Raw genomic sequence first — 228,804 nt, forward strand, 5'->3', positions numbered from 1 at the left:
GACCAGAACTCTGGTCCCACCTTCCAGGTATCTAAAACAGCTGGAGGCACTGGATAATGCCATGATGGAACAAAGGGATCTCTAAATTTCCTCTCTATTACTGTATGTTTTGGAACAGACAAAAAGGCAGAAAAAAACTTGTTTAAATTCAATTCTCATTTTCTAAGGAAACTGTTAATTGTTCACCCCTCCTTCCATCTCCGGCCTAACTCTCAATTTCATTTGACAGTGTGCAGGCAGTGTCTGCTGTGATGACAGAGCCCAATATCCAGTACCAGCAGATGAGTTCCAGGTAAGACACACGTAGTGTCTCTTTCAAGAGAGGTTCTTAAATTCACAACCCTTTGTGCTGCTCAGTACCTTGAGCTGCTGTGTCTGACAAATGCCTGAATTTAGCTTCATGGTATTTCATACCCTACAGTCTTCTTTGTGTCTGTATTTCTGTAAAAATGGGTGTGCAAATGTTGTATTTACCATTCATTCCTAGGAATAGAATATTTGTATCAAGAGAATAAAACACACATCATTTTTGGAAGGCTACAATACTTGTGTTGTCATGTCTTGAATCACCAATGATTCTAGATAAAAATAATTCATATTTCATTGTGCTCAGTGGTAAGACAACTAGCGTGGTCTAATAATGTAAAGTGCTCGCAACTAGAAGTTCTCTACACATCTTTAAAAATCCACCCCCAAAAGAACAAAACAAACCCCAAGAAACTCTAACCCCTGAAGCCATAAGGGGCCTAATTTTGGTTTATTTCTGAGTGCACCCTAAGGACACTCCCCACTGCAAGCTGCTGAACACGGAGTTCTTTTGCAAGCCAGAGCACTTATACCCATGCTTAGATGTTCCAAAGTTTATATGTGTGGGAGCTGTGCCCTTGGGTCAGATGCCAACAAACTGCACAGTACCTGAAAACCTAATTCAAGTGTCTGCAACCTTCTCCCTGCTGGAATCTCCCCAGGAAGGCATCTTTAATTTTTGCCACTCCTGATGCAGTACCTGTTCTACAGTAATTTTGACAAATATGTTCACTTCTACCTGACATCCAGGCTGCAAGATCCTATTTTAGTTCCTCTGTGTCTAATAGAGACTGTTCGCTTGGGTTTGCATGTGGCACTTTAAGTAATGGCAGAGAAAACATCACAGCTTTTTAAATTCCTTCTCTTAGTTTGGCTCTCATCCGTGCTGTTAATGCAGGTAAATGAAGTGCAGTCACGGTGGGGGGAAAGGGCATAGGAAGCAGGGAAGCCATTGATTTCAACATCTTCTTCACAAGCTTCTCACATGAAGTTGTTTCCTCTAGGAAATTCTAGTCAAAGATGTACATGTGCAGTCTCATGTTTTTCCTAGAAAAAGCTTCAATTGGAAGGAAAAAAACCCCAACATCTACAGCCTTTCCAAGAGAGATGATCTAAGCGAAAACAAAGCTGAATTTGACGTGCTGTAGTTTCTCAGAGGCAGCTGTAAGGTTTGATTTTTTTTTTTTTTACTTAAAAGCATGTTTTCTGCCTTAGAGCCACATAGATTTTTATTTTATCTCCTTCTGCTTACACTCCTCTTATCATCCATGTGATTTGCAATACTTACTTTGCATAGGCAGAGTGACTGATAAATGATGATCCATTTATGTCTCAGTGGAGGTTATTGTGGATGCTTGGATGCTGCCATGTTCTTTGATTTAACTGGGAACATACCAGGTTCTGAGTATGCATGGTATGTGTTTTGTACTAAAAAGAAGATGAGGGAGATAAAAGCATAAAAACAAGTGGTGCGGTCACTGTTTTAAATTCTAAAAGAATAATAAGTCTTGGGGTTAACTTGGCAGTTAACTTTTTTTTTCCTGATTTCAGGCTACAGCTGTTGGAGTTAGTGGGGGGAAATGTGTTGTCATATGGAATAGCTTGACAAAAACCAGTCTTCCAGTCTTCATGGTGTGAAAGTAATGGTGGGTAGTGAAAAGAACTGCCTGTTGGATTACTCAATCTGTTGGCACCTACCAAAGGTGTCAGCATTTTACACAAAGAAAAAAGATAGACAATAACTGAAACAAAAGGCTTCTAGGATTCTCTATAGTAACAAGTGCATGTCTGTTTATAAAACCTTATTTGAGTTCTGGGGGATAAAGTACTTTTTACAGAACATTTCTTTTATATCGCAGTAGTGCTTTAAACTTAATTTTAAAAACAATGCTTTTATATAATAAAGGAGATGCTTTACTGCATGTATTGAAGCAATATCTAAAGCTCCTAAATTTGTTAGAAATGTAATTTAACAATAAATTTCCTACCTCCCAGTCTGGAAAAGACAAACTGTATGACCACAGAGAGTGGAAAGAGCAGCTCCCCTTCCTGACAAATTCAGGGTGGGATTGCCCCTTCTGTATTTGCACTCGCAGGCTCCCTTCAAGGGTGGGATCTGCTTAAGTCCAGTCCCATAGAGTAGAGAAAATGATTCATTCTTGAAAACTCCACTATTGCTTTGATAGTCTGTTTTAAAGGTCTGTTTTACTTTTTTCCTTCTGGTAGATAATGAATTTAAACTGTAGCAGAGAGCTCTGAAGGAATTGTTTCCTGTATCTGATTTCTGAAACTGTACAAGTCTCTGTATTTGCTCGGGTCCTGCTGATCTTCTCCACTGTGATGAATCTACACAGGACTCTTTCAAGCTTGCCATGCTGGTGTGGCAGCCTTTGCACCTTGGCAGAACCTGCCAACTGATGCTGGCAGGTAGCACTTGATCTACCTTGCACTTGAATTGACAAATACTTCAGTTTTCTTTGGTTTGGTGTTTGGTTTTGGTTGTTTATTTTTTTAATTTTAGATTTTGCAGCTTTATCATTTTACAGAACAATGACATTTAATTTTCTAGATACAAAACCAATTGTGATAAAGTCACACTGCAAAATCTTTTGTCTTGGGAGAGCAGCAAAGATAAAGTGGCAAAGTATACTGAGTATACTGGCTTTAAAAAGCTTTTCTTCCTATTCTAGAAAAGCAATTGGACTTCTTTCCATCTCTCCTGAACTTCCTGTTCTTCATCAGTAACCTCCCAACAGATAATGGTTGTCCTTATATCCTTTCAAAATCTCCCCATCTCTATCATGGGCAGGAGGCTGGAATTCTTTTGTTCTGACCTCAGATAAAAAGTCTTGGGACATGACAGTGAGAAATACATAAGGCAATTTTTAGAGGGCTGTTTTGGGGTCTAATAACTACACTGGGCACTGTTATTTTAAGCTTCTGAGTTGTAATAAACCAAACAACATTCAAAGGAAGAACTGTCAAATGCGGAGACAAAACTGTCCTGAGGATGAGTGTGAGGGTGGTTAATGTCTGTCTCCTCCGGGCACTTCAGCTGACCATTGAAATGTGCTTTGTGTTTATACAGCGGTGTCACCATTGCTAATTTTCTTCCTTCACTGAGGATTCGGGCATGGCAATGCCCCTGTAACAAAGCAGTGCCTTCACTTTCATCCTGGTTTTCTCCAGAGAGGTCTTGAGGAAAATGTCAGTTCACCTGAAGCAGGTTTTGAATTTCTCCAGTGCAAGAGAATCCATGTGGATGCGACACTTTAGTCAGAGAAAGAGAAGCCAGATAAACTTTCCCAGGTGTTGTTGTGGGGAGTTTTGAGATGCCTGAGAGAAAGACTAAAAACAACCTTCCAGCTGGTGTTTTGAACGGCTGTTTTCTCATCAGATGTTTAGCAAAGGGTGTCTTGTGAATTAGCCAATGGTGCGAAGGGTTGCTGTGTGGTTGTGTGACAGTTTTACAAGGATTTATAAGGTTTTGGTAATTAAGTTAGAAATTAGTTGTTAGACAGGTCTTGTTGGTATGTTCCAAGTGTCCCCTATTCCTCCCTAGGAAGGTTTTTCCCCACCTCCTTGCCACAAAGTTTTCCCGCCACAGGGTTGTCAATCTCCCTCTGTACCTAAAAATACCCCTGTCAGTCCAAGTTGTACACCCCCTCTCCCTGTCAATCCCTGAAACCGTCCCCATTTTCTTCTAGAATGTTCGATGTCAGTCATCCCTGTTCTTGTTAGTATTGGTCCCTGGAAACCTTTCCCCTCCCTAGGTTCTCCTCATTGGCCCCTGCACTGATGTAATCCCTTCCTATTGGTTGCACTGTGTTCACCCCCCTCACGCCCACACCCTTTATAATCCCCTGTCAGACCCAAGGTAGAGAGGCATCTGTCACTGTCCCGGTTTGGGAGAATAAAAGCTCTGCAGACCTCATACAGGTGTCCGCTCCCTATTCCTTTGCTTTGGATCTTCGTAGCTTTGCTGTGCCTTCGTCACCCACGCTGAGGCAATCACTGCCACCCGGTGCTCTAAGTGACGAGCTGGGGGCAGCCACACTTGTAGTTCCCTCCAGTCACTTGAAGGGGACAAGCTAGCCGCCACAAAAGATCCCCGTGACTGGGCAAGCGAAGTACTACAGTTTTGAGATGGCTGAGAGAAAGACTAAAAACAACCTTGCAGCTGGTGTTTTGAACGGCTGTTTTCTCATCAGATGTTTAGCAAAGGGTGTCTTGTGAATTAGCCAATGGTGCGAAGGGTTGCTGATTAAATGACTAATCAGGTCCACCTGTAATAGAACAGTGTATAAAATAATGGGTTTCTAATAAACTCCGATTAACCTTGTGAAGAGACCTAGAGTCCATGTGTGGCCTCAGTTCCACTCCTGACTCAATGCACAATCTCTGTGTGACTGACCCCTGCCAGGGGCAGGAGCAGAGATTTCCCTTGGCCGGGGCTGGAGCCCTGGAGTGGCAGTGCCTGAACAGCACCTTACTGCCAACAGTACCAGCCTCGATGGCTGCCCCAGGGCGTGGCATTCGGCCCTGCACTTGCTGCAGGAGTCCCTGCCTGGGTTCCCTCCTGGCCAAACCTTCGCACCCATCTCAGAACCTGGGCAGTTACCAAGGGGGCCGCCTCAAGTGGTTGCCAGGGACCTGAGGCCATGGCTGCCCCAATTTTGGCTGCACGATGCTGATGTCAGAGTGGCCATTGTGACCCGTGCAAGCAAGGTCACAAAAGGGAAGGCTGGGCTCAGGCCGCGTGTCAGTGCGACCTGACAACGGGAGGAGAAGGCAGGGCAGGGACGCTGCTGCTCAGGGACCAGCGGAGCCCCACAGCTCGGGGCTCTGGGCCTGTGCTGCAGGCTCCCCTGCCTCTCCCTGCCCAGAATCAGCGGAGGAACAGCCAGAGTGGACTGCGGTGTTCCTCGAGGCGACGACGGGAGGAGAAGGCGGACAGGAGCAGGGCTCACGCAGGGCTCAGCAGGGAGTAGTGCCCTCGTGGCTCTGGGCCTGTTCTGCAAACTCCCCACACTCTTCTGTCTCCCAGACAGGGAGAGGACCATCACCTGGAGGAGACTGTGACCTTTCTGGACAGGGACTCACCGCTGACGGCTGCCATGTGCGACAGCAAGCAGGAGGGCCCTGGTGCCAGGGAGCCAGGTGAGGGCAAAGCCGCCCTCCCAGAGCCGGGGCCAGGGGCTCCTGTGGCAGGCGTTGTGTGGGGCCCAGAGCAGAGGCAGGGGGAGGCAGGAGCTGCTCAGCCATGCCGCGGCTGGGAGCCTCCTTCCTCCCCAAGTGGGGCCCAGCTGGGCCAGGGGGCAGCTCTTGGGACACCCGTGCCCACAATGGCCCCTGCTCTCCAAGGCCTCCAGCCCTGCCCATCAGCCAGGCAGGCAGGCAGGGACAGAGCAGCCCTTGGGGCCGATGCTGCTGCAGCCAAAGAGCCCCGCAGAGGTGCTCATGCCCGCTGCCATTGGCTCTGTGCCCTGCAGTGTGCATGCTGTGTCGCCGTGCAGAGGCTGATCCGGACATCTGCGGTGACAAACTGGAGAAGGGCGGACTCTGTGCCCACGTGTTCTGCCTGGTGAGTGGCTCTGGAAGCTCCCTCCACCATTGCAATGGGCAGTTCCTGCCCCTCTCTCCTCATCTGCTCCTCCTCTCTGCTGCAGTTCTTTGCCACTCTACTTTTTCCTCAAGAAAACGACCATGTTGGACTCATGGGATTTCTTCCTAGAGATATCCAAATTGCAGTGCGGCGGGCAGCACAAAAGGTGAGTGTCCCATGCAAGCAGGGAGATTTATGCCAAGTGAGGTTTGCCAGAGCTTAGCCCAGACACTTGGAAGGAAAGGCCTGCCCTTCTGGCCGGCTGCGGGGCAAAGTCTGGCTCCCAGCAGCTGCACAGAGGCTCTGGCACAGGAGCCCCCCTCCTCCACCAGACGGCTCTGTGGGCTGAGACCCAGCAGCGGCCACATCCTGCGCCCTGCCCGGAGCGCTGGGGCTGCCTGGGGAGGCCCCGAAGCTGCTGCTGATGGGGCTGCTTGGCTCTTTCCAGCGCTGCTGCGTCTGTGGCCACAGCGGGGCAACCATCATGTGCTGCATGGAGGACTGTGACAGATGGTTCCATCTGCCTTGTGCCAAGGAGGGCGGCTGCGTCACACAGTACATTCCACAGTTCAGGTACCTCCTCCCCACTCCTGGTCACCCCTGGCAGAAGATCCAACATTTCTCACTTTGCCCATCCATTTTCCTCCAGCTCCTTCTGCCCTGAGCACTGTCCCAAGCAGAACGTGGAGGCAACTCCAGAGCCAGGCACCGATTGTCTCATCTGCATGGAGCCAGTGGAGGATAGAAAGACTTTCAGAACCCTGGTGTGCCCAGCGTGCAAAAGGGCCTGGTTCCACAGGGACTGCATCCAGGTAGGAGCCCTCCCCTCAGCCCCAGGGCACAGCAGGTGCTCAGCAGCACCAGGGCCTTGCTCACCCTGCTTCTGTTTGCCATGCAGGGACAGGCCATGCGTGCTTGTCTTTTATATTTCCGGTGCCCCCTGTGCAGAAACCGGATAGTGTTTGCTCTTGAAATGTTCACCCTGGGGATCCGAATCCCCTTCAGGTTGGTGTCCTTCTGCCTGCCTCACAGGACAGGAGCTGCAAGGTCTGTGCTCTGCCAGGCCCTGCCCCACCAGTCCTGTCCCTGCCCTGTCCCGTCAGTCTGGGCTTCAGGTTCACGCACACCTTGGAAAAGTACGGGACGAAGAGCAGGGACAACCTGTACCTCTGTGAGGGGAGGGCAGCAGAAACTCATCAGCTTTTCCTTTCTCCATCAGACAGCCAACATGGGAGGACAACGATGCCTATGCGGATCTAACAGAGAGGCACAGCAGGTGCAATGCCAGGGATTGCCTTTACCCGGGAGGCAGGGAGGAGGCAGAGGAAGAGGGGTAAGTTGGGGAGCGGCACCTGAGGCTCTGCAGGGTAGCCGTGTCACTTCAAGGGCTCAAAGAGAAAAGAAGTAGAAGAGCTTGGCCGGACAATCAATTTGTCCTCAGTGCCATAAACCCATTTGCTTCCCCAGGCCCTGGGAACTGCTCCTGTGCTCCTCCTGCGCTGCTGAGGGCACCCACAGGCGCTGCTCTGGCCTGAGAAACAGCGTACAGAGCTGGGAGTGTGACAGCTGTGCTGGTCTTGAAACGGGTATGAGGCAAAGCACCCGGTGTCCCTGGGCTGGGCGCAGTGCCCAGGCTGGGCTTGGCAGAGCCCGTCTGCTCCTGAAGGGCTGGGGTTCTGCTCTGGCCAGGCTTGCCGTGGGCCTGGGTGGTCTTTGTCTTTCCTGTTTGTCCTTACAGCCTCCAGGGATGAGCCAGAGCTCAGTGGCCCCAGCCCAACCAATCAGTCAGGACTGGAGCCTGCTCACGGCTCCACAGAATCTGAGGCCATCAGCCCCAGCTCCCATGGCCCGGTGCCATCGGGGCTGGATCCCCAGGCTTCATCCGCAGAGACCAGCAGCCGCAGCAGCCAGCAACGCACAGCACGGCAGCAGTCTCTGCCATCTCCCTCGCTGGACACCAGCAGCCCCAGCAGAACAAGGTCAATGTACAGCAGCACCCCTGAGCTTGAGGACAGGGGCCACTCCAGACATGCTGGGCCCGGCCGCAGGCGCACCCGCTCCCGCCAGCAAGGTCGGGCCCCAGATGGACCTGTCCGATCAAGGAGTCGCTGTCACAGGTGCAGCAGGACAAGACCAAGGACTGAGAGGCCCAGGCGTAGGGAGACACCTTCACAGGCTTCCCACAGACGCAACCGCTCCCGCCAGCAACGTCGGGCCCTAAGTCCACCTGTCCGGTCCAGGAGTCGCCGTGACAGCAGCCACAGGACAAGACCAAGAACTGAGAGGCCCAGGCAAAGGGATACTCCGTCAGGGACATCCCGCAGACGCAGCCGCTCCCGCCTGCAGCACCAGGCCTCGAATCAACCTCTCCGGTCCAGGAGTTTCCAGGACAGAAGCAGCAGGGCAAGACCAAGGACTGAGAGGCCCAGGCAAAGGGATACTCCGTCAGGGACGTCCCCCAGACGCAGCCGCTCCCACCTGCAGCGCCGGGCCTCAAATCAACCTCTCCGGTCCAGGAGTCGCCAGGACAGGAGCAGGAGGAGAGCAGCAAGTGCTGAGAGGCCCAGGCGCATGAGGACATCGTTAGGGAGTTCCCGCAGGAGCAACCGCTCCCAGCAGAGGCGTCGGGCCTCAACTGGGACCTCCAACAGCAGCACGTAGCCTCATCTTTTCTTTCTAGTGTACCTGTTTGCTGCTGGAAGTAAAGGTGAGAACATTCAGTACAGGGACCTTACGATTTGCAGGTCTGTGAGAAAAATGTATTAGCTCTTGACATTTCTACTGGCAGGAAAGTAGTCTTGTGCTAAATCCCTTGATTTCTGTCTTACCGTGTATTAAGTGAAAAGTCACTTAAATGATGCGGCTAAAGAAAAAGGACTTTTGTTCCGGCCTTTTGACTCCAAGCTGAGATGTTTCCCCACTGCTCACTCTTGAAAGCGAACTTCTCCTTAATGGGCTTGCATACGGTTAGGGACACATTCAGAGCAAGGTGGCTCCTAGGGAAGCTGTCTTTGGAAAGGACGTGCGCTGTTTTGCTATCCTTGAACAATCTCATTTCAGTAAAGCCAAAAGAAAGAAGAAAGAAGAGAGTGAGACACTGCCTCAAGTGTCTGAAGAAATCCATTACTATATTGCTGCTGATTTAAAAGACTTGTTTGGAGCTTCAAAGAACAAAACAGAAAAGATTGTGGAAATACCCCGGGACAAAGAGGATGCGCAGGACCCTGCCCCCAGATGACCATTTGGGACCTTTGCCCGAGAACAACGCATCTCAGGAGTCGAGCGCGTTCAAGTTTTCCTTCTTTGGAGACACAGAGGAGCTGGGCATCAAAGTAGGTAACAGCAGGACCCTTCTCACAGTGCCATTTCTAAGGAAGAGCTTCTGGCAGGCACTGTAGAGCATTGTGGTGTAAAGAGGTCAGGACGCGGGAGATTTTCCACAGCAGAAGCCAGTAAGTAGGCAGAAGCATTTTGATCTTCATTTCTGCTTGCCAAGGCTGTGGTACATGAATGAGAGGTAACTCATGCTTGCATCTCAGGAATTCTGAAAGGCATGCTTTGAGAAGGCATTGGGGTTTTTGGTGAGTGGTGAAAAACCTTGTTGTCATGCCCTGAATCTCTCAAACAGGGAGAAAGATGGCACACCAGTCATATCAAGTTTCAGAGAACCCAACAAGATTTTAAAGTAAATGTGTGTTAATGGAGAGGGAGGAGCAAAATCCTGGAGCTGACTGCAAGATCCACAAACATTCTCTTTGCTACTGAATTCTCTTCTTGGACCTATAGAAGAAGGAAACTGATCGACACATGATGGTTGGGATGTTCCAACCGTAGATAAAATGAGGCCTTATGAAAGAGGATGAAACAACATTAAATCAAGTCACAGTCCTGTAGGAGAGAAAAGAAACCATGTGAAGTTATCCAAAATATTTAAAAAAAACAACGCAACAACACAAAGCAACAAGCCCCCCACACTTGTGCTGAATTTGGAAGGTATTTGGTGTCTTCTGAATGCAATGATAAATTCATAAGAATACAGCAGAGATCCCGAGAACAGAGTGGAAAATCTTGGAGCAGAGATGTTGCTCAGAAAATCTGGCAGAAGCAGATTCTGTCCTTCCTACATCTGTCTTCTCCACTGTAAGTATTTGTCTTGAAAGGAGGAATTCTTCCTGACAAGTGGAGGAATAATCTGGATGTGGCTTTGTTTCTTTTTCGGTGCTGTTATTGCAGAGTCTTGCAGACTCGGAACAATAAAGCCGGTAAAAGTCGCATGGCAAGAGGATTCACGTTTCCAAGACGGCAGCTCTGAGGGTGATGATGAGCCTGAGACGTGAGACACTGAAACGGACCAAAAAATGCAAGTTCCGTTTCTATTTGCTGTCTACTTGGCTGTAGTAGTTAGATGCTGTGGGAATATTAATAGCAGCACTCAGGGAATGGGAAACTGAGATTGCACACCTCTGAGCAATGAAAGTCATCTTGGAAAACCATTTGTGCTGCCCAGAGTCAAAACTCCCAGCAGCCCATGTGATGTGAAGCTGAATATGAAAAGAGAGACGTTGAGCGCAAGAAATTAACGGGCTCATTTTGGTTTGACCAACTCCAACCTGAGTTTGGCCAGAAGCCAAAGACACAGTCAGTTTTATTTTAAGAAGAGTTTTATTTTTTTTTCTAGAAGGCTCTATTTGGTTACTAGGGAATAAAGCTTTTCAATGTATACCATTTCTCTGAAGCACTACAGTTTTTACCTGCGTTCATGGAATTTGATAGTAGAATTTAGAATGCTAAAATCCCTTTGTACTTGTCTAGGTTCGTTTCTTTACCACGCACAGAAAGTGCTAGAGTTGTCTTCTTCTCCAAAGATGATGAACACCTAAGAGGTATGACAGCATTTCTTCACCACCTCTTGTATATTTTAAATTCGTCCTGGAATTCCATGAGGAGGATAAAAATGCTGCCTGGTTATGAATGTTTTCTAGTCAAATTTTGGCATCCTTACTTGTGCTCAAAATTGTTGTAGAATCCCATGAGAGAATCTTGGTAAAATAAAGACCAAGCAGATTTCTGTCTTTCTTCTCTTTCAGGTAATTGCCTAATAGGAATCCAGACTTGCAGAGCTTACCAAAACATTAGCCTCTTGACAGTTTACCTAGACATTTTGGATCCTTTCAGGTATTTTTATCACCTTTAACTTTTTCCTGTCTTTCTGGAGTTACCATTAAGAATTCTGTGTTCTTGTCACCCACATAGGTCCCTGTGGTGATTTGTCCTAATGAATCTGGGGGTTTCTCTTCTGAATCCAGGGGATTTTGTATTTAGAAACAAAGAAAACAACAACCAAAGGAAACATATGGTGTCCTGTCCCCAAAAATTGCAGAGGCCAGCAAAACAATTGCTTGTTATATGTTTTGTAGAATAGTCTTAAGACACGCTTAAATGGTGTGCATTTCTCGAGACTGATTCGATAACGCTGCAGAAATGTATTGCTGTGTTCATACAGTTCGTGCCCAGCACTCTTCCAGCCTGTCTGATTTGCAGGGGGTGTTAAAGTGGAGAGCTCAGTCCTCAGCAGGCCCCAGTTCTGGGGGAAGATGTGTGATCCTGGTGCTGAGCTTCTAATGAAACAGCAGCTATTTCACTGCAATTTAGACTGCAGCATGCTGAGGAAAACTGCTGCTGCCTTTCATTGTCCCGCAGACACCAGGCTGCAGGAGGGAACATTTCTGTTGGGAGACAACATCTGGTGGGGGGCAAGAGAACAGGAAGGATGTGAAGAATTGACTCCTGACTTTATTGCTGAGTTGCCCATGATTGTTAGAAGCAGCAGCACAATCGAAAATGTTTAAGCCTATTAATTGGTTCTTCTTTTTGCACAGAGGGCCCAAAGTTATTTTGTAGATCAGTAGAGTTCAGTGAAGAAAAAGGGTTGGGAAGACCAATGTAGATTATTGCTTGAGGTGAGTATATAACATGTGTTCCCTGGGAACTTTAGGTGAAAGCTGAGCAAGGGGAGGGAATGCGGGTATGAATGGGCGTGCAGAATTAATTCAGGACCTCAAGAAGAGCCTGCAACTTTGCAACTCCCCAGGAACAAAAGTGATTTACTGTACCAGTGTGTATAACATCATGTTGTGTTGTCCAGTCAGGTAAACCACTACATCTTTGTATGTTACAGGAGCAGCTACTTAACTGTATGTAAAGGATGTATTTAAGAGAAGGAGTGAATTTAGAGACTTCGCCTAATAGTGGATTCAGAAAATTCTCTGAAGAATTCAGTAGATTTTCATTATTTCCCGGAATGCTGAAGGAAGCATAGGGTTACCAAATAGAAATGCAAGGAAGCCAATAAACTCTTTACTGAATAGAAATGTGCCACGTTTGTTCCTTGAAGAAGTGGTCAAACAATGTTACTACCAAAATCCTTTCAAAGATCTAAGAGGAAAAAAAATAGGCAAATCCTGTTTGGCAGTGTTTCCAAGCTGGAGCTGATGGTCTTGGGTGCTGGGGAGCCACGGGAAGGCTCCAGTCCTGACTGTCCAGCCAGGCCGGGGCCATTGAGCTCCGGCTCATCCCCGGCGGCTCTAAGGGCAAGCAGGAATGTCAAAGGCGCCCCAGAGCCGGGCCAGGGTACACCTGGGCACTGGCCCCGGCTCTCCAGGAGCAGACGGGCTCTGCCAAGCTCGACCTCGGCACTGCTCCCGGCCCAGGGACACGCGGGTGCTTTGCCCACAGCCGTGCCCATAGCAGCAGAGCTGTCACACCCCAGCTGGCTGTGGTGGGTGTGGGGCTCCAGCAGTGCCCGTGGGTGGGCTGGGCAGAGAATCAGCAGCAGCACAGGAGCTGGTGGCAGCGCTTGGGGAAGCACAGGGGTCAGCCTCTGCACGGCGACACAGCATGCACACTGCAGGGCACAGAGTCAATGGCAGCGGGCATGAGCACCTCTGCGGGGCTCTTTGGCTGCAGCAGCATCGGCCCCAAGGGCTGCTCTGTCCCTGCCTGCCTGCCTGGCTGATGGGCAGGGCTGGAGGCCTTGGAGAGCAGGGGCCATTGCGGGCACGGGTGTCCCAAGAGCTGCCCCCTGGCCCAGCTGGGCCCCACTTGGGGAGGAAGGAGGCTCCCAGCCGCGGCATGGCTGAGCAGCTCCTGCCTCCCCCTGCCTCTGCTCTGGGCCCCACACAACGCCTGCCACAGGAGCCCCAGGGCCCGGCTCTGGGAGGCCGGCTTTGCCCTCACCTGCCTCCCTGGCACCAGGGCCCTCCTGCTTGCTGTCGCACATGGCAGCCGTCAGCGGTGAGTCCCTGTCCAGAAAGGTCACAGTCTCCTCCAGGTGCTGGTTCTCTCTCTGTCTGGGAGACAGAAGAGTGTGGGGAGTTTGCAGAACAGGCCCAGAGCCACAAGGGCACTAGTCCCTGCTGAGCCCTGCGTGAGCCCTGCTCCTGTCCGCCTTCTCCTCCGGTCAGTAGCAGAGGTCTTCATCATACATTCATTGGATGTGATCCGAACCAAAGAGTAAGTTCAATTTCCTGAAGAGTAATATCAGGTACTTCACTTCTCTAAGTTTAATTTATAGCAGAAATTAAATATATATTGGTATTTCATGGTTACTTTTACACTATACATAGAGCTTCCACTTTAATATTTGTGGAAAGCCAAGAAGCCAATATTATAGTATGTTTCTCTAACAGATGGCTAAAGGATCAGCATCAATTTGCAAAATTACTTCTTTTATTAAGTGCTTACTACAGAACAATGATAGAATGGAAGATTTCTTTTACTGACTCATGGCTAAGTACTCAGCTTCCTTTATGTGGAGAATTTGAGGGATAGCTGTACCAAATCCAATCCCATTATTAAATTCATGGCACTAGACAAAGGAATACCTGACTGCTTTTTAAGAGTTGAACATACTTGCAAAATAATGATGGCAAACCCTTCTAATGTCAAAACACTGAGTAGGTTTTTTCACTGTCATGTTTCCTCTGATATAGTTGAGATTAATGTGAAGATTAAGATTCAGTATGTTTTCTTTAGTCTTCCCTTTCGTGCTCCTTATCTTTTGGCACACCATTTTCCTTTCAACTCTATGGCTTCCCTCTGGTGTTTTAAATCAGGTGCAATATTTTGCTATTTCGTGGTGCCACTCCTTCGATCTACTGAAGCGGGCCAAGCAAGGCCGGTCTGTCGGCAGGTCCCAGGCGTCGCTCCTGCCGGCGGCCCCGGGGCAGGAGCGGCCCCGGCAGTGCCATGGCAGGGCTTCCCTCAGGTGTCGGCACTGCCAGCCCGGCTCTGCCGGGGCGCTCCGGCAGTGCCATGGCAGGGCTTCCCTCAGGTGTCGGCACTGCCAGCCCGGCTCTGCCGGGGCGCTCCGGCAGTGCCATGGCAGGGCTTCCCTCAGGTGTCGGCACTGCCAGCCCGGCTCTGCCGGGGCGCTCCGGCAGTGCCACGGCGCACGGCAGCTCTGGCACTGCAGCCTCGGCCAGCAGCAAGATCTGCGGGCCGGGACCCCGCAGGTCCCATTCCTGATGAAGAAAGGATGTCCTGTAACGCTTGAGCTTTGCACACTTTCAAACCTGATCAAAAAGAAGAGACATTTAACGTGTGCCGCACATGGCAGCCTGCAAGCTCGGAGTGACGGTCAGGTGTTAGAAAAGCAAAGTACTTGTTGCTAGAATGGTCTTTGAAGACTCAGGCCTGGGCACGTTTCACTGATCTCAGACCCAGAGGGAAGCTGACAAAGCTTGGGAAGAAGGACGCCCACTGATTGAGGACGCAAAGGATGCACAATTTAGGGGCCATAAGGACATCTGTTAGAACTGCCAAGATAAGGAAAACACTCCTAAAGTCAACTCAGCAAACATGCTGAAATCAGCTCCAGCTGGATAAAAAAGTGTGCTGTTTGCAGGCAACAGGACTTTGGCACCCAAATTACCCTGGGCCTGGCCGTGGGATGGTTCCGGTCGCCAGAACACACAAAAAGATGGCTCAGCGCAAGTGCTGGGCATTGTGCTTCAAGAACCCAGATGAAAAATCTGGCGAGGCTGTGCTGGATTCTCGTGTGCTATCTACCCCTTCTCTCTTCTTCTCAACATATATTGTAATCCTGACTAAAAAACCCTAGTTCGAGCCATGCTCACTGCCTTATTCTCAAAACTTGCAGCTGACTTAGAGGTTTAGTACCTTACAGAGCGGGTTTGAGGCCCTGGAGCTGGAGGGACAGACAAGTGATGAAGTGGGCAAGAGTCCTTCTGGAGCAGAGGGGGCACCTAGGGTAAGACAGCCAACACCATGTGTCGTGGCCACCTCTGTTCCGAAGGAAGGCAGGGTCCTTGCAGGCCCTCCCAAAAGCATCTCAAGGGAAGCTTTCCGTCTCGCCTGCCCTGTTTCCTTGACTTTATCTGAATCTTTCTCTCAAAGAAAGACGATGTGAAATGCAAAGTTGTGTTTTGTGTCAGGTAAATAAATGTAACCTGTGTAATTGTAATTGTGAAATATGTGGAACACAGCCATGGGACAGTTATAAAGATGAGTTCTAATAAACAACTGAGAAAAGCATGGAAAAAGACTTGTGAACCAATCTTTTGCTTGCAAATAACAATGATAAGTCTGTGGGATTCCTTAAAATCAGAAAGTTTTGGGCACATTGCAAAAGGCAGGCCTCAGAGACACCAGGATGGTGATTAGAGCTACGCAGTAGCTATAAGATTTGTCAGCAGAAAAATTATACAAGAAGTAGAAAGAAAGAACAAATAGAACAATAGTCTGTGTATTAACGCTTGGGTAGAATAACTTCCTAAGTTGCAGAAAAGTATATCTGGTGAGATATTAGGAAGGTCTAGGCTTGATAATGGAGCTCTGTGCATTGTATCTTGAGGCTTACAAGCAAGTATTGTATTCAAAATAAGCAAGCATTGTTTTAACTAAAGGTACGTGTGCTTGTAGTGATTGGATAGAACTATTGTCAATATGCTTTTGCTTTGTGTGACTAGTCAAAATGTTTATAAAGTAAATTGTAACATTAAGTTCTTGGTCTGTTGCCTGGATGTGAGCTGCTGGCATCTTCCCATTGTCATAACCCTGTAATGAGACTGATGCTAAAAAATAAACATATACCACAGCAGCCCAGTCCCATTCATGATTTGGATGTATCCCCCAGCCGGCGATAAAGAACCTTTTGAAAACTGGCTAGGGCATCACAGCATTTTAGGAACATCCTTGGGAGCCATCATGAGCCATCTCCTTGCTGAAGATAGGTGCTGTTTTTAACCAGCATTTGATTACAGCAGGTCTGTTGACATCCATTTTGTGTAATCTAAAAATAGCTTGTTCAGCTAGGGAGTGAGGACATGCTCCCTACAGGTCCAGGGAGCCACAGGCTATGGCTTTGCTATGTTCAGAAAGCATCTCTCTGCTTAGTTTTAATCCAGCTGGACTGAGTTCAACAATACCCCAGTAGAAACAGAGTTTAGATTGGGTTCACAAACTGAGCAAGTGTCCCAGCTTCCCAAGAGGTTTCTAAATCATGAAGCAGTCAAATCTGGCCCTAGCCTGGATGCTATATTCAGTTCACTTTGCCTTTGCCTTTGTGATGTGACTGAGGAGTGAGAATACTCTTCAAACCAGAGCTAAAGAATTCCGTTTTATTTCTAACTTGTTTTTACATGCTCTTATTTATTATATACTTCGCAAGTATTGTTGCAATTCCCCAAAAAAGCACATCCTGTAATTTCCATGTGTAAGTGACTCCTGTGATGAAGGACTTGTGACTTCTTGGACAGTTACTTTTTTAATTGCAGAAGAAATCTCCTATTCACCCCAAATAAATAGAGTTTTACTGCTATTTAAGCCCGACTTTCTGCTGAACACTTCCATATTAATGCTGGTTTTGAAGATGATACCTAAAGCTGTTAGGGTTGTTTTATTTATGGACCTGAATTAACGCAACATCCTTATTAACTCAGTCTTTTTAATTATACGTTGGGAATTTTCTCCGTAGCTTGGCCTGCTATTTGGGATCATTCACTTTACTTCCCCTTTTTATGACCAAAGTGTATTACTGAATCCCATGGGTCCTTCAGGATTTGCTCCAGCATATCAGTTGTCAGGATATTAAAGTTGATAATTTTATTAAGTGTCTGGGGTTTTTTCCAAATTCATCATTGCTTTGCATTAGAGTAGGAGCTGAAGAGGTAGGATGTTAGCTTTTCCATTTCATAACTTAAAGCAGCAGGTATTTTTGCAGCACTTTTCCCCTAGGCTAGGGCACACCTTTCCATACAAAGAGTTACCCCTGGGACAGGTGAGACTTTTAGACACTCAGGTACACATTTGTCTGTGTTGATTTTAATACATGGTTGCCACACAAAGGGAAAATTTTCCTTATTTAAAAAGCAAAAATAATTCCTTGTAGTGGTATTTTAGTTGTAAACCCAAGTCTTGTTTTTTTGAGAAGAGAGTTTAATTTCCTTTCTGCCTTCAGTTTAGTACCTTTTGAAATTGCCTCACCTCCGTCTTACAGTGATGACGCACCTGAAAGGGATTTTTACTGGACAATACCCCAGCAGGGTTTGAACCATGATCTGTTGCTTTGGAAGTCAGAAGTTATAGAGGCCAAGTTTGCTAGGCTTAGCATGAAACATTTGTGGACTACAATTTTCCTCCCGCACACAGCTCAATTTGAGAGATTTTTAGGATCTCCGGCAAACTTGTTACTGTTGTGAGCTTGAGGGGGGATGGCCATCAGGGATAGTAACTGGGGACAGCTTGCCATGCTGTGCTTCAGCCTGTTGTAAGAGGGAGCAGGGCTTACTCCGTGGGGCGGGAGCAGGCAGAGTTTGTGCAGCAACAGCTCTCCCAGCCAATTGCAGAGATGCTCGGTGCAGTGGAAGCATTTGTGGCGCTTCCCCTGCTTTTATTTTTAATATGCTCTTCCCTCCGTCCCGCATCAGGTGATGTCCTGAAGCTTTCGCTCTGGTTTGTGCAGTAGAACTTGGTTAAACCAAACATGTGCTGTTCAGTCATTTAGTTGTGACCTGTATGTGCCAGGAGAAGGTTCTGTATTTTGTTTCCTTTGCCTTTCTGAAATACCGTGCCGCAGTGTCAGCTCTGCAGTGCAGCTGAGCGAAACGTCTGAATTTCCATGCACACTATTTTCAAGAGGACTTAGGAGACACTGAAGAAATCTCATTGGCATTTACTGCAGTTTGCCAACATCCATTTTGATTAATGAGGCTGGAGTAGAGGGGGAGCGGAGAGCTGGAGAGCTGCATCAAATGGTACTGAGCTGCGGCTGCACAATCAGAAGCGGCTAATGCTGGTGTCAGTGAGGATGCTGGGCTTGGAGTGAGGATCCTGCAAGGCAGCCTGGCACCCTAAAGAATTGGGAAGAGGTTGAGGAGTGAATGCAAATCACAAAAACTGAGGACCAGAACTCTGGTCCTACCTTCCGGGTATCTAAAACAGCTGGAGGCACTGGATAATGCCATGATGGAACAAAGGGATCTCTGAATCTCCATTACTGTGTGTTTTGGAACAGACGAAAAGGGAAAAAAAAAAAATTGTTTAAATTCAATTCTCATTTTCTAAGGAAACTGTTAATTGTTCACCCCTCCTTCCATCTCCGGCCTAACTCTCAAGTTCATTTGACAGGGTGCAGGCAGTGTCTGCTGTGATGACAGAGCCCAATATCCAGTACCAGCAGCTGAGTTCCAGGTAAGACACACGTAGTGTCTCTTTCAAGAGAGGTTCTTAAACTCAGAACCCTTTGTGCTGCTCAGTACCTTGAGCTGCTGTGTCTGACAAATGCCTGAATTTAGCTTTATGGTATTTCATACCCTACAGTCTTCTTTGCGTCTGTATTTCAAACACTGCCTTACCCAAAGCTGGAAGCAGAAGCAAGGGACTTCTTATACAATAGGGAATGCTGGACAGGACAAACGCAGATCAAGCCAATATAGCTAATGCTACATTCTCCGTTTATTCTTTATAAGATGGCAGTTTATATACACTTCAATATCGTTTACAAATTGTGAGCACACTATCATTGGTCAGCAAACATTGTTTGTCTTTGTCTTAAGGTGGCTAGAGTTCCACACTGCAGCCCTTCACCAATTCACACCCAGAAAACTCGTTGATACTGTGGTTACCTTAACATAATTTCGAACTGCGCAGTGACTAATTTCTTACTGTGTCAAAGGCTTCAAAGGCCTTACCAAGGCCCATTATCTGAGGCCTAGACTGGGGGTAGCTCAACCTTCACTCAAAATATAAATCGTGTCCTCTCTCTCAGAAATCCTGCAACAGGACGCCCTGTTGCTCAGCCGCCAGGCTAGGAGGCAGGTGAGGACATTGACCTGTGGGCACACCACAGACCATGGCCCCCTAGGGGAATGAGGAGTCTCCTTTCCAAAGAATAAGCTCACTGAGAGATTGATTAGTTGTGGCGTTTCCAATGTGTAACTGAAGAAAGGTAGAACCATCACTTTGTTTAGTGGTCAGCATTCCATTTGTCCTTTGGTAACCTTTTTCTCTTTAAGAATGGGGAGTATCAGTTGAAAGTCAGTCCTTTGCTCCTTTGATTTTGTAAAAATGGGTTGTGCAAATGTTGTATTTACCATTCATTCCTAGGAATAGAATATTTGTATCAAGAGAATAAAACACACATCATTTTTGGAAGGCTACAATACTTGTGTTGTCATGTCTCGAATCACCAATAATTCTGGATAAAAATAATTAATATTTCATTGTGCTCAGTGGTAAGACAGCTAGCGTGGTCTAATAATGTAAAGTGCTCGCAACTAGAAGTTCTCTACACATCTTTAAAAATCCACCCCCAAAAGAACAAAACAAACCCCAAGAAACTCTAACCCCTGAAGCCATAAGGGGCCTAATTTTGGTTTATTTCTGAGTGCACCCTAAGGACACTCCCCACTGCAAGCTGCTGAACACGGAGTTCTTTTGCAAGCCAGAGCACTTATACCCATGCTTAGATGTTCCAAAGTTTATGTGTGTGGGAGCTGTGCCCTTGGGTCAGATGCCAACAAACTGCACAGTACCTGAAAACCTAATTCAAGTGTCTGCAACCTTCTCCCTGCTGGAATCTCCCCAGGAAGGCATCTTTAATTTTTGCCACTCCTGATGCAGTACCTGTTCTACAGTAATTTTGACAAATATGTTCACTTCTACCTGACATCCAGGCTGCAAGATCCTCTTTTAGTTCCTCTGTGTCTAGTAGAGACTGTTCGCTTGGGTTTGCATGTGGCACTTTAAGTAATGGCAGAGAAAACATCACAGCTTTTTAAATTCCTTCTCTTAGCTTGGCTCTCATCCGTGCTGTTAATGCAGGTAAATGAAGTGCAGTCACGGTGGGGGGAAAGGGCATAGGAAGCAGGGAAGCCATTGATTTCAACATCTTCTTCACAAGCTTCTCACATGAAGTTGTTTCCTCTAGGAAATTCTAGTCAAAGATGTACATGTGCAGTCTCATGTTTTTCCTAGAAAAAGCTTCAATTGGAAGGAAAAAACCCCCAACATCTACAGCCTTTCCAAGAGAGATGATCTAAGCGAAAGCAAAGCTGAATTTGACATGCTGTAGTTTCTTGAAGGCAGCTGTGAGGTTTGTTTGGTTTTTTTTTAGGTTAAAAGCATATTTTCTGCCTTAGAGCCACATAGATTTTTATTTTATCTCCTTCTGCTTACACTCCTCTTATCATCCATGTGATTTGCAATACTTACTTTGCATAGGCAGAGTGAGTGATAAATGATGATCCATTTATGTATCAGTGGAGGTTATTGTGGATGCTTGGATACTGCCATGTTCTTTGATTTAACTGGGAACATAGCCAGGTTCTGAGCATGCATGGTATGTGTTTTGTACTGACAAGAACACGAGGGAGATAAAAGCATAAAAACAAGTGGTGCGGTCACTGTTTTAAATTCGAAAAGAATAGTAAGTCTTGGGGTTAACTTGGCAGTTAACTTTTTTTTTCCTGATTTCAGGCTACAGCTGTTGGAGTTAGCGGGGGGAAATGTGTTGTCATATGGAATAGCTTGACAAAAACCAGTCTTCCAGTCTTCATGGTGTGAAAGTAATGGTGGGTAGTGAAAAGAACTGCCTGTTGGATTACTCAATCTGTTGGCACCTACCAAAGGTGTCAGCATTTTACACAAAGAAAAAAGATAGACAATAACTGAAACAAAAGGCTTCTAGGATTCTCTATAGTAACAAGTGCATGTCTGTTTATAAAACCTTATTTGAGTTCTGGGGGATAAAGTACTTTTTACAAAACATTTCTTTTATATCGCAGTAGTGCTTTAAACTTAATTTTAAAAACAATGCTTTTATATAGTAAAGGAGATGCTTTACTGCATGTATTGAAGCAATATCTAAAGCTCCTAAATTTGTTAGAAATGTAATTTAACAATAAATTTCCTACCTCCCAGTCTGGAAAAGACAAACTGTATGACCACAGAGAGTGGAAAGAGCAGCTCCCCTTCCTGACAAATTCAGGGTGGGATTGCCCCTTCTGTATTTGCACTCCCAGGCTCCCTTCAAGGGTGGGATCTGCTTAAGTCCAGTCCCATAGAGTAGAGAAAATGATTCATTCTTGAAAACTCCACTATTGCTTTGATAGTCTGTTTTAAAGGTCTGTTTTACTTTTTTCCTTCTGGTAGATAATGAATTTAAACTGTAGCAGAGAGCTCTGAAGGAATTGTTTCCTGTATCTGATTTCTGAAACTGTACAAGTCTCTGTATTTGCTCGGGTCCTGCTGATCTTCTCCACTGTGATGAATCTACACAGGACTCTTTCAAGCTTGCCATGCTGGTGTGGCAGCCTTTGAACCTTGGCAGAACCTGCCAACTGATGCTGGCAGGTAGCACTTGATCTACCTTGCACTTGAATTGACAAATACTTCAGTTTTCTTTGGTTTGGTGTTTGGTTTTGGTTGTTTATTTTTTTAATTTTAGATTTTGCAGCTTTATCATTTTACAGAACAATGACATTTAATTTTCTAGATACAAAACCAATTGTGATAAAGTCACACTGCAAAATCTTTTGTCTTGGGAGAGCAGCAAAGATAAAGTGGCAAAGTATACTGAGTATACTGGCTTTAAAAAGCTTTTCTTCCTATTCTAGAAAAGCAATTGGACTTCTTTCCATCTCTCCTGAACTTCCTGTTCTTCATCAGTAACCTCCCAACAGATAATGGTTGTCCTTATCCTTTCAAAATCTCCCCATCTCTATCATGGGCAGGAGGCTGGAATTCTTTTGTTCTGACCTCAGATAAAAAGTCTTGGGACATGACAGTGAGAAATACATAAGGCAATTGTTAGAGGGCTGTTTTGGGGTCTAATAACTACACTGGGCACTGTTATTTTAAGCTTCTGAGTTGTAATAAACCAAACAACATTCAAAGGAAGAACTGTCAAATGTGGAGACAAAACTGTCCTGAGGATGAGTGTGAGGGTGGTTAATGTCTGTCTCCTCCGGGCACTTCAGCTGACCATTGAAATGTGCTTTGTGTTTATACAGCGGTGTCACCATTGCTAATTTTCTTCCTTCACTGAGGATTCGGGCATGGCAATGCCCCTGTAACAAAGCAGTGCCTTCACTTTCATCCTGGTTTTCCCCAGAGAGGTCTTGAGGAAAATGTCAGTTCACCTGAAGCAGGTTTTGAATTTCTCCAGTGCAAGAGAATCCATGTGGATGCAACACTTTAGTCAGAGAAAGAGAAGCCAGATAAACTTTCCCAGGTGTTGTTCTGGGGAGTTTTGAGATGCCTGAGAGAAAGACTAAAAACAACCTTCCAGCTGGTGTTTTGAACGGCTGTTTTCTCATCAGATGTTTAGCAAAGGGTGTCTTGTGAATTAGCCAATGGTGCGAAGGGTTGCTGTGTGGTTGTGTGACAGTTTTACAAGGATTTATAAGGTTTTGGTAATTAAGTTAGAAATTAGTTGTTAGACAGGTCTTGTTGGTATGTTCCAAGTGTCCCCTATTCCTCCCTAGGAAGGTTTTTCCCCACCTCCTTGCCACAAAGTTTTCCCGCCACAGGGTTGTCAATCTCCCTCTGTACCTAAAAATACCCCTGTCAGTCCAAGTTGTACACCCCCTCTCCCTGTCAATCCCTGAAACCGTCCCCATTTTCTTCTAGAATGTTTGATGTCAGTCATCCCTGTTCTTGTTAGTATTGGTCCCTGGAAACCTTTCCCCTCCCTAGGTTCTCCTCATTGGCCCCTGCACTGATGTAATCCCTTCCTATTGGTTGCACTGTGTTCACTCCCCTCACGCCCACACCCTTTATAATCCCGTGTCAGACCCAAGGTAGAGAGGCATCTGTCACTGTCCCGGTTTGGGAGAATAAAAGCTCTGCAGACCTCATACAGGTGTCCGCTCCCTATTCCTTTGCTTTGGATCTTCGTAGTTTTGCTGTGCCTTCGTCACCCACGCTGAGGCAATCACTGCCACCCGGTGCTCTAAGTGACGAGCTGGGGGCAGCCACACTTGTAGTTCCCTCCAGTCACTTGAAGGGGACAAGCTAGCCGCCACAAAAGATCCCCGTGACTGGGCAAGCGAAGTACTACAGTTTTGAGATGCCTGAGAGAAAGACTAAAAACAACCTTGCAGCTGGTGTTTTGAACGGCTGTTTTCTCATCAGATGTTTAGCAAAGGGTGTCTTGTGAATTAGCCAATGGTGCGAAGGGTTGCTGATTAAATGACTAATCAGGTCCACCTGTAATAGAACGGTGTATAAAATAATGGGTTTCTAATAAACTCCGATTAACCTTGTGAAGAGACCTAGAGTCCATGTGTGGCCTCAGTTCCACTCCTGACTCAATGCACAATCTCTGTGTGACTGACCCCTGCCAGGGGCAGGAGCAGAGATTTCCCTTGGCCGGGGCTGGAGCCCTGGAGTGGCAGTGCCTGAACAGCACCTTACTGCCAACAGTACCAGCCTCGATGGCTGCCCCAGGGCGTGGCATTCGGCCCTGCACTTGCTGCAGGAGTCCCTGCCTGGGTTCCCTCCTGGCCAAACCTTCGCACCCATCTCAGAACCTGGGCAGTTACCAAGGGGGCCGCCTCAAGTGGTTGCCAGGGACCTGAGGCCATGGCTGCCCCAATTGTGGATGCACGATGCTGATGTCAGAGTGGCCATTGTGACCCGTGCAAGCAAGGTCACAAAAGGGAAGGCTGGGCTCAGGCCGCGTGTCAGTGCGACCTGACAACGGGAGGAGAAGGCAGGGCAGGGACGCTGCTGCTCAGGGACCAGCGGAGCCCCACAGCTCGGGGCTCTGGGCCTGTGCTGCAGGCTCCCCTGCCTCTCCCTGCCCAGAATCAGCGGAGGAACAGCCAGAGCGGACTGCGGTGTTCCTCGAGGCGACGACGGGAGGAGAAGGCGGACAGGAGCAGGGCTCACGCAGGGCTCAGCAGGGACTAGTGCCCTCGTGGCTCTGGGCCTGTTCTGCAAACTCCCCACACTCTTCTGTCTCCCAGACAGAGAGAGAACCAGCACCTGGAGGAGACTGTGACCTTTCTGGACAGGGACTCACCGCTGACGGCTGCCATGAGTGACAGCAAGCAGGAGGGCCCTGGTGCCAGGGAGCCAGGTGAGGGCAAAGCCGCCCTCCCAGAGCCGGGGCCAGGGGCTCCTGTGGCAGGCGTTGTGTGGGGCCCAGAGCAGAGGCAGGGGGAGGCAGGAGCTGCTCAGCCATGCCGCGGCTGGGAGCCTCCTTCCTCTCCAAGTGGGGCCCAGCTGGGCCAGGGGGCAGCTCTTGGGACACCCGTGCCCACAATGGCCCCTGCTCTCCAAGGCCTCCAGCCCTGCCCATCAGCCAGGCAGGCAGGCAGGGACAGAGCAGCCCTTGGGGCCGATGCTGCTGCAGCCAAAGAGCCCCGCAGAGGTGCTCATGCCCGCTGCCATTGGCTCTGTACCCGGCAGTGTGCATGCTGTGTCGCCGAGCAGAGGCTGATCCGGACATCTGCGGTGACAAAGTGGAGAAGGGCGGACTCTGTGCCCACGTGTTCTGCCTGGTGAGTGGCTCTGGAAGCTCCATCCACCATTGCAATGGGCAGTTCCTGCCCCTCTCTCCTCATCTGCTCCTCCTCTCTGCTGCAGTTCTTTGCCACTCTACTTTTTCCTCAAGAGAAGGACCATGTTGGGCTCATGAGAATTCTTCCTAGAGATATCCAAATTGCAGTGCGGCGGGCAGCACAAAAGGTGAGAGTCCGATGCAGGCAGGGAGATTTGTGCCAAGTGAGGTTTGCCAGAGCTTAGCCCAGACACTTGGAAGGAAAGGCCTGCCCTTCTGGCCAGTTGTGGGACAAAGTCTGGCTCCCAGCAGCTGCACAGAGGCTCTCACACAGGAGCCCCCCTCCTCCACCAGACGGCTCTGTGGGCTGAGACCCAGCAGTGGCCACATCCTGCACCCTGCCCGGAGCGCTGGGGCTGCCTGGGGAGGCCCCGAGGCTGCTGCTGATGGGGCTGCTTGGCTCTTTCCAGCGCTGCTGCGTCTGTGGCCACAGCGGGGCAACCATCATGTGCTGCATGGAGGACTGTGACAGATGGTTCCACCTGCCCTGTGCCAAGGAGGGCGGCTGCGTCACACAGTACATTCCACAGTTCAGGTACCTCCTCCCCACTCCTGGTCACCCCTGGCAGAAGATCCAACATTTCTCACTTTGCCCATCCATTTTCCTCCAGCTCCTTCTGCCCTGTGCACCGTCCCAAGCAGAACGTGGAGGCAACTCCAGAGCCAGGCACCGATTGTCTCATCTGCATGGAGCCAGTGGAGGATAGAAAGACTTTCAGAACCCTGGTGTGCTCAGCGTGCAAAAGGGCCTGGTTCCACAGGGACTGCATCCAGGTAGGAGCCCTCCCCTCAGCCCCAGGGCACAGCAGGTGCTCAGCAGCACCAGGGCCTTGCTCACCCTGCTTCTGTTTGCCCTGCAGGGACAGGCCATGTGTGCTGGTGCTTTATATTTTCGGTGCCCCCTGTGCAGAGACCGGATGGTATTCACTGTCGAAATGTTCATCCTGGGGATCCGAATCCCCTTCAGGTTGGTGTCCTTCTGCCTGCCGCACAGGACAGGAGCTGCAAGGTCTGTGCTCTGCCAGGCCCCGCCATACCAGTCCTGTCCCTGCCCTGTCCCGTGAGTCTGGGCTTTAGCTTCACGCACGCCTTGGAAAAGTACGGGATGAACAGCAGGGACAACCTATACCTCTGTGAGGGGAGGGCAGCAGAAACTCATCAGCTTTTCCTTTCTCCATCAGACAGCCAACCTGGGAGGACAACGATGCCTATGCGGATCTAGGAGAGAGGCACAGGAGGTGCAATGCCAGGGATTGCCTTTACCTGGGAGGCAGGGAGGAGGCAGAGGAAGAGGGGTAAGTTGGGGAGCGGCACCTGAGGCTCTGCAGGGTAGCCGTGTCATTTCAAGGGCTCAAAGAGAAAAGAACTAGAAGAGCTTGGCCGGACAATCAATTTGTCCTCAGTGTCATAAACCCATTTGCATCCCCAGGCCCTGGGAACTGCTCCTGTGCTCCTCCTGCGCTGCGGAGGGCACCCACAGGTGCTGCTCTGGCCTGAAAAACAGCGTACAGAGCTGGGAGTGTGACAGCTGTGCTGGTCTTGAAACGAGTATGAGGCAAAGCACCCGGTGTCCCTGGGCTGGGGGCAGTGCCCAGGCTGGGCCTGGCAGAGCCCGTCTGCTCCTGAAGGGCTGGGGTTCTGCTCTGGCCAGGCTTGCCTTGGGCCTGGGTGGTCTTTGACATTCCTGCTTGTCCTTACAGCCTCCAGGGATGAGCCAGAGCTCAGTGGCCCCAGCCCGACCAGTCAGTCAGGACTGGAGCCTGCTCACGGCTCCACAGAATCTGAGGCCATCAGCCCCAGCTCCCATGGCCCGGTGCCATCGGGGCAGGATCCCCAGGCTTCATCCGCAGAGACCAGCAGCCGCAGCAGCCAGCAACGCACAGCACGGCAGCAGTCTCTGCCATCTCCCTCGCTGGACACCAGCAGCCCCAGCAGAACAAGGTCAATGTACAGCAGCACCCCTGAGCTTGAGGACAGGGGCCATTCCAGACATACTGGGCCCGGCCGCAGGCGCACCCGCTCCCACCAGCAAGGTCGGGCCCCAGATGGACCAGTCCGATCGAGGAGTAGCTGTGATGGCAGCAGAAGGACAACACCAAGGACTGAGATGCCCAGGCAAAGAGAGACACCTTCACAGGCATCCCCCAGATGCACCCGCTCCCACCAGCAAGATTGGACCCTAAGTCCACCTGTCCGGTCCAGGAGTCGCCGTGACAGCAGCCACAGGACAGCACCAAGGACTGAGATGCCCAGGCAAAGGGAGACATCGCCAGGGACGTCCCGCAGACACAGCCGCTCCCACCAGCAAGGTCAGGCCCTAAGTCCACCTGTCCGGTCCAGGAGTCGCCGTGACAGCAGCCACAGCACAGCACCAAGGACTGAGAGGCCCAGGCAAAGGGAGACATCGCCAGGGACATCCCGCAGACACAGCCGCTCCCACCAGCAAGGTCAGGCCCTAAGTCCATCTGTCCGGTCCAGGAGTCGCCGTGACAGCAGCCACAGGACAGCACCAAGGACTGAGATGCCCAGGCAAAGGGAGACATCGCCAGGGACGTCCCGCAGACACAGCCGCTCCCACCAGCAAGGTCAGGCCCTAAGTCCATCTGTCCGGTCCAGGAGTCGCCGTGACAGCAGCCACAGGACAGCACCAAGGACTGAGTGGCCAAGGCAAAGGGATACTCCATCAGGGACATCCCCCAGACGCAGCCGCTCCCGCCTGCAGCGCCGGGCCTCGGATCAACCTCTCCGGTCCAGGAGTCGCCAGGACAGGAGCAGGAGGAGAGCAGCAAGCGCTGAGAGGCCCAGGCGCACGGGAACACCATCAGAGAGTTCCTGCAGGAGCAACCGCTCCCACCAGAGGCGTCGGGCCTCAACTGGGACCTCCAACAGCAGCACGTAGCTTCATCTTTTCTTTCTAGTCCATCTGTTTACTGCCAAAAGTGAAGGTGAGAACAGTCAATACAGAGACCTTGAGATTTGCAGGTCTGTGAGAAAACCGTATTAGCTCTTGACATTTCTACTGGCAGGAAAGTAGTCTTGTGCTAAATCCCTTGATTTCTGTCTTACCATGTATTAAGTGAAAAGTCACTTAAATGATGTGGCTAATGAAAAAGGACTTTTGTTCCGGCCTTTTGACTCCAAGCTGAGATGTTTCCCCACTGCTCACTCTTGTAAAGTGAACCTCTCCTTTATGGGCCTTTCATACAGTTAGGGAGGTGTTCAGAGCAAGGTGGCTCCTTGGGAAGCTGTCTTTGGAAAGGATGTGCATTGTTTTGCTATCCTTGAACAATCTCATTTCAGTTTAAAGGACTTGTTTGGTGCTTCAAAGAACAAAACAGAAAAGATTGTGGAAATACCCTGGGACAAAGAGGATGTACAGGACCCTGTCCCCAGATGACCATTTGGTACCTTTGCCCGAGAACAACGCATCTCAGGAGTCGAGCGCGTTCAAGTTTTCCTTCTTTGGAGACACAGAAGAGTTGGGCATCAAAGAAGGTAACAGCAGGACCCTTCTCACAGTGCCATTTCTAAGGAAGAGCTTCTGGCAGGCACTGTAGAGCATTGTGGTGTAAAGAGGTCAGGACGCAGGAGATTTTTTACAGCAGAAGCCAGTAAGTAGGCAGAAGCATTTTGATCTTCATTTCTGCTTGCCAAGGCTGTGGTACATGAATGAGAGGTAACTCATGCTTGCATCTCAGGAATTCTGAAAGGCATGCTTTGAGAAGGCATTGGGAATTTTGCTGAGTGGTGAAAAACTTTGTTGTCAAGCCCTGAATCTCGCAAACAGGGAGAAAGATGGCACACCAATCATATCAAGTTTCAGAGAACCCAACAAGATTTTAAAGTAAATGTGTGTTAATGGAGAGGGAGGAGCAAAAGCCTGGAGATGACCGCAAGATCCACGAACATTCTCTTTGCTACTGAATTCTCTTCTTGGACCTATAGAAGAAGGAAACTGATCGACACATGATGGTTGGGATGTTCCAACCGTAGATAAAATGAGGCCTTATGAAAGAGGATGAAACAACATTAAATCAAGTCACAGTCCTGTAGGAGAGAAAAGAAACCATGTGAAGTTATCCAAAATATTTAAAAAAAACAACGCAACAACACAAAGCAACAAGCCCCCCACACTTGTGCTGAATTCGGAAGGTATCCGGTGTCTTCTCAATGCAATGATAAATTCATAAGAATACAGCAGAGATCCCGAGAACAGAGTGGAAAATCTTGGAGCAGATATGTAGCTCAGAAAATCTGGCAGAAGCAGATTCTGTCCTTCCTACATCTGTCTTCTCCACTGTAAGTATTTGTCTTGAAAGGAGGAATTCTTCCTGACAAGTGGAGGAATAATCTGGATGTGGCTTTGTTTCTTTTTCGGTGCTGTTATTGCAGAGTCTTGCAGAAACAATAAACAATAAAGCCGGTAAAAGTTGCATGGCAAGAGGATTCACGTTTCCAAGACGGCAGCTCTGAGGGTGATGATGAGCCTGAGACGTGAGACACTGAAACGGACCAAGAAATGCAAGTTCCGTTTCTATTTGCTGTCTACTTGGCTGTAGTAGTTAGATGCTGTGGGAATATTAATAGCAGCACTCAGGGAATGGGAAACTGAGATTGCACACCTCTGAGCAATGAAAGTTATCTTGGAAAACCATTTGTGCTGCCCAGAGTCAAAACTCCCAGCAGCCCATGTGATGTGAAGCTGAATATGAAAAGAGAGACGTTGAGCACAAGAAATTAACGGGCTCATTTTGGTTTGACCAACTCCAACCTGAGTTTGGCCAGAAGCCAAAGACACAGTCAGTTTTATTTTAAGAAGAGTTTTATTTTTTTTTCTAGAAGGCTCTATTTGGTTACTAGGGAATAAAGCTTTTCACTGTATACCAATTCTCTGAAGCACTGCAGTTTTAACTTGTGTTCATGGAATTTGATAGTACAATTTAGAATGCTAAAATCCCTTTGTACTTGTCTAGGTTTGTTTCTTTACCATGCACAGAAAGTGCTAGAGTTGTCTTCTTCTTTGAAGATGATGAATGCCTAAGAGGTACGACAGAATTTCTTCACCCCCTTTTGTGTTTTTTTAAACTTTTCCTGGAATTCTGTGAGGAGGAAAAAATGCTGCCTGCCTAGGAATGTTTCCTAGTCAAATTTTGGCATCCTTACTTGTGCTCAAAATTATGGCAGAATCCCGTGAAAAAGTCCTGGTAAAATAAAGGCCAAGCAGATTTCTGGCTTTCTTCTCTTTCAGGTAATTGCCTAATAGGAATCCGGACTTGCAGAGCTTACCAAAACATTAGCCCATTGATAGTTTACCTAGACATTTTGGATCCTTTCAGGTATTTTTATCACCTTTAACTTTTTCCTGTCTTTCTGGAGTTACCATTAAGAATTCTGTGTTCTTGTCACCTACATAGGTCCCTGTGGTGATTTGTCCTAATGAATCTGGGGGTTTCTCTTCTGAATCCAGGGGATTTTGTATTTAGAAACAAAGAAAACAACAACCAAAGGAAACATATGGAGTCCCATCCCCAAAAATTGCAGAGGCCAGCAAAACAATTGCTTGTTATATGTTTTGTAGAATAGTCTTAAGACAGGCTTAAATGGTGTGCATTTCTCAAGACTGATTCGATAACGCTGCAGAAATGTATTGCTGTGTTCATACAGTTCGTGCCCAGCACTCTTCCAGCCTGTCTGATTTGCAGGGGGTGTTAAAGTGGAGAGCTCAGTCCTAAGCAGGCCCCAGTTCTGGGGGAAGATGTGTGATCCTGGTGCTGAGCTTCTAATGAAACAGGGGCTATTTCACTGCAATTTAGACTGCAGCATGCTGAGGAAAATTCTGCTGCCTTTCATTGTCCCGCAGACACCAGGCTGCAGGAGGGAACATTTCTGTTGGGAGACAACATCTGGTGGGGGGCAAGAGAACAGGAAGGATGTGAAGAATTGACTCCTGACTTTTTTGCTGAGTTGCCCATGATTGTTAGAAGCAGCAGCACAATTGAAAATGTTTAAGCCTATTAATTGGTTCTTCTTTTTGCACAGAGGGCCCAAAGTTATTTTGTAGATCAGTAGAGTTCAGTGAAGAAAAAGGGTTGGGAAGACCAATGTAGATTATTGCTTGTGGTGAGTATGTAACATGTGTTCCCTGGGAACTGTAGGTGAAAGCTGAGCAAGGGGAGGAAATGCAGGTATGAATGGGCGTGCAGAATTAATTCAGGACCTCAAGAAGAGCCTGCAACTTTGCAACTCCCCAGGAACAAAAGTGATTTACTATACCGGTGTGTATAACATCATGTTGTGTTGTCCAGGCAGGTAAACCACTACATCTTTGTATGTTACAGGAGCAGCTAATTAACTGTACGTAAAGGATGTATTTAAGAGAAGGAGTGAATTTAGAGACTTCGCCTAATAGTGGATTCAGAAAATTCTCTGAAGAATTCGGTAGATTTTCCTTATTTCCCAGAATGCTGAAGGAAGCATAGGGATACCAAATAGAAATGCAAGGAAGCCAATAAACTCTTTACTGAATAGAAACGTGCCACGTTTGTTCCTTGAAGAAGTGGTCAAACAATGTTACTACCAAAATCCTTTCAAAGATCTAAGAGGAAAAAAAATTGGCAAATCCTGTTCGGCAGTGTTTCCAAGCTGGGGCTGATGGTCTTGGGTGCTGGGGAGCCACGGGAAGGCTCCAGTCCTGACTGTCCAGCCAGGCCGGGGCCATTGAGCTCCGGCTCATCCCTGGCGGCTCTAAAGGCAAGCAGGAATGTCAAAGGTGCCCCAGAGCCGGGCCAGGGTACACCTGGGCACTGGCCCCGGCTCTCCAGGAGCAGACGGGCTCTGCCAAGCCCGACCTGGGCAATGGCCCCAGCCCAGGGACATGCGGGTGCTTTGCCCAGAGCCGTGCCCATAGCAGCAGAGCTGTCACACCCCAGCTGGCTGTGGTGGGTGTGGGGCTCCAGCAGTGTCCGTGGGTGGGCTGGGCAGAGCATCAGCAGCAGCACAGGAGCTGGTGGCAGCGCTTGGGGAAGCATAGGGGACATCCTCTGCACGGTGACACAGCATGCACACTGCAGGGCACAGAGCCAATGGCAGCGGGCATGAGCACCTCTGCGGGGCTCTTTGGCTGCAGCAGCATCGGCCCCAAGGGCTGCTCTGTCCCTGCCTGCCTGCCTGGCTGATGGGCAGGGCTGGAGGCCTTGGAGAGCAGGGGCCATTGTGGGCACGGGTGTCCCAAGAGCTGCCCCCTGGCCCAGCTGGGCCCCACTTGGGCAGGAAGGAGGCTCCCAGCCGCGGCATGGCTGAGCAGCTCCTGCCTCCCCCTGCCTCTGCTCTGGGCCCCACACAACGCCTGCCACAGGAGCCCCTGGGCCCGGCTCTGGGAGGGCGGCTTTGCCCTCACCTGGCTCCCTGGCACCAGGGCCCTCCTGCTTGCTGTCGCACATGGCAGCCGTCAGCAGTGAGTCCCTGTCCAGAAAGGTCACAGTCTCCTCCAGGTGCTGGTTCTCTCTCTGTCTGGGAGACAGAAGAGTGTGGGGAGTTTGCAGAACAGGCCCAGAGCCACAAGGGCACTACTCCCTGCTGAGCCCTGCGTGAGCCCTGCTCCTGTCCGCCTTCTCCTCCGGTCAGTAGCAGAGGTCTTCATCATACATTCATTGGATGTGATCCGAACCAAAGAGTAAGTTCAATTTCCTGAAGAGTAATATCAGGTACTTCACTTCTCTAAGTTTAATTTATAGCAGAAATTAAATATATATCGTTATTTCATGGTTACTTTTACACTATACATAGAGCTTCCACTTTAATATTTGTGGAAAGCCAATAAGCCAATATTATAATATGTTTGTCTAACAGATGGCTAAAGGATCAGCATGAATTTGCAGAATTACTTCTTTTATTAAGTGCTTACTACAGAACAGTGATAGAATGGAAGATTTCTTTTACTGACTCATGGCTAAGTACTCAGCTTCCTTTATGTGGAGAATTTGAGGGATAGCTGTACCAAATCCAATCCCATTATTAAATTCATGGCACTAGACAAAGGAATACCTGACTGCTTTTTAAGAGTTGAACATACTTGCAAAATAATGATGGCCAACCCTTTCTAATGTCAAAACACTGAGTAGGTTTTTTCACTGTCATGTTTCCTCTGATATAGTTGAGATTAATGTGAAGATTAAGATTCAGTATGTTTTCTTTAGTCTTCCCTTTCGTGCTCTTTATCTTTTGGCACACCATTTTCCTTTCAACTCTATGGCTTCCCTCTGGTGTTTTAAATCAGGTGTAATATTTTGCTATTTCGTGGTGCCACTCCCTCGATCTACTGAAGAGGGCCAAGCAATGCCGGTCTGTCGGCAGGTCCCAGGCGTCGCTCCTGCCGGCGGCCCCGGGGCAGGAGCGGCCCCGGCAGTGCCATGGCAGGGCTTCCCTCAGGTGTCGGCACTGCCAGCCCGGCTCTGCCGGGGCGCTCCGGCAGTGCCACGGCAGGGCTTCCCTCAGGTGTCGGCACTGCCAGCCCGGCTCTGCCGGGGCGCTCCGGCAGTGCCACGGCAGGGCTTCCCTCAGGTGTCGGCACTGCCAGCCCGGCTCTGCCGGGGCGCTCCGGCAGTGCCACGGCGCACGGCAGCTCTGGCCCTGCAGCCTCGGCCAGCAGCAAGATCTGCGGGCCAGGACCCCGCAGGTCCCATTCCTGACGAAGAAAGGATGTCCTGTAACGCTTGAGCTTTGCACACTTTCAAACCTGATCAAAAAGAAGAGACATTTAACGTGTGCCGCACATGGCAGCCTGCAAGCTCGGAGTGACGGTCAGGTGTTAGAAAAGCAAAGTACTTGTTGCTAGAATGGTCTTTGAAGACTCAGGCCTGGGCACGTTTCACTGATCTCAGACCCAGAGGGAAGCTGACAAAGCTTGGGAAGAAGGACGCCCACTGATTGAGGACGCAAAGGATGCACAATTTAGGGGCCATAAGGACATCTGTTAGAACTGCCAAGATAAGGAAAACACTCCTAAAGTCAACTCAGCAAACATGCTGAAATCAGCTCCAGCTGGGTAAAAAAGTGTGCTGTTTGCAGGCGACAGGACTTTGGCACCCAAATTACCCTGGGCCTGGCCGTGGGATGGTTCTGGTCACCAGAACACACAAAAAGATGGCTCAGCGCAAGTGCTGGGCATTGTGCTTCAAGAACCCAGATGAAAAATCTGGCGAGGCTGTGCTGGATTCTCGTGTGCTATCTACCCCTTCTCTCTTCTTCTTCTCAACATATATTGTAAGCCTGACTAAAACACCCTAGTTCGAGCCATGCTCACTGCCTTATTCTCAAAACTTGCAGCTGACTTAGAGGTTTAGTACCTTACAGAGCAGGTTTGAGGCCCTGCAGCTGGAGGGACAGACAAGTGATGAAGTGGGCAAAAGTCCTTATGGAACAGAGGGAGCACCTAGGGTAAGACAGCCAACAACATGTGTCGTGGCCACCTCTGTTCCGAAGGAAGGCAGGGTCCTTGCAGGCCCTTCCAAAAGCATCTCAAGGGAAGCTTGCCGTCTCGCCTGCCCTGTTTCCTTGACTTTATCTGAATCTTTCTCTCAAAGAAAGACAGTGTGAAATGCAAAGTTGTGTTTTGTGTCAGGTAAATAAATGTAACCTGTGTAATTGTAGTTGAGAAATGTGTGGAACACAGCCATGGGACAGTTATAAAGATGAGTTCTAATAAACAACTGAGAAAAGCATGGAAAAAGACTTGTGAACCAAATATCAATGATAAGTCTGTGGAATTCCTTAAAATCAGAGCGTTTTGGGCACATTGCAAAAGGCAGGCCTCAGAGACACCAGGATGGTGATTAGAGTTACGCAGTAGCTATAATATTTGTCAGCAGAAAAATTATACAAGAAGTAGAAAGAAAGAACAAATAGAACAATAGTCTGTGTATTAACGCTTGGACAGAATAACTTCCTAAGTTGCAGGAAAGTATATCTGTTGAGATGTTAGGAAGGTCTAAGCTTAATAACGGAGCTCTGTGCATTGTATCTTGAGGCTTACAAGCAAGTATTGTATTCAAAATAAGCAAGCATTGTTTTAACTAAAGGTACGTGTGCTTGTAGTGATTGGATAGAACTACTGTCAATATGCTTTTGCTTTGTGTGACTGGTCAAAATGTTTATAAAGTAAGTTTTAACATTAAGTTCTTGGTCTGTTGCCTGGATTTGAGCTGCTGGCATCTTCCCATTGTCAAAACCATGTAATGAGCCTGATGCTAAAAAATAAACAGCTCGAGACACATACCACAGCAGTCCCATCCTATTTCTGACTCGTATATAGCCCCCGGCCGGCGATAAATGCTGCTCCTCTCTGAGGACGGTGGTTAGACTAGTGGAATAAAAAAGAAGAAGATTGTGGACGACTCCGTCGCCAGAGGCCGAGGTTGTTAATAGGAAGAATGGTTCATCCCCTTCGTTGTCTGTAGCTGATATCCTTGTAAGTACTAAGCAGCAAGTTTAGGGGCTCCTGGGCAATTTATCTAAAACAGAATGGAACATCTTTTACCGGCTTGAGACAATTTTACAGAATAAAGGATGTTCAGATATCTCAAAACATGAACTAAAAGACTTATTAATCTGGGTAAAGGTGAATACTCAAAATATAGACTTGAATTCTGCTTTTACCTGTGCTTTTTGGGACCAGATAAACTTGAAAATTTACCATCTGGTCTCTCTTAAAAAAGAAGAAACTTTGGTCAAACTAATGACTGTCTCCAGAGCTTTAATGGAAAGTTTCAAACCGAATGATCGTGGCAAAGACTTTCTTGAGCACTAAAACAGGACACCTCGTTCTGAAACTTTAATTCTGAGTGGTGCTGGGTCTTTGTCCTCCTCTGGGGGGGTGTTGGGTTTTGTTTGGGGTTCCTTCCCTTCTCCTGGCCTGTCCAGGCAGTGTGAAAAACACCCCGAACCCCGGGAAGGCGGAATCCAATCAGCTTCCAGCTTCAGTCGTGTCCTCTGTTTCTTACGGAATTCCCTGCGTCACTGATGCTGTCACCGGGCGTCCTCCCATCCCTCCATGAAATCATCCACCCCTGGGACTCCCAGGAGAGCATTCGGGATTTTTGTTGTGCTCTGAGAATCTGGAGGGTCTGCGATCATGTTCTGGGGAGGCTGGGAGTCTAATGGGTCCGGGAGATGAGAGTTTGGGGAAGCTTTGCAAAAGAGTGGCTGCTGTTTCTGTGCCTCGCTTCTCTTCCAAGCAGGCTGCGGCCGTGCCTCATTTGGAAGTGTTGCAGGCAGGGCTTGCCTAGGGGGGCTCTGGATCCGCTCTGCCTGGCCAGGGGGCTGTGGGAGTCACCTCTGCCACAGTTTCCCCTTCCCAAGAGGTTACTCCCTCAGATCGGGCTCAGGCAGACAGATTGCTTTACAGTTTGGAGAACTCTTTTCATGTTAATTCTTCCCCCATGCCCCTTCCAGGGTTTTTGCCACTTGTAACCCCTCAGCCTCCGGTTGTAGCTGGAGGGGGGCTTTGGATATGGCTCTGCCTGCGGGGGAGCGGGCAGGAGGGCGGACGGAGGTGACAGGCGGCAGCCAGGGGCTGGGCAGGGCAGGGATGGCTCTGTCCAGAGAGATGGATGGGGTGGAGGCGGGAGAGCTTAGGGAAGTTTCTGTGGAGATACAGACAGATCGTTTGGAAGCCTTGAAGGCTGTCTCATTTGCTGTTGGGGGGAAAAAAGCATGTCAAATTTGCAGTTCGGAACTGAGAGTTCTCCAGCTGCAGGCGGGGATATGGAGTGGAACTTGTAACAGTTCATTGCAAAGTGTCACAAATACAAATTAGAGATTTGCAGCTCGAGAGCAGCCCAATTTGTATGAATCTAAAAGGATCCAATTTAGTGAATTGAGACATGATGTAGCAGGCTCTGGCTTTTTTCTGGGAATGATACAACACATTCTGTGGCCGCTACCTCCAGCGGAGGGAGGGACGTTGGGAATGTGGAGCTCTCCTCCTCCACCCTTCCTGGCAGGGCTCCTGGGGGGGCTTGATGCTACCACGACACTACTGCCAAGAACTTGGAGCTTCTTGGCAGGGTTCCTGGGACAGCTGATTGTTGTAACAACACTACCTGTTCTTCTGGGTCAGACACAGGAGTGATGAGAGGGAAAAACAAAACAGGGTCTAAATCAGAGGTAAACCTTCCACTGCAACTATCTAATTGGTCTAATATTAGTCAAAATTTAGAAAAAAAATTGGACTCAAATAAACAACTCCTTGCCTTACCAGTAAGGTATGGTCGTAATGATGTAAACCCAGGATATGAAACTTTCTCACCATGATATAAAAGAACTCTGTCAGGCTTTGAAAGACAGTGGGTTCTCTTCTCCTTATTTTAACAATGTGTTGAAAAGTATATTTAATTTTTATGATTTAGGCCCTGCTGATTATTGAAACGTGGCTTCCTCGATCTTAACCAATTCACAATATCTCTTATGGGAATTACAATGAAAAAAACTTCTTAATAAGTTGGTTAAAAATATGAAAACTCTCCTTATTTGTCCTAGTTTAGGACAAATTTAAGGAAAACCCTCTGGGAGGAGCCCCCAGAAAACAAACCCACACGGCCCCTCCCCACCCACCTGGTTCAGGAAAAAATTTTCTCTGAGAGAAGGGGAAAAGAACCTGTTTATTCAATGAACAAAGCACTCCCCAGCACCAAAAAAATTAACGAAACCAGAAGAAAACAAAACTCTTTCATGACTCTGAAGAGATGAATAAATCCAGAAAGTCTTTCCTGGGAGTGGTCGCCCGAGTCTGGACGCTGAGGATTGCTGTCCAGCACTGGGTATGGCTGCTGCAGATCACAAAATGCAGGCTTCCGGTGTTTCTTGGTGTTTCCCAGATCCCAGTCTGGAGCAGGTTGGATGGTATTCAGGAAGAGGAAAGGAAAAGAAACAGTCTAGGGAAAGAATTGGACTGCTTAGCTAAACTGATTAGGTAGCAAAGGCGAAAGCAGAAGCAAGCTGTTATGTTTTGACATTGGCACAATGCTAGTGCCCCCATGAAAATGTAATTTCTTAATTGAATGCTATGAAATAGAATTGAAAATACAGCAAAGCAGGCTTAAGGTTAATAACAGAAAAAAAACTTTATTAAGCTACTACTATAAAAGAAAGAAAGGAAAGAAAAAAAATATAAACACAGATCAAAATGAAAACTTTGCAAAGCATTCTTTTTCTTACTATTTAACTCTAACATATTACAGTGAGACACAATCTGGACTTTAATTTGGTTTCTACTTTCTAGACAATTGATATTTAGTTTATTGAGGGAGACAGGAGTCTCTCTTGTGCTACAGATTTCTAAAGAAACACAGCTGCCACATCCTGTGCTTTTATGTTACCCATGGCACTGCCTGGAGAAAAAAAGTTTGCCATGGTGACCCTTCTCTTTTTTATGTACAGTGCTTTCACCACCAATGCATGGATGGACAGACTGCTTTTAGGATTTTTTCTTTTAAGGATGTCTTGTTAAGAGGGGAGAAAACAACAGTTTAGTTTTTTATTTTTTGGGACTACAGTCGCTCCCCCCCTTCCCATTTTCTCCGGGGGCTGAGGGTCTAAGAACAGAGATTTTTTTTTTTTTTTTTTTTTCTTTGAGGACAGGGGGCACTACTACAAACTCCTTAATTTTTATTTTGTTCACTCCACTTTTGGTTTTTTTAGCTGAAGTAGGTTTCTTGACTTTGCTCTGGCATCTTTTTAAAATATAGTTTTTCTTGAAGGAGAAGATTGGTTTAGTTTGTGGTCAATATGGAAAAGACTAGCTAAAAGCTACTCTTTGTCCTTCTCTTATTTAGAATTTCTTTTTTCAACATCTCAGGGTCTAAGGTGCCTTTATTTTTCTTTTTTAAACTGAGGAGGGGGGGAAAAAAATTATAAAGCTTTCATTTTTTAAGGAAGGGTTAAAAGTCTGGACTCCCAGGATGGCTTGACGCCCAGACTCTGGCGGCTGCCACGCGACTGGGCACTTTGTGGCCCCCCCACGCTTCCTTTCCCGCGGTGAACTGCTGATAAAACTGCTGTTGTCTCTTTCTTTCTCCCTTTTGGGAGAGAAACTCTGGGGAGGGGAACGGAGACATCTTAGATTTTTTTCACTTTTCTCTCTGCAGGAGGTCAGCCCGGTTCCAGTCCTTCCACCCTTAGGCCTACCTCAGTCAGGCCATGGGCCTTCCCCTTCCCCGCCCAGCCACGGGCTAGGCAGGGGAGAGGCTGCACTGCACGCTGACTGGAACTAAAGAGAGCCAGTTCTCCTGGGAATTTTGCTTTTAACCCCTCTGTGTTCTCAGAGGCGTGTCTACCTTCAATTGGTCAACATCTAAATTGACTTCTTTCTTCTGGAAATTTTTTTTTTTCCATGTCAAACCACGACACAAGCAAGCAAGCAAGCAAGCAAAAGCAAGCCAGTCAGCACTAGCCTTTTCTAGACAGAAGACCATGAGGGGAGGTGAACCCACGGCTGATAACAAGGCAAAACAAACCTTCAGTTTCAGAGTCAGTTCTGAAAGCACAGAACATAATATCAAACATAAACAGAACACACAATTGGAGATACAAACACTGTAACGTCACCCTAGGACATTCCACCCCTTATCTCCATATCTTCAACATCACCTAAAAACTCCATCAAGTTAAAACTTGTATCTTTCACTTACTCATACCTTTAACACTTACACATTTCCTTCTATTTCACTTGCTCAAACCTTTGCCACTTACACATTTCCTTCTTTCTCATGTCTGTGTGTTTTCATGTAAGACATTGGCAGTAACATCCAGCAGTGATATTTGCGCAATAGTTTCACCCCACAATCAGATCTCTCTGAGGTACACATCGTGTTGTTCCATCTCTTTGCATTATCCACCATGTACAACCTGGTCCCTGAGCAAAGACAATCCCACAAATGGGTTTGTCTGTATTGGAGGCAGAATTGATCCACACTGATTTCCCTAACAAACCTCTGACATGTGCCACTGGGACTTTATCTCCATCTACTATATTCAAGGGCTCAGACTGGGCAGGACCTGCTCGATTGGTGGAACCTCGGCTGTTAACTAACCAGGTGGCCTTTGCTAAATGTTGCTCCCAATTTTTGAAAGATCCCCCACCCAATGCTTTTAAGGTGGTTTTTAACAGTCCATTGTACCTCTCCACTTTGCCTGCAGCTGGTGCATGGTAGGGGATGTGGCACACCCGCTCAATGCCATGTTCCCTAGCCCAGCTGTTGATAATGCTATTCTTGAAATGAGTCCCATTATCTGACTCAATCCTCTCAGGGGTGCTATGCCTCCAAAGGACCTGCTTTTCAAGGCCCAGGATGGTGTTACGGGCTGTAGCATGAGACACAGGGTAGGTTTCCAACCATCCAGTGGTGGCTTCTACCACAGTGAGCACGTAGCGCTTGCCTTGGTGTGTCTGAGGCAGTGTGATTTAGTCAATCTGCCAGGCCTCCCCATACTGGTACTTGGACCACCGCCCACCATACCACAGGGGCTTCACCCGCTTGGCCTATTTGATGGTAGCACACGTCTCACAGTCATGGATCACCTGAGAAATACTGTCCATGGTGAGATCCACCTCTCGGTCTCGTGCCCACTTAGAGGTGGCACCTCTATCCTGATGGCCTGAGGCATCATGGGCCCATCGTGCTAGGAACAACTCTCCCCTGTGTTCCCAATCGAGGTCTATCTTTGACATCCCTGTCTTTTCAGCCTGATCTACCTGCTGCTCTTCATTAGCTCTACTTCTGGGGACATGGGCATCTACATGGCGAACCTTCACAGGTAGCTTCTCTACCCGGGTAGTGGTATCTTTCCACTCTTCAGCAGCCCAAATTGGTTTTCCTCTATGCTGCAAGTTAACCTCTTTCCACCTCTCTAGCCACCCCCATAGAGCATTGGCTACCATCCATGAATCAGTGTAGAGGTAGAGCTTTGGCCACTTCTCCCTTTCTGCAATGTCTAGGGCCAGTTGAACGGCTTTGAGTTCAGCAAACTGGCTTGATCCACCTTCTCCTTCAGTGGCCTCTGCAACCCATCGTGTCGGACTCCATACAGTTGCTTTCCACTTCTGATTCATCCCTACAATGCAACAGGAACCGTCGGTGAAGAGAGCGTAGCGTGTTTCCTCTGCTGGCAGTTGGTTGTATGGTGGAGCTTCTTCAGCCCATGTCACTGGTTCTTCTTCTTCATCTGTGACACCAAAACTTTCACCTTCGGGCCAATTTGTAATTACTTCCAAAATCCCAGGGCGATTCAGTTTACCAATATGGGCGCGCTGCGTGATGAGAGCAATCCACTTGCTCCATGTAGCACTGGTGGCATGGTGGGTGGAGGGAACCTTTCCTCTGAACATCCACCCCAGCACCAGTAGTCGGGGTGCCAGGAGGATTTGTGCTTCTGTGCCAATCACCTCTGAGGCGGCCTGGACTCCCTTGGCCACTCAGGATTTCTCACACCTGCGTCTACTCCTGGGTCAGAGGTCTCATCGGCCCCTCTAGAAACCTCAGCCCTCATTCTAGAGAGACTGCAGACTGTATAGAGAAAGCTTACCAGATTAAACACCAGGAAGATGGTCTCTTTAACAGTCAGGGGAAACGGAGCATTCTCTAATAGGAAGGTAACAAATTCAGAGTAGAAGAAGGAAAGCAAAGGCTGAAAAGCCTCATCCCCTACTTCCCCTCTAACAAACTGGCTGCACAACCATAACCATGAACCATACATTCCAGAAACAGACTTCAGCACCTTTATAAACCCCCTGGAAGCCATTACACCCAAGCCCAGCCCGATGGATATTCTGATCAGTGCCCTGCTACTGCAAAACCTACGTATTACGGACAATATAAGAGCTATTCCTGGATAAAAAAAATAAACCTAGGGACCATAGAGGGATTAAGATCTCAAAAAACCCTAGGGTCCAGAGACACATGCAGGCCTTCACCCCAAGAGACACTATGAATTCAAACAACATAACCAGTAACTGCTCCATACCAACACAAAGTAATTGGAACAAAAATATGATTAATACAGGGTTTTTCCCACTCTCTCGAGCCACAATTTGGGCGCCAAAATATTTGTCCTAGTTTAGGCAAATTTGGGGAAAACCCTCTGGGAGGAGCCCCCAGAAAACAAACCCACACGGCCCCTCCCCACCCACTTGGTTTGGGGAAAAAATTTTCTCTGAGAGAAGTGGAAAAGAAGCTGTTTATTCAACAAACAAAGTACTCCCCAGCACCAAAAAAAAATAACAACTCCAGATGACAACAAAACTCTTTCACCACTCTGAAGAGATGAACAAATCCAGAAAGTCTTTCCTGACAGTGGTTGCCCAGGTCTGGACGCTGGGGATTGCCCTCCAGCACTGGGGATGGCTGCTGCAGATCACAAAATGCAGGCTTCCGGTGTTTCTTGGTGTTTCCCAGATCCCAGTCTGGAGCAGGCTAGATGGTATTCAGGAAGAGGAAAGGAAAAGAAACAGTCCAGGGAAAGAATTGGACTGCTTTGCTAAACTGACTAGGAAGCAAAGGCAAAAGCAGAAGCAAGCAAAGCAAGCAAAAGCAAGCCAGCCAGCACTAGCCTTTTCTAGACAGCAGACCATGGGGGGAGGTGAACCCACGGCTGATAACAAGGCAAAACAAACCTTCACTTTCAGAGTCAGTTCTGAAAGCACAGAACATAATATCAAATCATAAACAGAACACACGATTGGAGATACAAACACCATAACGTCACCCCAAGACATTATGGGAACATAGATATTGCCCAACTAGCAGGTGATCCACCTTTCCATAGACCAGAAAATCAGGCAGCGGAATTGCCTCAGCCTGTGCTCACCGATATTAAAGATGCTGCTAGAAAAGCTTTGTTTTCAGTTGAGCCAGCTGGTACCCATGTAAATGCTTATACTACTATCAGACAAGGTCAATTGGAACCTTTTGGCTCTTCCTTAGATAGATTAACCCAAGCTGTTGAAGAACAATGTCCAGATGAACAAGCTCATTCCTGTTTTATCCAAAACCTTGCTTTTGTCTCATTCTAAGAAGAATGTAGAAAAATTATTTTAACTTTACCTGATCAGCCTCCAACTGTAACACAGATGCTAACAGCTTGCAGTAAACTCACTTCTCCACAACATCTTGCTAATGTGCAAGTTAATGCTCTTGGAAAGCAAATTACAGAATCTCAAGAAAAGTTAGGAAAAACATTGGGAGATAATTTGGCTAGAGCTTTTGGAGAAAATTTGCGACAACAAATGGAAAAGCTCGAAAAGGTCCTGGAAAAGCAAACAAAAAAATTTTTGAAAAATCTGTTGGTACTGTACAGTTGGACTCTGATAAAAAGACTTGTTGTTTTGCTTGTGGGACTTGCTAGTGTTGTTACTGAAATCCAAAATGCTGGACTTGAAATTTCTATAACCAAAATTCAAGAAATTTCACCCTGGAAGTATCTGGGATGGAAGATGACTGAAAAAACAATTACACCTCAAAGGATACCGCTCCAGATCAGTGTCAACAATCTACAAGATTTACAACAACTTCGAGGAGAAATCAATTGGGTTAAACCTGTTTTGGGAATTACCAATGATGAACTGGGTCTGCTTTCTGATTTGCTGAGAGGAAGTTGTGACATCAACTCTCCTTGAACTCTTAACTCGTGCAGAAGCTCGTGCAGCTCTTGACAAGGTCATGGAAGCTCTCCAAAGATGACAAGCTCATCGCTGTGTTCCAGAAAAGCCTTTCCTTTTTGCCATTTTGGGAGAAAAAATGCAACTTTGTCGTCTCATTTTCCAATGGGATCCTTCTTAGAGAGATCCTTTGTTGATAATAGAATGGATTTTTTTCTGCCCTACAGGTGTCCTAAGACTATTTTTACAGTTTTAGAGATGATAGCACAAATTGTAATTAAGGCCAGAACAAGATTGTTAACTTTAGCAGGTCAAGAATTTGCAGTTATCTATTTACTACTGAAAAGAGATTATCTTGATTGGGCAATGCAAAATTCTGATGATTTACAATATGCATTATTACATTTCCCAGGTATATGTTCTGTTCATTACCCAGCTCACAAATTATTACAACCAAAATTGAGTTTTAGAGAAAAACCTATATTAAGTGAAGAACCATTAGATGCAATAACTCTCTTCACTGATGGATCAGGCAAAAGTCACAAATCGGTAATAACTTGGTTGAACCAAACAACTAAAGCTTGGGAATCAGATGTCCAAATAGAATTATCTCCTCAGGTTGTTGATCTTGCTGCTGTGGTTTGGGCTTTTCAGCTCTTTCCACAACCTTTTAATTTAATTACAGATTCTGCTTATGCTGCTAATGTGGTTAAAAGAATAGAAGGATCAGTTTTAAAGGATGTTTGTAATGATATATCATTGGCTTTCATGTCTTTACACAACTTTGCAATATAGAACTAATCGATATTTTGTTTCTCATATTAGGGCTCATTCTTCACTTCCTGGATTTCTAGTGGCAGGAGATGCGAGAGCTGACAAATTGACAATGGTTATTTCAAACTCTCTACCAAACATTTTTCAGCAAGCGAAATTGAGTCATGCCTTTTATCACCAAAACGCTCAAGCACTTGTGCCGATGTTTCAAATTTCCAAGAGTCAGGCTAAGGCTATCATTAGTGCTTGTCCTGACTGTCAGCTTGTGCAGCCTCCTGTTTCAACAGGAGCGGTCAGCCCGCGAGGCTTGCAAAGCCTGCAGTTATGGCAAACAGATATCACTAAATGTCCTTCTTTTGCTAAATTTAAAAATATTTGTGTTTCAATGGACACTTTCTCTGGTGCAGTTTTTGCTTCTCTTCACACAGGTGAAACAGGTAATCATGCCTGTCACCATTTTTTGCAAGCTTTTGCTTTGTTGGGTGTGCCCCAAGAAGTAAAAACCGACAATGGTCCCTCATATATATCTCAAAAACTTGCCACGTTTTTAAAAGATTGGGGTGTTGCTACATCTTTGCTATTCCTCATTCTCCCACAGGTCAAGCGATTGTTGAGAGAGCACATCAGACATTAAAATGCATACTTGATCAACAGAGGGGGGAAATGGAGGCTACACCACAGATGAGGTTGAACAAAGCTTTATATGTTTTTAATTTCTTAAACATCTCTGTAGCAGAACCCGATCCACCAATTTTTAGGCATTTTTCAAATAACACACATGCAAAATTGAAAGAAAATCCCCTTGTTTTGATTAGAAACCCTGAAACAGGACAAATTGAAGGTCCTTTCTGATTAATCACTTGGGGCAAAGGGTATGCTTCTGTCTCTACAGGTGCAGGAATTAAGTGGGTCCCTGTGAAAAACGTCAAACCATATCACTCCCAAGAACGTGTTGACGAGTCCAAGACCGTAGAAGCAAGTACGCAGACGTGAGCCAAACAGAGAGATCGCGGGTCATGTCTGGCATTCCTTGTTCATCGGTGGAACCTACAATCTTCTGATTTTTATGCTCTTTATAGATGTGTTAATTGTTGGTTTCGTAGAGTTCTTTTTGGCAAAAACAGGGATTTTTGTTTCTTATGTTATAGATCCTCTCTATGGGATTTTCAAAGGTGAAATTTTATTTTAAGGTCAAAAGCAACATTTCTGAATTGGTATATATGGGTGGAATTTTTGCCAATAATTAGCTCATGAAAAAGGATGGAGCAAAATCGAATGATATGCTGGTATTGGTTGGGTTTAATTGCTTTTTGCTGTGCAGATTTGCCTGTGCAACAACCAAAACCTAATGTTGGGTGACCTTAGCCAAGGCAGCAGGCTCAGATACCATATGCTTGTCTAATTCAGAACCAGAAAAGCCTTTCTCAACCTGCCTAGTCGGTGTGCCAGTAAACAATTTGCCCTTGGTCAAAAAACAATTCAATAGAGGTGAAATTGACAGTGCGGGCGATCCTGTATTAAATTTGAGTATTTGGGCCAAAGAACTTCCCAAGGCAGTATCTGTACCCCAAGAATTAGTAATCCTTGGTTCTTTAACAATGGATTTTTGCATTATGTTTACAGCTAATGATTGGCGAGAAGGTGATCCTCCAAAGTACAATGTTACTCCCCATTATTCTGCATACGGGAATTCGAGTTTTTGGTGCAATTATTCAGACAACTGGGATGTGTTTTCCAAGGAGGACCAATATCCACGACAATTGCCAAAAGGATATTGGTTCATTTGTGGAGATAGGGCTTGGCAGGGCATTCCATCACGCCTTGAAAGTGGCCCTTGTAGCATTGGAATGCTCACTGTCATAGCACCTACAGCTAAAGCAGTCATTAAGAAGAAGAACAGGGGGACAAGATCTGCTAGTTACTATGATGAGGAGTGTAAGAGTGATTTCACGCCTTGAAATGCTGGGAAAAGGGTTTCAGCAGGCTTGTTTTTACCCCAACTGGCTTCAGCAGTGGCATTGAAACAACTAGGTCAGGTTGGATGTTGGCTGAGTAAACAAACTAATGCCACATCCACTGCCATCAGTGATATGCTGACGGATGTTAACAGCGTTAGACATGCCACTCTTCAAAATAGAGCAGCAATTGATTTTCTTTTACTGGCACATGGACATGGTTGTGAGGAATTTGAAGGATTGTGTTGTATGAATCTGTCAGATTATTCTCAATCCATACACAAAAGCATACAAAAGCTGAAGGATATGACAGCTCAAATTAAAGAAGATGGTGGATCATGGTTAGATAACTTGTTCCAAGAATGGAGTTTTGCACCTTGGCTAAAGAATCTTTGTAAAATACGTTTATGTGTGTTAGGCATTTTAGTTACGATACTAGTAGTAATACCTTGCATACTTCGGTGTGTACAACACATGATGGGCAAAGCTATCAAACAAGTTTTTATCATTCAGGAAAGAGAGGTAGGAAATGCATTCACAGAGAGTTCTCAAACTCTTACAGAGTTAGTGGATGAAGGTATAGAGATGGACAAAGATTTAGAACTAAGACCTTGGAATCGGCAAGACAATTTTGAACAATGACTTGTAATTGCTATCAAATATGACTTATGTGCTTTGAACTGATTGGACCTTCACAGCAATAAATTTGTTGTGTTGTAATATAGCTATGCTTAATGCAAACAAAACTGGTGCTTTAAGCAAGTAATAAGCAGAGATATTAGAGGAAAGCTATGAATGCAAGGTAGTTAATAAACGACAAGATTATGACAGTTTCTTTCAGTTGAAAGAAGAGGGGGAATTGTGGGATTCCTTAAAATCAGAGCGTTTTGGGCACATTGCAAAAGGCAGGCCTCAGAGACACCAGGATGGTGATTAGAGCTACACAGTAGCTATAAGATTTGTCAGCAGAAAAATTATACAAGAAGTAGAAAGAAAGGACAAAGAGAATAATAGTCTGTGTATTAACGCTTGGGTAGAATAACTTCCTAAGTTGCAGAAAAGTATATCTGATGAGATATTAGGAAGGTCTAAGCTTAATAATGGAGCTCTGTGCATTGTGTCTTGAGGCTTACAAGCAAGTATTGTATTCAATATAAGCAAGCATTATTTTAACTAAAGGTACGTGTGCTTGTAGTGATTGGATAGAACTACTGTCAATATGCTTTTGCTTTGTGTGACTGGTCAAAGTGTTTATAAAGTAAGTTGTAACATTAAGTTCTTGGTCTGTTGCCTGGATGTGAGCTGCTGGCATCTTCCCATTGTCATAACCCTGTAATGAGACTGATGCTAAAAAATAAACAGCTCGAGACGCATACCACAGCAGTCCAATCCAGTTAGTGACTTGGATGTAGCCCCCCACCGGCAATAAAGAACCTTTGAAAAACTGGCTAGGACAGCACAGCATTTTAGGAACATTCTCGGGAGCCATCATGAGCCATCTCCTTGCTGAAGATAGGTGCTGTTTTTAACCAGCATTTGATTACAGCAGGTCTGTTGACATCCATTTTGTGTAATCTAAAAATAGCTTGTTCAGCTAGGGAGTGAGGACATGCTCCCTACAGGTCCAGGGAGCCTGAGGTTATGGCTTTGCTATGTTCAGAAAGCATCTCTCTGCTTAGTTTTAATCCAGCTGGACTGAGTACAACTATACCCCAGTAGAAACAGAGTTTAGAGTGGGTTCACAAACTGAGCAAGTGTCCCAGCTTCCCAAGAGGTTTCTAAATCATGAAGCAGTCAAATCTGGCCCTAGCCTGGATGCTATATTCAGTTCACTTTGCCTTTGCCTTTGTGATGTGACTGAGGAGTGAGAATACTCTTCAAACCAGAGTTACAGAATTCCGTTCTATTGGTAACCTGTTTGTACATGCTCTTATTTATTATATACTTCGCAAGTATTGTTGCAATTCCCCAAAAAAGCACATCCTGTAATTTCCATGTGTAAGTGACTCCTGTGATGAAGGACTTGTGACTTCTTGGACAATTACTGTTTGTAATTGCAGAAGAAATCTCCTATTCACCCCAAATAAATAGAGTTTTACTGCTATTTAAGCCCAACTTTCTGCTGAACATTCCACATTAATGCTGGTTTTGAAGATAATACCTAAAGCTGTTAGGGTTGTTTTATTGATGGACCTGAATTAATGCAACATCCTTATTAACTCAGTCTTTTTAATTATACATTTGGGAATTTTCTCCGTAGCTTGGCCTGCTATTTGGGATCATTCACTTTACTTCCCCTTTTTATGATGCAAGTGTATTAATGAATCCCATGGGTCTTTCAGGATTTGCTCCAGCATATCAGTTGTCAGGACATTAAAGTTGATAATTTTATTAAGTGTCTGGGGTTTGTTCCAAATTCATCACTGCTTTGCATTAGAGTAGGAGCTGAAGAGGTAGGATGTTAGCTTTTCCATTTCATAACTTAAAGCAGCAGGTATTTTTGCAGCACATTTCCCCTAGGCTAGGGCGCACCTTTCCAATACAAAGAGTTACCCCTGGGACAGGTGAGACTTTTAGACACTCAGGTACACTTTTGTCTGTGTTGATTTTAATACATGGTTGCCACACAAAGGGAAAATTTTCCTTTTTCTTATTTAAAAATCAAGACTAATCCCCTGTAAAGATATTTTAGTCGTAAACCCAAGGCTTGTTTTTTTGAGGAGGAACGTTAATTTCCTTTCTGCCTTCAGTTTAGTACCTTTTGAAATTGCCTCACCTTTGTTTCCCTGCTTTCCTTCTTACAGTGATGACACACCTGAAAGGGATTTTTATTGGACAATACCCCAGCAGGGTTTGAACCATGATCTGTTGCTTTGGAAGCCAGAAGTTATAGAGGACAAGTTTGCTAGGCTTAGCATGAAACATTTGTGGACTACAATTTTCCTCCCGCACACAGCTCAATTTGAGAGATTTTTAGGATCTCGGGCAAACTTGTTACTGTTGTGAGCTTGAGGGGGGATGGCCATCAGGGATAGTAATTGGGGACAGCTTGCCATGCTGTGCTTCAGCCTGTTGTAAGAGGGAGCAGGGCTTACTCCGTGGGGCGGGAGCAGGCAGAGTTTGTGCAGCAACAGCTCTCCCAGCCAATTGCAGAGATGCTCGGTGCAGTGGAAGCATTTGTGGCGCTTCCCCTGCTTTTATTTTTAATATGCTCTTCCCTCCGTCCCGCATCAGGTGATGTCCTGAAGCTTTCACTCTGGTTTGTGCAGTAGAACTTGGTTAAACCAAACTCGTTCTGTTCAGTCATTTAGTTGTGACCTGTATGTGCCAGGAGAAGGTTCTGTATTTTGTTTCCTTTGCCTTTCTGAAATACCGTGCCGCAGTGTCAGCTCTGCAGTGCAGCTGAGCGAAACGTCTGAATTTCCATGCACACTATTTTCAAGAGGACTTAGGAGACACTGAAGAAATCTCATTGGCATTTACTGCAGTTTGCCAACATCCATTTTGATTAATGAGGCTGGAGTAGAGGGGGAGCGGAGAGCTGGAGAGCTGCATCAAATGGTACTGAGCTGCGGCTGCACAATCAGAAGCGGCTAATGCTGGTGTCAGTGAGGATGCTGGGCTTGGAGTGAGGATCCTGCAAGGCAGCCTGGCACCCTAAAGAATTGAGAAGAGGTTGAGGAGTGAATGCAAATCACAAAAACTGAGGACCAGAACTCTGGTCCCACCTTCCAGGTATCTAAAACAGCTGGAGGCACTGGATAATGCCATGATGGAACAAAGGGATCTCTAAATTTCCTCTCTATTACTGTATGTTTTGGAACAGACAAAAAGGCAGAAAAAAAATTGTTTAAATTCAATTCTCATTTTCTAAGGAAACTGTTAATTGTTCACCCCTCCTTCCATCTCCGGCCTAACTCTCAAGTTCATTTGACAGTGTGCAGGCAGTGTCTGCTGTGATGACAGAACCCAATAACCAGTACCAGCAGCTGAGTTCCAGGTAAGACACACGTAGTGTCTCTTTCAAGAGAGGTTCTTAAACTCAGAACCCTTTGTGCTGCTCAGTACCTTGAGCTGCTGTGTCTGACAAATGCCTGAATTTAGCTTTATGGTATTTCATACCCTACAGTCTTCTTTGTGTCTGTATTTCTGTAAAAATGGGTGTGCAAATGTTGTATTTACCATTCATTCCTAGGAATAGAATATTTGTATCAAGAGAATAAAACACACATCATTTTTGGAAGGCTACAATACTTGTGTTGTCATGTCTTGAATCACCAATGATTCTAGATAAAAATAATTAATATTTCATTGTGCTCAGTGGTAAGACAATTAGCGTGGTCTAATAATGTAAAGTGCTCACAACTAGAAGTTCTCTACACATCTTTAAAACTCCAGCCCCAAAGAACAAAACAAACCCCAAGAAACTCTAACCCCTGAAGCCATAAGGGGCCTAATTTTGGTTTATTTCTGAGTGCACCCTAAGGACACTCCCCACTGCAAGCTGCTGAACACGGAGTTCTTTAGCAAGCCAGAGCACTTATACCCATGCTTAGATGTTCCAAAGTTTATGTGTGTGGGAGCTGTGCCCTTGGGTCAGATGCCAACAAACTGCACAGTACCTGAAAACCTAATTCAAGTGTCTGCAACCTTCTCCCTGCTGGAATCTCCCCAGGAAGGCATTTTTAATTTTTGCCACTCCTGATGCAGTACCTGTTCTACAGTAATTTTGACAAATATGTTCACTTCTACCTGACATCCAGGCTGCAAGATCCTCTTTTAGTTCCTCTGTGTCTAGTAGAGACTGTTCGCTTGGGTTTGCATGTGGCACTTTAAGTAATGGCAGAGAAAACATCACAGCTTTTTAAATTCCTTCTCTTAGCTTGGCTCTCATCCGTGCTGTTAATGCAGGTAAATGAAGTGCAGTCACGGTGGGGGGAAAGGGCATAGGAAGCAGGGAAGCCATTGATTTCAACATCTTCTTCACAAGCTTCTCACATGAAGTTGTTTCCTCTAGGAAATTCTAGTCAAAGATGTACATGTGCAGTCTCATGTTTTTCCTAGAAAAAGCTTCAATTGGAAGGAAAAAAACCCCAACATCTACAGCCTTTCCAAGAGAGATGATCTAAGTGAAAACAAAGCTGAATTTGACGTGCTGTAGTTTCTCAGAGGCAGCTGTAAGGTTTGATTTTTTTTTTTTTCACTTAAAAGCATGTTTTCTGCCTTAGAGCCACATAGATTTTTATTTTATCTCCTTCTGCTTACACTCCTCTTATCATCCATGTGATTTGCAATACTTACTTTGCATAGGCAGAGTGACTGATAAATGATGATCCATTTATGTCTCAGTGGAGGTTATTGTGGATGCTTGGATGCTGCCATGTTCTTTGATTTAACTGGGAACATAGCCAGGTTCTGAGTATGCATGGTATGTGTTTTGTACTAAAAAGAAGATGAGGGAGAGAAAAGCATAAAAACAAGTGGTGCAGTCACTGTTTTAAATTCTAAAAGAATAATAAGTCTTGGGGTTAACTTGGCAGTTAACTTTTTTTTTCCTGATTTCAGGCTACAGCTGTTGGAGTTAGTGGGGGGAAATGTGTTGTCATATGGAATAGCTTCATTTATTTTGACAAAAACCAGCCTTTCAGTCTTCATGGTGTGAAAGTAATGGTGGGTAGTGAAAAGAACTGCCTGTTGGATTACTCAATCTGTTGGCACCTACCAAAGGTGTCAGCATTTTACACAAAGAAAAAAGATAGACAATAACTGAAACAAAAGGCTTCTAGGATTCTCTATGGTAACAAGTGCATGTCTGTTTATAAAACCTTATTTGAGTTCTGGGGGATAAAGTACTTTTTACAAAACATTTCTTTTATATCGCAGTAGTGCTTTAAACTTAATTTTAAAAACAATGCTTTTATATAGTAAAGGAGATGCTTTACTGCATGTATTGAAGCAATATCTAAAGCTCCTAAATTTGTTAGAAATGTAATTTAACAATAAATTTCCTACCTCCCAGTCTGGAAAAGACAAACTGTATGACCACAGAGAGTGGAAAGAGCAGCTCCCCTTCCTGACAAATTCAGGGTGGGATTGCCCCTTCTGTATTTGCACTCCCAGGCTCCCTTCAAGGGTGGGATCTGCTTAAGTCCAGTCCCATAGAGTAGAGAAAATGATTCATTCTTGAAAACTCCACTATTGCTTTGATAGTCTGTTTTAAAGGTCTGTTTTACTTTTTTCCTTCTGGTAGATAATGAATTTAAACTGTAGCAGAGAGCTCTGAAGGAATTGTTTCCTGTATCTGATTTCTGAAACTGTACAAGTCTCTGTATTTGCTCGGGTCCTGCTGATCTTCTCCACTGTGATGAATCTACACAGGACTCTTTCAAGCTTGCCATGCTGGTGTGGCAGCCTTTGCACCTTGGCAGAACCTGCCAACTGATGCTGGCAGGTAGCACTTGATCTACCTTGCACTTGAATTGACAAATACTTAAGTTTTCTTTGGTTTGGTGTTTGGTTTTGGTTGTTTGTTTTTTTAATTTTAGATTTTGCAGCTTTATCATTTTACAGAACAATGAGATTTAATTTTCTAGATACAAAACCAATTGTGATAAAGTCACACTGTAAAATCTTTTGTCTTGGGAGAGAAGCAAATATAAAGTGGCAAAGTATACTGGCTTTAAAAAGCTTTTCTTCCTATTCTTGGAAAGCAATTGGACTTCTTTCCATCTCCCCTGAACTTCCTGTTCTTCATCAGTGTCCTGGTTTGTAAGATAAGCTTGTATTCTATTTGCCATCTGTTGGAGGTTGGGCAGGTTTGTTATCTCTTCCAAGAACAATGGTTGGTTCCGAAGAGGTAATCGTTTGTTAACGGGCCATTGACTGGCTCACTGCAGGCCTGGTAACGTAACACCATCCCATTGTGAGATGCTCCACCCAGAGGGGGAAGCCAAGCACTCTTTTATTGTATAAAGGGGTACCTTTTGGGAGACAGAGCAGCTCTCTCTCTCTTTGCAGGATTCCCAGAGAAGCAGCTCCTTTGGCGGGATTCCCAGAGAAACGGCCGGAGCGCGGTGAGGCGGCGGCGGTGGAGCTCGGAGGCAGCCCCGGCGCTGAGGAAGACCAGCCCAACTGCCACCAGATCTTCACAGAAAACTATACCTTTCTTAAGATCACCGCTTCAGCTGCAATTCATCAGCCACTGCAAGGGGAGCAGCTGTCATTTCAACCGGACTACTACTAACAACCCGACTCCTCAGGGTGTCAGATTGTGGACTTTATCACTAGTTTTATTTGTACCAATTGCATTTGCCTTTTTAAATTGTTATTTAGTTTCTCCTAGTAAAGAATTGTTACTCCCATTCCCATATCTTTGCCTGAGAGCTTTTTAATTTAAAAATCCTGGTAACTCAGAGGGAGGGGGTTTACCTTCTCCATTCCACAGGAGGCTTTTGCCCTCCTTCACAGACTCCTGTCTTGTCAAACCAAGACACAGTAACCTCCCAACAGATAATGGTTGTCCTTATAGCCTTTCAAAATCTCCCCATCTCTATCATGGGCAGGAGGCTGGAATTCTTTTGTTCTGACCTCAGATAAAAAGTCTTGGGACATGACAGTGAGAAATACATAAGGCAATTGTTAAAGGAATGTTTTGGGGTCTAATAACTACACTGGGCACTGTTATTTTAAGCTTCTGAGTTGTAATAAAACAAACAACATTCAAAGGAAGAGCTGTCAAATGTGGAGACAAAACTGTCCTGAGGATGAGTGTGAGGGTGGTTAATGTCTGTCTCCTCCGGGCACTTCAGCTGACCATTGAAATGTGCTTTGTGTTTATACAGCGGTGTCACCATTGCTAATTTTCTTCCTTCACTGAGGATTCGGGCATGGCAATGCCCCTGTAACAAGGCAGTGCCTTCACTTTCATTCTGTTTTTCTCCAGAGAGGTCTTGAGGAAACTGTCAGTTCACCTGAAGCAGGTTTTGAATTTCTCCAGTGCAAGAGAATCCATGTGGATGCAACACTTTAGTCAGAGAAAGAGAAGCCAGATAAACTTTCCCAGGTGTTGTTGTGGGGAGTTTTGAGATGCCTGAGAGAAAGACTAAAAACAACCTTGCAGCTGGTGTTTTGAACGGCTGTTTTCTCATCAGATGTTTAGCAAAGAGTGTCTTGTGAATTAGCCAATGGTGCGAAGAGCTGCTGATTAAATGACTAATCAGGTCCACCTGTAATAGAACGGTGTATAAAATAATGGGTTTCTAATAAACTCGGAGTAACCTTCTGAAGAGACCTAGAGTCCATGTGTGGCCTCAGTTCCACTCCTGACTCAACATGCAAAGCTCTCTGGAACACTGACCCCTGCCAGGGGCAGGAGCAGAGATTTCCCTTGGCCGGGGCTGGAGCCCTGGAGTGGCAGTGCCTGAACAGCACCTTACTGCCAAAAGTACCAGCCTCGATGGCTGCCCCAGGGCGTGGCATTCGGCCCTGCACTTGCTGCAGGAGTCCCTGCCTGGGTTCCCTCCTGGCCAAACCTTCGCACCCATCTCAGAACCTGGGCAGTTACCAAGGGGGCCGCCTCAAGTGGTTGCCAGGGACCTGAGGCCATGGCTGCCCCAATTTTGGCTGCACGATGCTGATGTCAGAGTGGCCATTGTGACCCGTGCAAGCAAGGTCACAAAAGGGAAGGCTGGGCTCAGGCCGTGTGTCAGTGCGACCTGACAACGGGAGGAGAAGGCAGGGCAGGGACGCTGCTGCTCAGGGACCAGCGGAGCCCCACAGCTCGGGGCTCTGGGCCTGTGCTGCAGGCTCCCCTGCCTCTCCCTGCCCAGAATCAGCGGAGGAACAGCCAGAGCGGACTGCGGTGTTCCTCGAGGCGACGACGGGAGGAGAAGGCGGACAGGAGCAGGGCTCACGCAGGGCTCAGCAGGGACTAGTGCCCTCGTGGCTCTGGGCCTGTTCTGCAAACTCCCCACACTCTTCTGTCTCCCAGACAGAGAGAGAACCAGCACCTGGAGGAGACTGTGACCTTTCTGGACAGGGACTCACTGCTGACGGCTGCCATGTGCGACAGCAAGCAGGAGGGCCCTGGTGCCAGGGAGCCAGGTGAGGGCAAAGCCGCCCTCCCAGAGCCGGGCCCTGGGGCTCCTGTGGCAGGCGTTGTGTGGGGCCCAGAGCAGAGGCAGGGGGAGGCAGGAGCTGCTCAGCCATGCCGCGGCTGGGAGCCTCCTTCCTCCCCAAGTGGGGCCCAGCTGGGCCAGGGGGCAGCTCTTGGGACACCCGTGCCCGCAATGGCCCCTGCTCTCCAAGGCCTCCAGCCCTGCCCATCAGCCAGGCAGGCAGGCAGGGACAGAGCAGCCCTTGGGGCCGATGCTGCTGCAGCCAAAGAGCCCCGCAGAGGTGCTCATGCCCGCTGCCATTGGCTCTGTGCCCTGCAGTGTGCATGCTGTGTCGCCGTGCAGAGGCTGATCCGGACATCTGCGGTGACAAACTGGAGAAGGGCGGACTCTGTGCCCACGTGTTCTGCCTGGTGAGTGGCTCTGGAAGCTCCCTCCACCATTGCAATGGGCAGTTCCTGCCCCTCTCTCCTCATCTGCTCCTCCTCTCTGCTGCAGTTCTTTGCCACTCTACTTTTCCCTCAAGAGAACAAACATGTTGGACTCATGGGATTTCTTCCTAGAGATATCCAAATTGCAGTGTGGAGGGCGGCACAAAAGGTGAGGGCCTGACTCAAGCAGGGAGATTTGTGCCAGGTGAGGTTTGCCAGAGCTTAGCCCAGACACTTGGAAGGAAAGGCCTGCCCTTCTGGCCGGATGTGGGACAAAGTCTGGCTGCCAGCAGCTGCACAGAGGCTCTGGCACAGGAGCCCCCCTCCTCCACCAGACGGCTCTGTGGGCTGAGACCCAGCAGCGGCCACATCCTGCGCCCTGCCCGGAGCGCTGGGGCTGCCTGGGGAGGCCCCGAGGCTGCTGCTGATGGGGCTGCTTGGCTCTTCCCAGCGCTGCTGCGTCTGTGGCCAGAGCGGGGCAACCATCATGTGCTGCAAGGAGGGCTGTGACAGATGGTTCCACCTGCCTTGTGCCAAGGAGGGTGGCTGCGTCAATGTATACATTACCCCATATAGGTAACTCCTCTCCCATTCTGGCCACCAATGAGAAATGGTCAAGCATTTCTCACTTTGCCCATCCATTTTCCTCCAGCTCCTTCTGCCCTGTGCACCGTGCAAAGCAGAACGTTGAGGCAACTCCAGAGCCAGGCACCGATTGTCTCATCTGCGTGGAGCCAGTGGAGGATAGAAAGACTTTCAGAACCCTGGTGTGCCCAGCGTGCAAAAGGGCCTGGTTCCACAGGGACTGCATCCAGGTAGGAGCCCTCCCCTCAGCCCCAGGGCAAAGCAGGTGTTCAGCAGCACCAGGGCCTTGCTCACCCTGCTTCTGCTTGCCCTGCAGGGACACGCCATGTGCGCTGGTGCTTTATTCTTCCAATGCCCCCTGTGCAGAAACAAGAAGGAATTCACTGTGGAAATGTTCATCCTGGGGATCCGAATCCCCTTCAGGTTGGTGTCCTTCTGCCTGCCGCACAGGACAGGAGGTGCAAGGTCTGTGCTCTGCCAGGCCCTGCCCCACCAGTCCTGTCCCTGCCCTGTCCCGTGAGTCTGGGCTTCAGATTCACGCATGCCTTGGAAAAGTACGGGACGAAGAGCAGGGACAACCTGTACCTCTGTGAGGGGAGGGCAGCAGAAACTCATCAGCTTTTCCTTTCTCCATCAGACTGCCAACATGGGAGGACAACCATGCCTACGCGGATCTAGGAGAGAGGCACAGCAGGTGCAATGCCAGGGATTGCCTTTACCCGGGAGGCAGGGAGGAGGCAGAGGAAGAGGGGTAAGTTGGGGAGCTGCACCTGAGGCTCTGCTGGGTACCCGTGTCACTTCAAGGGCTCAAAGAGAAAAGAACTAGAAGAGCTTGGCTGGACAATCACTTTGTCCTCAGTGCCATAAACCCATTTGCTTCCCCAGGCCCTGGAAACTGCTCCTGTGCTCCTCCTGCGCTGCTGAGGGCACCCACAGGCGCTGCTCCGGCCTGAGAAACAGCGTACAGAGCTGGGAGTGTGACAGCTGTGCTGGTCTTGAAACGGGTATGAGGCAAAGCACCCGGTGTCCCTGGGCTGGGGGCAGTGCCCAGGCTGGGCCTGGCAGAGCCCGTCTGCTCCTGAAGGGCTGGGGTTCTGCTCTGGCCAGGCTTGCCTTGGGCCTGGGTGGTCTTTGACATTCCTGCTTGTCCTTACAGCCTCCAGGAATGAGCCAGAGCTCAGTGGCCCCAGCCCGACCAGTCAGTCAGGAGTGGAGCCTGCTCACGACTCCACAGAATCTGAGGCCATCAGCCCCAGCTCCCATGGCCCGGTGCCATCGGGGCTGGATCCCCAGGCTTCATCCGCAGAGACCAGCAGCCGCAGCAGCCAGCAATGCACAGCACGGCAGCAGTCTCTGCCATCTCCCTCGCTGGACACCAGCAGCCCCAGCAGACCAATGTCAATGTACAGCAGCACCCCTGAGCTTGAAGACAGGGGCCATTCCAGACATGCTGGGCCTGGCCGCAGGCGCACCCGCTCCCGCCAGCAAGGTCGGGCCTCAGATGGACCAGTCCGATCGAGGAGTCGCTGTGACATGTGCAGCATGACAAGACCAAGGACTGAGAGTCCCAGGCAAAGAGAGACACCTTCACAGGCATCCCCCAGATGCACCTGCTCCCACCAGCAAGATTGGGCCCTAAGTCCACCTGTCCGGTCCAGGAGTCGCCGTGACAGCAGCCAGAGGACAAGACCAAGGACTGAGATGCCCAGGCAAAGAGAGACATCGCCAGGGACGTCCCGCAGACACAGCCGCTCCCGCCAGCAAGGTCAGGCCCTAAGTCCACCTGTCCGGTCCAGGAGTCGCCGTGACAGCAGCCACAGGACAGCACCAAGGACTGAGACGCCCAGGCAAAGGGAGACATCGCCAGGGACGTCCCGCAGACACAGCCGCTCCCGCCAGCAAGGTCAGGCCCTAAGTCCACCTGTCCGGTCCAGGAGTCGCCGTGACAGCAGCCACAGGACAGCACCAAGGACTGAGAGGCCCAGGCAAAGGGATACTCCGTCAGGAACGTCCCCCAGACGCAGCCGCTCCCGCCTGCAGCGCCGGGCCTCAGATCAACCTCTCCAGTCCAGGAGTCGCCAGGACAGGAGCAGGAGGAGAGCAGCAAGCGCTGAGAGGCCCAGGCGCACGGGAACACTGTCAGAGAGTTCCCATAGGAGCAACCGCTCCCACCAGCAGCATCAGGCCTCAACTGGGACCTCCAACAGCAGCACGTAGCTTCATGTTTTCTTTCTAGTCCATCTGTTTGCTGCCAAAAGTGAAGGTGAGAACAGTCAATACAGAGACCTTGAGATTTGAAGGTCAGTGAGAAAACTGTATTAGCTCTTGACATTTCTACTGGCAGGAAAGTAGTCTTGTGCTAAAGCCCTTGATTTCTGTCTTACCATGTATTAAGTGAAAAGTCACTTAAATGATGTGGCTAATGAAAAAGGACTTTTGTTCCGGCCTTTTGACTCCAAGCTGAGATGTTTCCCCACTGCTCACTCTTGAAAGTTAAACTCTCCTTTATGGGCTTGGATACGGTTAGGGAGACGTTCAGAGCAAGGTGGTTCCTTGGGAATCTGTATTTGGAAAGGATGTGCGTTGTTTTGCTATCCTTGAACAATCTAATTTCAGTAAAGCCAAAAGGAAGAAGAAAGAAGAGAGTGAGACACTGCCTCAAGTGTCTGAAGAAATCCATTACTGTATTGCTGCTGATTTAAAAGACTTGTTTGGAGCTCCAAATAATAAACCAGAAAAGACTGTGGAAATACCCCAGGACAAAGAGGATGCGCAGGACCCTGCCCCCAGATGACCATTTGGGACCTTTGCCCGAGAACAACGCATCTCAGGAGTCGAGCGCGTTCAAGTTTTCCTTCTTTGGAGACACAGAAGAGTTGGGCATCAAAGAAGGTAACAGCAGGACCCTTCTCACAGTGCCATTTCTAAGGAAGAGCTTCTGGCAGGCACTGTAGAGCACTGTGGTGTAAAGAAGGTCAGGACACAGGGGATTTTCCACAGCAGAAGACAGTAAGTAGGCAGAAGCATTTTGATCTTCATTTCTGCTTGCCAAGGCTGTGGTACATGAATGAGAGGTAACTCATGCTTGCATCTCAGGAATTCTGAAAGGCATGCTTTGAGAAGGCATTGGGGTTTTTGGTGAGTGGTGAAAAACCTTGTTGTCAAGCCCTGAATCTCTCAAACAGGGAGAAAGGTGACACACCTGTCATATCAAGTTTCAGAGAACCCAACAAGATTTTAAAGTAAATGTGTCTTAATGGAGAGGGAGGAGCAAAAGCCTGGAGGTGACCGCAAGATCCACAAACATTCTCTTTGCTACTGAATTCTCTTCTTGGACCTATAGAAGAAGGAAACTGCATGAAACATGATGCTTTGGAAGTTCTAACCATAGATAATATGAGACCTTATGAAAAGAGGATGAAACAACATTAAATCAAGTCACAGTCCTGTAGGAGAGAAAAGAAACCGTGTGAAGTTATCCAAAATATTTAAAAAAAACCACAACAACACAAAGCAACAAGCCCCCGACACTTGTGCTGAATTCAGAAGGTATTCGGTGTCTTCTGAATGCAACGATAAAATTTTTAAGAATACAGCAGAGATCCTGAGAACAGAGTGGAAAATCCTGGAGCAGAGATGTAGCTCAGAAAATCTGGCAGAAGCAGATTCTGTCCTTCCTACATCTGTCTTCTCCACTGTAAGTATTTGTCTTGAAAGGAGGAATTCTTCCTGACAAGTGGAGGAATAATCTGGATGTGGCTTTGTTTCTTTTTCGCTGCTGTTATTGCAGAGTCTTGCAGACTCGGAACAATAAAGCCGGTAAAAGTCGCATGGCAAGAGGATTCACGTTTCCAAGACGGCAGCTCTGAGGGTGATGATGAGCCTGAGACGTGAGACACTGAAACGGACCAAGAAATGCAAGTTCCGTTTCTATTTGCTGTCTACTTGGCTGTAGTAGTTGGATGCTGTGGGAATATTAATAGCAGCACTCACGGAATGGGAAACTGAGATTGCACAACGCTGAGCAATGAAAGTCATCTTGGAAAACCATTTGTGCTGCCCACAGTCAAAACTCCCAGCAGCCCATGTGATGTGAAGCTGAATATGAAAAGAGAGACGCTGAGCACAAGAAATTAACGGGCTCATTTTGGTTTGACCAACTCCAAACTGAGTTTGGCCAGAAACCAAAGACACAGTCAGTTTGCTGTTAAGAAGAGTTTTATTTTTTTCCTAGAAGGCTCTATTTGGTTACTAGGGAATACAGCTTTTCACTGTATACCAATTCTCTTAAGCACTGCAGTTTTAACTTGTGTTCATGGAATTTGATAGTACAATTTAGAATGCTAAAATCCCTTTGTACTTGTCTAGGTTTGTTTCTTTACCATGCACAGAAAGTGCTAGAGTTGTCTTCTTCTCCAAAGATGATGAATGCCTAAGAGGTACGACAGAATTTCTTCACCCCCTTTTGTATTTTTTTAAACTTTTCCTGGAATTCTGTGAGGAGGAAAAGATGCTGCCTGCTTAGGAATGTTTCCTAGTCAAATTTTGGCGTCCTTACTTGTGCTCAAAATTATGGCAGAATCCCGTGAAAAAGTCCTGGTAAAATAAAGGCCAAGCAGATTTCTGGCTTTCTTCTCTTTCAGGTAATTGCCTAATAGGAATCCAGACTTGCAGAGCTCACGAAAACATTAGCAACTTGACAGGTTACCTAGATATGTTGGATCCTTTCAGGTATTTTTATCACCTTTAACTTTTTCCTGTCTTTCTGGAGTTACCATTAAGAATTCTGTGTTCTTGTCACCCACATAGGTCCCTGTGGTGATTTGTCCTAATGAATCTGGGGGTTTCTCTTCTGAATCCTGGGGATTTTGTATTTAGAAACAAAGAAAACAACAACCAAAGGAAACATATGGAGTCCTGTCCCCAAAAATTGCAGAGGCCAGCAAAACAATTGCTTGTTATATGTTTTGTAGAATAGTCTTAAGACAGGCTTAAATGGTGTGCATTTCTCGAGACTGATTCGATAACACTGCAGAAATGTATTGCTGTGTTCATACAGTTCGTGCCCAGCACTCTTCCAGCCTGTCTGATTTGCAGGGGGTGTTAAAGTGGAGAGCTCAGTCCTAAGCAGGCCCCAGTTCTGGGGGAAGATGTGTGATCCTGGTGCTGAGCTTCTAATGAAACAGCGGCTATTTCACTGCAATTTAGACTGCAGCATGCTGAGGAAAACTGCTGCTGCCTTTCATTGTCCCCCAGACACCAGGCTGCAGGAGGGAACATTTCTGTTGGGAGACGTCTGGTGGGGGGCAAGAGAACAGGAAGGATGTGAAGAATTGACTCCTGACTTTATTGCTGAGTTGCCCATGATTGTTAGAAGCAGCAGCACAATTGAAAATGTTTAAGCCTATTAATTGGTTCTTCTTTTTGCACAGAGGGCCCAAAGTTATTTTGTAGATCAGTAGAGTTCAGTGAAGAAGAAGGGTTGGGAAGACCGATGTAGATTATTGCTTGAGGTGAGTATGTAACATGTGTTCCCTGGGAACTGTAGGTGAAAGCTGAGCAAGGGGAGGGAATGCAGGTATGAATGGGCGTGCCGAATTAATTCAGGACCTCAAGAAGAGCCTGCAACTTTGCAACTCCCCAGGAACAAACATGTTTTAGTGTACCGGTGTGTATAACATCATGTTGTGTTGTCCAGGCAGGTAAACCACTACATCTTTGTATGTTACAGGAGCAGCTAATTAACTGTACGTAAAGGATGTATTTAAGAGAAGGAGTGAATTTAGAGACTTTGCCTAATAGTGGATTCAGAAAATTCTCTGAAGAATTCGGTAGACTTTCATTATTTCCCGGAACGCTGAAGGAAGCATAGGGATACCAAATAGAAATGCAAGGAAGCCAATAAATTCTTTACTGAATAGAAACGTGCCACGTTTGTTCCTTGAAGAAGTGGTCAAACAATGTTACTACCAAAATCCTTTCAAAGATCTAAGAGGAAAAAAAATTGGCAAATCCTGTTCGGCAGTGTTTCCAAGCTGGGGCTGATGGTCTTGGGTGCTGGGGAGCCACGGGAAGGCTCCAGTCCTGACTGTCCAGCCAGGCCGGGGCCATTGAGCTCCGGCTCATCCCTGGCGGCTCTAAAGGCAAGCAGGAATGTCAAAGGTGCCCCAGAGCCGGGCCAGGGCACACCTGGGCACTGGCCCCGGCTCTCCAGGAGCAGACGGGCTCTGCCAAGCCCGACCTGGGCACTGCTCCCAGCCCAGGGACACGCGGGTGCTTTGCCCACAGCCGTGCCCATAGCAGCAGAGCTGTCACACCCCAGCTGGCTGTGGTGGGTGTGGGGCTCCAGCAGTGTCCGTGGGTGGGCTGGGCAGAGAATCAGCAGCAGCACAGGAGCTGGTGGCAGCGCTTGGGGAAGCACAGGGGTCAGCCTCTGCACGGCGACACAGCATGCACACTGCAGGGCACAGAGCCAATGGCAGCGGGCATGAGCACCTCTGCGGGGCTCTTTGGCTGCAGCAGCATCGGCCCCAAGGGCTGCTCTGTCCCTGCCTGCCTGCCTGGCTGATGGGCAGGGCTGGAGGCCTTGGAGAGCAGGGGCCATTGTGGGCACGGGTGTCCCAAGAGCTGCCCCCTGGCCCAGCTGGGCCCCACTTGGGGAGGAAGGAGGCTCCCAGCCGCGGCATGGCTGAGCAGCTCCTGCCTCCCCCTGCCTCTGCTCTGGGCCCCACACAACGCCTGCCACAGGAGCCCCTGGGCCCGGCTCTGGGAGGGCGGCTTTGCCCTCACCTGGCTCCCTGGCACCAGGGCCCTCCTGCTTGCTGTCGCACATGGCAGCCGTCAGCAGTGAGTCCCTGTCCAGAAAGGTCACAGTCTCCTCCAGGTGCTGGTTCTCTCTCTGTCTGGGAGACAGAAGAGTGTGGGGAGTTTGCAGAACAGGCCCAGAGCCACGAGGGCACTAGTCCCTGCTGAGCCCTGCGTGAGCCCTGCTCCTGTCCGCCTTCTCCTCCGGTCAGTAGCAGAGGTGTTCATCATACATTCATTGGATGTGATCCGAACCAAAGAGTAAGTTCAATTTCCTGAAGAGTAATATCAGGTACTTCACTTCTCTAAGTTTAATTTATAGCAGAAATTAAATATATATTGGTATTTCATGGTTACTTTTACACTATACATAGAGCTTCCACTTTAATATTTGTGGAAAGCCAAGAAGCCAATATTATAGTATGTTTCTCTAACAGCTGGCTAAAGGATCAGCATCAATTTGCAAAATTACTTCTTTTATTAAGTGCTTACTACAGAACAATGATAGAATGGAAGATTTCTTTTACTGACTCATGGCTAAGTACTCAGCTTCCTTTATGTGGAGAATTTGAGGGATAGCTGTACCAAATCCAATCCCATTATTAAATTCATGGCACTAGACAAAGGAATACCTGACTGCTTTTTAAGAGTTGAACATACTTGCAAAATAATGATGGCAAACCCTTCTAATGTCAAAACACTGAGTAGGTTTTTTCACTGTCATGTTTCCTCTGATATAGTTGAGATTAATGTGAAGATTAAGATTCAGTATGTTTTCTTTAGTCTTCCCTTTCGTGCTCTTTATCTTTTGGCACACCATTTTCCTTTCAACTCTATGGCTTCCCTCTGGTGTTTTAAATCAGGTGTAATATTTTGCTATTTCGTGGTGCCACTCCCTCGATCTACTGAAGAGGGCCAAGCAATGCCGGTCTGTCGGCAGGTCCCAGGCGTCGCTCCTGCCGGCGGCCCCGGGGCAGGAGCGGCCCCGGCAGTGCCATGGCAGGGCTTCCCTCAGGTGTCGGCACTGCCAGCCCGGCTCTGCCGGGGCGCTCCGGCAGTGCCATGGCAGGGCTTCCCTCAGGTGTCGGCACTGCCAGCCCGGCTCTGCCGGGGCGCTCCGGCAGTGCCACGGCGCATGGCAGCTCTGGCCCTGCAGCCTCGGCCAGCAGCAAGATCTGCGGGCTGGGACCCCGCAGGTCCCATTCCTGATGAAGAAAGGATGTCCTGCAACGCTTGAGCTTTGCACACTTTCAAACCTGATCAACAAGAAGAGACATTTAACGTGTGCCGCACATGGCAGCCTGCAAGCTCGGAGTGATGGTCAGGTGTTAGAGGAGCAAAGTACTTGTTGCTAGAATGGTCTTTGAAGACTCAGGCCTGGGCACGTTTCACTGATCTCAGACCCAGAGGGAAGCTGACAAAGCTTGGGAAGAAGGACGCCCACTGATTGTGGACGCAAAGGATGCACAATTTAGGGGCCATAAGGACATCTGTTAGAACTGCCAAGATAAGGAAAACACTCCTAAAGTCAACTCGACAAACATGCTGAAATCAGCTCCAGATGTGTAAAAAAGTGTGCTGTTTGCAGGCGACAGGACTTTGGCACCCAAATTACCCTGGGCCTGGCCGTGGGATGGTTCCGGTCGCCAGAACACACAAAAAGATGGCTCAGCGCAAGTGCTGGGCATTGTGCTTCAAGAACCCAGATGAAAAATCTAGTGAGGCTGTGCTGGATTCTCATGTGCTATCTACCCCTTCTCTCTTCTTCTTCTCAACATATATTGTAAGCCTGACTAAAAAACCCTAGTTCGAGCCATGCTCACTGCCTTATTCTCAAAACTTGCAGCTGACTTAGAGGTTTAGTACCTTACAGAGCGGGTTTGAGGCCCTGCAGCTGGAGGGACAGACAAGTGATGAAGTGGGCAAAAGTCCTTATGGAACAGAGGGAGCACCTAGGGTAAGACAGCCAACACCATGTCTCGTGGCCGCCTCTGTTCCGAAGGAAGGCAGGGTCCTTGCAGGCCCTTCCAAAAGCATCTCAAGGGAAGCTTTCCGTCTCGCCTGCCCTGTTTCCTTGACTTTATCTGAATCTTTCTCTCAAAGAAAGACGATGTGAAATGCAAAGTTGTGTTTTGTGTCAGGTAAATAAATGTAACCTGTGTAATTGTAGTTGAGAAATGTGTGGAACACAGCCATGGGACAGTTATAAAGATGAGTTCTAATAAACAACTGAGAAAAGCATGGAAAAAGACTTGTGAACCAATCTTTTGCTTGCAAATAACAATGATACATCTGTGGGATTCCTTAGAATCAGAGGGGTTTGGGCACATTGCAAAAGGCAGGCCTCAGAGACACCAGGATGGTGATTAGAGCTACACAGTAGCTATGAGATTTGTCAGCAAAAAAATTATACAAGAAGTAGAAAGAAAGAACAAATAGAACAATAGTCTGTGTATTAACGCTTGGATAGAATAACTTCCTAAGTTGCAGAAAATTATATCTGGTGAGATATTAGGAAGGTCTAGGCTTGACAATGGAGCTCTGTGCATTGTATCTTGAGGCTTACAAGCAAGTATTGTATTCAATATAAGCAAGCATTGTTTTAACTAAAGGTACATGTGCTTGTAGTGATTGGATAGAACTACTGTCAATATGCTTTTGCTTTGTGTGACCGGTCAAAATGTTTATAAAGTAAGTTGTAACATTAAGTTCTTGGTCTGTTGCCTGGATGTGAGCTGCTGGCATCTTCCCATTGTCATAACCATGTAATGAGACTGGTGCTAAAAAATAAACAGCTCGAGACACATACCACAGCAGCCCCGTCCCGTTCATAACTTGTATATAGCCCCTAGCTGGTGACATAAGTCTTAAGCTGTTTTGTAATATGAACCTTTGTGTATAACTTTAGAATGTTGCTTAGTATATAAGGATTTTAGACTGTATCTTTAAAATGTGTAAGGGATTTAAACAGAAGACGGAAGTGAACCTTTCCCAAGCTCCTGGGAAAGGAAGATGGACATCAATGTTCTTGATTAATGATTTTGAAAGGGGAAGCTGGTGTCCTGGGTTGTAAGATAAGCTTGTATTCTATTTGCCATCTGTTGAAGGCAAACCTGTTGGGCAGGTTTTGTTATCTTTTCCAAGAACCGGTTTTGCTCCTAAGAGGTAATGGTTTGTTAGTGGGCCATTGACTGATTCAATGCAGGGCTGGTAACATAACACCATCCTATTGTGAGATGTTCCACCCAGAGGGGGAAGCCAAGCACTCTTTTATTGGATATAAGGGGGTACCTTTTTGGGGACAGAGCAGCTCTTTACTTTGGGGGATTGCCAGAGAAGCAGCTCTCTTCGGCAGCACTCGCAGCGAAGCCGCCGGAGCGCGCTGAGGCGACGGCGGCGGAGCTCGGAGGCAACCCCGGCGCAGAGGAAGACAGGCCCCACTGCCACCAGATCTTCAGAGGAAAACTATACCCTTCAAAAGATCACCACTGCAGCTGCAATTCATCAACCACTGCAAGGGGAGCAATCGTCCCAGCAAGACTGCTACTGGCACCCCGAATCCTCAGGTTCTGGACTTTTTCACTGGTTTTGTTTGTACCGATTGCATTTGCCTTTTTAAATTGTTGTCTAGTTTTCTCCTAGTAAAGAATTGTTACTCCCATTCCCATATCTTTGCCTGAGAGCCTTTTGATTTAAAATTCCTAGTAATTCGGAGGGAGGGGGTTTACCTTCTCCATTGCACAGGAGGCTTTAGCCCTCCTTGGCAGATTCCTGTCTTGTCGAACCAAGACAGCTGGACATCACTATCATAGATTATTGGTCTAGAAATTAGAAGCTGGACCCCATCGTCCATCCTGGGATGTACATCCTAGGATATTGAAACCTGGACTAGATCACAATAGAGTATAGAAATTGGAAAGGAACCAGACATCACCATCATAGTTTTATGATCCTAAAGGATAGAATTGTGACATCAAAAGGTAGAAATAGAAACTCCTGGAAGCACATGTAAAAAATGGGAAATAGAAACTGCTGGAAAAAGCTTATGAATATGTATGAATATGATCAATAAATACCAGCAAGCCCAACAATCAGTGTGCAGGTGGAGGGGAAAACCCCCAACACTGTACCCAGCACTGTCTTTGCTCATACATTACCATATTAATTAATAAATTGAATTGCTGCTTGATATATTGGCTGAGTCAAGCTTCTCATTTCTAACAACAGGCAGCTCAGGTGTGTTAGGAGATTACCATGAGCATTGGCAGAGGTGAATAGTCAGGAATCCCAAGGCTTGTGCAACTCTCTTCCACGGAGAATCCCTTCTTATGGATTTCCAATGAACCAGAGCTAAAATGGCAAGTCAGCGATTGGGGAGATTCACCACTGAGACAACAAAGCTGGAACATGCCTTGTTTTGAGAGGGACAATTAAGACAACAAAAGTTCAAACAGCAACTACTGGGAAGATGACAAAAAACTATTTTTTCTAAGGTATTCTAGGGTTTGTTTTCTTCTCTGTACCTTGTGAAAATTGCCTATCTCCTATTTTCTTTGTTTTCTTTTTTCCTGCCTTCAGAATGAATCTTGCATTATGGATATTTGAAGTCAGATATAAGAAAAGGTCTCTATTGTTTTCATATATTGTTTGGCAGTCATGAAAAGGGAACTTTAGAGGTGAGAGGCTTTATCTTTGATAATTAGATCAGACTCAATTTTAAGTGCCCTTGCATGTCATGCTTCTTTGCAAAGATGCTAGATTGATCTTTGATGTGCATTCAACCAAGAAATAAGTGCATCAAAGCCTCTGGAGGTGGCTTCCATGGCGAGTTTCCCTGAGGTGTTGCAGCCCCAGCCCCGCTCCATGGCCAGTTTCCCTGAGGTGTTGTAGACCCAGTCCCGCTCCATGGCCATTTTCCCTGAGGTGTTGTAGACCCAGCCCCGCTCCATGGCCAGTTTCCCTGAGGTGTCGCAGCCCCAGCCCCGCTTCATGGCCAGTTTCCCTGAGGTGTTGTAGACCCAGCCCCGCTCCATGGCCAGTTTCCCTGAGGTGTCGCAGCCCCAGCCCCGCTTCATGGCCAGTTTCCCTGAGGTGTTGTAGACCCCGCCCCGCTCCATGGCCATTTTCCCTGAGGTGTTGTAGACCCAGCCCCGCTCCATGGCCAGTTTTCCTCAGGGCGGTCCCACCTCCCGCGTGAGGTGGTTTGTGTTGCGCAGCCCGGGCTGGATGCGGGGAGCCGGGGCAGCCATTTCGAACACTGCCTTTAATACCTTCCCACTCGTTCTGCCCTTTCCTGGCACTTTTCGACAGAGCTGTGCTTATCGAGGTTTGACTCTGTGCCCAAGCTCTGCATTCCCATTAGCCAGTCCTACACGTGTGCACTGTGCCCACCCTATTTTGGGGGTAAAGCAATGTGCCTGCCTTTCAGCCATCTGTGTGGGTCCAAGGTCTGCGTGCACACGGGATAAAGAACTGACTTGTTTGTATGCACACCTTATGTTTTGTTTTGCACATTTGTTTGTCCTCTTTTCTTTATTAAATATCTTTAGTGTTGCTATTGCAGTTATACTTGTCTCTGTTGCTGTGCGGTGTGACAACACCACCATTGTGTTCTCCAGACAACAGAGTTTCTCGGCTAGTCCCGCGGATCACCGGGGGTGTTGTTCCTGACCAATCTTTGGCTACTCTGGCCCTAGTCAGGTCATAGACCACTCGTGGCTGGATGCGTGCAACAGAACAGGTAACCAGTGGGGAAGCATCTCAGGTTGGAGTCTAAGGGCAGGAACAAGCGTCCTTTTAAATTAGCTACATCCTTAAGTGACTTGTCACTTAATACATGGTGACACAGAAATCAAGCTATTTAGCACAGACTTGTTTCCTGCCAGTAGAAATATCAAGAGCTAATATGGTGTCATGGTTTGACAGGGAAGTGAATTTTCTCAGGAAGTTGTGGTCAAACCAATCAGTGGTCAGGTTTGGATACTGGCACTTGGAGTGACCACGGAAGGCATTGGACACGCCTCTGAGTACACTGGGGGTTAAAAGCAAGAATTCCCAGGGGAACTGTCTCTTTGGCTCAGGTGAGCGAAAGGATGCAGACTCTCCCTGGGTGGGAGAAGGGAAGCCATGTGGCCTGGAAGAGGGAGTCCCAGGGGGTGAAGGGACTGGAACCAGGCCAGCCCCTGCAGACGGAAGGGTGGAGAAAATCTGAGATGTCTTTGTTCCCCCCTGCCACCCCTCAGAGGGAGAGAGAGTGAAAGAGACAGAGACTGTGCTGGCAGTACGCTGGCAGAGGGGGTAGAAGGTGCCCAGCCATGGGAGCTAGTGTTCTGGGCCGATATTTCAGCCGTCCTGGGAGTCCAAGACTTTTAACCCCTTCTTGGACAATGAAAGCTTTGTGAAATATTACTCTTCCTTGGTCTGAAAGAGAAGAGAGATGGCCTGGGGCTCAAGATGTCAGAAGAAGATGGGGAAAGATCCTAGGTGGGAGGAGATGATGGAGTGGCTTTTGGCTGGACTTTTCTTGTATAGCCATAGACTGAACCATTTTCTCCTGCAACAGAGACTGCATTTTTAAGGGGATCCAATGGTTGGAGCCAAGAGAGTGACCTGCTGCAGTGATGAGGAGGGTGTGGTGGTGCCCTCTATATTCAGGAAGATCTCTGTTCTCGAGACTCTAGACTCCACGGGAGGAGAAAATAGGGGGGACTGTTGTCCCAGAAATGAGAAACTGAACCATTGTTCTTTTGGTCCTTGGTAAAGCATACTTGAAAGGAAACCCTATGAGCAGTTTCGGTCCATGCACAGTGGTGAGAGCACTGTGACATGGAAAGGAGGGTGTCACACTGGCAAATTTTCTCCAGGCAGTGCCATGTGTGACATGGAAACACAAGAGGTGGCAATTTTGCTTCCTGGGGGTCTATAGTGCAAGAGAGACTCCTCTCTCCCCCAGTGAGCTGAGTATTATCTGAACAGTGGTAACTTGATTGAGAGTCCAAGTTTTGTCTCAGTGTGCTCTGTTGGAAATTAGGTGAGGGGAGGAGGAATGTTTTGGAAGGTTTTCACTCTGGATTCAGTGTGTGTCTTGCATCATAGCAGTAGCCTACTAAAGTTCTTTCCTCTGTTTTTAAACTTGAACCTACTCTGCTCTGTTCCTGATCGCATTTCAGAGAACTCATTTGGGGAGGGTTTATTTTCATGGGGACTCTGGCATTGTGCCAGCATCAAACCGTGACCTATGATTTTCTCAACAACCTGCAAATCTCAAGGTCCCTGTACTGACCGTTCTCACCTTCACTTCCGACAGTGAACAGCTGGACTGGAATGAAAAGATGAGGCTACGTGCTGCTGTTGGAGGTCCCAGTTGAGGCCCGATGCCTCTGGTGGGAGTGGTCACTCCTGCAGGAGCTCCCTGACAATGTCCTCATGAGCCTGGGCCTCTCAGCACTTGCTGCTCTCCTCCTGCTCCTGTCCTGGCGACTCCTGGACTGGAGAGATTGATTCGAGGCCTGGCACTGCAGGCAGGAGTGACTGCATCTGGGGGATGTCCCTGATGGAGTCTCCCTTTGCCTGCGCCTCTCACTACTTGGTCTTGTCCTACTAATGCTGTAAGAGCGACGCCTCAGTTGGGTTGGTTGATTTGGGGATGACCTTGCTGGCGGGCGTATTTGTGTCCAGGGGATGCTTGTGGAGGTGTCTCCCTTTGCCTGGGCCTCTCAGTCCTTGGTCATGTTCTGCCACTTCTGTGACGGCAAATTTTCGAGGAAACAGGTCAACTTGGGCCTGAACTTGCTGGTGAGTGTGGCTTCACCTGCAGCCCCTGTCCAGCACGTCTGTTATGAACCCTGTCCTCTGGGTCAGGGGAGCTACTGTACATTAACCTTGGCGTGCTGGGGCTGCTGGTATGCAGTGAGGAAGAAGGCAGAGACTGCTGCCATGATGGGGGCTGCTGTGGCTGCTGGTCACTGCAGATGAAAACAGCTGTGTGGTTTATCAGCCGCTGATCCTGTTTCTGTCCCATCAGCAAACCTGCTGAGCGAGGGCTCCGTCCCTTCTGCCAGGTCACTGGGGAATAGGGCAAACAAGGCTGGTCCCAGCACGGCCCCCTGAGCTCACAGCTCTCTGAGTTTGGAGCTCCACTGTCCACTTCTCTACGCCACTGTCCCTGAGCTGCCCCGTGACCCTGATATGGGAGGCCGGGACAAAGCCTTGCTGAAGTCCCGGCTGACAACAGCCACGGCTCTCCCCTCACAAATCCAGCCAGTCAGTGCAGCAGAGGTGGCTGTGAGATTGGTCAAGCATGGTTTTCTGTCGCTGTAGAGATGGACACGAGACATACACATACACCTGTGCAGCGACAACAATGGCTTCTTCTGTATTACAAGTTGTTCTCAAGCTTTTATACCCCTAAGAAAGTGTGATCTTAAATCATTAGTTACGTCAAAAAATCTCAAGATATTCAATGGACAAAGCAAAAGCTTATTGTATTTTATTGACACAAAGCATTTAACGTCAATTAATTCATTGGCAAGTGTGTTTACCACAATTTATGGAGGCATGTACGCTGCTCACTAAGGCACGTATCCTCTAACTACAAGTAACCCTGATCTGTTTATCAATTTCCATGCTGAGGGCCTTGCTTTCTTCCTTGCCATGGATAAACTCTTATTTTATTAATTTCTACAAACTCAGTCATTTCCCCTGCAGAGCAGCTGCTAAGCCTGTCCACAGTTTTCCCTTCCTGTTATTCCACAGGCTTAGAGATGACATCCAGGAGGAGTTATTCTGTCACCTTTCTGGGGATGGAGTGAGGCCTGCATTTTCATGGCTCCTTCTTGGTGCCTTTTTGGAAGACTGCAGAGATGCTGGCTTTCCTCCACAGCTCATGCCTCTCTCTGAAGGGTATCACCTACCCTGACCTGCTGGCAGAGGGCCCTGAGCCAGAGGCAGGGGAAGAGATTCCCCTTGGCCCCAAAAGGGAAGGCTGGGCTCAGGCCACGTGTCAGTGCGACCTGACAACGGGAGGAGAAGGCAGGGCAGGGACGCTGCTGCTCAGGGACCAGAGGAGCCCCACAGCTCGGGGCTCTGGGCCTGTGCTGCAGGCTCCCCTGCCTCTCCCTGCCCAGAATCAGCAGAGGAACAGCCAGAGCGGACTGCGGTGTTCCTCGAGGCGACGACGGGAGGAGAAGGCGGACAGGAGCAGGGCTCACGCAGGGCTCAGCAGGGACTAGTGCCCTCGTGGCTCTGGGCCTGTTCTGTAAACTCCCCACACTCTTCTGTCTCCCAGACAGGGAGAGGACCATCACCTGGAGGAGACTGTGACCTTTCTGGACAGGGACTCACCGCTGACGGCTGCCATGTGCGACAGCAAGCAGGAGGGCCCTGGTGCCAGGGAGCCAGGTGAGGGCAAAGACGCCCTCCCAGAGCCGGGGCCAGGGGCTCCTGTGGCAGGCGTTGTGTGGGGCCCAGAGCAGAGGCAGGGGGAGGCAGGAGCTGCTCAGCCATGCCGCGGCTGGGAGCCTCCTTCCTGCCCAAGTGGGGCCCAGCTGGGCCAGGGGGCAGCTCTTGGGACACCCGTGCCCACAATGGCCCCTGCTCTCCAAGGCCTCCAGCCCTGCCCATCAGCCAGGCAGGCAGGCAGGGACAGAGCAGCCCTTGGGGCCGATGCTGCTGCAGCCAAAGAGCCCCGCAGAGGTGCTCATGCCCGCTGCCACTGGCTCTGTGCCCTGCAGTGTGCATGCTGTGTCGCCGTGCAGAGGCTGACCCCTGTGCTTCCCCAAGCGCTGCAACCAGCTCCTGTGCTGCTGCTGATTCTCTGCCCAGCCCACCCACGGGCACTGCTGGAGCCTCACACCCACCACAGCCAGCTGGGGTGTGACAGCTCTGCTGCTATGGGCACGGCTCTGGGCAAAGCACCCGCGTGTCCCTGGGCAGGGGGCAGTGCCCAGGTTGGGCTTGGCAGAGCCCGTCTGCTCCTGGAGAGCCGGGGCCAGTGCCCAGGTGTGCCCTGGCCCGGCTCTGGGGCACCTTTGACATTCCTGCTTGCCTTTAGAGCCGCCAGGGATGAGCCGGAGCTCAATGGCCTCGGCCTGGCTGGACAGTCAGGACTGGAGCCTTCCCATGGCTCCCCAGCACCCAAGACCATCAGCCCCAGCTCGGAAACTCTGCCGAATATGGACTATCAATATTTCTTTATCTTAGATCATTGAAAGTTTTGTGAAAGTAACATTCTTTGGCAACTTCAAGAACAAAATGGCAAAGCTTCTGATATGTGAAACAAAGTTTATTGTTTTGCTCTCACTTTTCTTCTGGCATCCCTGTGCTTCTTCCTGCATTCCTGAAAAGAGTGAGTATCGAACATGGTATTAGAAGTCTCTAAATTCACTCTTTCTCTTTAATACATTATTTACATACAGTTAAGTAGCTGCTCCTGTAACATACAAAGATGTAGTGGTTTACCTGACTGGACAACACAACATGATGTTATACACACCGGTACGCTAGAACACTTTTGTTCCTGGGGAGTTGCAAAGTTGCAGGCTCTTCTAGAGGTTCTGAATTAATTCTGCATGCCCATTCATACCTGCATTCCCTCCCCATGCTCAACTTTCACCTACAGTTCCCAGGGAACAGATGTTACATACTCACCTCAAGCAATAATCTACGTCGGTCTTCCCAACCCTCTTTTTCTTGACTAAGATCTGCAGATCTGCAAAATAACTTTGGGCCCTCTGCACAAAAAAAAAAGAACCAACTAATAGGCTTAAACACTTCTGATGCTGCTGCTGCTTCTAACAATCATGGGCAACTCAGCAATAAAGTCAGGAGTCAATTCTTCACATCCTTCCTGTTCTCTTGCCCCCCACCAGATGTTGTCTCCCAACAGAAATGTTCCCTCCTGCAGCCTGGTGTCTGGGGGACAATGAAAGGCAGCAGCAGTTTTCCTCAGCATGCTGCAGTCTAAATTGCAGTGAAATAGCCACTGTTTCATTAGAAGCTCAGCACCAGGATCACACATCTTCCCCAAGAACTGAGGCCTGCTAAGGACTGAGCTCTCCATTTTAACACACCCTGTACACAGGCCAGTAGATTGCAGTTCTCTAAGTTATGCCAGCAAGGATCCAAAATGTCTAGGTAAACTGTGAAGTGACTATTTTTTTGATAAGCTCTAAAAGTCCGGATTCCTATTAGGCAATTACCTGAAAGAGAAGAAAGCCAGAAATCTGCTTGGCCTTTATTTTACCAGGACTTTCTCACGGGATTCTACCACAATTTTGAGCACAAGTAAGGATGCCAAAATTTGACTAGAAAACATTCATAACCAGGCAGCATTTTTTCCTCCTCACAGAATTCCAGGAAGAGTTTAAAAAATTAAAAAAGGAGAAAAAATTCTCTCGTACCTCTTAGGCGTTCATCATCCTTGGAGAAGAAGAAAACTCTAGCACTTTCTGTGCGTGGTAAAGAAACAAACCTAGACAAGTAGAAAAGGATTTTAGCATCCAAAATTGTTATATCAAATTCCATGAATGCAAGTTAAAACTGTAGTGCTTCAGAGAAATGGTATACATTGAAAAGCTTTATTCCCTAGTAGCCAAATAGAGCCTTCTAGAAAAAAAAATAAAACTCTTCTTAACAGCAAACTGACTGTGTCTTTGGTTTCTGGCCAAACTCAGTTTGGAGTTGGTCAAACCAAAATGAGCCCGTTAATTTCTTGTGCTCAACGTCTCTCTTTTCATATTCAGCTTCACATCACATGGGCTGCTGGGAGTTTTGACTCTGGGCAGCACAAATGGTTTTCCAAGATGACTTTCACTGCTCAGAGGTGTGCAATCTCAGTTTCCCATTCCCTGAGTGCTGCTATTAATATTCCCACAGCATCCAACTACTACAGCCAGGTAGACAGCAAATAGAAACAGAACTTGCATTTCTTGGTCCTTTTCAATTTCTGAGGTCTCAGGCTCATCATCACCCTCAGAACTGCTGTCTTGGAAACGTGAATCCTCTTGCCATGTGAATTTTACCGGCTTTATTGTTCCAAGTACATACGGCTCTGCAATAAGAGCACCAAAAAAGAAACAAAACCAAAACCAGATTATATCTTTAGTTGTCAGTAAAAATTCAAAATTTGAGTGAAATACTTACAGTGGAGAAGACAGATTTAGAAATGGCAGAATTTGCTCCAGCCAGATTTTCTGATCTACACCTCTTTTCTAGAATTTCCCACTTTGTTCTAAGGATCTCTTACTCATTCTGCTGTTACCTTCTTTGATGCCCAGCTCCTCTGTGTCTCCAAAGAAGGAAAACTTGAAGGCGCTCGACTCCTGAGATGCGTCGTTCTCAGGCAAAGGTCCCAAATGGTCATTTGGGGCAGGGTCCTGCGCATCCTCTTTGTCCCAGGGTATTTCCACAGTCTTTTCTGGTTTGTTCTTTGGAGCTCCAAACAAGTCTTTTAAATCAGCAGCAATATCATAATAGATTTCTTCAGACACTTGAGGCAGTATCTCACTCTCTTCTTTCTTCTTCCTTTTGGCTTTACTGAAATGAGATTGTTCAAGGATAGCAAAACAGCGCACGTCCTTTCCAAAGACAGCTTCCCAAGGAGCCACCTTGCTCTGAACGTCTCCCTAACCGTATCCAAGCCCATTAAGGAGAAGTTCACTTTCAAGAGTGAGCAGTGGGGAAACATCTCAGCTTGGAGTCAAAAGGCCAGAACAAAAGTCCTTTTTCATTAGCCACATCATTTAAGTGACTTTTCACTTAATACATGGTAACAGAAATAATGGTATCATAGATCTGTTAATCTGATCAATGTGTAGCACAGATTTCTTAAGGTTTTCCCACAGACCTACAAATCTCCATGTCCCTGAATTGACCTTTCTGTCCTCAGTGAGGACAGAAATTGGCATCCAGAAAACAGAGGGATTAGAAAGGAAAGATTACAGTACATGTTGGTTTTAGTGGTCACAATTCCTAGTATATCTTGATTTTAGCAACCAGTGAGAGAACTAAATTAAAATCAGAACAATCTGTATAATTTCAAACTCAGTCTGTTGCTATAACCATCTTTCCAGGGGAAGAAACACAATTGTAGTTAGCAAGCTGTAATACTACCTCTCCTTTTCTGTAGCACTTGGTTTCCTTTCAAAAACTGCATGGTCTTCTCTTGTTGGATCATAACGGAGGGCATTAATATCTCTATAAAAATAGAAAGGAAAAGAAACACCAGTGTACAATCTAAATACCAAAATCAAAACTACCTCAAAATTTTACAGTCTGACAGAGATTCACATTCGTTCCTTTACCAAAAGATCTAAATCATTCCAAAATGTAACTGGCAGCTAGAAAACACCCTCTAGTCAGAGTCGGGGTCAGGAAACATATAAGCAGAAGTAGATTTAATCAAATTGTGATGTTTCAGATAAAACAGCGCTCACTTGTGTGTTATGCAGTGAGTTTATACCTGCACCTGATAGTCTCTTGAGGAGCTACATGAATACACCTCTCTATATAGATGTGGATATATTTCTTCTAGTACCAAACACTGCATAACTTTAAATAGTCCAAAGGAGCAAAAAGCCCAAAACAACACACAAGAACCCTTTATACCCATCTTCCAAAATTCAAAGATTTCAGGGCATTTCAGCTTCCTTCGTAAGTCTTCCTAAACCTCCTTCTTTACTGATAGCAGATGATTCATACTTGAATTTCTTCACACTTGTGGCTGTTTTATTTGGCTCGGGCTGCTCCAGGTTGATATTCAGGAGGCTTCCCAGTATTTGCAGATTTTTCTTTTTCTCTGCAGCAAGCTCCTCATCTTCATCTGCCTTCAGGTTGTTTGTCTCTGCTGAGAAAAAAATAAATACATTCTATTTAATCTGCTAAGTTGGCAATGTGGGATGCATTACATTTACTATAGTACTAGGAGAGTTCACATCTATGAACACGTCACTTCCTTTTATCTTGAAGCAACTTGAAGGTTTTCTGCCATACCCTGTAGAAAACCTTTCATTAGAAATGTCACAGGCATCTAATTCATGGCAAAGTCACAGCATTTATTTAACCCATTCCCTGATTGCATCATACAACTGTGCAACTTCACTGCCACTGACAGCTTCGCTACACAAGATCCCAGTAAAGCAAGAAAGGCTGTTGAAAGGCTCTATGGCTACCAGTAAGCAGGAAATGTGATCAGCTTTACCTTCTCCCTCACTGTCACTCTCAAGGAATCGAGCATCCATGCGGAACCTTTCATCGGTGCCAAAGCGAGATTGAAGCTGCAGGAGCTGAACAAATGAAACAGATGCTATTAAGCACTGGAAAAGAAAATCATAATTCAGTAACTTTTTTTTTTTTTTACTATAACAATGGCAACATACTCTTTTATGTTTAGCTTTTGATGCCTTTTCCAGTAATTTCTTCGCATATGAAGATGACAATGTCAGAGAAACTCCTCCCACTTCCCACCACATATTATGTCCTTCCTTTAAGGGAATTCTGTTTTAAGTTCATAGAAGTCATATTCAGCAAGAAGGAAAGACACAGGTTATGTTCTTCTGAAGTGCCGCTATGAAAACCAAGAGGAAAACTAAATTACAGTAATGGCTTCACTCACTTTTTCACCAGCTTTGCCTTCAAATTGGGGTTTAATTTTGAATCGCTCATCATCCATATCCTCTTGCTCATCCTCGCTGCTCTCAAACAGTCTGCTCGAAGGTTTGGGACCTGACTTAGCCTTTGTTACATGAACAGAAAAGAAGAGAAAAGCAGCTGTTCACATAAGTTTGAGAATGTAAATCAGTACCAACTTTGTTCATGTGCTCTCCAGTTTAGCTGACAAAGCAGATTTCTTGCACAACCAGCTTCATTCCTGATCCATGTGCTTCAAATCTTACCTTGTCCACACACCTTGTACAATTCTGCTTTACAGTTGACTATTCAGTTTTACCATAGGCAAAATACCCATTCAAAGGAAAACTCAGGTGTTACAATATGAGATATTTTGGTATAAAAATTCAACTTTCTGATTACATCATACTGATTTTTTCCCAGTAACACTTACTTCTCCATGCCCATTTCCCAAACTTGCATCCTTTTTCAACATTTCATCCACTTCAGCTTCATCTTCCACATCGGAATTGAATATGATGTGTTTGTGCTGTCCTGCTGGCTGCCTGTCCTAGGAAAGAGTCAACTGTCATGTCAAACACATCAAATATTTGCTGCACTCAGACATGACTATCTCAAAGATGTTTTCATGACACAAAAGTAGGAACCTGCTATTCCTCTTGCCACTCTATAGGTATTCCAGGGAGGAGGTATGCAGCATTTTGTATACTCTCAAAAAGAAAACTGGCAATATCATTAGAAATTCCAGATTATGATTTTAAAACATCTTACTCCACATGTATTAATTACCCTCTTCCTTGTACTGTGTACTATTCAGGTAGAAGTTGTAATTACCAGATTTGAAAGAGCTCCTTGAATGAGTTTCTTCTGTAATTCCCTCTCTCTGTGTCTCTCTTCCAGAGCTGCCAGCCTCCTCTGGTTGTCTTGGAGCCGTTTCTCTATTGTACTGGGCTCCTTTGAGGCAGCAGCAAGAAGACAAAATTCCTTATCTTCCAGAAGGCTTGTGTTCACATTTCCACCTTTATTACCTTCACATTCTGTATTTTTTTTGCTTGTGTTCCTCTTTAATGTTTTGGAAAGCAGTTTTGGGCTCTTTGGCTGCTGTTTAATGTGCTCCCGGACCCCTGCAGCATCACTGTCCATGTCACTGCTCCCATCACCATGATCAGTACTGGCAGCAGCAGCTCTGTGCTCTGAGTTTTGGTCTCGTAGAGAATTCACACCTTTGTTCTTCCCTTGCAAATGAGGCCTGGAACCAGGCTGAAGTCTCTGACCTGCTGAGCAGGCAGCAGCTGGCAGTTCCTCATGCTGTTCATAAGGCACTTTATGTCTCTTTTTGCTGATGACTTCAAGTGAACACAAGGGATGGTTCTTTGGCTGATTTTTAGATGATTCCTCCCCAAAATAAGATGTATAAGCCTCAACTCCCAAACTTTCAACAGACTTCTTCTTTAAGTCAGCGTTGTCCTTACTTAACTCTTTTACACAAAGGGACCTCATTCCTCTGAAGGGCTGATACTTCAAATGTGAATTACTCTGCTCCTTGGAGCTCTCCTCAACAGCACCCTCCTCCCCTGCTAAAATATCAGCTAGCACATCTTCAGGACAGATGGGGTTTTTTTTAATTGCAGGGTGAAATTTAGAAAGTTTTGGTTTATTCACAGTATTATCCTTGGGATTATCTTCAATGCTGGACTGACAAGGACTCTGTTCACTGCCTGACCCCTCTACAGGTGTCCCAGTGTTTTCTGTAGCCAATGCTTTTAAGTCATCCAAGGTAAGGTCTAAGCGGTAACAGTTTTGCATCATAGTCTCATAATCAGAGCTGATTTCAGACTTTGAACAAGAGCTGTCACTATCACATGTTTCTGTTGTACTGTTGGCTGCTGTACTCCGCAAGGCAGCAATTCTGGATTTTTTAACTTTCCCTTTTCTTTCAATGTGTTTTTCTTTTAAACTGCGTAGTTTCAGTGAGGAGCTATTTACCAAACCACTTTTTTTTTTAACTGGTATTTCTTTATTTTTCACCCTCCCCTGTTTAGAGTCTTCCGAAATTTTACTTTCAGAAATAATTTCATCAGTATCTGCTGAATCATAACCATTATCACATTCCACTGTCTCTTTCTCTTTGGTACTTCCTTTGATAGCTTTCGTCACGGTATCCGAATTGCTTAAGGACCAGTGGCTACTGTATTTTAATTCAAAATTATCCCCAACAATTTCCAAGTGCTCACTTTCAGTCTCAACATTTTCAACTTTTTGTCTTTCTGCTTCTTTCTTTACCATTGCTCTGATCTCCTCTTCAGAATCAATATCACTATCAGGAACACTGTTATTACTTTTGGCTGTAACTCCATTAGCATTTTTAGATATTTTCCCATCCAGTCTTCTTGCTGGAGACAATTTCAACCCCTCACCAGGTTTAGGTTTTGATCTTTGTTTGAGCTGGGTTGAGTCTGTGTGTTTTGGAGGACAGAGGACAGAGGACAGAGCTGCTCCACTCAGAGCCTCTCTGCCCAGCTGCATCCTTTTCTCTGGTGGTTTCCTCATCCCAGGGAATTCCCCTCGCCGTTTCCTGGTCACGCTATCATCTCCCCCTTCCAGGCTCCAGGTGAGCTGGGATACAGGAGCTGCATGTGCCAGCTCTGGCTCCAGCTTCCTCAGGTTGTGGCAATACTTTGAGGGGTCATACTTGACCACGTTAGTCTGAGTTAAGGATTTGAAAGACCCCAATTCTTTCAGCAGACTCAGGGTTTTAAGAAAAGGCCAAATTCTGCAGGAAAGGACAGCAAAGAATCCTTTTTCATGCCCTGACTATAAGCCTTTAAGCAACTGAGTGCAGTGTAAAACAACTACTCAAGTCACAGAAACTTACTGCACAATTCACTTGGGGGATTCAGTAAATTAAGCCCGACAGAGGAATAAAAAATAGGACTGTCAAGCAACTGTTTTTCCATATGTCAAAAGAAGGAAGGGAACTGTGTCTAAGGCCAAACAATCAGAAAAGGATATTTTATTTTTTTGTTGATTCCTGAGGTGCAGGATAGGCAAGACTCTACCAAATTTTCCAACAACCCATTTCTGAAAGAAAAATAATCTGTTAAAAAAAAACAAAAAACAGAGAGTAGAAGTAACTCTGGAATAAAACAAATGTTTATTACTGAATACCAGAAACACTAATAAAGAACCATGTGATTAATTATTTTTTCTTTATTCTCTCTAGTAAGCCCTACCATGCAACTTGGTTAGCATCCTTCTCAAAAATAAAATAAATCAAAGCCAACCAAAAAAACAAGTTTCTGCAACATACAAATAAAGAGTGATAATAAAGAACTATATTTCTTTACAGGTGCTGTTTTTAGCACTGGGTTTCTGGTTTATGAATTAACAGTGGTACCTACAAAGACAGGATCACTATTATTTTGCTCTTTTCCCCCTTCTCACAAAAAAAAATTTAAAATCCTTCCAAAACCTATCTGTGCTTAGCAAATGGTTTTGAAAACTTTGTAGTAAATATAAATTTAGTAACTTAAATTTGCAGGTCAGGTGACTTCATTCTTACTTTTGTAAGCATGGGCAGAACCCCGATCCTGTGCTGAAGCCTAAACCAGCCACCAAAAGTTATGTGGAGCATAGAAATTATTCCCTTTACGAGCTTTTAAGGGTGACACAACCAATATTCCCAGTATAGATGAGGAACAAGGCATTTCCTCATTTGACATGGCAAGAGTGGACAGTATGATCATGATTATTTCCAGTCACTGTAAAGAATGACAGGAGCCCTCTCCATGTCTGCACACGAGGTATTTCCTGAGTACTTTTTACAGCTTGGACTGTCACTCTTAATAATGATGTTTCTTTACATAAAGCATAAATTTGGCATGAGTTTAGATGCAAAGGGCTTGTTTTTTGTTGTTTTATTTCTCTTATACATCTACCCCACCATACCTTATGATCTGGCACCTCTGTACCTGGTACTGCTCTCATGTGGAAGTCCACAACTCCCTTCTTTTTCAGTGATTCCAACAGATACATTTGGTCATTTCTCTCTGGTTTTTCTTTGTGCAGCTTTGCTTCCTCCCTCTCTGTGGCCAGCCTGTACCAGAAAGTGCATCACACAGGAAAAAGGTGCAGAATTAGAGCTGGCAGTGATCCCCTCCCACAGAACAGCAACCATTCACTACTTAGGCAATTAACACCCACCACCTCTGAGGGAACAATGATGCAAAATGTGTTACAGCATCAAAGCTAAATCAACAGCCCAGAGAATCTCTTAAAACTGAAACAGTATGAGTGTACAAGATGAAAGTACAGCCATAACATTATCACATAAGCAGAAAAAAAAAAGGCAGTTTTAGCAACGACATACATTTGAAAAGATTGGTTTCTACCTGTGCAAAAAGCTTTCTTTGGCCAGCTCAATTTGCAGTGTCCCCCCTTTCCATTTTGTTTTATTTAAAACTGACATGCCTGCAAAACCAAGATAGGAAATGAGTATTTTCTACATCAAAAAAAAGCACATCACAGACTTCACAAGGCCTCCTCCTATGACAGCCTGAGCTTCCCTCAGCCTGACATTATACCCAAGTGCTCACATGGGTTAGAGCTGTATCTGAAAGGGCCAATATCCAAATCTTAAACCAGCAGGTTTACATCCAAAACTGCAGCTCTCCCTTCAAAAGTGCCTAATGGCAGCATTTCCCAGATCCACAGGCACATTGCAAAAGATGCTTTGTGTCAGCTCTTCTTCGGGTTTCCTCCCACAGAAATCAATTTCAGTGTTTTATAGATCTGATGAAAGCACTTGAAGCATAAATGGCTTAGAACAAACAAACAGGGTGCCCAGAGCAGCTGTGGCTGCCCCATCCTGGAAGTGTCCCAGGCCAGGCTGGACAGAGCTTGGAGCAGCCTGGGATAATGGAAGGAGTCCCTGCCCATGGCGGAGGGGTGCAATGAGATGATCTTTAAGGTCTGTTCCAAGCCACATCATTCTCTGAGTCTCTGAAACTGACAAATCACCTACTTCAGTCACAAGAAACCTTTTCAATCCGCTCACAGCAATTTCTGAAAACTTCAGCAAAGCAGCTTCCACAAAACTGCAGCTTAATGAAAATAAAATCAACCTGACAAGAAAATGAAAGAGGCTCTACCATGACCACAACTGGATGTGACAACATGAGACGAGCTATCAGCCATGTAACTTGACTCAAAAACATAGCTAAGAAAAAAAGAAAAACCAAAAATAAGTACTTACACTTTCTGAGATCTGCATCAGAAATGTTGACACTGATGTAAGCAAAAGTTTTTGTAGGATTCCCTGATCAATGACAAACATTAAGTTAGTTTCTACGTAGTTTCATCATTTCCTTATAAAACTGAAGTGTCTCTAAAGCAGAAATTCCATTTCCCACTCCAAACAGAAAAGTAAATAATTTTTAAAAGATGAAAGAAAACTGTTACCCTGATCATCTTTCCTGGTAATAATCTCTGTCTCCAAAACACGCCCAAACTTGCCAAATTTTTCTTCCAGCTCAGCCTTGGAAATCGTATGGCCAAGCCCTCCAACATACAGACGTTTGGAAACCTGTTCTTTCTCCATGCTGCCAAGTCAGTCCAGGTGTCACACCAGAACATACACTCTGTTCCTCTACAAAGAGACAACACGGTTCAGTGACATTCACGGAAATTAATGTTTTTAGAATAACGAATTAGGGACAAATGAGCGCATTAAAACGCACTAAGAACCCTATGAGCAGAGCATTCCTTTAAGTTGCAGTACGTAAGGCGCTCAATTCCAGAGCAGCGACAGCAAACCCTGCGCTGCTGCAGGAAACCAGAGCTCAGGTGTTAGGTTTTTTGTTTTTTTTTTTCTGAAACGCTGAACCACAGAACTGACCCATGTAATTGTATGGACAAGAATAAACGCAAACGGCTCTTTACAATATAACCCAAGGGTTCCCTATGGCGGGAACACGAGCCTCCCACAGTCCAAACTTCCCCTCCCGGGAGATGTCGAGGGAGCCCCGGCCCGAAGGAGCCCCGGAGCTGCCCCGGCCCGGCCTCACCGCCGCCATGTGCGAGCCGCGCAGCGCCTTCCCGGCCCCCCCCACAACTCTTCAGCTCTCTAGTAAAAAAGGGTTCCGCCTCCTGGTACCGCTGGGTGCTGATCGGCCGCTCGCCTCTACTGGGTTCCTGTTTCCGGCCGGTCAGGTGTGGTGGCAACACGAGGGCTGGGTCCCGTCATAGCGGAAGCTTTGAAAGGGACTAACCAGGAAGAAAAGCGGGAGTGTTTTCCGGAGCACGTGAGCAAAACTTACCGCCAGTAAGGGAACGGCCAACAAAGCAAGGCTTTATTGCTTTCGTTTGTAATCAAGAGCTCGGGAATTATTCCCCAGCAGCTCTGCGGTTCGACAGGGAGGGGAAGGAAGGCTCGGCCGGCGCCCCCCGCTGGGGCAGCAGCTGTGGTAGCGCCCAGGCTCGTGGGTTGGCGCGCGGTTCGAAAAGTGCGGGGCGCGCGCGCCGGCTCTGAGCGCTGCCTCCCCTCAGCGCTGCCTCCCTCCGCTCCCCGGCTCTGAGCGCTGCCTCCCCTCAGCGCTGCCTCCCTCCGCTCCCCGGCTCCGAGCGCTGCCCCCCTCCGCTCCCCGGCTCCGAGCGCTGCCCCCCTCCGCTCCCCGGCTCTGAGCGCTGCCTCCCCTCAGCGCTGCCTCCCTCCGCTCCCCGGCTCCGAGCGCTGCCTCCCCTCCGCTCCCCGGCTCCGAGCGCTGCCCCCCTCTGCTCCCCGGCTCTGAGCGCTGCCCCCCTCAGCGCTGCCTCCCTCCGCTCCCCGGCTCCGAGCGCTGCCCCCCTCTGCTCCCCGGCTTTGAGCGCTGCCCCCCTCAGCGCTGCCTCCCTCCGCTCCCCGGCTCTGAGCGCTGCCCCCCTCTGCTCCCCGGCTTTGAGCGCTGCCCCCCTCAGCGCTGCCTCCCTCCGCTCCCCGGCTCTGAGCGCTGCCTCCCCTCAGCGCTGCCTCCCTCCGCTCCCCGGCTCCGAGCGCTGCCTCCCCTCCGCTCCCCGGCTCTGAGCGCTGCCTCCCCTCCGCTCCCCGGCTCCGAGCGCTGCCTCCCTCCGCTCCCCGGCTCTGAGCGCTGCCTCCCCTCCGCTCCCCGGCTCTGAGCGCTGCCTCCCCTCCGCTCCCCGGCTCCGAGCGCTGCCTCCCCTCCGCTCCCCGGCTCTGAGCGCTGCCTCCCCCGCAGCTCCGGTTCCCTCCGCTCCTCTCTCAAGGCCGGGTGTCCGCGGCTCCCGACTGCGCTGCTCGGACACCGGTTCCGCCTCTGGGGCACCTCTGTCACCTGCGAGCCTCGGCGCGGGTCAGCTCCGGCTCCTCAGGCGAGTCGCGACTTCAGCAGCGCCCTACGAGGTCTGAAGGGCCGCGGGGAAGCAGCGGGCACGGAACGCACCAGTTCGGCTCTCACAAACGCTCCAAAGCGCTCCCCAGCTCCTCCTGTGGCAGCATAAAGTCAAATACTCGGGGCTGTAAACGGGCAGGTGCGTAGAAATGTGAGAAATGTGCTGTTAATGCACAAATCTTTATACGTGTGCACACGTATATAAGAGGAAAACTATTTGTAAAAGTTTTGTTTTACTTGAGTCATGACTAGGTATTTTTTCCTAGATATAAAATCTTTGAAGTCGGAATTAGGGTTTGAGTCTTCTGCCACCTAGTGAAATCCTTGAGTTTTGAGTTTAAGTAGTTGTAAGTAGTTTGTCTCCTGTTCCTGCTGTTAAAAGAGGGAGCAGCTGACCTGGGGTAACATTCCAGCTGTGGTAATGTTTTTCTTTTTCACACCAGTCTCTTCATTGTGACTGTGACATTCTTCACCATATCCAGTTCAAAAAAAATCTGGTGATGACTTAATGATTATCTAATTGCATATACTTCCTTTATTCATTAGGCAGGCTTTTAATGCAAGGTGTGCTTTCAATGTTGTTTCCTTATGTGTGTTATAAAGGCATTATTTCCTATGAAATAAATGAATAAAATCCAGTTTCCCCCTCATCTCCTTTTACTGAACTATGTTAGTGTGGAACTTGCACACCACATAGAGTAGGGGTGCTTTAAAAACACACAAAACTAAATGTTGGGTTTTTCCAGGTCAAAAAAATTAGCACATTAATTTTGAACTGCATATATTTTCCATACACTTCTGAATGTCTTGTAGCTAGGCTGAATGCCAGATTATTTTTCCTGAAAACTGAGGTTTATTTTTTAAATTACTGGTGAAACATCCTTGCAATTAGTGTCTCTGTACTGCTGTTTACTCTGAAGGCAGATTGTGTTAGGAGCAGCTGTGCCTTATCTGCCCAGGTGAGTCGTTAGGTCAATTGATCAAAGCTGGGTTCCATTTATGTATCTGATTGCAGTTGGGTTTTACCTGTGGAGCAGTTTGTTGTTCTATTATAGCAAATGTAAAACAGCTGAGTGCACTCCTGGATCAAATAATGACTAATTTAAAAGGTTCTTAAAGCCTCTGACTCTATTAGATCCCCGATTTAACTTCTGTTTCTGGAGGCTGTGCAGTTCTCTGTATCTTGAAACAATTGCCTAATGTTATATTTGTGTTTTTAAAGAATTTATTCCTTGCTTGTTCCTGAGAAAAATCCTTGTTTTGTTTTATGCAGTGATTCTGAGAAATGGACGAGGGCATTTTTCAAGCTTATGAAGATGAAATTCAGGCACTGGAAGAAGAAATTAGGCTGTTGACAGAAAAGTATGAAGATATGCAACAAGAATCCACCTTCTTTTCTGATGAGGAGATACTGAAGTCAATGTATGCCTTTTTTTTTTCTTTTCTTAGATTAATAGAATTTCTTTGTCAAAATTGTTTGGGATAAGCTTTTGACTCTGTGTTGGGACTTTCCTTATGTTAGTAAATGTAAACTCTGTGGATAAGTAAAGGCATCTTACCTCCCTTTTCTTGCCTGTTTTTGCACATTTCTCAAAATGGCCGCTTGCTCCTCCAGCCTTGGAATAAAAACTGTGTCTGCCTGACAGTGAATGGAATGAGTTCATTCATGTAAGTCAGAATAGTTCACTGTTTCCAACAATGTGATCCAACTGAAACTTGACCCTTCAGAAACTGATTTGGGTCTGAAATCCATCACATCCCATTACCAATGCCTTTTATTTAATGATATTGCTGTACTGACATGTTATGTCTGGGTATTTTGCCCTTTTGATTTTTTTTTTTTTTCTGTTTTAGAAACTCATTCCAAAGAGAAACTCAAGGAGAAACCAAGGGACATGCATCTCTATCCAACCTGAAAGCTCAGCTTGAAAGTCTAGAAGCAGATCTCTCATTTTTAATAGAATTAACTGGGTTTAATTTCACTAGTCATTCCAAGAAAACAGTGGAAAAAAGTAAGCAGTTTTGTGCCCTTTACTGAGCATTCTGATTGCAGATCATCTGCAAACCTCTGTTCTAATTCACTGTTAGCAGAAAGACAATTACTTGAAATACAATAAGGTTTGGTTCATTGACAAAACAATTTCTATATAAATATTATCCTTTCTTTCATGGGAAAGTGACAGACTACTGTTGTGCTTTGGAAAGTGCTTGGGAAAGTGGAGTTAGTTGTTGGTGTTTTTTAGCATGTTAAACTTCTTTACATGAGGAATGGTGACAGTTGGTACTTTAAATATGACTAAGGGAAGAAATGCAGTAGTTATTGAATAGAAGTGTAATTGATTATTTTGTTAACTTGATTTTATAACAGCTCAAAACGGGATGCTGCAGAAGCATAGATTATCAGGGAAGTGTCACTCCCTGTCTTTTCAACTGGAATTTCAGCTTCTTGAAATGGAGGTAAAGTTCTATGTATGCTTTATTAAAAAGTCCCACTACCAAGCAAAACTTCATGACAAGTGTCACTGCTTCCTTTTCCAGCTGAAACCTTCAACTGTTTAATCTAAGTTTTTGTGTGTTCTTTTGGCTCTTTAACATCTGGACATAGGAATTCCATGTGCATCTGAGGAAGATAGTTGCTAGTAGATAGAAGGTTTGGTTTAGTGATCAGCCACAAAATGGTTACCACAGAATTATTTATGTTGGAAAAAACCTTCAAGATTAAATCCAGCTGTTAACCCAGTACTGCCAGGTCTTTATCACCTTTCCTTCCCAAAAGTTGCTCCCTGCAGGATGCTCTTGCAGACTGACACTCAGGTAAAGCCCTGGGTGCACTTGGTGTCCTTCAGCTCTGCCAGGTGCCTGCTGGGGCCTCACCCTGGCCCAGCACAGCTTTCATCCCACACAGCACATTCTGTAGTCACATATCTTATTCTGGAAATTGGAAGATGTCAAATGTTACCTCTCTGAAGAAACTGAAGAAAAGCCAAAACACTACAAACTTCAGCAGCTCTCTTTGTTGGTTTGGGTTTGGTTTTTTTGTTTTTTTTTCCCTTTGGTTATATTTGTGTAGGCTTGGTTAATGTGAGTAGTCATTGCAGCACTGCCACAAGTTACACCAATGATTGCAGGTTTTCTGGGAGGGAGCTCTTTCATAAGACTGTATTCTTAGCACAGAATTCACAATGCTAAGCAAAGGAAAACAGCTTATACCCCAGTTTGCAATAGTATTTTTCTAACACCGTTGTACTTTGTAATGGTATTTCTAACATCACAAAAACTTGATTTTTCAGCTCAGCTTTAAAGTTGTTTGTTTTTTTTTTTTAATGAGATGGGACTGAGAGTGAACAATAAAGATTCATTCATTCCTATTCTATTCTATCCTGCCATTCCTATTCTTTAGAAAAGCCATAGTATTATTTTGGGAATTGAATATTTAGGTAGCCACACATGGATTTTATCCTTTGAAACTGCAAGAGTTCAGCTGAATGAGCAACCTCTGAAGTCCATTTGTGACTTAAAACTTGTGGTCTTCATGTTGCCTCTTTACACTTGCTTATATAAAACTGCACTTAGAATGTTTCTCAGCTGTGTCTCCTGCAGCATGATGATATCTTTTGGTGTCAGTGGGGCTCAGAGGGGATACTGGGTGTTAAATTTACTGCCGATGGTATTGGTGCTTAAAGCCATTGCACCACTGAGCGGCAGCACTTGGCTGCCTAATGTCTAAAATTTGGGCTACTTTGAATACTGATAAGATAGGGAATACCCGGTGTATATAAACTTAAAAACCCTCACTTTAGCTGTAAGAATATAATTTTGAGCTGATTTCTGCATGATTTTTTTTTTTGTTTGCTAGGAGTACATCATACTCAAAATAACCTGTCCTGACATTAACATGGACAAGGTAGTATAGTTATAACCAGTTTCACCTGTCCTGAGGAGTAAATGCTGGTTTTGGGAAGTGCCCAGCAGATAACAGGTCTGTTGGTATGCAGCAGAAGATCAGGAATAGTTTTTTCACACTGTTAACTGTAGCTATTTATTCTAGTAGTGAAGTCACAATAGAGTTAATTCAGCTCCATAGTATTAAGTATTAGGAGAGAATGTGAGCTTGAAAATCAGCCAAATAAGTCTAAGCCTTTTGGGAAAGCAATAATTTAAAAGTTTCTTTCTTGCCCAGAGCTTTCTTTTTAAATCTTATTTGTCACCACAATGGCATTTTAGCATGTTAATAACCCCCACTTTGGCAAACCAGTCCCTTCAGAAGGTGGCACGTTAGCTTGTGACTGCTGGCAGCTTCTCCACAACTCCATTGCCCTGTTGGACCTTGTGCTTTAAACCTAAAATGATTTTTCCTGGTGGTATGTAGCACATCCACTAATCTCTGTAGTGCCTTGCTTTGCTTTTCCCATCTTCAGTGATGGCAGTGTTAGCAGGGCTTCTGTCCAAGCAGTACAGGGACTGCTGTGATGTGTGTAGTCCTCGCTCGCCATTCCCATTTGCTTGTAGTGACTTGGTACGAGAAGTTTAAAGTGAGGCATTTCCTGTGGTCTTCAAACCATGATTTTAAGCTTTTTCATTCAATGTTACCTAATCCATTACTTTGGTGTGTTCAAGAATGCATAGAAAACCAAATTAACTTGTTTTGTGGCTTCATTTCTACTCTGACCACCTTTTCTCATTCTTTAACAGCTTATTAATTCCTTTAGAATAATTTTATTATCCCACGCATTTCTAAGTAACAGCAATTGTAAAAAAGACAATATTTTGAGACAAAACTGTAGGGTTTAAAATTTAAAAAACAGCCCAAACCTAACAGATAAAACCTTACATGTGAATTTTCTGGTATATGTGGCAGCTCAAGGTCATGTTGGAATACGAGAAGAATCCTCCAGAAGTGGGATAGATGCGAGAAGAAGTAATGAACATTTCTTTATATACATATGTATTCTATGCTGACAAATTCAGGTGTTATTCTAAAAGCCTTGTGTGGATAATAGTGCTACTCTTGAAATTAAAGAAACTGTTCACACACTTAAACTGTAGTTTTAAAAATACTATTTTAAGGATTATAGTAGTTAGCAGCCTTTATATCTACTTTTTTCTATATTTTTATATGCAAATAGACACATTTATTTCCTCGCCAGAGCAATTTCTAAAATATTTTGCTGTTACTTGTTCAATCTAGAACAATGAGGAAGTGTCTGCTGTTGTTAGTGATCTCAGTATTATAATGGAATCCACAGAAGATTCAAATGTGAGCAAGTTTCTGTCACGGTAAGATGGGATTATTTGCTCAAGGCAAGTTATTGTGTGGGATATGGGATACTAAATGCAGTATTGAGTTTTCATGTAAATTGCTGGCAGCCAGTGTCTTTATGTGATGTGTCTTTAGCCCAGCCTAAACACTTCCTATCCCTTATCTGTATCTTGGAGAGAAGATGAAAAGCATGTGATTTTTAAGATCTGAAGGGACCATTACAAATTCATGTTAAACATTATTGGATTATACTGTGTTTTAGCTGCTTGAAGAGAAAAGTAACAAGACAACCTCAGCTATTACATCTCAATTAATATAATTATTCCTCATATGTGGATGTGAGTTGCAGTGTGAGTAATGCCTAAAGTGCACATCCAGAACCCCTTTCCAGTATTTGCCTGTTTCTGATTGTCAGCTCTCAATTCCATTTTTCTTATTGGCAACAGGATTTATTTCACTGATATCCTAAAAAAATATAATTTAAAAACATGGAATAGTGTATTTGTGCAATGACGTAAGAAAATTAACATACTAAAACTTAAATGTATGAATGAATGCTGTTTTTAATTATTTTCTGGAGTATGACAGCTTCTTGTGAAAACATGATAAGCAAATGATCAAATTATTTATCTTCAGTATTCCACTGAATTCTGCTAGCAAGCTGTTCTGAGAGCAAATCCATTATCACTGAGTCATTGATTTAATTATTTTCTATTTTTTTTAGGTGGGGGAGGGAGGGAAAGGGCCAACAGATGGGTGAAGAGAGAGGTCTATTGAGTTACCTCAGTCTTCAGTAGTCTCTACTGAGAACTGATTATTTTACTTAAAGGCTTTGAAATTTCCATATAAATCTACTAAAGCTTGTGGTGAAACTGGGAAGAACAGTTGACTACTCTCAAGAAATGGGATTTAGAAAAGGAAATTGCCCTGTTTTATTCATGACTATTTTATGACAGCAGAAGTGTATTGGAACTTACTGAAACACTGGAAAGGAATGTGTTGAAGTAGTGGCAGACTTTATTTTGTCCTGGCTGGAGTACTGCTGTCTTGTCCCTGTGTCTTCTCCTTTTTCACCTTGTGCCAGTATTCATAAATAAGCACAAGTTTTCATGATGATAGAAGATGTCAACAAAGCAGGCAGTGCCTTCTCTTGAGCCTCCCTTTGCACATGCTGCCTGTTGGCCTTGTGTCTGTAGATACCCTTGCAGCCACATGGCCAATAGGATCAGTGTGGTCAGTAGGCTGAAAAATACTTTTGGGGGTGGGGAACAGCCCAAACTTGTCCCCCATAACACCTTCAAATTTCAGTTTTCCTGTATACCTTGTCCTGGCTACAGTGTGTGCTGCCTGTGTGAGGCAGTGAGTCCATGGCTGATGCTCTGGTGCCTGTTTGAGAGCCCCCTCACTGTTCCATTGAGTCTGTGACCTCCCTTCAGGGCCTGTTTGCCCAATCCCCTTGTTGGGCTACTCCTCATTTCTTTTTCCAAGTTGTAATCCCCTCATGTCCAATTTCAGACTTTTCCCAACTAGCCCTTTGTTCTTTAGTCTGCTCCTAAAATTCCTACCTCTTCCCTTCTTTTCCCTCCATTCCTGACCAGCTGAATCTGGTCTCCTGCTGTTTTGTTCATTTTAGCCTCCCTATCAGTTTGTTTTCTTCTTTTGCTTCCTTGGACCAGTCTTGCCTAATCCTTTGTCTAGTTTTGTTCTGTTTTGTCTCCCATTATGTTTTTGTTTCCTGATTTTTTTTTTTACTCCCCAGTTTTCTAAATTTTTTTTTGCTTCATTTTTTTTATAATACATGTCAGAAAATTGTCTTTAAGAGCAGCAGAGTTAAAAATCTGGCATTCAGTTCTTGCTTTGGAAGAAAATAGGGGAATGCTGAAACACTTGAGCAATATCTTTTTCAATAAAGCAAAATTCAGCAGTCTGCAGGTACTGCTGCAATTTATAAATTACAAATCTCTGAATAAGAATTGTACATTTTTTAAAAGTGGATATATTTTTATATAATTTCTTAATTATTTTGTGACAGTAACAGATGTATGCAAATGGAATCACAATATTTAGTTGTCTTTTCTGGATTTCACTTGTGTCCCCTTTGGACTACTTACTACTTTACTAGTGTTGAGAATCACATCTAAAAAACTGTTGGCAGTCCTTTTTCCTTTTTTTTGACTTGACACCCCATTAATTGTTGGAGGAGTTCACCTTTGCCTGGGTTACTTAGGCAAATAGAGATTTTAAGCAGCATGAAAATTGCTCTTACTTTTTACTAACTAGTTAGAATCTGTAAGTCAGAGTGCAGGATTTAGGAAATATGCATTATATTAAATGCTGCATGAACAAAGTCTATTGCAAATGAAGGGAAGTAGGAATTCTATCTCCAGCTTTGAGTCGTGCCTTGGTTTTCTATGCTAATGTAAGAAGCCTTGCATTCTGCAGTGAGTTAAAAAGTATTTTCTCCTTTAAAATACATAAAGGAACACATTAAAGGAGGCTTAGGTACTTTTAACAACAGCTAAATTTCTCATCTACTTCTGTGTTGATATTTTGTGAAAGTGAAAGGGTATTTGAAGAGCCCATGATTTTAACCTGAGAGACTAACCAGTTACTCTCTGCCTGAGTATCCTTTTAGCTGGTTTTGGATGACTTCTCTGTAACACGGATGTTGGCATTGGAGACAGATGTTTTCTGCTCCAAGTGGATTTTTGTAATGCTAAATTCTTTCAAATTAAAATAAAGACTTTAATTTTACCATCTACTCTCTTACTACTTTGTTATTTTATACCATGTTTCCTTGGTATTTTAGCATGTGGTGTAGTTGACTTCAGCAGGAGGAATTAGGTTTATTTGGGCTAATTAGGAATTTGTGTGTGTATGGTGAGAGTTCACTGAACTGGTGCTCTTATGCAGTCTCTTAGTTTTTGCCAATATGGATTTACATACAATTTCTTTGGTCAACAGATTCCCCCTTTCTAAATGCTGAGTTCAGTGAGAAAAGTACATCCTCAGATATATTGGTTGACTACCTAGTGCATTTGAAATTGTTTCTCTGAACTTCTACACAAAACTTTTTCTTTCTGTTGATGATCCAGCCTTGAAAATTTTTGTCTGCTGCATCACATAAAAATGATTTTGAGGCAAAAAATAAAACTAAAAACCATGCTAAAACAAGGTCACAGTGTTTGTGATAGTATTTTAAATAGCATAAACGTGGATTTTATAAAAATTGCCAAGTTCTTCAAAAAGAATTTTAAGTGTGTAGTTCTGTAACAAAGCTTTGTCCTGTTCCACGAGTGGAGATTGCAAAAGCCCAATGCAGTTTGTGTGGAATCTGTTCTCCAGGCATGGATGTGGGCAGTTGTTACCAAGTTGCTATAGAATGTGTAGGCTTTGACATGTGCAATTCAGAGTTGTGGTTATTGTAAATCAATGTCTGTGTCCTTCCAAAGACTCACTTTTCCCATTGCTGCCAGTGTTTTTTTCATCTTGGCCTGACTTTGTTGGCAGCTGTGACTACTGTGGTAACTTCTTTTAATGATGCTGTTCTTTCCAGGCTGGGATAAAAATTGTTTGGCTTTTCTTTCACATTTTCAATATCTGAATGACCTTAATGTATTTTTTTTTCCAGTTTCTTTGTGCAACTGGTTAAGGTTTGCTGTTCCTGTGTATTAAAAAGAGCAGAATTGAAAGAACAGTTCTCCCTAGGAAGGTGGAACTGACTTGGTAATCTACTGTTGCAGCCATTCTGTGAATGCCTAAAGTTTGCTCTTAGCTGTTCTGAAAATCCAAAAAGAATAGCTAATCTCAGAAAGGATTTTAGAAGTCAGATTTACATTAGAATTTAAATACTGTAACTTCCTGAAATATTCTCAGATTTCAGATATCTTCCTCAGTCAGGTTTTATAACTTGTAAAATCCTATATTAGTAGCCAAAATAAATATTTGTGCTTCCAAAACAGTGCTTGCCAGGTGTGTTTTGATCATGGCTAATAGTCTGTAGCTTCATATCAACAATGACATGAAGCTTTTCACCCTTATGTTTAAATAATCATGTTACTTCAGGTATTCTGACATGTGGTTTTTGTGGAGTTTTGCATCTTTTGCATTCTGGTTGCATTTGTTTAGTAAAAATTGCACACCCTTTATGAGCTTTCTTTCTCTATTTTTCCCCAACAGCCCTGCATGTGTGTTTTTTTGCTGCCTGACAGTTTGTCACCTTATATTGTCTCTTTTACTTTCTCTATCTTGATTCTTACTAGAAATTCAAAAAAGAAACATATCTATCTTTCCCTCCCACTCTCTCCCCAGCATAAGAAGGAACATGGACCTGTTAGAGCAGGTCCAGAGGAGAGTGAGGAAGATGTTCAAAGAGCTGGAGCCCCTCTGCTCTGAAAACAAGATCGCATCAAGATTTAGCAGTCTGACAAAAGTCTGGCTTTAGATACCCTGTGTCATCAGCCTCCTTTCCTAGTGAAGCTCAAGGTTAATCTTGAGAAGCTGAATGTCATGTGGGCAGAGGCAGGTAACATGTCATGCAGAGTTAGTTGGTGAAGACAGATTTTGGGAATATTTGAAGGTTAGTGATGCAATTTGGAAATCTTACCATTTTGTAGGTTTAGGTTTTACTATGCAACATCTTAGAATTTATTTAGAAAATAAGTTGAGCAAGAATAAAATCAAACTAAGACTTTCCAGGTGTCTACTTAGTCTTATGTGTAAAATGTAGGAACAAACACAAGAAAACTGGTTTAGGAATGTGTGCTTCAACCTCTTTTTCAATCATTACAGCTTTTTTCAGCTTTGCAATTCTTATTTTGGGTGATTTCTACTTCATATTCAAACAATACTAATAAATTTTTTTAAGTGTGAATTTAGGCGATCATATTGATACATCTGATTATGAGTGGGTTAAACAATATATTTTTGATTTATAGCACTGAAGAACGTGGAGATCTTCTAACATTTTTCAGAAGCATTTCAACCTATGCTGAGTGGTATGAACATCGTAAACACACCTTCCTGCATTTCAAGGTAGTGTCTATCAAGCCTTTTTTTTATTAGTACAATATTTATTGTTTAAGGAGGTTAGTAAGACAAAGCATTGGAAGTGAAACTGGCTGTCTTTAGCAGAATATAGGATCTTAGTTTTGTATGTGGAGGTGAAGAGAATATGAGATAAAAATTTGTGCTGTGTTCAAGGGGCAATTGAGCAGCAATTGCTGTGCTCCTCTTGGGTGAAAGAAAATAAGACTGCCTTTCTGTGAAGAAGTAAGACAGTTTGCTTTGGTATTATATTTTATTTTGATTTAAAAAAGAAAAAGAAGAAATTAAAAGAAAATAACACTTGTAGTCTTTGGCATATAAATGTTGGTTTTGAAGGATTAGATGTGTTTCTCTTGAAGATGTGTCAGAATGTGTTTGGATGACAGCACTTTCAGTTCTGGAGTGTTCTACTTGTGTGAGAAATAGTGTTGCTCCCTCCTAACTGAAACACAGTATTTGAGCTTCGTTTTAAATTACCAGTATTTGGCTTGTTTGTTTTGACTTTGTGCTGGCTTTAAGATCAACAACTAATCCTTGGAGTAAAAATACTACAGTCTTACAGGCACAAAACATCTTACATGATGCTTTATGTTAGAGAAGGATGTTTAGCTGCTTAATTGTTTGTGGTTTCTGGGCTGAGTTTTATGTACCTCAAGTATTTACTGTCATTAAACTCAACACCATCTTTACTTTTCAGCTGTAGTATCAAGTGCAAACTGCAACATTTCCTATTTTTTCAGTCTTTTAGGCCTCTGAGTTCTGTGCCAAATTAATAAATTTATATTATCCAATCAACCAGAAAACATAAAAAGTGTTCTATTTTCTGATAGCACTAAAAATAAAATCCAGTCCTCAGGTGAGCAATGAACTGGCATTGCCTAATCCTGCTGGCTTTTGTCTAAGGGCTTTTCTCTAATCCCCCCCATAGAAAAAGTAGAGCACCAAGAGCTTTAGGGCTCTGAAGTTGTTATTTCCAGCCTCCCTTGATGCTTTCTGATCCTTAGATCACCAGTCATTGTGGTTTCTGGGACAGTGATTTGGTGAACTGTTGTAAATATTTCTCATTTTAAAATATAATAAAAAAAAAACACGAAAGAGTTTTGGAGACAATTTTCTGATTATTGTTATATAAGCAGTTTTTAAAAGTATTTGTTCAGATTTTGAGTATAAACAATGAAATTATCTACTAATTGCTAAAAGATGTGTGAAGATAATTCATTGAAGACATTACAAGTTTGACAGTACTACAGATGTTCTTTCTAAAGGTAGCTTTATTTCCATGGTTGAAGACAAACCAATTTGGGAGAATTTTTACCAAATATGACTGACTGTGTGCTTATGAAGAGTATTTTAGACCTTCTTATTTTCGTTAGCATTGCTAATCATTTAATCTTGAAACTGAAAACTTTCTCAGGTAAGAGAATTAATAAAAGGGTTGAAAGATCAAATCTGACAATTCAAATAACTAGATTGCCAAGGAGAATGTATATTTGTAATTTAATGTTTTAGTAATTTGTGGGAAAGCAATTAGATGTATGTTGTTAATATATGCATAAAACCAACTCAAGAGTCAATCCTGTAAATACTCAAACTTACACATTAAAATTAGTCTGTAATCTTTGTATTTATTTTTTCCCTCGTACCTGCTCTCTAAAATCCCCTGTTTCGGAGAGAAAAGTGTTGGGGGGGAGTCTTGGGTTTATAGCTTTTCTATTAATCTGTTTTGGTTTTTTTTTTTTTAAAGAAAATTGCCAAGGCTTCTATGTAGAAATAGTTACTGATACTTTCCTGAGTGTGTTGTAAAAACACCAAAGGAAGTTTGTTGGTTTTTTTTTTCTCTCTTTTGGTACTTGAGAAGAAAGGGATAATGTAGAAGTGGATGAGTACTTGAAGTAATATTGAATGTTTTGAGATTAATGGCAATTCAAGGTCGATTCAAAATAGGTTTTGAAGGAGCAAGTGGAGTGTTCACTAAGTATTCTGTATTCTATATTTGTCATAATAAATATGCCTGTAAAATGGATTTGCATCTACAAATAACCTTCTAGCCTTAATCTGCTGTGAGGCTGAAGAACTGAAACTGTTGGCATGGCTGGAAGAGCAGGTTGTTGAAGCTGATACTAATAAACAAGAACAAAAATTCAAGTTTTATTGGAAATACAGAACAGAAAAGAATGATAGGAAAAAAATAAAATGGTTTACATTCAGCTTGATACTAGTACTGGTCACAGAAATAGGAGGTGGAAATCTTCCCTACTGAAGCCTTTCTCACTTCATGTTTTGATTAACTTGCTGTGAATGGGGAAAGTAAAGTAAAACACATTAGAGAACTTGGTGCCTGCATAAGACATTCAGAAGGTACCACTTGTCTACTTTGGTTTGCTCACAAAGTGTTAAGAGCATTAATTAGCGTTACTGATGATAATTAATATGTTTCAAAAATATATACAACATTTTAATGTAAAATTAATCATGTGGTGGTAGGTTTTAGAATGTTTTCATGTGTGTATATATTACAAAAAATACACATTTGTTTGTGTGTACACATTTTTTATGATATTTACTAGTATTTATTTATTTATTGGTGAGTTACTGAAAATAGTTTTAGTAGCAATGATTTGTGATGAGAATAAGATCAGAGGCTGCTGCTTATGTAACATTATTACACTTACAGCTGTGTTTTTCCATCTTAGGCATTTATCACAGGAGACATGAAAGAATTGATGGGTTTAATTTTTTCCAAATAGAAATTTGGCTTGACATTGGAATGTATTTTTACATGCTTTGAAATTGTTTTTTACATTTTGCTAAAAACCTGGGAACATCAAAGTTTTATTATTTATGTGGAAAAATGAAAACCAAGTATTGCTGCTGGACTTGGTTTTAGTTCTCAATTAAGACAATGTAATTTCCTTCTTGCTACACTAAATAACTTAAAATGGAAAATATTGGGGGTTGCTGTTTTTCTTGGGTAACAGGTTCAGGGCAAAAATATGTGTTCAGAATCAAGGCTTAGCTAAATAAGATAAATAAAACTAACACAAAAAATCTTGTAAAATCAATGTTTTAGATGTAGGGATACATCATCATGCATTTGATGCTTAACTGTTTCTACTAATTAGGAATCTATACTAGCTTCAAAATTAGTACAAAGTGGGTGTGGCAATAGTAACTAGCACACCTTTGGCATTCATTTGTCTGGAGGCTTTACACCTGTGGGAGGTATTGGAGAAACTGGATGTCAGAAATGTGCAGTTGTGGAATTAAAAACATTGTGAGGCAGCATCCTCAGGCATCCTTATCAGTGATGGCCAGTTTTAGAGAACTGAGTGTCGAGGCCTGCACATGGCAATTTCTGTTTTTAATATGCTGCAGAGGTTCAAGTAGTTGAGTGAAATGCTTGAAGTTACGTCTGATTTCAGATTAATGATGGAATCAACTTTTCTTTGTAATTTCAAAGTCTGATTTGATTTTTCCCTAATGATCAACAGTATTGTTGTAGAAGGGTGATTCTTTTTTTGGTCTGACATCTAGATGAAATCATACTTTATTTAAAGGTAAACACATGAATTCAGCTTTGCTCCTAACTATATTGTCACATTTCGTGTCAGGAGAAGCTGTGGAACCAAGGCTTGCTCTACATCATTAGTTAATAACAAAGGTATTTGAGTCTGTTATGCTGTATGTAGACCGTTTTAAAATAGGAAGCTGGGGTTGCAAAAACAGCTCTTGTGAGAACAGCACAGCAAAACAGATATATTTCACTTAAAAATACATTGTGTAAAAATAAAACATGTTATTTTCAAAGCAGAATAGTAGAAGGAAATCTAAAACATCTTTGCAAAGTTGCAACTATGTTGCTTGGTGTACTAAACCTAAATAGGAGTTATTTTCATTTACCACAAATCAAATTTTTAAGGAAATGTTAATGAATTTAAGCTTTGAGAAGTTCTGTTTCTAAACATAACTTTTTTTCATCTGCATCTTCATCCAATACACTTCTGAAGGTCAACTGAAAAGATTTCACTCCAGATTAAAAGAGTGGGATTAGAATTCAGAAGTATTTTTCCTCTTTGGTTTGCTCAAAGAAAATCTTGCATTTATTTGAAAGTAAAATGTGCTGTTTGTTCTAAGTGCTGGTAAAGAATGAGAAGAAACAGATTTGTGTGATTTTATCTAAAGAGTATGTGGTGAAATAAAAGTTGAGATAATGTGTGTGCATATATATATTTTTACACTTTCATTAGCAGAAAAGATTCTGAAAGCATGAGGGACACCATAGCTACTAAAGTGACTGGTTTGAAATGGTTATTTCAGAGGAGAACGGTGCAACATAGCAGAAGGTCCTGGGTATGCAGAGAAAAGAGCATTAGTAAGGGAGAGGATATGAACTTGTAAACAGAGTGATCCTTGTTAGCATGCCTGGCTCTGGCATGTGGGGTGGCATGAGCAGTGCTAGTAGTACGTTCCCACGGGCAGCATCCTCAGGCAGGAGAAGGCGTTGACGTGCTTGGCCAGGACGATGGGGTTGCCCTCCATCCTTATCTCGTCCATCCGCGTGCGGATGTAGCGCGTGTTGTTGGACTTGCAGAACGTGTCATCCGTGATGGTGGTGATGTTGTTGTACTGCAAACCAAAACATTTTCATAAATAAGTGCATACCTGCATTGTTCATAAAAGATTAGAGCTTCGTTTTGCCATTTCCTACCACTGATGTACAGAAACCAGTAATAAATCCTTGCATGGGAATTAGCAGCCTCTGAACATCTGGATGGTTGTGGCCGAACGCATTGATATGGTAAATTGTTTTATTCAGAGGTGCAGTGGAAAACTGTAGCAGGAACTGTTTTCAAATAGAGCATGTTTGATTGAAGGTATAACTTCTGGGGTGTTTCCTAAGAGAACGTTAAGGAAATCCTTTGGGAATACCTGAAGGTGAAGAATGCGCAGACTCTCCGGTAAGTTCAGCGGGACAGATTCCAGTGCGTTGTGTCCTAAGTAGAGGTAGGCCAAATTTGTCAGCTTCTATTAAACAGAAAGAGAGGTTACTGATGTTCGTATTACTTGAGATTAAGGAACTCATGCCTGTTACAAGACGTCAGTAATTTTTTCTGATCACATAGCCTGTAAACTGATGTAACAAAAGCCATTATTTTGCTGTGAATGTTGAATACTATTATATCAAGAAATTCATAGAACAGACATTCTGTGTTTGGGAAATTTCAGTGTCATGTTGGTTATAAAAGCTGAGACCACTATAAATTACTGTATGTATATTGTTTATTAGTATTTCTGTTCAAGTTCTCAGAACTCTAATTGAGCCATCAATTTTTGAATATTTTTTCTTTACATGTTAAGAGAGAAAGCAAGCAGGTGAGAGATTTAATAGAAAATTATTTTCTATATGGAGGACATGAGGGAATGAGTGCACAAATGACTGATATTCCAGTGTGCCTTAAAAGCAAAGCAAAAGCTGCTGCATCATAGTTTGTTTCTTAGAGTACAAAAAACACAGAATTTGGTGGCTCACTGAATAGTTAGGTTACTAATTTTGGTTACTTTGATTACCTAGATTATTGGGTTTTTCCTTACCTTGAAAGCATTTGCTTTGATTCCTCTGCTCTTGATTCTGTTTTGATTTGCATTAAATGTTGTTAGTTTGGGAGGTAGAACAGGAAGTTTTACAAGTCGATTTTCAGCAAGAGAAAGTTCTTCCAACAGCAGAAGCTTTGAAAAGGCTCCATCTTCTATTTCTTCTATCCTATTTCCACTAAAATCAATTCTTCTTAAGGTAGCTTTACACAAAAGAAATTTAAATCTAAGTATTAACTTTATAATTACATGGCATGTGAAATGTGTATGGCTGTATATGCTAAATGTTATACTGTTGGCTGCAGCATCTAAATTGTGATCTACAAATGCAAATACTATTAAAATTGACATCTAGATTTTTTTCCTGGTCTTAAATTGAAAAATTAAAAAAGGCAAATACTCAAAACCTCTGGATCCTTATTTTTATCTTAAAGAAATACTCTAGATCCTTCTTTTGGTCTTAGAGATAGCATAATTTCAGATATTCAAAGAATTTGCCATGCTGTGGAGTAAGATAGCTGGCAGACCTGTCCCTAGGGTATTTGTAGGAAAAATAATGCCTGGTCATTTAAGACTGGCTTGGATGCAGAACTGAATTTTATTTTTAGCCATTTGCTTTTTGCCTGATTTTTTGGGAGTATTAAGATGTTTACAGGGTCCAAAATGTGTGTCCATTGTGTCTTTCCATTTTGTATTCTAAAGCAGAGATGGAAATTGGGGTGTCACTTACTAATGTCGGCAAAGTCCGAGGCTGCAATCCTTTTGATCTTGTTGAACCGAGCATAGAGATAAGCGGTTTCCTTGGGCAGGGGGGGCACGGCCTCGATGTCGATCTCCTCGCAGTACACGGAGCCGCTCAGGCACACGCACAGCAAACACGTGGGCAGGTCTGCCAGCAAGGGCAGAGCACACAGTTACAGCATACTCAACTCACTTAAGCTTGATTACTCAAAATAGAGTTTTCTCTAGTGTCTTTTAAGATTTCCTGTTGTTAGGTTTTTAAAAAGTTCTATTTGCCTCAAGTTCTGAGAAGATTTATGTTCTCAACTGTTTTGGGTTTTTTTGGTTTTTTTATTGTGTGTGATTTCCCCGAGTATGATCTCTGTTCTTACCTGAGCATGTGAAATGCTATTAATCGACTTGAATTCAGTTTAAATCTGTAGTTGGCGAAGAGTATGGTGATGTGACAACTGCAAGTTTGTGACCACATTAAATATCACATCTGGAACCAAACCCACAAGGAGAAACACCTGGCAGTGCATGTATTTGGTACTGTAAGTGCATTGGAGTATTTCTGGCAGGTCACACAATATCCTGTGTTATTCCTAGCCACTATTTTGTCTAAACCTTTTGCTAAAAACTCCAGCAATTATGTTTATATTTCATATATGGTTTAGGTTGGAAGGGACATTAAAGATTATCTCATTCCAACCCCTTTGCCACAGACAGGGACATCTTCCACTAGACCAGATCGCTCAGAGCCCTATGCATAATCTCTATGGGTTTTATACTTAGATTTTCACAGCTGTTGTTTTAAGTAGAGAGAGAAACTTTTTGTAATGTAGTTTGAGACCTTTCTAGCTTGTCCTAGTCCAGTAGCAAAGTATCAGTAACCTCTGTGTTGCTCTAATCTTTTCTGCCAACAATATTCAAATACATATAATGAATGTGGCTTTGAATCCTGTTTCATCACTACTGCTGTGTCTTGTGCTGTGTTTTCTATATTTTGAAAGTTTTGCTTGGCTTCCACCCTGCAGTGAATGCAGTGCAGACAGCAGGGTCATTCGAATCATGGAGTAGTTGTCACTACACAGCAAAACAGGACCCTGTACAACCAGTGAGGAGTTAGAAAAGCAGCTGGTCAATACTGGGAAGCCAGCATGTAACAGTAATTCTTTTTCTTACAGCAGCACTTCAGAGAATAAAATGAGGATTTTGAGGTTTAGCTTTGTGAATATCATAATTTTTAGGCTACAGAGTTCTGCCCTATTTGGTGGTTTTTTTTTTTTTTAGTGCCTTGTTTTCATATGTTTGTGTAGGAAATGGAAAATGTCAAACAATGTTGTCACTGTTAAAAAGGCAATAGTTTTTATGCTTGTCTGTCTAGAAGCTCTGATGATCTTGGAGACTTGCTCAGCTTTGGATGGGGGCTTGTTGACAGGTGCTTTTTGACAATAATTAACCTTGAATTAGCACTTTGGTAGACATTGACAGTCCACTGGTCTTGCTGAATCATTGGTTATTTTTGGAAGTTTATATCACAGACACACAAAATAAGTGTCTCTTTTTCTCACTGCTCTGTTTGGCAGAAAAACTTTGTCATTTTCATGTGCAGAGATCACTGGGGCTTGTTAGGAGAAACCTGGACAAATGTACCCAGAGCCTGTAGGAAGCTTTGGCAAGTGAAGAATGTTCCTGATGTATTTTAAACATTGGCCTCTCTGATCATCAGATGTAAACTTTGAGAATAGCCAAATGTTCAAATAAATCTGTTGAAATAATTTAAGCACACAGTGTTTCATCATCACTTGGTTAAACTGTGGAACTTACTGGGGGATGTATTTTGTTTTTCTTTGTTGTCTTGTCTAACTTATTTAACTTGGGTACATCTCAATGGCAAATATGACTGGACAAGTCTGTGGAGATGCTTACAAGCTGTGCTTTGTGTATTCAGAGTTTCCCTGAGGATCCTTTAAATTTTTCAGCCTGCTCCATCAGAAGTTACAAGGTTTTCCATGGGTGATATGAAAGATATTAATAAACTAAAAGATTAATTCTGTAGTCTTAACAGAAGGATAATTCTGTTATCCTTTGCACTTTAGATTTCTATGGTAAAATATATTCTTTTGGATATCTTGGACATCGCAATATTCATGTCAGTTAACTTACTTGTGTCCTTTGTTGGTGGGACATCGAGTTGGCTGTCATCTCTTTGCAGCATTAGGGTAGTGTCAGGAGAAACATTTGTTCCATCCTTTGTGAAAAAAACAATGTTGTTTTAAAATACAAACTGCAGACAAAAAGCCACAGAGCATTACAATTGAAATAACATTTTTTAAAGTGAGCTTCCTACAATATACCTACCTATGGCACTTAATTTTTAAAATGCTTTTATAGGTTGGCTGACTAATGTGATGCGTTGTTACTTTTACATGTGAACTATTCACTTTAAAAGGCAAGAAGGGAAGGTGCTGCCAGTACTTCTTAGAAAACTGAAGTTCTTCAGGAAAGGAGAGTAGACATGAAATAGAAATAGAAAATATAGTCTAGGTGTTGGGAAGGAGTATCTAAGTAGAGGGTATTTGCAAACAGTTTTGAAGATCAAGATTTTGGATATAATGCAAAACTCAATAGAATTCTTGTGAGTATGAGTAGTATTTTGTGTTGTACCCAAATAATCTCAGTAAAATGACTGAGATGTCCTTGCATTTAAAGTTATTCTGAATTCCTCCTGGAGACAGTCATTGCATCTTTTCAATTGCAGGACAACTTAGTTTATAAACACATTCCTTGCAGGTATTAGCTGAAATTGAGTAATTTGTTTCTATGATCTGTATGTTAGTCTGTTTTAAGGTGTGGACTGCTTACAGAAAGGACCTCTTCACACAGAATCACCAGGTTGGAAGAGACCTTCAAGACTGAGTCCAGCCCTAACACTTCAATTATACCATGGCACCGAGTGCCACATCCAATCTTTTTTAAACACATCCAGGGATGGTGACTCCACTGCCTTATCACCCATTCTGTAAAAAACCTTTTTCTAATATCCAACCTAAATTTCCCTTGGCGCAGCCTAAGACTGTGTCCTCTGGTTCTGTCAGTGCTGCCTGCAGAAAGAGACCCCACATAACGACAGCCAACTTTCAGGAAGTTGTAGAATGATAAGGCCACCCCTGAGTCTCCTTTTCTCCAGGCTAAACACCCCCAGCTCCCTCAGTCGTTCCTCACAGAGTTTGTGTTCCCAGCCCCTCTCCAGCCTCGTTGCCTCCTCTGGATGTGCTCGAGCGTCTCAACATCCTTCCCAAACGGAGGGCCCAGAATTGGACACAGCACACGAGGTGTGGCCTCACCAGTGCTGAGTGCAGGGGGAGAATGACCTCCCTGCTCCTGCTGGCCACACCTTTCCTGACACAGGCCAGGAGCCATTGGCCTTCTTGGCCACCAGGGCACACTGCTGGCTCGTGTTCAGCCAGCTGCTGACCAGTGCCCCCAGGTCCCTTTCTGCCTGAGCACTGTCCAGCCACACTGTCCCCAGCCTATAAAACTGCAGGGTGTTCTTGTGACCTCTTGTGATGCAAGGAACAGCAGTCAGGTTTTCACTGGATACTGGAGGAATTTTTGAGAATTACCTATTACTGTATTTACAGTATAGATACAGTTTCTTATACTGTGATTTGCATGCAGTAACATTAAGGGATATCAGTTTGACTGTGGTAGTTGTTTTTGGCTTGCATCATTTGTTTGGGTTTTTTGGGGGTTTTTTATGGGGAATATTTGTAGGACAGAACAAGCCAATATGTTTTTTGGTTTGTGTGGCTATTGGAAGCACATGCAGGAAAGATCTTTATGAGATGTGGAAGATGTTTTGCTTTAAACATACTTAAGGATCAGCTCTGGTAGGAGTGCTCTGTGGAAGAGCTGCTTGCACACTGGGAGTGCTGACAACCCTTTTTAGTTTTCTTAATCCCCCCACTGTCCCCTCCTTCAGGCACACAGGTGGTTCATCTGCAAGTGCAGTGTGCAGGTGAGAGCTTTCAAGCTCCTTCTGGTACTATGTTTTATTTGATATTTAGTTGCTTGCATATACTTTACTGTGGGCATTTTTTTTATTCTGCAAAACAAACCCCTTGACATAAAACCTGAGAAACAAATATCTTGGCCAGCCTCTGTCATTTTGACCCCTTTTTAGCCTGTGACTCATCTGTCTCTTGGCTCTCCCCTGTGTCTGCCTCTCCAGGCTCTGGCTCTGGTTTGGGCTAGCTTGGTTTGTCTTAGTGAAGGTTTTGGGTTCTCACTCAGGAAGTTTAAGGTTCTTAGTAGGATTCTGGCAGCAGTTTGGCCAGAATGCTGGGTGGAGGGAAGCTGGGGGTGTCAGTTTACCAGCTACACTCCAGCAAACAGCAAATCTCCCAGAAGCTTTCTGCAGAAGTTGTCTCACAAAGATAGGTTGATTAGGCACATGAAGATGTGGAGCTTGAGGTATCTGTGCCAGTAGAGTGTGTGGACTGCTCATGGAACAAGTAGACTTGTATGGCTACAGCTGGTTTGGCTCCTGAGGGACAATTAATAACATTTGCTGGCACAGCTTATCTGTCCCAGGTGAAGGTTTCTAGCAATCTCCTACTTAAGCCATCAAATCTTTGATGGAACTTCTTAGCAGAATGCAATGTAGTGCTAATCTCTGACAGTGGGAAATGTCATTAAAATTAAAACTGGTAATTTGCAGAATACCATTAAATTCCTAAAATTAAAAAATATTTGCTTATCAGCCATAAAAATTCTTCACTATGGAGTATCAGAGCAGAAGACTGTTTGGATTATAACCACAAGTTCATTACTTGCATATGTAAAGAATGCACTGAAGGAATATTGGCCTACTCACGTTTGATCATCACGGTATTATCATCATTAAATTCCACCTGCCTCTTCCATTGTACTGCACAGATGCATTAACACTTTACATCTAAATACTCTAACCATCTTCAAATTTCTGCAAAATAATTTATTCATCTTATAACACAAAGGTCTGGTAGTTTATATTCAACAAAATTAGTTAGTCCAGATGTGAGACAGCATGTAATTAAGTGGTTCTGTTCTCTTGTGGAAATTAAGGTTTTGTGCTTTAAATTGCTAAAATTTTATTCAAGACTGGTGTGACTGTGGTTTCAAATAATCATAGTAATAAATTTCTTCTGATGTTTTTAGTAGAAGTCTAATGGTGTGTTCAAGCATACAGTAAGGAGTTAAATTTATATGCAAGACAGATTTCTGACTGGGCATGCTTGAGGAAACATTTGGCATGCATTTCAGTTCCAGTTAACACTTGGACTATTTGGGGAGTAAAATTGGTGCAATAAATGAATGGGAGATCTGTTTGTGCACCCCATGATGTAAACTGGGAACAGTGGCACTTGTATCAACGAAGCTGTTGCACATAAGGAACTCATTTATTATTTTGCAATGAAAACATGTCAATAGAGACCTGATCTGATGGAAATAATGACTGACTACATTCCTAGAATTATCCTAAGCAGAACTGTTGGCCTTCAGGAGACCTCCATCTTATAGCAATGTCAGGAGGGCTTTGATTTATCTGTGGCACATCTGTTGGAATAATTTCCATGTAGGTATACTCCTTGTTCCTTTACTGAAACAGCAGCAATCTTCTGCAAGCAACTTATTGATCAGTGTCATCTGATGCTGTGCCTAGCTGGTTAAAGTTAACAGGTTTAGTATTTTTTTATAGACTTACTTCTGAGTGGATTGTCGCCAATTAGTTATGAGTCATTTATATAGTCTCTTTTTCATGGGTTTATGAAAACATGTTACTTCATCACTGTGGCAGATGTCAGATTTAAAAATACCTTAGACATTTATTTGCTATAAATATGTAGTTGATTGTTTTAATCAACAGTGGAGATCTGTAATTTAATTAGATTTGGGAAATAGTAAAAAGGTATACAAAAGGGATTTTTCTGTATTTGGACTGCAATTTTTTACTTACTATCTTTTGCTGGTTTATTTTTCTTGGTTATCAGGCTAAGTTATTGTAACAAGTACAGTTAATATTAATGAAGACCTCCTTGAGCTTTTCATGCTGGGCTGTTACCATTTGGTTGGGATCTGTGGTATTTTCCTTGGCAACTACTCTTGGGACAATTGCTGCTGTTTTTTCTTCCTGAGCAGTGTTGTGTCTTCTTCTCTATTGGTGTGTACTGGTTGAGTCTAAATGGGGGTGTGATGTTTGTCCCTGGCAGCTGAGGTTGTGGCGCTTCACTTAATTCTCCCATGGCTTTGTGTCTTCTGCTGTTGTATTGAAATTCAGAGGCAGGAATGTGGAGCACCCAACAAAAACATTCTGTTTGGAGATGCTAGTGAGTGCCCTGAGATGTAGGGGAAATATTCTCTTTATTAAGCCCCTCAAATTGTTAATGCATAAGTGACTCCTCCAGCACTGGACATTTTATAGAAGTTCAGGGCTGCTGGACTGTTGAGCTGTAAAAAAACCTAAACCACCCATCTCTGAAAAACTGAGGCAAGAGACTTGATCATTTGGCAGGTCAAAAGAGGAACTGTGATTTATACTGGCAGATTATGTTCAATAAAAAGGGGGGGGGGGGGGAGGTCCAATTATTACTTTGATAGTTAAAAAAAAAAATCACTTGTTCTTAAGCAAACTCACTGAGTTAATACAACATAGTTAAAACTGTTGAGCTAATAATTAATATATCTGGTTCTTGAAACTCTTATGATTGCAGGCACATAAGAACAGCAGAGTTAAAATTATGCTTTAGCCTTATTTGTGCAAGCCTGCCTTCTGTGGCTTACTCAGACTGTAGCAAGAGTAATTTTTTTTTTTTTTTTTGTGGTTTTAGTTTGAGTGGCTTTCCCTGTGTCTGAACTCGTATGTTTCCCTCTTATTTTAGGACTTTTCCATAAAACTCGCATGCATGCACATAGCACCTTTTTCATATAATGCTTATTTTAGTTAAGAATATTAAAAGGAAAATAGAAATAAAATACCTTTCTTATATCCTTGGATTGCATTTCATAATCTTGTTGGGTGAGGCTTCTCATGGAAACATCTGTATCATACTCATAAAACTGGAGTGATTCTTGCTTTAGAGGTGGTGCTGGATTAACCAAAGGTACAAACACAAACAAAAAAAAAGTAGCCTGCAAAATCTCCATTCTTGCCCAGAACGATGTACGTGGTTTTCAGTGATCTGAAAGATCTGCTCGTGCCTGGACTCTGGAGAACACTTTCTTTGGGACTGGAAATGAAAATGCAATCTGTCAAAACGATATTTAAAGCCTAGAGTACTTGTTGGCAGTAGTTTCTAATACATAAGGAACATGGAACAACTTTTAACTCTTGGTATCCTTTAATTAGACTCTAACTTTATAAAGCCTATTCCTAACATGAGAAGAAACTGGGAAATAATAAAGATTTTATAACAAATAAGGAAAATATTCTCTTAATTGCATTTGTTTGTTTCTCAGTCTGTTATTTTTTGTTAAAAGCAAGATGATTTGGTTGCTATTAAATATTTGGTATAGATATAGATTAAGTTATTAAAATATGTGAGCTTCAAATGCATTTTTATTGTCAAAATAAGAGTTTTCAAATCTAAATATTCTATAACAAAAGCCTCTCATTGTCTTTTACTTTACATGTGAAACTAAACAAGAGAAGATTACTTAATACCCTCAGAATATTATACAGGTTGGGCACTTTTCAGGTAGGAAACTGGAAGAGGCTGAAAGCATGATCTTTGAAACATTGCAAATATGCATGTACTATTTTTAAAAATAAATCTTTGCACAGCATTTTTCTCCTCTTTACTGTAGTTTTATTTAAGCTCTAAATTAATCTACTTTTAGGAAAAAAGTCCACCTACCTTTTTAGCAGATTCCAAGCTCTTCACTGAAAAACCTGATATCCTTATCTATAGTTACTCTTTTGTCAGTGTATTTTAGGTTCAAGTTATGCATTACATCCAAATTGTTGAACTGAATACTCTCTTAAAGTTTGACAGTCTGAGAAGTGCTTTCCATGGGGTAAAAATGCTTTGCCAGCATTCTCTCCCAGAGTGAGAGGTAATATCCTGGAGCAGGGGGTTGTACTCTGCATAACATTTGCAAATGCTAAGCCTGTGTAGCTCATCCTACTTTTGGTGCTCCTTGTAAAAATGGCAGCTTTCTGCTTTGTGATGATGTGCTCTTTATATCTGCTAAGGCTCTTTCTGTAAATCAAATATTAATTGTGCAAACTGGATGTCTCTAATAATGCATGTGTTATCCATTTTGTGAAATGCTTCAGCCTAGAGACAAAGCAGCTGCTTTCTGAGACAGAGGTAGAGCCAAAACACACGTCCGTTGTATTAGTCACATTTTGTGAATAGTAAAATGTTTTATTACATGTTTAGAGAAATTTTACTTATCTATGAAATGGAAACTTTTCAGTCTGAGGACTTCTGGAAAAACATTTTTTGGAATTTCTTGTGTTTGTGTTGAGATATTCAGACAATCAATGTCTAAATCCTTCATTAACTGACTTATTAGACAGTTTATTGAAAAATGGATTTCACAAAAAATACTTTCTTTGAATAAAGTTCTGATTCAGTTTTACAGATAACTCAGTGAGCACTGTCCAAGTGTAGAATTTCCATCTGAACTATGAGCAGCAATTTTCTAGATTTGTAATGCATTTCTTCCTCCCCCATCCTTTTCCTCATTATGAATTTTTGGCAGTCAGCACAAATGGGAGACAGACCCACTTTGAAAGTTTATAGAGTAGCTTTCTCAAGTCTTTAAAAAGTATGTAGCAATAAAATTTAGTGGGAATATATCCAGATTTACATTTCTCTTTTATTGTTATACCTTTTTTTCTTTTTTTTTTTTTTCCTAGATTAATGCTGATGATAAACTGGACCTTTTGGTTAAGTTTTCTTTTAAATGCTGCCTTGTTTAGCAGCCAAATATCTGTAGGAAATCTGAAGAATGACTACAGCCAGTTGCTGTCTAAAATCTTTTTGGGTTTATAATACCACCAGTTTCTGAACTCATTTGGATTATATAAAAATGTTTGTAGCTTTGTTCATATGCAGATTTAACAGTGTGATAGTTTGGACTTGAAGCTTGCTCTAGGATAATACCATGATGATAAAATGGACATGTGAGGAAAGAGGCTCAGTAATAATGGAAATTGGGCCCTGAATCCCATTGGATGCTACTCTGCTGGATCAATGACACCAGGAGTTTGGAAGTGGTTAAACTGCACTGTCAGTGCCATCTTAGCATCCCTCCTGCCTTCGTGCATGTCTGGGAAGTAATGACATAGCTCTGCTTTGTACTTACCCTTTCCAGCTGCCACCCATCTGCCAAACATCCATATTAGGATTTCCTCTGTCTCTGGGGCATCCAAATGTTTCCAGTGCTTGAATGTAATCAAAGGATAACTATTCTAAGGGGAAAAAAAAAAAAAAAAGGTTAATATTTTGAAGCTGAAAGCAAGATATAAAATAGTAAATATATTTATTATAGTGTTATGATAATTTATTTTGTAAGTACTGAAATCCTAGATTTCACAGCTACATAGACGGTCTTAGGAATAGTTTTATCTTTTACTTACATATGACGGCTTTTTAAAATGGGGGAAAACTAATGGATAAATGAGGCCTTGAAAATGTAGGTAGTCTTCATTCAAGGAAACATTTGTTTTGATCTGCAAGAGAAGAGGCTCTGAATTTTCAGACAACTTCAGGAACAGCTTCTGCACAAAATGTGAAAAGTCTGTGTTCATCAGGGTCACAAGATTTTGGTTCTAGCTTATCACAAAAAGGTTGTCGTGTGTGTACTCACTGTAATAGAGGCACTTCTCAGAAGCTCATTAATACTTCCTTACAAATACATTCAAAGAGGGAGATGTTAAGTAGTTTTTTTGGCATGATGCCATCAAGGAGTAGCTCACAGTGCCAAATAAAATAGTAACCTTATTCCATAGTTTGTCGGCATTGTCATGAAAGAAGAAAATATATCAGCAAATAATGTCAGATAAAAACAGTTTTTATCTGAACATGTACCAGATGCTCAGATCAGCACAAGGATGAGGGTGGTACAGGTGACTGCAAACAAGGAAGGGGAAGTATTGCTTCCTTCAACTCAGAGTGACTAGAAATAACCACAATATCCAAATCATGTGAGATGAAATATGTGGTTCATATGCATTGGCAGTAGGGGAGCTGACAGGAAATACCCTGACGAGCAGAGAATGCTTTCTGGGCACTGTTAGTGCTTAGAAATTGGATGTATAAGTGTCTTTTGCTTGGACTCTTGTTACAAGGATTGATATAATTGGAAGGCGCTTTCTTTCCTGGAAACCTAAGCCTGCTGTGTTGTTAACTCATTAAGCTCCAGTTTTTGAAGAGGACCTTAATAATGTGTCCATGGTGTGGTTTTTTTTTTTTCCCCCATGATATCTCATTTGCTCTGACTGATTTCCCAATGAAATACTTTCAGCTGGATTGTTAGGCATTTTAAAAGGTTATTTTTCCTAATTTTGTTGACAGGGAATTGTGGCTTAAATTTGAACAGTAGTCATTTCCCTGTCATTTTGTAAGGATATTAAGTTGTAGCTGAAGGTGTAAATGAACCACAAGACTTCTTTTCTTGTAGTGGATAGAACCCAAGCCAGATTAATGGGATTGAGTTCTGGTCTCTGCATTCTGATATCAGGAAAACTTAGCTTTAGGTGAAAAGGGTTGCATACAGAATAGGTGTAAAATTGGTTCCCCAAGGTTTTCTTCTGTCATGTTAGACAACAAATAACAGGAATGAAAAAGTGAGAAGTTGGATGGGTGTGGATGACAGAGGTAGAAAAAAACATAGGAGATCAAGACAGAAATGAGGGTAACTACCCAAACAATACATGTTGATGACTAAATCTTCAGCATCTGGGAAAGAATCTAGTATTTAGTTTATATGTCAATACAGAGTGGGGTAGACTTTCATCTGTGCAGGACAGGTTGGAAATGACTTCTCCAGGTGCCTGTAGGAATTAAAAGGGGCAGGAGCTGGCACTGCCTACATAAAGACTTGAGATCATGAAATGGGAGGCAGACCACTGGATAAAGAAAAATGGGGAGGAAAAAACATAGGGGTGCAGGGGTTAATAAGGCTGTGAGGCAGCACTAGGGAGAGTCCCATAAAGTTGCTCCAAGATATTTCTTATGAAATAAACCAAAGCTGAGATTCTTTTCAATCACTCAGGCTTGTTCTATGTTTAGACGGAGGAAGTGTATTTTGCAGCTGCTCAAACACCTTGGCTTTCATCGTGTATTACAATCTCTAAAGGATGATACTGGCAACTTCTGCCATTTCTGAGTTTTACTATATATAAATGTTCTTGAAAAAAAGTACTATGGATTATTGCTCAGCTGACCTGTGCTTATGGTGGTGCTGGGAATCCCTTACACAGAATGCTCACAGTCAGTGTCTTCTCTTGGCCAGACATCTGTGTAGAAAAAAAATGAGATGAGGACAAATTAGGAAAGCTTTTAAAGATTCTTGGCTATTTCTAGACCTGGGCACAATGCTGGATTTTCTTTTGTGTGTGATATTTCTGCTTCATGTGGAAAGTAACATTTTGGAGGTTCCTTGGCATAACTTGTGTGGAGTATGATTTAAACACCTCACAATATTGACCAGCTGTTCTGGATGGGAGTAATTATAATAGAAAAGGTTTTATGGAGGAAAAGACAGTTATTGCACCAGGTTGGTAACATGTACATAATAATCTGCAAGCAGTGAGAGATTGACTGTTAAAGGGCAAAAACATTAAGTGATGTTAGAACTGAACTCGATGGTTCTGTTTGTATTTTCTCCTTTCTTAACCTAAAAGAAATAACATTTTGGAATGGTTCTCTACACAAGTTTTATTTTCTAAAACACAGGCTTTTCTTTTGATATTTATATGGGATTAATTCCACTCTCTAAAACTACTTTTAACTCTTTGCTGCTGCATAAATGCATGATATGAAACTTCTCAGATGCCTTCATTCCTTTCTGCTTTTTTTTAAGGTCCTGGTAGTGGGTGTTTTAAAGCAGTTTAATGCCAGTAATGATGATGGAGTTGCATTTATTCTGGGAACTAAAAGTATCACGGAAGCAGGAGCAATCTCCTGGTTTCTTTGCTGGCTTGAGAACTGAAGGTGGTGCTATAGAAGAGTCGTGTAAAGCAAAGTCAGTTCAAACCCAGCATCCTTGAGGGATAGAGGGGGGTTCATTTAGTATTAAATGTAAAACAAATGTCATCATGTCCTAGAGAAAACATAGAACATTCTTTAATATTCAAAATCACTGAACCAAAGAAGTGTCTGAAATGAAATAGTTATGCATAAATACCTCCAGATTTTTATGAAAAGTTGCAACTATTTCCAAGGCTCAGTGAATTAAAACAGTTTAGGTCACTGTTAGGGCCACCAGCTGCAAAATGAAGACAACTGAAAAATGACCTAGTGATTGTATGAACATCCTTCCATATGTTTCTGGTTTATAATCAGAATTTTTTAAGGCTGAAGACATTACCTTTATTTCTTGCATTTCTGGAAAAGATAACATTTTGTCACTTTATTTTAAATTAATAAAGCGCATTGCAAAAATCATGCATAATATTAAACAGAAATCAAACTATGGTTAATAAATACAAATGATAACCAGAGTAACAGTGCTGTCTATTTACCCAGACCCCTCTGTTGAACACATGCTCTCCTGAGCTTTGGTATGTGATATCAGCTATATCCTGAAACAAAAGCCAACCTACTGCAATTTATTACAATTTCTTAGAATTTCTTCCAGAATTGGCATTACTTCCTTATGACAATACCATCATTTGTTGAGAGCTGTTACTATGTCCACAGGGACATTTGAACCAGGGTTCCAAGAATGGTTGGCTTTATCCATATTTTACTTCAGTGTTGCAGGCATTTGTTCCTTGTGTTGTTCATAGCATCTGCTTTACTCTCTGTGTTCATGGCTCATCTTCACATTTATCTGTTTTCCTTGTGTTCTACTTTTAGAATAGGGGAATTGATTTTTTTTTTTCTGTAGACGATGAATTAATGCAACAAATTACAAGGTTGTGTTCTAGTTATTTTCCTTTTTAATTAGGTTGTTAGAAATATAAATTTTGGGCAAAATAGTTAAAACATTAAAAATGTTTGTATTTGTGGAATTCCATAAATTGCAATAGTGTATACACAAATTGGCTTATAGCTGAATAGTTCACACTCTTGCAGCAGCACTGGAAAATGACAGGGAAAGCTCTTCAATGTGTACTTTTTTGGTTAAAAATATAGGATATTCCCCTTTCCTGCTTTTCAGGTAGGAAATGCCTATGCTTAATAGCTTACAACAATCAAGTTGGGCAACAAAGAAGGAAATGGATTTGTATTGTAAAAGTGGAATGTGAATGTGTTAAACTAAGTCAGAAAATGTGAACTGCAAAACATCTGTTTTCTATAAAAGAGCTTCTGTCCTCATCCACATAAATTTTATTATCAGAGTACTGAAGCAAAGTGTAAAAAATATTTATCAGGAAAAAGCAAAAAATATTTCCACTTTTTTTGGGCTAAAGAAAGAAATATAAAGAGTTAGATTAAACTACTTTTATTTCTCTTTCTTTTGATTTTTATAATAACTTCTGGTGGTTGGCACTTTACCTGAATTGCTCATGGAAATGCAGTTAAAACTCAGATCAAACTTTGTTTCTGTATTTTGTGACTGTGCTGTAAACAAACTCGTTAAGCTATTTCATTGTTAGGTTTTGCTGTTACTGTTGAAATAAATAGCAAGTTTAGTTCTTAGTTTATTATCCAATTTCATCCTTTAAAAACACTGTATATTTTGTAAGTAAGTAAACACTACTTATTTTGTAAGTATCAGAGCAAAAATGAAGCAACTATGTTTTACACTGTCTCAAGGCAGTGGTAGTGAGGAGCAGTACCAGCACATTGCCATGGCTCAGGATAGTCGCAACATATAACTGGTGTGGAATTAATAATAAAGGTTAGTGTACAATATCCTGTGTCCAGCAATGCTTATGAACAGATGCTTTGGGAAGACAAAGAATAGAACAATGATGTATGATCCTTGTCTCTATTCTGTCTTCAAATGTTATTCCACTCTCCAACTATTTTCAGCTCAGCACTTTTGTACCTACTGTATTTTGTTTAACAATCTTTAATGGATCTCGTCCAAGAAACACAATTACTGGTTGTGTCTTTTCTCAACACCATGTCTAAAATTGCTGCTGCGTCTACTGTGTCCTTGAGTACATGGGACATATGAGCTTCATTTGATAGCTCCTTCCCTTGTGCTGGAGCAGATCCCCAGACCCTTGCTGTCAATGCAACTCATAATTTTGTGGTATCTTCTGTATCCCCCTCTCTTTGCTGAGCCCTAGTGCATTCCATGTTGTTGATATAGAAGCCAATCCTTACCTTGGGTGACCTTGCTCTAATCCTTTTCCAGTACCAGCTACCTGAGGCTTTGGAAATCAATACTGCATTTAATGTCTAGGTGAGCCACAGATTTATGTTAGTGTCTTGATGTCTCTTGTTTTCCATTTGTCTCTAGTTACTCTCTACATTTGAGTTTTCTTTCTGTGACTCCTGGACACTGAGCAGATTTATGTTACTGTCTTGATGTCTCTTGTTTTCCATTTGTCTCTAGTTACTCTCTACATTTGAGTTTCCTTTTTGTGACTCCTGGGCACTGAGCCAGTGTTTTCACTGAACTCCTATTGCTACTGAACCACTTCTGAGTCTCACTCCCTGAGTGATGTTGGTGAGGTCATCCTTCATTAATTTTAATGTGGAACTAAGCTCATTATTTCCATGGACATCACTTCTCATTTAACTGTGATGAGCTCCACTGGCTGTTTTAGCATCCTGAGGACTTTTGCAGCCATTCTCTAGCAATACTTAGCACTCATTGTTGGCATCTCACTTCTCAGCCTGGTTTGTCTGTCTCTTGCTAGCATTTTAAATGGAATGAATTCCAGCACAGGCTCTCTGCAAAGTTCCCACCAGTGGGATCCCCTCCACAGCAAGAACTGACCATTTATTCTTAGTCTGTTTCTCATACTTAATTTGATTTTTGTTTGTAATGTTGCCTTTTAATCTGTGGCAACTTAATTTCCTTAAAACCTTTAGGAATTTTTGTAGGCTGTTTAGACCAGGATCTCCCTTTTCTATGTCCTTCATGATTCCCTCAGAGAATTCCAAGATACTTGGAAGGCAAAACATCATGACTTTAACAGACAGCATCCCCTGTGTTGCCAGAGCAAATTTCACTCAGCTAGATTCCATTAATCCAGTACTTTATTATAATTCTAATTTCTCTAAGGCTACCAAGTCTTTAGTTCTCTGTCCACTGTAAAAGCCTTTTTCGAATAAGTGTCTTATGTGCTACAGATTATATGATAATTGAAAGAAAAGTGAGTTATACTAGTTCTGCTTGTAATACAAATTTCATGTTCCACCTGAATGAGTCAAATACAACAAGACAGCTCTGAAGTTTTCAATAATTTCCAGTTTGACTTTGAGAAATGTATATAATGTCAATTTTTTGACTTCTACTTTAAAGGTAAAGCTAAGCTTTGTTTCATAAATGGCTTGAAAAAGCAGAAAGTTTGTGATAAAAGATGTAATATTCATACTACAGAAGGATAGTGTTCTTTTATTTTTGAAGCTGAGCAAGCCTTTCATAAAAGCCTTATTTTAGATCTGCATTTTGTGCACCATTCACTTAAAATCTGACATAGTTGAAAGGTTAATATACTACGTGTATATATTAATAAAGCAATAAAGTTATAGATATATCTAAGTTCTTATATGTACTGTACATAAATGATATTGAGTACTTAAGGAATGAATACATGCATGTCTTCCTTTTTCAGAAACCGAGGTGTTTGAGGGTGATAAACATTAATAACTTTTTTTTAAAAAAGCAGACATTCTGTAGTGCTGTGAATTTGTGAGGTGACCACAAAATAGTTTGCTATGAATACTGGATCTGCTCAAAATGCAAATAAGAAAAAGGGGAAGGAGAGAGGAGCAGATTTCTTGAGTTAGTTGGCTGAAGATCCACAAATTAATAACAATAGAATAAATTTTCTACCCACAAATTCTTACAACCAGTTGTCCTTAAAGTCTGTATATATTCTTAAAGTTTATATTCATAGCCTTATAAATCTTTCTCTTAAAAAGAAGCAGTTAAGTATTTTCATTTTCTTAATATTTCAGTTGATACATCAGAAACCATAAATATTATTATGGGCCTAAAAAAAAACCCTGAAATTATAAGAGAAAAAATGAAACCTGCCTAGCTTTTCAAATTCTAATAGAAATCTGATTACATTGTACTTTAAGTGTAGGACAACTAAAAAGATTACATAAAATTATGCAAAGTTGGAAGTATAATGTATGGCTCTATCACTTGCAAAAATTTGATTTTGCTGTTGAAAACAGGGATTTTTTTCCTCACAGCTAGTAAGGCTCTATCAAGGAAAAAGTGCTGAAAAACAAAGAAGTGATTAAAAAAGGCAATATGGTGCTCTATAGTGTTATCTTCCCCCGTAGTTATCTGGATCTCTTTCTAGGCGTAAGATTAAAAAAAAAAATTGCATAGCTCCAAGTTTTCTTCAGGTTACTTAAAGCAGTGTTAATTGTACTTTGAAGCACAATACAACTAATTGGTATTAGCTGTACAGAGGGATAAATTAATAGTTTAAAATAACTGCAAATGCTTTTCATTGTATCTGTCCTACTTGATTAATAATTCTAAATGCAAAGATTACATTACATTTCTATGTGTCTTCTAAAATAGTATGGGCTGAAACATAGGGGAAATATAAATGCTAATGGTTCAGTTGTGTTAATGAACATGCTTTTCCCTAGATCCCAGCAGCTTGGTGAAAAATTGTTTATTGCCTGGGTTAGTAATAAGCTGAAATCTCCTTAAAAGGATTGTGATAATTAAAGGACAGCCAAAGAAGTGAGTATTATAATACAGCTTGTCAGGACACTTGGAACATAATATGGGGAAGGTTTGAAGTTCCATATTTGTGATGTCCTCATCCAGTTAGAAACTGGAAGAAGTAGTATCTGTATTTTTGGGAAATGTGGAGGAATTCACTCTGTTGTCCTTTTCTCTAGAGCATCTCTTCGCTATTGCTGTCAGCAGTAGCATATAGTGCTGGATGGATTTTTGGCCTTAATCACTTGTTCCTATTGAATTATGACACTGATTTGTATTTTAGTCATTTTGCAATTGGATCACTTTAGTACAGAGAAGCTTTTCAAGTCAATTTTCTTTCACTTTGGTTGCTCACCCAAAGGTGAGCCTATCATCAACCCAGGTAATGTGTCAGACCTTTATCTAATGCTCAGGAGAGGTCTTTGTTCCTCATGTTGTTTTTTACTACACCAATAATAGGACATTTACCTACTTAAAACTCATATCTCCATTTTATACATGCATCTTGAATATCCCAAACTGCCCAGCTGTTCTAGAATAGATACGAATAACCCAGACTAATGAGAAGTTTCCATATATACTTATTAACAATGATTACTTCAGTGATAGTAAGGATGAAAATAGCTGTCTTCTGCTTCATGATTTTCTTCAGTTTCTTGATTGAGCGTTTCGTGATTGTCTTCTGCTTCCTGGAATTCCTCTGGTGTTAGAAACCGCCGGAACACCGGTGTTCTGAGCTGACTTGGCCTGCTGACAGTGACATTTTGCTCTCCATAATAAATGGTTCTGATAAGAGGGAAGCAGAAGAAAGCATAAGTGCTGATGGGGCTTGTGAGCTTGTTCTGGTCCACTCGTATGTAGGTTAACTGCTTGATGTTCAGTGGATCCATAGTTGGACACATCACAGTAACATTGATATCTGTAAGAGAGCAAAAAACATTAATTAAAATGCAAAAAGTGGTTATGCTTTAGACCTATTGCAAAAGTAAAACTTAGGTTTTGAAATTTAAAATGGAAAATGTTTTCATGGTACATAGTAATACAACCCTTTGCTATTTTTAAATCAGTTTTGTAATTGACAATGGTACCAGTTTGGGGGCTTACAAAATATAAGGTTGTGAGGTAAGGGATTTGTAATGACTGTTTAATGAGAATGAAATATTTTCATAATTCCTTTTCTCTGCGTGTTTTTATCAGTTGCTAAATTAGAAGCGATTTTCAAAAAATTTTAGCTGTTACATGAGAAACTTGTATTAACTTTTACAAAGAACTGTGAATTAGAGGACACCTTCAAAAATAAAATCTTCTCTAATTTCAAATTGGTCTCAAGTGACTGAGGATGTGTTTATATTGCATTCCAGAGAATATAGGATGATATTCTCCCCATACTCCTCTCACAACCAGTACCAAAATCCACTAAGTTTATTGCTTTTTACAAAGTTTAGCCATCAACCTACTTTCAATTTCATTGCCTTCAATGTACAAATGCTGCAAACTTCTTGGAATATAGAAGACTTGTTTCAATTTGTTATGTCCAAGATTAAGTTCTAGAAGATTGGGTAGATTAAAGGTGTTGTGTGGAATGTCCTGCAGGTTATTGTGGGACATTCTTAGAGCAATGATGTGAGGAAGTCTGTGGAAATAGTTTTCTGGAATATGAGAAATGGAGTTATTTTCAAGAGAAAGATGCCGAAGTGATGGTGGCAGGTCAGGAGGCATTGTCTGTAATTTGTTGTTGCATAAGTTGAGCTGCATTAAATTTTTCATGTTTGAGAAGGGTTTGTCTTTGAATACTGAGTCATCAAGTAAGTTACTGCAAAGGTCAAGCGTGGTCATGTTGGGCAAGCCTTCCAATGCATTTCCAGGTAACCGGGAAATTTTATTGAAACCAAGGAGGAGTCTCTCTAGAGAGTTGGGCAGAGGGAATGGAAATTCTTCTAATTCATTATGTTGTAAATGGAGTTGCACTAAGTGTGAAAGTTTGGCAAAAACACCATGGCCAATCATATGGAATTTTATATTGTTGTAGCTGAGATTAATTTCCCTTATGAAGGTAACATTAGTGAATGGTCCTGTAGGCACAGCTTCAATGTTGTTGTTTTGCAGATAAAGTTGTTGGACGTGACTGGGAATGTTTGGTATTGTCTTGAGTTTCCGGTGGTCGCAGTACATGGATAAGGGAAAAGCTGGTGGACAAAAGCATTCTTTGGCACACTCAACTGGAAAAGGAAAACGAGGAACTTCAGCTTGGGCGTTTGGGTTAAAATAATATGGAAGTTGATGATCTGGCTCCCCACCATATTCATCCTCAAAATCATAGTCTTCATACTGACAAAAGACCAAAGCAGCCCTGAGGAGGTGGAGGATCAATACGTGGCTCAGAATCCCCATAATTAAATTGATAGGTTGTGACCTGTTGATGAGAAGAAAAGTTGTTTTATATAGTTGTAAATAATATAGAAGTTTTAAGTAGGAGCAACATATAATGAAGCAGAATATTGCCTTTTTTTAGCAACACTGTCTGTGACATTACTAAGAAACCCAAGTTTTGATCTGTACCTTTCATGTAAAAAACAAACCAATTTACTGTCCTTGAAGTAAACAGAGGTTTCTGGTCTGATTTCAGGCAAGGAACAGCTGTCTATCTGTGCTGTGCTTGGTACTGAAGGGTACCATAACAGTATTGTTTCTATAAAAAGAACATTGAAATAGATTACTTGGAAATATTGTATGTTAAGTAGAATAGAAATTTATGTGGCTTTGCAAATTGTATGTTCTGTGGCATTTTTTGTTGTTTTTTTTTATTTTCCACAAAACATGACTGACTTAGTACTGTATTAAGGATGATGTGATTTTTCTGTTCCTATAATTTATTTAAAGCCAGTACAATTCAACCATCGTGCATTGCACATGGTATAAAATCTTTAGTCGTATGTTTACTTTGTGATCTGCTTCTGTAATCATATGTTCTTTATAGATGTGAATTAATTTACCTTCCAAATACCCTTCTGATGTGAAATCCTGTTCCTGTGAAAGGCAAATCATTTTGTAGGTCAAATTTCTGATGCTCAAAGCCAGTCTAACCTTTTAGATTACTTTACGCAGTTAAAGGAACCTTGTTACTTGGTGGAATAAGAGTTGTGAATCATGTCAAGCTGTTCAATTTAAGCAACAATGAGTCAAAATGTTACATTGCAGATCAAACCACAGAAGTCATGGAAAAATTTAAGAGACTTTGCTCAGTATACCCTGAAGCAGAAAGAGAAAAGCAGTTATTCTCTTTTTTTTTTTCATATATGTTTTGTACCCAAGGGACCCTTTGTCAATATTTGTTTACTGAACACTCTCAGTAACAAAGGAGGAGAGACAAGTAGTCATTTCTGGTGATTCCTAGCAGTGATTACCTAATGTGTGATGTATTCTATGAACTGAACAGGAAAGAGAGAATTCTAAGAAGAAAAGTAGTAACAAACTATTGGAATTTGAGGCATCCTTGCAGTTGTGCTGTGTGACACAGCCTGTGTGTGCCAGTGGCTGGGTGTCACCATGTGGTATTGCCTAACCTGCATATCTAACTTTGCATTTGAATGCAGTCGAGTTTCTTAACTGATGAAAACTTTAAAACTAGGTTTGACTGGAGTCAGAAACTCCTCTCCAGGTAGGTCCTTTCCCCAGCAAAGCCAGGGACTCCATATCCCTGCAGCACTGTGGGATATCCAAGCTAATTAAGTAATTAGCAGAGACAGAGCAGCCTTGCACCACAGTGCTGCATAAATGCATTGTGCTGGGTTGAGAAGGAATTCTGCACCTCAGGAGGAATTCACTGGGTTTCACATTTCAGGCAGTGTATATCAGAATATCTTCTAGTCAGTCCAGTTGGTGTCTATCTAAAATCTGTTTCTAACTCCCATTACTGTTTCTAACTCCCATTAGTTTTGTGGAACAGATCCCAGTCTGTCCCCCTTGCTTATTTCATGCTCTTTGTTTCCTTTTGATTCATCCCTCTTCAGTTGTAGTCCAGAACTTGAGCTTCGCCTTCTGGTTCTCTTCTCTCAGCACTTCTACTCCATGTCACAAAACTTCCAGTTAATAATTTTTGTTCTTGGTGCCACAGTTGACCTTAGAAACCAGGAGGGACAACTCAGTAAGTCTTCTCACTTTGAGGAATAAGGTCGTTGTGGGATTGATCTACTTGCCATGTGGACTATGTGAAGAGAGCTCCCATCATATCAGATTAAATGATAAATAAGAAGTAATATGTGCCAAAGTTTCCCACAGGTTTAATGGAGAGGAGGAGCTGGTTTTAGGGAGACATTTTGATACTTTGGCTGTAGCTGAGTATCTTACTGGTAGAATAGTAACTGTCCTGCCAGGCTTGCAGGTTGTATCTCAAAACACTGAGACACTGACACCTCTTCATGAAATATTTCTAAGAATTTAACTAGCTTTAAAACACTTATGTCAGGTGAAACTTGATAACAGGAAATGCAGGTCAAATGCACAATATGATAAAACACATAATTACAAAGTTGAAAAACAATAAAAATCTTAGAAGCTTGATTCTTTACCATCTGTAATCAAGTCAGAGCTCAGTAATTGTGTTTTCAAGCAGTTTACTTGCTGAAAGCTAAATATTATATAACATGCATGAATCACTCTTCACTGAAAAATAACACAATCAGTTCATTTTATTCCTGCTTACCAAGAAAACTTACTCTTTGGAAGTCTGAGAAGTTCAAGTTGTAGAGGGCAGCAAGTTCTTGTGTTGGTGAAATCATCTAAGACATAGCCTACCCCAGCTGAAGGAACAAAAGGTCTGTCTAAGCCATATTTTGTGGTAAGGAGCCTTGTGGGAAGGCAACACAAAATAACAGCCTTGTGGCCCCTTTTCTGATTTGCCAGTAAAATTAAAAAAACTGCTTTGTGCCACATCATCACTTGCTGTAGATGCTGTGTCATAAGGCTGTGAAGCAATTTCTCCTTTTGTTCAAATCTCTTCAATACAATTGGCAGGATTCTTTCAGTTACCAACTCCCATTAAAAAAAAAAAAAAGAGAATAAGGCTTCAGAAATTATTACAGAGGTTATTAGTTCATCATGTGGGTTCAGCTGCAGTGATTCAGTTCTGTGAAGGGTTTGTCCTCTGAGGACGAAGTTAAGAACAGTAAAAAAATTAACCTTACCAAAATCAAAGGGAAGCATGTGCTATAAATAAGTTCTTATACCTCTTCCTTATTTTCCCCCCTACAATGTCTATGTCCTGTCTCCTTCCTGGAGAGGATTTATTCTATATGGTGCTGTCGGTGTGGTGGTGTTAAAGTTGAGCATTCACAGTAACTTTCCAACATCTTTTTTGCTAAGTTGCATAAAGAGAGCATAAATCTTGTGCAAAGGATAATTATGACATGAAACATAAACCATTTTACTCAAGAAAAATATTTATCTTAGGTTTTAAGATGAATAAAGGAAAGAAGGTACAGTTATCTGTCCCTGCTGCTATATGATACTTAAATACCTGTGATATATGCAAACAATTGAGAAAATGGAAAAAAAAAATTTTAAGTGATTTAAGTGTATGATTTATCCAAAGCATTTAATTATGCTTTTGGCTTGGTAAAAGAATTACTTTTTTTCAAAATCTGTTGACAAGGAAGAATCTGGTTCTTAAAAATTCTTCTTAAAAAGTGCCTTGGAAGTATCATAATTGTTTTTTAAATGCAGTAGTTTACGCTTTTTGTCTTTGAGCTTCATGATGCTGATTATTTGCTCAGCCTTTACAAGTTTCTTCTGTAATATTGAGGACAACTATATTTTTAAGGTGATAAATAATACGTAATTCTAACATTTGGGGTACAAAGAAAAGCACCAGAAGTCATGACTGAAGCGATATTGTAGGAGTTGGCAATACTAGAAATAAACTAAAGCAGTCATATATTTATGTAGGAAATGCAGAATACAAGGGAGAAGTTGAAAGAGAGAAATTAAAACCTCATAGTTTTTGATTAATGGTGCCACAAATAGTTGAATAGCTACATTGTACTGCTAAATCAAAACCAGTAATTATTTTTTTCTTAAATAGTTAACAGAATACATACACAGTGAGAGATTAAAAAAGCCCCACCAAGTTTATGACCAGTTAGTAAAATATGACTAGCTGCTACAAAGTTTGGGTATTTTTTAAGCACAAGACAAAGAACATGGCACATATTTTTTGGCTAGTAACAGTTACAAGTAAAACATACATAATTTTTTTTTTTGTTGAAAGATAAAAATTAGAGTTCCAGTTTCATACCTGATATTTTTGTATTGTTTTCTACTACTGATTGTGTCCCAAAGTCTCTTAAGCTCTTAGGAGAACTAAAATATCATGATGAATTTAAAAATCCATGGTGGTTGGACAGGAGTCTGTCCTTTGAAAAATTGTGGTAGGGCTCTTGATTCAAAGCATATTGAGCTTCAGAGGCTCATGCAGCTCTACTCATGGAATATATTAAGACTCAGTTCCTGTTTTGTTGCAAGAGCTGTTTTGGAGACAAGTCTATGCTTTGTGATCTTGGTCGAATTGTGTGGTTTGATCTTCATTTTCATTTGTGGTGTGGCAGGAGTTTCCTTACAAGGCAGATAATGAGGGGATTAAATTTAGCATCCTTCATGTAAGACTTCTTGTTTCAAAGGCTGTGAAAATGTATTGAATTTTCAGCATGCTGTGTTTTTTAGTTTTAAGAATGCTTTGGAAGGAATTCTTTTTAATGTTGATTTGTAAATTTTTTTTGTAATTTTACTTGTGCAGTGATGCAAAGTGAGATGTATGGCGAGCTAGAAGTCTGAGTTGGCTTCAAGCTGATTTATTTTCCTTAGCTAAACTGGATGGATCCTTTTCATCAATTAAAATCTTTGGAATTTCACCATCTCCATTAACTGGATTCAACTTATTAGGCTTGTCAGCTTTTCCCATTTTGTTTCTGAGATGAAGACACAAGAAAGCCTGTCCTATTATTTTATTAATTTAGGCAGTTTTAGCTAGTTGAGTATGGCCTACTGAAAACATTTTAAATTTCCAAATTTTAGCTAAAATGTTCTTGAAATAAGGTAGAAACGATCACCAGTGGTCTTGAGGTGAATGGTCCTGATAAATAAGAAGGTATAAATTACTTTCAATTATTTGGCCTTTTCCTTATATTAACTGTCTAACTGTAAAAGATTCTTAGGTTTCTTTGTGTTTGGTGGGTTTTCCTTGGTGAGTGTTTTTTCCTTTCCCTCCAAAATTTATAATGGTCCTTATGAAGTAAAAAGGGGGAAAAAAGTGCATTTGTTTATAGAGTGTTTAGGGAACTCAAATGAAGCCAAACTGGGGAAGTTAGACCTGAGGGCTGTGTTGGAAACATGATCTTAATTGATTGGCAAAGGTCTGGCCCTGCTATCAGATGTCTGAAAAGGCCTCAAGCTCAAAATTTTAAAATCCTCAGTTGACTTCAAAAAAGTTGAAGGAATTCTGTGGTTTAGATAAGAATTAGTGATATTTGTTCCTGTGAGTGAGGGCACAGTAAAAAAGGGAGTGCATAGTCAGATATAACAAGGAACTTAAGACTGTAATTTGGTTCCTTGTAAAGCCTGTGGGTAGGAAACAGTTGTAGGCAATGTCATTGAGGCTGGGCTGCACTTCAAAGTCACAGTGTAGGCACAGAAGCTCTTGGCATCCCAATTTTCAGGTCTTAACTGGCAGCCCAGCACTGTCAGCAGCCACCTGCAGCCTCTGTGAATTCCATGATGATCTGCAAAGGCGCTTCTTACCTGTGCTCACCTTTGGCAGAGCTGAATGAACACTGGGGCTGTAGTGGCTGATGGATTTATTTATCCTGTGCCAGAAGTCCTCCGAAAAGTCACTGACTGTAGTGTAGAGCTCAGCAAATTGAGATGCTGAAAGTCTTGTTCTTGCAGAGCCTCCAGCCCAGCCTGAGCCCTCACAGGCTTTGGTGGTGTTCTGCTCTTCATGGGATGGAAAGTAATTCCAGGAGAGTGTCCCTGTGGGAACGTGTGATTTTAAAGGTTATGGAAAAGGGGCCATCAAATCATATCAACAGAGCTGAGACAAGGCCTAATCTGTTTGAAAAAGCAAAGGAGGACAGAGCTATGCCCTGTGTGGGGCTTTCTGTTGCCTCTGACCTGAACCTTGTTGTGTGGTCCCTATTTATTTCCCATTTAGTAGGTGGTATTATGATATCCAAACTCTGGCAATCCACATCTTTTGCAGCCTATTTTCAATGTTTTGCTTTGTTTGGCTAAGAGCTCCTGGGAAGAACATGTTGAGCAACTGAAAACAGTTGAGCTTATTGACCATGTAGCATGGGAATTAATTATAATCTCATAGGAAATTATTGAGTAACTTCTACTAATGAACAGTGAAACAGTGAATTTTTAGGGCTGAATTCACTAGAAGCATCTATGCATTTAGAAGCAATACATTAGGAAGCTCTGGTCTCATTAGATAATTGGTTACACTTGTGCATAAAATGTGCAAGGCACAATTGGTACTGCAAAAGCCAAGTATCAAGTTTCCTGGCATGTTCAAATTTATAATATGTGAGGGTTATAACAGTAGCAATTTATGGTAGTGGATAGTTGACTTTAAAGGACTGACAGAAGAAGAGGGATGTAACATTTTTTCTGAATATATTGCTGTATTAGAAACCTTAGAAGGATTTAATAGTATATTTGCTATGTTTTTTTTTAAATAGATGGATTTTACTTTCTACAGTAGAGGCATCTAAATAGGATTGTACTCATGTAGTGTTTCTACTAACACAGTAACAAGTAGTCATAAACAATTTACTCTGGAATAATAAAACAAGTTGAAAATTGATGTAAGCAATATTATCTGTAGCAAGTAGTGTCTGGTTACTCTAAAATACCCTGAATTGTATGAAATTATATATCTCTGCTGAGGAGAATCACTGTTGTCAGCTGACACTTGTGTTTTTTAGTAATTGAGTAGCTTGTTTAATAAATATGCTTTGTGTTATACTCTGTATTTTTATACAGCCTGCTTTGGTTGTTCCAAGATGACTTTGGGCTGTGCTTTTCTCCCATGTGGAGTTCTGGGAATATTTGTCTGGTTTTGCAGGTATATTCATTTTCTTGAGGCAGTATTAGCAGTTGGACCTCCAACTTTAACAGAGCCTTTAGTTTGCTTGATTTGTGTCTTATATAAAATTATATAAATTATCTCAGTATATGACAGGTGTCTTGCACTCACTTATAAACATTGTAAATAAAAGAACACAGTATTCTGGAAGGGGAGGAAAGTGAGGAAGGTAATGGAGCTGAGTGTCTATTCCAAAGCAGGCACGTCTCATTTATTTTGAGCGGAACTGCTGATTTAGTGCCCTAAAGTGGTAAATGTCTAAAAGAGATCATGTGAATTCTACCATAATAATTTATATTACTACCTTATTCATTAACTTGTTTCAATCATTTATAGCTAAGGACTTCCTGCAATTTTGGTTAAAGAGTTAGAAAATGTGCTTGCAACTTCAGATTGTTCTCAGGTTTGTATCCAATCTGAAAATCATATGTTTATAAGCATTTTTAGGCACTTCCAGGCAAGGATAAAGAGTAGTTGTCTAAGTTATTTGCCAAAGCATTCCTGAATGATCATGAGTAGGAAAATGTTTTGCATTAGCAGAAATTTTCCCCTTATACGTGATGGAAAGTGCTTCCTATTTACACTTTGGAGTGTGTTTAAGGATGATGGTCTTTGATTTTACAGTGACTACAGAATGTGTTTCTTTTCTTAAATACCTATTACTCTAGAAATATTCAAACAAATACAACTGTCCAGCCTGGTGGTGCAGAGAGTTCTGCCAGGCAGCTGTTCAGCTCTCTCCTATAGTCTGGAAACTGAACATCAGCCTTAAAATGGTTTTTAATTTTTAGTATCCCTTCTGTATTAAAGGGAATAAATCCTCTCCTTTTAGTCAAACCTTGAAATGCTGGCACCACATTGCTTTATGGCCTGCAGTGCAGTTCTTATGCAGCCAGAATCTGTGACTTGGAAACTTTCACAGAAACACCAGGTGTTATTACACATCACTCTGTACCCTGGCATATTGTCTTACAAGGAAAGATATAATCTCTCTAACCTTTATTTCCTTTGGTTATTCTCCATTTTTATCTCCATTTTGTTTGAACTTTGTTTAATATTGACGGTCTGTTGGAAGCGATGCTCATGCTTGACATACAAAATAAATGTGTCTTTTGATTTATGGGAGTTAATCAAATCAAAAAGTGGTTTTGAATAATTTGTGAGTCACAGCTCCTCCTTGGCAGAGCTCGGGGGTGGGGGGTTTGGGTTATTTTGATCCAATCACTCTGGCTGGAAGTTGTTTCTTCTATTACCTGTTCTGGGATCCTTAAAAGGCCTTGCTGTGAAGACTTGAGCAAGGATCACACTGAAACCATTACTCAGAGAATCATAGAATGATGAAAGCTCATCCAGTTCCAGCCCCTGCCATGGGTAGGGCCCATCCACTATCCCAGGTTGCTTCAAGCCTTGTCCAGCCAGGCCTTGTGTACTGCCAGCGATGGGGCAGCCACAGCTTCTCTTTCCTTTTCATTAAGGTAGAAAAGTTGATCTTCCATGGTAATCTGGCAAGTGTGTCCTTGTTCTGTCTTGTGTTTAACACCTTCTCTTGTCTTGTCCTATTGCTTTTTGCAGAGTGGAGTAAATGCCCGAAGCTGTTTGTAGCCAAAATATAAACATCCATAACATTTTTGTTCTAAAAGAATCAATTACTAGAAAAATATTAACTGGGCCTTAGTAAGGGAATGGCATGAAATCGGTGCTTTGAGTGATTAAACTTTAACAGAACTGAGCTGATAATAGTAGCTCCCTTTAAAAGTGTCAGTTTTAATGCAAGACAGCTGTCCAGATCTCCCTTCACATCTTTGCCAAGCACTTGGCTTAATGCTGAAACTTCTAAATAAGTCTCTGTGTTGTGAAAGAAGCCCCAGAATGGGGACTGGGGTAGTTGTTTTGAACTGCTAATGACTGAACTAGATACTGGGTTTAGCCATGGTGAGATGTTTGAGGAAAGGTACCTTTTAGAAAAACAGAGTAGTGTCTTTACAAAGCAGTTGCACATCTGACAGATGTGTTTTCCATGCTCACATTTTCTTCTCTTCTCAGGTTCCTGTGCATTCTGATTTTGGGAGGGAACTGTTCAAGTGGGAAGCATACATTACCCTTTCTGTCCTAAGCACAAGGAACTAGAAGCAGTATAAATCCATAAAACACAGTGTTGCTAAGGCAAAGCATTCCTAAAACAGGAGTAATGAAATATTGCCTTACACATGTGTGCTCCAATGGAACGTGCTCAAGGAAAACGGCACCAAGAGTTGTAGTTAGTTTATGGTAAGAAACATTTTATATTTTTAAAATACTCACTTTATTAGTGTCTTTCTCATAAATAATAATACAGGGCTTTTGTAAAGGGTAACTACTTTTTTCCTTCTGTCTATTAAAGTGAATAAGAAGGATATTGAAGATTCGGTTTAGATCAGACTTAGTTTCTACTTTTCTGAAATAAAAGACTGTGGGTTTATAAATGCTAATTGTTAACTGTGGTCCTGAGAGGGGAAACAAGGGATCTCTTGGCATGTTGGTAAAGAAGGTGTTTTGGGGGGCTGGGTGTGATAATGATGGTATGAGGTTTGAAGTGTTTTCTTCCGTATGGCATCATGACAGACTTTATTTTCATATCAAATATCTCAAATTTACAGGCCACTGTACAGGAGCATAGTTTGTCAGAGAGATCGTTAACTGCCCAGGTTAGGTAGGTGCTTGCATGGAAAATAGTGCCTAAAAGTACCCTGATTCTTTCATCTCAAAATTCATCCCATTACGTGATGGTTCTGCTGGATTGTATTAAAGGACGGCATTATGCAGTCAGGGACGAAGGGGGTAAAATATTCTACTTTTGTACTGATGTTTAGTTTTGCTGTTTTTCTGAAAGTTATCTGGCTTTCTTTTTCTATGTTAGTAATTTTTTAAATGGAGTTAAGTCAAAAGTCTTTTTCCTTGTAAAATCTAATATCTAAGGACATGCAAGATACCAGTAATATTACTTTACAGGAGGGTAACATCTAAATAGAAACTGAATGTATTAGCTTAAACTATAAATGAAAAATATGCATTCCAAAAAGCCAAGTAAGCTTTCCTGAAGTTATTGATTTCTAGGTATTAATCACTAAATTTTTCTCAAACAAATAATGATTAAGCTGCATCACAGTATTGCTGCTGGAGAAATTAGTATACAGTTGCTTTTATTATTCTTGCAGGAATAATAGATTATTTTGTCACTTCCTGAATCTGGACATCTTCTCACAAGGTTAATATAAAAGTAGTTTCTTCGTGCTAAAAATTAGGCCCTTTTTACTGACTTGTGACTCCTTCATGCAGTCTCTTACTTGTTTCACCCTGGAAATGAAGATAGAGGTGACAGAAGGATAACAGTGACTGTATGTTCTTGTTGGCCTAAATAAGATATAACTGTTGGTAAAATAGTATTTTTTAGAATGGCAGGCCAGTTTTCTTTTCCACAAATGAGTTAACATGCTTTGTGAAGAGTGTTTCTGGAAGAAAAATGTTTTCATTGGTCTTTATGTCTGAACAGCTTTTGGAAATAACACCAGCTGAAGAATTAAGAGGCAAGTCCATACTTGTGTCTGTGACTTTCTCCCTCTCTGTCCCTCTGGAAGTTTTCCATCCTCTGGCAGCCTGACAGCTCAAGATTTTTTCCATTCTTAGCAGCAACTGTAACATCGTAACAGTTCCTGCAAATGTAATTGTGAGGGGAAACTGTTGATTTCAGTGTTTCTGCTTGATTCTGATAGAAACCTTTGTGCATGTGATGGGTAGCACATGTGGCATGAACCAGGTGTGTGAATCACTTCTCAAGGGACTCTCTGTACGTGTGGTTACTCTGGTGCATCCAGGCTTGTTAAATTCCCTGCTGCTGCAAAGGGAGTTTGAGGCAAGGCTTGGCTGCCTGGGGAAATGTGTGAGATTCTCATCAAAACTTGAGTCCTCAGTGCTGCTGTGCCAGAAATCTCATTGTCATCACATTTCCCCTGGACAGGGATTTGAGACAGGAAAGAGTTCATGCATAGAAAAACCTGTCTGTGAGGGGTTCCCACTACAACCACAGCAGCACAGTGGTTAAATCCAGAGCCTGACTGTTCACTTGGGTAGGAATGTTCATATTTTATATTAAAAACTGCAGCAAGGCAGCATGTTCCATTGAGCCAATCTTTTATTGACTCACATGGGCTTTGAGAAACATTCCAACTTGCTTCAAAATATTGATTAGTTTTGGAAGTCTCTTAAATATCGTGCAAGTCTGGTTTTGTTTATTTCATACATAACCTTTTCTTCCATCTCATGTGATTCACTGAGTATGAAGGGTAAATCTTGCATTTATCTTAGGAGATAATTTAGACTGTGGTATGTGATACGTGGCATTTGGAATTCAAGTCAGATTTTCATTTACTCCAGAACTTTTCCATATGTTTCCTATTAGCAGCTTTGTTCTCAAATCTTTAGTCTCCCCAGAAAGGAGGGAAAAATCCCAACACAAGCCTAAGAAGCAATGTTAAATTCTAAACATAGAGAATGAGGAAAAAAAAAAAAAGCCTTCAGAACACAATTTCATTATTTTTAGTTCAGTACTGCTTTTATTATTATGCTGCTGTTAAATTCTGATCAAAATGAAATTAAAACTTTAATGTTTATTTTGTCTGTTGCAATGTACCATAGTTTTTCTGGATAAATAGTGCACTATTTTAACTGGCAATTGAATGAATATGGAATGAGTATCTTCAAGAGATAACAGCAATTTCTTTTTAGGACATGGGTAAATGCTTCTTGTGTTTACATTAAATTATTCTAAAATTGCTTAACGGTAAAGTCATATCAGATTTTTCTATGCACAACTTGGTTTAGGTAGCTGAGATATTTTGCTGCTTTAGCAAACAGATAAGAAGGGTTAAAAATTGCACTCCTTAGTTTATATTTTTCAGCTGCTCTGGTCTGAGTCATTTCACTCATTTTTGGGAAATGCAGGTGCAGGAATTCCTAATGGGATACTCATGAAACATTTTAGAAATTTCCATTATGTTTAAAATAGTCAAACTTTCCCTTCTTGATTTTCTAAAATAAAAGAACCTTTTATCTTTGTCACTTATTTCAGTTGGTATCTTTTAATCCTTATTACCAATTATAAGCAATTTTGACACAGGATAGAGAGAAGTATTTATGTGCTTGTTATAAACTTGTGGAAAATAGCAGCTGGGCAGAGGGAAGTGCTCCAGAGAGGTCCTTCAGTTGGGAAGGGACAGTTCCAAATGCTGCTTAGGAGCAGATGGAAGGCAGGAGAGGACAGAACTGTGAGTGACCCCTTGGCACATGGCTGGCTCTGCCTTTGGCAGCAGAGAGGTGCTGTGGTGTGAGACAGAGAGCAGCTGGAGGGACCTGAGGCTTGCACAACTCAAATCCATAGGAATCCAGACTTCTGGAGCTTCTTAGCTCTTGAAACAACTTAGTGACAGCAACACTGGGAATGAAGAGTTGTCCTTATCCCTTTAAAGCAGCCCAGGATTCTGTGAACCATCCTTCCACAAGGGCACATTGCTGGCTCATGTTCAGTTTGTCTACAGGATCCTCAGATCCTTTTCTGCAAAGCTGCTTTCCAGGTCAGCCATCAGCCACATCCCTCACTAGGATATTTGGGCAAGATTTGGGCATCCCTTAGCTGAACTGCACGAGCTCCTGCTGGCCATTTCTCCAGCAGTATAACCTCAGAGAGTCACATGTAAGTCACCAGTGACCTTGTGAGGGTGATCTGCCGTGTCAGGCAGATGGATAACGAAGCTGGGAGCAGAGCTGGAGCCAGCACTGACCCCTGGGGTACGCTGGAAGTTCCTGACCTCCAGCTGGAATTCACCACGTGGCCTCTCTACGCTCGCTGCCTTCCAGCCCATTTTCAGCCCACCTCAGTCTGCTTATCCAGCCCAAACTTCACTGTGCTTTTAGGAATTTGCAGCTCTTTGTTCTTAAGATCAAGCAGTGAGATCCAAAAGCTGTGCTCCTTCTCTATCCATCTGTCCTCTTCTCCTTCCTGACACTTCTAGCCAGCTTGTCTGATACACTGAATTCCTGCAGGTTTCATCCTGGGCAGAGAAGGAAGGCACTATTAATCCTGGAAAAAGGAAATAAACTAAGTACTTCTTCACCTTCTTTAATTCAGTCTAGCAGCAGGAGAAAGATCCCTAGATCTAACCCTAGATCACAAGAAAGAAAATATATTTTATTGAAGGTATGTTTTGATTTACATTGTGTATATTTGCCACAGCTGATGGTGGAAGTTAAAATAATGATTTAGTAGTATCTTATATTCTTTAAACTTTTTGTATCTTATTAATTTTGCTTCTCTTTGTCTACTAATGCTGCAGCATTCTTTGTATTGCTGTGTTTGAAATACTGCATTAAGTCGGTTGATATTGGGAAAAGGGGTGGGGAAAAGACTTGGAAAAATGAGACTATTTCATCCCTTGGCAATTTAATGGTGTAGAGCAGGACATAGAACGCAGGGTTTAGCAGCACTCAAATAGTACTTTAGTACTCAAACAGGCCCCTCTGCTTAATCAGTATTTGTGACGTTTACTGGGCTCTTCCAGTGCTCTGACATTCTTCATAATTTATTTTTTAAAATTACTTTTTCTTCTATTTGCAGCCACAGGCTGCCACCCTCTGGTGAAATTTGTTAACTGTTGTGTGAGGACCTGGGAGATTTTCGGAAGAGAGAAGCCCTTTAAAGTTCGAAAATCTTAGATGGAATAAATATTATTTTTTTTATTAAACAAATGTATATAGTTGTACAAGGAATAAGTAATGAGAAGGCTTTATATCAAGTTTCTCTTTCTCCCTCTTTCCTTTCCCTGTAACATTTTTAGAGAATGTAAAGGTGGAGTTGATTTATTGACAGGTTTCCTTCCTATCTGCTGTTACCAAAATGCCTTGTTCTGTGGGAAAATCACTGAACACTAGTGTGTTATCATCAGTTAATAACTATTCTGTTAATAACATTTTTGTCCATGTTCAGAAATCATTGCTGAAACTGCATATGGTACATTTTATATCATAATGTTTGTGTGCCATGACACATCCACCTGAGTCTATGTTAAAGCATGCCAAAGATGCAACCTATGGAAACTATTAATTATTATCACTGCAAATGCCAGCTGAAAATAGTGGAGGGTCATTGAGCATAGTTTTTTTTTCTCTTAAGTGACAGACATTCTATCAATTTGAGCTGATCTAGGAAATTACTGCTGTTCTCTAAAAATAAAATCTACAGGAAATGGTTAAAATGAACCATTTGATACTTCCCTGCTGTAATGAAAAATTGTCAGCATAGTTTAAGTCACAGATGAAGTTATTTTAAACTTCTAATCTGGCTGAATTTGCTTGGAGGATGGTGCAAACCTAAGCAGATGCCAAAATCGTTTGGAGGCTATTTATTAAGAGGAAGGGTAGAGGTATTTTCTTCCAAACTAGTGCTGCAGTTTCTTCTGTGAATGTTCTATGCATCCATGGGTGCTGACTGGAGAAAGTGTTTCTCAGACTGGGTGCACGGCCAGAGGAATGAGTGAGAAGGCAAGAGAGCTTTTAAGGCTCTGAAAAGATAAGATCAAGACTATATTGTTTTCTACCTCTTAGGACTTTACTATATTTTTACAAAGCTTTCCTACACTTTCCAATTATAGTAGGAGTTCAGCAGCAGACTTAAAAATTTGGTGAAATTCTTACACAAGTGATGTAAAGAATTCATAGATTTAGAGAGCACAAGGATGCAGTCCCTGTTGTCCATTGCATTAACCCAAATTAGATGAGGAATTGTTTACATTCTCTGTTGTGTTTCCTTTTAAACTTTACCAGTGAATTAGTGTAGAAAAATGTACTACACAACATTGCGAGTTTGTTCTTTCAGTTAAGCTACAGAATTGGAATCAGCTTTTCTGCTGGTGTTGACATTGTTGAAATGATGTAACTAGTATAGCAGGTGTTTATGAACACATATAAACTAGTGATTCATAAAGATGTAATGATTTTTCTGTTATCTATTGTATTTACTAACATTTCATGGGCTTATTAGTTGTTTATGGTACTTACGGCAGGGGAGTCTGTCCTTAAGGGAATGCTGGTATTTGCTAGGAAATGCACTCCTTAGAAACATCTCCAGAAGCCAGAAATAGAAAGATGCTTGGTCATCAGCAGATTTCGGGTTTTGTGTTCTGTTTAGTCTTTGTTTTTACTCTCCTTTGAAGTGTGTTATGGAATTTATATTTGCAAATATCGTTCTTCAGTAAAAGCTTCCCCTGGTCTGCTCTGCCTCCTCTCTTCACATAGTTTTTATGTCTCAGCAGCAGAGTGGTGCTAACAAAATATTAACTACCAGGGCAAGCAAGCAAATGAAAAGAACTCAGATTTGATGCCAATTGTGTAGTGTACTTAGGTGGGTGGTAGGAAGGCTGAGAGATTGGATTATTTGTAGTTACAAATTGAGTTATTTGTAATATTTTCTTCTGCGAGTCTGTGGTATTTCCCAAAGTATTGGATTTTGAACTTTGTGCAAACCAGCAGTGATAAATGACCTGTAAGCTCTGTAGATTTGGAAAAAGGAGCACTAGAGGAAGTGTCTAGACAAGAGTCACAAAGGTGCTTGGTTATATTCTCAAAACATTTTGATGTGAGCAGCCATGTAATAAAGGATACACATGCAAGTATTCTGTAAGTTGATTTAATTTATTTTGAATCCCAATAGCAAATATACACTAAATAGATATCGAAAATATCCATTTTATACAGTACTGTCAGTATTGAGAGTTCTTTGTGCTGCCCTGCACATGAAGGGCAGGGCAGGCGAGTTCCAGCTGCTTGGTTTTGGCAATTGTAAGGTACTTCCATTAAGGAGGGATCCTTAACCCGTGTTATGTCAAAATATAAAGAGGAAAATAATAAAGTGAAAAACACGATTACAGTTGTTATAGATAAAAGAAAAATGTTTGTGCTGGCCTAAAGGGAGTTTAATAGTAATTCCTATTAAGCTTGAAGCATGTGATAAATCTTGAATCCTACTTTTAATGTTCAGACTGCATCCAATTCTATCAATAGCAAAACATTGAAGGACATTTTCTTCTTAACGTTGCAAGGAAAAATTACCAACAACTTTTAATGACTTTTTGTCTGTTCTTGATATGAAACTTGTCTTTATCTCACTTAAAAGATTGTAAGAATATATTCTAGCTAAGAGACAACTACCTGACAATATCATAACTTTTTATTGCATCTTTGCTCACTATCAAAAATGGCACAAGAAATTGCCCTTGAAGTCTGGTAATTTTTGTTTTGCAACTTTTCTTACAACACTTTCTGGGAGAGAACCTAGGTCTCTCCTAGGTTTTTCCTAACTGTGGAAAAAGTCACTTCCACATGATTTTCAGGACTTATTTGAAAGAAAGAATGTGTCCAAACTACGTGATTTAAAGAAGGCATCTAACATCTATAATAGGAAACATCAAATACAGTTTCCAGTTCCACTTCTAAGAGTCCTTCTGTAAGATATAAAGACTTTTGTTTAAATTATTCAAATGTAGGTTGAACATTGTCAAACAATACAATGGATCCTACTTAACATATTGTTTCTAATTAATTATCTCTGAAATAGCAAATACTTTGTAAACGGTTAAATAGCATAAAATCAGCATTTTTCTGCAAATTTCAAGTATTGTAAAACTGATTTAGACAAGTTGCTTTTTGAAATAACCAACTAGGGCCTCACTTGAGGAAGTTCCCAAGCTGAACACTGTTCCTGGCTAAAATGCAGCGGAATGTTGAAGGCTGGACCTCCCAGTACTTGACAGGGTTGTTGAAGAGGCTGATGCCGCTGTACAGGGCTTTCTTCTTCCTTCGTCCCGTGGGACAGAAATCATTCACTCCCAGCTTGGCAATATGGTTGGAATGAAGGAAGACCACCTGCAGCAATAGGAGCAGAAAAATAGAGGAATTGAATGAAAATGGGGAAAATATTCCTTAGCATGTAGGTGACTAGGGTTTGTTAAAACATCTATTCCATGCAAACCTTGAGAGTAACAAGAGCTTAAAATTTGTGTTAAATTTTTTTAAAAGTCTTCCACCTGCCCCAGTCTTTCCACAAAGAAAAGTCATATGGCATTTTGTCAGTGTGCTTTTGGAATAATTGGACTCTATTCTTAGGGAACTTGGTTCTAAAATGCAATTTTATATTCTCTTTTAGTAAGAATTATAATGATACAGTATTATAATTTCATTTCTGTAAACATTTTTTGAGTGTAGCAGTTTCTTGTCCTTTTTTTTCCTTTCCTAGGAAGTGTTCCTGCAATTTTATTTTGTTTATTTCTTCAATAAGCTTTTTTGATTTCAGACTCTCCTAGTAGGAGATTCATGGCAAAATATATGAAACAACTCAGAACTCCCAGAGTTGTCTGATAAGTTCGGTGTATGACCTGCAGATATTTCAGTTCAGGTAATCCAGGAGGAACCTTCTTCAGCTTGTTTTTTTCCAGGTGGATTTCACGTATACTTGGGATGTTGGCAAAACTTCCATTTTCCACTTCTTTGATTTTATTATTGCCAAGGCCTAGCCTAGAAATAGTACAAGGAACATTTAATTAAAGACTAATTTGGATTCAAAAATTCATAATAGGAAAAAATCAGCATTGATCTAACATAATTTAAACTCCACTTAAAGATTGGCTCACAGCAGTTATCAGTTATCTGATGTAAGCAATTGTTCTGTTTTGCATGCAGTTTTTGTAATTATAGTGGCAAGTGTTTAAATTATAAACATCAAGTTGCTTGTGGAATAAATCATATCATTTTACCAAGTAGTGCAGCTGCTAATTGTAGTCACTTGTAATAAGTTCTAATAAATAGCCAAATAGCAAGTCTTGTCTAGAAAGGTGTTTTAAATGTATAGCATATTTTTAAAATATAAAGGTTTTTTACTAAGCAAGACTACCTTCTTTCCTATTTCCAGTTTTTCCTTATATTTTTTGCTATAAGGCTTCAGCCTGCTTTCTTCAGAAGCTGTAGCCTCAGGTCATTCAGAATTGCTCTTTCTGCCCATCCTGTTAGCCTCTTTTTCTAAATTCTTTCCTGATTTTCAGAAACTGAATTTGGTATCTAAAGGCAGTTCAGTAATTTCTGTTACCACATCCAGTGCTGCTTAGCCATATTTTCAGAGTTCTTAAGTGAGCTTTACAGAGAGAACTTCCTTCTCTCCTATTTCAGTGATACATTCCTCAGAAACACATATTTTTCTTTAAACCCCATTGCATTTGAGAGCTGTTGTTTCCTTTACCAGCTGCTGTATTTACAAGAAAAAATTTATAAAGATTAGAAAAACTTAGGTTAGTTATATTTTGTTCTTATCCTACTTTTCAGTTACAGCCTGTTGGCAAAACATGTAATAACAAGACTAATGTGAGGGTTTGGGGGTGTGTTTGGATTTTGAAGTTGAGTCTTATTTAGAGCAACTCTTACTAAAACACCTATATTTTTTTTTCTCCCATTAACAAGAGAAGTATCAAATATTAGATCTTGCTGGGCATGACATTTTAACATAAAAAGGGATCCAGCCAGGAAATTTTACCTTTGTAGATCTTTGTAGCGGTTAAAATCCTCAAGTTCAATTCCTGTGATCTTATTGTCATCTAAGTGAAGCTCCAGAAGACTGGATGGCAAATCTGATGAAAAAAATGCACAGTGTGAAAAATCCAAGTCAACTAGTTTTTTCTTGGAACATTTATTATGTTGCAAAAAACTTCTTTCCTTTGTGTTTAGAATTGGGTGAAGAATCTTGGAGAGGTTGTCTACATCAAAGGAATAGGTATTACATATAATGGAGTATATATAATTATATTACATATATATATAATATCTATTATGTATATATGTAATAAATATAATATATATGCAGTATATAATGTATATATGTAATATATGTGATATATATAATATGTATTATATATTATATGTATTATATATAAAATATACATGAAATTATATATAATGTAATTATATTACATATAATTACATATAAGTATATTAATGAAGAAAATATAATATGAACCAATATAATTTGGTTTAAAATAATTTTTTAAAAAGTCAAGCTGTGGAAGGATATATGCTAATTAAGAGATATAAGAGTTCCAAAATTTGGTACTTTTTCTGGCTTCCTTTATAATGACTCTCATGGTTACATTGTCAAAGATGTTGATCCTGTGTTTTGTGCATTTATCTCAGAGTCTGTAGTCAAAGCCTGTGGAACCAGGGACAGGTTTTTGAAGATCTGTAATTTTTTTCTACATGCTGTAGCAGTTGTGCCACAGCTGCTAGGATGGGACTGGAAGGAAAGGTTTTGGAGTACTCTAAGCAGAATTGTGGTATTTGATAGCTCTTTCCCATGCTGGAATATTTTCTATTGCACTTCCAAAAATTCCAAATCCAAACTGGTGAATGGACCAGGAGGTGGTGAATCTTTCCACAGCATCCTCTTAGTGAGGACAAGGGAAGCTCATGCCAGCCTGAATGTGTTTGCTGATGCTGGGCCGGTTTCCCGAGTCTGTGTGGATGGTCCCGGACACCACACAGTTCCGCTGCCCTCTGGGCTGGCAGAGCAAAAAGCTACATTTTTTTAAACTTTTCTGCCATTGTAGCATTTGCAGAGAGAAGCATCTGCAAACTCAGCTTGCATTTGTGGTGAAGGAGTTCACCATGAAATCTGGTTTGGTTTGTTTGTGTATCTGACACCACATTTTGGACCTCATGCTGTGTGTCTTTATAGGGGATTTCTCTATAACAAAGACAAAATTGGAATAATTTTACATTAGGATTATTTTTGTGCCAAGTGAAAGGAGCTGATACGAGGCTTTCTGATTTTAAAGTTATCTGAGCACTCGGGGTGAGTTGGTTTTACTAATTGTTGAGAGGTTGTTTTACTATTCTCTTCTACAGGTTTTTTTTTGTGTTCTCTTTTTCTTCTGTATATCTATATATGCACATATATATGCATACAGGAAGAGATTAATAAGAAACAAGTTCTTTATCTGAATGATCAGAAATAAATACAGGGGCCAACATTGTTTCCCTGTGAGTTAGAGTATAGAACACAGTGTTTTGCTTTGTTTCCTTGCTTTTTCTTTTAGTTGGTAGTTTTGAGCAGTTGAAAATCATGAGAATTTGGTTCAGTTCCACACTGATCTGCAGAAAAAGCAGGTGGAGTGTTGTACTAAAATCTTGTATGCTGCATTTGTGTGTGCGGAGGTCAGTGATTGGTCAAATTAGTGTTTTAATTTATTTTTACCTCCAAATTACAAGGTTGGAGTTTTTCTATGTGAAAAAGTGATTTGCTCTTGTATTATGTTATGGTGAATTTACTTAAATATTAAAATAAAGTTTTACTTAGCAAAACTACATTGACCATCATATTTGAGGTGCAGTGTGACTTGAAATACTAAAACTTCATTTTAGAAATTTTGGAATTACATTTTAAATCCATAAAGGAAGTGGGAATTTTGCACGCCTTATATCCCTGATCAAATATTGGGGAGTTTATCCTTTCTCTGTGAGAATTTTTGAGAGGCTGACAAGTGAAAGATGTGAAGTGACATCAAATTATTAATTTCTTTGTATTTTTCCTCCTGAGACAAGTGTCTGGACATTCCGAGAGGAATGGATGTGCTGACAGGGAGAAGGTGGGAGAGGGAGCCTGTGTGCACTGTGTTTGTGCTGTTTGTGCATGAACTCTTCTGGGGTGGGGAATTGGATATAAAGTTCAAAAACAAAAGGTAGGAAGTGGTTTGGCAGTAATGACAATACAAAATCATTTATGAATTTAATAATCCTTCAGATGTTAAAGCATTTTATTAAGGAGTGTGCCAGTATAAGTAAACTAGAAAAGGGAAAGCAGACCTACCTTTAGGAATTGAAGTTAACTTGGCCTCTGCAATTCGTATGTGGTAGATATTTACCCCTTCGAAAGCCCCTGGCTCTATTCCATCGTTGTTAAGAGGATTTGCACTCATTTCTGCCCAAGGGGGAAAAAGAAAAGCATTTATGGCATTGGAATTTTGTTCAACTCAGACTTAAGTTATAAAGAGCTGATTTAAATTTATTTATGATTTCTGATATTGCAAGCACTCTTTAATGTTTAGCTTTGATTGTCTGTTCTGAGGGGTGTCACAGCTCTCAGGGAATTAAGGCTGTGTTACTTGGCTTGCAGGATTCTCCAAAACTTGACCTTTGCAGCAACTTCACATAGAAACCAAATTGTGGGGGGTATTCCCACAGCATGGATATCTCTTTTAGAGAAAATTGTGCCTTGGGGAAATGTTTAAATGGAAATTATGTATAATATGTTCCATTTTTTGGTAAAGACATTTTCTGTTCTACTTAGTTAGACTTACCTAAAACATGTAGAGACTTCATTCCTTTAAATACATCCTTGGGAATTTTCTTAACCTTATTAGCATGAATTCTGAGTTCTGCAAGAGTTCTGGGTAGATTTGTTGGAATCTCTGTCAGTTGATTGTGGGACAAATACAGTCGTCGTAGCCTCTTTGTTGGTTGAAAGGCTTTGGGATGGATCTTGTATATTTTATTGTTGTTCAAAGCCAGTGCCTATGAGAGATGGAAAGATCAATTTAAAAGCTTTCTTTACCCAGGACTGTTACAACTATGAATTTGAAGTCATGGATTTTATGTGTAATTCAGCAATTAAGTATTTAAAATATTTCCTTTTTCCATCCTACCAAACTTCAGCACTTTGTAGAGGCTTTAGGCGTTTCAGTTGATTATGAAAAACAAAGAAGAACCTGAAAGCTGGAGCATTAACCAGAAGGTAGAGCTGACAAGGTGCCAACGGGTCATGAGAATTGGCAAAACAATATGTTTGTATTCAGATATTTTGTGGGATTGAATGGGGGTTATATACTTCGTTGCTATTGTTCCTTAATGCAGACAAATTCTCAAAACTTGGAATCTCATCTGTTATTTTAACATAATGCTGCAAAATAAAAGTGAAGTTTTTAATCTTTCTTAGACATTAGTATCTGTATATGACACATGAATTTATGTTTTATTTGGCATTTCCAGCTGCTGTGAACTTCAGTCTCTCTCTTCTGTACAGTACATGAGTCTTTTGGGGGCAGCTTCTTCCTCATTGCTATGTGTTATCAGAGAGCTTGTAATGAGTTACTACAGACAGCAAAATACACACTATTTGAAATTATTTTGCATGTCAAATCACACCTCTGCATTTCCATACTTAAGCTATTCATTTATGTTTCTTTTTTATTTCTTGGAGTCATCTCTTCTTAGAAAAAAAAGTAGAGCAAACAATAATTATTTTTCCCAGAAAAAAATGAGGTTAGCTCAAGGAAATAAACAGGAAATGCTCCTCGCTAATCCAAATTGCCATCTGTGCCTTTGCTAAGCAGACTCCAGGACTGAGCCAAGTTGTACAAAGTAAACTTTGCTCTCAGTGCAAATGTTGTTCAGCCTTGACACAAATGTACCGAGGAGAAAAAGCAAAGCAGCTCAGTGTGCTCAGCTATCACATAATTAAGTGGTGACTCTAGTCTTTAATGTGTTTGCTGATGGATTCCAGTGGTTTTCTTAGTTGTTGGAGATAAGAGACTCTTAGATCTTTTACACAGAATATAAACCACAGTTTGTGCAGTTACCTTTTGCTTGCTGCTAAGACCATTTTGCACCCAGACACGAGAGAATAGGAAATGCTTCATTGTCAACTCTGAATTTATATAGTTCCTGTTTTTTTTGTCCTGTCCTAGGCCATAACAATTAACAAGACCATTTATAAACACTTAGATCTGGTAAATTTTCAGATCTTGCTCAGAAGCCAAATATGACTGAAAAGATTTGTTTTGTAGAATCACAGAATGATTTTGGGTTGGCACAGACCTTAAACACCATTCAGTGCTACCCCCTGCCATGGGTAGGGACACCTTCCACTGTCCCAGGGTGCTCCAAGTCCCATCCAACCTGGCCTTGGACACTTCCAGGGATCCAGGGGCAGCCACAGCTGCTCTGGGTACCCTGTGCCAGGGCCTCATCATTCTCACAGGGGAGAATTTCTTCCTAATGTGTTAGGAATGGTCCTTATGTTAGTCTGTGTGTCTCATGTCTTTCTGTGGAGAATAGAATGCAGTTAATTTGCTCTCAGTTATGGAACAGGTTTGGGTTTTAGAGAAAAAAAATTTAAATGCTCAGTATTTGTTAGTGGAACTAGATCTGGATAGTGGATCTACAGTGACATCCAATAGAAACAAATATTCTAAAGCAGATTTAATCTACTTCCCAGCCCTCTGGGACTCTCATTTCCTTTCATCATAAAAAGGGTTTATTGTGTACTGTAAACATCTAGATTTATCAGTTGCCAGCGATATTTGTTTCAAAGCCTGTTGCTACATGCATAACTGAGCATGGTAATAAATTATAGTAAAGCCCCTGGGTTTTCCAGTAATTCAGTGTTTCTCTGTTTTCTGTTCATTGGTTTCAGTGCTATATGTGTTAGCTTTATGTTCTCTTCTTTTGAAAATATCCTCAGAAAATGTTAAATTTTGTGAGGTTAAATTCTTTCTGCTATTTTCCATCTAAGTGGATAAAAAGGAGGCCTTGCAGTCTTTGAAATGTAGGGAATGTTTCTGTGCATGCTAAGAACTGAAAAATCTTCAGAATCTTTTTGGTTAGATCTATATGGTAAATTTTCTGGGTATTGTAGAAAGTAGTTCTTACAACCCAAAGGTATATGCTTCTTACTATGTGGAAGCACTTAAATACGCAGGCATTAGACTATTTTTATCTGTATTATTGGAGAAGGAAATAACATTTATATTTTTAAAGCATCTAAATATTTCAGATTGCTAACTAAGATTTCAAACTTGGGAAATGGCAAACTTACATAAAGTGATGTGAGTCCTTGGAGATCATTTTCCTTGACCTCTTTGATTTTGTTGTTTTGAAGATCAATCATACGAGTATCTGGCGGGATGTTGCGAGGAATTGATGTCAAACCTACATAAATGTGACATAAACAGAACCATTATGTTCTGTATTTAAGGCCAAAGAAATTAACTGCCAAACATCAAAACACAATAAGATTGTTAATGAATATGGTGGGGAAGAAAATATGAACAGCCATAAAGCAAAGGGTAGAAGGGAATTTTTGATAGTGGGAAAAACTAATGATTCAAAAATGTGCCACAAACATGTGCATAGTTTTGGGAGGAATTGCTTCTGCTCCTGACCATGAAAGCTTAATGGGGACTGCTCACTGTGGGCTCTTTGCATCTGTGAAATAATCTTCAGAGCATGGGTTGTCCTACAGAGCAGCTGTTTAGTCCCTGGAGAAGGGATCCCTCAGGAATCCAGGGCGGTGGTTCCCTGGTGAGGAGCAGGGCTGTGGATTCAGGGTTCTCTGCTTAGTGCTCCTTCAGACCTCTGCTCTGCCCTGTCCATGTCAATGGGGCAACTGCCGAGGGTTCATTCAGGTCATGGCAGGGCTGAGAAACCTGTTCTTGGTGTGGGCACTCTCCACTGCCAGCACTTCAGTACCAGTACCAGAAGTCATTAACATAAATCAGTACCAGTAGCATTATTCTCCCAACCCAGTTTGCTGTTCAGTTACAAACCCAGTGCAGTTCAGGCCATCTGAGGTCCTGAATCAGCAGAAAGGACTCAACAGGGACAGTAACTTTCTTTTGAGTGGAAATGTTGATGTGTGAAATGCTAAATGCTGTCCATTTTAACAATTACTCTGTAACTGATTGCAGTTATCTAAAGATGAAGTCTTTTAATGTGGGATTTTTCTATGTGTAAACTCATGTAGAGCAGTTTGAAATCTGTAGACCAGATACATTAACCACAGTTTGCTGCTGTCAGCAAAAGTTTTTGATTCCTTAATAATAACCCAGAAATTTTATGTATGGACAATGTTTCTAAGACACAAGGAGTCCAGGATGAAGTTTAGGAAGGTGGCAGGGCTGTGATGAGAAAAAATGTCATTATCACTGTGCTAGTGATGGGAGCACAGTCCTTTCATTGCCTTGAATGATAGGAAAACTTCAATGAGCACTAATTCAAATTGCCACAATTAATAATGAATTCACTTTTAGGGACTGGGATGTACCTGCAGCACTGACAGGAACGCATTTGCCTTTGGCTAAATGGTTACCAGGGATGCTTACTTTGGTGAAAGTTAAGCTGAGGGAATACTTCGTATCCCATTTATGTTCCTGCATAATAATTCATCTTCTAAAAGACAAATCCTACAAAGGAGAATCCAGTGGAGAACAGACACACAAATTCATTCTTACCTAGGTCAGAGCAATGGACAACTCTCACATAGCACTGGCATCCAAAGGGGCATGTTGGGAACAGATCAAAAGGAATGAGTGGTAGAATGGGTTCAGTGGTTGGAAATAGAGAATTGTCATCATCATCATCGTCGTCGTCATCTTCCATATCTTGGAGCATCATATTCTTTAGTGTAAAATATGAGGGACCAGTGAGAGATTTAGCAGAGCACAAAGCCAAGAAAAGAAGGAGTGTGTATTCTTTCATATCTTCTTAATCAGGATAACCAATCTTGGAAAGTGAACAAACAAACAAAAAAACAAACATCAGAATCAGTGAATAGGGAAAAGCAAATGAAGCTATTGAATTGTTTACTTCACTCATTGCCACACCATCTAGTCCTGAAAAAGTGCCTGTTGTGAATATTGAGGTTTAATTAGTATATAAAGGATATAAAAATAATCTTTTTAATATAAATAAATACTATAAAATAACACATAATGTTAAATTAATTAGGCATTAATGTATTATCAAAGCATTTTAGTTTTGTTTACAAATAATATCATCATTTGCTTCATGCTTTGAAGTGGGATTTTTGTAGTAAACTTTACCGTAACTTGGAATATGATTTATTTTATTCATTCTCAGTAAAAAAATATTTTTAGTGGGATATATTTGCATGTGTGCATTGCTTATAAAATTGGGAAGTGCTTGATTAGCAGTGCATAAAATGCACTCAGTGGGATACTTCCTAAACACTCGGTATTCCACTCCCTAAATGCTTTAATTAAGCTCTTCCCAGTCTAATCTGAAATTTCCAGTCCTGACAACAACTTGTCCCACGTTCCAGTTATTTGTTTGTTATTGTCACTGATAGAAGTTGACCTCTGCAAAGACATCTCACAGAGTTGTAGAATCATCTCATTCCACCTCTCTGTCCTGGGCAGAAACATTTTCCATTATCCCAGGGTGCTCCAAGCCCCATCCAGCCTGGCTTTGGGCACTTCCAGGGATCCAGGGGCAGCCACAGCTGCTCTGGGCACCTGTGCCAGGGCCTGCCCACTCTCACAGGAAGAAATTTCTTCCCAATAGTCTAAACTTGTTCCCTACCAGTGTGGAGCCCTTCCCCTTGTCCTGTTACTCCAGGCTCTTGTAAGAAGTCCCTCTCTGCCTTTCTTGTTGGCTCCTTCAAGCACTGGAAGGTCACCCCAAAACTTCTCTTTCCCAGGCTGAACAAACCAAATTCTCTCTTGACTTCTGTTCAAGGAGGGCTCTTTTCTCTGAGAAGGACTTGACTATTAGAAATCCATGTCAGTGGAAATCGGTGACTTAATTTACATCCAGAAGAAAAGCTGAAATCTGCTATTTTTGTGTGTGAATTTTTCAATAAACATAGGTTGGGGCTTTTCTGTGTGGTGGGTTTTTTTTTCCTTGCTCCTACAAAACTAAGTGCAGAGGAGAATGGAGATAGTAGGAATTGCCACAGAATGCAAGAAACCGCGAGAAAATGTAGATTCAGCCCTCAGCTTGACATTTTTCCCTTCAAATCCCAATTCCAGAAGTCATTTGGAAATGAAAATGTGCTGCATAAACTGAGAGGCTGCAGGAAATTTTATTGTGCATGCCCTGTTTATAAAAACATTTCTATTTAGACTATCATAGGCCTCTTTAAGGAAATACTAAACAGGTGTCAAATCTTGTTTGATCACCTAATTAAATGCTTGCTGATCTGTTTGGAGATGAAAAATGTCTTTCTGTAGGCATTTTGTCATTGATCCTCCACTGCAGGAAAAGGAGTGCTCTGCTTTGTACTGGGGCCTGACTTGGCTTGTTCAAAATGAGATTTTGTTTGTACTGCTTTTTTCTATGCAGAGTAATTTTGATGTTTATTGAAGGGGGTTCATAATAGCATTATATGCAAATATCCTGCATACCTTGCTGCTCCTGTATCTGTGTCTGTTTCAGGAAGTTTAAAAAGAAGAAAGCTAACAGTGTTCAGATGACATAAAAAGAATGGGGGACTTCTTTCCTCCAAATATATGCCTGAAATCAGAATCACAAAGTACTTTGTATCTTGTAGATAAACAACATCTAGCTAAATTTAATATTTTCCATAATAGTACAGTTGCGTGCCCACTTGGGTAGGGCATGTACTTTTACTGATGTAACAAGATTATCTCCACATGTATTTTTTCCCATATATTTTCCTTTGTATTCAAAATAATGTTCTCTTACAATGCTCCTAGAAATAATTTTGTGGTTGTTCTTGCAATCCCTTAGAATGTCTGTCCTTGAAAGACTCTTTATAGTTAAACAGTGCTGGGAAGAAGGAACCTCTGATTGTTTTTTTGGAGAGAATTGTTGTCATCTCTGGCTGTGCACCTTTGGAATATTTGGCCTTTTCAGTCTTCTATTTCAGCCTCAGAAAAAGGCCAAAATCTTCACTACTTTAGTCATACCATCAATTAGAAGATGAGGAGTTGGAAGCCTTTCAGACTTCCAAGTCCTCCTTGTTCTTGGACAAGTGGTTTAATGGCTGGGCTATCACACCTGAGCTCTCAGGCTCTCTGTTCTTCCCTGGCAGTTTAGGTCCTAAGTGCCAAAATGCCCTGTGGTTTATCCAGTGATGAGACACCATTTCCATATGCAGGATATCAAATGTGATGATGTTTGGGGACATGGACTTTCCAAGTCCCTGCTGACTTCAATTTGTGAAAGGCACTGGCTGGTTAGCTTTACTGGATCTAAAATAAACTTGCATGTATGTTCCTAAAATGTTGGTTTGGATCTGGTGCTAGGAAGTTTTCTTATGAAACAACCTAAAAATCTGTTCCCACACTTGCATCTGTAGCAGATGGATTTCATACTTCCTTTCACATAGCCAAAAATTAGGATTTCGAAGTATTAAAAGACTGAGGCTGTGACTGCAGTAGTGGCCAATTTGAACTCTTGAAAAACATGTGTTGCTCACAAAGTTCTAGAAAATTAGTGTTGAAATGTGTCACTGGTGACATATATTAGTTCTGAGTCAAATCTCTTGAAAACAAGTCCCTTTATGTAAGGAATCCTGAGCTGTGATTTTTTTCATTTTAAAGAAAAAAGTCCTTGCTTCATCTTCCCATCTGGCCCTCAGGAAATCATTACTGGCTTTGTAGTTAGGAATGATCATTAAGCTTGAGTCCAGGTTTGCATAGGCCAAAGCAATGCCAAGGAATGGATCCTAAAGAACTGAGTTCTGTAAAGGTGTGGGGATGGTTCTTTCCTGCCTGAGGTTTGGAGTTTCCCAGTAAACAGATGCTTTTATGACTCTTCAAAAATAGTCTGACTCTGCAGCACTTCTCAAAGAACTTTTACAAACTTTCTGCATGCGTAAACTTCAAGAATAAGAGAATTAAAAGAAAGCCTAAAATCCGAGATCTTAGTGATCTTTTTGAAAGTACTGTCATGAAGATTTTATTAAATACTGTTTCAGAAGGTATAGGTACAGCTGTGCTAATGGTCCCCTGCTGCCACTTGAGCCTGACTGTGCTCCCAGGTGTTCCCTGCCAGCTCTATGGTACCAGCTCTTCCTTTCAGGCTGTTCACTGAGCTGGTTTAACTCATTACACCAGCACAAAACTAATGTGAACAGCAGAAAACCCCATCATATTCTTTCCAAATGAAGAAACTGAGTCACTTTGGAGTACCAGAACCAGCACAAAAGAATGGGTAGAACGGCCTGGTTGGCTGGGCTGGAACATTAAATGGAAAGAGAAGGAAGGAGGAGCAATGGGGGAGCCATTCCTGACATATTCAAGCTGTTAGGCAGGCTTAAGTGCTCTGTTAAATAATCCCCTGAGCAGCTGGTTGTCACTTGGACAAATCCTGGCTTTGTCCATTCTTGTTTTAACAGACCAGAACATTGAGAATTAGTTTGACAAAGAGTGTGGTGAATTCAAGCTCCATTGTACCTTCTTTATGTCAACCCTTCTTATCCTTCAGCACAAAAAGCTTTTGAGTACCTTCTCCCTGGAACATGAGCCACCCCAAGTGAGGTGACTGAATGTGTAGAGTGCATTTCACATGGAGAGATGATCTAAGCTGCTTTCCTGAGGTCTTTCACTGTCCAAAAATCACTGCACTGGTTGTTTGGGACACACTTATCCTCACTAATGTGGTCATCTATACCCAAACTCATATTGCCAAACTACACATGGAACACAGACACTTTTTATGCTATTAGTTATAACTTATAAATCACTAAATACAGGTGATGTCACAGGATAATTTGATTAAAACCCTTAACATTTTATGTGGAAAATTCCCATATTTCTCTTATGTGAAAATTCTAAGCATGAGTTATGAGAAGAAAACCCTTTTCAGTGAGAACAGAAGTTGTGTTGTTAGCGTGGGAAGAGGGCATAAAGAGACCCAACAACAAATAACTCTGAATTGCTTGGCAGCTGAAAAGCAGTCCAGCAATGTGGACTTTGCTTTCTTATCAGTTATGATACTGAAGGACTTAATACATGAAGTTTTTAAGTCTTAAAAAGACTCTAAATTATATTTAGAAATCTCTCCTGCTACCGATGTAGAGACAAACTTCCCATGGCATTATTTCTGAAAAGGAAATGTTTAAATGACCTGGTGGTGGTCTTTGCAGAGGCAAAGAAAAGTCCCTGTGTTCATTAATAACACAAATCATTTCTCTGTGCACAGATTTTTTCCAAAGAAAGGCAAGACCATAACTGTTTTGAAATCTATATTTAAAAATAGTTCTGGTTCTATTAGTCATTGTCCCAATCCAGAAATAAAAGAAGTTTATGTTTAACTCTTTATCTACTCAATTGATTTACTTAAATTGCTGAAGAAAACAGGAGGAAGGTTTTTGTTAGTAAGATTAGTGTAGAAATGACTGTTGAGAGAAATAGTCCAATATTGAAGTTGAGCAGTAATAATTAAGAGGATGTTTACAAAATAAGTTGTATTTTTAGAGTATTTACTTTTTATGGAGAGCTGCTTGATTCTTGATACTGACTGATCTATGAGGATTTTTAGGTTGTAGTTCATCTACAGTTCATTCTTTTCTGGGTTGTTTTTAATTACTTTGCTGATATGTACTTTAAATCCCCCACCAACTTGAATACCAAATTACAGAAAGTTAACACTGAGTTATTACTCAATAAGAGTTGCTGTTATTGTAGAGTAGATTTTCATAGATGGTTATAACTGAAAAAGTGTTATGGTCAGTTGTAACATTTTTCTGACAAGTCTTTGATATTTAAATAATTCACTGTAGCTCTATTTGTTTTTCAGCTCACATGTAGTAATAAATACAGAAGTATTTCAGCTGCAAGCAAATTTTCAAATGTTCCATTTAAAAAGTGGTATTTCTAATTCTAAATTATCTGATATTATTAATCTGCACATAGTGACTGACAACCTTAACTCTTTGCTGCTGTTAATATAGAATAGATATTCAAACTGGACATACCTTGCAGGTTTGGAAGTTCTTCCAGAAGCACTGGGATAATCCACCTTAGGTCCTTATGTCCAATTATTTCATATTACCAAAACATAGGGGAAAAGGAAGCTAGAGTGAGTTCTGTGAAATGAAAGGCATATATAAAGAAAAAGTCCACTTCCAATCTTCTTGATCCTTCTGGCACTGTGGGTGATACCAGAGTAAAGTGCTGCTTCAGATTAGCCCATCTTAGTACTGAAGAATGATATTAAGGCGACTTGTTACCACTCATATGTTTTTCATCACTGTCTGTATTAGAGCCAAAACTTCTGGCTTAACTCTAGACGTCTAGTGGAAGACTTTATAAAACCTGTAGTTTAATAATAGTTGACATCAGGCCGTTGGAAGTACAGTGAGGTCCATTTCAGGTCATTCCTGCTGTGGAATCCCACTTATTTATGATTTCACTAGCCATTATCCTTTTGAAAGTGTGACTTCAATAAAACTATAAAACTTCAGCCAGTGACAGAGTAAACCAGTAGCCTGCAGTGACCTGCAGGCTGCCAAACCTTTCTAAAGTTAGAAAATTAGGACTTTATTGTGTAGCTATGTATAAATTTTAGCTCTGCTTTCAGGAGGCAGCAATCTGGCTGGGGACAGTGGTTCACGAATGTAAACTATAGATCAGATTTTTATCAATATAGCTAATTTCCATCTCTTGTGTGTGGGAAATAAAGCATATATATTAGTGAAAACAGAGGCAATATTTGCAGCATTCTGTGATTGAACTTGTGGATTTAAAATCATGTCTTTGGAATGTGCCCTGTTACAAAGTTTGTACTGACGAGCACATCACAATATTTAGAAACTGGGTTATTCTTTGTTTACATTTTGTAGGCCTCTGTTTATGTAAACTTCAAAAATGTTTAATTAAGGGACTTTACCTAAAGCAAGTTTCATAGTTAGGGAAGCACTTTGTGTCTTTAAATTTCCAGGACATTATACCCAGTTCTGTGCACATCTGACTTCTTGAATTAGTTGCTTTCTATGTTAAAAGTCTGTCTTGCTTTGGAAAAAAAAAAAAAAAAAAAGCCTGGAAATTTTACTTGGGATATTTTGTTTGTTATACATGTAATGTGCTGTTTGCAAAATGCCTGTATGTTGCATAATAGTTATTTTGTCTACTGTTACTTTCTTAAGGAAAAAAAAGATTCTATGCCAAAAATTAAAACTTTAGGGCTGTGATATCTACCAAGACAAGACTTGTGTTACCTGCAACATTGATTTTGATGTGTTCCAGTTCCAGTAAGGCAGATGGATCACAATAAAGTGTCTCTCTATCACTTTTCCCAAGGAATAAAATTACAGTTTCAAAAGCGATCATATTCCCACAGAAAAATCTGAAGGATGATCTTAAGCTTTTTTGAAATCTCAAATTGCATATATCTGCATTCTCTTGCCTTCTTGTAGAAACCAAAGCTTCCTAAGCAAACACTCCCCTGTGTTTTGAATAGCTTGGTTTGGATGGGTTTAGTTGAGGAAATTAGTATTAAATTGCTGTTTTAAAAAACCCTCCAACATTTTCTTGGCTGTTCAGTAGAAGAGAACAGGGCCTGAGGGTTGTGATATAAATGTACTGGTTTCTTTTTTCACTTCATTCAGTAGCAAAGTGTTGAATCATCAGTTTCAGCTCAGCCTGCTTTTACAGCAAACTATTTTTGAGGTTTAGTAACATCTCAATTTTGGATGAATACTTGGGGGTTTTATTATTATTTTCTCTTTTTAGTTGATTCTGGTGGTAGGAACACATTCCTATGGGTATATAGTTTGTCATAGCCAATTACATAATGAAGATGACACACAAAGTGGTAGTATCTGGAAAAAAATACAACAATCTTACCTTAAAGTGGATTATCCATCAGTTTTGCTCAATATATAATATCAGTAGGGCAGATATAAATATAGCTCACATGCTGTTCTTTAATGCAACTGCTTAATATCAAGACATGGATCCAGTATTTTGGTTTTAATATAATTGCAATCTAGGATAAAATGCTCAGAAATCACCTTCTTGGGTTTCTTGACTACTCGGTTCTCAATTTTAGATGTTACTCTTGACAGCAGTACTTAAAACTTAACCAGTGGTTCTCAATCCACTTTACAAGCCTGTTCATTGAAACATTTGCAGCACATTTTCAATGTCTCAGGTTTTTAATGCATGTTATTGGGGGCTTAATGAAGAGAGATACTTAAAATAGTAGTCTGAGGGTATTTTCTTCGTAAGCAAATGTTGGTATGTTTTCCAAAGAAAGATTATGTGTTTAAATAACTTATAGATTATATAAGGTCAGAGTGTTTGCTCAGAACTTTTCAGTGATTTCTCTTCCACCAATGAGACAATTGGTTGAAAATTAGAATTCTGTCTTGCTTTAAAACACTTATGTAACATTTATGAGTAATGGAGATTGATTTTTGAGCGAAGAATAGAAGTATATCCAACACATATGTGGTTCAGAATACTGTCTCACTATGGTGAAATATGCAGATGAAAAAGAATTTGGATGGTGTTTTCTATTTGAAATTATCTCATCAGTGATACCAACTGCTACCTTTAATTTCTTTTTGAAAATGACTGTATTTTGCATTATTTGATATGCCTAAGAAAGCAAACATATGCTGCCATATGTGGTTAATGCTATCATTGAAATCTTTGTATTAAGCCAGTCTTGTATATGTTTGTTATTCTAAAGCAAGCTAAGTACTTTTCATTTTCTAGCACTGTTTATAAATGTGGTTTACATAATGTGATGAATCTAACATCAACTGCACAAAGCTGCCTTGGAGCCTGCCCATCACATTTCAATAACATGACATATTCATTTCATGCTCACAACCGGTCCATGTGCGGTGTGGTCACATATTTTGGTTTAGTTAAATTTTGGCTCTTCTCAGGCTGGACTACACCATTTATCCAGCTGAGTATACAAAATCTGCCCTTCAGCTTCTTGTAGTTCAGTTTGACTCTTCAGTATCTATATATAAATGCATTAAAAATCTTTTTTTTATCATCATGCGTGAATCAACTTTTGCTTCTTAATAGTTTTTAGCATGTTTTTGCCAGATGACTTAAAAACTGCATCAAAATGCAGTTTCCTTTGCAGTAAAAGTCCTCAGTCTCTGATGTTTGTTAGCAACACAGCAATACTACAGGGCGGGTCACAACTTGCATTATTGAAAGCTTGTGTACAAAAAGAGCCATAAAGTGAAGTGTACATGTGTGTATATCCATAGGGTTGTCAGACTCATCATGACTTTTGTGGATGCAAGGATGTGCTGACCTGGAATGACTGGAGAGGCAAAACATCACCTGAAGGATTTTTCACCCTTGCTGACAGTTTCTGTTGCTTCTGGAACATCACTTAACTTTGTTCTGTCTTAGGCTACAGATTAATATGAATTCCTCAGTATGGGAATGCCAATTTCAGAAGCTCCCACCTGGCTTATTCCCACCTTGATGCTCTTCTCCTTGGTCCTGGGAAAGGTTTGTGCACTAAACTGGATCAGGAAACTGCTTTGCCTGATCACTCAAGGTCTTGAAATTAGTTTGGGTGCCAGTACATGTCAATTATCAGTTGTGCTTGTGATGGTGCTCACAGGTTTGGATGATGTGACATGGCATTTTTATGGAATATGGGTATTTATCTGCCTTAGAGACATTGAAAACACCAGACATTCTTTCACGGAAAATCAAACAGTAGTTAAAATCAAAAACTCTGCAACCAGTGCCAAACTGCTGAATCACTCCAACAATAAGTTCTAAAGGAAAATTTTCTGTTCCGGAATACAAACTGGACCGAAAACAACATTTTCTCAGAGGGTATCGAGCACTTACTCTGCCAAAGTTTAACAATGCCTTAAAAAAAAAAAAAAAACAAATCTTGATCACCTGCAAATGCTAAATTTCCTCCATTTTCCCTTAGGTTTTACCAAAGAGGATAGATTTGGGTAGATTCCTATTGTTCAGAACATAAAGGCAACGCTTAAAATGGGGACTGTCATTAAGTTCCAGTGAGTTGTTAGTTTTAAGAAAAAAGAAATGTGGACATCTTGTCCAGAAAAAAATATTTAAAGCATATTAGAGTAAAAAGATAATATTGTTTAATTTGGAATTAGTTTTTCTGAACTTTACTTATCAACAAAAGTACTTTATAGTAATTAAAAATACAAAGACCCAAAAGAAGATGACTTTGACTCAGTTTGTGATTGACTGCTAGAAGTGGAAGCAGTGAATATCACTTTCCTGAGACAGTAATTAACTACAATTTGCACTTCTTTGTCTAAAGAAGAACCTGAGTCTGTAAATGTTTGCATGTTCTTTGAGCACATCTGTTTTGTAGATGGAAAAAGTAACAAGGTCTCTAGGAAGGTCTCCAAACTCAATTTGTTTGCAAGTTTTGAAGTACACAATTTTTCACTTTGGAATACTAGAAATTAAAGCACTTCTTTCATTACTCATCATTAGTATCACTACTAATAATAAGGAAGGTATACTCTGATTCAAGAAGTGATTTCCCTGTCATATTAATTAACTCAGCCTGTGTTCAGATCTGTGTTTCTATCTGTGGGAATTTTCTGGGAGGGCTTCATTTGTTTCCCATCAACACAAAAGCAGTAAATCTGTCATGCAGAGTTGGGTCTAGTTCTAAGTACTCCCAAGAAATTGGGAGCCTTCTGAAAAAGTCTGATTTACTTTTAGCTAATGACTGCTGCTACAGTTTTTGGATTACTTTCTCATAATTATGCTACTTTTAAATTGTCGATAATATGTAATCTATATTATGTTCCAGTGGGCATTTTTTAAAAGGCAATTAAATTTGCTTTAATCACTTCTTTGCCATGAAGTGTTTTGTTGATTTTTAGCATTCATTTTTCCCCCTTTCAGGTGTAGGGGAAAATCACAAGTAAGTCCTATCACTATATTTTTTTTTAATGGAAAATGAAAAAAATAGGAAGATAAAGACTCCTAAATTAAGCCAAAAGACCATGTAGAAGCTAGCAGAGAAGGATTGTCAGACAGATGTTCTAATACACTATTTTCAAAGGTATTTGTTTGCAAATACCAGGAGTGTGTTAGTTAAGAAGCTTGGTACTATGGATGGGTTTGCACTGCTTTTTGTCAGAGACAGAAGCTCCTTTTACCACTCAGTGGAAATATTTACGTAAACTGAAAGAAAACATATGTCATAATTGCATATTAACTTGTGGTATGGAAAAGAAGATCTTTTTTGTAGAGCAATTTGTAATGTAAAGGGTATTATTTTCTTCTTGAACACTTGTATTCTACAAAGGATGATTTCCATTTGATTTTACCACATCAGAACAAAAGAGCCTTCACTTTAGAAAGTAACTTAAAAATGAATACCTTTTATTTTGTTTAACAGGCAATTTCATAGAATCATAGAATGGTTTGAGCTTGAAAGGATCTTAAAGATCATCCAGTTCTAACCCCCTGCAATGGGCATTTCTCAGCATTTAATTCATACTGTGACTATACTTCTGCTTCATGGTCTGTTAGAAATTCTATTTTTTCCAATTAATCCATAAGATGTACATCTACTCACATAAAATCAGAGGATGTTCTTTGTTCAGGCTGGAAAGAAATTAAATTCAGCTAAAATACTGTTTCAGTCTTTTAAGGCTTTACCAGAGGCTCTCAAAATAGCCGTCACAATAAATACAGAATACAGGCAATGCAGATTAATTTGAACCCATATGTTGTCAAGAAAGACAGTAATTATTTTGAAGTTTCCAATATTAAAACTAGACCAACACTAAAGAAGTCAGTGGGTGGCAAGTTCTAAACAGAAGGAATATTTCATGAAACATTTATATTTCAGCTGTGGAAACGTGCAAGAAAGTGAAGTGGATTTAAATGTTTCATATAGACCCAAAAAGTAATTGGTTTAATTGAAAGAGGAAAAGTCTTGATTCCTGAGTTCTTTGTCATAACAGCCAAAGTGAGCTGGAAAAAAAGGGAAAGTTTTCCCTGGAAGACTTGTAGTGAATAACCTGAGTAACTCCAGAACCATCCTGCATTAGAGGGAACCCATAGATGTTTATACAGAACTGTCAGTGAAAAGGGGTTGAGAACCACAAAATGCTCCCAAGGGCTGCCATTCCCTGTCAATTATAAGGAACAGAATTTGTGAGGCCATAGGATGAGAGGTAATGGCATAGCCAACTTTCAGGGGTTTGGAGAAATTGCTGCGAAAAAAATAAGTACATTTCAATCCTTTTTCCTAATTTTATTCCTTTAAAAATATTATTACATAACTCAGGAGATTCTTGTCTTTGTTGATAGTGTTGTTGAAGATCTAATATTTCCACAGCTGTGTTCAGCATTGCTCCTTTGAGAAAAATATCTGTCTTGTGGAAAAAATAAGTCAGTTTTTATGCATTACTATCATATGAAAAATTCTCACAGAGAAACATAGATTTGTTTCAGTAGTATTGCATGGAAAACCTACAGATTTCTGTGTGTATGTCCATAATACTGCACACTTGGAATGAAAGATCTTTTCACTGAATTAACAGAACTGCTTCAAAGTGCTTTGTAGGAAACAGTGTGTTATGAGGTAGTCTGAATAACTCACTTTATCAAAGTTACATTAATATAAATAACAAACTAAAGCAGAAGTAATGAATCAGATGTTTGCATTCAATAACTGTGTGGAAATCTGCATCCTGCACAAAGAATTAAACACCAAACAGATGGAAATTCTAGCAAACTATGGTAATTGTTTACTCAGTGGCTGTAGGAAGTTCCTTACATAACAGACTATTAGGGAAGAAATTACAAGGTAAATGGTTTTTAAGATGAACATTTTAAATAATCCATCTCTGGATGCTTTAATTTACTTTAATCCTTAAATCCTTGGGGGAAAAAAGACTATTTATTGAATGGAGCCAGGATGGCTCAAGCAGACTGGAAGATTATTATCTGGGGAGGATTCTCTCAACTCTTGAGTATTTTGCTCACTTGTAGAGGCTACAGGGAATGTTTGTGTCCAGTGTGGCTGCAAAGCCTTAGGAATGGACATGGAGCCCTGGGCAGGAACATCACTGGCCTTTATGGGGAAAGTGAATAGCACAGCCTCTGTACCTCCCAAATACCAGGGGATTTTTTGAGTCCAGCCTAAGGTTATTAGACCTTATCATAAATAATCAGGCATTTCCCCCAACTGCCTTGCTCCTAGTAGCCAGAATAGTTTTGCATAATATATGCTCTTGTAGAAAAGAAAGAAATTTTTATGAAGGAAGCTGCAGTCTGGGAAGAGACATTGTTCCTTTTTCTTGACATTGATATGATCTTCAAATTAATTGTAATGCACAATATTTCCTAAGCTGAAAAAATTGCAGTTTATGAACACAGAGCTTTGAAGTCAATGCCCCAGATAAACCTTATTACCCATAGAAATCCCATGTGAAAATAAGTGAAGATTGCTGATTTTAGTCACCAGGACAATTGATTTAGGGGTAGCCCTCTGTATTCCCACTGAGAGGCATTAGTGAAGGACAGACCTGTAGGAAATACAGCTCAAACTCTGCTGTTGGTTTTAGTGAGGGGCTGAAATGGTTCGTGTGAGCTTTGTGGGCTCATACAACAATGTTCAGCTACTGGGCCATGGCAATAGGTGAAGTTCCCCTCAGCCTCCAGCCCATCTACCTCTCTGTTCAAATGAGTTTATCCTTTGTAACCATTATTATTGTTGTTGTTGTTGTTACTCCCCCTTATTATCCTGTATTACCTTGCAACACCCCACCGTGGGCATTTTTACCAGACTTGACTGCAGAGCAGAGGCAGTCGTGTGCTGCTCCAAGGAACTCCAGAGCAAAGACCAGATTGTGTGTTGGGAAACTTTATGAACTGTTCACAGGCTGATAAAGTCAGTGAATATTTATGGAAATGTGGAGGATTCTGTCCAGCAGCAGTTAGGCAGGATGAGGAAGGATCAGGCTGGGCTCTCAGGGAAATGCATGAGCAGGACTGTCCTGGTCCAGGTCAGAGCCCAGCTCAGCCAGTTCCCCAGCTTTGACAGTGACATGTCTACTGAGAAAGGGCATTGCTGTTTCTGGGCTGTTGGGGAATTTGAAATAGGAAAGCCTTATAAATAGGATTGCCTGGCAAAAGATTTAGAAAATACAGAGATTGAGATGGTAACAAGTTTTGAGATACCAAACCTTAGTTACTGAACAACTAGAAAACAATAGTGCAGCCAGGATGAAGACAATCCCCCCTTCTGGTTGAACACTGCCCTTACCTACAGATAGGTCCAAAGGTCAAATGGACTGATCTATCTCACCCCAATGTGTGCTTCATCCCACATCTGGAACCCTCCCCTGAAGCATCAGGTGTCTGACCCCATTGGCCTAAGTCTTGTTCCAGCCCATCTTGAAGCCCCCTGATAAGGAGTCCCTGAGGAGCCAGACGCCCTCTTGGCACTTCCGTTCTCCTGGAACTCCCCCTCTCCTGGAACATCCCCTCCCTCTTGGGATCCTCTCTCCCTCTACCCCTTGCCTCTCCCTTCCCCCACTCCCTAGGGCCTGCCACGTGTCACCTCTGGTGACTCCAAGCAGGGCCTTTCACCCTCTCTAATAAACCAGATATTCTAAGAGCAGCCTTCAGAGATCTCTCATCTCCATCCATCCAAACCGTCCTGGAGTCCAGCGTCCTCACACTGGGCTTCCTTTGCTTCCATTTTTTTTGAAGCAATGTAAAGCTGTGGTTTTGGGACAGGTGTTTCATTTAGTTTTGAGATTCACCCTGAGGTAGTTTGGCTTTTTTCTGCCATTCCCAAGGGGGTGGCTGGAGCTAAGTCAGGAGAGGTTTATGTTGGATATCAGGAAAGAGGGTGCTGGGCACTGCCCAGGCTCCCTAGGGACAGGTCACTGTCCCAAGGCTGCCAGAGCTCCAGGAATGTTTGGACAACACTCCCAGGCACAGGGTGGGATTGTTGGGGTGTCTGTGCAGGGGCTGAATCAATGATCCCCATGGATCCCTTCCAAGTCAGAATACTCTGGGATACTTTTGAAACTGATCAAACATTATCCAGTTGAGAGAAGCACATTTACTGCGCGAAAAAGTTGATACCATAGAAGTAATGAATCTGTTGGTTTACTTTTGCTTTACAAACTGAAGTATTTTGGTATCATAAAAGGGGTAATTTATTATTAATTGGTTTCTGGGGTGGTCAAAATGTTCTATGCAGTACTCAAGTCTCTTAAGTTCTTTCAGAGACACAGAATGGTGCAGAATGTGTTCTTAAAGGTAATTTAGTGACCCAGTAACTCTTGCATGATGTGGAATGGAAGATATTTATGAAGAGTTCTGCTCGATGGTCTCTCTTCACGTCTTAAATTGAAAATTAAAGAACAGTGCTGTGTCTTTATGGGTCTCTCCTGATGGAATTTTAATGTAGAACAGGGTGTCTGTTAGCAAGGAACATTGCATCTGTAATGAGACTTCGTAACCTGGTTATTGGGAACATTAAACACTATTTGTAAAAAAATTGTTCAAATTATACTTGCAGGCATTTGAACATAGCTTCTTGGTACCTGACTTGTATAAAACTTAGGAGTAGGATGTTAATTTATTGGGAAAATAAAAAGCTAGATTCATTTTGATCATATGATTGTTTCTTAATGTGGAAAAAGAAATCTGTTTAATACATTTTAGAGGTTTTTAAGTGACGTCTTCGCTATTTTAGATGGAAAAAGCGTTCCATTTTTCCACAATACTGTGGGGCCTTGAGACTGAACAGCGGTTGTTGACATCTTTAAATCAGAGCTCTTATTTCACATGTCTGCTGTTTTTTCCCCATTTAAAATGGTCTTCAGTGTGCCAAGAGAAGTAAAATTAAAGCCCTGAAATAGAGTTTGGAATTCAATGGTAACTAACTGTAAGACATGGGTCATGTTACTAAAGATGCAATAAAAGCAGGGATCTCTTTTGTTCATTAGAAAACAGAAATGTGTGTCTTCTGAGCAAGTCCAACATATTATTATAAATCTTTTTGCATGGATGTTTGTACCTTTTTCACTTTACAAGAAGACAGTAAGACTGTTACGCAGGGCTTCTTCCAAATGAGGGTTGGTTACACGGTTCACTAAACCTTTAAATGCTTCCTGCAGCCAAAACCAGCTTTAAAGGAAATCTCTTTAAAAACATTCACTATTTCCAAAGGGTTGGCTTCACTTCTGTGGTTGGGATGTTCTGCAAGGTGGCCATGGTGTAGTTCTGACCCCTTAGAGCACTGATTTGACCTGAAGTTTGGTCTTCCAAAACCCAATCCATGACTTCAGCGAGGAGAGGTGGTGTAGAAGTTGTATCAGATATTGGTACCTCAAGTTCTTTGTTGTTTTGACACTGGTTAGTTGTTTGAGGCTGTAAATCCAAAGCAGGTCCCTGGGGTTGCACTTCCAACCGAGGAGAGATTTTGAAGCTTCCTGAGGAACCTTCCAGAACATGAGAAATTGTATTGGTCTGCAAACCCATGGTCAGCAGAGTTGCTCTCTGCAAACTGCTTCTTGCAGAAAGTTACAGGGATAGTGTGTAAAATTATTTTGATAGTATTTACTCATAATTTTACAATTTTTCAGTCTATAGACTTGTCTGAAAATTGTATACATTGGAATATAAACAAAGTACTTAAATGAGAAAATGCTTTCTCAGGAGAGTTTCCACCAGTTAACGCTGGTATTACCACATGGCACAAATGATAAACTGTTTATTTTCTTGCTGTGATGTAACTGTTTATGAAGTTGTGATTTGAAAGCGCTTTAAAGTTCATCAATTTCTTTCAGTAAAAGCCCAAATTTTTGGTAGAAAAATGTTAACATTCTGTTTCCTCGTTCTGATAGTTATTTTCTTTTAGCGTGCTAAGAGGTTTTTGCAGTAAGTGCAAGCATGATGGATATTTCAGAATTGAAATTCAGAAATTACATCAACTACTCTCTATAGTGTTACTGTAAGAGTAAAATTCACTTGGTCACGGGCAAATAGAAAGCAAGTGGTCACACAGCAACTCCTTTTCGGGGCAGAGTGATTTGTAGCTTTGTTGTGGAGGGATCTGTGTTAAATTGAAATGGAAAGTGGAGAAGGGCAAATAGCATGAATTCAACATTTTTGGGGTCTCAGAGATTCATATAGCCTCAACACATAGGCATTAATAATGAAAATCTCATTTTTGGAGGTATTTGATGCCTTTATTTTTCTGAGGTTTTTGTGCGGTTTTTGTTGAGTTTTTTTCCCTAAGAAAGCTCTTTTACCTTTCTTAGAGAAAACATTACCTCTAACTGTTCCTTCAATTTCAGAAAGCTGTCCAAGCTTCCATGGAAACAACATTATTCTTTTGGAGACCTCTACAGTTTTTATCATACCAGAATCGCCTGTCCCTGGCTCAGGCAGATCCTCCAAGTTCCATTATAATTTCCCCAGTAAAAACAACAATATCTTCTTTACCTTTTCTATTAATTTGGTGATAACCAGAGGATGTCTTCTGTTCAATTTCAATTTATATGGTATTTAGCAAATCTTGTCAAAATTCTGATGTGGGATACTTGAGCCAACAATGCAAGTCACAACTTAGAAATCTAACTGAGATTCTAAACTCCCAGAAATCCTCTTATGCCACAAAGCATTGTGGTTCTGGAATTGAATATTAAATCCTAACCTTTCCTATTCTGGTCTCTTACTGACTGTAAAATATCTTTCCCTTTTTAGTTTCAACATTCATACCTTGTATTCACATCTGTTTACCTTGCATTTGTCTCTGGCTGAGTTACTGAAAACATTATATTCAGGGTTTTTGCTGTACTGTAAGCAGTTTCCTCTCAGAAATGTTTTAAAAATTCTGATGGGACATCTCTGCAGTTACAGAAAGTTGCAGTTGGTTCACTCTTGAATTTATCTATGAATAGAAGTCATCTGCATCTGTTTGTGGAGAACAGGAGAAATAAGAATGCTGCTATGCATCTCCCAGATCCCATTGCCTAGCAGAAATGTTACTGGATTGGCTTAGCAGGATCTCCTTCAAAGCAATCCTCTTCAGGGACTTGCCATGAAGGCTCTCCCAATATTCATACTATATCTATATATATATCTATATATATAGATATATAGATATATACACGCATACACACTATTTCACAAGAATTCTGAGTCTGGTAACACGCAAACAAGCAAAACTATTATTCCATTCTCAATCCAATGGCCTTCTCAAAATATGTTCATTTCCAATGTAAGCTTGCAAAAATTATTATTTGCTCAAGTATATTTCAGAGAATAACTACAGTGGTTTTATGTTGAGCTGCCCGTGCATATTTTTATTGTACTGGTGGCCAAAGATTCCAAACTTGTTCCCATGTTTTTCTTGACCAAGAATTCTCAGGTCACTGTGTCCTAGAGTCACAAGCTGTAAAATTGTGACAATCCGATTTACTTTGTTTATAAAATTCTTTCAAGCTCACTGTTTAGAATTGATGAGAGTTTTATAGTAAAGCTCATTCCACTTCCAATATAATTGGCCATTTTGAAGAGTGGATTTGAGGTGCTTCCATTTGACATACAAAAATGTTGTGTAAGTAAGCCTGTGTATTTCTGAAGTGAGCAAGCACACACCCATTTGTTGTGTCCTTCATCCCTTGGCTTCTTTCTTGGTCTCCTGCCTCTGCTACTGCTGTGCTCCATTTCAAGAACATTTTTCCTTCATTCTCTGTCTCACTACTGGAGCTTTACTTTGGCATTGTAACTTCACTTCAGGTCACATTCCACTGCTGAGGGCTTCTCATAGGAACAACTTCCACAGTGTGATGTCAGGCAAGCTTGATACTCATTGTACTAAACTCACAAAGGAATAATCTTAGTCAGATTAGTTGCATAAAGTTCACTTTTATGGTATCTTAATAGTGAAAAAGCACACCTTGGAGAAAAAATATGTTAATGGTCGCAATAAATCTTGATGCATCTGTATTTTAGTGGTGTTGTCCCATGCAAATCCAGTGGAGAATTCCTTTTGGGTCTTATGACTCTAAATGTTTGATAAGAGAAGAATTCTACTTGAATTAAAATACTTGCGGCAATATGTGGTGTCTTGCTTAAATTTATTATAAGACTACACATCCTGTACTGTGTAAAAATCTAACTAAGTATGGTAGAGATGAGTGGAACTTATTACTGTGACTTCTAAAATAATTTTTAGAAATTAAAATATGCTTTGTTTAAAAAAAAAAAAGCATCCAGATAGGAAAATTAACTGCTCATTCCTCTAGTTCATCAGAATGTATTTGAATACAGGAAGTTTTCAGGGTCATCTAAAACAAATAATTTAACTATTTTTTCTTAAACTTTCACTTGGAAGAGAGCTTAACACTCAAAGCAAAATGTTTGGTATAAAATCCAGTCCTGTGTGTGCTTTAAGAAATTTGATTCCTGCATTGCTATAGAATGTTCTTAGCTCAAGGATTTTTCTTTTTTATGTACAATTTTTACAGTTGATGGTACCACTTAAAATGTTTTAAATTCAGTTAATCAAATAAGATAAGACCAAGCTGAGGGTTTAGTTATATTTTTAAATCCTAAAATCTGATCTTATAGAGGGTGTGCTGGGGACACAGTTTGATCCGTGTTTAAGCAGAATAGTGTTAATAGAAATAAAAATAGATGTCATAATCTTAAGCTTCAATTTTTACATTTAATAGTTTTATAATGAAACAATATGAAGAAACACACTGGTACCTTACTTCAGTAGATAATATACAGTATCATATTTATGGTAGTAGGAAGGGTTTAAATCAGAAATAAGCAGACCAATGAGTAGAGAGAATAAATAAAACTACATTTGTAGAGATGGGGGTTGTAATGCAGAATTTCGCGGGTTTATTTGGTCTTCTGTGGTTTAAGAACAACACTGCAATAAGATCTTATGCATGAAAATGAATGTGGGGAGAGCTGCCTTGTGTTGATGTAGTTGTTTTCAAGGTGAACATGTTCCAAGTGGGAATCTTCATGCTCCTCCTCACTGTGGTCTTGCTCATCCTCGTGGTGGGTCCGAGTCCTGCAGATGCGTTCTGGGGGCACCGTCCTGTGACACAGGGGAGGGATCATGTTACAATCATGTTCTAATCATTCCAGGTAACTCTTAACTTCATCATTTATTTTAGAGTTGCTGTCTATTTAGATATTTGAAGATGCTAAGTTCATGAGTACATTAGATTTTCTTAATTACATATTTACTGAGGACTTTCAAAAGCCATTATTTTGAACATTCTCTCCTTGCATTCTTTTCTCATTTATATCATAGACTGGGTTTTCCTGAGGAAAGTATTGACACATGTTGCTGAATGAAAACTTTGTCTGACACTTGGAATTCTCTCATTGTTATTCATTGGCCTTACAAAACAGCACAGAGGGCCTGGATTGCACACGTGGCTCCCCAGCTGGGGCTGGTGGAACCTGCTCATCAGGTGACTCCAGCTGCTGACCCCTACCATTATTTTGTTATCACTCTGGGCTCTGCTCCAAGAGCAGGAAAGCTGGTGATTGCTGGTGATGAGTATTTTCAGTAACTGTGAGGAAGGGGGAAATCTCACTTCTGTCATATTAAGAAATAATGCAGAAGAAAATTCAGGATTCAGCTCCTCCTTCAGACTTTTTAAACAAATATTTACTTTAAAACAACAAAGTCTTAAAGCAAAGCATATCTTATTTATTTTAATGTGATTAATGAAACAAAGAGCTTGGAAATTACCTTATTTTATTATTATTCAGTCTTAGAAAACGTAGTTTTCTCATTTCATCAATCCCAAAGGGTACAGCCTTCAATTCATTGTGATCCAAAAAGAGCTCCCTCAGGGAGTGGTAAGCTCCAAAAAATGACACCGGGTCAATGCCATCGTCGGTGAGTTTGTTAAAGGACAGGTAGAGATACTCCAGCCCTGGCCTCATGTGGCCAAACACATAGCCTGGAATTCTTTCAATCTGATTTCCTATAAGTACCAGATGGAGTAAAGATTTTGGCAGATATGAGGGAACATGATACAACTTATTGTAAGAGAGATCGATTGACTCCAAGTTCCTGCATTAAAGGAGAAAAGAAAAAAATACTGAAACCCCTCTGAGCTCCTTCCCTGGCAGTGCTGTGTTCTGTACAAGGCTCTGCTTCACAGCATTACCAGGGAATGAAATTTCCAAGGGAAATATTTCTCTTAATGGGGCAAAATGCGTTTTATGGACCATGGTCATGCATAATTACTCTGGGAATAGAAATAATTAAGTCATGAATTACCAATCAAGCACAATGATTTTGTAGATGGGAGGAGATCTCCAGTAATGAGAGATCTCATTACTGCAGAACAGGGGAATCCCAAGGGACTTATTTGGGATTGCTGCAATAATGAGTTACACTGAAGAACTGGAATAACCTTGGGATTTCAGTCATTATCCCATTAACAGGGAGTTTTAAGCTTTGTTCTGAAGCCCATTTGAAATGGAATTGTGTGAATGAATCGGTCCCACATGCTTCGCTTCCAGGGATGAGAGATGCCATCAGTAGTAACAGCGTGGTTGTTTTCAGCTTAAGGAATTTACAAGCTCAGGAATCAAGGGATAGGGCTGCAGCTGCCAGTGATGCCAGGTACCCTGCTCAGCTTGGCAAATTATTTAGCAGGAAAATCAAAAGCACTATCATCTTTTACTACTTAACATTCTCATTGCTCACTCTGCTTATATTCTGTTCTTAGACAACGCAGCTGCACAGTCTTCCCTTCATCTTACTTACTTTTATAATTTTTAATCCATTGGGAAATAACGCTTGGATAGTATTATTATTTTTTAATTACCTGTGAGATAATGATGTATCAATACTAAATTACCATGTAATTGTATATAGTATTATTTATAGTTATTATATAGTATATAGTTATTATTTATAGTTAATGTTCAATTTTGAATGGGTGGTCAGGAAAAAATATTGACTTTTATATTAATATGGTAGAGATTTGAGGCAAAAGATCTTTCTATTTGACAGCTGACTATATTCTAGATTATACAATTAGGCAAAGGAATTTTAGAAAAATTAGCAAAGGAAAACAAATCAAAACATAACTACAACTCGAAGTTAAAAGTAATGAAGTGCAAATATTTATTTGATTATTTGACTCACTAAAAAGAGAGAAAAATGAAATAAATGTATTTTAAATGTCTGGTACTTACTCTTGGTTTATCCAAGCCAAAGGTGCTATCCTGTGCTCTTCTAATTTGTTATGCTTTAGGCCAATGATGTTGATGTTTCTGGTATGGTTAAAGCAAATTTCTGACACTTCTTCAATTTGATTATGTTCAAGATATAACTCCTGTATGTACATTTGGGAAGAAAATTTGTGAGATTGGAATAGGCTGAGTTTTCCCATTGCAAATTCCAAGTGCAGCAATTACCTGTCCCCCGTATCCCCTGGTCTATCTGTTAATTCTGAATCTGAACCAGAATCACTTTGTAGCTGCAGTGGGACCTTCAGAAACACAATTTTCCAAAGCAATTGTTTTGTTTTCTCATTTGTGAGAATACATATTACTTTGAAAGGACAAAAAGAAGGAATTGCATCTCTTTGGGTGTTTGTTCGGGGGGTTGTTGTTGTTAGTATTTATTTTGGTTGTTTTGGGGGTTTTTTTACCTCAAGAGTGGCAGGAAGACCTTGTGGTATAATTCTAAACTTATTTCTTCCCAGTCGCAAATAAGAAAGACTTTTCAAAGGATAAAAGGCCAAAGGACTGACATTTGCTTCACTAAGTTTATTTCCTTCTAATTCCAGAGTGACCAAGTTCTTTAAATCTAAGGAGAAAAAGTTTAATTTCAGTTAATTAATGCCATTGTATATCTTGTTAAAATACACATTCATAATTTAACAGTCTTAAGCATTACCCAGATCAGTTCACACCAATGAAAAATAAAAATGAACTGATTTTATTATCTCATAATCATGGATTGTTCATAAGGTTGTAGAGCTTTAGAGATTGACCACAGCTTTATTTACATTTTCCTCTCCCAGTCTGAATGGAATGGCAGCAGCTGATCCAGTTTAGAGGGACCCTTTTGGCAGGAGAGGAAATGAAGCAAAAAAGTCCTTCAAATTCTGACGCGGATGGTACCCTTTCCTTTTTCTTTTTTCTATCAGCTTGTGTTTAAACTGACCTCAAATGACGGTGGTTGACTCCAATTATATTCTCCCTTATTTTTCATGGACATCAAAATCTGTTCACTCCCATGCAATTTAAAAATAACTAAAATGGTTTCACCACTCATAAAGCCATTAGGTTAAAGGTGGGGATAGCAGGTGTCTTCAACATGCTTCAAATTCACCTCCACTTAGTGACCTTAAATATAAACTGCTTTGAGAGAGGAGCAGTTGCATAAAGAAAAATATAATTTTAAAATACTTTGTCATGCAAGTCTTTTAGCTTGTGCTGCCTTTTAAAGACATGGCACTTTAAAGCTAACAATTATTTTTCTATGTCAAACCAGGTTCAACATTCAGTTTTTGAAATTTATTTTTGACTTTTCACATAATTGACATTCCTTTTTTAAAATACCTTTTAAGCTGTCTTTATCAATGGTATGAAGTTGGTTGTCATTTATTTTTATTTCTTCCAAAGTTGGTGGCAATTCAGAGGGAATAAGTACCAGCATATTTCCATCCAAATACAAACGTTTCAGCTTTTTCAGGATCTTTCACAGGGAGGAAGAGCATTTATATTATCAAGGTGCAAAATACGCAGTTAAATTTTGAGTTAAGATTTTCTTAAACACACACTCTGTAAGGTTTTTCAGCAGCAGTGCAGTAGTATCCAGTGTTTTGAATTAAAAAACTATTATTTTTTTTTCCTGTCAGTCTAATAGGCTACTTTCTGTTAAATATTAAGAAAAGTGCCAGTTAATGTCATATGTAACTCAAAGAGCTTCCCCACAGCCCTGCTGCAGCTCCCCAGGATCATTGTTCATATTCTGCTTCTCTCTGTGAATTGTGGAAATATTGCCTCACTACACTGTGCAGTGTTTAGGACTTCAGAGTACATGCATTTAGAAATTACATGCTTATCCTCTTGATCTGTGAGTAAACTGATGATTTTTTGTAGGTCAGCAAATTTACTCAGGCAGAAGCAGCTTTCAGTAACTGAGGGTTATTATGCTTAAGCCAGCTTAAAAAATTGGTATGAAAAATTATCATATCTTAATTTTAGTTCTTGATTATGGTGAGAGATTTCTTAAAGTAGCTATTGAATTATACAATGCTTGCTTATACAAGGTGCAAAGTGGCTTAGATCCATAAACTGAAAAGCAAAAAACATTATTTAAAAAACAAAAGCAGCAATTACTGAGAGGGTAGCAGAAGAGGAACTGACTTTCTTACTTTGAATGCTTTGGGACCTATGCCAGGAGAGGTAATGTTATTTTTACTCAGATCAATCCATTCCAAATTAGGTAACCCATTGAAAGCTTCATCTGAGATAGTAGTGATGCTATTTCCTGGGACACAAAGCAAGAAAAAAGTTTGAGTTATGAAATACAGTCTGCACCTGAGGTGTGTAGTATTGGATCTAGAAAATATATCACAAAAACAGCATTACGGACAGTAATTTTGTGTAGATATAATCATCTTAGTATTTAAGTGCTGGCATGCAAATCTAATGGGTTTTATTTCTTGTTTTAAAACTTGGCTGTAAAATTAGTTCTAAAACTTTTCTTTGTTAAGGATTGAAAAAGTATTAACAGTGGTGTTGACTGCATCTGAGGGTGGATGATGTTAGAAAAGTCATGCAAAGTAGATCCATTAATTACCTGTAAGGTCTAAACTTGTTAGGTCTGGATCTGAGATGGGAGGTATTTGTGTAAGTTTGGCATTAATGCAGCTTACTGTGGTGTCTGAGGTGGCACATCCAGAGGGCAAAGGAGGAGCTTCTATGGGTGGAACAGGAATTGGGAAATGAGATGGAATTCTGAGAGCACTATCATCTTCATCACTTTCATATTGCTCATCTCCTGCTGCTCTTGTTCTGGGGACAGGCAGCTTCTCTCTGTGACGCCCTTTGTGCCTCTGGCGGTTCTTTTTGCCTTTCCTTTTTCTTTTCTTCTCCCCTTTTTTGTGACCCTTCTTGTCTCTGACCTCTATCACTTCTGTTGGCAGCAGCTCATCCTTTTCCATTTGAGTTTGTGCTGATGGCAGAACACTGGTGGTGTCGAGGTCCTTGGGGTCTGGGGAGTCACCAGACAACTCACTGATGTCATCCAGTGAAATTATACTGGAGTCCAACGAGGAGGCTAATGAGGGGAAAAACAACACAAAAGAGTCTGATAAATTAATTATTTGTAAGCACTGTTTCCAACATACAGTAGAAAATTATGACTATAAAATATTTTTCCTCTTAGAAAACGATTCAAAGAATAAAAATGTGGTCTTAAATTGCTGCTTGATAAAAGACACAGTTGACTGACTAATTATGGAGGCAGCCATACAGAAGAGTTTGCACACAGCTACAGTTCCTGAGAACTCCAGACAGAAAGGTGGAAAAATGAATATAGCCTTCATTATCTTCCTTTTTGACTTATTATTTGTTATAGGTTTTGTGTTGATGGAGGTGTCTAAAGAGGAAAAATAATGTGTCTGGGAGTGGGAGCTAATTTGGAAAAAATTCACAAAGGTCAAGGCTTGTTCTCATCCAAAAGGGACTGTCAGGGGAAGAGTTGGCTGCAGGTGGGGATCTCACCAGGGAAATGCATTAATTCAATTTCCAAAATGCAGTTTTTACTTCCATAATAGGACAATTGTAATAAAAGGAGTTTAAATATCTCAGTCAACATGACTTTTACAGTTCTACAATGAATTCCTATGTCTCATCTCAGTGTCACATGCATATACACATGAGGATAAATATTTCTTACAGTAATAGGAGATTGAATTCAGTACTTTGCACATATAAAATATTGGGAGTATGGGAAAGAAACGAAGGAAATCGCATCTTGTATTTATCTCCTCCATTCCTTTCCTTTTTAAAAGTACCAGTTTTATTTAAATTATTGTGAAATACCAAGATTGTAATTCTGAGGGTTCTCTTGTGAATTAACTTTCTTCTGTTGATTTACATCAAATTGCTACAAGTTTTTGCACTCCTTACAAGATTTACCAGTCTGTACGTCTAATACATCAATAATGGCCAGCAGTTATTGTAGTAGTAGTTCTATTCCTTTATAAATGGAAGTGGGATAGAAAATATAAGAAGATGTTATTTCTTCGTACATTGACAAAGTTCTGTAAACGTAGGGGGAAGCACAAAGGAGAAGTAAAAAAATAAATACAATTATATTTAATATTGCATACTTAGCATTATCTTTAAATGTTGTATCAAACTCATCTAACAGAGTGTTCAGAGAAACTGAGGTCAGCTGGAGTAGAAGCTCTGAAGAGCTGCTTTTATCACAGAATTCAGGATAATGTGTGCCTTGTAACTTTTGGGGTCATTAAATGCAGTGTTTATGTAAGGTTTTAAAAAAATGTGTGGTGTCCCATACCAGTTTCAGAACACACTGGGCAGCACTCTCCTGCAGGAATGACGGTCTGGGGACACTTCAGAGGGTGACACATGGCCGTGTCACAGATCACCTCTCCCTTGGAGCACAGGCAGGTGACGCAGGGCTGGGGAGACCACACGGCTTTGTCAAACATGATCATCCCGTTAGCTGTGCACTGCCCCTTCTTCCCTGGGGACAGAAAATGGGAAATGGGAGTTAAACAGCTCAAAGTAAACCAACAGTGTTCATTTAAAACTTTGGAAAGAAGCACTACTATTATGTTCTCACTTTGAAAATATGTAAAATACACCCTATTCAATGGATCTTATCATTATTCCTTACTTTTCATAGCTGTATTTTCTTCAGCTTTTTAGTAATCTCCAGTTATGGAAAACTTGAATATTTTTTCCAGACCTTCTTCTCTTCCTTTCTTGTGCACTACAGATCTTTTCTAATACCTTGTACATTAAATGAGAAAATTTTATTAAGGCCCTGCAGAACTGGGAGGGTAACAATATTCGGTTTATAGTGACAGTTCATAGGTTTGGTGGAAGTAAACTCCATTCTGGGATGACTGATGAGATGGCAAAAATCTCCACTTCCCTGTAACTTGCTTTATCTGGGGAGGGGGGGGGAAACAAACAAACAAACAAACCTCTTTTCTAGAAAAGCAGTAATCTAGAACAACTTGTGCTATGAAATACTCTGTCTCTGAAAATTCTGGACATGTACCCATAAAAGATTGAGATCTCCCCAGGGTGCTGGTTGAAATTTTCAGAAAGAAATGTAATTCTGTAAGCTCTAGTCATATATTCAGTAGGGAAGTGATCTGGAGAGCACAGAGACTTGGGAAGGAAACTAAGCTGGGTCTTCCTTTCATTCCAGTGGTGGAGTTCACCTCAGCAAAATCTTCCCTGGGAAGTTCTCCCCCAGACTCCAGGATAAGCATTGCACTTAGCACATTGCTTTTTTATTTTTGGGCTTTTTGAGCGAAGGAAAACCAAGGCTGAGATTCTTCATCCCATGCAAATACTCCTTTTTTTCCATGTACTTCTAAATCTTGTTGAGAAGCTGAACTCCCTCACACCTTCCTTTTCCTCTTTCTAACCAACCTAAGAATGCATTGCTGAAGTGTTGTTTTGAGATGAAAACTCATTTCCAAGTTAACTTTGCACTTCCCTGCATATAAAGAAAAAGAAATTACCTCTTTTCCTATTCAGTTTGACTTCCTCCTTCAGATGAAAATTAATACGGTGGAAAAATCTTTCCTCACCTAAATCTGCATGCCAGGAGACTTTCACTTGTGCACAAATTGTCTTTGGAGGGGTTCTTTGCAGGGTTTGTTTTCCCACATTCTGCCCTGCTCCATTCCTGGGTGTTTAGTTTTAATAAGAGTATTCAGGATAGCCTTTAAATAACCTTGTAAGACTATTGTAAATATTTTATTTGAAATGTCTCTGGGATTAATATTTGTCTCAAAATGAGGCATTTTGCAAAGTCTTTCAAGGTAGTCCTACTTCATAACAAAGGTTCTTCCTTTGTCCTTCTGCTCAAAGACCACTGGATATCAATATGTTTTCTACAATAAAATAAATTATCAGAATCATCCAGTTTGGATGATCCTCTATGTTCCATGTTTTTTTAAAAAATGCTTTTATTTCAATTGTTTTTAGGATGGAAAAGACAAGAAATTAAAGTTTTGAGTAGTTGCATCTTGTTTTTTCAAAGGTCGGGGACATCTCTGCCTCATTTCAGCTGCATAAAGTTGTGCTCTAAGCAACTCCAACCATGTCAACTGGAGGAGGAGAGGAATTAGCCAGGGCCAAGTGTTAGTTGGCTTTAAGTCCCTTGTCATTCCACCCAGGTATCTGCAATCCAGCTGTTTGCTGGATCCTGACTTTGGAGTTTATGTGCTTGCCAGTACACCACAATACTTCTTTTAAATAACCTCCAAAAGAAACACAAAAAGAATCCTGCACTTTCTCATGTTAAACAATAAAACGATTACTGTTCCAGAAGAGCATAATCTGGCTTGAGAAGGAAATTCTTCTGTGCTTCCTAAAATTCTTTCTTTTGTTGTAGCTACTAGAGTGTATCAGAAGTCAATGTAAATCTTGTCTGAATAAGCATAAAGATCTAAGTTATCAGGCTTGGCCTCTGCAGGTTTCTTTAACAAATGATCCTTTTTTCCCTGGGTACATGAGAGTTGCATGTGCTCAAAGACAAAGGTTTTACCCTTTGGTTGCATTGCAGAGCTGCTGTCTGGCACTGTTGGGATTCCCAGAACCCCTGTGAGACACAAAAAGTCTGTGCTGAGAAGCTCCTCACATTTCCTGACCACTGAGTCACTTCAGCTTGGTGTGAGCAGGGAGAGGTGGGGGGTGAGAGATCAGAGATGGTCAGTGAACATCAGCAGTGAACATTCTACTCTGCTCTGCCTAATGGACAACTGCAAATTACCTCATGTTGTGGACAACTGTTTGATTTAATTTAAATGTTCACATTATTCTAATCTGGAGGAATTAGATACGTCTGGTAAACCTCCAGTTAGCTGCTGATTTTCATCCTGCATATATCTGTAAAGTCAGGTTGGTTTGGGTTTTGTTGGGTTTTTTTTGATCTAAGACCAAAACAAGTAGCTAAGAGAATGAAAATTAATGTTTGGATTGCATTTTCTTTTATTCTGAAACATGATTAATAATAGTGTTCTATTATTTAATAGACTGTTTTTTCCAAATCTGACATTAACTTGAAAAAATTTTGAACTTTAAAAGCTAGACTAAAAAAATACCTTGTGGTTCCAGTCTTTGGCAGATGAGCATAGGACTTTTAACCTTTGGAAATATGGTGTAAATTCAGCATGAAGTTCCAAATAAAATGAGTTCAGTGGTTTTAGCTCAGCTTTTGGCTGCAAGTCCAGATAGAAAGAAACAAGCGGGGTGGGGAGGGGGAAGAGCTGTGCATTATTTCAGCATGACTGATGGTCCTGACAGAAACTCTGGAATATCTTACGTGAAGTGTAAGCTACTTACGTGGTATTTTCCTCTGTTTAAAAAATATTTTCAAATTAAATGTTTGACATTAGTAATATGTATAATGTTGCAATACACACTGAAAATGCTATAGTCCAGAGTTTTGCTAGTTTTACTATTCAAACCCCTTAATTTCAAATATTTGATTTGAAATAGTTCAGCCTTTCTGAAGTAAGGACTCAAAACAAACAGTAGTTGTGGAAAAAATGTGTCTGGTCTATGTTTGGCCATTTGAGACCTCTTAACCCACTGGTCATGTCTGTTGTGTGACACATTGAAAGGCTTAAATTCTTGCTCATGGAAATTTATCATTATTATTATTTAATATAGAATATGAGAATCAGGGTATTCTGTTTTGTTTTGGTTTTGGTTTTTGTTTTTTTTTTCCCCATCAAATTCATTGAACTGCATATGAAGATTTTACTTAGTGTGTGATCTCTTGATGGAGGAATGGAAATATCTGTATTTATAAAATGTATATTACTACAGAGGTGAAAACCTCTGGATCACCAAAAAGGCAAGTTTTTTATAAATCACACTACTGAACTTCTATTAAATAAATCTGGGTTATCAATATAGATGGAGCATAAGTGGCCTTGTGTTGAATGAGTAGGATTTTTTTCCCTTTTAACTCAGTTTTCCATCATAAAGGTCTCATTTACAGTGTAACTTCCATATTGCAGCCACTACCAAGTGTTATTATTTAGAAAATCAAAAATTATTCCTGAATTTGCATGTGCAATTTGCTTTTCAAAAATGCAACCCATAAAGTAAAAATAAAAACTTGAATCTATTTTAATTAACACTGCTGTTACTGGTGATGAGGCTTCAGTGAAATGTTAATTGATTTAGGAGATATATGGAGCAATAAATTCTTCAAAACGGCCTTCAAATTTGGAACACATTGGAAGTATGAAAGTACCCCAACAAATTTCTTGTTCATTCAGATCAAAAAATAATGCAAAAAACTTGCAGGCAATATTGCTGTTACCTGGCAAAACAGGGTTTGATAAAAAGCCTCATATTGCCAACCACAAAATCACTGCAGAAGACAGCAGGTATGTGTGGAAGTAGAGCTAAAATAAAGCTTTAGTGAGCTCATCTGTCTGAAATGAGAAGCCAGCCCCCGAGGAGCAGAGGGGCTGTGTTCTCACCTGGTAGGACGCTGTAGATGCTCTCGTGTTGCCCCAGCCCCAGCAGCGAGTCAAACACGCCCATGACGCTGCCATCGATGGTGATGAGCGGGATCCTGGGCTCCAACCCGCCTGCTCTGGGGGGCAGCCTCCTCCTCTGCCTCCTGCCAGCAGCGCCTTCAGCTGGGCACAGATCCCTGCACAGCCACAGGAGCAGAACACAACAGAGCAGTGATGGGGCCTGCATCGTCTGTGGGTCCAACAGTGTCCTGAAATTGGAAAAACAGGGGAATCAGGGACCTGGAAAGCTTTTAGGACCATATCGGCCACACAGGGCACTTTTCAAGGCAGGTGAACTAAGAAATGGTAGGTCGATATAACCAAGGTTCCCCTTGGAAAGAAATTGTCCTCTGAGAGCTCCAGTGACCAGTTTGATTGTAGTGATTTTCAACAGTCACCATCAAACAGGTGCTGGTTTGTGTTTGGGGTTGCATTTGAAGAGGTGATTTGGATTTGCTGTGCCAGAGGCATTGGCTGTTCAGGAATTGTTGCTGCTCCCAGCAAGGGACTTCTTGAGAGTTCTGTTGAGTGTTTCTTCCTTTTTCTATTTCTTCCAGAGTGTGGGAATGGAAAAGTAACAGAAAAATGCCCAATTCATTTGTGATGTACTGCCCCAAATGCTTTTGGGTTGGCATTTCTGTGCAAGGTGTTTTTTCACTGTAAATGAAGATATGTTGCTTCTCCATCCATCTCTGGCCATCCATTTCTCTAACAGGATCTACTTGGTTCTGCAGAGACCTTCGGGAAGTTTGTGCGATTTGTGGTATCCCATAGCTGCTTTTTAAGTGGAAGTTTTATGAAGTGTAGGCTCTAGTATGGTCAGTCTAGAATGGGTTGTGTTCTGCATTTGCTTATTAAAAAGTTCAAAATAATTGAGCCTTCTTATGCTTGTCACAGAAAAAATACATTTACTGTCACCAATAGGTGGCATTCCAAAACAGAGCAGTCAGAATTCAGGAGCACACACAAGGAAGGATATCCAGCAGTGGATTGCTGTACCAGTGTGGAAATAAGAGCCTGTACATCCAAGGTCATTAATGATCTGTCAGAGCTGTGTTGCATAATTCTTTCAAAGAGGAAATGCGGCTGTTCTGTGGCCTATTTTAACTGAGACAGCACAGACAGAGACATTTGTATTCTTGGTAGAGTGAGAATTAGTGAAGGACTTGGAGCTCTTGGGCTTTGTGGCCAAGACAAGGCTTAGAGCATGGCCACGTTTTTTCTCTGAGGAAGTTTTGGGAGGATTAAAAAACGCTTTTCCTTTATGTTCATCAGTCCTGGCTTTGCATGTCATCTTTCATTTTGGACTTAATCTTATTATAATTATATTGTGTAAATATTGAACCATATTATTTCAGGAACTTAAACTGTGGTTTTGCCTGAATTAGATTTTGTTTAAAAGCTTGTTCATCTTGATATTTTCTGATTTATAGAACAGGTCACATTTTTGGTACAAGTTGTCTAGCTGTTCTTTAATATAAGGCATGTGATTGATTGCATATTTTCCATGCTTTCCACATGATAATTCTCATATGGTTTTTTTTATTCTCATGTTTTAAAATGGGAAATTGCCAGTAAATAAGCTTAAAAGTATGCATTTTACTTCTTTTTAATATTGTTGTTTCTGTGTTCAACTATTTTAAAATTGTTATTGCAAATTTAGATATTCATTTGCAGGACTTGAAGTTAATATTTTTATTTCTGTATGAAGGGAATTTGAGATGCAACTGTCTCACACAAATCCTCACAGCATCTCCTGGAATGGCAGGTTTTGAAATGAATCCAGACTTTAGTTTGCTGCTTTCTGCCCCTCAGAAATCACTTATTCCAAAATGCTGTATAGGCTCTATAGCTTTTTATTTACAGCAATTACTGTTAGTTAGCTTCTCCAACAGATGCAGAAGCCTGCCCTCTGCACTGAAAATGCCTGATCTTGTTGCTCATTTCTGAGTGCCTCAGGACAGTTGAGCCAAAGCCTTTGGTGTCTGCCTTGCGTGGTAATGAGTGGGTGTAAAATTATACAGGAAACTTCTGTTCCACAAGCTGAGCTGAAACACACCGAGAGCCCTCAGGGAAAACTGGATGTACAAAGGAAAGGTTTGGCCATGTGTGTTCATTCTGTCAAGTTTCTGACATCTTAGTTATGGTTCCATTTTTCTGGGATACTCTATAATAACACCAGAGCTGTGCAGTTACAATGCTGCTGCATTGCACTTGGGCTTTTTTAACATTTAACCATTTCTTCCTGTGACTAGAGACACATAAAGGCATGACTGAAATATTTTTCCATTCTCCATTTCTTTTTAAAAGTCAGGCATAATATAGAGTGAATTATATTGCATTAACTGTATAGATGTTAATGTACATTCAAAGATGCTTTGCTAGGAACTTCAAGAGTAAAATTCTATAGTTAAGCAAATTATTATAAAGTGAAATTTGGTTTCATAAAGTACTTTATAAATAGAAATTTTTAAAAATCAGAAATAAAACAACAGAAAACACACCATACACCCCCAAAAATGTCTTTATAAACTAATCTTGTTCACATACATGTGTTTATATGCTAATTTTTTATACCAATTTAACTTTTCAGCACTAAAAGCTTAATATTGCTACTTTCAACCAAATTATGTTCTGTGCATGCAAAACACTAGGCTGCTGAGTTCCTTTCCTTGGTTTTGTTAATAAGTGCTGCTTCGCGTTTTAAGGCCCAAATTGTGAAAGGCCTTGGATGTTTTGGGCCTTTCCTGCCCATGTCTAGGATCATCAGATTGTCTCTCAGGAGGCTATATTTTGTATAGGGCCAGCCAGCTTTTAATTTGGGGAAAATTCAGCCTATTCAATTTATGACTTTTATAATAAATCATTGCATAGTAAAATAAAATTATAGATAGCCAGTGTTATAAAATTATTAACCGTTTGTGTTGCCAGATAGTCTCAACATGGCTGCATTGCTGTACCTTTTTTCATTTTTCCCATAAATATTTACATCAGGAACAGTACGTGAAAGCATCTTTATTACCTTTACGTTTACTTTGTAATGTGTTCAGTAATCAGCACCTTTATCTTCACTACCTGTCAGCTTGTTATTATGTTAATGGAAATAGTTAATTTTTAAAGGAGAAACCCTTTAGAAATACCACAATATCAGAATTTATTAAATAATCTATCTTCATGCATTCAGTCAAAATTCAAACACATTTCTAAGATGTCAGTGTGATTTCTCATGACACACAGGGGTTAAAGAGCTTTGCCAAGATTTTTCACTCACTCTTTTTTAAATGCATTGCACAGAAATAAGCTACATTTATCCATAGCAGCCAGAGCAGTTGCACTTTCCGTCAGTTTAAGTTGGATGTGCATGGCAAACATTCAGACAGAACAAAAAGCAACTCAACGGGTATTGCACACTTAATCTAGAAACACATTTCTGTTCAGTATTGCTAAATATAGCCCACATTATTTCATTTCAAATATTACATATTTGCAAAGTTAACATGAAGTTTAAGCCATTCAACATCATGCTTTAAGCAGTAATTTAAAATGTAAAACATTTTACCTTGAAATCTAACCTAACAGCAGATTCTGCTTGCTGTCATTTAGTCTCCCGTTGCAAATGAAACAAAATCTCAGTGATATCTTTAAAACAAACAGAGAAACTGTAGGGATTGTTGAAACATGTGGGATGATTCCTTAGTTAAGTCTGGAATAGCTTCTTCCCCTGGGGAGCCAGGGCTGAGTTCTGTGTGCAGAGCCTCAGCCTGTGCTGGTGCTCGGAGCACTGGAACCTCGCTCGGGCAAATGAGGAGCAGTACAATGCCTTTGGTCCCGAGGCTGACAAGGCACAGCTGGAAATCCTTTCCCAGTACTTACAGTCACATAAGGAACAAGGAAACGGAGTGTTTGCAAAAGAAACAAAAAAATGTGTGTTTTAGTCAGTGCTGGTTTCTGTATTTAGAAGTTTCGTTTCCAGGTGGCATGACTTTAATGTAGATTTTTATAAAATAATAATATCTAATACACTTTGGCAGATGTAGCCTTAACATAAAAACATTTATTAAAATTAGAACTGTTTTTTTTCAGTTTATGTTTCCCTAATCCACTCCTGCACTTAAAGCCTGTCGTCTATAAGGAGCAAACCTGTTTGTTGAAGTTTTAGCATGGAAAGTTTTTCTTTTGTCCATTTACAGCGATGATTTCACTGCAAGTTGTAGTTTATGCATGGAAAATAAAACGACCAAAGCATTTTCCCTTCATTTTTTTCTCTTTGTACAGCTAATTACATCCTGAAACATGATCCTGCAGCTCAGTTCTGCAGAAGCTGCAGGGAAGTTGGTGATCCAGGGAGAAGGGAGGGAATTAAGAGTACATTACCACAAGTCCTGTGTGTGCCAGCAGAGCCTTTTCCTGCATCCCCAGGTCGCTCCGAGTGTCCGGGGGGTGATGGGATGGATCTGCTGAGCTTCAAAATGACAAATTCACCTGGTGTGTTTCTGAGTTCTGCTGACATTAAAAATCTGTAGTTTCCTTGAACTCACAGCCTGAGGAATATTTAGACAGATAGTCATGGAATGGTGTAACCATTGAGTTAACCATAATTGTTAACTGGTGTGTGGTGGAAAGATACTGGGAGAACACATTGTCTCTTAAAATAGGCATCCAGTTCCTACTGTGCTCTGCTTTGCAAAGCCAAAAGAAGAAATATTAAACTTTGGTAATTTATCTGGAGCTGTTTGAAAGGAAAGGAGACAGTCATGTAAAAAATTGATGGAAAATCTGGATGGAAAGAACCTTAAAATTTATCCCATTCTGCCCCTCTGCTCTGGGCAGGAACACATTCCACTGTCCCAGGGTACTCCAAGCCCTGTCCAGCCTGGCCTTGGACATTTCCAGGGATCCAGGGGCGGCCACAGCTGCTCTGGGCACCTGTGCCAGGGCCTGCCCAAGTCCCTCACAGGGAAGAATTTCTTCCCAATCTCATCTAATCCTGCCCTCCTTCAGCTTAAGTCCTTTCCCCCATGTCCTATCACTCCAGGTCATTGTCCCAAGCCCCTCTCCAGCTCTCTGGGCACCCCTTTAGGCCCTGGAAATGGCTCCAAGGTGTCCCCAAAGCTCTCTCTTCTCCAGGCTGAGCGGCCCCAAATCTCTCAACCTGCCTTCATTAGTGAGGTGTAAATTCAGACATGCCTTAAGAGATCCTTCAGTCAGCTTAGGGGATTTAGGATTTTCACTGTATGGCTGTGAGGCCCTTGCTTATCTTCTCAACTTTTATTAAGGAAAAAGTAAAGACAGACTGAGGGATCTGCAAAGACGCAGGTCCCTCTTCATGAAAATGGCATTGTACCTTCCTGCAATGAGCAATAACACTTGAAATTGTAGGAGCTGTTAAAGAGTGGCCCATGGCTGCCTGATATCAAGAAGGTTTAGGATTTTTAATTGGAAAAAAAAATGTGTATGAGAATGGACATCATATTCTGCCTTTCAATAAGATTTAAATCTGTGTGAGATTAATAATTAGGTTGGCTTTAATATTGTTATTTACATTAAAATTTTCCACATAAACTTGCCTGTCATAGTAACTAAAGAAAAAATGCTGTGTATTCTTCTAAAAGTTCAGACTAGGATGGCAAATTTTTTTAGACATAAACAATGCAGGTAGTTTCTGTGTGAGTGCAAACACTGCTTGTCCTCAGGGATCTGATACTGACTGTTTTTATGGGAATGGTTCATCCAAGAGCACGAGCAAGCTGCCAATCTGCTTCATCTGCAAGTCGTGTTATGCATGTCCATCCCCTGGCCAGTTGCTGGAATGAGTTGTGCAGTGGGAATGTTTTGGTCTGTTAAGATGCCTCACTGTGTCCTTTGAGGAGAGAAGAGGCAGACTAAACAGCAGTGAATAATAACTACAATTACATTTTTTTATGATTTTATATCTTAGGGCAAACTGCCACTGTTGGTTTGTGCCTTGAGCTAGAGCCATATGATGTGAGAAATGGCTGTGGAAGGCTGGAGCCTCTGGCATGGATTCTTCTCTTTTCCTCTCACAACAAGAACTGTTAGTCATTGTACAATAATACTGTTGTCTTCCTTCTTATCAATTTTGCTTCTTCATGTAGGAGGTAATAGAGGGAGGAAAAACATTCACTACTGTTGTGCCCCTGTTCTAAACCTGAGAGGAGGTCAAATGAATGTATAAGTTAACAGAATTGTGATGCTGAGAAGAGCTAATAAATGTTCATCTTCTGTCTGAAAGCCCAGTTAAATACATGGAAAATAGTGAAACAGGAGGAATAACTTCGGTTTCTCAAAAGCCTTCAAGTGCCTGCAGTGATCTTTGTCTTCAAAGCAAGCCAGAAGGCTGAAGGAATAGAAGGGAGGGTATCTTGAAAATAAATATCGTTAAGCCAACTTAAATATAGAAAGTCTGAAGAGTACAGGGTATATGTATGAAGAGTACAGAGAAAGAAGAGTTGAAATAACTGTTTATGGTCACAGCATACAGAGTCCATGAAACTCAGTTCTGTATCATACATTTCAGAAATTGAATCTTCTATCTGCATAATGGCCACACCAAGCAGGATGGGAGCAGGAATAGCCTTCACTGAGGCAGTGGGTGACAGGTGTAGCCTGGCTTAGCAGAGCAGAGGAAACTTCAGCCAGCCAAGAGTTCATTTCAGCCAGCCCTGATCATTCCCATGGTGCTGGAATTGCCTCCCCACCATTGACCTGGCTGCACTCAGGAGCTCAGGCCAGCGAGTCCAGCCTGCTGCTGGGAGCAGGGCAAGGGGCCAGAGCAGGGCTTTGTCCTGCTGCTCTTGAAAGGCAGCAGGACAGAGGCAACTCCTCTTGGCTGCCAGATCTCATGATTTGCTTTACTTTACCTTCTATTCCTTTATTCCCCTTCCTCCCCTTTCACCCTTACGAGTTCTTTTCTCCGCCATTTCAAAATATGCACCCAAGGTTTACAGCTTCCCTACAGACTCCATTTTGCAGACTTATACCTTTATTTAATAATTACAATCTGGTTGTCCTATCCTCTTTTTCTTGAGCACCAAAGGAAAACTGGTACTCCCCATCCTTCCTTTTTAACTCTGCAATATTTTGCCTTTGCATGTTACAGCCTGGTATGAGGCACTACAGGGCAGTGGCCACCTTCATATACAGCATTTTCCTTTTCTTATCTCTGTCCTGAAACCCTTTGTGGTATCTCCCTCGTGGTGCCACAGGTGAGCAGTAGCCTTATGAAGACCTCTGATAATTTTATATGCTTGAAAAATATCCATTCCCTTGGGAGGAACCCCAAACCTCAGTACCTGTTACCATGTCTCACCTGTCACCAAGAGTACATTCTATAGATTTAAATGTTTCACAGTCATCCTTAATTTTAACAGCTTTCTCTCACATTATATCATGAATAGATATTTTCCTTATGCCTCCTGGCTTGCTGTGATATTTACAGAAGGGCTGTGTTGAAGTCGGATCTGTTATTTAATTAAAACATTGATCAAAATATCATTTCCATGAGTCAAAAAAACACATCCACATTCAGGAATGTGAGGTTATTTCTGCTTTGTTCAAGAATTGGAATAAAAATAGAGAACTGAAAATTACAGCAGCAAGTTTTTAACATTCCAATGAAATATAAGAACAAATTATTTTTAAATTGCTTTACTCTTAATTGTCATGATGAAGCCATGCAGTTGCTGACTGGTTTTGATCAGAGACAAAGACAGAATCCTAAACTTTGCAATTACTTATGTGGTTTACTTTTTTTAACATCAAACACACAAGTTTATAGTTGGAAAAAAGTAGCAATGGGGAAAAAAATTTATAACTGTTAAAGTCAGCACAAAACATGAAATGGGGAATTTGGGATTGGCAGTACATTGCTTTTCTGAAACCTGTACCAGTACTGCATTCCTTGTGTAATCAGTGGTCACAAATATCCTTAAAGGAAAAATTATAGACAAAATACTGCTGGTAAACCTTGAGATATTAAACACAGATTTTCCTCACATATTTAAAAATATTAGCAATACATTGCAAAAAGCATGGGGTACATCGTTAGGTGGGAATAAACCTAAAATTGCATGGGAGATGTGTGTGGCTGGGATCTATCTACATTTTAAAAAGCTGAATTTTCAATTGTAAATGCATCCTAATTCCAGTTCTTTACTGCAGTGAACAGAATATTAATATTCATTAGTATAACTTTCTGAGGACACTAATTATTGTCACAACTCATTGTCTCTTGGTTAGGTTTCTGTTCAGTCCCACAGCATCAGTTTTAATTTCTGGTATGTTTTTATCACATTATATCTGAAATGCCAGTGACCAGACAGATGAAGTAATTTGTAAAGCCTTTCTTCAGAGCTACCTGAAATTTAAGCTTTTACATATTGCCTCTATGTGCATTAGGGAAGAAATGTAGCAGAATCTTTATTATATCATTTCCTGGAGCTGTTCCCTGTGGTGGTCCAAAGCAAGGTACCCACCTATCTTGAATAAATACAGCTTTAAACCCCTGGCCATGGTAAGGAAACATGGAAGATTTCCCCTGTCCTCCTGCCTCTCTGTCAAATAATATCACTTCTTTTTTGGGGTTCAAATGGTGACACTTCCCTGTGTATTGGGTAGTTCTATTTCAGCTGTTTGCTGACTCATGTTTTTCCAAAATACTCAACTCAGCACATCTTCTGTGTGTCTGAAGCAGCACAAAGAGCTCAGCCTGGGGCTTGGTTCCCTCCAGTAATGGGCATTGTTACTCATCAATAGAACTTGGAGGTTTCCAACATTTTTCTAAAATAATTGTGTTTTGCAGCAGTTGTTCAGTTTCCAGCATGAGCCATAAACCTCCTGTAGGTTTCATTGATGTCATTGCTTCTCATACCCAGTACCATTTCTTCAAAAGGCAACTACATCCCACCAGAGCAAAAGGACAGTGTTTCTCTTAAATAAAGATTGGGCTATAATGAACAGATAGAAAATTCTGTTTTAAATAACTGTATCTAGAAATACATCATTTTTCTATAGGAAATACTGAAAGAATTTAAATATATTAAAATTCTCAATTTTAAATATATTAATTATCAAAATTAAGAGTATGTCATTATTCTAATGGTCTCTCTATTTGTTTGCCCTTCTCATCTGGTTTCCATTTTCTTGCTCACACTTGGTTGCATTTTCCATTTCCATATAAAACACTATGTACTTCTCTAAAAAGTTAATGCATCTTTTTTTAAGCTTCTCTTGTGCCCTGTTTCCATCTCAGGCTGTATCAGAACTGACATATGAAAATTCAGCTTGATCTTACAGATAAAACTGGTGGTTTGTAATGTCAGCGGGGAGACGGGGTTGGGTTCCTGTGACTTGCTGCTGATATCCCTGCTGTTTGGGGCCTCAGATGTTTTCCCCTTGGTTTTAAATTTAAGCAGGAATTAGTAACAGGATGCCTCTCTACTGAGAGACTGTCTCAGGAAGGAGATGTAAACTGAGGACGCAAATATTTTGAAGCATTTTAGTCAAAATGAAGGATTTGTTGGCAGCTGGGACAAGAAGACACTTTGAGGACAAGAACAAAGTTTGCTTGTGGTTTCCTCTTAGATTTAAAAATTAGTTGTCTTTGCCTGTTGATTCACATTTTTCCCATTACAAACAGTAGAATCAAATTGTTTGGGTAAATTAATGGACAATGACAAAAATTATCTGTACAGCAGTTCTGCAGCTACCAGTGAGAGTCTGAAGGGGCAGAATGGCAGGATAAATGTGTGTGTGTGTGTATGGAGAGAGATCTAATTTTTAAGTTTAACTATTAATACCATATTGGTATTTCTGATTATCACCTTTCTAGAGATTTATAATTCCAGAGTGCACAAAATTCAGAATTGACCGCGAGTTGAAAATACCTATTAAGTGATTAATTATGTTTGCTTTATGGTCTGATAGGCATTTGTGGCCAAACTTTGACAACTCCAAACAAACAGGAGTTCTGTATCTCCTGACACTCCAGCACAGTTCCCCCTGTGTCATCTTCCAGGAGGGAAATGTTAAAAACAAACAAAAAAGACCTCTGAGCAGGTTATGTTTTTCTGGATGACTCTGTGTATGGTTTATAAACATTTCTTGTTGAAGGAGAATGTTGGCGGGATTTGGTTTTTTCCCAGGATCAGACAGACTTTGCCAATCATTTTTATTATGATTTCTCTCTGTTCTTCACATTAAATGCTGTGTGTTCCCTTTCCTTTGGGAATTGGAGGAATCATCAAATGGCTGGAGAACGAGTTATTTCTGAACACTGAGTTTTGTTTTCATGATACAAGATGAGCAGTTTGGGGCTGGGGACAGAGATGGGTTCCCTTGTAATTCCTGTTGTACCAACATGTGCTAGACAATCCCAGCTTTCCTCTTGGACTATCCTGTGGAAATGCTTGCACAGGCTTTGATATCAATGATCCCTGTGGGTCCCTTCCCACTCTGGATATTCTATTTTTCTATTATTTATTTGCTACTTTTTCTGTATTTCATGACCCTTATTTCTCTTACACAACATGAATTGTCCAAGGTGGAATAAACTGATTTTGTTTCAGCAAGCTGGGACATTTTATAAGGTCCATTTACAGTGAGTACTTTGGGAACTGAATGTTACAGTATTTTTGTCTCATGACAATTAGCAGAGAAGATCCTGAGAGTTAATAAGGATTGAACTGTTTGACAACAATTCTGAATTCATACACATATGCCAGAGATCAGAAACGTGATTTTGGAGGTCTGGGAGCTGTACAACTACAAATGGAATTATTTTAAGAGGTGTTAGCAGGCACAACGTGCATAGTCTAGACAGTGCTACTTCTGCACTGGCAGGGGCAGCTGCAAGAAATGCTAATGCAGGAGCTGAGTCCAAAACAGGGAGAGGGGAAAATAGGAAAATCCAAAGGTGAAGAATATGCTGGAGGCTTCAGATGTTAGAGCTCAGTGTGTTTGGGAAGAGTCATCCAGAGGTCTTTCTACAATGGAAAAATGAATATTGAAGTAATCAGAACTCCATTTTAAATAACATGATGGTGCTTGCCTTTCTTCTTGAGTTTTCCAAGGGATTGTCTGGATATGGCTTATAATTCCTGCTGTGGGACTCAGCCTGGGTTTGGGAATGAAGACTGAGTGTTACAGCCTTGTTTTTTATATGAGCTGGGGGTAACTCTATGTTTAAATTCTGGGAATGGAAATCGTCCTTCTGTCTGTTGCTTTAATTTCCTTTTTCTTGAACTATTTTTACTTGAGAGGGTTGAGGGCTCCTTCCTCAGATCTGTCTGTGTGAAAGGCTGGGAAAGGTTGGTGCTCCAGGATCCTGGCTGCAGTGGGCATTATTCCACAGCTTTTAGGACAAACCTCTTGCTTTGTACACAGGGAAAACTTTAAACATTCACCACGTTTGCACACAGGAATGTTTGGGTCACTTTGCTTCCTTTGAGCTTTAAAAACACAGGAGAACTGAACTGATTGCTTGGGAATCTGAAGAAGGAAAAAGAGAAGGTTTTCCTTTCAACTGGGCTTCTACCAGAACAAAACATATTGTCACCAACAATGTTGAAATGTTTCTGCAAGGCCAGCAATTGAAATTCAAATTATGAAATGCCTCAAGTTTGCATTGAGAGTGAATGAAATGCACTGGCAGCTGCGCTGGTATTGTCAGTGAGTGCTCTTTGTGTTGTTGCAGTACCTAAGCAATGAAACAAATATTTATCCACACGCATCACACAACATTCCTGGCCAGTGCAACTTCGGCCTTTATAAACCAAATAATGTGGAGCATAAGGAGATGTTTTTGCCTGGCAGCTGCCTGTGATTTCTCCTCCTGGATACACTAAAGAATTCTCCCTGCTGCCCTAAATTCTTTCCTACTCACCAGTACACAGATATTTGAGTCAAAATCCAATTTGTTGTGAGAGATTTGGTCAAAAGTATAACAAAGTTTGCACATGTGCAATGCTACAGGTTTTTAGTGTTCCTTATTTTTGCTTCCACTTTGTTTATTTCGGGAGGTTTTGCAGCTTTCTTTTGGAAGTTGTTGAGTAGATCAAAGTTTGAGGATAGTTGACCAATTTTGCAAGCCTGTTATTTACCAATGGATTGACAACTCTACACTCTCACACATACAATAATTATAAATTGGTGAATCTCTTCTTGTAGATGTTTGTATCTTCTCAAGAATATTTCCTGTGTCCCTCTTGTTTGTGCTAAGGATGTGTTTGGAAATCTGAAATGTCGTGTTGTTGACAGCCAGATCTAAAGGACTGTATTTGGATATGACATTAAAAGAATTCAGTGGGTTCAAAGCTTTCAAGGGATTTTCAGCTGGACCCATTCCTGCTCTTGTTGATAACGAGGCACTTCAGCACTGCATGTTAATATTTATTTTCACATAAGCAGCTGTTAATTGTAAATAATCAGACAAATGAAAGCTACTGGATGGCAAATTTCTGTGGAGTCTGTCCAAAATGTAATTCTTTGTAGAAGAGGATGGATGTCTTGTGGGAAAGATTTCAGTTTATTTGCAGTATATGTTTTGTAGAAAATATAGGTCCATAGGTAACTATTTACTTTTTATCTAATGCAGGTGTTAAACCTTTTTGTAAAACTCAGGAAGAATAATAGAAATACTGCAGAGGTATTTGTGAAAGGAGGATGCACATGGACATACCTGTGTATGTGAAAGGGAAAATCTGATCTTCTGGAGGCTGCTGGGTGATTATTGTTCACATTCAGGAGGAGCTGTGCTGGGCTGTGCCATTCCTCACTGGAATCAAATCCAGGTGAGCACAGTTCTATTGGAGTGCCAGTCCCAGAGGAGGTTCTGGGGTTGTTTTCTGCCAGCCCAGGCTCCTCCTGTGTGACTGCTGTGCAGGGGAGGCACAGCTGCTCCTGAGGACACCGGTGGGACAGCACAGGCAGATGGGGCAGATTTTGGCCAAACTCCCTGTGCTGTGGGACAGTTTGCTCTGAGTGACAGACTGACCTCTCAATCCATTTAGAGCTCCTGGTGAGAAATGAAAATGGTATTTGGGATATTCCAGGTGGGTCTGTGGATGTACCTGTCTTTACCAGGTAGGATAAATTTGCCCACACAGAAGCAAATAACTCTTCAGATCTTCAAAAAAGATTAAAAATTCACAGCAGTAAATGATGAACATAAGCTGAGTACCTTGTCTAAAAACTTTCTTTAATCACACTTTTTTAAAAGTAAATGTCTAACCTTCATCTAATTTAGATGAACTAGATGTTCTTGTGTCCTTGGTTTATTTTTTAAATTAATCTGCCTATTTGGGAAAAAACAAACACAGTGGTAAAGCCAAGTCATTAACTAAATTCAGATGCTTTTATTTAGATGACGTTTAAATTGTCCTGTCTGGATGAGCTTAATAATGTAGACTACAAAAGCAAGTTGGGTCACATTTGATAATCAACTTCTGTGTGGTACTTCAAGTCCAAGTTGCTTTATGCAATTCTGGAACCTTTTACTGAGACATTAAAAAGGCTTAGAGAGAATCCTCAGCAACTTTTATACAGAAAAAAAATAAAGATCTATGAGGTATCTCTTGCTTCTGTTTTAATGGAAGAAAACAGAAACTTGGCTTAATTTCTCTCCTAAAAATGCCTTTCCTGCAGTCTACTTCCTTCAGATTATTGAAAATTTGGCTCACAATTCTTTCTTCACAGATTGTTGATGCTTCATGCTGCTCTGCAATATGACATCTTTTTTCCTTCCATAATTTTTCATCTCTGTATTGTCCTTGGCTACTCATCATCCCTTGCTAAATTAGACATCTCTGCTGACTTCCACACAGTGCCGTTCATAACAATTATCATCAAGAAATATTTAATTATACCTAGCTGCAGAGGGAGGGCAGGGGACTCAAAATACAACAGAATGAAAACTAATATATCAGTAAAGTTGTGGAGGAAGAACAGAACTGCTGAGCTCTGCTGGTTTTCTGGGTATTTCCCCCAAAATAAAGGGGGCAGTGTCAGTGCTCTCCCACAACATCCCAGCGAGTTCCTGTGCCCTGGGCTTGGAGCTGGGCCAATCCCTGTGCCAGGGCCTGGCTCCAGTGCCAGCTCAGTGTTAACACAGCGTGTTTTAAAATTTAAACAAAATTACAAAAAAGCCCAAGAATTTAAAGCTAGTAAAATGTAGGGCTTAAGACGTTCATAAACTAGTGGAAATCTCTTTACCTCGACAATTTTAAAGAGAAATACTGGAGAGAAGATTTGTCTCTTGCCCAGCAAGAAAAAAAGTGGAAAAAAAAGCATCTGCAGCCATTGTGTTCCCTGTTTATGATCTACCCCTTCCTGTTCTTCCTAGAGGTTTCATGTTCATTTAATCCTATTTTTCCTCAAAAAAATAAACCTCCAGTATGTATTTCAATTTATTCCCAGTCTGCTGTAATTAAGTTGCAGATAAACACATGGTTGCCATATGACAAAGTGATATTGAAAGGAAATGAGACACAGAATTTTGTGTACTCAGGCCTTGGTTATGCTGGGTTGGCTCTTCTGTAGACCTACAGCCTAGATCCAATTAGGAAAAATACAAAAATTATGGAAAATTATTGGCCACATTGTGAGCATGGTGACAAACTGAGTCATGTAAACTCATGGTGGAGTTAAGCATGAAAAATAATAATTTTTTGTAAACATGGAAGGAGGAAAATAAGTGGCAATGGAAATAGAGCAGGCACCAAAACAGAGAAGCTGTAATCAAGGGAAGAGAAAAGGAAAGAAAGAACAAAGCAGAGGGGCTTCCCTGGCAATGAGCACAGGCCACTGGATTTGGGGATGGTGGTCAATGGTTTCATGTACCTGTGCAGAGCATGGGCTGATCTACAAGGGGTAGCTGCAAGATTGAATCTTAGCAAAGGGATCAATGACTCAAGTCACAGGTCTGGGCTGATAAAAAGGGCAGGTCTGAAACCAGGTGGGTGCAGAGCACTTTTTATCCAAGTAACCAGCCAGCTGTGCCTGTGCTGCAGGAGGGAACCAGGCGTCTCCCGAGCCTGGGAGAGATTCTGGTAAATGTTTACAGGATGGCATTCAAACTGTTGTTTATAGAATCCCAGGATGGCTGGGGTTGGAAGGGACCTTTAAAGATCATCTCATCCCACCATCCCAGGTTGCTCCCAGCCCCCTCCAGCCTGGCCTTGGACACTGCCAGAGATCCAGGGGCACCCACAGCTGCTCTGGGCTCCTTGTGCCAAGGCCTCCCACCCTCACAGGAAACGATTCCTTCCCAATTATCTCATCTAGCCCTGCCCTCTGCCTGTGGGGAGGGGTTCCCTGTTCTCCTCTCACTACTTGCCATTGTCACACCTTCTTGTAGGCCCTCAAATCTGCTCCCAAAATTCTCCTTTCCTCTTCTAAAAAGTGAGACTTGCATGCTGGCTGTGTCACTTGTGATTTTAATTTTAAAAGCAAAGGACTGAGCCTGACTGAGCATGGGGGTGGGCTGGGACTGCCACGGGGACAAAACTACTTTATCATTTTAGACAAAACCACTTTGACCTTGTGCTCTTCTCGTCCTTGGTTCCACCGGCGCCGGAGGTTTGGGTGGTTGGCATCACAGGGATCACCAGCAGCAGGACTGGTTTGCTTGAGGAACTTTCCCTCAAGATGGGAAGAGGGGAGCTGTATTTATTCTGAGACTTAATTATGAGTGGTGAAGCTTCATAAATCCATTCTGAAAATACAGTGTTTCTGTGGGGTGTAATTCAGTTGAAGGGTTCTTGGTTACAATTCCTTTAGTTGCACAAAGTGAGAAACTTCCACTTTCTAAATGTGCCTTTACTGGTTTAGTAAACTCATTTTAAAAATTACTGATGTTATGGCTGTGTTGAGATTTGAGGTCTTGGTGCTCCCAGCCGTGTGTGATTTCAGTGGGTGATAACGTGGCCGTAGTTGAGCAAACCATACTGATAAATTACCCAGATCAGAGCCCAATCAGAGCCTCCTGGGCAGATTTAGAAATTGCTTCTCCCTGAAGAGGAGCTCATGGTACCATAACTCTTTATATATGTCCTTCTTCCAGAACAGCAAGTTCAGAATTAGCAGTAAAAGGGAGCTGTTGTCCAGCTGGGTGCAGTCTTGTGTTTTCTTGCTAAGTGGGATGGAAGTAAATTTATCTGCTTTTATCTGGCATCTCCCTTGACATTTTGTTTTGCATTTAGCTACAGCTAAAGCTCTTAAGCTGAACACATTTATAACATTTTCCTTTGCAGAGATTTCAAATGCAGAAAATTGCAGTGCAGCTTTAAACAGCTGCAGAATAATGTCTTTTGTTGAGAAATAGCTGCTACGAGTGTATTCCCTGGGATGGCTTCTTGTGTGTGTAAAATCTGCCATGGGAGCAGGGGAAGGCTGTGCACTCCATCACCACAGTCCCTTTGTGGTTTGAGACTATTCCTGTTTGAGACAAAAGTTCCCATAAGATTCCCTGCTTGGACTCCTGAAGGACCTGGAAAAACAATTTCCGTCTAGGAGTAATAATAATAGCTTGGGCTTTTGGTTTGGATCATAAGCTGACATTTAAAAGTCATCTGAGGAAAGATATTTCTTGATTAAAGTCAGGTTTTGCTTAATGCAGTTGAGACTGATCCTTCCCATCTGCTGTCACATCCTTGATGGGATCTCTTTCCCTGGCCTTGGGTCTGGTTTACGAGATCCCTCAGGAGTTCCTGACTTTCCCAAGAGACCTTTCAGTGGCTCAGCTCATTCTGTGTCTCTGGTTTTATTGCTCAGCTTTTCTTTTCCTTAAGGAAAACTTGGAAAGTTGCTCAGCAGAGAAGATGAGGTGGTAATGTGGTACCCACAGAGTGTTTGGAATTGGGGATCTGTCCATGCTCACCCCGTGCCTGGCTGTTCAGTCACCTGTCAGATCCCCACATCTTTAACTGTGGGATTCAGAACCTGTATTCATTATTTTCTGTGTGGAATGTAAGAGGCAGATTGTGTGACTGCATTTCCCAGAGTTCATTCCTGGAATTGTCAGTATTTAGAGTTGCTGCCTGAGCCTGGGTGTGGTACCTTTGCTTCCTGTCCCCACTTGGTGTTGGTGGAAGGTGGGAATAGCAGCCGGGATCCTCGCACGGGTCTGGGCTCGGGTTATAGCAAACAGGGATGTAGGTATTTGTGGTTTGGCTTTTTGTGTGTTTTGTGGATAGCTAAAAAATGACCTTTCCCACTGAAAAGCTGGATTTTATCCCAAATTCTGTGAATTTCACACAGGATTGGCTTCTCACAGCACTCAGGTTGGTTGCCAGAACCCCAGCACTGAGGGAAGGCACAGAACAGCCCTCGCTGTGTGCAGAACTCACTGGAGCTCCCTCTCCCAGGTACAGGGAAGCTTTTCCACAGAAAATCATACACTGGGCTTTCCTTGAGTTGCCTGTGGCTTCCATAGAATTCCCCCTCCCTCAGCCTGAGGGGAACGTGCCAGCTGCACAGGAACTCCTGAGACAGCCTTGGGAGCATTTCAGTGGTTTGGCAATTGTAACTCTTATCTGGTTCCCTCTGATCTATTTTCTTTGGTGATTCCCAAATGTCTGGGTGTAGGTGGATGAAGTGTGACTCGGTGTTTAGCTATGGGATATTGGGGATCCCTTGTAAATGAGGGATGCATGAGCTGAGTTCCAGGTAGAAGCTAATTCTGCATTTCCAGTATCTACTGCTCGGAGCTAAAGGATTGCTGGATCCTCCCAGGCCTCTGACACCAAGCTAGGAGAGCTCACAGTGGAAGTCAGGAATGGGTTATTGAAGAGGAAAGACTGGAAAACTTCTTTTGGTATCAGAGGGGCATAATTCCACAGGGAGTGAAGCTGGAAGAGGATCCCTGTTCTGCTGGATGAGGGACCTTTGATCAGCCACACTTCTAACACTGTAACTGCCCTGCTCAGTGTCCTCCCTTCTGTGTTTGTGTTCCTAGGATAGATCATGGTTGTTATCCTCGCAGTAAATACAGTACTGGATACTGGGTAGAAATTAAAATGAGCAAATTCCATGTGCTGTATGTCATTTGGCATCCTGCACAACCCCCCCTTCATTTTGTCAGAAATTCCTAAACCAGAGCAAGGTCACATCTGGTAGCAATTTTGCTCTGCCAGATGAGGCGTAATCCATAAAACCAATCTCATTTTCTCCAGTGCCGCTCAAAGCCGAGCTCTCCTGCTCCTTTTTTCTAAGACCTGCTGCTTGTACTGGGAGCCCTGTGGAATGATTCAGGCTTGGAGACTTTTCACACTTTATAAACTGCAAGGTTTGGAACACAGCTTTGTGTCCAGCACACGAGGCAGGACAAGCAGGGCACAGCCTGGAGTCTGTGGCTCCATTCAGTTTCCTTTTCCAGCAGCACGTCCCTGCAGGATGCTGCTCCTTGGTGTCTGTGCATCCCCTCCTTCCCTGGGTAACCTGGCACCTGCAGGATCCATACAGAGCTACAGCTACGAGTGCTTTTAAAAGAGCTCTGGAGCTCTGAGGCTTTCACAAGACATGTCAAACACATCAGATGGACTAACAAAGTAATGGAGCAACCATCAACCTTTGCACATTGTAGTAACTGAAAATAATTCCCAGAAACATGGAATTTTAATAGGAGCCAGTACTTTTGTGTTTGATCATGTTGCTGCTGTCCCGTGTGTTGCTAACATTGGTTATTTTGGTATGTCATTGGTTTAATTACTCTTTCAAAGCCTTCTGTGGAACTTGGTGTCCATCTCAAACCAGAGTGTACCGGTGAGGTGTCATCACTCACAGAGGCAGGGGGTGACATGGTGATGTATTATAAGGTGTTATTAAATCCAATTAACAAACTTAGTTAAAATAAAAATTTTCTTTCAAGGTTTCCTGGGTTTTATGTAAGGATCTCTAAAAAATAGAAACCAACAGGTCAGAATTTCAGAGAGTGAGTGTTGTTATTCTTAACTTGGTGCAATCCATTGTGACTGGGTAGGAACCACCTTATCTGCTGTGAGTTTTCTGAACCAGTTGAACCATTTTGTTCGCAGGCCAAGTATCCTGAAATCGTGAGCCTTCCGGAAGGACTGCTGGGAGATTTCATAATTCTAAGGAACCCCAAAGTTTCTGGGTAAGCCAATAAATGGATTTTTATATTTCCACAGGTGAGGGATTGCACAGGCAGGGCAGCAGCCTGGGTGCTGCAGCTCTGGGTTCCTTCTGTGGCAGGAGGAGCAGGGATCCCAGTCCCCTCCCAGCAAAGCCCAGTTCCTGGCCATTGCCTTGGTGTCTTGCCATTAAAGAACAGAAAGACAAGGGCATTTACTGTGCAGTGGAAGCAAAGCAACTGTGGCTATACTTTTCCATTGTTTTAGAAGGAGATCAGTTAGACAAAGGAATTATTACCTACCAGACATATGGGATTTGTTTGGCCTCCTCATGAGAAACGTTCCAGTACATTTAGGATTTTCGGCAGGGGAAAAAAAATCCTTACAGTTAAATGTAAGATGGTGTAACTATCACTGTCATGAATTCTGCAAGGGCCATGAAAAGCAACTATTTTGTGACAGGATCAGAACATTCCTTTCTCCTGTTACACCTTGCTTTAACATGCTTTAATTTATATGAAAATAAGGCACAGCTCCCTTAGTTGTGTTTGTGTGTAGAACTAGCAAACAAACCCTAATAGAGGATGCTGCTTCATTCAGCCAAACTTGCCTTTAAAACTAAGTGCTTCAGCTTGGGGGTGCAGGAATTAATTGTTCTTAGACTATCCCACATAGGGTAGAACTTGCTTTATTTTAGTTTTCCCTCTGGTGCCAGGTGCCCATTCCATTACCCTCATTCCCTCTCACCCCACAGTCATGAAACAAAGGAATATAAAAGTCATTTCAGTAGCTTGGTAGAAAACAGACTGGCATAGAAATTTGTTTGCAAAATCCCAGAGCAAGCTGTGCACAAATTCCCAAAGGATTTGTAAAAATAAAGTGGCAAAAGGCTGACAAATCACATTGGAAGGAAACTCTTAGAGTCATGACGGGTTGAACACCACGGAGAAAGGGATCTTGCTCCTCACAGTGAGTCACTGTGCAGACCAGCTTTGGATTAGGAAAGCCTTACTTCCAGTAAGGAAGGTGATGGTTGGAGGGAACAAAGGGAGCTGTAAAGCAGCAGCTCTGCTCTGGATCTTGTTCTGGACTCAGCTCCTGCCTCACCGTCCCCCGGGGATGGTGCAGTGATCCCATCCCACTCTGAAAGCTGGGAATCACGACTGGCCTTGCATAATCACCAACACTATTCCTGAAGAAGTAATGATATTGTTAGGCCTAATTTTTTTTTTTTATTAAAAGCAAAGAACTGCAGGAATGTAGGCCTTGCATAGATGTCTACCTGCCATTAGTCTAAAAAGGCCACGAATAGCAAGGTAGTCCTTATTCCAAACCCAGCACATCACCATTTATGTAAACACTTCTGAAACTAGTTTCCTGTTCTCAGCACCTGATCCTGAGTGTAGATCTTACATGAGGGATAGAGCCAGGGGACACTCAGTGATCTCCTTTGCTTTCCTCTCACTTTTACTGCACTGTGCAAATTGGATGTAGCCAGAACCTTTCCTTGTCATTGGATTGATGTGTTCCTGGTTCCTGAATCTAGAGATGGTTCTTGCATTATATGAGGCGAACTTTGTTGCAGAGCACAAGGTTCAGCCTTGTGACTGCTGCACTTTTATCTTTGAAGGAACCTCAAAGACAGCACCTGGTTAACTTGAACTGCTTTTCCTGTGCACCTGGTACAGGTTTGAATTGATGATTGTCTGGAAGATCCATCTTGATGAAGAAGGGATCACTACACCTGTCCTGGACCTGCTGCCCAAAATACCAGAGCAAGGTAATCTCAATCACTTCAGGGACTGTTCCTGAACTGCCAGGCTCTGGCTGGGGCCATGGAACTCCAACTCCCAGAGCCCAGCCACACAAACCCACCCCAATTCAGCAGCAGCTACACTTCACCTCCTGTGTAATCTCCAAGGGCTCACAAACCCTGTCTGCCTGCAGGCATCCTGCTTTACCCACCTCCTGTCAGCCCTGCTGCAACTCTTGGAAAATAACCTGCACTGCTCTGTTTCTCCTGCAGTCCTGGAGCAGAGGATGAGGAGTGTAGAGAGCATCCCTGGCAAGTTCCGGAGCGCACTCCGGCTCTTTGGGATTGAGGCAGCCATCGAGAACCTGATCAAAGTGCTGGGCTCAGGAGAATGAATGCCAGCATTACTTACACCAGGTAGCAATTTCAAAAGTAGTTTTAATTAAGATATTGTGTTACACAGTCTGTAATTTTATTGAATATAAACATTAAGTTATTTTCCATTTAGAAACCATACTCATAAAACATGCTATCTGTACAATTATGGCACGTTATATATAAATTGTCATGACATGAAAATAAATACAGCCATTTAAATACAAAAATGCCAAATAAAATAGTTACATGTACAGAGTGATTTCATTATAAATTTATCTTTCTGAATCATTAATGTACCAGAGTGGTTTATCTTCTTAACATTTTCTAGATACCTGGAAATTGTTAAAAGATCATGCACTGTCAAAATCAAGTCCATAAAAATCCAATTCATTTCACAGCTCTGTAAAAGTACAGTGATTTTAAAATGACAAAAGAACAGTAAAAGACTCCTAGAACAAAGAGTTAAACATCTTTCTCATTAAATTAGGGCAGAAGAAGACAATTTGAAGATTTCAAAGACACACAATGCTAAAAAACCCAAAGGTAACTGTATGAAGTAACTTTGTTCCACAATGTGTGTTGAGACAGCATTAATCTAACCCAGAGAGGCCCATGACACCACTGGGGAACTGGTGAGCCAGTCACCTCCTGCCCACTGCAGCACTTCTTTGCATTTCTGACTTCAGGAGGAAATCCTGGCAACACAACACCAAAGCATCACCTTTCACACATTCATCCCTGAAGAAATAAAACAACTCAGACGAATGCCTTGCCTCTCCCACATTCTATCAGATGTGGCACGAGCCCGTCTGGGAACTTACAGTGTTTCCAGGAGTTCCTGCTCTGCACTAGCACTGCACCCCAGCCAAACTGATGTGACTGGAAGTCAGGTACGTCTCAGGTGAGGCAGTTCCTGGAACCAAAAGCCCAAACCCCCCAGCTCTGGGCTCTCCTGGTAGGAAGAGCCATCCTTTCCAAGGCCAGAGCAGCTGGAGCCCCTGGCAGCACAACCACCTGCTCCATGCAGCAATGTGAAAGAGGTGAAGTCTGAACTACAGCAACAGTATGTTTCTTATCCCATAAATGTACTATTCCACTATTTGATCACTGAAATAGTCTCCCACTGTTCTCGTAGGTTAGGAAAAACTGACAGACCAGAGCCTGGTTTCTGCCAGACTCCAAACAACACCAGAGATAGGGTTTTGATTAATGGCAGCTCTACCTTGTTAGATAAGGCGGGCTCATTTCAAGATTGGATCCAGTACACAGGAAAATTCCTCCTTCTCCACTGACATGGAACTGGTTGAGCCAGTTTTGTGTAACCTTCAGTTCATCTTTAGCTCCCTCCTCCTTGCCTGAAAACAAAACTGTTTGCTCAGCACAGACACTGCTGTTTGCATATGAAACGTGTAAAGTTACAGCATAAAAACCTGGGAACTTCCCAGCTGTGCAGGGTCCTTCCTTCCTCCTCTTTCTAATAGCTGGAGGGTTTCTGGATTTCTAAGGAGCTCTTCTGCTCCAGGTTTTCTTTGGGAAGAAGGGGTCATTCCTGCTGCCAGCTCATTGCACTATTGTAGTCTCACATCTCAGGCCCTGCCCCAGAAGGGCTCCTGGCACTGCCAGCTCAGGTCTCTGGCACAGGGACAGTAGTGGCTCTGTGTTTCACATTTCTTCCTTGAGTTGTGCCAAGGTACAGGAGGTCCTATTTTTGAAATTCAGGTAAAGTGGAACAATTCAAAGGCTACACTGTTTTTAGGACCCTGAACACCATTGCTGGTAAGCACAGGCTGTATCCAGGTAAGAGCTGTTCACTGGGGCTGGAGGAGGATCTCTGCACCATTCAGGGGGTGTAATCCTTGAGGGGAAAGGAGCTGCAGATTTTATCATGGCACCCTCGGGTTTGGTAATACCCTTCAGATCCAGCTCAGGATCTTCCTCAAGGATGGCTTTGCTGCAGCATCTCCCCAGCTTTCAGCTGCACAAAGCACTGCTCATCTGCAGCACTGACACAAGCTCACCCTGGCACAAGACTGACCCACTGCAGCTGTAGGGAAGAAAATGGGGTTCTGTCACCTTTTCCTGTGTCATTTACAGCAAAAGAGCCTGAAAGCAGCTGCTCATGCTACGCAGTGTGTGGGGCATCAGTGTAATAGTGCCAATATTTGACACTACTGAAAGACCTGAAGTCACCTCTAAAGTTCAGAATATATTCTTCTTATAGCTCAATTTAAATCAGGCAAGAGCAAGTTGTGGTTTCACCTCCAATAGCAGCATATAATGTACAGAGACAATAAAAAACAGCATGGCAGGCGAGTTTAGCCCAACTACTACGTAAAACTCAAGGTTGCTTACCTTAACCCTTTGCACTTTGTTTCAGAAGCTTTAGGTGGATACAAGGTGATCACACAACTTCTGGAGGCAGCCTGGTGTTCCTAGTCCATGCATTAGTACTGAAATGTAAGTGCAGTGCCAGGGCAGTTCCACAGAGCAGCCACTGCATGGTTGTATTTCCAGTGGATTAATGCTAAAGTGTTGTATAGGTTTTGCCAGAGCATTCCCTCATTTAGTAGGGATGAGGGAGACTCAAAGCACAGGGTCCAAGGTAATTCTCTTGTTAGTAATTAGGCTTTCTATGTTAGTGCAATACTTCAGGAAACCTTTAATTCTGTGCTCTTTCAATTCTAAGGAAGTAGATTTTTCATATTAATTTGATCTGTCCTCTAGTTCCAAGGTATGGCACATTACCTGTTCTGTCACATTAAATACATTCATTAAGGTTACCTAGCAAACATGTGGCTTAGTGCTATCCCAGGTCTCTGAGAAGGCATTACCCATTAGAAATCATTTCATAAAGCAAAAACATTCACAGCTGAAAAATGCACTGAACACAATAGAAAAGGAAAAAAAATCACCATAACTGTATTCCAATATCTTTCACTTTCTCATGTGTTTGAATAAAAATAACCTTAAGGGAATGGTTACACTTTATGGAGAACTAATGTGCAGTCTTCATTCTCCTTGAAGAGGTTGGACATAACTGGGTCCTCTTTGGCCTGTACATTTTTCAGGTAATAGTTGACTATTTCACCATCGAGTTTGTACTGGTGGGGGATGCTTTCATAGGGCTTCAGGTCCAAGTCCAGCACAGAAACAGAGAAGATGAATCTGGATTTGGATGTCAGTACCACAGGTCTTTGCTCAGAGCTGGAAAATAAAACCACATTGCACATCTGAGTCACTGAACCCAGTTTTATTAATTTATGTGTACCTTTACAGAAGTGACTCTAATGTTTATCTTAGAACTTTTGTGGGAGCTCAAGAAAATAAACTGCAGCTAATGTAGCACTTAGGAAACTATAACTCCAGCTCTACCAGTCCTGATGGGACCTTGCTGGCATCTCTTCTTTTCATTTTCCTTTCAGCTTCCACACAGCTGAAGGCAAACATTACTCTCACTTACTGTATTTAGTAAATCTAAGCTGTTTCTAGGTGGTGCATAAAAAGCAACAGCCTTATTAACAGCAAAAGCAGAAAAGGGACTGCAACTCCTACTTAGGTTCAAGGTAATAAAACATTTCGTATGCTGTCCAAGCATGCTATGGGATGGAGGAGTTCTGAAGTCAGGCATTGCACAAGTCATGTCCATCACTAGCACTTCACTGGAGAACTGCAGACAAATGCAGAAAACAGCATTCTCTAAAAATAAAAGGGCTCTGGTGAAGCAAAGGCCCCTGCAGAGGAACAGATTAGCACTGCTGACACAAACCAAAAGGGATAATATTGTGGCAAAGCCTCCTGCTTGACAGCCAAAGCTGTCACCTCTTGATTATTGCCTTGGTTTTATTCTAACTAGGCCATTAAAGGCAACTCAGCTTGAGAAATCTCTCCTTTGAGAACACCAAGGCAGAAAAACTGTACCTAGTTAAAACCATCCAGAGCTACTATGAACAGTCAATTCAAAGTTTAAGAAGGGAATAAATATAAAAGCTTGATCATTTTGATCAATTTAGAACTCTTTAGAAAGAGATACTGATCATAAATGTCTTAAATCATTACTATACTAAAATGCTCACAGCCAAAAATTTGGATACACCACCCCCCAACATACATCCCACACTTTTTTTAAGTGACTGAGTTGCCTGAACAGTACAAACATCCCAATTTCTAAACAACTGGAGCCATTCCAAAGCCAGTGCAGGCAGCTCTTACCATTCATCTTGCAGGCAGGGGGATAGGGCAATCATGATGGAACAGTCTTTAGCAGTCATTGCTATTCTGTACTGCTGCACCTGTACAACAGAAAATAACACAGGTTTTCTCTTAGAGAGGTGTTTACCTGAGTAAAGCATCCTGTTCCTTAAAAAAACAGCACTGCACTCCCTGTATTGGTATGTTGGCAGCTTAAGAACTGGAAATTCTCTCTGGAACAGGAGATTGGCAGGAGCAGGTGCTTTTGCAGCATCCTGTATAAAAGTAATTTTTATTTCCTACAGATCATATTCCTAAAGGCCAAACAGCACCAGTTCCTGCAAGTGCTTCCTCAGTCTAGAAAGGAAATAAACACTTTTATTTTTCTCTCAGGAACTGGTGCTACAAGTTTGTTTTTAACTGCTTCTGGTATAAAGATGCACCCTGACACAATGAGGAACTTTAACGGCACAGACCCTGACAAGCCAGCAGTGCTGCCTCCATCCATTATCCAGCCCTTTCAGTGAGACAGAGGTTAATTAACACTGACAGACCAAACAACCTCAACAAGTTGGGAAGTACCTTCGTTAACGCAAATGCCACTGTCCCATCATCTTCCAGGGAAAGGTCCAGCAGCTTCTCATAAAACGCTTCATTGTAAGGTCCATCTATCTGTAAGGTACTTCTAAATAAATGTTAAAAGAAGATTTACAGACAGCCAAAATGATGTGCTGGTTTTCAGTGTGCTCTTTCCTCAGCAGCCCAGAGACTCAGATAAGAACAACCCAACAATAACACTGATAAACATATCCAAGTATTAACCCACTGGCAGCCAACACCACAACAGTCCCTACTACTCTCAAATCAGTCAAGATTTGCTGCTGCTTAGGATCTGGGTTGTGTGGGATTTTATAAAATGAATCATTCTTAATCCACTGCCATCTCTGTACCACTGCAAAATTATGAAGTTTTTGCAAAAAAATGGGTAAGTTTCAAAATTTGTAGCCGTCTGCAAGACCTCCAGCTGCATTGCTGAAAATACATATATAGGAAATATATAATAGTATCTTGATATTTATTTTTATATGTATATTATATTCTTTTGTACATAAAAAGTATAAACTTGGGCCAAAGGCATATCTGACAGGGCCCTGCTCCAACACCACGTGCTAATGGGGGGTGTCCTGAGCTCCTTCTTTCCCTCTTTGAAGAACTGAGCCCCTGTTGAGAAACTGAACCCTCCCAGGGGAGTTTGTCCCACACAAACTCCCCACAGATCAAAGAACACATTTTCCAGTGCTCTGCACAAGCAGCAGCAGCTCCTGAGCAAAGCCAGAGTGCCCTCGTGTGAGCACAGGAGAGGAACAGCACCCCAGTGGAGGCTGCTTGGAGCAATTATTATTACACTAATAAGCCTTATTTGTGGGAAAAAAAATACATCAGCTTGCATTCATCATTGCAGAACATTATCACCCCTGCAGACATTCCCAGCTCTGCAGATACTGGGGACTGGAGAAAACACCCCTTTCACTGTACCTTTCTGCAAATACACAACCCCCAGTACTAAGAGAGCATTCTCCTCTCTTAGCCTGTTGTGAACGTTCCAAAATCATTACTTTAAAATTCAGGCCAAAGTGACCAACATCAGCTGGAAGTTAATTTAAAAATTCAGAACGTGCAGTGCCACAGAATGTCTGCACAGAGCCAATCCTGCCTGCAGTCCTGGTTACTCAGGACTGGAAAGAAAAGCCATCAAGTCTTACCTCTCTTCAGGAAATTCCTCCAAGTACTGTTCAACTCTACTGTACAAAGGATAGAGTCCTTCAATATCCAGCATGTCAAGCATCTGAGCCTGAAGGGTTTTATAAAGGAGACAACCCCTCGGTAAACCAGAGCTTTCCAATTTATGTTTACCTAGAAGAAAATGCATTTTAAAATAAGGCAGACACAAGTCTTAGCTTCAATTTGCCATTATATGTGCTTGTTTAAAAGTCCAAATACTTTTAGTCCAGTCACAGGTCAGGGGAAACCTCAAAACACTTCAGCTTCCAAACAAAAGTGCAAGGTGCAGGTACTGACCTGCACATTTAAACAGCTCATCTTGGACTGCAAGATAAAACACCTGATACTCAACTCTACAAACTACCTAAAAAAACCACCAAAACACACCCACATCCACTGCAATCTACTCATTTTGAGTCCACTGGAGAAATGTCTCATTTGTCTGAAGCCACCACAAATTCACTTTGAACAGTATCAACTGCTGACAGTAATTTAGCATTTCAGCTCTGGGGTCTTTTATATACTGTATCAAGAATTGTATTTGATATAATTTCTCTAAGACAGCTCTTCCTCCACCACTACAACAAACCATTGAAAAAGGTAATGAAAAAAGTCTTCCTGAAAAGCAGAGCAAGAAATATGCTATTTGTGTAATTAGGATAACTGGCAGCATCTTGAATAATTAGAGCTTTACAGAACTTATGCACTGAGAAATTAACATAATTTACAGTTTTCCCACTCTCACTTCCCATTCCTTTTCCGTCCAGTATTCAGACCTCTCTTCACCAGAAGAGCAGCTGAAGAAAAGAACATCAGCTGTGCCCTGGTGAGGGTTGACAGAGGAAGCAGAGAAAGGCAAAGTACAGGTGTTGCAATAAACCAACCAAAGCAGTCCAACTTCATCACATGCAACATAAAATTTCCCCACTCATTTGGAATATCTATGATTGTTATCAGCTCAAACTGCTATTTTCTTCCATTTTTCCTGTACCACCTCCCGAATTTATTTTAATTTACTTATTAGATACAGTGCTGTAAGTGCTCACTACAACATCACATTATATTAATAACAATTATCTGACAGCTATGCAGCTCAGAACTCTTTTTTTTTTTTAATGCCACCAGAATTCCCCTGTTGCCGTTCTCATATGAGTTTTTATAACTGAGACAAAGATCTGAATTGTTACACCAGACAAGGCTCTGAGAAACCTGCTCTGGTGGAAGGTGTTCCTGCCCATGGCAGGGGGCTGGACTGGGTGGCCTGTAACACCCCCTTCCAACCCACACCACTCTGGGATTCCATGAACAGTCAATTATGGACAGTTTTTACGAAATTATATCCCTTACCATTTCTTACTAGCTCCTTATTAAAAGCACTTGCTTCACAGTAGCTTCTCCCTTGTGAAATGGGAACTGTCTTCATGTCGCCTGCCCTGCAGGTGTCGGTGCTACTCAGGAGCGCCATGGTGATCACGTGGATTAATTCCTTAACAATTGTCCTTGTGCAGTGGGGGCCACTGACCAGCCCGTTGGAAGGGAAAAAGAAAGGTTTTAGGTGACGAGCAAGTTCATTCCAGTCAGAGACACAGTCCTGGTCATCCTTACAGCCATAAATTAGTTCCCCATTCTGCAACAAGGAGAAAAAGAAGTCTTTAGGCACATCAGGAAGTTATTCATACTGAGCTATTCAGAGCATCAGATCTAATATTTTAAGCATAGAAAAGTGTTATTACCTTAACAATCTCTGCATACAGATACACACATTCCCAATCTCTTAAAGATTTGTCCTCTTAAGTCTAATCAGAACCTGCAGGTAACAACCTCTGAATGAAAACCAAAACCACTTTTTAAATCAAGAGCTACTTTCCCAACTTAATGGCCTGTAAGGAATCAGAACAATACAGGTGAATGATACTTGGCACATTTTCCTATCACTTCTTTCTGAGTAATGTCAGGAGTGAAAAATCACCATGTGAAACACCTTTTTACCAGCCCAGACTGGCAAAGGGAAGGCTGTGAAAGCAGATAGAAAAGATGTGATAGCTACCTACTAGTACAAAAAGAGGGCAGCTCATAGAAGCTTAAGTAACTCAAATAGTTTATTTAATATTGGAAATAAATTGAAAGAATCTTTTTTCCTAGAATTAATCTGAAGATCTCCACAAATCATCAGTTACTGCTTCATATTTTTCCTACATGAGTGTCATGGAATGCCACTTTTTTCTTCCCCAGTGGCACCTGCTGTGCCCTGGGCTTGCATCAGTGTTCTAACAGGAATCTAAAAGTATTTGCAGCAATATGCCAAGTTCTCCATTTTCTTCTTCCTGAAGCAGTACATAAAGTTTTAAAACTTTGTTCACCTTAAGAGTCCTTTTCTATCAATTGTTCCTCAGTGATTCTTTCCCACTAATTCATTTCCCAGGGAATGGTCACAGCCCCAAGGCTGCTGGAGCTTCAGAAGCATTTGGAAAATGCTCTCAGCCACAGGGTGGGATTTTTGGGGTGCCTGTGCAGAGACAGAATTTAGACTTGGACAATCCCCATGGGTCCTTCTAACTCAGGATATTCTGAGTCTGTTAATTCTGGGTAATTATTATTTCTCTGTCCTCATCTGAAATCTACGAACTTTCCCATTTCCTTCTCTTGACAGGCTCCAACAGTGATGGTCTGGTTAGGCAGGTTTGAAGGAAGATCTCAACTGTTTAGATGCTCAAGTCAAATTGTTTAAAATCCAAGGCAAAAAAAGCAAGCAGAGATTTTACTGTTTACCTTAAATATTTTCAAGTTGTTCTGTGCCTCCTGTAATAAGCTCTTCAAAGCAAAGTGCATTCTTTGTTTATTTCTAGGGAAAACAAAGCCAAGAATGTTTCATACAGCCTTTGGATGTTCACACCTGACACATGCACTGAGCACATTACTCACTGAGGTCATGGTACAGACAAAGTGAACTTCAGATCTGAGTACACTGAACAGCTCTTGGGTGCAATGTTATACTGCAAAAGGCAGCTCTGATTGCCAAGATAGGTGTAAAGAGGGAAATAACACCAGATATAATCACTGTAAAGGTCCAGACAAGCCAGCATTGATCAACCATAATACCTCAGTGAAAGGCAAAGTAATCCAAGCAAGAAATCTGTAATGCAGATTTTTTTTTTTGGAGGGGGGAGAGGGTCAAAACCACAGAATCCTTACCCTGAGAAGAGATCCAATGGGCAGTATTTACTTGGTCGCTTCCATTTTCCATTGGCTACCTGTGGAAAACCCAGAGCACTGCTGTTACCCTCTCTACCTGGAACAGCTGCTCTACCATTTTAACAGTCAGGTGTGTGGCACTGACATTCTGCCTTCAGAGGTCAGGACGTTTAAACAACTTAGAACATAAAACTCATGACCACTGTGGCTGTTTCCCAGTGATTTTTAAGTCAAGTCACTCAAACTACATTCACAAGGGAGAAAAGTCACATTAAATCCCAGGGAGTCACAATCCCACCATCCCAGAGTCACAGCAGGCATGAGTCTATGAACTCCGTGCCTGTTACGTGCTGTTTGTTTTGTCACAGAATGCACTTGGTGAGCTGATCTGGGAAGGAAGTTCCACATCAGAGTTGACCCAATCACAGCATTCATAGTCCCCAAAAGCTGATATTGTATTTGTTTGCTTCCAGCTTCCCACAGAACTTGTTCCATCTCTCACTAAACAAATTCACACCCAGCAACTCAGCTGTGTATCCTCCTACCAGCTTTAGTCATATCAGAAATTTGAGCAAGTTTCAACAGGGGAGCAAGCCTGGAACAGCAAATAGAGCACAGTACAGCCAAAGGAAAGCAGGGTGACTTAATTATTACCTTTAGATGCTGATGCATACAGTAACGACACACCTTGTGCTTTATCTCCTGTGAAACATGGCTGGAAAAAGGAATGAAGCCACACTTTGGCTAAAACAAACAAGCAAAATAAGATCATAAATACAAATGTCTCTCTCTATAGAAATATAAAAGTATACAATATGCAAATCCTTCCAGTTAAAGGGAATTTTTTAAAAATTATAAAAAATTCCAGCACTTAAAAGCTGAATTACTCCCCATTATTTAAAAAAAAAAACAACACACCAAACTGGTGTGGCCTACAGAAAAGCCTAGTAACACCTGGGAATTTCCCAAGTTTCAAAAGATGGGGAATTGGAAGAGAGAGGGGCTGTTTCCTCCTATGGGTCACAGTGAAAACAGTGAGCTCTGCCTTCCCCCACTGCTGCAGTCCTTGAAATCTGCTGGGGCCAGAGTGTCTGGGGCCAGAGTGTAGTTCAAGAAGGCAAAGAAGCCCCTCTGGCCTGAGGCTCTGCCCCCTGCACACCTTGATCTCGATGCAGAGGATGGGCCGGTGCTCGGCGAGGCGGAAGGGCTGCAGCCGCGTCAGGTTGGGAAGGCACATCGCGTAACCGCTCAGCGTGTCCATGTCCTTGTCACAGCGACACTCTGGGACAGCAGGGGACAAACAACACAGGGAGATTAGCTCTGGGTGGTGGCTCACTCTGGAGCAGCCTCATTCACCAGGTGGGGTGTGGGAACAAGCGTGGAAGGACAGGACACGCGGTTTTTCAGCTTCAGACAATTATGCATTTGCACAAAGCTGCCCTCCCCATTATCAATGCCTGGTTTCAGTTTCCTCTAAACTGTCCCAAGAGCTGCTGTTAATGGCCAGCTCCCAGATCACCCCAAAAAAGATGAGGCTGAAACAGCAAGGAAATGGACTGGCCAACAACAGATAAAGTGACTCATTCATGTTTTTATTCAAAGATGTGATCTCCCCTTTGCTTACTATGCATGACCTACCATCCCTCAGCTGAGTCAAAAGAATCTGAAAACTGGCAGTATTATCATAAATTCAAGAGGCATTCTGCATAAAAATCCTTTGAAAACCTCTCTCTACGTGCATCCTTTGGGGCACAGAAAGGTCTGTGAGACTGTAGTTCAAAGTTAACAAGAGCACACACCCCCAGATTTTCAAGTACCTGTTACTAAACTGACACACAGAAGACACGTTCCTGTTACAGTTTCCACTGCTAAGAAAAATGCCTACTCTGAAAAATATATTGCAATAGAAAAAATAAATCTGAGAAACCAAAGCCTAGGGCACCAGCCTGTCATGCCATACTGCTTCACCAGGATGAGCAAGAAGCCTTCTGTCTCCAACCAAATGTTGACATTTGTTTTCTTTTTCTAAATTTAAGCAAAAGTACATCCTTCACATCTTCACAGCTGAAAGCCACTTGCCAAATCAGAAAGGCACAGAAATCTGAACTATTAGAGAAGCTCTTTTGTGTGTTACATAGGCTTATGTGAAGAGTAACATTGAAAAAAAAATCCTTGAGGTTTAAAAAGAAATTCTGCTAAAAATTCCTGAGATTCACTGTTGTGAAGCACCTGCCGCTTCCCCACCACCACACTGCAATCCCCAGCAGCTGTGGACACACAAAGTTTAACTTCAAAAAATAAAACTACATTCTATCATTCACTTCCACCAGAGTATCATTGTTTTTTAAACTTTTATTAGACACTATTAACTTTCTTCACTGGTTCCTGGCACTGTGGAACTTGTACTCAAACAGGTGAGGAGAAATCAACAATAGTGTCTCCTGTGCTCACTATATGTAAATTAATTTCTTTTTTTTTTTTTTTTCCTGGATCAAAGGTATCAAAGCACTTGACCACAATACTTTGATTTAACACTGTATTTATCTTCAAGGAGTTCTGCTAAAGCAGGAGTTTCTGGCTACTTTTAGGTACATTTGGGAACATAAAACACCACAAGGGTGTTTTGCATATTTTAGAGCTATTATATACTACTTTTAATTCCAGAACACAATCCATTTTTTCCACAATAAATTTTCACCTTATCATTGCCTAAATATTAAAAAAGTTTCCTTATATTCTATAGTGTGATGCTTTTTTTACTTTAGAACAAAGCAAAATGCTTTACAGCTTGAGGAAGCCCCTTCCTAATCACACCCCTGACACTTACCTGGCCTCTCTGGCTGGATTTTCAAACACAGCTGTCTTACAAAGTCTAAAGGCAGTTGAATAATTTCCTATTGGGGAACAAAAAAGAAAACATTTTAATGCAAAACTTAATACCCAGTTTGGGAGTCTTGAAATGGAACAGCAAAGTTCAGTGGGTTACACAAAGTACACTGAAGTACGCAGTCAGCAGCTTCTCCCTCTGATTCACTCTGTGAACAACTGTACATGCAATCACATGCAACACCCGCTCTTCTACAAAACCCAAGGACTAATTTAAATAAATGCATGACAAAGAGCATTTTCAGTGCGAGTTTAATGTGTGTGAAGGAACCTGCATCACTCTGTCCTTTCCACAAATAAAAAACACCCCAAATAAAAAATTCACATCCCACCCTTCTGAGGCAGAACTGCATAACTCAAGTTCCAGGTGAAGCTGTAACTTTTTCTCTTATCTGATGTTCAGCGAACAAGATCTGGCTGCCCTAAAGAACAGAGCAAGGGGAAAGGTGACCTCTGAATGCACAGAAACCTCAAAAATTTATATGAACCAGGTTTCTCCCCTTGTTTTGCAGTTAGTCTAAAAGTCTCTCTCACATACATGCCCCTCTTGCCTTAGACAGAGAAAAGAAATGACCAAACTTTTCTTCAGTAGCTTGAAATATCCAAACCACTGAGTACAATCCAATCACCTCATCAGCACAGAGCAGGCTCCCTGTTTGCATCCAAATGCTTCCTGTGTGTAAACCCTGTTAGTTCCTTTCACTGGCACTCAGTGTTCCCCCAAACACTTCAGTGTTTACAATGCCTAAGGCATTTATTTTAAAAACAAATCATTTACCCCATGGTGAACATAGTTCTCCCCAAAGAACTGCTTCATCACATGTTTTCCAAAGTCTACGATGTTTTGCAGATGGTGTAGTATTTCCTCTGGAGTCTGGAAGACAGAAATGTAGTAACTGAACTCCAAAATAATGATAACAACACTCCAGAAACCCATCCTGGTCAGTGATTTAACAAGTAACTTAATTGCTGAGCTTGTCAGGTCAGTGCACGCTGAAGTCAAACAGACACATCAAACGTGCTAAATTTGTTTCCCTACTGCCACCTCAGGGGCTGGGACAAACAGGAAAATGGTGAAAAGATGATTCTTCTTCAGTTTCAGGGGACAAAGGAGAGAGAAAGTGACAGAAGTGGAACAAGGGAGACTGATCAAGACCTACTCTGACCATTATTCTTAAAACAGCTCAGACAACTCCCACAGTCCAAAAAGGTGCCCAACAGCAGCAGAGCAGAAGAGGCTTGGAGTGTTACAAAATACATCAAGGGGATCGGGAAGAACGGCTGCACAGACTGAGCCATATTCCAAACCTTGGCATGAACAGGTACAGAACTTGCCATCTGTCCTGAATCCTGCCCCAGCCAGTGACAAATCTTACTGCAATGTGATATTCTGTAATATCATAAGGAAAGGTTTTCTAGGAGACAAGATGCCAAAAGCTAGAAGAACTCCATGAGTACTGGAAGCAGGACAGGGACAACTGCACAGTCAGACTTGGACAGACTCTCACTCGTTGAGGAGGGAGCAAAGGAGCATTACAGCAACATTATCCCATTCCCAGCACTCCAGCACACCCTGCTTCTCTGCAAGGTACTTCATTGTTACAATACAGAACTCAAAGCTACCCTGTCCTTTTGCAACACACACACACACAAAAAACCATCTTAAAACCTCACAGTAAGATTAAGTGGAGGAAAAGAAAGTGCAACACTTGGGTACATGTTAGCAAATCAAAGAGGAAAAACAAGAGCAGGAGGAAAAAATATATAAACAGAACAGAGTAAGAGGAAATAAAATACGAGAGAACAACACCCAGACACTGACATAGCCTAGAGAAGAGGAAAGACCACATCCAGCACTAATTACAAATGACAACAGCCCCCCTTCTTTAACTGACACAAATGACAAAAGCCCCTTCTTTAACTTACACAAATCCTGAATGGTGAGAAGGAACATTACACCATCCCATCAGTAACAGAAATCTCAGCTAATTTCCATTTGTAGATGGTTCTGACCTGGTTTGCTGATGTACACAGTAGCCACAGGTTTGTGTTTGGTTTGGTTGAGGTTAACATATATACACACACTCTCACACTGAGAAATAACCATTTCATTAAAATTTACTGCTGTCACTTTTACTACATGGAAAGACTCACCAGTTAAAAAGATCAATACAACCATAAAATTATAAAACAAGCTTAAAACATCTTCTAAGTGCAAGTATATTTGATATATCTAAATTAAACAAAAAACAACTAACAGGCTACTTGAGCATCACCTTTTAACATCAAAAACCACTAAGATGAAAAATTGTTGAAGGAGCCATCATTACTGCCAGCTCACTCACCAAAACTCAGATAGGGTTTATACAATAATCCTTTTTTTAATTATTTCATTAAGAAGATCATACACTAAAATAGCAATATGCAATTAAAAACACTCCATGAGGCTGACACTTGACTTTCTATTCAAGTAATGAAGGCTCTGCAGTTACATTATTGAGTATTTTTTCAATCATAACAATAAGGTAACAATGCACAATAATATCACCTTGTTCAACTACTGAATTATCTAATCCCAAATTCATAATTAAACACATAATTAAATGTACAAAACAGCATCCAGACTTCTTTACCTTTTCTAAAGGAGTTAAGCAGAAGAAACTGAGACCTATTTGTTCACATCTGAATTTCAGAGTGTGTATTATTAGAAAATATTTTGTTTGAACTGCTTCCTTCAGCATTATTTACCTTGGATGACCTGTGATATCATGCACAGACACAGAACACTTCAGAACCTAACTAATTTTGCTTAAGTCAGGAATACAATTACTCAAGAAAAAAAAAAAAATCACAACATATTCCCTGTTATTCTTGCTATGTGCAAGTTCATCCCAAAACTGATTCTCCAGGATTTGTTTACTGATCTGATGATAAAATACTTATTCTGCTCTGCTCCAAGAAAAAAATGGTCCTTCAAAAAAATCAATCACCAGAATAAGTAAATATATTCAAATTACAAAACCTTCTGTTTAGAGGGAATTGTGTATCAGGAAGCCCACACACTCCCAATGCATGGCAAATGCAAAACACTGGAGCCAGCTCTCCTCGGCATGCAACACTGGAATGTGCATGCCCAGCCTCAGTGCTGTGGTGGGTAACTGAAAAGTCACTTCCTGCCTTCCTTTGTGACTCTCTCATACTTTGTCAATTATTTAAAAACAATTACTTGCAACTATCTCTTTGAACTTAAAATTTTAAAATTGAAAAACTAAGAAGGAAAAGGGGCAGGCGTTCAGTGTTCTGTTTTCTTAAATGAACTGCAACAGACTGACTTTTTACATAAAGTTGTGGTCTAGTCCTCTTCTGCTATACTAAAAATTGAGATAAGCACTGTTTCCTTTCTTGTGGTGCTCTGGACTCATCACTGTTCTTGTTAACACTAAACATTATTATCTTGGGCTGCTACCAAAGCACAAGACACATTTTTGAAATCCTGCCAATAAAAGCAGCTCAAAAATCTACTTCAATCATACTTTGGTTTTACCAGACCTTTTTCAAGTTAAATAGTAGCAGAAAGACCGTCAAATAACTCATATGCTGTGTTCACTAATTTTGCCTTCCTCTGCTTTAGCAACTTGTCCCTTGTAAAACTGAATGCTTTTCACATTCATCTTCCTGATTTAAAGCAATAAAATGACCTTTCTAGATGTTTCGTTTACATTCATCCTTGTTTCTTTTTTCCTAAAATTAGGCCCATACACCAGTTGTCAGTAGAGTCCCAATGCTTTTTGTATTTCTCCCATCAGAACAACGTGCCACTGTGCCTTACAAAGCCGTGCTTCAGGGGCTGCTGTAACTCAAGCCACCATTCCCCGTATTTCTCAGGTAACACACCCTTAAAGACTCCTCTCAAGGTTGAAGAAATAAAAGAATTTGAACCTTGTGCTCTCTTTTCTTATTTTTCTTCCTTGGAACACTGTGTTTATGCTCCACCTTTAGTTTTTGATCATTTTTTATCCCTGTTAAAATAAATCTAAAGTAACTCACTCCAGTTCCTTCTCAAGCAGGAAAACCTTATTGTACCATGGAAGAAACTGGGAGGTCCTGCCAGGTTCTTTTTGTAACAGCTAGGACACTAAATCACTCACTGACAAAGGGTATTCTGTGAACATTTCATGTGTTTGCTCAGATTCCATGGCTCTTTAGCTACTGAACAGATGGTCAACAGCAAACCTTGACCATGACACCAGTTTTGTGTGGCTCCTGTTCTGTCCTACCTGGCTACAACCAGGAAAACTCCTTTCTTCCTCAGCATCCCTGTGCTCCCATGGGTGGATATGGAACATTTACACTGTGGCACAGCTGAAAGCTCTGCCCTCTGACACACAGCAGCCTCACACCCTGCCCCACACAGAGCTCTTGGTATCAGCACTCACATCATCCCAGTTACATAAGACAACCTCAGGTTTCCTCCTGTTGCCAAACCCACTGAAACACAGGCACATTTCAAAACATCCATTTATTCTTACTCCTGCCAGTCACAGCTCTCTCACAGGTTTCTTGTTTCTCCTCACACTGGCTATTAGTTTACCCAAGGACATTCAGCAACAGGACAGGTTTAAATCTTACCTTATTCTGGTTGGGGGGGGACTTCAGAAACCGTAACACCACACAGCGCTGGAGGAAAACAGGAAAGAATAGGGATTAATTTGCATTTATAAACACCACAATTGACTGATTCCCCAATGTACCTCTCTGAGAAATTAAGGGGAAAAAAAAAAAAAAAAAAAAACAAGAAAAGCACATTTTAAATGGTTATTTCACTCAACTTGAAATCAAATACGCCAGCTGAAATCAAACACAGCAGTGTCTGCTGCCAGCCCTGCCATCAGTTTAACGAGGTAGCCACTCTGCATTTCCAGTCACCAAATACACCAGGGAAATGCTCCCTTAGCTTACAGCACTGCTCTGAAAATCTGGGAAAGCTCACATGGAACGACAAACCCCCCCACCCTGGCATTTGTGCACCAAAGCTCCCCAAAAGAGACACAAGGCCCATTTCATTTACAGTATCAGCAGAGCATTACGAATTATTAAGGAGACACCAGTTACCAGCAGCAGCTACACAGCTGAACTTAACACTAAACTAAACCCTGCTGCTTATAAACTTCTGCAGAGTAAATACATAACACAGGAACAAATATAGCATGTTTACAAGTATTTTACCTTAAAACCATAGAAAAACTCACTAATTTTTGTCATTTTTACAATTGCTATCAGTTTTGTAACAATTCAAAAAGCTTGACACTTTACAAATTAAACTCAAAGTCTGACACAGTGTTAAGGCACCTGCTGTCTTAAAAGGCAACACACAGCCCTGCCTCTGATCTGCCTAAGTATCCTAAAGATACTTCCACTGATGTAGTTCAGCCTATTCAGGTTCAATGGGGATATCAACAACTGGACACCACAGAAGGTAGAGACAAACAGCTGTTTTCCAGAGTTATCTCTTAGCCAGTCTGTCTCCATTTGGGCCTTGCCAAGACACCAAAAAGGATTACCTCCATTTAAAGCACTACCACAGAAGTACATTCAGATTCACTGACAAAGACAATGCAGACAAAATGTCCCAGTTGTACTTTGCGTTTATGGAGTCCAACCTTTTTCCCTTCCAAATTATTTGCCATTAAAAAACTTCACATAGCATGACAGCACCAGATCTATTCCATATTTCAGAACTGAAAGCTGTTTCTGCACATGCTGAGGGAGAGGGTTGCAGATATCTTTAATTACTAACATGGAGAGAAAGAGAAAATAAGCAAAACTAATGGCAATGTGCCATCCAAAACAAGACTAGGTCCAGGTTCAGACATTGCCACTGAAAGCCAGACAAGGCCCCTTCCAGAGCTATAAAGTCTCACGCCACCATAAATCTCAGCATTCACCCACATCTGGAAAACACTCTCACATAAAAGGATACTTTGCTGTGAATTTGATTTGTCCTGCAAGATGAGTGCCCCAACAGTAGAGGAGATAACACCAGAGTGGTAATTACAGTCACCAGGATTTGACAAGATTCCTGGTGACATTTCCTCTCTCTCTCATCATGCCCTACACATAAGTAACAGAGCCCAGGCCTGGTGAGCCTGTAGCTCTGTGTGCAGTGTCTTATTCTTATAGTGTTTCAACCATTTGGATCTCCTGCTTTAATTATTCATAAGTGGATCAGTGACGGAGTGATCTGATTATCACTTCTAATCCATTCAGAATGATTCTGTAAATCTTTCAAGGCTAGTGTAGATATTTATCTTTTAATCAGTTCCCAGCCAAGATTCCAACCAGTGCTCTGGAAAACTTGATTTGCTTTCACAGGACTCAGGACAGTATTTGTTCATCAGCAAGTCATTTCTGATCTGGCAAAATGACCAAAATTACATATGGCAAAAGAACATGTTGCTGGCCTAAAGATGTCAAAAGGAAACAGAGCACTGTTCAAACAAAACTTCACAGATGCACTGAAACCAGACAGCCCAAGCTACATTTCAGTAGGACGATTAGAGGAAATAAAAAAATAAAACCATCACCAAACAAACAAAAACCCACCCCAAAACCAAACATCAAAAAAACCCTCAAAGCACTTCTTTCCTATTTTGAGGCAGGTTTCCAGCTAGATACATCCCTTTGTGCATTTCAACACCAGTTCCACAGCACCAAGGTTAACCCATCAGATGTCACAGATGCCAACTGCCTCAGAAGTACCACCACTAAAAATACTGGCCCACATTTTTCATGCTATTGCATTTCTGATTCACTTGACTGATTCTTTACTTGGAAATATTGTGGGTGGTTGTTGCCATGAGGCTTTTTGTCAGTTATCTTAAAATGCTTTCAATTCTTTTATATTTACAGATTGAACACCAAATATGTGCCATACTTATCTGCATGCACGAGAATGGCCCAAATTCCAAAGGGAATTAATATCTGAAGAGGCTGTCACTACTCGTTAGCACTTTGAGTCAGATCAACTAGATCCTAATGCTCCCTACATTTCCTTCTCCACAACAAATGGAAGGGCTTACAGAGGCACCTCACACCACTTCTATCAAGGCACTGGCACCATCAGAGTATTTAGTTAGCTGGATAACAGTCCCAGAGTGATAGAAAAAGCAGGTTGCAAGCAAAGGGGGGAAAAAAGAAACAGTGCATAGATGTAGGCAAACGTAACACATAAAACAGTAAAAGGCTTCAAATCTTTTGATGTAAGATAAGTTAGAAAAATAATTAATTCAAAGGAAGAGTTCTCTACAATTTTTTTAATCCCTGCAAATGTTCAGTCTTTATTTCGTGACAAAAGAATAAAAATAACCAACCCATCAGAACATCACACACTACTGCTCCTACTCTCAAATAAGGTATTTAAGGACAACTCTCACATGAGAGCAGAGCAGCTTGATGGCAGATAACAACGTTCTTAGTGGCTCCAGGCCCATACTAGGCCTACAACAACAACCATTTCCAATTGTTATGGAAAACTGAAAACAAACACTAGCAACAGGGATACCAAAACCCGCGTCTGAAAACACATCCACGGGCCGGCGATGATGTAACCAGAGGTGTTCCGGGGCAGCTCGATCCCAAGGCACAGCGTTTGGAGTCTGCAGCCCGCAGTTTACAGCCCCACCAAGAAAGGCAAACACGTCTTTAGCACCCCATCACCAAACAATTGTTTGGGTTAGAGCAGAACAAAGTTAAGGTCTGCCAACAGGAGAGAAGGAGCTGTGAAAATACTCGGAACCAGCGGCGTGTGTACACATGCAGCTCCCATCCTTGTGTGTCCTGGGAACAAACCAGTATCCTGGACATGGTCCCCAAAAGCTTACCTGTAAGAATTTTTATTCTCCGGAGCAGTTACTACAGCTATTATATTAATCTTAATAAAATCCAAAAAATAAAGTAATCCTTGGTAGCTCAGCCAAAATATGACTGGAATCAAACCAGATACTTTGGATTAGGCAGTAGAATTATGAAACCAGGATAAAAGCTTACATTTGTTTCTTTACAGCTTGGTGTTTGATAATGACCTTATTTTATGACTTCACTATCATAAAATGCAGGCCTCCTGAACTGGAGAGTTTTTAGAACTTAAACGCAACTGGGACAAATCTATACTCTTGATATTCCCCTTCAGGGAACAACCTCGTTTGCATCACGGAGATTCTTTTCAGGTCTCTTGCTACATTAGTAACAAAAATCCAGATAAGAGTTGGCGGCAGTGAAAGAAATAGGAAAAATTAAAATTAGCTCAACTGCTGGTAAAGTTGCTTAGATATACAGAAAGATGTATATTTTCCCTCTGCTCTTACCACTTCTGCTCATACAGGTTCAAAATAAGTTTCTGTACAAAAATACAAAGAATTAGCCTGTCCAAACACAAAGCCTGGGAAACATCAGCTTCTCCTTTTCCAAATAAGCAGGTTCACGTCATTTGTTATTACTCTATTATTATTCTAAGCAGCTCACATTAACTGCTTTTGTCTGGAGGCAAAGCCCTGCTCTGACATCTCTCCTTCCAAAACTGGAAAAGATTCTCATCTCGTTGATTCCCAGCTTGGGCTCACATATATAAGACTGACCGGTAGAGAACAAGACTCTGAGAAGCAACTTTTTAGTCCCAAAAGGAACTCCACCCCCCTTCCCACACCCATCATCTCCCTCCACAACACCTCATAAATTCTGGCATCTAAACACCCATCAGTATTACACTCATCAGTTACCTACCTGTTGTTTAAAAAGGCACACAGTACATAAACAGATAACCCATCTTTCTTTTGAAGTTGTGCACATAAAAGTCACAAGTTTCCAATTATAAACATGGGTTAAACACTTTCAAAGATTGGTAACAAATCTTCTCTACAATTTTACTCTGCTATTTTTTGCAACTAATTTCACACACCACCACCAGCCACTGCCAAAGGAGATGAAGATTCAAAGTCAAATATTTTTGGAGAAAATAGGGTCTGTAAAGACTCTGAATTTCTTTGTAGCTGGTTACTTAATTCACTGTTTTGCTGACCCTGAAGAGCTACCAAGAACTTACCAAACAGCTCTAAGGTGAACCTACCACTGTGGTTATTCAGTGCTCCCTAATCATTGTGGGTTTACAACAACCTACAGCAATGGCACCTACAGAAAGTACATTCTAATTATTCTAATTTTCAGTCCAAGGGAGGGAGTCAAACTGAACACAGTGATATGCAAATACTGATTATTGACAGTTCCAAGGGTACTCAACATGAACTATGGAATTGTTTAGCTGATATTAAGCTATTCCTGCAGTAACACACTGCAGCTGCATGCAGAATTTGCCAACCAAAAAAAATTATTCTGACTTTTTTATTCCAAATCTACATCCCACAACCCTTTAAATTCCAATTCTAGTTTTAGGGATTTGAACAGAAAACAATTGTTTTCAATTCAGAAAATGCAATTTCTGGAAAGGAGAAAAGTGGACAAAGAAGTGTTATCTTCACATCTCAGCAAAGACAGTGACAGGGAGAGTTCGTCCCTCTGAGATATGGTAGACCTCAGTGAAAACATGCCCACCACGCTGCCCAGGCACCTCAGCCAAAGCTTAACTTCATGATACTCAACATAAGACATTTTTAAAGGTCTCCTCATCCAGGGTCAGTCTGCTGTGCAATGTGAAGGGTTATGAGAGATGGAAACAAACTAAGTACTATAAAATTTTGTACCTTTTGAATTAAATACACTGGTAGTATAATAAAAAATTGTTTTCCAACTCAGTTTTGTTCTACATAAGGTGGGTAAGATCACACAAAACAAAATGAGGAAAGCTACATTTCCTGCCAGTATGGAGGAAGTTTAGCAATTGCTCACACATAGTGCAAAAATGCATTCAGAAATAGGAACAATACTTTTTTATTTAGCACAGGAGTCCTTGAAGAACAATGGTTTTATTTCTTAACATGAATAAAGGATTTGTGGCATGGCATCTGGCTTTCCACCATTCAATATGGCAAACCCTTATTTGCAAGCAAACCCCCCCATGACACTTGTTTTCTTTAGCACAGTGCTCACAGCTTGCATCAGACTTCAGGTGCTCATTATGATTTTTTTTGCTGCCTGGCTATGATCTTGATTCCCATGAGAGTCAAGCACTACCTCAGGTTTCACTTTATAGTTAAGCTTCTATTACCTTGCAATGCACAGATGGTACCAATTCCAAGAGAATTTAATGATTGCACTCTGCAAGAGTGAGGAGGAAATGTCTGCCCTTCAGCCAAAGCAGCTAATCAGAGCACCTGAAATGATATCAAGTGAAACACAGACTGGTATGAGGTGGAAACACGTACCAGAGAGAGAACAGGATGAATAAACCCATTGATGCCTGGCCCTCAGTGTGCTTTAGCACTGTCTGGGTAGCACAGCACATGGCCCTGACGTCCTTGCTGTGAAACAAGCTAAAATGGCCCTAAACATTTAAAAGCATATCAAATACCTCATCCATCTGTCAAACAGGCGAGATTTACCAATCGGAGCATAAAAACACATCCTAAGCTTCCTCCCTTTAAGCTGCTCTAAAGCCCCCTCTAACAGCAACACACACTTCCCAGCATTAAGCTGCCAAGTCATCTGATGTTATGCTGGGGAAACCAGGCATTCCAGGAAATTATTAATGAGGAGAGGAAATAAGGAGTCAAAACAGTAAGAGGGATTAGAATTAAGTTAAATAATTAAATGGACAATTAGAACAAGTGGATAATTCTCAGCATCCAGAACAAGTGAACCAGAAGGCACCTAAGGAAGCCTTGTGCTCATGTAGAATCCAGTGACTGTTCCTTCCCAAGTAAGAGCAGGTCAGGGAGGACACTTCAAGGAGGTCAGAACACCTCCTTGACACTTCATTCCGTGTCACAGGCAAACCCAATGAGGCAAAAGGAACAGCCACTGAAAAGCTGGGAGGAAGGAAGAACAAAAGGAGTGAATAAAGTGGCATATCTTAGACTGAGCACTCCTACTCAGCTTTGGGTCAGACAGGCTTCCTTATCCAAAGCAACCAGCCCACAGATGCTGTCAGCTGAGGGCAGATACAGAAAACGCACAGAAATCCATCACTGCATTACAAACACTTGTAATAGACACAAAATAAATATTTTTGAGATAACAACTTGATCTCAGCTGCAAAAGGAACACATTCAAGTTTGAGCCAGCACTGAACCCAACCAGAAAAAAAAAACAGGATCATTTTTAATCAAGGCTAATAATCTCATGAGCTTGACTGCAAAACTGGGATTTGTTTTACATTTTCAGTGGATATAGCCTTCAGCATTCTCAAAAGTCCCACCAAAATAAAAAAAAAAAAAAATAGACCCAAAGTAGAGTTTGAATTTCCAAAGAAGGTCACCAAAATCCAAGTCTGCTCCAACACTCATTATTAGCAAAAGACAGCATCTCTGAAATAAGTATTCTGCAGGGAGGAGAGATGTGTTGCTGCTTCTGCAGTTAAATGACCACTGTCATATGGGATTAGTGTTAGACCACAGAGTTTCTGTCTCCCATCTCCATCCACACACATGCTGTGTTTCCCCATTTGCATCTACAAAACTTAAGGCACTCATATAAGAAAAGTTTTACTTGCTGCCTTTCTTCTCTCTCTCCTCTCTACATTCAGCCCTGCTGCCCAGGGTCACCTTCCCTTTCACTTCATGGAAGACACTAAACCACTCTGCATTCAGAGCATCCTTGCAGTGCAGAAACCTGGTAAACACAATAAAACTTTAAATTTAACTACTGGTACAATATTGAATTGAGATCCTGATACAGAATTAAAATTCCTTGATGCTGACTCAATGTAATAACTTGGGGGAAGTATGTGTCAATAAAAAGCTTCACAGCTAATTCACAGAACTGGAAGTACTTTCAACTTTTAATTCTTTGTTTATAATAAAACCTTTGTAGATTGTACTCAAGTAGAGTTAGGTCAATTAGTTATGGCATCAACAGTCACACTGTACCTCTTTAGTCAAAGAGCTAAACACAAATACAAAACTGTCTTTTTTCAATCCACTGACCATAGATGTGTATCTAAATATCCATTAGCCAAGGTCGATGCAAGGAATCCTACAGTTTAATACAGGTGTCACAAAGGTTCCCAAATTCCAACTCAAACTGGTGACTGCCCTCTGTTCATAAAAACTTCATTGTTGTTCCCAGCAAGACAGGCATCTCTTCCTTTCTTTTCACTGATGACACACCCTGATCACATATTTGGCTTTTTCAACTAGTTTTCATAGCTGTTTCAGTCAATTTGGGCAGAAGCTCCTCCACTTGTTTGCAACAAGTAAATAAAATGCTAAAAAATCAAAAGCAATGACAACTAAGAAGGACTATCATCTTCAGTCATCAAGCTGTCTCCCTGTCCTTTTGTCTGAGCAGGCAAAAGATGTGCAGGTGTGGGGGCTTTGTTAAACAATGTTTAGAGTTAGACACTGCTAAGATATGCACACACCCAAAAAAAAAAAAAAAAAAAGCTGCAGAATCCAGGTCAAACAAATGCCCTATGAAATTTAAATGTAAAAATAAATAAAAACAAAAACCCAAACATCAATCAGAAGAGGCAGAAAATACTACAGAATCAAATGCAGAACTTGTCCCTGCATTACATGATTGCCAAATCCATCAGAAGCAGGAATCAGCACAGGTTTGGAATGTAAATACTAGAAACTCATCAAGGAGACAAAAATGTTTAAGTTCAAGTCTTACCATAACTATGTCTTTCCCAATTAGTCAAGTTAAAATCCAAGAAATAGAAGTTGCATTTTACTTTTTCTGATAATATCTTTCTGTAAAAGAACCAAGAGACCAGAATGTGGCCATATTTAATCAGAGCAATATTCAAAAATTATTAATAATTGCAATGGCCATTATTAATAAACTATTGTTTTTATAACCACAGGAACAGCAAAATCTCCCTAACTGAAGATTCTTTAATACAGGAATCATCAGCCTGTTCTATTTTTCCATTAAATCAAGACATATATAGATATTAATGAAAAAAAAAATAATCAGAACACACTGAACAAAAAACAGAACACAACCTTTAAAACATTTGTTTTATAGTCAGCAATCTGGAATTTCTCAGGAACAACTCAGAAGTTTGGGGGTTGTCAGTTCTTACACAAACTTCAATAGCACAAAACAGATTCAGGAACTCTACACAGAAAACCAACAAAAGAAACAGGCCACACAAGTTTTGGGACATGTACAAAATGACATCATCAGAAAAAGCACCTTAAGAAAATTCTCTCAATGAGACAGCAATTAATGATCAGCATCATCCCTTGGTGCCAAACAAGACCAGAGGAAAACTGCAGATAATTAAGTCATTCCAACTAGAAGCTTTCTACTCTTTCAGCAACACCCTTCTGTCTAAACATACAATCCTGTCTTCAAGTAAGTTTTTTGCAACATTACTGAACTTGTCATTATTCTTATAAACAAAACAATCAACAGCCACAGGAAAACTATTTCATAACGCAAAGGCACTATGAAGAACATCTACCCTAATTTGACACAAATCCCCTTCTCACAGAGTTATTTCAAAGTCCCAAACCAAATCCCCCTCCCCTCTATGCAGAAAGGGACTTCCTGCACATGCTTTGCAGCCATCATAATGCAGGTGCCAGCAGAAGCAGCTGCAGACGCAGTGAAAGCAGAGACTGCTGCTAAAACACAAGATCCCCTTCTCTCCCTGCACCTCTGCTCACTACAGTCCCCTGTGCAGCCAGCACAAGGATTGGGAAGGATATTTTTAAAGTAGCACTGGACATCCTCCATCTTTACCACAGGTCTTGAAGGGAAAATAAATATCACAGAGAAGAGACAGATTGTTTACTACAGAAGCCAATTTTGAGAATCTTTTGCAAGCTTCATTGCCTGGCTTGACTCCCTCATCCAGACTCCTTAGCTACACTTAAGCTTTTCCTTATCTTCTCCATCTCCCCTCCTTTCCCTTTTCCTACTTACAAGCTCACAGATGTCCTGGAGAAGCTTTATGCATTAACAAATTAAATCCTGTACCAAAACCCAAAGATATCTGCTAGATATCTGCTGGAGTTGCAAACATTCCAAGACATGAAGTAGATGAACACTAACAATCCAAGCATCTCAAGCCATAAACCACAACCTTTTGCAACAACACAACAAGGTTGTTCTAGACTATCTCACCGAATAAAAATCAAGGTGGAGGAAAAAGATTCCTATTTTCCACTTCCCCATACTCACCCTGAAATACAAGTTTAATGTTCAAATGTATTTCAAAATTACGCTTTTGGTTACCACAGTATCCCAATACACAAGAAGTAAAACAGAGGCCAGGAGGAATGTACATACTTCATGTCATAGAGCAACTACTGCAGACTACAAGCACATGTTTCAACAGCAGAAAGAAATCCAAGTTATTATTCCTAGAGCTGCTTACACTACTTTCTACAAACATCTACCGAAGCCTTTTGAAATGAAGTGTCCCATAAGAGCAAACAACTGACTGAAGTGCAGAACTCCAAAGGAGGATTTCCAGCTTTTCTGAGCTGAGCTGCAGAAAGACACAACAGCTAACCGGAGATAACTGTTCTGCAGCAGTTCTCTGGATGCTCTCCACTGCTCATGAGTAGGGAAGAGAAGGGAAAGCACTGGTTCACTCTCTTTAAATCTGAAGCCAAATTTGAAGCAGAAGGAGCAACTCTCCAATAAAAACTCCTGGGAAAAGAAACCTCCTTTCTAAACTACCTGGATGGGCGTGATGGTGCTTGGCTGGGATTTGTGGAGCTGTATCTGTCCTGCAGCACAGATTTTCACCAACACCTCAGAGTTACCAGCTGTATTTCACACTAGAATCATGAGGTAGCAAAGTTGTCTGATCATTCCAGCACTTCAGCAGACTGCAAGACTGTACAAAGGCCTTTCAGCCACAATTCAGTTTCAATTTGACTTAATTCATTCACAGCTTCAATAAAAACCAAAAGGAAAAGCTTGACTGCCAGAGAAATTTGTACCACAGTTCTTTTGTACATCTTCTGGAATTTCAGATTCTCCAAAACTGAAACTTCAAAAATTCATGAAAGCAGAAGTTTGAGTGCTCATCAAGCAAGCAAGCACAGAGCTCCAGTGATAACAATGGGAACTGGAAGTGCTCGGCAGGCATTCCATCTTTATTCACCGGATCACTGTCAAAAGTCTGCCAAATTAATTAAAGTAACTCTATAAAACTACCACTGTAAGAAGAGACGTGTTGAGTAGCCCATACCATGCCTCAGGATCCCTATCCTGCACTGGAGGGATAAGGAACAGAGATGCACTTGCAGTGGTTTCAGCACCCAGTGAGACTCCTGTCACTGTTACATCCTGCAGGATTAATAACCAGCAAGAGGAAAAAGTGCAGCAAGCACTGAGAGCACTTTCATGGAAACAAGAGAGCACGTTCCATAGGATGCCAGCATCCCACTGCCAGACAAAGCTCTGTCTGGACGCACTGGAAAAGCGGCTGCATGTCGCCTGCGTCCAGGGCTTATCAGCTCACTGCCAGCAGAGCTGTTTGTTGGGCATGTGACTTTTCCATGACCAACTTTTTAATTTGGTACTGTACTGGATTAACAATGCGTTACATTCATGTCTTAAAGGGCAACCTACAGGGAATGGAGCAGCCCCAGGAATTAAGCAGAGCCTTAAACACAGGAGAGCACCCTGTGATGACATGAGCCTTAAAGCCCTTTCAGTCCATCCCCAAGCCAGCCACAGCTCTCACAGGCAGGAACAGCCAGGCTGCCCACCCCAGCCCACACACCCTGCACTGGAGATGTGACCTTGCACAGGGCTGTTATCAGCGCTCCAAGGAGCGGTGCAGAGAGCAGGAGCTCAAACACAACACCCCAGACCTTGTTCTCTGTGAGGCAAAGCAGCTCATGTCCTCTTCTCCAAAAGAACAAGGATTCACTTTTCTGTTCAAGTTTAAAAAACAAAACTTCTCAAATTTCCTGGAAGCAAGGAAGAGAGGTAGGGAGCAGCTTTCTCTCCACACTTCAAAACACCACTGCACATCAGAACATGGAAACAACAAGCACATGCACTGTTCCAGTCTGGCCTCTCACTTGTATCTGAGCATCCATTCATGTCTCTCCCACCACGACCAAGTCCCTTTCCCCTCCTCTTGCACTGATACACAAAAAACATGAACTGGGAAGATATAGAATGAAGTGAGAACAGTCAAAATGTCTTAGCTGGGCTGCTGATCCATCCACACAAACCTGAGAATAACTTAACACCAGATCACAAGAACGATGATTAATGGTGCAAGCATATCCTGTTCCTAAGAGGCACAAAGTTACAATTAACATGCAAATTGTATTTACAGGTTTCAAGTTTACCAGACTATGTCATCAGTAGACACAAAGATACAAAATGTAAGCTTTACTGTTCCAAAGTTGTCTATAAAAGAAAAACTGTATCTATTTCACTTTCCCTCTATCTTAAAAAAGTTTTTTCATCTTGTTAACAAGAGAACTGGCAGGCTCAGCAGCTATTCTGAATCACTGACTGACTTCCTCATTTTCCACATCTTTAAAGATACTCACAATTACATCACTAATAATCCATTATTTCCATTATTTATCCTGATTCCCGTCATCCAGTGACGGCGTAGTTTCTACACGGCCTTTTTCAAAGTTAAATGTGACAGGAAACAAAATCATACATGTTCTTCCTGCACTAAAATTTGTTTTTAAATAGTATTTGATATAAAGAAAAAGAGGAGGGAAAAAGACATAGCCACAGAAGTGTCCCTGCTAAAGTTTGGAGAGCACCACAAGATTTCTAGCATTTTCTCAGGCTTGGTATTTGTTAATATTTTACATCAAATTCATACTTATAACACAGAAAACAAACATTAATACAATGCAGTATTTTCATTCATTTAGACATAATTTTTAAAAATTATTCTTAAGATTCAACTCTTACTATAGATCTTTTTCTACAAAAGTCCTCCATTTCAACATTCTGGCTCTGCTGAGTTTTGATCTATGAATCATCAAGAACATTCTGTGGCAAATCCATACCAGCTTTTAAACTAAAATACAAATACATCTTCAAAGCACAAACACGGACACAGGCACTTTTTAGAAAATGAATAAACTCCTTCAAGGGGCATGTATCCGAGTATATTAAGTAAATAATGCACGTGCAAGAGGGACACGAATACATTGTCAGCATAAACTGACACAGAGTCTGCTTGATTGGATTCAGCTTCGTTTAATCATTACTGCTTCAAGTGCTGAATCTATTACACTGGTATTTTTTAATAAAATACACCTCCATCCCCCGTGGCCCCCTCCCACCCAAAAAAACCAAAACCCATACAAACAAAAAGGGAAAAGAAATCAACAAAACAAAAAAACACACCAACAGGTACATGGGAAAGTGGGGATGAAGTGACCGGCGGGGTCACATCACAGCAGCTCCGTGGCAAAGCCAAAAACCTAAATTAGAGTCGGGAGCCCGGCCCAGCACTGCAGCGAGTGCTCAAACCCCTCACAGAGTCGGTGACAAAGGGAAAAACACGCCTTCACCAATTCGCTTTCTCCTGTCACATCACCCACAGCCGCGAATGATGATAGAAAAGGCGAATTTTTAGCACTTTTCCTCACAGCTCCCATCTCCAGGAGCAGCTGCCCGGCCCAGGCCACTCTCCCTCCCACCCTTGCTGGCTGTGACGGAGGAGACGGAGAAACGCCCGCTCATCCTCCCCGCGGGACGGGCCCGATCTCCCGGGGACAGAAAACTCCTCCGGCAAAGAAAGCGGCGAGGGCGGGCGGCGGGGCCGAGCGGCCGCTCCCGCCGGGCCGCCCCCTTCACGCGGGCCCGGCTTGGGCTTTCCCCGTACCTGGCAGTGTGAGACGACGAGGCTCTGGTTGCCTTCCCCATGGTACTTCCATTCATTCTCATCCATCTTCTCCACTTCCATGCCCGGCCCGGGCCGCGCGGAGGGCAGGAGCAGCCGCCGGCCCCGCCGCCTCACGCCGCCACCATGGCGGCTGCGCCGCCCGCCCTCAGCCACGGGAAGTCCCGCCCACCGCGGGCGCCATCTTGGAGCCGGGCAGCGCCGCCGCCGCCATGGCGGGGCCGGGCAGCGCCGCCCGGGCAGAACCGGCGGCAGAAAGGCATCGCCTGCCTCCGAGAGCCCCGGCCTGAGGAGGGGATGGCCCCGCTCTGCCCGGCAATGGTCTCGCCTTCAGCCCTGTCTGCAGTTCGGGCGCCACACTGTAAAAAAAGGTGTTAGAGAGCAGCCAAAGGAGGCCACGGGGATGCAGAAAGACCGGGAGGGAAAGGCTTTGAGGAGCAGCTGAGGGCACTCGGTTTGCTCAGCCTAGAGAGAAGGACTGGGGGAGACCTCATCAGGAACACCCAGAGTGGAGTCGGGCACTGAACAGCCTCCCCTCGGTCACAGAACTCAAGGGGAGTTTGAACAATGCTCTCAGGACACACAGGGTGGGATTTTGGGCTGTCCAGGAGCTGGACTCTGATCCCAATGTGTGTTGTGCGGTATGGGGTGCCCGTATAACGTGCTCACTGTGGAAGATGAGCTCGCAGCAGAGGCTCTGCGCATGATCCAACACCCAAAATAAGGGAGGTTGTGACCCCTTTGGAATTGCATTTCACAGAATCAATTAGGCTGGGAAAGACCTCCAAGACTATAAAGTCCAACTTACAGCCA

General features: G+C 41.8%; 7 protein-coding genes across 11 annotated transcripts; 1 reads left to right on the plus strand and 6 right to left on the minus strand.

The window, feature by feature from the left end:
* Positions 1 to 73,570: 73,570 nt before the first annotated feature.
* Positions 73,571 to 85,373, minus strand: NOL8 (nucleolar protein 8). Of its 5 annotated transcripts, none has more exons than XM_021529194.3 (17): positions 85,263 to 85,373; positions 83,395 to 83,581; positions 83,189 to 83,251; positions 82,326 to 82,404; positions 81,883 to 82,030; positions 80,947 to 81,015; positions 78,769 to 80,634; positions 78,368 to 78,484; positions 77,921 to 78,040; positions 77,507 to 77,591; positions 77,008 to 77,152; positions 76,420 to 76,503; positions 75,569 to 75,843; positions 75,232 to 75,358; positions 74,709 to 74,779; positions 73,957 to 74,039; positions 73,571 to 73,645 (listed from the first exon to the last, which is right to left on the minus strand). In XM_021529194.3, exons 2-17 carry the CDS (start codon positions 83,531 to 83,533, stop codon positions 73,592 to 73,594), a joined length of 3,525 nt encoding a protein of 1,174 aa, XP_021384869.1. In that variant the 5' UTR covers positions 83,534 to 83,581; positions 85,263 to 85,373; the 3' UTR covers positions 73,571 to 73,591. The 5 variants fall into 5 exon arrangements, with proteins under 5 accessions (XP_021384869.1, XP_021384867.1, XP_021384870.1 ...); XM_021529192.2 differs by lacking the exon at positions 85,263 to 85,373 and adding an exon at positions 84,000 to 84,072; XM_021529195.3 differs by lacking the exon at positions 85,263 to 85,373 and adding an exon at positions 83,680 to 84,049.
* On the plus strand, positions 85,346 to 198,228 carry CENPP (centromere protein P). The gene is made up of 9 exons (XM_021529201.3): positions 85,346 to 85,458; positions 86,593 to 86,741; positions 87,174 to 87,331; positions 87,688 to 87,776; positions 90,508 to 90,596; positions 95,517 to 95,613; positions 195,785 to 195,864; positions 197,530 to 197,621; positions 197,868 to 198,228. The coding sequence occupies exons 2-9, from the start codon at positions 86,605 to 86,607 to the stop codon at positions 197,987 to 197,989; spliced, it is 864 nt and encodes a 287-aa protein (XP_021384876.1). The 5' UTR covers positions 85,346 to 85,458; positions 86,593 to 86,604; the 3' UTR covers positions 197,990 to 198,228.
* OGN (osteoglycin) lies at positions 99,157 to 110,012 on the minus strand. The gene is made up of 7 exons (XM_021529200.1): positions 109,839 to 110,012; positions 108,961 to 109,211; positions 104,107 to 104,191; positions 101,948 to 102,106; positions 101,218 to 101,420; positions 100,555 to 100,650; positions 99,157 to 100,251 (listed from the first exon to the last, which is right to left on the minus strand). The coding sequence occupies exons 2-7, from the start codon at positions 109,126 to 109,128 to the stop codon at positions 100,081 to 100,083; spliced, it is 882 nt and encodes a 293-aa protein (XP_021384875.1). The 5' UTR covers positions 109,129 to 109,211; positions 109,839 to 110,012; the 3' UTR covers positions 99,157 to 100,080.
* On the minus strand, positions 119,529 to 123,919 carry OMD (osteomodulin). The gene is made up of 3 exons (XM_021529204.3): positions 123,693 to 123,919; positions 120,435 to 121,390; positions 119,529 to 119,896 (listed from the first exon to the last, which is right to left on the minus strand). Exons 2-3 carry the CDS (start codon positions 121,366 to 121,368, stop codon positions 119,577 to 119,579), a joined length of 1,254 nt encoding a protein of 417 aa, XP_021384879.1. The 5' UTR covers positions 121,369 to 121,390; positions 123,693 to 123,919; the 3' UTR covers positions 119,529 to 119,576.
* ASPN (asporin) lies at positions 137,486 to 146,736 on the minus strand. The gene is made up of 7 exons (XM_021529203.2): positions 146,470 to 146,736; positions 145,056 to 145,168; positions 142,540 to 142,753; positions 142,050 to 142,160; positions 139,725 to 139,818; positions 138,577 to 138,715; positions 137,486 to 138,067 (listed from the first exon to the last, which is right to left on the minus strand). Exons 1-7 carry the CDS (start codon positions 146,714 to 146,716, stop codon positions 137,870 to 137,872), a joined length of 1,116 nt encoding a protein of 371 aa, XP_021384878.1. The 5' UTR covers positions 146,717 to 146,736; the 3' UTR covers positions 137,486 to 137,869.
* Positions 165,624 to 180,525, minus strand: ECM2 (extracellular matrix protein 2). Its single transcript, XM_021529197.1, has 10 exons — positions 180,295 to 180,525; positions 176,697 to 176,944; positions 172,511 to 172,699; positions 170,783 to 171,262; positions 170,355 to 170,470; positions 169,537 to 169,672; positions 168,621 to 168,778; positions 168,163 to 168,302; positions 166,700 to 167,026; positions 165,624 to 166,033 (listed from the first exon to the last, which is right to left on the minus strand). Exons 2-10 carry the CDS (start codon positions 176,920 to 176,922, stop codon positions 165,829 to 165,831), a joined length of 1,977 nt encoding a protein of 658 aa, XP_021384872.1. The 5' UTR covers positions 176,923 to 176,944; positions 180,295 to 180,525; the 3' UTR covers positions 165,624 to 165,828.
* On the minus strand, positions 198,015 to 228,137 carry IPPK (inositol-pentakisphosphate 2-kinase). The gene is made up of 13 exons (XM_021529198.2): positions 227,974 to 228,137; positions 214,650 to 214,697; positions 210,799 to 210,894; positions 209,962 to 210,028; positions 208,294 to 208,415; positions 207,789 to 207,878; positions 207,135 to 207,193; positions 206,712 to 206,784; positions 205,290 to 205,569; positions 203,924 to 204,074; positions 202,743 to 202,845; positions 202,182 to 202,261; positions 198,015 to 201,176 (listed from the first exon to the last, which is right to left on the minus strand). Exons 1-13 carry the CDS (start codon positions 228,052 to 228,054, stop codon positions 200,951 to 200,953), a joined length of 1,476 nt encoding a protein of 491 aa, XP_021384873.1. The 5' UTR covers positions 228,055 to 228,137; the 3' UTR covers positions 198,015 to 200,950.
* Between the last annotated feature and the right edge of the window lie 667 nt (positions 228,138 to 228,804).

Source organism: Lonchura striata, chromosome 12, assembly GCF_046129695.1.
Source record: "Lonchura striata isolate bLonStr1 chromosome 12, bLonStr1.mat, whole genome shotgun sequence".
Taxonomy (NCBI): Eukaryota; Metazoa; Chordata; class Aves; order Passeriformes; family Estrildidae; genus Lonchura; species Lonchura striata.

What these genes read in the sequence shown, in the direction of transcription:
- NOL8 (XM_021529194.3), bottom strand. Translation starts at nt 83,533, where the DNA reads ATGGAGAAAGAACAGGTTTCCAAACGTCTGTATGTTGGAGGGCTTGGC. An exon ending in TGATGCAGATCTCAGAAAGT is followed by an intron (nt 82,405 to 83,188) that starts GTAAGTACTTAT and finishes TTGGTTTTGCAG; the next exon opens with GCATGTCAGTTTTAAATAAA. An exon ending in GGAATCAACAAAAAAATAAA is followed by an intron (nt 80,635 to 80,946) that starts ATATCCTTTTCT and finishes ACTCAGACTAAC; the next exon opens with GTGGTCAAGTATGACCCCTC.
- CENPP (XM_021529201.3), top strand. Translation starts at nt 86,605, where the DNA reads ATGGACGAGGGCATTTTTCAAGCTTATGAAGATGAAATTCAGGCACTG. An exon ending in ACACCTTCCTGCATTTCAAG is followed by an intron (nt 95,614 to 195,784) that starts GTAGTGTCTATC and finishes TTTTGTTCGCAG; the next exon opens with GCCAAGTATCCTGAAATCGT. An exon ending in AGGAACCCCAAAGTTTCTGG is followed by an intron (nt 195,865 to 197,529) that starts GTAAGCCAATAA and finishes CACCTGGTACAG; the next exon opens with GTTTGAATTGATGATTGTCT.
- OGN (XM_021529200.1), bottom strand. Translation starts at nt 109,128, where the DNA reads ATGGAGATTTTGCAGGCTACTTTTTTTTTGTTTGTGTTTGTACCTTTG. An exon ending in CCCACCAACAAAGGACACAA is followed by an intron (nt 102,107 to 104,106) that starts GTAAGTTAACTG and finishes CCTTGCTGGCAG; the next exon opens with ACCTGCCCACGTGTTTGCTG. An exon ending in CTCGGACTTTGCCGACATTA is followed by an intron (nt 101,421 to 101,947) that starts GTAAGTGACACC and finishes TTTTGTGTAAAG; the next exon opens with CTACCTTAAGAAGAATTGAT.
- OMD (XM_021529204.3), bottom strand. Translation starts at nt 121,368, where the DNA reads ATGGGGATTCTGAGCCACGTATTGATCCTCCACCTCCTCAGGGCTGCT. An exon ending in TGAAGGCAATGAAATTGAAA is followed by an intron (nt 119,897 to 120,434) that starts GTAGGTTGATGG and finishes GCTCTCTTACAG; the next exon opens with ATATCAATGTTACTGTGATG.
- ASPN (XM_021529203.2), bottom strand. Translation starts at nt 146,716, where the DNA reads ATGAAAGAATACACACTCCTTCTTTTCTTGGCTTTGTGCTCTGCTAAA. An exon ending in TGTCCATTGCTCTGACCTAG is followed by an intron (nt 145,169 to 146,469) that starts GTAAGAATGAAT and finishes ACATTTATGTAG; the next exon opens with GTTTGACATCAATTCCTCGC. An exon ending in GAAGTCTCTACATGTTTTAG is followed by an intron (nt 142,161 to 142,539) that starts GTAAGTCTAACT and finishes CCCCTTGGGCAG; the next exon opens with AAATGAGTGCAAATCCTCTT.
- ECM2 (XM_021529197.1), bottom strand. Translation starts at nt 176,922, where the DNA reads ATGCAGGCCCCATCACTGCTCTGTTGTGTTCTGCTCCTGTGGCTGTGC. An exon ending in CCCAGTGTGTTCTGAAACTG is followed by an intron (nt 171,263 to 172,510) that starts GTATGGGACACC and finishes TCCCCTCATTAG; the next exon opens with CCTCCTCGTTGGACTCCAGT. An exon ending in TGATAAAGACAGCTTAAAAG is followed by an intron (nt 168,779 to 169,536) that starts GTATTTTAAAAA and finishes TTTTCTCCTTAG; the next exon opens with ATTTAAAGAACTTGGTCACT.
- IPPK (XM_021529198.2), bottom strand. Translation starts at nt 228,054, where the DNA reads ATGGAAGTGGAGAAGATGGATGAGAATGAATGGAAGTACCATGGGGAA. An exon ending in TCCTCTGCATCGAGATCAAG is followed by an intron (nt 207,879 to 208,293) that starts GTGTGCAGGGGG and finishes TGTTTGTTTTAG; the next exon opens with CCAAAGTGTGGCTTCATTCC. An exon ending in TAAGGAGCTAGTAAGAAATG is followed by an intron (nt 204,075 to 205,289) that starts GTAAGGGATATA and finishes ATTTTCTTCTAG; the next exon opens with GTAAACATAAATTGGAAAGC.